The sequence below is a fragment of the Gasterosteus aculeatus genome, chromosome 5 (assembly GCF_964276395.1).
Source record: "Gasterosteus aculeatus chromosome 5, fGasAcu3.hap1.1, whole genome shotgun sequence".
NCBI classification, from domain to species: domain Eukaryota; kingdom Metazoa; phylum Chordata; class Actinopteri; order Perciformes; family Gasterosteidae; genus Gasterosteus; species Gasterosteus aculeatus.
The window spans coordinates 10442563-10712716 of NC_135692.1; the positions used below are offsets into that span (position 1 = coordinate 10442563).

Sequence of the window (270154 nt, forward strand, 5' to 3'; positions counted from 1 at the left end):
GCTGGCATTTGTTAGCTACCGGCCGTTAGCTAGCTGGCATTCATTAGCTAGCTTCTTACAGAAGATAGTTGTGTGCAGCTTTGTATTAATGAATACAGAGTAGAAAACTTATATAAGTTTGATTTTAGTTTACATAGTGTTTTCCAAACGTGGATCAATGCAGCATCACAGAGCTGCTGTTGAACATGTATGGAGCTCAATGGTTTTCACGGTAAGAGAATGCTTACTTTAAGTGGTCTTTTCATGGCAAAAACAATAGAAAATCCCCGATCATAGTTGATATATCTCACATTTGTTCTGAGAAGCATTGGTTTCCTGCTCAGTCTTGTGGGTTTCTTAAGTTCATACAGTCATCTCCACACAGGCGTCTCCGCACAAAAAAAAAAAGACATCCTCCCACTTGAACAACTGCCCATCTTCAGTTGATCATCTAACTTTAAGGAGGACACTGAAACAAACCCTACATATCTCTTGTATCTGCTCATGAGTATGTGTGTGGGTGGAGGCCTGCAGAGGGAAAACAGGATGAACAGTTGTTTGTTTAACTCGGCCTGATTGAGACGTTGCATTGAGGCTCCCGTCTACCCTTCCGTCTCAATCAAGTGAGTGAACAGGGAATGAAAATATACATATTCAGTAGAGAAAAGATTTATGACCTACGTTTGGTCGCGCCCAAGAGAGTTGAACCAGAAGATTGATTCCATAGCAGCTGGTTAGCTTAGCTTAGCATAAAGAGTGGTAACAAGGGGAAACGGCTATCACGGCTGTGTCTAAAAGTAACACATACACCCACATGTTGCTGTTTTTACTTTCAGTCTGTATTCTAAGCAAAGCTGGCTGTATTTAGCTTGTACTTAATGAACAGAAACACGAGGGATATCATCCCAAAATGACAGAAATATTACTTATTACGCTTCCAGGGGTAGTAATCACTCAAACATAAAATGTGAAGTAAAATGAAAAGTGCTCAAAAAATGAAAATCGGCTGGTCCATTAGCTCAATGTGCTGAAGAAGATCACGTGATACAACAAAGAGCTCTAGAAAAACACAGCTTAATGAACCTCAGCCTCAAAGAGTTGAACATTCATTAAAAAATGTCCCCTTGGGTTTCGGAATGCCGCTTCTTCACTTCACCCTCCAATCAGTGGTTAATGCACAAATACAAACAAACATTTTAATGGTGTTGCTTCTTCTCGTTCCACCCTGCTCTTCCTCCCACCTCTTTCCCGTCTCCAGGCCTGATGTTTTTTGGTTTCTCACGTCAGCAAACCTCAGCAGAGACACTTGCATCCAAGAACTTTGGGGTCGGAGGTGAAGCATAAATTAGAGCTCTGCTTTTCTATATTTCACTCTCTGACACACACACAAACACACTCCCCCCCCCCCTCTCTCTCTCCACACAAACATTCCCCATCTCTCTCTGTCTCTCTCTCTCTCTTGACACACTCATTTTCTCACACTTGCACGGTGCATGGGGATAAAGGCAGTAGTCCGGTCGCCTATGTCTTCTATATGTATCTCTGACCCACACATACACGTAAACACATGCACTACTTTAGATTACCAACAAACACACTGTGTGAAGAAAAAGCTTTTATACACTCATAAAACAACCGCAGACTTTTTTCTTTCCTCATTTGGAGGTTTAAAAAACAAACTTGTTAAAACACAAAGATGGACTCTTTGTTTGTGTCACCCAGCAGTTGGTTAATAAACACTAAACACTACATACAAAGTATGCAAAATAGTACACAAACACGCACTGAATTCTACGTCAGAACGCAAAGAAGCATGTTCCTCAGCGGTCCACGTATTCCCTTTGGGTGTCTTTGTGTTTCTCCATGTGACTCACGCGGTGCACCGTTCTGTCTTCGCCGTAGTGGCTCGTGAGAGTTGGTGGTTACAAAGGTTAAAGACTATGCGTTACTGCATTCTGTCTTTGTGAGAGGAGGCGAAGCCTTGACAATGAGGATCATTGTGAGCGAAGAAGAGGAGGCCTTTTTGCAGGTCTCCGAGGCCCTGTGAGTCAGTCAAAAACAATGCGAAAAAATAAAACACATGGCGGGCTGTTCCTGTACGCTGTTAAACATATGACACCTCCACATGGCTTCTTTGAGGCACTTTCTACAGTCGCTCTGATTTTTAATCGCTAACACAATGAAATCGCACACGAAGCAGAAGTATCGAAACTGATCGTCGGAGAGCAAAACCTGAGCTCAAACGTCCAAAAAGCAAAACACATTCACTGCTTTGCACCCAATCTGCAAGATAAACACCAAGTATTTTTTAGGACTTCGGGGATGTTCCTTTCAGTTTTTCTCACAGGACAAGTTGTGACGTAATATTGTTAATGCCGGCCTCAGCAGGTCTAATCATGAGTGAGCAGTGTCTCTAATCTATGATGACATCTCATATTATACGCTCACATGTTCTCTATTTAAAGTCAAAGTAACCACAGTTGTCATATTAAAAAGCTCCCCTCGTAGCACGCAGGCATCGCATGAACGCAGGCGTTCTCATGGGTGCGAGGTTTGGGCGAAGCAGATCGACATTCTTGTCATTTTATTCTGGAGAGGATCCAGCGTCTCCCACTCAGCACCAGGCTGTGAGGTATTCACACAACAAGGTGGACACAGCACCACCTGCCCGAAACTCCTGCCGTTCCAGAAAGAAAATATACATTTTATTTTATAGTTCGTAGACTGCAGCCCTTGACAACAATTAAACCTTAGATATTGTTTCTTGAGGCAGTTAAAATGTTTAATTGCAACTGTAAAGGTGAAGGAAATGCAGTTAATTTCACTTATTAAGTCAAACTTTTAGATGTCTTAAAGTCTACTTGGGTACTCTGACAAGTTGTGAGCAATTTGGAGTATGACCTCATAGTGCTACACCCCTTCCAGTACATTTCATCCCTGGATTCAATGCGCTTCCATCCAGTTTTGCGTACTTTACCCTCGCCTGATGTCTCCCCCAGAGGCCTCTCCACCCAAGCTCCAACGCTGCCACCAACAGCTGACTTCACCTGCTGCTGCTGCGTTTGACCACGAGAGCCCGGCGAGATCGGAGGGAGCTGAAGAACGCAACGACTTCAGAACTTCTTGTATTTTTATTCCCATACAGTACCTTCAATTCTGGACAGATTACATTCAAGAATATCAAAATGAAATGGCAAAAGACTGAATCCCTCCACAAACCCATTGGAGACAAAGAAATGCATTGGGACGTACAGTACGTAAACCTTGGTTAGAAATCTGTATGTGGTAGATATGCAAACGTTATAGTTTACAAAGTACAGCAGGGTAACAAATACTCTATAACATGTGCGGAACATAACATACAACCAAAGGGCCGAGCTATTTACACTTGATCCAAAAATGTAGTTCCTCTAATCCATTTAATCTCATCTTGTTTTATACATATTAACATGTACAGTATTGCTCTTTAGCTGGAAGAGTTGGAATTGTTTCACCAACATCTTTTAAGTCACACACACACACGTCACACTGGTTGTTTGAAAGCACTACACTCTACTTGAAAGCAGTACGCTATACTTCACCATAAATAAAACAATTACAAAAATATACCTCACTTCAAACAGAGCCATTGTGAAATGATATAAAGCAAACAGCACAACCTGGATGAATAAAATGGAGCAAAAGCTGGTGATGGTGATTGGAGAGTGTGTGTGGGAGGGGGGGGGGCTTGGGATTTGGTTTTGAGGGCAGTGTGTAAAAAATTTAAAGAGCAAGCTGGAATTTCAATGAAAGGCAGCCGTTTAATAGGAATGCTTGAGGTTGTGACCGGCCGTGGATGGCGTCAGGGTTTGGTGGGGACCGTAATGGTGACGCGGGTCGTCAGAGTGGAGGAGGTTGAGTTCCTGGCATGGGATCCCTTTCAAGATGAACTGCCGCCCCTCCCGCCCTCCGTGTGGAGGGCCAATGCAGGAAGATGTGCTGAGATTAGTGAATCAGTGATACGGAAATGCAGGGGAGTTAAAAACTCCAGGTCCATGTTGGATTAGTAGTGTGTTTACATTCACAGGTGTATTCCATCGTGCTAAGGCTCAGTAGGGTGCAACGTGTGTCAGTGTGTGTTGCTGATGCTGTTGTAGTTGTTGTTGTTCCTCCAGAGAAGCAGAAGACTGGAAGCGGAGCTATTTTTTCTTGGAGTTGACGCTCTTACAGACCCAATTCATGCCCTCCTGAAAGTGGTTTGAAGAGAGAGCCGCATGGTGAGAACAAGAAAACAACAGGCACCTCAAAAGATGAAAGCTAAAGACAATTCAAGCTCAACCCGGACGCTCACCTGAATCCCCTCACCAGTGAGGGCGGAGCAGGACTGGATCTGCCACATGCGATCCCGGATGGTGTGCAGATTGAGACCCTCTGCGATCTCAGAGGCGGGGGCGGCTGTAAGAAGGTCCTGCTTGTTTGCAAAGATCAACACAGGAACGCCACTCAACTTCTCTTCGTCCAACAACTCCGCCAGCTCCTGCGAATGTGCACACACACTTCTATCAATTATACATAATCACACACACAAATTCTGATATTTTTCAAATACAAGATATCAAGTGAAATCACTGGCTTTAACTTTTTTTGGTTTTCCTCAGTCTCTACTAATAAAGTGGATAGTTTTTACCTGACCCGTCTCCTCAAATCTCTTTCTGTCAGCACTGTCAATGACATAAATCTGAAACAGAATGGAGGTTTTCCCTGTTAGGATGTAGGTCCTCAGGTCCTCAGTGGGACAACAGGGGACTTCCCCCGAAGATAAACAGATCAAAACAGTGGTTTTGTTTGATGCGTCCAACTCCTCTCACCAGCACATCTGTGTTTTCAAAGTAGTTTCTCCAGTACGGCCTGATCTTCCGCTGGCCTCCAATGTCCCAAACATTCAGTTTGAAACCCTGAGACTGGACGCTCTTTATGTTGAATCCCTGCGTACAACACAAAACAAAAAGCAAAGGGTTGAACATTCCTGGTACAAGAAAGTGACACTGTCCTGTTATGTCCATTTTATCTCATAACAGCTGGTGGGGGTGCAGAACTGTCCTCTATACCTGTGTGGGGGTGATGTGGCTGATGTCCTCTGATGCCAGCTGTTTGAGCAAGGTGGTCTTCCCACCGTTGTCCAAACCCAGCAGCAGTATCCTAACCTCCTGGTCTGGTGTGCTCTTTAGCTTACGCAGGATGGACAGCAATCCCTGCAAAAAAAATAAAAGAATCAGTGATAAATGCGATGTTACTTTGCCAGAGAGGAGCGCAGTTGCAGCTAAACACCATTGCAGACACTCATCCCTTTCCATCCATCCCCTCGGATTCCGATCTCACAGGCCCGTGCAAGAGCACTCCTAGTCCCCACGGGGGCTCATGGAGACGTGCAAACACTCGGCTAACGGTACCAGTACGCGAACGCAGAAGCGGGTCCCGCGAGTAGTTTAGTCGTGTCAACCCCTTTGGTTTCACTGAGCGTCGAAGGCTTGTTCGGGCTAGTTAGTTGTCGGCACGCAAAAGGGAGCTAACGGTAGCTAACGTGCTAAGCTAATCTCCCCAGATAGCCGAGCGATGCAAACAAGGCAGCCGTTGCCGTTGAATGTTTTTCTCGGCGGGTTGCGAAAAACGACAGCGGTTGAATCCCAAATGCCTTCAAATGATCGTTTCCTAACGCGGAATATGTTCACATTTATCAAGGTGTTAGTAGCTAATTACTACGACAGAATTAAACTCACCATCTTGTTGCCTTCTCTCCTGGAGACGCCGCCGAGGGTTACTAAGGGCTGTGACGTCAGACGTACAGTTACGTAAAACACTCCGACAGCAGCCTACACATGGAGGAAGTTCCGCGAGCTTCCTGCTAACTGCTAACTGGCAAACACATGCAAGGCTGGGAGAAGCTACACCTGTTTCATGCATCCCCCCCCCCCTATTATAGTCAGTAAAACAGTAAAAACCGCCGGGGTTGGTGTCACGTGGGTAGCTGCCCCGGCCCGTGATTGGAGGACGGTGTTCCGCATGCACACGTCCTCGCTATTCCACAAGAGCACGTTCGATTCCCTGACAGCTCGCAGCGGGGGAAAGGGTCGAGTCTCACAAAGGTACGTAACGTACGTTAACGTGGTTCGGTGTAGACTAAAAGATGTCGAGCTCTCGAGTCGTGTTTTATTGGAGTTTATTGCCTCCTGCAGCAGTCAGCCGGTAACTCGAGGTGTGAGTTGCATCACACCAAAGCTCCTTCTGACACGTTTGGACTGTTTTTACAGCAGTGTGGTCGGTGGACGAACAACTCCGTGAACCCATTGAGTTCAAGTCTTTGAATATGTGTAATTTAGTACTTTTAGTAAATGTAGGTCATGGTATCCAAACGTTACTTCAATAACTTAACTATAGCAGACATTAAACCTTGTTTATGTCTTACCTGTCCCTCAAAATACACAAAAAACAATACTCTCATTGTCGATTTATCTCATTCATTCATAAAAACCCTAAAGCATTCAGTCCATTCATGAGGCCGCAGTTTACTAATCATTTGTATTGATTGATTGATTGTATTGATTGGCCGTCTACTTTGAGAACACGTTCAGTTTCTTTGAGCTCTACTCTGCACCATCAAATCGCTTCTTTTGTTAAACCAAACAATCCAAAACATCAAGCTATTAAGTTGAATTTTAAATGTGTTGAAGAAAAACAAATCCTCAAATTTGCGAAACTTCGCAGATGTGAGGAAGAGAAAATGTGACCTTTATGCTTGAAACACGACTTGAAATCAGTTTATTCATCATCAGCGTGCAGCTGCAGATTAATTCATCTTTCTTCTGGCAATACCTGCCGCTGAAGATATGGTTTGTTTATTTAGTTAATATTTTTGTAGGCATTTTCTACTGAAACAATTGATTGACAGGCAGAAAATGTGTAAATGTCAATATTTAGAACTGCTTAACAATATTATCAAGTTCCAGCTTTTCAAGTGGGGGGATCCACCCGCTTTTATCTGTTTATTTCGTTAATAAACGTTCAATAAACAAAATACATTTAATTTAAGAATGTTGGTTGGACAAAAACAAGGGACCTTGCAGCTGCAGTTTTAGGCTCTGGGGAATTGTCATGTGCATTTTTCAGTATTTGCAACCAATCACAAAAACAACTAGTTGTACATAGAATGTAAAATGAATTGTTGTAGCCCTAAATGATTCTTTACACTAAATAAATAATAATAAATAACTGCCAATGTGAGGATGAGGACGCACCGTGGGACGTTTGGGCGGTTTTAGTCAGCAGGTTCTGGTTCCAGGAACCAAGTACGCAGAACGCTGCGGCTGCAAAAAAACAAAAAACAAATAGCAACCAATGGAAACATTTACCAGGAGGTGGTCGATGATTTCTGCTCGAGGTTTGACCCATGGGATTTTTTGAGTTTGTGTTTGTCCAGGGTTGTGTTGGGTTTGTTTGCCAGCACGTTGGGAGGGAGAAACGGCTTCTAAACCAACATGAGTACTTCAGGCTGCTTCGACAATTTACATTGTTGTTGTTTAATCTAGCAATTTATAAAAAAGTAGAGCCCAAGGAAAGTGCTTCAAAATACTTGTTTTGACCAACTAACCCTCTAAAACCTAAATATATTTTTTGTCATGTAAGATGTAAACATTGAGCATTTTTGCTAAAAAATACTGGAAACAATTAATGAATTATCAAAAGTTGTCTTTGACTAATTGACTAATCGTTGCAGCTCTCCACATACACACAAAAGTAAAACAGTCTGACCCTCTCCGATTCAAACATTTGTTAATGTTAGAACAGATTAAACCAGGTCTGTCTAGTTTGACATCAAACATGGAACCTGGTTGTGGTAACAGAGATCCATAACATCTACTGATTAACTACCGATCCTGTGTTCATCCGCAGTCAGAGCCAAGCTCGTCTCTCGTGCTCCTTTGTTCATCAACGCACTTCTCGTCAATTGTATTCTTCTTCGTCTCCTTTTCTGCCGGTTTTGACCACAGCTGCTGACTGACCTCCTGCACAGTAAACGGAGGCGGCCGGTACACTTTCACTTTTATTTCTTAATGCATTAAGTCTGGTCTGATTTCAGCAACCACGATGGTTTCGAGGTCATTCGACATCGACGCGCCGCGATGGGATCAGTCGACGTTCATGGGCCGACTCAATCACTTCTTCAACGTCACGGACTGGCGGACGGTGGTCCTGCCTGACTCGCGCTTGGATGAGGCCAAAGCTTTAGTAGCGCAGTGCAGGTAAGGAGGCCGTGCAATAAATCCAACAGAGGCCCAGTTACAGCACTGAGGTGTATATTCCCTTTTTTTCTATTCGGCCCACACTCCTCTAACTGCCCCTCGCGCGTCTGTAGGGCGGGGTCCGTCCCCCCCGGCACCACAGAGGAGCAGCTCCACTACGCCAAGAAGCTGTACGACTCGGCCTTCCACCCGGACACCGGAGACCGCATGAACCTCATCGGCCGCATGTCCTTCCAGGTGCCCGGAGGCATGGCCATCACCGGCTTCATGCTGCAGTTCTACAGGTACCGGAGGGGCGAGCTGGAGGAGGCGCGTGGTACCACCCGCGCTGGTTTCACAGGGGGAAGCGTCTCATAACGCTCTGTATTTCTAGAACAGTTCCTGCTGTGGTGTTCTGGCAGTGGGTGAATCAGTCCTTCAACGCTCTGGTCAACTACACGAACCGCAACGCTGCGTCCCCCATCACTCCCAAGTAAGAACGTACGCCGAGCTTCCTGCCGTGTTCCTTCCGAGCGTGTTTCAGACCTCGTTAGTACGACCTGGCAGTGATTTTCCATCATCTAAACCAGCGGTTCCCAAAGTGTGGGCCTGGTACTGCAGGTGGGCAGCGAGAGGTCATTTACAATGAATAAATAAAATGTTTTTAATTTTCAATTTTGAAAAGTTTGAAATTAATATAAAAATATGTCAAATGCGGCGCCCTCTTGTAGTATTAAAGTAAATGGATGGATATATGAGCTCCGTAGAAAATGGTATACAAAACATACATTGTTGGTTAATACATTTTTAATCGGTTAAATTGTTAAGGTCATTTAATCATCCCTAGTTTATGTTTGGATCAGAGTTGTGATTAAAGGTTTGGGTGGGCCGCAAAAGATTTTCAGATTTCAAATTGGGCCGCGGCATTCTTGAGTTTGGGAACAGCTGATCTAAACTATTACCACCACGTTACCGCAAAGGCAGTGGCAGCTCACGGAGAGATGAGGCACACATTTTGTTTATTAAAAGCACTTGCACTCTTTCAGTCAAAGTAAATCAGTTTCATCACAAAACACAGCAATCAAGACAACGTTAAGTCTCTATATGAAAAATTCATACAACCACATAAACGATCTCTATATATGTCTTTATTTTCATTCCAGCCAATACCAGGAAAGTAATTACTAATTGCCAGGAAAATGCTTGACACAAACACGATTTGACTCAATGTTTTTTGATTTAACCTGTGGTGAAATTGGGAATTGTTCAAGACTTCAAAGCTCGATGGCTTTTATTTTCAAATCACTAGTGCAGCCTGAGAAAATAAAAACACAGTATTCCTCATTAATGTCGTCAAACTTTTTAACCCCGTCTGCATCAGACGCCGCGACCTTTACGTAACAGACACCAATGTGTTGTGTTCTGTGTGTGAAAAAGGCTTCTGTTGTCTCTCTCAGGCAGATTGGCGTAGCCTACGTCACAGCGACCAGCACCGCGCTGGCAACCGCAGTGGGACTCAACCTGTACACAAAGGTACGAACACACACACACAAACAATGCGTTTCAATGAGTTCTCCTACTGGCGTAATGTGTCATCAAACTCTTAACACAGGGGTGGGCAAACCTTTTGGCTCAGGGGCCACATTGACTTTTAAAATTTGACAGACAGACGGGCCGGCCGGTATCAGATGGATAGAGAGTGTTCATGTCAACCAATATAAATTATAAGTAAAAGCCAATAAGTCCCCCTTTTCTGCCAGTGCATGATAGTTTGGTGTCAGCTTTGTTCTGGCAATTCTCAGGACAGATCTGAGGTGTTCATCCGTTAACTGGGATCTGCGGCGTGATTTGTTGGTGTTCATCACGCTGAACGTCTGCTCAACCACCTAAGTAGAGCCAAACAACACCAGCATCATCTGTGTGAAAACTTGGCTTCGCTTAGTGAAGCATAGAATTCAGCCAGGTTAAGGTTGAACTTCTCCTTTTAAGATGGCGTCACATTGAAGATCAATGACTTCCAAGTCAACTTGGCTTTGAAGACTCTCACGCTCTCATTCGTGTACATTTTCATGCACAAACTGATCTTTCCCTTGTAGCTTCATGTTCAGCTCATTCATGTGTGTCCGTATGTCTGCAGCAAAGACAGCAGCAGCTGGTCTCGCAGAGGGCCAGGGCCGGCCCGCATGCCGTAGTTTGCCCACCCCTGCTCTGACCATAAACAAGTGTTTCCTGCATCATCGGACGAGCGCACCTTTCAAACTGGACGTTGTCTTTATCCAATTCATTGTGAATACTTTGATGTTTCCCTTGGAAATGCTGTAGTTTTTCTATAATGATATGCAAATATGTTTTACATGTTGTATTTATCCTGAGACATCCCTAATTGTGCAAAGTGACTGTCTGCACCCACCAGGCGACTCTCACCACGTGCATTCATTGTCCTTATTAACATTCTGGTGCGTCTGCATTTTCACCACTACCAGTCTGTGAGGACGTTGATTTCTGCAGACATGGCGTGTTTTAACATCTGCATCTGCACATACTTAGTCTCAGAAATGATCGTCATCAAGCATTCCTCTACAATGCTCCCCTCTTGCAGAGCGTCTAACGCCATCTCCTGGAAACTTCCAGCATGATGGAAAATGTAGAGCTCTGTTGGATGTAGGTCAGGTTGGGAGCAATTTCCGAAGTTATGATGAAGGTTACGTAACATTTTCACCTAGAAGTCCCTAAAAGTGGGACCAAATACCACAGGATTTAAATTTGGATGGAGATTTCTAAAACCTGCTCGGCTTTTATTTTCTTCATTCTGCAATTTCTCTCGTCCTTCTGGTTTTAGATGTTTCGGTTCGATCACGCGCGGTACAGTAAGGCTGACGATTGGAAAGTAAGAATCGTAGCACCTGATTTGTTTTCGTGTCTTTTCTCCTGCAGAAAGCTCCTCCTCTCGTGGCTCGCTGGGTCCCCTTTGCAGCCGTGGCGTCTGCAAACTGTGTTAACGTTCCCATGATGAGGCAACAGTAAGGCCGGCCGTGTTTGTCAGAAATGACCTTGAATTTAACAACGTGAAATAATATTTAAATTGTTGTGCAGCATTTCAGCATGGCGGCCGATCGTTACACTTCACCCCCCTTTCTGTATTTTCAGGGAAATTCTGAATGGTATTGCAGTCACGGACGAAAATGGCAACAAACTGGGCCACTCCACGGTCGCCACCCTTACTACATACTTCACTTGCATCGGTTCATTTAAAAATGAAAGCACAATGGTTTTCCTTCACGGTTCGTACAGCGTCTTCAAATCCTGTTCGTTGTGCCCCTGCAGAAAGCGGCGGTGAAAGGCATCACGCAGGTGGTCGTCTCTCGGATCACCATGGCTGCACCGGGAATGAGTACGCAGAGGAGCCTCGTGGTATGAACATTCCTGCAGTTGTCCTGTTCCCTTCTTAACCTTCATCTTCTCTTCTATCAGTCATCCTGCCCATCATCATGCAGAGGATGGAGAAATACAAGTTCATGCAGGTTAGTCCCTAATTGCTTTCATCAGCATCCTTCATCAAATGTGCTCCGTCATCAAACCCTTTCTGTCTTTTCACAGAGAATCACGTATCTCCACGGGCCGATTCAAGTGATGCTGGTGGGAGGGTTGTAAGTAGAGAGGCTAACGGCACGTTTTAATCAGCTCACGACTACTTTTCTTTTACTTTTTTTTCTTCTTTTTTTTAAAGTTTGGTCTTCATGGTGCCGGCTGCCTGCTCCCTGTTCCCTCAGAGATGGTATCAAACTCCTTTCTATACTTTCACCTGACTACATAATTATCGTGATCCACAGATCTTAGCATTGCATCCTAGTAGCGTTTCTGGGCTCAGGATGTTGACAGTTGACCGTTGAATTGAAGTTGATGCAACCGTACCTGAGACGTGGGTTTGTTGTCAATACAATGTTGCAAATACGATGTTGCAGTAACTTGTTTTTGTAATTAATAATAACAGTTTTCTTTCCTTCTCCTTTCTCTCTGCCCCGCCCCATCTTCATGAAATATCCCTCCGGCCGTCTTCGTCAGCTCGATGGCCGTGTCCAAGCTGGAGCCCGAGCTGAGGGACTCCATCGTGTCTCGCTATGGAGACGCTGTGCAACGTGTCTACTTCAACAAAGGCCTCTGAGAGCCGCCTCTCCGCTCGCAGCACTAGATGGAAAAAAAATGGTTGGTTGCGTAATAATTCTTCATTTTCTAATTATTCCGAGATCAGCCATGCCCCTTTTTTTTTTATCAGTTTTTTCGGTTTGAACTAGGTATGTTATCGAACATCAAACCGATACAAGTGGCGCTGTGTGCTCCTGTTGAGAAACCAAATGATCTCCTCTCAGAAACTGCACATTACTTTGTCTGATCAGAACCAGTTTGTCCTTCATGACTTTAGTCGTTTTCATCGCCTTTGTGTTTGTCTTTCTCCTCGCTGTTTACGATCTGTGCCTTTTGTGCGCCAGGAGCAACTACACTGCTGTATTTCTTCTCCTTTAAACCAGCTTTACTTTGAAACCAGAGGAATACGTCTATGCATAGTTCTGAACTCTGTGATGGTCATTCAGTGTGGTGTGGAAGTTTTGTGCGATTCAAAAGTGGAGGATACCGCCCTCTTCTGCAGGACTAGAGCTAGAAATACGACATGTTTGCATGATTCACCATTCGGTTCATGTTGCTGTGTGTAAACTCAGACTTGTGCCACAGTCATCAGTGGAAGATTGAATAAAACCACAAGTATTTGGAATGTTGACCATGTGCTTTTTATTTTTGACTAATCTGTCAAGATTATATGTGATAAAATATACTTTAAAAAAATGTAGGCAACATAAACGTCATATGCATGAAAGGCTGTTACATTTATGGATAGGTTTTTAACTAAACGAGAAAGCAGTTTCTTGTTCTTCTGGGTTTGCATCCTTATGGTTGAAATGCACTTATTGAAAGTCGCTTTGAATAAAAGCATTAGCTAAATGACATTCAATGTAAAAAAAATACATTTAAATTGAAATATTGGACAATTTGCTGTCAATAAGCCTTGAAATGTTGTCGAGTAGGAGTGCAAATTGGCATCATAAAAATACTAAAAAGTACTGCGACAGAGTGGCTTACTTGGTAGTGAGTAAAATAAATCCACTACAGCAGACAATTTATAAATTCAACATAACAGTGAAAGATTTATTTAATTAAAGATGTTATGTAAAACAACCAAATATGAATATACATGTATATTTAAATATATCTCTATGTGTATATATATGGCGGTGAGCGTAACCCCTTTGGTCAGCGCCCCCTCCCGGTCGGGTCGGTACCGCCGGGAGGAGGAGCTGCGACGGGCTGCTTTATAAAAGCGCCTCGATCCCAGAAATCAAAACACTCCCTGAAGACAGACAGCTGCGGTCTCCAGTGAAGAGCAGCCGAGCGCGCCGCCAAACATCCCCGTTACGCCGCAGCTGAGCGAGCAGAGCCGCCCGGTGCTGTTTTTGTTTTGTCGACCGGGTTTCTCTCGATTCAAAAAAGAAAAAAAAAAAAAGGCTACGCAGCTGGATCCAACACCCGCAAACGCACCCGCGCAGCGAAGAGGCCGAGCAAGGAAGCAAACGTCGCCATCGGTGTTTTTATTATTTTTTCTTTAACGATGCCGTTTTCCGTTAACGGCATCCTCTGCACGCTCGCGCTGCTGGTCCTGTGGCGCGCGGAGGAGCTCGCGGAGGCGTGCAGCTGCGCTCCGGTTCACCCGCAGCAGGCGTTCTGCAACGCCGACGTGGGTGAGTGACGTCACTGAACTGGACTGCTGCTGCTGCTGCTGCTGTTGTTGTTGTTTACCTGGCCCCTGTTGCGCAGACACCGAGGCCTGACGGCGCGCGTTGCATCCGGATCGACCACTACACGCGCACAGCACATATCGTTGTCATATTTTGTCATGCCGTGGTAACAGCAGTACATTTCTAAAATACCAAAGTAGCCAAAATGTGAAGCACAGGAATACAACAAAAAAGACACAAACGCGTGCTCGTTTTGAAGTAAACTCCCTCATAAAATGCATCTTAACATCCGTTAAGGGAGTTAAACGCGCACCTGTTAACGTGTTATTTATTATATGAGCTGGTCTATTCCCTCTTATTTAATTGTCATATTTCAGTGCTGCGCTCTCGACCCCTCAGGAAGATGGAATATCGTGTCTCATTAGTTGTGTGCGCTTCACCGTCACCGTGCGCGATGCCTCAAAGTCCGGAGGGGAAGAGCGAGTTCACCTCTCAGCTGCTCCGGAACCAGGCGGCGACAACGTGGCACAAGAGACTGAGACAAGGAGGGAAAGAGCAGGGAGGAGGACCCGGGATGGAGAATGTGAAGAGATCTCTTTTTTATTTTTAGGCGGGGGGGATGGGGGTCTAACCACACCGCAAGCTCTCCTCTTATTATCACTTTTTTTTAAATTTCCATTCCGGCCTCGTTTCTTCCTGTGAGGAGTGGTGCTGGGAGGAATTACAGGAATGCTGCTGGGGTTTTCCAAACTTTGCTTCGCGCGCGCACACACACACACACGCACGCACGCACGCACGCACGCATGCACGCACGCACGCACGCACGCACGCACGCACGCACACACAAGCTTCAGGTGACATCTGGCTGTCAGTTCAGGGTGAGTTTTAGGTCCAAAATATGAATTGCATCCTCGAGAATGAGAAACCCAACGACTTTTTCCTCTTTCCTCTCTCGACTCCTCATTCACGCACAACTGTGTGAGCTGCGACGACTCGGAGGTGGTGCGTCCGTGTATTTGTGTCCCGTGTGCTCATGTTGTCTTTTTAAAGGGTGGATGAGTCACTACAGCTTTGGTCTACTGGCCAAGGAAGTGCGCTAAAGGCACAATAGTCGATGTCGTTGTGCGTCAACGGTTTTGGGGTGGAGCTGATGAGTACAGCGGGTTTTGTGGTTAACCACAACGTGCACAAAGACAACAACGAGGGGACTTTGTCAACAGTTATGTGGTCTAAGGATTTTGGTATTTGTTTTGGTGAATACGGCATCGTCACACACCTACTACATTGTGTGTGTGTGTGTGTGTGTGTGTGTGTGTGTGTGTGTGTGTGTGTCATCTTCTGTTTTTCATGCTAATTGATGCTCTGGGTTAAGACCACAAGCCATTGAATCTCACACACACACACACGTGCAGAGACAAGCATCCTCTTTTCATATAAATCTGTTCTCACAAAGCAGAAGTCCCCCTTGAAATGTCTTTCAGAGTTGCAGCAATTGGACAACGTGTATCTGAAATAGTGCAGATCTTTGTGAACCAAAGCAAAATTTGTTTAGCGGTGAAGAGAAAGTTAAACCTAATTGTGCATTTTGAAGGGTAAACTTGCCTGAAAAAGTACGCTGCACTATAATGGACATTTCAGCTCATCGTTTAACTGCTCTAAATCAGCAGCGTTTGAAGGAGGAGGACTGCGGGTTCATGTTGGACTGCATTCATCAACCAAACGTGAGAATTTACTGCGACTATGCTACTACGGACAAACCACATTGGGAATGATTTGGTGGTCGAGTATTAAAAAAAGAGAAATGGATAGTCATGTGGTGGACTGAATGGGGAGGAGGGGGGGGGCACTTAGGATGTGGTGTGTGTTTCCAGCAGGGTTTTGCATGGAAAACATTGCGTAGTGTTGCTGATACGCACTTACATCTCTTTAAACGCTGTAGACTGAACAGGGGAGCGGTAAAATGATGGGTCAGCTGGTGGTTTATGGAGTGTGTGGTTAATCCAGTGCGGGGGGGTTGACTGCTGGGGATAAGATGACTTCAGGATCAATCTAAGGTGCAGCTCAGGCCGGTGGTCATGCTGTTTCAGCATCACGCTGTGTAGACTGCACAGGAGGATACGCTGTGTGTGTGTGTGAGGTGGGGGGGGGATTAGGGTACCGAGAAGTAAACATGTCTGCAACCCCAAGACTGGCAGATTATCTCCCATAACAGCAATCCATCGTGAACAACAGGGTACTTTTCCCCCTTCGGTGTCCCGCTGCTCATTCTTTGCTCATTAGTTTGCTGCTTCGAATGAGGTCGGGAAATGAGAACGGAAAAACTGAGAGGAATGCAGGAGAGAGTGCCAGCCAGGTACTGGTGTGTGTGTGTGTGTGTGTGTGTGTGTGTGTGTGTGTGTGTGTGTTTATGTGTGGACTCTGGCTGCTGCCGCATATTTGCATGAACATCCGGGTAGAAGCTTAAGAAGAAGTTTGCTTGTGAAGAGCGAGGAAAAGTAATCTGGCTCCATTGTGTTGGTGAATTGCAGAATCAAAGACGACCTGTTCTGTTTTTTTTTTTTTTTAGTAACGTCTAAATCCGACATCCACATCGTTCATAAGTTACTTACAGCCTTTGTTAGATAAACCTGGGTTAAGAGCTTTAAACACAACCTTGACTTCTTATCATCTCATAAGGCTGATGATACGAACAGCTGCCCTTTTGAAGGTAAAGGTGCCTCTGTCCACCACTTAAGCTCGACTGATAATAGTTTTCAAAAGGCGCAGTGGAGTCAGCGATACGCTCTTCGGATTTAATGGAAAATGTTCTGTAGTGGGGTTTTTTAGTGGAGCCAATCCTACTTCGCTTCCATGGAGACCACCTCCGCCCTCATTGTGCATTATTACACCCGCACGCCAGGGTGTGGATGGATTGTTGTTCTAATTCCTCGCTGGATGCTCCCACCCAACACAAATACCAAACGTTTGCCTCTTCTAGCTTCCCAGCTTCTCTTTGTTTCATGTCATTGTAGAAATAATGCTTCTCCGTTGTTTAGTGGACAAAAATAAACACCCCCTTTCCACTCCGGAAAGATATGATAGGTGTTTCCATCTTTGGATATTTTATATAACAAACTAATACGAGTTGTTGTCATAGTTACATGTGAAGAAAAGCATTGCACACAAGGAGCAGAAGAACCGAGAGACTTTGTTAAATCTCCATATTTGTGTGGGCTCCAAGTCATAAACTCGACCCAAGGGTGAAAGAGCAGCAAGAGTCAAATGTGTGTGTGTGTGTGTGTGTTTATCTATGTGTACTTGTCTTCTGTTCCTTTTTATTTTTGTCTCAATTGCTCATTTCTTTCACTCTGAATAAATGCCCTAAAGCGTGCAGCTTAATGTAGTCCGTTCGACCATTAAAACACACACATGGTGAGAAGCATGCTGCTCTCTCTCTCTCTCTCTCTCTCTCGCCCTCTCTGTCTCTGCATGTTGGCTTTTTAAGGTGTACTCCTATTTGTTCATTCTGCTCCTTGGCCAGTTTCCTGCCGCGGGCCACGTCAGTTTATGTGTCTGGCCCTCATGCAGTTTTGGACCTAATGGGAGCCCTAGTTTGGGTTTTGCAGTGAAATTTTTAAGGCAAATAGACTAAATGTCTCCTGAATTGTTCTCCAATTTGAAAATATGCTGCTTTTCTCTCTTTGACCATAGTGATTTTCTTTGTCGGTCGGTCCAAATAAGATTACATTTGAAGACGTTACTTTGAGACCTATTATCAATCTTTTATAGACCGAAAATAAACATATACTTGCGTCTCTTTTTGACCGTAATAAAGAGGAATCTGTTACTCCGCTAAATGTAATACAAAACAGTCCACAGGGTGTTTTTATTTTTCCCATGTTTCATTTTGATGTTTGACATTTGATAAACCTACACATAACAATGAGCTAATCTCATTGGGGCTCCAGCCATTTCACTCGAGCCGACCACAAGATAACAACACCTCGTTCACGGCAGCAGACCCTCTGCATCCTTTCACTGGATCGTCTTTCTTTTTTGATCATGCAACAAAGTGAAGTCTTACGCCACGTCCCGCTGTTTCCCCAACAGTGATTCGAGCGAAGGTGGTCGGAGAGCGAGAGGTGAATTCTGGGAATGATGTCTACGGGAACCCGATCAAGAGGATCCAGTACGAGATCAAACAGATCAAGGTAAGACCGCACCGATTGACTTGGAGGATCCGCCGGATGCCTTCTTGTATTTTGATGCTCAGACTGCGGCGACTTCTGACCTTTTTGACTCGCCCTCGCTGTGGTTTTCATCCAGATGTTCAAGGGGCCCACCCGGGACATCGAGGCGGTCTTCACCGCGCCCATGTCTGCCGTCTGTGGCGTCACCCTGGACGTTGACGGCAAGAAGGAGTACTTGATCTCAGGTGTGTGTGTGTGTGTGGTGCTTCTGAGCTTTTGCGTCTGCTTGGTAACGGGAGAGATTTCTTTAATACAGACGAAACAGAAATGTTAAAACGACATGTTGTGCAACTTTGTGTCTCAGTTGCAGAAAAGCAAACAGGAAACAGACACATAATCAGATATCAACCTCCAGGTGTAAACAGTCGGGCAGACAAACGTGAGATTGGATGAAGGCTAAACAGTCCATTTTGTGTGTAGGAGGAGTGACTGTTTATGTTATTATGGGTAATGACTTGGCGCTGACTAAACCCCGTGGAGACAGGGAGTCACCTTGTCTGCCGTGCTGCGGCTTAATCTCCTGCGAGCTGCAAGCAAGTACGTCATTCACATCTAGATGCTCAAGGTGATGACCGAAATGAAAATAAAATATTCCACTTTACAAGATAAAAAGCTAAAGAGAACTTCCTCTTGTTGGCTGGATGTGTTGTAACTTGGACATCGTGAGGCATTTTGCACCTGGAAAAAAAACAACATTTCCCCTTTAGGAGTTCATAGGTTGGTACATTTTAGACCTATATTTTGAAGCAAAATGTGTCAACTAAAGAGCTCTGAGCATGCTGGTACGTTCATTTTGTTTCACTTGGACCAAACCAGGCGAGAGGTCCTCCCCTGTCGTTCTGCTGAGCTAAGCTAACTTGCTGCTAGCTGTAGTTTTGGACTTAAAAAACAGATATCAGAGTGGTATCAACCCTCCAATCCCGCTCTCCACCAGAGCCCAAATCTTTAACTAGCTGGTATGGTGACTGAAAGCAGCACAATAGAGACACCTAATGATGTCATGCATGCTCTGGTTTCCCCATCGCAGACAGAGGTGCACCCGCAAACACGGCCCTTATTACAGAGCTGCTGCTGAGGCCAGCGTTTAAGCGCACTCTCAAGTGGGACTGTTAACTTTCTGCAGACCGGGGCTTCTTTTAAGAACCAATCTTCCCTCCTCCAGCGGGAAGAGTTGACAGCTGGAAGCGCTGCAGTGAAACGCGAGTCTCTCTCTCGTCCGCGAAGACGCGCTGTAATGACTCCGGCGTGTTGAGAGTCGCTCTGAGGACGAGATAACCTCCGCACATCTGCAAATCGGGTTGAAATATCTTCTTGTTTTGACCCGTGCCGGTCTGGCGTGAAACATCGGCACGTCACACAGAGCGCTCCGTGTCGATGGCTTGCAGACTCAATCCTGATATGCAACAGTTCATATCAGTTTTAGCTGTGAACATGTTGCCTGAGCCTCAGAGGTTTTGTCCTTGACTAATAAACTCTGTATTACAGGCAAGGCCGAGGCCGACGGGAGCATGCACGTGACCCTGTGTGATTACATCATGCTCTGGGACTCCTTGAGCAACACCCAGAAGAAGGGCCTGAGCCAGCGCTACGAGATGGGCTGCGAATGCAAGGTAAGATCCAAGGGATCACTCTCAGCAAGAGAGTGAGTACGCCTGTTTCTTAAAACGGGTTTATGAGACAAAGTTATCTTCTGACAAAATGGAAAAAGGGTGTTTTATAGGATAATTCCCACTGAAGCCCATTTTCTTAACTTACGATACTTAAGATTTCAGGCCTTTTTTGTCAGAAACACAACCGTACCTCTTGCTCCTCCCTCTTGTTTCAGTTCTCATTTGAATAAATGTAAACATGCCAAAGGGGCCCATTGTCTTATCCAGCATCAGTAACTCAAAGGGACTACTAGTCACCCGAAACACACAGCGGTTTAAGCTCACGGCGTGGAAATGTTGTCCCGCGTGTCTCTGCAGATTGTGCGCTGTCCCACTTTGCCCTGCGAGATCTCGGCTCCCGAGGAGTGCCTGTGGACGGACCTGATGATCGAGAAGCAGGTGCACGGGCGCCAAGCCAACCACTACGCCTGCGTCAAGCGGTCGGACGGCTCCTGCTCCTGGTACCGCGGAATCGCGTCGCCCAAGAAGGAGTTCCTGGACACCGACAACCCTTAGTCACGCGGCCGCCCTGCCTGCCCACTGCGCAGCCCGGCCCGGGGGAAACAAATGTAAACGATTCCATTGAAATTATAGATAGCAACATCGTGCAAAGTGCTTTTTTATTTTAAGAAAATAAAAGGTAATGTGAGTGAAGTTACCTGCCGGTCTGGAAACAACCTTCAGCCTCTCTTCGTATTAGTCCGTCAGCTTGCTCAGCTTTACTTGAAGGGGCTCGGAGGTTGTTCTCAGACGCGGCCTGCCTGTAGACACGGCATCATGAGACATAGACTGGTCGAGTGATGATGTCACTTCCTCCTGAGGCTGGCGTCAGGAGGAGATCAAATTCTCGGGGAGACGGAGCACTTCCTGCCCCGCGAAGCGCTTTAACCGCTCCGCTCTCCAACTCCACCAATCAATCCCCGATCGGCTGACGATCATTCGTTACCCATCGTGTTCCTACTTTTATTACCTCATTCTCCATTTTATTCCAAAGCCAAATTCCAAGTTGCCTTTTTTTCAAATGATTGTCTCGCTCTCTGAATATCAGTTTACCGGTCTGTCTTCTTCTCTGCTGGGAACTGTTTGGCCCAACACATAATAATTAACTGTTTTCTGTAAAAAACAACATGAGTCATCTCGCACGGCTTATCTCTTCTCTGGTTTCTTTGGATGAAAATCTTTTCTCGCTGTGATGTCTTTTTTTATTTTTTTTACTGAAGCCTGTGACGGTCACAGGCCCCACTGGACCAGTCTATGTGGCGTGAAGACGAGCGCTCTAAATTCAAACCTGCTCACGAGGTCAAAGGCGTCCTCGCCGACCCCGCAGTCCGATCAGAAATATCCCAAATCCAACCTTCCTCATCATTGTCATCCCCACTATGTAGCTGTACAGTACCCATGCATATACTTTTGTTGTTACTTGATGATTATCTTTTGCTGCATTAGAACTAGATTTGCACTTTTTGAGGATGAGTTCCAGTAAAGAAAGGAGCCTGAACACTCTGATGTGACAGTTGTAGTTCGCCGAGACCGACAGATTTAGCCTACTTTGTGCTTTTGGTGACTCATATTCTCAGACTTATTCTTGCTATCTTTGTCATAACAGATAGAATAGTACCTGCAATGGAAGAAAAACAAAATAAAGTGGCGTGTGAGAAGTTTAGATATAAGGAATCTTTTTACAGATGTTACGTGTGAAAGAGAAACAAAAAAGAGCTTTGTTGGATGTTATTTCAGTGTCTTTGTATTATCTGTTGATTGTAAATGCCAACAGCAGCTTCAGGATTGGCCAGTATATTCTCGCAGACGATTCATTTCATGAGTAACAAGGTCTTTTACATGCTTAATATTAGCTTTGACTGCTCCTTCAAGTTATTAATTAAAGCTTTATCGCCATCATAGAAAGTAAGCTAAAAAAACTTACCCAATCCAAGTTTACAGTGCTGTTTTATACACCTCAAGCTACATTTACAAAAAATATATATATGATGGAGTATTAGAGGCATAATTTAAAAGTAAACTTTTCATTTTCCATTTTATTTTATGCAGTGTTATCATTATACCTGTAATAATTGGTTTGTTTTTGCTGTCTCTGTCTACAATGTCTTTAGCTGTAGTGTCGAGCTGAGAAGGTCCTCTTGCGCTGGAGTAACGCGAGAGTGAGAGAGATTACACCTTTTTGGAAAGGTGTAGAGAAATGAGAAACGGTTACCTTGTGTGAATAGAAGACTGTGCATGTGTTTGATGCTTTGTGTAAGTCCGGGCGAAGGACAAAAATATTCAGTATTATCAAATAAAAACCACACGTTTTAAAAAGAACTGCCTGTGTGAGTCTTTATTGGGTGTTTGCTGATGTTGTCTTGGTCAAGTGATGCCGGATGGATTCCCAAAGCGTCAATGAAAAGAAAAGAAAAAAACGTAAGTCTTTAGCATCAGATAAGACTGATTGAATTATGAAATCAGTTACTTAGAAAAATGGTGTGGTGAACTCAACTGCTACCAGTTGAGCAACACCTGAACTGGAAATGTTGGTAAATTGTTGCTGTAACCTCTGGATTGCAGTTCCGCTTACCTAAGACCAAGACGAAAGACTGGGAGGGACAAAAAAATGATGTACCCATACCCATGTAAGATGTCAGGAAGGAAGGTGAAAATCACTAAAGTTCATCTTGAAATGTCTGAACCAAATTGTATTGCCTCCATCCGTAGAACCAGTGGATCACTTTCTAAAAGTCTACCCATGGAATTCTAAGATGAACCTCCAAAGATTTTAATGTTGGTATTTAAATTTATTTAAAGCAGTCAAACTTGGCCTTTATTTAATTTCCCAATGCGGTTTGTGAGAGACGTATTTTGGAGTGAAGAGCTTGTGCTTGGAAAAGGGCATTGAAATAGTCAAAAAGATGTGGTAATTGACTCCACAAGGAAAGTATTTGAGAAATGTGCAGTCAGAGCCCAGACCGGGCGTTTTTGTCATCTGTGTTCATTCTCTCCTCAAGAATGGCAAACAGGGTTTTAATAATCATCCAGTATTAGACGGATTTCACTTCTCCCCAAACGCAGATGTCCGTGTGCCAGAGGGAAGGCGTGAGTTGAAATATATGTATATTATAAAGTGGACTGGTGCGGGTTGTTTACATGACTGTCACTTCCCTTAAGTCGACACTGTACCTTCCCCTTATTGTTTGAAACACTGTTGAGTAACTCTGCAAAAATGCATATTGCTTTTTAATCATTGTTTTATCTGATGTATTGTGAGTATTATGCATCTTGGCCGTGGTGGCTTAAAGATACTTGTAGGCCACTTGAGATGTACATTTCCTGTTACCTATTTTACCACATTTAGGATAGGTGAGGGAGAATGATCATTTTTGGTATTCAGATATTAATTTAACTGATGAAATCAAATAATCTATGCATGAATTAGGTTTGCAAAAGCTGCAGTTACCTGATAAAAAACAATAATTTTACACAAACATTATTGCTTGCACTTGTGATGCCACCCGGTGGCCACCAGAGGACCCAACAGCCTCTTCATGCTCCACTAAGGAGCTCAACAAGTCAATGTTACTTCTACCACTGTGATTTATGTAGCTCTGTTTCAGAACACGGCCTTTCTTTTCATTGAAGCTCAAATACAGAAGAGTATAATGAATAAATAATTAAAAAAATTTAAATAAATACAAAAGTCTATAAATATTAGGTCTAAAAGTGTCATGAAAAAAGCTACTAGAAGGGCATAAATTAGAGCCAGCTGTTTTGTTTGTTCTTTTTTTCCACAGGAAATTAGCTTTGAGCTATCAAGAACAATAGCATCTATCGAATGGTAATGTTTATATATGAATCAAATGTATATACAACACATATCCAAGGAAACAGCAAACAAAAAACAGCCCCAGTGAGCCTTTGAGCAATGAGGTGAGTGGTACTCTGTTCTTCACATGGGCAGGAAAGATGGAGATTACACTACTTCTTCTCCTCTTACATGCTGGTCTTTTTCTTTGTGGTTGTCATGGCAACGCATTTAAGTAATGAGAGCTGTTCTGAGAGAGAAGATTGGGCATGGTGGTGCTACGTTTCGTTTTCTATTCCTCCATCAGTAGACTCCTCTCGTAAGCAAGCATGTTGAAGCGAGGAAGGTTTTGAATCCTGTGATGAGGTTTTGACATCCTGACAGACAGTAAGACGTAAGACACCACTTCTATTTTCTTCCCTTTCATTATGTAAATTGTATACACACTGACAAAATCAAAGTTGGTGTATGTTCGTAATGAATTCCAATAATAAATAAATAAAAAAGTCAAGAGTCTTGAATCTTGCAAAGTCACACCATGCTGTCAAAGTTGAACAGAGAAGAAATTCAGGATGAGTGTGAGGTCAACAGAAAGAGGTCAGCTCTACAGAGAAGGGGAGAGAAATTAGATAATCAAAGACTCAAATAGATTTAATGAGTGGCAGAAATAAATGTGATGCAGACAGATTGTGCAGCTATGGAGAAAATAGATGTGTTCTGCACGTCAAAAGTGAAGAATCAAACTTAAACAGCAGCCTTGAAGGTTGATGATATAACTCAAAACCAACTGATTCTAATGGCAAAAATGAATAACTAGAGCTGATATATATCACATATTAATATATAAAGGTGAATATAAAGGGGCAGTGTAAATGCTGGCTGGAAACCCTTTCATTCTGTATTTGTGTTTCTACTGCCAATACTGTTACCTAAATAATAAACGTAAGTATATGAATAATGCTGCTTTTTCTCACACCACAATGAAAGTAATCATTAGGTTGCGATGCGTAGACCTCGGTAGCACTTTTCTCTTATATACTGTTACTTCTGCCATACTTTATGCTACCACGTTCATTTGGCAGAAAAAGAGACATACAGATAAATAGATAGATGGTCGGTCATTTTATTGCAACTAATCTGTCCATAAAATAAAAGTTGTTGTAAATCCCACAACTTGCATTTCATAAAATAGACATAGAAATAAAAGAATGTATGCATCATACAAAAGTGAAAGTACCTTTTTGTATAAATAGGAAAGACGTATTTTCACACTATCATTCATTTAAATAAAAAGTAATATTACATCTTCCTTAGGTGAAATGCAAGATACGGCATGTGAATGCGTCTGAGTGTGTCTGCTCGCCTCTGACCAGTGTGTGAGTCAGGCTGTTTGACAGCGGGAAAGTGCACGGATGTACATTTGTCACCTCTCCCAAGAATACATTGACAACTGCGTGTTTGTGTGTGTGTGTGTGTGTGTGTGTGTCTCTATTTAAACACTGTGTACATGTGTCTTTTTCAATGAGGAGTGTCGGCGACATTATCACATGTGTTAGGGGGAGAGAGGTCAAGTGTGTGAACAAGAGGGACGAGGGAGGATGGAGCGAGAGGGAGGGAGAGAGAGAGGGAGAGAGAGAGGGAGAGAGAGAGAGAGAGAGAGAGAAGGGGGACACTGGGTTTTTTCTCAGAGTCTGTCAGGTTCCGGTGGCAGTCGGGTGGGAAAACGCTAAAAGACCGATTGAGGCCTGAGCCTTTCAGTCAAGTATGATGCCGACTTCGGGGGAGGGGAGGGGGGGTAAAGCCCGGAGATGCTGAGGAGATGCTGAGGAGATGCTGAGGAGATAGCGTGATCCCTCACACACGGTTTTTCGTCTCAAACTCCTGACTGCGCGCCGTGTTGTGATGGGGACCGTGAGCGAGCTGTGTGCCTCCAGTTTCCAGGCGTTTCTCTGTCCCACGGTGCGACCGGGAGCGCCTGCTCCAGCCACAGGTGAGTGTTTTCAACACGCCTTTTCTCTTGTCTGAGAAAAGTACAGAATGTGTTACCCGGTTGTCTCCGAGGGAATGAATATAAAAACCTTGAGATGCATTCTCTTATAAATTTCTTACATTCTCTGAGTTTGAAAGCACACGTCTTTGCTGGTGAGACGTTGTTCCTCTTGGACTCTTAAAGCTCGGAAAATAACAGACCAACATGCAGACTGAGTCGGGCACAAAGTGCTACGGCGTTCAGTTGCCGTGGTGATTTTCTGTTACGGGTTATCAAGAAACAGAGTGCTCTGTATGAGTGCTTAGATCTTGTGTTTCACTAAATATTTGTGTGCACCTACACACGAGTTGGACAAACCGTGTGTGTCAGTTTGTGATGGTGGGCTTGGTTTGAGAACATGACGCACAGCCGTCATCTCGTCCAGAATCCTTGTTCTCCAGTGGGTGCTGGAGTGACATAATCTCCATGGCTGCCCACGCCGCTCTCCCTCTGTGCAGGTGCTTTTCGTTCTGTATCAACGCGCTCGCTCAGAAGCAAACTGATGATCCTACGGGTTATTTCCACACGCTCACCAAAGCAGGTGAACTCTGCGTAGCTGGACTTCCCCTTCTATTCATTGTCATTTCCTGCTGCTGCTCCTCAAGGCCTCTGCAACGTGTGATGAGTTTACACGTAAACCCTGAAGCTGTGAAGTGGATCTACTGAACACAGTGTATAGCTTCCATTGAAAAATATTAAATATTATAAAAATATTATAATGACTGACATTTATTTTCTAAATGTTCTTTCTTTAATCTTTTCCATTTTTGCTGTAGTGACAGTCATTGAAACAGTGGTTGTACACAAGGACTTCGGAGTCAATTGTCGTCATTTGAACTACCAAAGCAAATCAATGTCTGTTGTATCTATTTGAGCCTTTAAAGTACTCGTTTGCTGCAGTTCTTCTTCCCTGACCGTGGTCAGCATATCCTGTTTTTGGTGGGGCCAAACACTGAATAAAGCACTGATTCAAGCTCACAGCTGCAATGCTTTCCTCTATCCTTCCCTACATCCTCTCTTCTCCCTTCCTCTTCCCCTTCTACACAAGGCACCGATCATCTGATATCAAATTTCGTCATTTAGTCTATAAGTCTGTTGTCTTCAGCCGGCGGGAGGATGCTCATGCGGACTTATTTTCTTTGTTACTTGTTGAATCATGTTTCTTCTTCCTGCTTTTAAATTAATTCCTTTCACTACTTTATACAGTAGAGGGTGGAGTGCTACAACTTGAATAATGTGGTGCATTTACACTCCTCAGGCAGAAAGACATTCAATCCACTGTTAGGATGACGCAGCCACACCCATATACACACACATACATAAACACACACACACATTTCAGCATGCAAACACGTTTTCATTCATCCATATCTATATACATAGGAAAAGGAAACCACTTCTATCACAGAATACAAATAGGTGAAATCTAAGGCACGACAAGCTCTGAAGCTCTAAAACACTTAATCAGAATAACAAGACAAGTTGTTACTCCACAATTATAAAATGATGGCTCTTAAATAATAAATGTTAACGGCAGCTTACTGAGTCAATGATGAGCTATTATCGGTTCAAACCATCATCATTACAAATGTAACAAATCAATACTATCTTTATTTGCCTCACACGTCCCATCTCTTCACTGTAATGAATATTTCATGAATTTGACTAATTCAATTACTTGCTGTTATAGTTTCGACCAATCACAATCGTGTTTACAGATAGATGAATGGATGGATGAATTGTTGGATAGATGGATAAATGGGTAGATGGAAGGATGAATAGATGGGTAGATGGATGGATGGATGGATGAAAAGATGGATAAATGAATATATGGATGGATGAATATACGAATAAATATATGGATGGATGGCTGGATGGGTCACGAGAAGTCGGTTTGTGCCTCTGCGCTCTCTGATTGGCTACTACCGTTGAAGCCCCGCCTACGTCACCCTGTCCCAACGCCGGCTGTCTCTCCACAGTTGTCATTAACTGCCAGTCTAACGGTATCTGAGTGACGACATACAGACTCATTTCGAGCCATAAAGCTGCTTTAAGGTGAAACGTTTGGCGCTGTTCTTTACACCAAGCGTTGACAAACATCCCAGATATGGTTTTGAAGTCGGAAGACGGAGTCGGTAAGTTTTCCTGACCTGCTTTCGTCAATGTTACGCTACTTAGCTAATCTACAAGCTAACCAGTTTAGCCAACTAACGTTAGCTAATTTAACGCTAACATGATCTAACGCGGTGTTGTTGAAGTGCGCGCGTAACGCCACGTATTGCCCAAATGCCTGCTAGTGTAACCCTAATATGTTTTAGCATTCCAGTTCCCCATCAACAGGTCGTCATCTGGCTGAGTCGTGAATGCTCTTTGACAGTCTTGATGAACTGGCACAAGGGATCCGTTATTAGTCCGGTTGAGGCCAGAGCTCATGGGGGGGACTTTATAGTTCATGTGTCTATAAATACAATCAATGCAGCCATTTATCGTTTGGAAACTAGTGGCTACAGGCACTTCTCTGCTCGTTTTGCTCAACTTGTTTTCCACAAACTGGCAGAGTAATGAGGGGCGACTGCAAAAAGAACATACCTAGGATTAGAAATCTGTTTCCTTGCAGCTGCTGTAGTGTTTGCTCGGGTAGTTTGAGCCACTCTAACAGGAGGTATTTTATGGTTTTTATGGTCTTATTCCATCATCTGGGGGAAACCTGTCCCAACAGATTACTAAATGGGATTTTAATCAAGAGGATTTATCTTTCAGGGAGGGGAAAGACAATCAAAATGAACTTCTTATTACATAAGTTGTTCCAGTGAGGAAGCTACTGTCTAAATATCAGCACTTCCACCGGGTACAGGAAGCTTTTCATAACGGGTTTCCACTTGACAGATCGCAAGGTACTTTGTGTTGAAGCATTATAACACTTGTAGTCCATCTTAGGTTTTGCTCACCTGACGTATACTTCACTTTAAAAGACAACAGGACCCTGCCAGAGCAGTTTAAGTTAACAGCATTTGCATCACTTCCTCTCACTGTCATTCATAACGTTGTTTGATTCCTTTTCTGTGTCAAGCCACAGTTTCTTCTCTGACGCTTGTATTTCGTTCCTTCCTCCTCCGGCAATGCAGTTGATCACCAGGGTTACCATGTGGTTACCATAACCACAGGATTATAGCGTGCTGAGTTGAGCTGGTTATCCTCGGGGCCAGGAAACATTGAGACGCACAATTACCGCTTTGTGAATGCTGATAATGGACATTTCTGTTTGTGTGAACTGAAGACGCTGAAGCACTCCCATCTCAAAACGGGTCGTTCTCTACACAAAACTGTTTAGCCTCGGGTCCCGGGTCAGCTCGGCGGCAGTCCTGTGGGTGAAACAATGAGACGAGCCAAATGAAGGGGCCGTTGTTGCGGTTGTGTGAGGTTTTCCACGAGCAACCACTTGTGATAAGCAAAAGATAATTCACTATTTGATTTCCACAGGAACACAGAACTCTTTTTAGTGCTTTAGCAACCATGAGATATGAGTCATGTCGATCTGTGGCTTCCTGCCCTCGGTCTCTCCTGGACACTAGTGTCCACGTGGGGGAGCCCGTTTTTGATACTGAGCTCACTGAGGGAGGAGTCGAGGTGGATAGAGGGAGGTTGGGGGGAGAGAGATGCGAGTTCAAGGGTTTCCCCCCCTCTCTCACACACACACACACACACACACACACACTTGTCCTCATCTTCATTTAGCTGCGGGCCAGCTCTCCTCCATTCCCCTCTGCTGGAATGAGGCCCTGAGGATTAAGGACCACCGGATTGGGATTGGAGCATTGGAAGGCTCAGGCAGGACAGGATTATTTTTGGAGATACAAGATTGGACTGGATGCTGCCTACAATGTGCCCAGGCTGTTTTGTGCTGGGACTAGGGACTCTGTTAAACCTGTAAGCTTTATAGAAACTGGAATCAAGAATCAAACCTTATTTTTAGCTGCACTGGGAGTACTGGGACCACTGGGACCAGAAATGTGGAGGTGTTTGGTGCGCCATCATAACTTCTCCACCAAAGCTATCGCGAAGAAACGTATTTGAGTAAGTTTGTTTACGCGTTTGTTGTTGTCACGGAAAAACCCAGACTGAGCACATGCGTGGGTTTTATTTTTGTTCACGTCATTGTGTCTTCAGAGGATGTAATGGGTTACGTAACTTTCAAACAATAGCTTATCCTGGACTTGTTGTCTGGCCATAACAGCTGGTCATCAGCAGCATTGCTACGGCAAGGTGTCCCATTACTTGCCAACACAAACGGATACCCGGCGACCTCCAAACTATGCAGAGCAGCTGGTTGAAGGCGCATGTTGTTATTTACGTTGGAATGTGTGTGTGTGTGTGTTTGCGAGAGAGGAGGACGAAAGCCATGGCGCTGTCTTTAAATTCAAAGCAATAGAGAGGAAGTGAGTGTAACTGTCAGTTTCACTGCCCCTCTGCTCACCATGCTGCGTCGTTCTCGTCCTCGGGTTAAAATAAGAGCCGTTCCGCTCCACTTGAAGTGGGCGACGAGCGAGTGCGTCACTGGCTGTGTGTTGTGTATGTAAATAATATTACTAACCAAGGCTGTGGCGCCTGTCACGCCAGCGCGGACTTCAGGACTACTTCATTTGCCTTGAGCACAGTGGCGTCTGTCTGCCTGACTGGAATTTGAAGGATTAGAAATGACCTATAAAATGATCATTTGTACTCTAACTGAAACCTGTGGTCATCTTTACTAGTTCGGATTGTTATTGTTATTTACACGCAACAATCTTATCAGTTAAAGCTTGAACAAAGTTTGGGATTTTCTTCTCTGGAAAATAAACATTTTCTTGTATTCTTTAGGCTAAATGATTGTTAGTTGATTAATAAGGAAATAGGCTGCGATAAGTATGTTGACCTAAGGTGACCTTGAGCGAGGATTATTTTTCAAGTGCCTAAATTATATAATGGGGTAATTCTGTGCCTCAAATGTCCATTTGGTTAAACAGACTTTTGTTGTTTATTGCACTTTATGGTTACAAATTGAAGGCCAATAAAACTATATTAATATATTATTTAAGAATTATTACTAAAATAATAAAAAAATGTTCTAGATATTGAATAAAGGGGGCTATTCCTCCTGAGTATCCTGCTCGTGTAGGCAAAGGCTGATGAACAGTGTACTTGAATCTCTCAGCGTGACTCGTGTAACGAAGCAGCACAGCGTCACACGTCCTGACCGGCTCATTGTTACTCTGCATAATTTGTACCTCTTGCTTTACCTTTTCTCACTAGTTGGAGCCCTTTAGAAAGTATAAGCAGGGGCCCAGTGGAGAGGAACAGTAGAGAGACGTGATGTGTGAAACCTACAGCCCAATAACTCACCTCGTTCTGACTGGAATGCAATGTTACTTTTTACTTTTTTTTTTTTTTTTTTTTTCAAGAAAAACCTTATCGTTAGTCTACAGATATCATGCTTGTCCGCGGGGACAGGAGCTTAAGCTCTATCAGAGGGGACACTTGTTTGTGTAGAGTTAAGGGTGTGTATTAACTATGAGGTGGCACAGACATTTGAATTTAACAGATAAAGATATCAAGCCTAATTTGACCATTTTCCATTGATGTTTCTTCTGTTTATAGTATGTTTGCTAAACAGTGTTTAAGTTGCACCCTGTGCTACGGACCTGTTTGGTACAGAAAATGTCCTGTTGTGTTAGTCCTTGGTTTCTAAGCTTTCTAACATCACTATCAGTTTAATTTCAGCTATATAGTATCTCAAAATGTTGCTTAAGAACTGAAAAGCTTTTGGATTTTTACCCAATTATTTATGTTTGGGCTTCACAATACAAAGCGGTCTGATAGGAGAAGACAGAGTGACAGTATCTTTGTTTAGATTATGATCATCTGTCTCTGTGTGCATCTGTATAAGATGAAGGGGCTTGATTTCATTCTCCACTGAAGAATCAGAGATTGTGTTGCCATAGTGACCCAGAGCAGTGGGACTCGTGTAGGTCCAGCCTGTTGTATTTGAGTGCTATATGTCTTTCTCTCCTCAGTGCCTGATGACCTCAGTCCAGAGGAGAGACACGAGCTGGAAAGCATCCGCCGCAGAAAACAAGAGCTGCTGCACGACATACAAGTAATAACAGACTCTCCGCTCCCTTACACCTTTAATTTATTTGTTCAGTTTGTTCAGCTCCGTGGCTGTGTTTCTGTTTTTCTGACCTCAGTTAGCGCTGCTTGGACAGAAAAGCCTTGAAAGGGAAGTTTGTTTTCATCCCTGCTGAGAAACCCTGCGGCTGTCCAAACCGTTGCGAAACGTTAACAATTATTTTTTTGTTCTTAAGAGCTCACAGATGCTACAATTGAAGTAATTTATCTGACGTTAATATGAGTCCGACAATTCAAATGGGCGTTGTCCGAAGTGACTGTGTCTCTGTTGAGCTGCAGTGGAGGCCAAAGAACAGGGAATCTCGTACCAAAACAATAACTCATTCTGGACGATATCCACTTGATTTGTCCAATTTCAACTTCAGTCAAAGGTTTTAATACATTTCGGCACAGAACGAGGACTGTGATCTATTGTTTTGAGGCAAACTTCAAAGTTTGAAAAATCCTAATTGTTTGTTGAGAAAATCACACAAAGCATTGTTTGCTTTGCAATTTCAACCTCTTTGTCTCAACATGTTCAGGTAGCCTATTCTTCTTTGTGTCCATGAGTAGGTTTGTACCTCCTTTGTGTGTGTGTGTGTGTGTGTGTGTGTGTGTGTGTGCTGGGGGGGTGTATACAGGGATATGAGCACTGGAGCGTTACTGTATGCGTTTAAGAGAGATGATCCTCTCTGTGTGGTGTGCATCTGTACGAGGGGGGTGCACCTTGTGTACACGTGTATCGATGTCCTCCAGGTCTCTCTCTGCCTTGAGGGACAGTTTGCCCACTCCGCCTCAGTTACTCTTTTAATAAATAAATTAGCGAGATGATCTGTGTCAGGTCTTTATCAGGACAAATATGTTTTGCTAGACTAGATTGAATAGTTGGGATTATCTTCTAGAACACAGATTAAGTCTAAAATCATTTCTAAAAGCTAAAACAAAGAGTCTATTAAAAGCTTTTACCCGTCGTATGTATGTTACTGATGAGTCTTTCTCAAGCTTGTCAATTGTTTTATGTATGTGGTGAAAGCCCTCCACCGTTTCAACACAAAAGAATGGTGTTTTAGTTTTGACACTGAGGGGAAACAAAGACGATAACTTATATATAAAATATATGCTTTTCTTCATTCCCTACAAAAAACCCAAAGTTTCAATAAAGGAAAATGTTATCAGACTCCATCCCAATTGTTCAGTGAGCAAATGGAGTGTGCAAAACATGCGCGCACACAAACACCGCCTCAGGGCCGCGACGCTGTGCCACTGGATAGATGGCGTTTATTATAGAGGTCGTCTCTCGTTTGGTGACCCATGAAACATTCCACTAATGGAGACCGAGGAGGATGTCTGTTTGATATGGGGGTGTTACCATAGAAACGCACATGTAGGGATCCGGTTAAGTTAAGTTATTTACTTTGTTCTCCTGGTTTTAACAAAGGTTCCATACTACACACGCAGAAACAGGGAGAGCTGCAGAGGGTTGTGGCTCTAATCCGAGGAACCGGCGTGTCTGCTTTTCTCATTTTCTATATTTATCTCAATTCATTACCTTCTGCTGGGCTCAGTGTTTCTCCATCTGTTGCTCACCGCTCCTTTTTTCTCTCCCATAACCTCTGAGCTTTGCAGCGCAACTCCTCTATGCCAGTCTGTCTTTGATCCGGCATATTCCCGTCTCCCCACCAGTGACACTCAAGTAGCCCGGGGAGGCCGTCGGGTGGGGGAGAGAGGGGGAGAAACCGTCTGATGAATCTGGGTCAGCACAGGGGAGAGGAGGAGCTGGGAGACGGAAACAGGGGAAGGGTGGTCGTCTCTGACCCCAGAACAGGTGCTACAGCTCCCAGAGAGGGTCTTCTGATGAGGACGGCTGTTCCACAAAACTCCTGCCGAGAGGAAGAATGAGTCTGTCTGTGAGCGAGTGAATCCTGTCTGGACCTTTGGCCTTTTTCTAGGTCATCGCTGCCCCTCTGGGTGTGTGGGTCAGTGAGATGTAGCTGCAACAGACAACCATGTGAAAAGCATTTCGTGCCGTGAGCCAAAGTACCTCCGGAAGGTTTATGTGAAGGGTCGAACGCCGCACACATATCGCATGTATGTATCATTGTTTTCAGATTATTCATTCATCCTTCTCTCTCCCTCTCTCTCTGTCTGCTGTCAGAGGCTGAAGGATGATATCGCAGAGGTGACCAATGAGATTGAAAGCCTGGGCCTGACTGAAGAGAGGTAAAGTGTCTCTCAACCAGTTTGTGTGTGGGCGGCTGTGGTGCACTCAGCCTTAGTTTTAAGTGCATCCGTGGGGAGGGACGGAAAAATACTCATAACAGAGTCCAGAATAATAAAATCCAATAGGAAAATCAGCCTGATAATCTTAACCTTATTTAGTCTCACCAACAGTTCAGAAGAAAAGATATTAAGTCATAAATATTCCCAACACAAGGTCCACTGACCTGGCTATTCTGGGAGCTCTCCACTGCATTCACATCGCGACGTTTTCAGCCGAAGAGGACTGAAGCTGAAACTAGCGAATGTCATTTTCTCTTGATTAATAACTTAAGTGGTCAGTCAGATACAAATTTGAGCCTATTTTGCAGAGCCGTTGATTAAGTTTGTGTTGGTTTTAGGAAAAGCATGCAGAGGAACAAACAGATGGCCATGGGCCGAAAGAAGTTTAACATGGACCCCAAGAAGGTGAGAACAAACGCAGCAGATGAGTGTGAGGATGCAACTAACTAATGCTTCCTTGTTGACGAATGCTGTGATTATTTCTCACTTACACTGATTTCCATTGTACTCCTTGAAAAAAAATTAATATTTGGTTTATTTGTCATTTTATTGAATGCTATTCAGATCGAGTTGTTCTGACTTTTCAGGGGATTCGCTTCCTGATCGACAGCTCGCTGCTGAAAAATACCAGCAACGACATCGGCCAGTTTCTCTACAAGGGGGAGGGGCTTAACAAAACCGCAATCGGCGACTACTTAGGAGAGCGGTAAGTGATACGAGTGACAGTCTCCCTTAATCGGCAGACTTTTTACATCTGTCAGAGCTGGAAAAGCACAGGTGTTCAGAATTATTCCTCCTGTAGCCCATGAAGAACATTGTTCATAGTGTACATTGGCTTTTTACTTGTGATTGTGTGCATGCTTAAAATAGAAATCCTGAAACTGCTGTTCATTTATGAAATGATCTTCCTGAACAAAACAATTTTTTGATACATTACTTTCTGCATCATCTTTTAGTTGAGGAATTGAGTATGATGCTGATTGTCCCTGCTGCACACGTTAAAGTGTCCCAGTAAAACATCACCTTGAACCTGAAGCAAGTTAGTGGAAATCAGCCATTGTTCATTATTCACACCCGTGCTTTTCCAGAGACATTTCTTCTGACGAATGACCTGTAATAATTCCCATATATATGTTCTGTGTCCAAAGGGTGGGCAGCTCTCATCTAAAATATGATCCTTTAATGTGTTTTCATGTCATTTGATACATCTCATCCAACTGCGTTCAGTTCTTGATCGTGTCGTCTTTTTGTTTACTCCACGTGTGTGTCCTTGTGTGGCATTGTGTGCGTGTTGTGCAGAGACGACTTCAACATCCAGGTTCTGCATGCCTTCCTGGAGTTGCACGAGTTCACAGACTTGAACCTGGTTCAGGCTCTCAGGCAGTTCCTGTGGAGCTTTCGGCTGCCCGGCGAGGCTCAGAAGATCGACCGCATGATGGAGGCGTTCGCCCGGCGATACTGTCGCTGTAACCCCGGCGTGTTTCAGAGCACAGGTACGCCTGATCACAAGAGGGAGGTTCACATAGTTTGCATTCTGACCACATACTTTATGAAATGTTCAGACTTAATCATAAAAACACATCAGACTCTCTCAATGCCGGTATGTCCAAAATGTTTATTTCGTAGTGGTCGCACATTTGTCTTTTGTTGCCTTCTTTCACGTAGTTTATCATATCAAAATTCCAAATGATGAAGTCTGACAATCATGCAGTTATTAAAAGCTGAGCCCTGAAGACGTGTACACGCTCATTGTCTCCTTTTACAGATACCTGCTATGTGTTGTCGTTCGCCGTGATCATGTTGAACACGTCCCTACACAACCCCAACGTGAAGGACAAACCCTCCGTTCAGAGGTTCACAGCAATGAACAGAGGCATCAACGACGGGGGAGACCTACCGGAGGAGCTGCTCCGAGTGGGTTTGTTTTACTAAAGCCTTTCTCCCTCCAAGCGTACTCGTCGTTGTGCAGACAAAAGCACTGTGCCACTATGTTTCCAGTGGATGTTCTGGTGAATAAAATGTCTAAATCAGGTTGAGTAGTGAAAGGAACAATTTAACATTTAACAGATAAAGGTCTGTATCTTTTATTTAGGAACTGTATTCAAATAGCAAAGTATTAATGAACTAAATGTGTGTAAGGTTGCATGAGGAAGTACTGTGACTGTGTACTGAAACACTTGAGCCATAAAAACACATCATTATTAACTGATTATATTTTGTATTAATAAAGCAGGGTGAAAAGGTTACATACCATTTAATATGATAAAACCACTCAAGGAAACACCTTTAAATGTTCTGTCGCTTTCCATTGGCGCTCATCGTCATCGTGTGTAGAACCTGTACGACAGCATCAAGAATGAACCCTTCAAGATCCCAGAGGATGATGGGAACGACCTCACACACACCTTCTTCAACCCCGACAGAGAAGGATGGCTACTGAAACTCGGTATGTGCATCCCTGTTGGGAGAGAAATGGCTACTGTGCCAAAATGACAATTCATCCACAGACGTGAGGTGGGTGCTCACTCACACCGCTTGAAGCAAATTGGATGCATAGAAAACGTCCAGGTTTGTTGTTAAAAATACAAAAAAAAAAAAGTTGTCCGAGCACCATTTTATCAAAGTGCTTCAGCTGGATCCTGATGTTGGTCCCTGAGAGCTGGACGGCCCTCTAGTGGCCTTCATGTGTAACGGCACCTACAACATGGGACCGTCCAGGACCAACCGTTGAGTTTTTGTTAAATACTTTCGTTGACATTGTTCTTGTTTGTTTTGTGTTTCATGGGTTTTGACTCCAGGAGGTACGTACCCAACCAACTCTGCAGCTTTAATGCACCGCTTTGCTTCTGAACTGCTCCCCCCTCCCTGCCTTTCTCCTCCCACTGGCTGTCCGCATTGCCCCCCCGGGTCACAATCTGATTTGGATTAAAGACTGATTACTTCTGCGCTGTATGCTGCTCAGACCTAATGTGGAAGGATTAATGTAGTTTTTCTAACTGCTGGCAACTGACCCCCGTTTGAACCTCAGCTTTCGTCGATGTGCTTCAGTGTCGCTGTTGTCGAATGACGTTTCCTGCTGCAGCTACTTCAATCACTAAAGTCGCAGCTCACCTCTCTCCTCAGGTGGACGAGTTAAGACTTGGAAAAGACGCTGGTTTATTCTCACAGATAACTGCCTCTACTACTTTGAGTACACGACTGTAAGTTATTAAAGCGCCGAGGTATTTGATGAAGTATGTTGCATCAAGTAAGTTCTTGGATTTATTCTCTATCCTGTTTTTAAGGACAAAGAACCCAGAGGAATTATTCCACTGGAAAATCTGAATATCAGAGAAGTTGATGACTCTAAGAAACCGGTAAACTCCTTTTCTTTCTACAATTTATGTCTTGTCATTTGATAGAGGGATGCAAATGGCAGATATAGATAAATATAATACTTTCATAAAACTGAAAAAATCCGTTTGGTCTTTAATATCACCCATCGATGTACTAAATAAATCTCATTACTTGTTTTACTCTTTAAAACATTCCCAGTGTTTAACTAAGCAGCCGTTCTCCCAAAAATGTTTTAATATATATAATTCCTGTCACTGGGAAATGTATTTTCTCTAAATGTGTGTTTTGCTGTTTCCTGTAAATCTCGCTGGCTCCCTCACAGAACTGCTTTGAGCTCTTCATCTCCGACCACAAGGATCAGGTGATCAAAGCCTGCAAGACGGAGGCGGACGGACGCGTCGTCGAGGGAAACCACACTTTTTACAGAATCTCTGCCCCGACCGCAGAGGAGAAGGATGAGTGGATGAACAGCATCAAGTGAGCCCCTCTTTTTACCCTCCCTGCCCCCCAACAGAGGAGCTGCATGAGGCCTCGTATCTAACCGTCCTCCATCCTCCGCCTGCAGGGCCGCCATCAGCAAAGACCCGTTCTACGAGATGCTGGCTACTCGGAAGAAGAAGGTCTCGTCTCTGAAGGGTCTGTAGAGCGGGCCGAGGACTGAACGGAAATGGACCTGATTCTGCTTTAGTGACATTTGGACCCGACGGGAGGATTCAGCGCTTAAAGAAGCTCTTCCTTTAGTCACGTTGTGTGCCGCCGCACCTCCAGTGCCGACGGCTTGGTCTCTTGCAGGTTTGCCGTCGTTTAAAGTTGAATTTCCGCCTCTAGAGAGGAAATAATTTGGTGGTAGACCTTTTCTCTTTACCCTCTTTTAGAATCTACTTTTGCAGCTTCAACGCTGATATCAGCTGGAAAACAAAATTCATCTCCTCTCCGGACCACTGGGCTTCATTGTTGTATTGTCCCAGTTAAAAAAATGCTCTTTTCTAAGCCTGTTTTCTTACTGCTGTTGGTCTTTTTGTCAAGCGTTGTTGATGCATAAATATTTAATTTATCAAGATTCTTCGTAATTTATTGTTTGAGTTTTGTCTCATTAAAAGTTTTTAAACCAACATTTAACATTTTCTTCATTGCTTTGTCAAACCAGCACTGCAAAATAATTTGATGCTTTGAAAATGAACCACTTTTGCGTTTTTTTTTTTTTTTCTTTGCTAAAGGATTTTAGGCGACGGATATTTAGAAGATAAAGCAAATTGATAAAGACTTCGGACATGAAAGTGCTCACCTAGTTTGACTCTGCAGCTACACCGCTCAATCACTCATAACCATCAGTGCTCCATCTAATCACTTCACTTTTATGTGACTGTTACATATTTGACTGAGGGGAAAAATTTGCGCCAAACAAAGAGGTTCACACATTAGAAGTTATTGTAAAAACTCACCACCTCCTCCTTTTAATATACAAAGATAACACACACTGTACAGGCCGGCTCTGATTACTGATTACTCTTACAAAACGTAGTAAGGCCTTAAGGGATCGTAATTCTTCACCAATCCAATCTCTACCTTCACATGCAATCGAATATTTGCAGCATCTACCTGGAGATGCACGTGCAGCAGTAGAAGTGTTTTTTTTAAATGTCTGTAGTTTTATAACGCTCGCTTGTAGCAAAAAAACTCAAGTGTAAAGACCGAAGATGTTGCGACTGAAACAGATGAGCGAAATTCAAAACAAACCATCCTCTCCGCTTGGTTGTGAGTCACTTCCTGGACCCACTGTTGAAGCAGAGGACGTTTCCCTTCTGCAGGAGGAAGATTGACCTTCAACCCCAAGAACACTGCAGACTCCCTCCTGTTCAAAAGCCACCATCAACTCGACCTTCAACCCCAAGAACACGTAAAATCCTTCTTCCTGTTGAAAACACAAACATAGAAACAATGCATTTTACTAACTTTTCAGGGACATTTGATGACATGCTATGACGTAGTACTCTGGATGACGTACTATACTATGACTTTTTTTATGACATACACTATTCTTTTAATAACGTGCTACTATAGCCATATTACACCGACCTTTTATCAGTCACAATCCTTACATGACTCCGCTGATCACGCGTTTATCGTTATGCTCGAGGCCGACCGGTTATCTAACAACACGTGCGCGCTCAGCTCGCAACAGGCAGCGGTGGTGAGTTCAGGGTACGCGACCCCAGTGGGAAACGGCAGCCCTGCCACTAGAGGGCGCCCAGCTCCATCGACGCAAGGCTTCAACGTGACGGGAGAAGACGAGACGCTGCGACGTGTTTGGTGAGACTCCAGCACAGGTTGTTACTTTTGACCGGGAATGCTAAAGTGGTTGTTGGGAGGGCGTTGTTTTGTTTTCTTCCTTAGTCGGGAACAAAAATTAAAGCGAGATAAGCAGTAAGCGCAGATGTCATACAGATATAAAACACGAGTAACTGGTCTGCTCTGCAAACCTAAAAGACTGCATTCAGGCAGTCATGCAGTAGTTTGTTTGTTTTCCTTAGAAGAGTCCTTTCAAGATATCAGATTTGATTTGATTTGAACAAACAAAGCATATACAATTTAAAAAAAAAAAAAGAAGTGTTTCAATTGTTATTCCCCTTCTATCAAACACAACAGTGTCTATATTATTCAGTTGTTTCAAAGGTTTCATTTGTTTTAATTGAACTGAAAAGCCTGACAAAGAACTAAATGCATCTTATCTATACATCACCGACTAAGAAGAATTAGACCTGATGTGTTTTTTCCACAACTGGTTTTGAAAAGATTAGAATCCATCCTGTGGATGTTAAAATGATACAGAATATTCAAGATTACATTACACTATAAACCACAAAAAAAGTATTTTGAATGAGTTTCCTCAAAGTTTATAAAAATGTATGTAAAGACCCCAAATCCCACTGCTTCCTCCTAAAAATCCTTAAATACAAGTCACAATAACAGGTTCTTATTTCATATACATATTTAACCAAAAATACAGAGCAGCAAAATACAGAACAGTGTTTTCAACCTCCCCGTCGCTGCATCATTTTTCTGTTCTGTCATCCAGAGGTTTGCAAGATGTTTATCGAGCAAATACAACCAGGACTTCTTGGTCGTCTCATCACGTTTACAACAAAGGGCCTGCGTGTCCTCGGAGGAGCTCTGAAAGGTGATCGGTTACGGACGTTCCTTTTTTCTTCTCCCCCTCTTGTCTCTATCCAGGTGAAGTTAAGACAACACCCATTTACCGTAAGAGTCGAGCATGTGATACTTCCTGTTCTCAGAAACAAAAAATACAACCACAGCAATCTTGGTCTGCACACGTTAAGACGTCTCCTTTTGTCCAGCCCATTAGTTTAAGGAATGAAAAACAACATATCTTGGTGTTTTTTTCCACCGTTTTACCGCCGTTTCAACAGTGTGTGTGTGTGTGTCAGGCGTGATGAAACCCCCTCTGATCCGTCCACAGCCAAGTCCTGACCGGACTCCCGGTAGCACGGACCACGTGGTCGCACCGTCACCGCGGCGACGACTCACACGGCGACGGGAGGAAGTCAGCAGATGTCAGCGCTCCACCTTTGGGTGATTCGGGCTGCTGGTAAAACGAGCACGCGACCGAGGACCACAATGACTGCAGGCATTTCTAAGAAGCCACAGCCGGTGTCCGTGTCTGTGTGTGCGTGTGTGTGTTTCTGTACAATATGTTCAGGGCTGTATTTTGTCCACTAAGCAAAAAAACAGCGAGACGACGCATGAACCTAAAACGTGCTTAAAAAGGAAAATTCCAGTCATATTCGTATTCTTTTGGCTCAACTTTAAAAAAAATTTTTTAAAGCAGCTATAATTGACGGATGAAGTTATTCATGTTTTTCTTTGAATTTGCAAACTTGTCAGCATAGAGAGGCCCGGGCAACCAGCAGCATGTATAGTCATGAGTGGAATTTTCTATTTATTAACTCTTCTTCTGGCTCGGTTTTGGTCTCCACCAGGATACGCTCGGCTTTTCAGCTGCGCTCCCTAACCGATGCTAATGGACTCCGTCAGCTTGGTGCCGAGCAGGTGGTTTTAGGCATTTTCCCATCGAAAACAGATGCGCCTGAAAACGAGGTTGATGTGAGCGGTCGGGCCAAATCAAAACATCAACGTTTTGGCCCAAAAAAAACACTCAGAGCCGGAAAAGCCCCCTCAAACTTTTCACTTTTGACTGCGAGGTCGGCTGATAATGCCATGTGAAGTGAGCGGATCATCACCTGGTTGCGTCCTTCAGAAGAAGTTCTTGATGAGCGGAGTGACCAGTTTCACCCACAGCTTGACGTGGCGGTCCGGCCGCTCGAACGTGGCGACGGACACCTCGCTGGACCGCTGGTACAAAGTCTGCTGCTCCTGAGAGGCACACAGTGCGACACGCAGGCGCGTCAGCGGCTGGCAGCAATACCCCCCCCACCCCCCCGCCATCGGTTCTGCCACCCAACTCACCTCCTGCAGCCGGCCCTGCAGCTCCTCGTTCCCCGTAACTATGGCGATCTGAGCCTCCAGGTCGCGGTGAACCGAGCGGTAACCGAAGTTCGGGGAGCCGATTAGAGTGAGGCAGGGCCGATCCTGCCCCTGGAGGTAATACCACAGACCTGCAGAGGGAGGGGGGGGGAGTGAGCCAGCGAGGAGGTAACTGCACAGAGAGAAGCCTCTTTTCCAGCGGGGATTACTGGAAGGCCCCCGACCACAACTAAAGCACGGGCAGAAATCCCCGCCGTCTATCCAAAACCTCAAGGGCGTGTGAGGGAGTGAGTGTTCATCCTCACCCCGGGGGCCAATCACAAAATGACTGTGCGAGCCGTCTCCTCTCACGCTAGATTCCCCTGTGACACACAGAGAGGAGCCGCCGAGCGGGGAGAGTCATGCGTTTTATTACTTTCACCGTGCAGAGCGGCTCGAGTCTGGAAGACGAGCTTAAGCCTCTTTCATATGCGGTCGGTAGATTTGACACAAACGTGCCGCGGCGGTGCGGGAATGGACGGGGAACGCAACAACTACGCACGCCAACTGTCATACTCATCAGCAGAAGAAGAAGACGAAGACATCTCTTATTAATCGAAGGGACATTGCGGGCGAGGAACATTTTTTTGTTGTCCAGAGCTTATGTTCTTATGTCCCACAGAAGCATCGACGTGAGAGGAATTAACAGTTTAACCCGCAAACATTTTCAGGGATGGGCTGCATCCACACTGACTGAAGCGATTAGTTCCATATGGTTGTAGTTACACGTGAACTAGACTGAGGATGCACCATTATGGATGGGAAATATTGGGAACTGTTTTCTTCACTCGACCTGTATTCTGTTGATCATTGATTAAAAAACGGTGTTAAATATACGACTGTTGTGTGTTAGGATCTGACTGACGCAACTTGAAGACGTCGCCGTGGCTTCTGCTGTTGCTTCGTCTCACCTTTGGCGTGGAAGGTCCACTGCGATCTGTGGTACTCGTGCAGGTGGACCCTCTCCTGCTGCCCCTGCCGGCACACCTGGCCGTAAAACTGCCTGGCGATGAGGGTGTAGGCGGCGGGGATGGCGCCGGCGACGCCCTTGGCCCCGAAGAAGCCGTTGACCTCGGGCGAGGCGGTGAGGATGCGGTAGATGGCGCCGGCCCCGAGCACCATTCGCATGTACGGCCGCGTCAGGTTGAAGTAACCCGACGTTAGAAACACGGACGAGTCCGGACCGGCGTCGGTCAGCAGGCGCTGGAGTTTAACGACAAAAGAGGTTTTATTTCCTGTAATTGGGGGAAAAAATAAAAAGTGGTTGGTAAATGATGTAAATGCTGGTTAGAAGTGTTTATCTATCAGGATGATTAGTCACATTTATGATGATAAAAGTTTTTTATAATTCACAATTCAAGTAAAAACAGGTTAAAGTTAATTCATCAGTGTTAGAATCCGACAGCAGGAATTAGATGTGTAATGCAACTACGCTGAATTATTCTACTAACCCATTGCATTAGCATTTCATTTTATTTTATTACTTGTGCACTGCTGTCCTGCTGTCTATTGTTATACTGTCTACTGTCACGCACCAACCGCTTCCTTGTCTGTCTGACATATTTTGGCAATAAATGTTTCCTGTATTTTTGCTGGTGCATAAACAGCAGCTCATTTTCCAATTACAGGACATTTTCTGCAGTTAATTAACCCTTGTTAGTTGTCTACTTCAGTCATCAGCTTGTTAGTCCAGAAGGAAACAACTTCGGGGAACACAGGGACACAACATCTAGCGGAAAACCTGCTCCACTTCTTTTTTTTGTTTTCTTTTTTTATGGAAAATGTCCAAAAAGCGCTTTTGTGAGAGTTTATTTCTAATACGTTTAGTATTAGAAATAAACTCCCACAAAAGCCTCTTCACCAGCTGTTGAACCAAATCAACCAGAGGTGAACAATGAATTGAATTAAGCAAACTTGTTGGGACAAAAGGTCCTACCTTCTTAACTTCTTAAATGTTTATTCTACTTTTTTACGGGACCACAGAATGAGCATTTGCTGTTAATCATATTATGATCACTCTGTGTTCATTCCCAGAACATCATTATGGAATTAGTCATCCATTATTGTAATTATTGCGTGAACAAAACATCCCATAATGAGAGTACGGAACCTCGATTGAACCGCAGTGAACAAAAGGTCAACTTGAAAGCTTTGAAGACGCATTTCCCAGACAATCACTTAACAGGCAGGATGGTGGCGCGAGCTGCAGAGCCTCACCTGCGTGACCTGCTCGTCGATCTGGATCCCCAGAGGCTTCATCTGGACCAGAGGGAACACCCAGGTGTCGTCCCCCTCCTCGCTCACCCCGTCGTCCTCAGAGTCCTGCGACCCGTTGAGCAGCTGCTGCCTCACGTGGGCGGTGTTCACCACCTCCATGATCCGCTTCCTCGCCGCCACGGAGAACGCCTGCCTGTTGCCTGGTCGCCGCGGAGATAAGAATCACCAGCGCGCACAAGTGGGAGGCGGGTCAAAGTGTCCTCGCTGACTGAATCAAACTTTATCTCATTGTTTATCGGCACCCATTAATGTTTTACAGTAGAATTGTGTATAGTTGTGTGTCAGTTCCCACTCCATGTCATCTCCCAGCAACACTGTGACATCATAACTCTATTCCTGGTGAGGTGCAGCCCTGCAGACATGATGTCATTCCTCCCGCAAGCCGACATCCTGGCAGTCTGCGCTCCTGTTACGGACACACAGCCGCAATGTGTGTGTGTGTGTGTGTGTGTGTGTGTGTGTGTGTGTGTGTGTGTGTGTGCGCGTGTATGTGCATGTGGAGAAAATCCTGACAATTACACATCCGCCTGCATGCCTAGCTATGCTTTCAAGCTCCATTAGTGAAATCCATCGGCTCCCACTGCAGAGAAACTGGGCCCCAGCAACTGTGACCGACCATGAAGTGTCAAACTGTCTCAAAACACGTTGGAGAGTAAACATGCGTCCGCGTACACACTTACACGAATGTACGCACACGCGCGCACACACACACACACACACACACACACACACACACACACACACACACACACACACACACACACACACACACACACACACACACACACACACACACACACACACACGGGTCTACCATTGTACGGGTGCACCATGCCGTCCAGCATGGTGACCGAGTCATCGGGCTGCAGCTGCAGGGAAACGTCTCCCACGGCGTCCACCAGGTCCGAGAAGAAGTCTGCGACCTCGCCGCAGTTCTCCAGCAGGACGTAGCGGTCCTGCCTGTTGGTGAAGTACGAGTCGCTCAGGTTGGCCCTGAACAACGGGAGAGAGAGACAGTTTTCATAAGGCCAGAGAGGACACAAAAGCAGAAAAACTGGATTTGTTTGGACAAAACATAAGAGGAAGGAGTCTAATATGTATTAAAAACGTCAGGTGTTATTTTAAAACAGTTCACCAGTGGCTCCTACAGAGGGGGGATTTCGCATTAATTGTAGTTTGTAGTAGTAATACATCAGACGAACAGTTCTTTTTGCCACTGAGTAACTTGTGCCCAAAGCTCCTCCCAATATCTTCTGTATCATCCCTCGAGTGGATGAGAATCTGACGCCGACCACGAATGAGCAACGAAAGACGAACTGAGAATCGACCTCAAGTTCTGCTTTAACGGGGAGGGAGGAGGGGGGGTATTTCTTATTTCTCAGAATATTTCTCTCGCACAAGAGAAAAGCGTCCTGCACGCGGACTCTCGGTCCCTCAAGCGAAAAACATTCCCCGCCGGGGGCAAACAAAACAAACGCACCCGCTGATGATGACGCTGTCGTCAAACAGGTAGACTTTGATGTGCTGGACGCCGATGGTCTCGTTGAAGCGCTGCGGCACCAGCAGGCGCAGCAGGCCCCTCAGGTCCGGGGTGTGGTACAGAGACACCCTCATCTGGGAGGCGAAGCGCCGCAGCAACGGCAGCAGCACGGTCCTGGAGTTGGTCTGTCCTGCGGGGGAAAAAAATAATGGATTCAAAACCAAAAGGGCGCATGACGAGGCATCGGGTGGGGTGACAACAAGTGAGACGTGAGAGAGGGAGACTTCGGGGGGAAACCTCGTGAGCCGCGAGTGTAGTCCAGCAGGATGGAGACCTTCAGGTCGGGGGCGTCGGCGTTCTCCCGCGAGCGCAGCAGAGCCTCCTCCATGCAGTCCACCTGGAGGAGGAACGAGGGACGGCGGTCAGTCGACGGCGGCTTAACGGGCCAACTTATTGTTTGTCGTGCAAAGACTAGTTTACTGCCTTCGGCTTCTGAAAGCAAAAGGGTTTTGAGATTTTTGGAGTGTTGGTTGGATGTCAATTGGTCAAAGAAAATGATTGATAGATTAATCGGTAATAACCGCGGGCAATTATTTGGTAATAACCGCGGGCAGTACGTGCAGCCATCCCATTTTATTTTCAATTGCTTTGCTCAGCTCTTTAACGGCAAAATACTTCTTCAAAAATAAACAAAAAATCAGTTTCCCGTTTGTCTGAAATCAGGTTTTCACTTCTCACTCGGAGTCCTTGTTCTGCAAACAGAGCTTTGCATCCCTTGTTTTCCCAGAATAAAGTGTTTGCGTCACTATTGCATTCAATCAAGCTGCAGCGTGATTATTCTACGCACTGACGGTCATGTTCTACTGCAGAGCGGAAGACATGCAGGTAGTAGAGGACGGTTAGAGGAAACGGGGACGTTTGATTAAGTAATGTTTAATGTGACTGTATCCGGTTTCACCTACAAAGGAAAAAGCTGATGTTCTCCGGGAATAGAATCTCAAGGAGCAGAGTGACCATATACAGTTATATGAATAAGTGTTTAAATAGTAATGGTTGGTTTATTACTGTTGGAGAAAAGAAAATGGTCAGCAGCTCCTCTGTAATTTGAGTTTAATGCCCCAGATTTAAACCATTAACCTCCCCTCCACATTCAGACGCGTCCTCGGTATGATTTATACATTTGCATGTTTGGTTTTTAATATATTTCTTTTCCAGCTCTCTACCAGAAACATGTGGGAACAAGTGACATCACATGAAGGAGCTCCTGCGGGAGCCACAAAGGCTTTATAACAACGTGCAAAAGCCGCACTCTCCACTTGGACTTGCATTAACGCGTGCGACTGTCAGCGTCGGACCAGGAGCTTGTGTGCCGTGCCCGGCATCTGGATCCTCGGGTATTGTCCAAAGACCACACTCACAGTTTGAGTCCTCATTCAGTTTAGGTCATTGTGTCCAATTACAATGAAACCTGAGCTTGACAAACGACATGGACTCCACGTTCCTTCAATCTGCGCTTCTGGTGATCCATCACTCTGAGGCTGCGGATGCTCGGCAGCGATCACACCTGATTCGAATGCTTTTAACTGTAATTTAACGTGTTCGACTCGTCCGGGCTTCGTTCCGTGATTCATCCGCTCTGCTGCTCGAAAACCAGTTGAAAAAAAACAACCAAATGAAAAACAGCTGAATGCGAGTCCAGACTGCGGTCTGTTCTGGGTTCATGTTGTTATGCTGGGCCTTCCGAGCATGAAAAACAGCAGGGTATCACGTGCCAACACTGGCCTCCTTATAGCCATAAACCCTCGGGTCTGGGGGTCATTCCTTGTAGCCGGCCTGGACTACATTTACATTCTCAGGCGAGCTGCGGTTCTCTTGGAAGGCAACTCTGACTCACAAATTCTGGCATGTCCAACCCCCGTTTTGGCGCACGTTTGTGTTTGGAGGCCGTTGTTCTCACCTGACCGAAAGCTAAAAAGGCACGAACAACTGCTCCAACAATGGATCCCTCTCACGCAGACACGCACACGCACACGCCACTGTTCTCACCAGCTCCTGCTCCAGCTGACCGGTTCCTAGATACAACGAGGCCATCACCACTCGCCTCCTCGCCGTCTTGATCCGCGCCTGAAGGGAAACAAACGTATCAGTGAGTGGGCGTCGGTTCATTTACTGTCAGTTTGCCCGAGGAAATCAGCAAATAACAAAAAAGACATTTTGTGTGGTGTTATCGGGTGCGGAGCTGGACTACGGCTTATTTCCAGTGGGGAGTGTTTTTTTCTTATTTGCTCTGGTTTCTCTGGGTTTTCTGCATCGGGTTTTTATTTAATGGAGGCTGAAGTTAAAGTCAGTCTGAGGTGATCAGAGGACAGAAGGCTGAGGTTTGAAACAAAACAAAACACAGAATAACACAATATTAAAAACTTCTTGGTTTCTCTGGATAATGGATAAAGACGTTTTCAATGGGACACTTCCTCCAATGGAAAGTAGTTCCGATCGCTGGAATGGATGTTTGAATTATGAATGAATTATCTAGAGAAACTAGGGCAGTGTTTGTGCCACAAGCGATTATTATAGTGATTGTTTTTTTTCTTGATTCATTGTGGAAAAGGACATATTTAAAAGCCCCCAAAACGTCTTCAGATTTCTGCAAAAGTGCAAAAAGAAAAAATGTAGCGGTCAAGAATACTGGAAAAACAAGAAAACAGCAGTTAATCCTCACAGTTGAAGACCTGGAAGTTGGTAATATTTTGTATTTTCATTTGAAATAGAAAGTTGGTTAATTTTTCAACTGAGCACCACAAACGAAATTCCATCCACCTCCTTTGTACCAAAGTAAAGGAAGAAATCTCAGCTTGATAACACAAACGGGTGAGTGAAAAGTTATAATCTTTTCCAATTTGAGCGATCCGGCCCTTTAAAAAAAAGGACGGAAAGGTCGTTTTAGTCCACTTGGAATTTTCCAATATGGAGGATTGTCATGTTTTCCAATGGAGCGCTTTCGTATCCGACGGCAACAAATTCAAAGAGCCAATAATCTTTTCACGTGGTTTTGTGTGCCGCTTCCTTTTCATTTCGCCCAGGGCACTACACAAGTTCCTCTCCGGTTCTGAAAACACGAGCGTGTCACGATGATTTGCAAAATCAGACAGAAGGAAATGTTTTGAAATGTGTGAGACGGAAAGTGATTTAGTGAGCAGTGACTTGTCGATGGTTCATTTTGCTTTTAGCAACACCAGCAGTAAGACATTTTTGAAAAGTGAAAGAAATAATTTGCTGTTCCTTCACAATCGTAGGTGTGTTTTGCCCCCTGAGCGATCTCACACTCTTGTTCTCTGGTATCTAGCGCATCGTTGCCGTTGAGCTAAGAGGACTTTTTAACTTTTAACTCCGCAAACTTGCCCTGTAACCCGATACGGGGAGCTGAGATGCGCCTTTGTGTGCTCCACTGGCCTTTTATTGGCCCTTTGTATCGTATTGTGGCTCCGGTTGTTTTCCCCTCCGGTTGCCGTGGTGTTCAGAGAATTAAGCGTTCTATTGTTTTGTTTTTTGAGAATCACACCTATGAACACATGACTCATGATGTTTGGAGAATTCTTTAAATGCAAAACGTTATCCTTGTACGGGGGAAGCTGCATCACAGGAACTTTCTTCCTGTTTCTTTGTCCTTGCAGCAGCCGAATAGGATAAAGTAAGAGGAAACATAAAAGAATTCCATCGCGGTGACACGCGGCAGGTGTGGGACCGCGTGAAGGAATGAAGATAACAATACAGTTTAGAACTGAAACGGTTTTCGTGCCAACTGTACATTTGCTTTTTCGATCCGATCGAACCCATTTTTAACTGGTTGGTCAAGTTTCCAGATTTGCAAGCCTAAATATACGAAGCCTGGCTTAAACAATTCATCCCTGGCTACTGCCGTGTGATTCCCCGCCGACTCATTATTCAGAGAACGCACATTCGTTCTGCGTGGGTGGAGAAACGCCTCCTGCAAGCCCTCGGGCGCTTTCTCAGCCCCGAATCTCACAAATGCATCAACGACAAGGAACAAATCTTCAAAGTCAATACCGGCTGCCTTTTCTCTTTGTTTTTTTTAGTTCTAATCAATTCCTCTGCGGCCGAGAGGAAATGTTTATCGGCGCAGCGACACCGACCTTCATGGTCTGGTAGAAGTGGTCGGGCGAGGTGAGCACGTGGATGCGGTTGCCCGGCACGCGGAAGGCCGGCACGTGTTCCGCCATCCATTGGAAGTGGCCGCAGAGGCCCCCGGAGCCCTGAGCGCCGGTCGACCCGGCGGGCCTGGGGACCCGGCGGGGGGGCGGGTCCGCCTCGGCCAGGAGGGGGGCCAGCAGCAGCACCGAGGACCTGGAGGGAGACGGCGGATTGTTTATCTGCGCTTTATGCTCCACAACAAGACGTTCAATTCGATTGTCATGATCACATCAGTACAAAACATTTTAATTAAAAACAAACATTTGTTTGCAACAGAATTCTTGATGACTAACTTTCTGACCCCCGCCACAAAAAAATAACCAGAACATAAACATAAAAAAGAAAATCAGCCCGGAGCTTCTTTCCAAAGCCACCTAGCGGAGTTAGAACAGCAAACGTATGAAAGAGATTTCTCCTTTGTTTGGTAATAAACGCCTATCATTCATAAACACACGTTCCACCCAAAGAGCCATAAAACAACTGCAGTGCGTCACAGAACGTCCTCGTGTCCAGGCGGCGGTAAAAGTTACAAACGTTATCGAAAAGATACGTTGAGCTCGCTCTGTATAATGCGGCGGATCGGCCAGCTGAACCCAAAACCTTTACGGTTTACTGCGAGCAGTAAAAGATAAGAAGGATGTGTCAGGAAATAAGAGCAGCTTTGCTTTTTTCTATTTCAGGGAAGAGCAGAACAATATAAAATGAACTGTTACCTCAGTGAAACTACAGAGAAATAAAAGTCTCCAGAGTCGAGGAAGATTTTTAAATCCTTAAAAACGGTTCGGGTTACAGATACATTATCAACATGGTGTCTGTGGATGCCCCCTAAATTGAGATGAGCTGCGCTTCCAAGAACAGCGCTGACGTGAAACTGAGATGAAGTTAACTCCTAACATTCAATGAGATTAGACGCTAAATAAATAACGGTCGTTACTGCGTGAACAGAGGAGCTGTTTACTTTACCATGTGACTGGAGCTCATGATTCGAACCACGTGACATGAAACAACGATGTCCTTCCGGCCTCCCCATAAGTCAAAAATCCACAATTATCTCTTTGCATCCTTAATACATTTAAACCCCCGTCTGTCTCAACGGATCTCTGTCTTTTTAAAATCTCTCTCTCTCTCTCTCTCTCTCTCTCTCTCTCTATATATATATATATATATATACACACACACACACACACACACACACACACACACACACACACACACACATATATATTTAGATATATTCTACATTGCAAAAAGTGAGTGGTGGTTTACATGATGGAGGGAATGATGCAGGATCACAGCATGAGATAAGAAGTCTATTGAAGACATTGTTCGAACCGGTTCCCCCGGTGACAGAGACACATACCAGGAAACGGATGGAGGAAATTTACCGCCGATTAACTAAAACAGTAACAAGGCGTCCCGCAAGAGACATTTAAATAGTTAACTGACGCCTGGACTCCATTGAACTGCTTCAGCTTCCTGGTGTTTTGACATGGTGGCACGCTGGGACACTCGAATGGAAGGACCACGTCGCCTGAGGCCTGAGCTGAGGAACTTCTATTCTCCTGGACAATCACGGGGGTCCTGAGGGGGGAACACCACTGCTCGGTAGGGAAACAAACAGAACCTGCCGAGGGCCGTTTGGACTACTGTACTTCTATTTAATTCTCAACATTATTTTAATATGTTCTGCTCTGCTATTGTATTGTGCCTTTGTAATCACTGTATCGCAGTATGCTACACTCAAATGTCCCCCTTGGGATTAATACTACATCCATCTAATTAGTATCATGATTTCCTCGTAGAGGGATTTATTGTCCTTCAATATGCCAAAGTACATTACTTTGAGATGGTCCATACTTTCACTTTTGTGAAACATAACTTGTATGTATCAAGCCTAACTTTAGCTATAGTTAAGATACCTGTAGTAGCAGTTTGTATGAACATAAAGCTTATATACTTTAATCTAACTAAACATTCAGTGACAGCACGCACGGACCTTTAACCTTCTGTGATGGAAACTCCTACTTTCCCTGAAGGTTGCCTTCTGCTGGGAAGCTTATCGGCCGGTGGAAATGAGCACAGTCTGAAGTTTCACCCTAAACGCACAGCGTGGGTCAGTAAGAGAGCGCACGTCAGGTAGTGAACTGACGCCATTAGCAGGGACAACGTTAGCAGAAGCATCTCGGTCTCTATCGTGATCGAAAGCGCCGCTTCGTGCCCCGCGCGCGCGATTCACGTCTCTTACCCTCCTCTCCGGTCCCGCGCGCGGAAAAGCCGGTCAGATATTCGTGTGAAAACCCCGGTGATGGCCGGCGAGTACACGGAGACCACCAGCCTCCTCCATGTCATGGGGGCCGCCATTGATGCCGCAGAGAGACTTTGAATAAACTTTATTGACACAGCAGCGCAGTTGACAGACACGCGGGGCTTTAATGGTAGAAACGCTGCATGCTGATAACTAGTTTGACTAGTATGACTTACGTCCAACAATAAATTAAGTAATTCCCAGAAATGGTTACGTGAAGGTTTAAATTCCTTCAAATGACGTCTAGTGGTCAACCTGTAAGCAACATCATTATTCTTATTATTTATATAATTCTTTTCTGTATTATTATGAATGTTGACATTATTATGGTTGTTTGATTTGTGTTATTTTATTTGAAGTTTGTCTTTCCTTGATCTTTTAATATAATTTTGTTTATATGGGAAATAAGTAATGGCGTTAATTTTTTTGTTTTTCTTTATACAATTATAACTTCCAATGGTTATTTCTGATAACACCCACTTTGGCATTCACATTGTTGTGTATATAAAACTACCCAACAGTAAAAGTAAAAACCATTTAATATAGCTCAACGTACCAGATATAAGAATAAAATGCTGCTTGCAAATTAATGTTACAATACAGTACACTGTAACACTGACAGACATTTCTGCATCATTAGTGTTTTTACATGTGATGCCTTCAAATTGTTTTTGATGGTACCTTTATACCTTTAACTTGGATGCAGACCTGTTTATTTGTGCCTGTAATAGAGGTTTTCGGGCAGCAGTGGAGCCAGTTGTTGCTCAAGAGCACTGACAGTAAGTCAGGTGCTTCCTGACACAACACACGTGCCTGAGGGACATCTTCAAACGTTACATGTTGCTCTGATGAATGTTAATCATCAATTATGGTGTCAACGGAAAACATGAAAGGATCGAAAGGTTGTGTATTTTACATTAGTGTTTTCATTTTATCTTACACACTTTTTACTGCATTATTACAAATCAAATGATCTCACAATGCTAAATATGAAGCATTGTCATAATATCACAGCAGTACAACAGCGTCTCGTTTCACTGCAGTTCACGTGGACTCATGATTTAAGTCTGAAACACTCATATATAATAATGAAACCAATTATTATCATTATTATTGTTTCCATTGTTATACGCGGAGTCTGGTAAATTGTTCACCTCGTGCAGGAGGGAACCCATCAGTACCAGGAAACAGCCCGGCGAGAAAAAAAAGGTCACGCTGATTATCCAACGGCACTCTGCCAAGAAACGGGCGCGGGCACGTCCATGTGTTCTCTGCGTGCGAGCGCGCGCGCGTGTGTGTGTGTGTGAGTGCGCGCGCGCGGGCGTGATTCCTGGAAGAGCATCCTCACGCGGGAGGCGGAGCCTTACGAACATCGGCTTTATTCCGAAACACCCTCCAGTAACCTTTACGCACACGGCTCTGCCTTCAGCGACGCCACATTCCTCCGCGCAGGAAAGGAACCGACACGCTTCTTGGATACTTTTTTTTTTTTTTTTAGGATTTTAATGCCTGTGTTAATATTTCATTTAGCACTACTCTCGGGTAGTTTGCGTATCTTTTTTTTTGGCGAAGAGCAGCTGCGGCGCGGGGCTGAACATATCCTCGAGGTAAGTTGAGTGTAGAAAGACGTCCAAGCGTTGTGCATCACCCGAGGGGGGACGGGGGTCCGTGCGGATTCTAAGCACGGCCGCATCGGGGCTCTTTGGTGCAGCGCAGCCGAGGAGGTTGGAGGTGTCATTTAGCGGGTATATTGCGAGTAGGACCACTTCCATACCAGCGCACCTCCGTACCGGTTCTGAACCGTTATGGCGCCTCGCGCGTCTCCTCCTCCTCCTCCGCCGCCGCCGCCGCGCACTGCCCGCTGTCGCCGTGTTCAACAGCAAACCGGACCAGACGGGACACCTTTTCTTTTTAGTCACACGGAAACCGGAGAACCGGGGCCTCTGTGGCGCGGCCTGAGCAGGGAACACGGCGTTATTCACTGAAAGGGGGAGATGATGAAAACAAAACAAACAAAAAGCGCGCCGGACTCATTCACGGTGACCCCGTTTCGGTGAAATCCCTCGTTGCGGTACGCGCGATCGAAGGCAATTGAAAGCAATCAGGATCCAGTTGCCGTCCGTCTGCACGTTGTGCAGCAGCAGCGAACGTTCATTTGCACTAAATATAACCCCGCTTTCCCAGTCTCGCCTCGTGCATTTGTCGGAATGGTCAGAACTGCATCTTTATGAGGCTGAACTCTGGCGTGGCACAGCGGAGCTTTATTCATATGAATGAACTTCCACAGCCTCTATAGATGCATCATCTGTGCTCCCTGTCTCCAGCTGTGTTTAGGTGCTCTCTCCCAGCCCCTCTCTGGATGCATCGGACTCCTCTGCCCCGGGGCCCTGGACCCGGTGTGTGACCCCCCCTCCCTCGCCCCATCCCCCCCCTCTCCCCACTCCCTCCGCACCGAGCTCCTTTCCACCTGTCCGCCTCGGCGCTCCTGTCCTGGGCCCCCTGCCTCTCGACCAGTGGGCAGAGGCGGGGGGCCATGGCGCCACGGTAGCCTCCAGCGGGCGCAACCCCGCCGCCATGAGCAGCGTGACCCCTCCGGAGGGCCGGGTTCAGGGGTCAAACCGCACCCTGCATCACTACAAGCCCTTCAGCTCGCACGAACACTACCAGCAGGTCAGTCTGAGACGAGAAAATGCCCCAAAGTGTAAAAAAGGGGCTCACGACTTCTAATAACTGTAGTTTCTTCTTTCCCCCGGCTCGTTGCAGGTGATGCGTGCGCTGCGTAAGCTGCAGGAGAGTGGGTTTTACTGGGGGGCCGTGGGGGGCCGGGAAGCCAGCGCCCGGCTGCGCTCCGAACCGCCCGGCACCTTTCTGATCCGCGACTCCTCGGACCACCACCACTTCTTCACCCTCTCCATCCAGACGTCTCGGGGACCCAAGAACCTGCGCATCCACAGCGAGGGAGGCGGCTTCTTCCTGCAGCCGGACCCCCAAAACACCCAGGAGCCCCGGCAGTTCGACTGCGTGCTGAAGCTTGTGGCGCACTACATGGGCAAAGGGCCGGACGGTGGACGGGGCAGAGAAGCGCCGTGTGGGGGTAATTCAAGAGAGGCGGAGAAGAGCGGCTGCAGCGCGTATCTCATTCACACCAGCGGGGAGAAGATCCCCTTGGAACTGCGGCGGCCCCTCTCGAGTTCCCTCTCCTCCCTGCAGCACATGTGCAGGAGGGCCCTGAACAACCAGGAGGGGTCGGGGGGAGCGGAGCAGCTGCCGCACAGGCTTAAAGACTTCCTGGAGGAGTACGACGCCACTATATGACCGACGGCAAGCGCGAGAAGTTCCACAAACCTCGACCAACCTCGGGCGCCGACGCGAGGTCTCGCGTTCTGTTGTCGCGTCAAGGCCAGAACCCCCTCCCATCGGGTAACCAATGATTACCTCGTCCGTCCTGACCACCACTGTGAGTGGCAAAACCGTGCCAGAAGGTCAAAGGTCAACGTTTCCCGTGACTGACTCAAGACGCAGAGCGGAGCCTCGTAGAAGATTAACCCGATTGGGTCGCTACTAGCGACGCCGTGATCAGAAACGTCTCCTCTCTCTCCGCCGGACATTCACGACAATCTGACAGGAAACAGGACAAAACAACGGGGAGGTGCAGACGGGGTCAATGGAGGAGGAGCTGACGGTGAAAAAGCAAAGTCCAAACACAGGGGTCGGGGCGGGAGGAGGAGAGGGGAGGGGGGGAGGCGAAGCAGAGAACATACAGTTTTATTTGTCTGCGTGAGTCTGTGTGTGTTGTGGTAGCGCACACATTTCCATTGCTGCTTCCCGCAAACGTTGCCTCACTGAGGGGCGGGGGCAGGGTGGGGGGGGGTTGTGCATGGCAACTCCACACACACACACACACGCACACACACACACACACACAATGCTACAGGCCAGCATGAAGGTTTTTCTTTTTTTTTTGAAAGCGTGGGAACAAGAGACGGCCCGGAAAAAAAACCCTGCGATGCCAAGCATGTTCTCCTGTTTGCTTCCTGGTTCTCCTCCGTCGCCCTGCGGCCCTTCGAGTCGGAAGCGTGTTGCTGAGACTAAAGCTTTGGCACGAAACCAAACAGCAGAATTTATTTTTATCCAGACTGGCGGGATAGAAAATGTCCCCGTTCAAGCGCCTCGGGGAGCGGTGATGATGATCCATAACATTTGAAGGAGAGGAGGAGGGAGGGGGGGGGGGGGGTTGAACGAAGGAGAAAGAAGAGCGGGAAATGGGATTAGGAAAGGGAAATTGAAGAGGAGGGAGAACTGGGGAAGGGGGAGGAGACATACTGGTACACGGCTAAACAGAAACAGTGATGTGATTGATGCCCCAGACTTGGAGGAAACGATGAAGCTGGACAGGACGCCGCTCCTTTAAAACGTAAAGCCACGTCTGCCAAGATGTGAAAAAGACGTTCTTGGCTGAGTCTTAATTCTCTCCTTCAGACCCTCTCAGAGCAATTCCTCCTCCAACATTATCATCTCCAACGTGTTTTTTTTTCTTCTTTCTTTTAAGTGCTCATGAAGGAGAAAATGTTTTCAATCCCAGTAACTTTAGAAAGGCTTCTCGTCCCCCGTCTCATCGTTGCCTCTGAAGCGGGAGTTGGTTTTCTGTGTCTGAGGGTCCGGGGGGGGGAACACAAAACCTCCTGAGAGTGGAAAAAGACGGCCTTTTGTAAAACAGAGACTCAGATTTGATCAGAATTGTTTCTGTCTGTGTTTGACCAGTGCTCATACTTACCTGTGATCCATATTGGAGTGGTAGCCTTTTCACATCATTAAACTTTGTGATCTCATGTGTTCACTCGAGACGAGAGTGCTGAAATAGTACCACAGTGATACTTTCCTTACTTCTTTTTGGAAATATTTTCTCCCGTCAACACCAAGTTTGTTTCTGTTTTTTTTTTACATGTGTTGCACCAGAGGACCACATGTGTATTTGAATCATTTCGTCTTTTATAAAGACTCTCTCGCTAAAGGCTGGCCACTGGTCTGGCAAAGATACAAGCTGTTATATCCGAAATGACAAAGCATTACATACAACGAGAAAAGTCAATGAAAAGGAAACGTTGCACATATTTATATTTCTAAAATATTTCAATAATTTATATTAAAGAGCACTATTTTTACAAAAGTCAATGTGTGTTACTTCCCTGTTTTTTTATTTTTATTACTGTGCCTCCTTCTTCTTTCTCTCTCTCTCTCTCTCTCTCTCTCTTACACCACTGAGACAATATTGACGTAATTTATCGTATTGCATTGTTGGGGCGAACTGTATTCCAGATTACTGCCCCACGAATCGGATTTCCCCGTGAAAAACAAAGCCGTGTTTATTCAGTCGGCAGGCTTTCAAAGGGCTACAGCGTCCCTGTACGAGCGCGCGCGCACACACACACACACACACATTTATTGTAGGGTTAAAATCTCTGCCATTATCCCTTTTTGTTTTTCTTTTCTGCTGAAGCATTGTGGGTAAATTCCTGAAGCATCAGGGAACGTATAGAACTTGGCGGTTAGGTCGGACGAGGTTCCCTGCAGATTAACACAACAGTAACAAAGGGATTCCCAGAAGCACACAGTTATGGTAACACACACACACACACACACACTTTGACACAGCAGTTACTGTGTCGAGAACCCACTTTGGGCTGGACTTTACTGGAAAGGAATGCAGCTGGGTTTTATACATCCTGCCTAAAGGCCTGTGATGATGGTGTCCTCTAGAAAGAGAGAGAGTGTGTATGTGTGTGTGTGTCTGTGTGTGTTTGAGGTCAAATGGGTGAAAGGCTCCACGTGGAAGAGATTTATGATGCTCCCTGGTTTTTAAGTGTGTAACCAAAGTGTGTTTGGGTGTGTAGATTGTTGTTAGTAAAACGAATGTAAGTTTCTTCACTCAAGTATCTTTCAAACACACACGCGCACATAAAAAACACCTCAATTGCTCTCACTCACTCGAACGTACACACACACACACACACACACAACCACCAGCAGCCGAGCCGTAAAAACTGCACTGAAGGTTCCCTGTTTTCCTGGAACCCGGCCTCACATAGAACACAAAGAATGCCGGGAATGGGAATTGTGTGTGTGTGTTTAAGGAATACTGAAGGGAAGAAACTCTGTGTGTGTGTGTGTGTGTGTGTGTGTGTGTGTGTGTGTGAGAGAGAGAGAGAGAGAGATGGGGATGGGGATGCCACCTGAGGATGCCGTCTAGCTCTTGAAATGTTACATTAAACTTAATTGAAATGTTTTATGTGCATTACATCATTCACCACACACACACACACACACACACACACACACACACACACACACCCGTCAGGCTTCTTTGGAAGTGAAAGAGAGGACTGTTTTCACGGCTTACCTCAGTGAAGGTAGTTGCAATAACTCAAGAGCCCAGTTTCACAGTCCCTTATTTTGCTATGACACACAGGAAAAAGTGTGTGTTGAAAGTTGAGTGTGTGTGTGTGTGTGTGTGTGTGCGCGCGTGTGTGTGTGTGTGTGTGTGTGTGGGGTTGACACTACAGGACTAAGAGAGCCTTTATAGACAACAAAGTTACGTCTTTCGAACAGCATCACAGAGCCTTCTTCCCAAAAATCCAACCGGAATGATCCAGTTTCGAACAGAAGCACGCGGGCTCATCGTGACTCACGTGTCCCCCCCGCGCGAATCTCTCACACTCATTGAAAGTCTTTCCACCTCGGATCAGTTGTTTTTCGGGTAATGACTCCATGTTTGTCATCGAACGGCCGAGTTCTTTCTGTGTTGTCATGTTTAACTATCAGAGTGTGGAGGACAGTGTGTCTTTCTGGGGTAAGACACATACTGCTGTATTACATGGGGGAGACGGTTGATTGGGGGGGGGGCACACATTTTCTCTCAAAGCTACCGATGACATTGTTGCGGTATTATTCTGAGCGCCTATTATTAAAAGCGTGTGTTTGGCTTCAATTGTTTTAAACTCACGCTAAACGTCAACTCTCGGAAGGTGGAAAGAACGTTAAATTGCGGCACGTGTCGTAAGGAGCGATGCACGGCGGGTTTCCAGGCAGCAGCTCCGGCCTGTTGGGTGTTTCTTCCAGGAAGGCGTTTTTTTTCTTCTTTTTTTGATTTCTTTCTTGGCCGATGCGCGCTTATAGGAAAGACGTACTTTTGGCCCGTCAGCTCGCGTGTTGTCACAGCCGCTTCTGATAAAGCAGCAGAAGCAGCTTCCAGGAAACCGGAGCGTTACCCTCAAACATTCCATCGTTCCCTTTTGCCATCAGGACGCGGGGAGAAGCGCGACGGGGACGCGCGTCAATAAAGACCGTATGAGAGGCGCGGTGCGCTCATGCAGACGCTGTGCATGAAGCCGTGCGTTATGCAGAAAGTTTCCGCACAACGTTGCTGCACCCGCACACCTGCACGCGCTCACACAAATGCAGCGTTTGAGAAAAGGCATCACAAGCGGAGATTACTGTCGCGTAAAACCTGGAGTACCTCTCGGCGTGGGTGTTCCCAAGCTGTTCCCGGCTGTCGAGAACAAACTGAAAAGCCCTGCGATGACCCCGAGAAGGCGGTGAGCATATTGGAGTGGTAGCCTTTTCACATCATTAAACTTTGTGATCTCATGTGTTCACTCGAGACGAGAGTGCTGAAATAGTACCACAGTGATACTTTCCTTACTTCTTTTTGGAAATATTTTCTCCCGTCAACACCAAGTTTGTTTCTGTTTTTTTTTTACATGTGTTGCACCAGAGGACCACATGTGTATTTGAATCATTTCGTCTTTTATAAAGACTCTCTCGCTAAAGGCTGGCCACTGGTCTGGCAAAGATACAAGCTGTTATATCCGAAATGACAAAGCATTACATACAACGAGAAAAGTCAATGAAAAGGAAACGTTGCACATATTTATATTTCTAAAATATTTCAATAATTTATATTAAAGAGCACTATTTTTACAAAAGTCAATGTGTGTTACTTCCCTGTTTTTTTATTTTTATTACTGTGCCTCCTTCTTCTTTCTCTCTCTCTCTCTCTCTCTCTCTCTTACTCCACTGAGACAATATTGACGTAACTTATCGTATTGCATTGTTGGGGCGAACTGTATTCCAGATTACTGCCCCACGAATCGGATTTCCCCGTGAAAAACAAAGCCGTGTTTATTCAGTCGGCAGGCTTTCAAAGGGCTACAGCGTCCCTGTACGAGCGCGCGCGCACACACACACACACACATTTATTGTAGGGTTAAAATCTCTGCCATTATCCCTTTTTGTTTTTCTTTTCTGCTGAAGCATTGTGGGTAAATTCCTGAAGCATCAGGGAACGTATAGAACTTGGCGGTTAGGTCGGACGAGGTTCCCTGCAGATTAACACAACAGTAACAAAGGGATTCCCAGAAGCACACAGTTATGGTAACACACACACACACACACACACACACACACTTTGACACAGCAGTTACTGTGTCGAGAACCCACTTTGGGCTGGACTTTACTGGAAAGGAATGCAGCTGGGTTTTATACATCCTGCCTAAAGGCCTGTGATGATGGTGTCCTCTAGAAAGAGAGAGAGTGTGTATGTGTGTGTGTGTCTGTGTGTGTTTGAGGTCAAATGGGTGAAAGGCTCCACGTGGAAGAGATTTATGATGCTCCCTGGTTTTTAAGTGTGTAACCAAAGTGTGTTTGGGTGTGTAGATTGTTGTTAGTAAAACGAATGTAAGTTTCTTCACTCAAGTATCTTTCAAACACACACGCGCACATAAAAAACACCTCAATTGCTCTCACTCACTCGAACGTACACACACACACACACACACACAACCACCAGCAGCCGAGCCGTAAAAACTGCACTGAAGGTTCCCTGTTTTCCTGGAACCCGGCCTCACATAGAACACAAAGAATGCCGGGAATGGGAATTGTGTGTGTGTGTTTAAGGAATACTGAAGGGAAGAAACTCTGTGTGTGTGTGTGTGTGTGTGTGTGTGTGTGTGTGTGTGTGTGTGTGTGTGTGAGAGAGAGAGAGAGATGGGGATGGGGATGCCACCTGAGGATGCCGTCTAGCTCTTGAAATGTTACATTAAACTTAATTGAAATGTTTTATGTGCATAACATCATTCACCACACACACACACACACACACACCCGTCAGGCTTCTTTGGAAGTGAAAGAGAGGACTGTTTTCACGGCTTACCTCAGTGAAGGTAGTTGCAATAACTCAAGAGCCCAGTTTCACAGTCCCTTATTTTGCTATGACACACAGGAAAAAGTGTGTGTTGAAAGTTGAGTGTGTGTGTGTGTGTGTGTGTGTGTGTGCGCGCGTGTGTGTGTGTGTGTGTGTGTGTGTGGGGTTGACACTACAGGACTAAGAGAGCCTTTATAGACAACAAAGTTACGTCTTTCGAACAGCATCACAGAGCCTTCTTCCCAAAAATCCAACCGGAATGATCCAGTTTCGAACAGAAGCACGCGGGCTCATCGTGACTCACGTGTCCCCCCCGCGCGAATCTCTCACACTCATTGAAAGTCTTTCCACCTCGGATCAGTTGTTTTTCGGGTAATGACTCCATGTTTGTCATCGAACGGCCGAGTTCTTTCTGTGTTGTCATGTTTAACTATCAGAGTGTGGAGGACAGTGTGTCTTTCTGGGGTAAGACACATACTGCTGTATTACATGGGGGAGACGGTTGATTGGGGGGGGGGCACACATTTTCTCTCAAAGCTACCGATGACATTGTTGCGGTATTATTCTGAGCGCCTATTATTAAAAGCGTGTGTTTGGCTTCAATTGTTTTAAACTCACGCTAAACGTCAACTCTCGGAAGGTGGAAAGAACGTTAAATTGCGGCACGTGTCGTAAGGAGCGATGCACGGCGGGTTTCCAGGCAGCAGCTCCGGCCTGTTGGGTGTTTCTTCCAGGAAGGCGTTTTTTTTCTTCTTTTTTTGATTTCTTTCTTGGCCGATGCGCGCTTATAGGAAAGACGTACTTTTGGCCCGTCAGCTCGCGTGTTGTCACAGCCGCTTCTGATAAAGCAGCAGAAGCAGCTTCCAGGAAACCGGAGCGTTACCCTCAAACATTCCATCGTTCCCTTTTGCCATCAGGACGCGGGGAGAAGCGCGACGGGGACGCGCGTCAATAAAGACCGTATGAGAGGCGCGGTGCGCTCATGCAGACGCTGTGCATGAAGCCGTGCGTTATGCAGAAAGTTTCCGCACAACGTTGCTGCACCCGCACACCTGCACGCGCTCACACAAATGCAGCGTTTGAGAAAAGGCATCACAAGCGGAGATTACTGTCGCGTAAAACCTGGAGTACCTCTCGGCGTGGGTGTTCCCAAGCTGTTCCCGGCTGTCGAGAACAAACTGAAAAGCCCTGCGATGACCCCGAGAAGGCGGTGTAGAAGGTGTAGGCGGTGTAGGCTGTGCCGGGCCTCAGACCAGAACCCTCCAACACCCTCGGGTGTCACTATGCAGACGAGGCTGCAGCAGATTTGAACTTGATCCCGCATGCGGACACGTGCACGTGCACAAGAACAGTCGCTTATGCACATACTTGTGCGGTGAATGCATGTTTTGTTTGGTCGTGAACCATGTGAACGCCCGTGATACAGTGGTTGGAAATGCTCAAAGGCAACTCAAAAGAAAATCCAATGAGGATGCTGCATTCACGATTTAACGTCATTCATTAACATGGAAATGTAGTGACACAAGTAAAAGTTTACTCATTGAGAAAGGAAGTTAAAATCCAGTGTCCGATTACACCACTTGCATCGTTTTGTGCAATTTTATTCTTCAGCTGATGGAAGGAAGGTGCAAAACAAAGGAGGTATGGAGGACAGATAACATACAGGAAGCAATGACGGAATCCGTCTATAAAAATGGAAGTATAGGACTAATAAAATAATACACAGTATTTACAGTATGTGGTAAATTACCTCCACAAAGAGGGTTATGTTTTCATTTAATGTCTGGATTACAGAAAAACGACTACACATTTTCATTAAACCGAAGGGTTTGGCATTGGTCAAAAACAACTCACGAAATGTTGCAGTGAATCTGCCTGAGTTCTACTGCAGATTCGAAAGACAATGTCCTGATTCCATCCCCCACAGCTCCACCAGCCGGCTGGACTCCCCAGGAACCTACGCCAGGATCCTGTTTGTGGACTTCAGCTCTGCCTTCAACACCATCATCCCGTCTCTGCTGCAGGACAAACTCTCCCAGCTGCACGTGCCCGACTCCACCTGCAAGTGGATCACAGACTTCCTGTCTGACAGGAAGCAGCACGGGAAGCTGGGGAAACATGTCTCAGGCTCTCGGACCATCATCCCCAACCAGCCCCCAAGGCTGCGTTCTTTCCCCTCTGCTCTTCTCCCTGTACACAAACAGCTGCACCTCCAGCCACCAGTCCGTCAAGCTCCTGAAGTTTGCGGATGACACCACCCTCATTGGACTAATCTCTGGTGGGGACGAGTCCGCCTACAGGTGGGACTCTGACCATCTGGTGTCGTGGTGCAGCCAGAACCACCTGGAGCTCAACGCTCTAAAGACAGTGCAGATGGTTGTGGATTTCCGGCGGAACAGAGCCCCACCCTCCCCCATCACCCTGCGTGACTCCCCCGTCAAGTGGGAGTTGAACATCAGCTCCATCACAAAGAAGGCTCAGCAGAGGTTGTTCTTCCTGAGGCAGCTGAAGAAATTCAACCTGCCAAAGACGATGATGGTCCACTTTTACACGGCCATCATGGAGTCCATCCTCTGCTCCTCCATCACCGTCTGGTACGCTGCAGCCACAGCCAAGGACAAGGGCAGGCTTCAGCGGGTCATCCGCTCTGCAGAGAGGGTGATCGGTTGCAATCTGCCGTCCCTGCAGGACTTGTTCGCTTCCAGGTCTCTGAAGCGAGCTAAAAAGATCGTAGCCGACCCCTCCCACCCCGGACAAAACCTGTTTGTGCCCCTTCCATCTGGCAGGAGGCTGAGGTCCATCAGGACTAAGACACACGCCACACGAACAGTTTCTTCCCGTCGGCAGTCGGGCTCATCAACAGAGCCGGTCCCCCACTGCCTGACTATAACACTCCACCGGTCACTCCCCTTCACACTGCACATGTCCCTTTAACTGTAATTTATCACTTTGTCGTCACTCGTCACTTTGTTACTTGTTCGCTAGTGCACTTTATGCTTAATATTTTTTTTAACTTTGTTAATATTTTACATGTTTAACTTTAACTTTATTCCCTTGTTTTATACTAACCCATAGCCTTATTCTACTAACCCATTGCATTAGCATTTCATTTTACTTTATTTCATTACTTGTGCACTGCTGTCTTGTTGTCTTTTGTCACACTGTCTACTGTCGCGCACCAACCGCCAAGACAAATTCCTTGTACGTTTGACATATTTTGGTAATAAATGTTTCCTGATTCCTGATTCCTGAATCGCATGCAGGCAGATACAAGCATTAGTCGAGGTCTTTGTGGCTGACATTTCTATTGAAGTTACACTCACTGTCTTTTTGGAGAGCTTTCAACCACATCTGCAGATGCTCCAGATGCTGTTCATTCACCAGGTCTCCAGTCTTTTTAATGGAGTTAAACCAACGAACAGAAACAGTAAGAAGCAATCGAAATCGCAGGAAAACCCCCCGATATCAAGTGGATAAACTGTCATTTAGTACATATGTTCATAAACAGACACCTCTGCATTAAACCAATCCTGAGTGGTGTAAAGACTCTGGGGAGCTCAGTGTCTCTTCCAAGGACACTTGTGGACAGTAGCATCAAAACGCCGACCTCGTGGTTATAGGGCCATCGCCGAGCTACGGCCTTAGCCTGAGGAATGGCGGAACAGCCCGTCTGTGTCTAAAGGGAGCGACACGTTGCATTTCTGTGAGGTTTTGAAGGCGCTGACGAGTGGATGGATGTCATACTCTGAATATGGATCAAACACAATGGTGGGTAGTAAATAAAGGCCACTATAAAGTGAATTACGAAGGATTTTTTATAACAGCGTTGATTACAGTTTTAGCTGCTAGTGGCTCAAGGTGAAATTAGGGCATCGCACAGTCTTTAGTATTCATTCATAAATATCTGAACAAAATGTTACAACGATTCATCCAATAGCTGCTAAAATATACTCAGCCTCATGATGGCGGTAGAGAGGGAATGAAGGGGACAATCGAAGCCTTGACTCATCCTCTGGGGACAGTGAATCTCTGTACATGATTCACTGAATAGTTGTTGGGATAATTTCAGTCTGAAACAAAGTGCTTTTAGCATGAAATACTGTAATCTAAGAAAAAAAGCTCCATTTGGGCTTTTTATACTTATTAATCGTCTGTTTGCCTACCTTTCAACACATACACACACACAAACTAAATCAACATTACAAATGTATGAATTGGCATTAGTAGTGTGGGAGGGTTTCCGTCTGTGGCAGCGAGTCAATTCTAAAACAGAGATTAACTATGAAGAGGCGGCGCCTGGTGTTTCTTTATCAATTCTTTTCCATTGTGGCTTCCACATTTGATGAAATCCTTTTCCCTCCCTGAAGCTACACGTGCAGCACCAAATGGAGGATCAGAATTGGATAAATCATTAAAAATAAAATCTCACAACATAAAACCTTCAAAACAGCTTCCTGGGCTTTGAACTGGCAGGCAGCTCTGTTCCTTCTCAACAAGCATCCGATTGGATTAAACCGGCCTCAATGCTGCTGAAGCCGCTTTCAGTCCTTTCAGCGATTGACCTGCCTCTGCACCAATCTCCCAGTATAAAACAAATGGCCCTTCATAGGCTCAGTGTGTGCATCCTTAAAGCAGCAGAGTATAACATTTGGGGGCATTCAGCAGGGAGGATGCAGTTTGAATGTCCCCTCTGGGCTACTGTACAAACATAGTATAGTAACCAGATCGTTGTGTTGCTGACCTTCGTTGAGAAGTGCACACAAACGTTTCCGTGAGGTATCATGCGCAGCTCTCCATCACATCATTCAAGTCATCACAGACTGAACATTGCTCTAATTAAACACTCCATTCTCTGCAACACGGGGCGTTCCGGCACATAAACACATTAAATCTAAGACCACATTTGTTCCCGAAAGAAGAAAACAGGGAGTCCACTGTGTGTGTGTGTGTGTGTGTGTGTGTGTGAATACAAGAGCCAATCAGAGAGCTGCAGAGACGCTGAGCCCCCCAAGTACTGCTGGTTTATAGGGCTCAGCTTCAGAGAAGTCACATGATTTCCCAGAGAGAACAAGAGAGAGGGAGAGGAGTGGGCAGTGTGGGAAAGGAGGACGAAGAGGAGGAGGAGGAGTGACAAAGGGTCAGCAGGGTGACAGGGTGGCTGCGAAGGAGTGAACTCAAGGTCGGGTAAACGAATGGAACAGGCGGGTGACGGTCTTTGATTACAGCTGAATGAACAGGGCGAGAAATGACTGGGTGAGAGAGGATGAATGGGGGACGGGATCAATGAGTGCACGCAGGCGATGGCGGTTGCAGTTGATTACTACAGCGGGTATTCGTGATGGTCTAGTAAACCCTGCCTCATACTGTCAAACCACATTGCTTAAAGGGACAGTCCGCCCCAATTACAAACGAAAATGTTTGATACAATATTAGATTATCTGAATGGCGGTGATTCAAATTAAGTTTGACCACTCAAAGCCTTTTAAAATGGCCATTTTGTGAATTCTATAATCCATCCGGGTTTTATTGGGACTATTCATTCGGAAGAAAGTGGTTCCAAGGAAAACTTTGAGTGATTTTTCAGATGTCGTCAATATCCACTAACAGAAGTCCATTTGCCTTCTCACGAATCGGGCTGGAGACGGAAGAATATCTTTGAGGACACAACCGAGACAAATGTAGGGGCCCCTGAGGGCCGGAGACTCAAAAACACTTAAGAGTGGCAGCAGGCAATGATACTCAACTTTAACTGCCCGGGTGACGGTGAAAGGAAAATTAAGGGGGAAATTTTGAGGGGAAATTATTTAGTTTTGGAACATTTCAACACAAATAGTTAAAACAACGCCGTGCTTTGACCCTGCCGTCCTGCTCCCATGGGAAAGAATCTTGTTGCGTTCATGTTTTCCAATGTTGTACTAATTTTAATCCAAACCATGAGGTTGTTGATGATCTCTAGCACTTTTTACTTTGTTTAGTTTGAAGCGGTTGACATCTGTGACCGTTCGGCCCGGAAGGACGTAGCCGAGAGGCGGTTTAGCTGCATGCAACCATCACTTGCAGTAAACAGGGTGGCGAGAGTGAGCAGTTTGCACAAAATGCGGTGAAAAGTTTTCCATATAGAGGCAAGCAGTTTGTGACAAAGTGTATGTGTCTATATGTGAATGAGTATGAGAGATACATGGATAGATAGAATTTTCCATGAAGTGCCAGAGGACAACCGCCATTCAGCTTTGCTTGCAGCGTAAAAAAAACTGCATGTGTGTGTGTCTGTGTGTGTGTGAGTGTGCAACTGTGTGTGTGTGTGTGTGTGTGTGTGTGTTTATTAAAGGCGGTTCACATGGTTCATGTCATTTGTAGGGGTGGATTGAAACGTGAAACAGACGTGAAACAGATGTTACTCTCGTTTCGCAGGACGTCATTTTGACACCTTTGCGACTGCATGGGGGATGTGTGTGTGTGTGTGTGTTTGTGTGTGCGTCTTGAGTGCGCGTACGAGAAACCTCATTTGACGGAAGGCTTCCCATAAACACCTGTTTTGTTCCGGTTAATAGTTTTCGTCATGGTGAAGAAATGATGGCCTCAGTGAAAGAGGAGAGAGAGAGGGGGGAGGGGGGGGGGGATCACCTCCATTGCCCTCCTTCTGTGAAAGAGAAGAGCTCGTGTGGGATGAACACATTCGTTTATTCATTCGGTCCGTCTATTTTGGGCCCAGCGGGTTTATGGTTATTGGAAAGGCGTTGCCGTCTCGCTCCTTCCCAGAAGGAGTCAATATTTCTCCCTCTCCTTTATTTCTCCCTCTCTGACTCTTTATTTTTTTTTCTCTAATTCAATATTTTCTCCAAAACACCACTCTCGCCTCCACACACAGAGAGGCGAGGAATGCTGGAAGACATCTGAGGGAAACAAAACACACACACACACACACACACACACACACACACACACACACACACACGGACACACACGGACAAAAGTGTGAGGTTACAGAAGCAACCTCGTAAAACCACGGCTCTGTTACCGACAATATGAACTGTAACTACAGTGTGCCGCGGCCCTGATGACACACACTGGGACTTTTAACTGGGAGTGATTAACGTCAGACCAGACGGCATGGGTCTGCACGGCAGTGGGAATTGTGTGGGAATGGGAGGGAGAATGTGAACGTAGGAAGAAAAAAAGCAAGGGTCAGAGGAAAGTGGGAGTTGTTGTTTAGCAAGCACCTCGCAGCCTAATCTCAGTCCCTCGGGGTACCGACCAAATGCTGGAGCGTCAATGCTGATAAAGTTGTGGGTATAATCAGTTCGGTTTGTGCCTGACCCTCATTTATTGTACATGTGCGTAGGGAGGCGCGAGCTTGGCGAACATTCTTCCCCCCTCTTTTCTCACACTCTCGCTCTACGATGAGCTAAAAGGAGGACGACCGGGAGCTCGGCGGAATCACCTTCGCAGCTCAGTGCGGTCATAAAGGTCAAGCCAAAAGTAGGTTTTGCGACCCCTGAAGAATCTGAAGGGTGTCCCAGTAATCTCAGAGCGTTCGTGTCCATAACAGAGCGTAAACACATCATGCACACCCGCAAATGGGGCGGACAGACACACACAGATGCACTGAGACACATTTACGCTCGTGCACGCCTCAGTGCTCCGGGGATTCATGTGGGACAGAGAGATCAATTAGAAACGACAGCCACATCAGCAGTAAACGCCAAATTTAACAGGGACACCAGTGCGGAGATCTCGTCAGTGGGCAACGCTGACATGCACGCTCGCGGGCTCAGACATTCACAAACAGGCATTAAAATCCAGGCCAGGCCGGCCTGGATATATCAACTAAGCAAGGAGAAGTTTGAATAATAATTCACACAGACGGTGAGGGACTTAATTCACTTCATGTTTGAGTAGCATAGTTTGCTAGTAGCCGGTCACACTGGCCCGTGGACCATGTTAATGCAAACATACATTTATCTCTACTTGTGAAATGCAACATGAATCTTGCAGTGTTCGAAGAATACCTGAAAAAAATGCCAATTTCTGCAGAGTTGGATCCAATTACAGCTTATAGGTTTCAGACGGAAGCTGATCTCATCGCAGGAGAGCCGAGTATTTATTCGTCTGAATCTACCCATATGAGGTCCAAGAGGTTGTTAAAGTGCACATATTTCATCACGCAGTTACCTTTTAGATGCATTCATTTATATGTGACTATGACATAAAGAATTAATATTAACATCTGTTATTTATTTGAGTTTTTAAGGAGGCCCATTTCAACAAAGGTGATAAACTGCACCCTCGGTTTAATATTTGACACTCATTTTCACTACTATTGTCCTGCTTTTTATTATCATTATATCATAATAGTCATATTAGGGGACAGACATAATGCTTGGTCCTATGGTATTGTCTGCTTGATCTGTTTTATGTCAGTAGGTGGTAGTATTGTATAGCTGTGGTAACACATAACGCATCAGTGTTTGACATGTAGACACAAACATCAAAATGAAAAAAAATCAAACAATGCAGATACATTCAAGTGTCCTCATAGATATATACACTGTAAAAAAGTATGTTGATTTTACGGTAATAAACTGTTAAATCGCAACGGTAAAAGACCGTTGATTAAAAATAGGTCATCTTCTGTTTCTATCACATTGAAATACTGTATATGTATATATCAGCGCAAACCGTAATTAATGCATCTATTTATTGTAAGAAATACATTTCCTCACCGTTAATTGTACTAAACAGTGTACTGATAACGGAAATACACCGTATTATGAAAAACACTCTGTACCGTGATTTTTACATTTATAACTTTAAAAAAATATAATCTGTCCCTGTTAAATGTACGGACTACTGTGCTGGCAACCGAAATATAACGCATTTTAAATGTAACAGCCAGCCCTGTTATTTTTGCATTTATTATTTGTAAAGGATACAGTTGGTCACTGTTAATTGCACTAAAAATTGTACTGATGACGGTAATCAACCGTAATATGAACACTCAATACCGTAGTTTTTGCATGTATTACTATTTAAAAATACATTTTGTTACTGTTAAATGTATGCACTATTTTGCTGCATATGGAAATATAATGTATTATGGCATTAACAGCAGGTCCAGTATATTTAATATTTGTACAAAATACAGTTTATAATTGTTAATTGCAATGAAGATTGTACTGATAATGGAAATACATCGTAAGTTTTTAGATGTATTACTCCTTAAAAAGAAATTGCGTTACTGTAAATTATACGGAATATTTAGTTGCGAATGGAAATATAACTTATTGTGAATTTAACAGCCAGTCCTATAGTCTTTGCATTTATTATTTGTGCAAAATACAGTTTATAACTGTTAATTGCACAGAAGAAAGTACTGAATATATGTAACAGGCAATACTGCGCTTTTTACAAAGATTATCTGTGAAAATACACATTTAGTCAAGGTTACATTTACCACTGTACTGATTACAGAAATACTTTAATATAAATACAACAGTCACCACTGTAAGTGTACTAACCATTGTGCTAATAACATAAATATACTGTGGGGAAGTTAACATGGGTAACATGGGTATATTAACCGTTCCGATTTTTATGGAAAGGCTGGGAAAGAGAGACAGAGAAAGGGAGACAAATTGAGACATATAGAGAGAGACAGAAAGAAAGAGAGAGACACGACAGGAGGGCAGAAGTGTGGCTGTGTTAAAAAAAACAATGTTCGAAGATTGAACTTTTTAACTCCACTTCAGAGCCATTTCTACGCACTCTGCATTGCTGGAACAACGGCCTGACTGACTCCGGGCTACATTTCTTCTTGAGGTAACTTGCCTACATAATCTGTGCTATATCTCTGCCATAATCTAGGCTATATTTTAATTTGATGCTTTGTTTTCTACAATTTTGCATTACTGTTGCAAAAACGTTATTCTGCACTGAACGTTAGCTAGCTAGCTAACATTAGTTTACCAAACGTTGGCTAAGGAAATGTTTCAACGCAATTACTGTGGCAGGTTGGTTAAAACACAGAGGGGTTATGTGCTTCGTTGCAAACTTCATAGAAATGAACCACGTTGTTTGTTTAAGTGCGTTGAAGCTGGTTGCAAAAAGACCTTTGTTCGATATGGAGCATTTAAGGCTCATTTCTACCGGACACATATCGTTAACTTATCAGCTTCTGTTAACGTTACTGTCGGGACAGCTCTCAAATGCGGTGTGGCGTTATGTGAACGTCAGTGTCGAAATACAAAACAGCTAATAGCTTATTTGAAGGAGCATCTCTTGGAAGGACGCGCTGTGAGTGGTCCAGTGAGTGGATGTAAAAACGTTTTCATGGTCAAATCCCCATTCACAAGTCACACAAAATGTATACAAAAATGTATAATTGATGGGATTAATTAGATGTGCCGTTATCCTGGTTGTTAAAAAATTAACCACATGAAACGTGAAGATAAGTCTTGATTGAGTCTTGAGAGTGAATGTCATGCTGTCAGTCCAGCAGCTCCCCCTGTGTTTGTTTGCTTTGCCTGTGTGTCCCCTGTCTCTGCAAGGAGCTGTGGTCTCCTCCTGTTCATCCCCAAAGGACGTGGCTGGAACAGCTGACGGCAATCAGCCATCAGGGGACTCTCCTACATCAACCCGGGTCTTCCTGCCATTCAGCGCCAGATCCTTCTGTCGTCAGAGAGGTAACTATGTATTCATGCCACCTGCTATGAGACGCTGTCTTTGTTCACCTTGTCCTGTTTTTTGCCACGTTGATGCCTTTGTGCTAAAATGAGTCCTTTTTTAACATTCAACCTGACTCTTATTAATTTTGATTAACTATAAAGTGGAATTATATTCAGAGTGTTGGTTTCTTCTAGGTCATTGAAGGTCAGTTAAACACAAGAAGGCAGTAAATGTGTCTCTGCTCAAGCAGTGCATTAATCTAACTTTGCCTTTGTTTCTGTTTTTGGGCTACAGAGAGGATCATCCCAATCCGCAGTGAAGACCTGAGGATACAAGTCCTCAAGTAGAAGGTCCCGAACTGCTCCGCTTCCTGGATGTTGATTTACCATCAGCTTTATTTAATATTTCCTGATGTTGACTGAAATATATGCCAACCTTTTGTAATACGTTATACCTTATTTTTTTGCAATGTATTTCTGGCAAATACAGTTTTTGGCAATTTGCTTTGAACTTTGTAATAAAATACCGTAACTCATACAGCTGTACTGTGTTTATCTCTGAGAAAGACCCTAATTAGGTTCAGAATAAATGCGTTTTTTAAAAAACATACCGTATTGTCTTATACAAAGAAAACGTTAATTTACCGTATATTTCACTAATTTCTTTTTACGGTGTATCTGTTTTTTCAATAGTGGTTTTCTTGAAACAAAACTGTTCTCAACTGGGAATTTTACGGGTGCAAAAAAACGTACCGTAATGTCTTATACAGCGTCACTTTATTTTTTTACAGTAAACCTCTGGCAACCACAGCTGCCAGTAATTTACCGTATATTTCACAGATTTTTTTTTTTGCAGTGTAAATAAACCCAAATAAGGTCTGAAACTACAAGCAGCCCCCAGGTTTGATGCAAGAGTATCTAGCTGTGACCCTCCCGTCGGTTCTTGTTTGTAGGTGCAGCTCATGATGCATATTTACAAACTTGTTTTCAGGACACCACACCTATGAATGCCATCTAACTCCATTCAGAGCCAGTTACTATGATCGGCTGCAGCAAAGGGAGAGGGAAGATCGAGGGAGTAGAGATCTCTTTGTTAAAGTTACTTTCATTAATAGGTCTTCACCATATTGTTTATTTGATTCATTCATTCGTTTTGAATTAACGAGCGTGTTGCATCATGACTTTGAAAATATTTTCCAGCAGAGTTTTCTTCGAATACTTGAAACGTGTACTTGTGCCCACGTACCAACCGCTCAGGCAGAGAAATGCATCAGTTTCCGTGGCAGGATGGCGCTCAGCACGGAGCTATCACAACATCGGGAGACCCAAGTACCGAGGGCCGGGCAGCGCAGCCACCATCCGGGTGGTGGACCTCCGCAGCGACGCGTTTTCCCGGCCCGGGCCGGCAATGAGGCGGGCCATGCTGAAGGCCATGTTTGACGAGGACCTGATGAGAGAAGAGGAGACAGTTGACGGTAAGAGCAAAAGCAACTAAAACATTTGGGAACTACAGAAAGTAATATTGTAATTTCCCCTGTAATTAGTTCCCTGGAATGTTCCCCAATCGTGTCTGGACAGGTTGAGCTTGCTCAACTGGTCAGATGCCGACCTTTTCAGTTCTGCTTTGTGTGTTATATGTCTAACTTTCCTAATGTGACCAGTTTTCATTCTCCATTAATCCACGCTTTAGAGTGTATATTTTACCATAGTTTTTCCTCATAAATTCAAAGTATACGTTGGTCGAACAGTCTGAAGTATCTAATTAACGTCTCGCTAATTCCTGTAGAGTTGCAGAAAATTACAGCTGATTTGTTTCAAATGGAAGCTGCACTGTTTGTTCCCTCGGGATCCATGGCTAATCTCATCGCAGGTGAGCTGTGCATTAATTGAGTCTAAAAAGCATTTTCACAACTTCAGAATAGTTATTCATGCACACCTTTTATCACACAGTGATGGTGCACTGCAGGGAGCGCGGTGACATGATGATTGTTGGCGATCAGTCCCATTTACACATCTTTGGGCAAGGGGGGAGCGCGCAGGTGAGAGTCCCGCGGCAGCAAACAGGCCCCCTGCGCCTCTTTGTCCACATCGCATTCATTGATTGTGTGTATGTGCGTTGACGCAGCTAGCAGGGGTCCACGCCACCACAGCCACAACTCTCCCCGACGGGTCGTTTGACTTGGATCAGCTGGACTCAAAGATCCGCCACGGTTACCCCGACCCACATTACCCCCGCACACGCCTCATATGCGTGGAAAACACACACAACATAAAGGGAGGACGTGTGCTGCCTCTGACCTTCCTGCAGGAGGTGTGTGTGTGTGCGTATGTTACACTTATCTTACTTACCTCACATAGAACCATCACAGACTTGTTTCCATCTCCAAGGTTCGTGCTTTGGCCGATAGATCTGGCCTGTCAGTTCACATGGACGGAGCCAGGGTTATGAACGCTGCTGTTGCCCAGAGGGTGCCTCCATCCACCATACTGCAGCACACACACACTGTCAGTGTGTGTCTCTCCAAGGTGGGACTGCAGGACACACAGAATGGATGATCAAAAGCAAAGAACAAATCTTCTCAAAGTCATATTCACGTTACGGCGTATAACAGGGTTTGGGGGCCCCTGTGGGGGCCGTGCTGGCTGGACCCAGAGACTTCATATCCCAGGCAGCGCGGTGCCGTAAAGCCCTGGGTGGGATGATATGGAAGACTAGTGTACTGGCAGCAGCTGGAAAGCTGGCTTTACTGGAGATGGTTGACAGACTGGAGGAAGATCACCGTAATGCAAAAACCTTTGCTCAAGGTGAGAAGCTCATGTTTCAGAAAGTAAAATAATGAACTGCCTGCTCAACTCCTCCTTCTCTTTTCTTCACCTCTCCAGCTCTGCTGGCCTGTGACCCTCCTCTATTCGCCGTCGACACGGTGGAAACAAACATCCTGCGTTTCCATCTAAAGGAGCCCAGCTTAAGCCCCGCTGAGTTCTGTGACCGCATGGGTCAGGTTTGGGAGGGAGAAGAGGCAGCGCTGGGACAGGGGATACGAGTGCTCATGTTCCCTTTTTTTGGAAATTCCGTAAGGGCTGTGTGGCATCTTGGGATTTCCCCTGAAGATACCCAGCTGGCCGTCCAGAAAATGAAATTTGTGGCTTCTCAGTTCTTGAATTAAAAAGTGAAAAACCTGACAAACAACGCAACAAAAACAGCAATACATTCCTTTATATTTTTTCATTTGTCATCCGGACGAATGCAAACGGCAGTGACTGTAAAGTTCATGTTTCAAATCCTAAAATCAGACACTGTTGCTTGTAAAGATTCAGCCTTCTAATTGTTCACCATACACACCCAACGCATGTTGTTTCATGAGTCTCGTCTGCACATGTACCAGCATTGTTATGTCAGTGTTCTATTACTTAACATTAATAGCTGCCTGATGAATGGCTTTTTAAATTCTTGCCAGAAGAGCTCCGGACCTTATTTCCTTTTTATCTTTTTCGTGTTTGCTCCCAAAGAGCAGCTTCATTTTACTTGGTTGATCTTCAGAGGACGGTCCTCTGTTTTTTTAAATACTTTTCTAAATTTGGTAAACTTCAGAGCCACCCTGTTTAATAAGCTAATTTCCATGTTTAGATTGTACATCACAATCAGCCAATATTTTCGATGTTCCAATTCCATATAAATGATCGTTTGTTTAGGGTTGTAAAAACTGTTTCAGGTATTTGAGTGGGACCAGAAAATCTGCTGTGACCTCCGTAGAATATTCATTTTCATTTTGTTTGATTATATTCCGTGTTATCAAAAGTCATTAGGGAAGTTGTTTAATTTTTCTTTACAAATTAACCTTATAACATCACAAGGGTTGAGAAGATTCAGTAATTTGGTGAGGTAGTTACAGGGTCTATCACGCACCAAATCATGTCATCTGCCAAGAGATTGTTTTAATGATTATGATGAAGAAACCTTGTATATCAGCTGATTGAAAAAAATCATGAAAAACTAGAGGAATGCGTCTGACATTACCTTGAGGCCAAAGCTAAATATTCAAAAGGAAAAAGTGCGAGACAATCTGAGTATGTGAAAATTAAAATCTTTGGTATATTGATGAAAAAGAACGTATATGGATTTTTTTTCCGAGTGTTTTCATAAAAGTTGTTTTCTGTGAAAGTACACCAATGTTTATATAAGTAAAGAAAAATAAATCTTCATCAATTAGGATCATCATTAAATCGTTAACAGTTTGTCTTTAAGTGTTATCATTACTCCAAACATTTGATGGTTTCATGTTCGTAAGTATTAGTTTATATTGATTATATTTCACATTCAACAAATTATCTTTGGTTTTTGGACCACTGGTCATGAAAAGACCTCACAGCGTCTTAAAGTCGATTGTGATGTACATTTTCTAATGGTCTTCTGATGTAATCTAGATTGATTGAGAAACTCTCTGAGGTTTAATCTTTTAATAATATAACCATTAGTTGCAGCCCTATACAGTGGAGACAAAAACATGATCACCAATCCTACATAATATGATCCAGTGCAATAACCTTTATATAATTATCATTTTTTCCAATATGCGTCAATTTTGTTATTATCTGAATCAAATTAATTACAATTAACTTCAGCATAACACCTCTACCAGAAACTGCAGACTCATAACTAAACAACTCTTCTTGAAAACATTATGACAAGCAGCACATTCATTTGGATCCAGATGTTGGGTCCATTGTCATGAATTGCGTTGGACGGAAGTCGCTCTGTTATTTTGTTCGCGATAACTAAGTGAAATAACTCTGAAGGGAATTTCAAAACAGGAAGAGAGATTTAACATTTTTCAGAGGTGGAATGCAGCGCGATCACCTTGGTTGGGATAACAGCGACACCTACCGGTCAGCGTTGGTCAGCGCAGGGCGATGGGCTGATAGGTCATCCATTAAGTTTCCTTGCAGTCAAATATTTTCGATTAAAAAGATCCAAAGTTCGATTCATAATATCGCGCGAGCATGTCTGTAAGTGGAGCATCGAGTTCTTTGAGAACATTTTCCAGCAGAGTTTGGGGTAAAGTTCCGTATCATGGTCTCGTCGCCTCGAGGAAACCGCTCAGTGCCGTGCGCGGCTACCGCGACACCGGGAAGCCCCGGTACCCGGGACCGGGCAAGCCCGCCCGCGGCCGGGTTGTGGACCTCCGCAGTGACACGGTGACCAAGCCCGGGCCGGCGATGAGGCGAGCCATGGCAGAGGCCGAGGTCGGAGATGACGTGATGGGGGAGGACCCGAGTGTTAACGGTTAGAGCCGAAGCGTTATTCTGTAATATAACAACATGTGGGACTGACTCCTGTAAGAGTTGACCAGTAATTACTGACTTAGTTTGAATGCAAAACTGGAAAGGAAATATGTAAATAGATCGATAATAATACAATGTTTTATTGATAAAGGCCTATACATACTAGCCACTCCATCTTTACCAAAATTACACAGTATTTAACTAATTTTTGCAGAGTTACAGCAAATTGCAGCAGATATGTTTCGGATGGAAGCTGCACTCTTCGTTCCGTCTGGAACCATGAGTAATCTCATTGCAGGTGACCTGTGCATTTATGTCTGATTCCACCCATGTGAGGTCAGAAAAGGCCATTGACGTGCACACGTTTCATCACACACACAGTGATGGTGCACTGCAGGGAGCGAGGCGACGAGATGATCGTGGGCGATCTGTCCCATTTACACATCTACGAGCAAGGGGGGAGCGCGCAGGTGAGAGTCCCGCGGCAGCAAACAGGCCCCCTGCGCCTCTTTGTCCACATCGCATTCATTCATTGTGTGTATGTGCGTTGACGCAGCTAGCAGGGGTCCACGCCACCACAGCCACAACTCTCCCCGACGGGTCGTTTGACTTGGATCAGCTGGACTCAAAGATCCGCCACGGTTACCCCGACCCACATTACCCCCGCACACGCCTCATATGCGTGGAAAACACACACAACATAAAGGGAGGACGTGTGCTGCCTCTGACCTTCCTGCAGGAGGTGTGTGTGTGTGCGTATGTTACACTTATCTTACTTACCTCACATAAAACCATCACAGACTTGTTTCCATCTCCAAGGTTTGTGCTTTGGCCGATCGATCTGGCCTGTCAGTTCACATGGACGGAGCCAGGGTTATGAACGCTGCTGTTGCCCAGAGGGTGCCTCCATCCACCATACTGCAGCACACACACACTGTCAGTGTGTGTCTCTCCAAGGTGGGACTGCAGGACACACAGAATGGATGATCAAAAGCAAAGAACAAATCTTCTCAAAGTCATATTCACGTTACGGCGTATAACAGGGTTTGGGGGCACCTGTGGGCACCATACTTGCTGGACCCAGAGACTTCATATCCCAGGCAGTGCGGTGCCGTAAAGCCCTGGGTGGGGGGATGCGACAGGCTGGTATACTGGCAGCAGCTGGAAAGCTGGCTTTACTGGAGATGGTTGACAGACTGGAGGAAGATCACCGTAATGCAAAAACCTTTGCTCAAGGTGAGAAGCTCATGTTTCAGAAAGTGAAATAATGAACTGCCTGCTCAACTCCTCCTTCTCTTTTCTTCACCTCTCCAGCTCTGCTGGACTGTGACCCTCCTCTATTCGCCGTCGACATGGCCGCGGTGGAAACAAACATCCTGCGTTTCCATCTAAAGGAGCCCAGCTTAAGCCCCGCTGAGTTCTGTGACCGCATGGGTCAGGTTTGGGAGGGAGAAGAGGCAGCGCTGGGACAGGGGATACGAGTGCTCATGTACCCTTATTTTGGAAATTCCGTAAGGGCTGTGTGGAATCTTGGGATTTCACCTGAAGATACCCAGCTGGCCGTCCAGAAAATGCAATTTGTGGCTTCTCAGTTCTTAAATGAAAAGGTCAAGGCCCAGTGAAACCTGGCACTTCCTAAGCTTTACTTCTATATTCAATTTAATCCGAACCATTTTTGAGGTTATTATTAAAAGTACAAACCACAGCCTTTTGTCCGAGTTGTTTTTCCTTTTGTGTGGTGTTTTTAATATATTTCTATGGAGAGTAGAAGGAAGCACAAATAACCCCTTGTCGATTCTGTTAAATTGAAAACATTTCTGAATTTAGCATTAAATCACCATTCTAACCCAATGTTTAAAATAATTCATGCATATATTTGCATGTTATATTTCGTTCGTGGTTGTTAGCTTTAATTGTCTGATGTTTGGTCAAGAAATTGTTTAGTGAGAGAGAAGGGCCTTTACACTGCAGTAAGCATACAAAGGAAAGATTATTGATTTGCAAATTTCCGTGGACGTCATATAGAAGAGGAAACAAAATTTAATTTTAAGGAAACAAAAATAGCTGGCAGCGGTGGGATTCGAACCCACGCCATCGAAATGACTGGAGCCTAAATCCAGCGCCTTAGACCACTCGGCCACGCTACCTTGTACGCTGTGCCTAACAATTTGTTATTGATATTCCTACAGCTTCATCGCTTTAGAAACTAAATGGCTGATATTGGCTGAAAACAGTCTTATTAGTCATCGTTTTACTCATCTAAGGAGTCCGACAGGGGTAACGTAAACGATATAATAATAAAGGATGCATGTTGATGACTTTGATTTATTAACGATTAGCGTTGCTATCTAACGTTAACTGTACTCATTATCGGGATGTAACGTTGGTACTTGGTCGTAACGGCTAATAACGACTGCACAGCTAGCTAGTGTTAGCCGTGTTGTTAGCTAACGTAATGCCGCAACATTGTTAATTCGCTTAGTGCTGCCTTCAATTGCTCTTCGGTAGTCGTCACTTCCGACGAGACAAGATGTTACTGTTTGCATGCTGCATGCGTAACATGCTGTTGTTATGTGTGTGTGTGTATTTCCACTTGATATTGCAGATACAATCAACGGACTCTTCTCCCATTCATATGGTATTTTCGGATATTCAATATGTTTACGATTATATTTCCGCTAGTCTTGAAAGCAACAGGGCGTATGGGCGGAGCTTAACCGAGACCATTTCTAAGTGCACGGCGCGCACGTCGTCGTGGAGGACGGTAATAAGAACCGCGACCCGCCAGGCTCGTCCCCGGACCGCCGGGATACGTTGGAGAACCGGGACCGACCCAGGCCGGTGTGGGGGGAGAGCTCAGCTGCCGCTGCGACCCCGATATCTGTCTTAACGTCTCACTGAGAGACGGAAGTGGACAGTCCCACGCGACATTGTGTCACGCAGCCTCCGTCAAGAGTGATTACACGCGGGTTTGTGCGCCCGGTTATAAGGTAGGCTTTGGTTAATACGTGCATTCAAATCGTAGACCAAAACAAACGTGAATACATTTGTAGAAATCCGTACTGCAGCATGCAAAATCCATGATGGCTGCTGCTTGATTTATAAGGCAAACCGCTGTCAAGTGAGACGGCTGGCATGACAGCTGTCTATGGGAGCACATTGTAAAGCAGCACCGCAGGTTATTTAGCCCGCTTGGGTTTGCATTCATCTCCCCGGAAATCTGCAAACCCAACTGTCCTCGAGCATGTTGGTGGTTACAGTTCCGTTGCAACATGGGAGCGTGCTTATGCATGCTAATGCATAAGTATGTGTTGTGTTTTTACGTTGTGTGCATATGATGGAGTGCAGATACTTATACGGTCACACGGAACTCTCCCCTGTGCAGCCATGAAACGAGGTTGTTATTGACACGTACTTACATGGCTTCCTGCCACAGATTAACTTCCCACTCTCTCTAGTGGCTCTACTCTCCACTCCCTCTCCACGGCCCTCTCTGTCCACTCACACCTCTCGCTCTCCTGTCTCGCCAACCCAACAGCGGCCATCATGGAGGACGAGCTGATGATGTTCAGCATGGAGGAGGTGGGAAGCGCCAAGAGACCCCCGGTGCAACGAAGTGGCTTCACCCATCGGGCCTCTTCCCTCAGTGAATCCAACGCCAGTGACGACGACTACGAGGACCACTTCATCTGCCCCATCCTGGACGACTCCGCCAAGGAGATCTCTCATTACCTGAAGAATGCGGTTAACGCCCGGCAGCTGTCAAACTCTCTTCCCAGGAGCCACTTCAAGTACAGGGTGAGCGGTCGCCTTGGCAACGTGATGCCATACGGATGGCAAAGTGAAAAATAGCAGAACATGTTGACGTGCAGGGAGGGAGGGAGGGGGGGGGGTTGTTTAGATCTGCTGAAATAGCCTTTCCTTATAAGGAGAGATGATGCGTCCATGCCTGAACCCATGTACCAGCGTGTGTGTATTTATTGAAGTGGAAAGCTCGCCAAACACCTCTCGCTAAAGAACAGGACGTTCCACAAAGTGTTCTGTTGCATGTAAGCACTTATTAAACATCAACGTCGGGCTTTCTCCTCGTGTGAGAATATACACAGGCTTGTTTCAGTCTCTTCAGGGCCGTTGTGCTTCAGCCAACTGCCTTAATGTGCAGTATTTTAATTCAACGCAAGAAGGTAATTTACGTTATTTATTTCGCTGTGCAAATGTCCGGTATTTTGTTCTTGTTCTTTGATAAAAGGGCGTCCGTTTTCTTTACCTTTCCGCATAGAACGAAACCGAAAAGGTGGCCGAACTTCACCCGTACACGGTTTTGTCTCAGAGCGCACGGGTACGTTACAGATCAGTTATGTTCCTCTTCTGTCCCTCTTCACCAGTGACCATCAGCGCCTCTCTTTTCCCAACTGCACCCTGTAATTTCCAAAAAAAAAAAGCTTTCCACCTTCTCTTATTTCCTCCTCCTTTCATGACCGATGTGTGTTCCAATCATCTCGCCACCATCTTTTTTTTTTAAACGTTATAGATGCTGGTGCTCTAATTATAAATTCTAAAACTCCAGAAAGAAATTGTAGCTGTATTTTAAGCACTGCTGTGAACTTCAGTATCACAGCAGGCCGCTGTATCTGACCCTAAATTCTTTTAACCGAGGTGTAATGTTCCTACCAGCATGGAGAAGACTCCACCAGGGGAACCAGGTTTGACATTGGACTTGTCGTCAGCTTCTTGCAACAAACCTGACGCTTTCACTTTAAAACAACTCCAACCCCTCATATTTCTCTTCATGTAACTCCCTCGCTCTAAATATAAACTTGTTTTGAGGCGCTGCTGTACAGTGAGCAGTGACATACGAGGGAGACGTGCTGCTGTGCAGCGCTGCATGATTCAAGGTTTGGGGTTACTGCAGCGGGTTTGGATTACCACTTTATGGGTCCAACCGAGAAAATAGTTTGTTCAAAATGCCACAACTGCAGATGGCCAGGAAACATCACATGGTTACCGCATTCTTATTGAGGGAGCCGTGAATTAATTCAGTTAATGTCCTGGATTAGGAGATCTTTGTTGACCCAATTGATTGCCCAAGTATTCTGAGGCCTGTCTCATATTTAAATGTCCTTTATGCATTCGTTTGGCTGAAGATATTTGTGTTTTTTTTTTCATAAGGGTCATCATTGGAGATTTTTTTTGTATTTTTGATGCATCTTTTCTCCTCTTCCAAACCTGCTTGGGTGACAGATTTATATTTTGTTGTTGCATAAAATCAAATCCAGTCCGCTCATAAAGTTGTCTCTGCTCATTGTGACAGGATCTTTGGAAACACGCGATCGAAAAGGCCAAAGCTATGCCCGACCCGTGGGCTCAGTTTCACATGGAGAAGATCCCGACTGAACCCTGCATGCGTTACAGGTACGAGTAACTGTGTGCTGCTTTCAATCGATATCTGCGGCTCTAGTGGGCGGAGCAACAAGCTGTGAACACAACAGCTGCTCGTCGTCACTTCACAAAGTTCATTTTGTGGCTCCTCGACTGCAAAATGTTCCCCAGCTTGGTCTGTCGGCTTCTTGGTGCTTCGTGAAAAAAAAACAGCTGTCAGCGTTCACCAAAAACAACAAAGGTGACGAGAGCGGTGACACACTTTGCAGGGCTTCTTCATATGTGGGTCAGTAGTGCTAAATTTGAACTGTTGACAAACACTGCTGCCCCCTCACTGGACACATCGAGGCCCTCCAGCCGGCCCAGTTCTTTATTTATAAATGTCATACTGCTGTTGGGGATACTCCGGTATTCACCCAGACATTACAGCCCACATATACAGCCTACATGGAGAAACGCACCTCTGGCAGAGCTGCTCCAAATCAAGGCGCAATTCAATTGGTGGCTGCAGAATAGCAAGTTTGTGTGTGTGTGTGTGTGTGTGTGTGTGTGTGTGTGTGTGTGTGTGTGTGTGTGTGTGTGTGTGTGTGTGTGTGTGTGTGTGTGTGTGTGTGTGTGTGTGTGTGTGTGTGTGTGTGTGTGTGTGTGTGTGTGTTGCATGTGACATAATAAACAGCACTATGGCTCGACTGGAGACAGAACGGATTTATACGAGCTGGGATTCGCCTCCATTTTCTCTTTTTCATGTGCTAATTTTACCCACGTGTAATTCCACTCCTCGTTCCCGGTCTAAAGCCCCACCCCTCTCCCACCCCCTCCCCCCCTGTAGTTTGAGCTGAATGGAATGAATGTCACTGTGGAGCGCTCTGTTCCTCAGGCTAAAAACGCCATGTGGGCAGAAAACAAAAACAAGAAGCGCTGTTCTTGTGGAGGAGGAGAGCTCAATACTGAGTTTGTACTCTGAAGACACTCCGCCGTGAAGACTTGCAGCTGCACATACAGTTCACGCAGTATTTATTAACTCCGGACACACTGACCCAGAAACGCTGTGTGTGTGTGGACACACATTCGTATTGCCAGTCGACTGCATGCGTTCCTCCCTTATTACATAAATGTAACCCTACATCGTAAAACAAATGGTTGCAGAGACAAAGGGGCCTCTCTGTGCGAAGTATCACAATCACACACACACAACTTCCCGGTTTCCTTCTTCTTTTTCTGCAGCGAGGAAGCCGGATACTTGGTGATAAGAATTCATGAGGAGCTGTTGACATTAGGTCTCTCTCACAGAGGGCAAAGACTAACTTGACTAACTTAATTGAGAGTTTTAGTAAGTTATGAAGGGACAAACAAGTTGTGCTCAGTGTTGTAGGCCGATATCCAGTGGGTGTGATTCGTAAGGTAACAAAAACATGCACAGTTTTATTATCTGTGGGTCATTACAGTCACATGACTCCACGCTGCTTGAAGGTGTTGTTTTACACAGCTGGAGTGACCTCAGTTGCAGAGACATTAACGGAAGTGCCACCTCTAAAATTTAAGAGGTGGCATTTAGGTATTAAACATTTTATTTGGATTAGTAGTTTATCTCCTTATTTATTGTCATCAATTAATCTTAACCCTATGAAAAAATCAATTCTAAATTGCTGTCACGGGTTTCCCAGAACCTGAATCTGACGGCTTCACACAAAGATCATAATGATCTTCAACATAGTCATTCATCAGAATCTCTTTTTTAAGTAGCTACAAATTAATTTAGTGTCTACAAGTCTTTTCAGAATAAAACCCATCAAATGTGAAACTGACTGAAATGCCATATGTTTTTGTGGGAATTTGGTTACAAGCAGACGTGGCCATAGAGCCGCACGCGAACCCTGTAAGCTGATTGAAGGAGAGCCATCATTTAAATTCACTTTTCCCTTTTCAGGTACAATGCCATCACCGGAGAATGGGCTCAAGACCAGATCCACCTCAAGATGGCTGAGCAGGTATTCCTGCTCTTCAGGAGCCCCCTCAAGGATTCTAATGCCACTAAAAACAAGTTTCTTATCTCTCCTCTTTATCATTCTACACAGCCGTTTGGGAAAGGGGCCATGAGGGAGTGCTTCAGGACGTAAGTTGAAATCTTTTCCTCATCCAGCAGTTGATGCCCTCGAGGCCTTCTTGGCCTCAGTGTAAAGATAACAGAGGTCTGTTTTATGAGTGGGGAGGGTCCACATTCCTCACGTTTGTTACTCGGGAGGATGGTTGCTGACAAACTCAGTCATTTCGGAGCCAAAGATGGTCACGGAAAATATTCCACTGAACCAGCTCAATACGGGTCCTCCGCGATGGCACGTGGGCGCGTTCATTGTTTCTGGGATGAAACGGAACTGAAGCGGGCGGCGTTTGTCACAGCTCCATTGTGTCCGTTGCTTCTGCATGACACTGCGGAAAGAAAGACCGGAGAGATAATGCACTAATTGTTTGTGTTTAATCCTCAGTTATGTGAACGAGGCCTCCATTAACTTCCCACTGGAACCTTTTTAGATGTTTTGCGGTCTCCCGCGCAAATATTCTCTCTGACAGAACCTGGCAAAGCATAATGTTCTCTGACACCTAAACAAGTTAGAACCAGAAACGTTCCACATCGTGAGGACTACGATGTTAAAATATCCCCAAATACTTACTAATGTAATATCTATATTTCTTTTCCCCCCAGGAAGAAGTTGTCAAATTTCTCACACAGCAGCAACTGGAAGTCGGCATCTAATTACGTGTCCAAGCGTTACATGGAGACGGTGGACAGGAACGTTTACTTTGAGGACGTCAGGCTGCAAATGGAGGCCAAACTGTGGGGAGAGGAGTACAACCGCCACCGACCGCCCAAACAGGTACAGACGCAGCGTTTACAATGAGCTGTATAACAAATACTGATACTGCAGCCGCTGTAGCCTAAAATGTGTTTGTTATTTGAACGATTACTCAACAAGGACTCGATTATCAGAGGAGAGCTGATTACATTTTAAACCAATAATAAATTAATTTACAGATCATTTAAATCATTAGATCTCATATTAAGGAATCATGGATGTATACATAGAAACGTCTCGAGAAATCCGAAAACATAACTCCTCTTTTGAATGTAATTATGTTTGGTTTTACGTTACACACACAAATATTTCTAGATTAGTTTCACCTCTCCTTTCTCTCATTGTGAATACTGAAGAATTTGTAGTTAGCAAAACTCATTTCAGCTCTAGAATTGCATCACAATAGAGTAAACAATAATACTGAATCAGTAAATGATGAATACACATTTTATATATGATTAAACGTTTTTTTCCCTTCGATTTGTCTTCTTTCATATCACATTTTCTTCGTTACAGTCTGGCTGGAATGTGAGTGTTTAACTCTCTTTGACCTTCAGGTGGACATCATGCAGATGTGTGTGATCGAGATGACAGACAGACCAGGTAAACCTCTCTTCCACCTGGAACATTACATCGAGGGCAAGTACATCAAATACAACTCCAACTCCGGCTTCGTGAGGGACGAAAACATCCGACTCACCCCGCAGGTTGCTGTTAACACGCGATTAGTTAATATCAAATCAATGTTTTTAAAATTAACTAAATAAATAGTTTTTGCATCCAACAGGCCTTTAGTCACTTCAGTTTTGAGCGATCGGCCCACCAGCTGATCGTGGTGGACATCCAAGGGGTCGGAGATCTCTACACGGACCCTCAGATCCACACGGAGCAGGGGACGGACTTCGGAGACGGAAATCTGGGTACACGCCCCCTTTGGCGTCCCCAAACCTGCTGCTGTGACGTTTGAAATCATGTAATTTGCTAATTATAAACCTGCCTGTGTTCCAGGTGTGCGAGGCATGGCGCTGTTCTTCCACTCCCACCTGTGTAACAAGATCTGCAAGAGCATGGGCCTGACGCCCTTTGACCTTTCCCCCGCAGAGAAGTCCCAGCTGAACTGCACCAACAAACTGCTTGTAACTTTAATTTCTATTATAATGAATAAAGTGGCAGCCAATCCGCAGTAGGTCAGGGTGAGAATAGTTGAGATGATAATAGGTTAAACTGTTATTTTTAGAAATCCAGTGGGTTGGTGCTTCATTGGGTTCTGCTCGTTCCGTTGCACGTTTCATGACGGACGATTTATCTCGTGTGTGTCAGAAGTCGGCCCAGACGGTGCTGCGGGGCTGCGAGGAGCCCTGCGGTTCCCCTCGCGTTCGGACCATGTCGGGAAGCCGGTCGCATCCGATGCTGTCCCGCCTGTCCGAGACGTCTTCTGTGGACGAGAGCCCGAGCGACCCGGACTCCGTGCCGTGCTCCCCTCTCACGATGGCCTGCTCCCCGCTGGCTGCACACGGGTTCATGGGGAGGTCGCCTCTCGGTAAGGGGCTCGTGAACGAGGGCGCGGCATGCGTGGCACGTGCACAGCGGCACATTTGCACGTAGTTGTAGTTCGCTGTGGAGCTTTTAAAATAGTTCGGCGTTATTTCTGCACTTCACAGGCTTTTCGTTTACGGGAATGGGCGAACACGAACGAGCGAATAATAACAACCACGGTGAATACAAGGTGAGCAGTAACTCATAACAAACCTCTAGGTGGCGCCGCATGCTGCGTATCATACCTTTTTTTAAATCACATGCTTGTAGGTCATATTGACCAGAGGATTGAAATGAATAAAAGAGTTCATTGATTTACTAATTACAACAAAACAGTTCTTATTAGATTAATGACAACATAGGCGTGAATAACGTGTTCCATTTCAGCCAATACGTTCAATTAAATGTTCCACACTGTTTCCACAAATGAAACGGATACTGTGTCTGGAAAAATGAGACACTTTAATAAAACACTGTATTTTCTCTCATTTGTGCTTTGAACCGGCGGCCTGGAGTCACTACGTTTGATTGATTTTAACAATGTATTCCTGTGCGCAGGAGTCTGATAGCGGCGGAGACAGCGGGTTCCCCAGCGAGAGGAGGAGCGAAGGAGACCCCAACGACCACGTAGACGGGGTGAATATTTACTTCAGACTTTGTTTGTTTTTAATATTGATCAGGATTTTTGGTCATTCATGGGACGTCAAACAGAGTCGGATAACCTGCTGAGAAATGTTTTTGTGTACGTATTTACCAAGTGGACATTTTGGATGTTGGCTGAATACTTTTGTTTGAATACTTCTAAATTAAAGGTATAATGATTAGATTAGTGCAGATACGTTACTGGTTGAGTTCATCATATTTTTAGACACATTTGTGAGCTTGGTTACGTATATTGTCTTAAACAAGCATCATTTTCTAAACTCTGACGTATCAGTCTTCTCTTGCTTACTCTTCCTTTGTCCTTCATTCCTCTCAGCTGGCCGATAGTCCGTTAATGTCTCCTCTTCTCCACATGGCGTCTAAATGTAGGTTTCATAAACGCTTGTTATATTGTCACTTAGGCTCATCATCGCTACCAAAGACATTGTTCGGAGTCGGATGAGGACAGTGTCAGACGGGTAAACAAACGTAGAGACCGTAGTGTGTAAATGTCCTAATCGTTGCCACCGTGATCCTGTCACGCTCCTCGGATCCTCGTCCTTGTTTTTTCTTCACTGTGTCTATTTCACCTCTTTAACTGGAATTTAGCAGCACAAGCTGTTCCTCACCTCCCCTCTGATTTATCTCCTTCTGCTCTCTTGTGTTTCCTCACCAGAGGAAGATGGTGGCTCCTTCAAGAGCCGCTGCAGAATTCAATTCTTATAATTCTGACAGCGAATGGGTGATTATTATTGTTATTACGAGGCTTGTGGCGCCGGGCTTTTCCCAGCTGACTAATAACGATGTATCAAGCATGGCTCTCTCTGATTTTCAGATATTGCCACTTTTACTGTCTTTTTGATTTCAGAGAGAATGAAAACGGTCTTGACAATCTAAAATAACTAAAAAAGGACATGGGATTGGGACTGAAACACCATCTACCTCTATTTCACCAACTGCACCACCTGCTGGTGCCTGGTGAATAACATTGTTTGTGTGTGTGTGTGTGTTCTCCTGTTTCGTTTTGTTTTTGCACGCGCTGAGGCTAACGTGGACGACGTTCTTGTTTCAATACACCTTCATCACACGGTTGGCTTTGCCTCACCCTTTCGCTCCCCTCCCCTCCATGTCCACCGTCTTTTCCTCCTCAGCTGACGGACGAGAAGTGGAGCTTCTACCATTCGTCCCGCGCTCACGTCCACCGGTCCTCCTCGGTGGCCACCGAGGTGGAGCGACTCAACGCTCTCGTGCAAAAGAAGATCGGCCAGTCGATCCTCGGGAAGGTAAAAGATCAGATTGGTCGGTTTGACGTGAAGAAAGAGGACGTGTGTGGCTGGATTGAAATGAACGTTGGCCAAAAATCAAGAATAAACCGTTGGACTGTAAACTCTGCAGAGAGCTCAGATCTTCATGTGATCCTTTTTTTTACTTTTGGTTAAATACACCCGTGTCGAGAATAACTTCCTCCTCCTGAACCAGGTGCACCTGGCGATGGTGCGGTACCACGAAGGGGGTCGCTTCTGCGAGAAGGACGAGCAGTGGGATCAGGAGTCGGCCATGTTGCACCTAGAGAGGGCCGCGCTGTGCGGAGAGCTGGAGGCCATCGTGGCCATGGGGCAGTGCTGTCTGCATCTGCCTCACCACATCCTGCCGGAAATGGAGCTGGAGGTGGGCCACAGCAGTTTATTTGGCCTTTTGGTTTGGTGCGGTGTGCACCTTTTTTTAACATTTGTTGCTGTCGTTGGCAGGATAACGCTGGAAACAAGATGAAAGGTTTTAAATATCTGCTGCTGGCTGCGGAGGCCGGCGACAGATCTTCTATGATCATAGTGGCCAGAGCCTTCGATACGGGGATCAATCTATCAGCTGACAGGTCAGTGTCAGAGTTTTAAACTCTGGACTTTCTCATGAATGAACTCATGGGCAAAGATAAAATATGATACCACTGCCCCCGCCTAGAAGGATTTCTAGGATTCCCTTTTAATTATGGCAAAGGAAGATGGTACTATATCTGATGCTGACGGGTTTGTGCGTTGTTGTTGTTTCTTTCCAGAAAGCAGGACTGGGGGGAAGCCATCCACTGGTATGAAAGTGTGTTGAACATGACGGACTACGACGAGGGAGGGGAGTTCGATGGGACGCAGGACGAGCCTCGCTACCTGCTGCTGGCCAGGGTGGCGGAGATGTACCAAGTGGGGGGCTACAACCTCACGGCAGACCCACAGAGAGCAGGTTGGACAATAGATGTGGCTTCTTGACGACATCACTGGGGGTTTTCCGTCTTTTCGCCCCAAAATCAACTAATATCAAAATAGTTTCCTTAACTGTATCTATTGACATTTCTTCGTTTAAAAAGCATTAATTGATGTATGTAATTGTCTCAATTGCCTCCATCCTAACGGCTCCTACCATCCTTCTCTGCAGGTGATCTGTTTACACAAGCAGCAGAAGCTGCCATGGAGGCCATGAAAGGTCGATTGGCTAACCAGTACTACGATAAGGCCGAAGAAGCCTGGGCGCTAATGGAGGAGTAAATTTGGTTCCACGGTTTTATTACATAGAGGCCAAGGGAGTTAATCTGAACATATACAACCTAAATGTATAGAGTTTACATATTTTTATTGTATTATATTGTGTGTGTGTTTTTAACCTTCTTGAATGGAGCTTAAAGTTTCTGGTTTCTGTTTTTTCCGTTTCGGTTTTATTTAATTCCCTGTCTCTGATGTGAAGTGAATGTGGTTGCATAAAAGAGAAGGTCTGAAAGATCAAAACAAAGTAAATAGGTTACTTACTCTGCTCTTTATTCATGTTGGAAGAATGCATGTTTAAAAATTGGGGTATAAAATAATTAAATAAAGTTTGCTTTTTGTGGGTAAACACATGTAACTACTCCCTGGTTTCTTTCTTTCGCCCATTAGACAAAATGTATGTTTCAAGTGAATTACTTAAAATCATAGTCCAAACCAAGATATTCCATATTACAGTTCTCAGAGGTGGGGTCAGAAGTCTCTGGACAACAAAAATAAAAGTTTAAAAGCATTTCTAACATAAACCTTTTTCGTGTTTCTTGTTAAAATATAAAAGCTGCTTCTATAAAAACACTTTATATAGACGTGAATAAAGAATAATGAATAAGACGTACACACGAGTATTTAACCTCCAGGTAGCGTGGCCGAGCGGTCTAAGGCGCTGGATTAAGGCTCCAGTCTCCTCGGAGGCGTGGGTTCGAATCCCACCGCTGCCATATACTTTTCGTGCGATCTCACCCAAAGCTCCTACTAGACTTTCACGCACGCGTAACTAGAGAGAGAAAACACAAATACCCCAAAAAGACAAAAGGTAACTTTACAGTCATCTCGCTGTGCATTGTGGGTATGGGCTCCTCCCCACGTGTCTCCGTGAAGCCGAGTCAACATGGTACCGACAGCTCTCAGATGCCCGGTTTAGACACTACTCCTGCTCATGTGCGCACTTCTCAGACACGGATGTGCTATTTGGAACCGTAGAGTGAAGTGTGCAGGTCAGCGCTGGATATATTGTTTGTGTCGTTTTAGGAAACTAAAACGTCCCTAAGTATATGTGTGTGTTATTTCGAACTGATATTAGCACGCCAAGCTAGCTAGCTTACTATCGGCTACCTGTGTGTTAGCTAGCTTGTTTAGTTGCGTGCTCGTTGGTGTAAAGTACCTTTACACGTTTTGTTATTGGTCTTTGTTCTGCCTTCTTTTGCACATGTATATGTGTAAACGTTGTGTCAGAATAAAACAAATCTGTGACAAGTGAACTGAATGGTTTGTTGCCAGCCTGCTAATCGAGCTACCCTCGCCAATGATGTAACTTGATTTTACGAATACTTAATTATCACGATTCGAGCCGTGTTTTACGTGATATACCGTTTGTTGCAGAGCGTTTGCACGATGAACAGTGGTTAATGTGGATTAGGTTACAGTGTCTTGCATCATGTAACATTTGTCTGTCAAAGCATCACCTGACAGACCGCATCATCTACTGCGGACTTACTTAACTTTTTTTTTTTAGTCAAACGATTCTTTGTCAGATCTCGGCTCAAGTAAAAAATATATTTTCCAAACGTCTTGTAAACTGAAAACAATGTAACAACACAGTAATGAATCCTGATGTGACGTGATTTTGCCGAATCACAATCCTACTGCACCAACTAGTCACCTGCCATCTGTTTTCTCTGTTTCTTTTGTTTTTTTATAACCAGTTTGGGTGTAACCACGTGCAGCAGTAATGTGTCAGCTTTAGAATGAACTCCTACACACTGTGTCTGTCTGTGTGTGTGTGTGTGTGTGTGTGTGTGTGTGTGTGTGTGTGTGTGTGTCCTTCTCTCCAGGTCGGGTCTCTGAGATCAGCTGATCCTGTTACTTCTCCTCTCAATCAATCAATATGGCCAGCGGGGACGACGACGACCCCATTATAGAGGAGGTATGTCTGCAGGCCAGTTTATGTAATATTTCACCCCGATTGTTGCTTGTGAAGTTTGATTAGCGTATTACTCAAAACATTTCAACAAACCCATTTCACTGGGTGTCATAGAGTTTCGTAATTATGCACATCGCTAACAACTTTTATTAATCCACAGCAAGAATAGGCCCCATCAAATGCACTATTTACTCCCATTGGAGTGAAGTTTATTTAAGTGTGTTTTTGGTCAATGAATGGTGTATTTCTGTGGTGATTTTAAGGTTTTACATGAATTAACTTTGAGTTGAATGCCAGACAGCAACACAAAAGGTCAAAGAAAGTTAATCAGCCTTATACATAGACACGCACACACACACAAAATTGCATGCATTGTTGAAACGGCTTGACTGATATCAGCTCCTCAAATATCTTTTGATCAGTGGTTTTCTTTCTTTTTAGATCGATGTGTATCTTGCCAAAAGCCTTTCCGATAAGCTTTATCTTTTCCAGGTAATACTTTACTTTATTGCACTTAATGCTGATGACTGTTCCTATAACTTATCTCAACTCATTTATTCTGCAGCATGATTGTTGTGTAATGACCACGGTGTCAAGAGTTACTCTCTAATTGCCTTTACTGATTTTCTTCCGAGGCAGTACCCTCTCCGACCATCCACTATGACGTACGACGATGTCAACCACTTATCGGCGAAGATCAAACCCAAGCAGCAACGGGTAAAAAGTGCTCTCTCATTCATTCTTTCAATCACACATCCGTGTAGAGCGTGTTCGTAATGTCTGTTTTTGCCCATTCAACAATACAGGTGGAGTTGGAGATGGCCATAGACGCGATGAGTCCAAACTACTGTCGCAGTAAAGGGGAGCAGATCGCTCTGAATGTGGACGGGACGGCCTACGACGAAACCAACACGTTTTCATCGTAAGTGTTGGGTTCTTATCACTGGTGCACTAAGAGGAGGCTGCTGATACCGATCTCATGTTTATATGTCAAGTGTGAAGCTGCAGCCAGGAGACGGTTAGCTTAGCTTAGCATAAACTATTTAAGCATTGACATACCCGTGCTATGACGCTGTTTAGTACGTTCCGATACATAGTGGTCCTCTGTACAGAGGATTCTTGAGCAAGAGGGCCGAAGTTCAAAGTGTAATTCTATGAAAAAAGTAGTATGTCCCCAATGAATCTACGAAAAGTCAAATGTATGACATTTGGAACGCTGCTTATTTCTCTGCAGACACTTTCCAAAGTCGCCAATGATTTTCAAAACCAAGGAGAGGTTGTTCGCCCAACCCTCCTGAAATGGGCAGTAGTTATCTTCATTTCCCGCAGGATAAACATGCTTCCTCTTTTCTCTCCAGGAAAATGATGGATAAACAGTCCTTCACCTCCATCCAGGCCACCACTAACACCTGCAGATATGCTGCTGCTGTGTTTCGTAAAGGTCGGATCCTCTGCTCCTCCTCAGCAACATGCTTGTCTTTGGTTTTTTTAAATGCTCATATGTTCACAGGCCGTAAGAAACGTTACCAATCTTCCTTTTCTCATCTTCGTCGAGTTATCTTTGTTTGCTAAGAAGATGTCCAACTTCTCACTATGAACCACAATTGAGTACCAAAGGTTGCATCTGCTTATCCCATTGTTTCATTATTTACGTCAACAGGCGAACTTCATATCACCCCTCTGACGGGAATCCTCCAGATGAGACCGAGCTTCTCTTACCTCGACAAGGCCGACACCAAAACCAGAGAGAGGGAAGCGGCCAATGAGGGTTTGTCATTTATTTCTATGTTACATAATTGGGAGCGATTGGAGTGGATGATTTTAAAATAATGGAGAACAAGTGGTACGTTTTAGTGCAAACTAGAAGTGCGATGACGACTGTTATGTGACCAGAGTCTTTCGTCTGCAGGTGGAGATTCCTCCCAGGATGAAGCGGAGGAGGATGTGAAGGCCATCACGGTGAACACACACACACACAAACATGATTACACTGAACCTAGCAGTTCTAAAATAATGAATGAATTCCCAATCTCTGCTCTCCAGGTGAGGTTTTCCCGCCCCGAGTCTGAGCAGGCGCGGCAAAGGCGGCTCCAGTCGTACGAGTTCCTCCAGAAGAAGCAAGCGGAGGAGCCGTGGGTTCACCTGCACTACCACGGGGTCAAGGTAGGCGAGGGCTCCTCGCCCGCCAGTTAGTTCTGGGTCGGTTGGTCCGATGTGAGCGAGCGTGTTCTTGTTTCGTCTTTGTGATGTCACTTGCATCTTAGGATGGGCGCTCGGAGCACGAACGGCAGTACCTGCTCTGCCAGTCGATGGACGCCGCCGAGAACTCCGAACTGGTCAAAACTCCCAAGTGAGTATTAACGAATGAAAGATTTGAATCTCATGACTTTTGAGATTTTGTTTTGATTCAGTCTGAGTCCGCGAAGTTTGATACCTAATTTCCAAATAACTGCACACTCAAAATAACGTGTCGATTGTGACTTTACTGCATCGCTTCCGGGTTTCCTTACCTCGTATAAAATCTAAATGTCTGTTCCGTCTCTAGACTGTTTTGGTTGCCTCACGCTGAGATCTTTGGCTTATATTTATTTTTTATATTTTATATCTTCCGGCGGGATTCCAGACTTCCTAACGTCCTCATATGGTTCCTGATGTGTTTTTGTCTTTTTCTTCCTCTGTGCAGGGAGTACCTCACCATGCTGATGCCGCCTCTTGCAGAGGAAAAACTGTAAGTGTTCCTCCCCCTACTAACCGGTGTGTAAACCGGACGCTTCGTTGACGTTCTCCCCCTCTTGTTTGTGCGTGTTAGTGTGAAACCAGTCGGCCCCAGCAACGTGCTCTCCATGGCTCAACTGCGCACTCTCCCACTGGGAGAGCAAGTGAAGACGCTGTTGAAGAACGGTGAGTCGAATTGTAAACCTCTATTTCTGCTACGGTTGTAAATGCAGTTCATGTACCTACTAGTGAGGTAGTAGGACTGCTGCTTTCATTACGTCCCGTGGAGTTTTTCTTTAATCCAGAGTGGCGGAAAAGCATTAGTATCAATGTTCGACATGTGAAATGTTACTTTCCAGTCAGGATTTTTGCTCTGTATATTTCTCACCGTCCAATTAAATCCTATTTACGCCACGTAATCCGCATTCGGTTTGACTCTCCTTCCTCCGGCGCTGCTATTTCATATGTTCTTCCCCGCGTCTCCTCTCGTCCCCAGTCAAGGTGATGCCGTTCGCTAACCTGATGGGCCTGCTCGCCTCCGGCACAGACTCCACCGCCGCGCTGCGCTGCATCCAGCAGGTGGCGCTGCTGGTTCAGGGCAACTGGGTGGTGAAGAGGTGAGGGGTGAAAATGTCCCTTCCTTTTGAGTTTGAGAGAACTCTGCCGACAGGGCGTCCGTTCTGAGGAGATTTACTATTTTCTCGCAAATAAACTTGCGGCGTCTCTGCGTCTTTTTTGTGTTTTTTTTTTCTGCAGTGATGTTCTGTATCCCAAAAACACCTGCAGCCCTCACAGCGGCGTCCCTGCCGAGGTGCTCTGTCGCGGCCGGGACTTTGTGGTGAGCTGACGCTGAACCAATACAAGGGGCCTTGCCACGAGAATGTGTTCTGAAGTCGTACTGACAGTTGTTTCCTTCGTAGATGTGGAGGTTCACCAGGGAGCGCTCTGTGATGAGGAAGGAGGTTACAGCCATCATCAAAGTAAGACCACGTTCCCGGATTTACTGATTGGTTCATGGCGGTTTGATCCTCTAAAAAGGATTAGTAAGTTAGTTTTCAGCCATTTTATCAAGTTGAATCGTTTTGTAAATATTATAAAAATTGATGGCCGTGAAAAACCTCTTGTTGTCTGAGGCACCAGCAACCAGAGGCAAAAGTTCAGGTGAACGGAACTAACGACGTCTTCCTTCTGTCTTCCGCCAGCTTCCTCCGGAGGATGTGAAGGAGTTCCTGGAGCACGTGGCCGTTCCTCGAGTGAACCGGGGCTGGGAGTTCCTGCTTCCTACGGATGCCGAGTTCATTAAGAAGCACCCGGACATCGGCCACAGGCAGCAGATGCTGTGGCTCGGCATCCAGAGCAAGTGGGTCGCACTCCGAAGCAGGATGAGGAATGTTTTTAGGCGTCGTCACTGACGCGTAATTAAACCCTTCGTCTTTCCTTTAAAGGTTGGAAAAGGTCTTCAACTTCTCCAAAGAAGACTTCGGGCCGAAGGATTCCCCGCAGCCCGGTGCGTACGGAGCTGGCCGCCGGCGCGCTGGGCGGGAAACCTCGGGGCCGGATTTGAGCTGATGTCAGCGTGTTGTTTTGCAGAGCCGGTCCACGTCAGCGGGGAGCAGCGCCTGAAGGCGGCTCACGAGCGCGCCGAAGGGAACAAGTCGTCCCTGCAGAGGCAGCTGGACGGCAGGCGGGCCGGAGGCGCCGTCGACGTGAAGCGGGAGCCCGTCAGCGACCGGGAGGACGAGCCCATGGACGCCTCGTCCTCCGTCCCCAACGGCTCGTCCAACGGTCACCCCGGGGCCGCCGCCGACCACGGCAACGGCGGGAGCGCGTCGTCGCAGGAGCTGCAGGACTTTGTGATGAAGACTTTCAGGAAGCACTTTGTACTGACGCTCAGCGAGTTCAAGAGGCTGCTGAGCCTCCACGTCGCCTCCATGCCGGTGGGACGCAGCGTCTTCCCCCCCATCTCGGACCACATGCTACAGGACGCCATACTGCTCTGCCACTGCAAACAGATAATGGTGCCTGTGAGTATTCAGGGCGGATTCCCTGCTGTCCAAATGGTTTGGGTGGTAAAAGGTCTTTGTCTCCGTCCTCTCTTCTGCTGTCCGTCGTAGTTTGCCAATTTTCTAATCTGATAGGAAGGGACAAAACAATTAACTTAAACATTGCAGCCCGAGTTCAAATGCTGCACGGTAAAAGTCTGCATGTTGGGCATTACGTGGAGAAAATCTATCATCTTTAGATTTGAATCGATTAGTTGATTAACAGAAACTGAATCTGCTGCTGTTTTAAATATTAATTAATCCTTTCAGTCACTTAAAAAAAGCAAAAGGGCCCAAAAGTTGCTGTTTGGAGCTTTGTTGCATTTAAAAAAATATATACAGATATATTATAGATCTGAAAAATGTGATGCTTCTTCTTTTTGAACTGTGACTTTTCAGACACGTCCCCGAACGTTTAGGACTCAAAGGATAATTCTCCCTAAAATCAGATCAGGGGCCCAAGAGCCGACGGCGCCCTGCTGGCGACGTTACTCCACCTTTTTGATCTTGAATTACGAGATGCGACTCCAGCTCAGACGGCCCGCAGCTGCTTTCTCTGCTCTTGAGTGCAGCTATCGGTTTTCCCCGGCACAGAATAACGGCATCAGCCGTCGCTTTGCTCGTCCCGCTCTTTGTTGCTTGCAAAGCGGGAGGAGCGCTGAAGCGACGCAAACCAGCCGCTCGGGTTCCGCTCCGCTTCCAGCCACCCGATATCTACCGCTGCACTCCGTCGGCTCGGTGGAGGTGTTTTCCACTGGATGTGTTGTTTGCTGGTAGGACGGGCTGCACTGCTTTGGGGTTTTACTCAACCAGTGCGCTTTACATTAGAGGACTTGAGCCGCCGTGGGAGACGGGTGGAGGGGGCAGGGCCAGACGCCATCTTTGTTGTGCAACAGATTACCGGCCTCAAAGCAAAGCTCATTACCGGGGGTGGAGGGGCCCTAAGCCGGTCTACACACAGGCGATTTGCTTTCTTCACTCCGTGAGCGCTCTTGGTTCGTCTGTCTGACGGGGCAGGGATCGGTTCTTTGCTGTCTGGTTGTTAATCCTCGCCGTCGGCCCTTCTGCTGCTCGGGCCTCGTATTGTTTTGGGCATTTCGTCAACACACCTAATTACCAGACTAATTTGTCTGAGAAAAAAGAAAAGCAGAGCCATCTTTATTTTAGTCAAATGGCCCTTTGTACTAGTGAATCAAGACTTGGATGATCAAGCTTTGATGAGTTATTTCGAAATGGAAAACACAGCGCTGAGAATCTTTATCTTCTTTAATCTAAAGCTCTTTTCTAACGTTTCTCTTTCCCTCCCGCTTTAGTTTCCTGCTCAGACCACAGCGGCACCCGATGAACAGAAGGTGTTTGCGTTGTGGGACACGGGAGCGGAGTTCGACAAGGTAAACCCCCCCCCCCGTTGACCGTTGACCGTTCACGACTGGCTCCTCCTCACTTCGCGCACACTATTGCAATTACGGTACAAGCCAGAGCCTGAGTACCAGCGTGTTGTAACGCCGGCAGCGATCGGCTCGTTTCTTTACCGCAAAGCGTCATAAGAGAGAGAAGTAGGACGAGCTCAGTTTGTCGCCCACAACCGCAAGTCGAAGAGGCAAAGCTGAACACCAAGTGTGTGTGTGTTTCCCCTCTTTGTCTTTCCTTCTTGTTTTCGTTCATGTGCATTAGAAGCCAATGACTAAAATGTTTCCCAATCGTGCAGAAATTACTGCAAACATCTTAAGAGTTTTCTTCAGTAAAATTTACGAGTTACAAAACTGCTGGTTTCCTCTTGGCAGGTTTCAAAGGTTTCCACAGAGCTGAGAGGAAGACATGGAAACACCTCCTGATGGTCCCCGGAACTTTAATAGTAATCTGCAGAGCAAACTGCATTTTCATAGTCCAGTCTAGCCTGAAATGAACTGAGTGTGCTCCTGTGTGTGCGTCCACGGATAATCTTGCATTCTGCTGCAGAATATTTTGAGTGGCTTGTTTTGGCTGAATGCTCAATGAGGCCTCGTGGTCGCGGTGACTTTTTATCGTTTGTTTGATGCGCCCGTTAAATGCCCGCTGTCTCTTCACTGCCAGTGGTGACAAAGGTTTACTTCCTCTTATGTTTGATGGTTGTATTTCTTATCTGTTGCGTTTTGTTTTTTTAAATGACATGATATGTCATTTAGGCGACTCTTTTATCCAAAGCCACTTACAATAATACGAACCCAGAAGAACAAGAAAGTTACTGGTGTGTCCTGGGATTTCCATCTCAAACAAAGAAACCAGATAGAACATGTTAATGACTCCGCTTTCCAGGGCAGATGTAGATGTGCAGATCGTCGCATCCAACTCGCGGCCCGGAACCCACTCGGCGTATTTCTCTAAATGCTTTTCAAACGAGTCGCGTGTGTTTCCTCCTGCAGCATCGCCGGGTGCTGTACGACATGTTCAACAAGAACTACCGCATCAGGAGGAACGCGTTGCAGGTCAAACTGTCTCAGGAGCTCGGAGACGTGCCGAAGACGGACGTCAACCGGCTGCTGCAGGTGAGCGCGGCGGCGGTGAGGGGTTGGGTGGGGGCGGGGGGGCGGCGTTAGCGTCAGCGCGGCCGTAACTTGCCGTCTGTTGTTCCAGGAGTGCTGCATCAGCCACGCCGGGATGTGGTACCTGAACGGAACGTTACAGTCCTGACACGGAGACCCCGCCCCTCTTCCTCCTTCTCCTCCACCTCTTCCTCGTCATCGGCAGCCAGTCGAGCCGCTCCCGGGTGTCTAGTGGGAGGACGTCCTGCGAGGGAGGCGGGCGGCGATTGGGGGACATAAGATGTCTGCGGCCGAAGCAGGTCGGACACTGACGCGACGGTGATGCGGCGCGGAGGATCGGAACCCCTCACGTCCTCCCACCAAGAGCCGACGCGCCTGAGGGTAGAATACGAATGTCCACAAATAGCAAGATATCTATACGGTTTATAAGTAGAGTTTGAGATTTCATTGGACCTTATGTTAGTTTTTCTTTATTATTATTATTAATGAAAAATCAGGATGACAGTCACTATTTAAAGCAGCGTGGCTCAAAGTCCTTTAATTTTTCTCCTGATTTCTAAATGTTGCCAGAGGAAGCGAGTGTTACTGTATCATCAACAGGTCCAACATGTTCACGCCTTGTGGGGAGAAAAGCCAGTTTTTTAGTATTAACTCCACCAAATGAAAGAGCTTTGAACGGGACCCGTTGCTTTAAAACCTCTCGAGGCACTTGAGGAAATATCTGCGAATTCACGCGTTGGCAAAAACTGAAACGAAAAGGGAGAAAAAATAGGCAAAAACAAGCAAAAAGTCCCTGATGTCGTCATTATTATTATTATTGGCCATCATAAATCTGTAAACATGGCGGAGTCGGATGTAAACCGTTATGAGGTGTGATTCTGGATGAATGCATAAAGTTTGAAATGGTTTTCCTTTGGAAGAGACTGATTTTGATTATAGCCAATAAAATTGCAATGTCAAATTCTTTGTCATTTGTTTGAACACAAATTTGTCTGGATTCAGTTAATTTGTACTTGACAAGGACGTGTAGACAGACCGCTGTGCTGCTTTATTAAGTACCTGACGATACAAACTCCCCCCTCACTCAAATAAACGGAACGATGAGGATTCCCCTTACGTTTGCTCGTCCTTAAAGTCATCGGTGAGATGTTTGGACAGGAGAAGCCGGATTACCGAGGTGATATTATTTTAGAGAACATATTGCTGAAGTATTCATGATTTTCGGTGAAAACTGTTATGATCATAAAGACGTCAAGTTGATTCCTCACAAAAAACTGCAAACGAAAATCAGATTTCGGTTTGTCACTATCGAACCGGCTTGATATTATTTTATAAGGGGAAACTTTTTTTAATGAATTCTGGTTGGATGATTATTTTCAAAGAGGTTTTACATAAATAACCTTTTTGTGGGAGATATTTAGAGATGTTAGTTTGCGCTGTAATGTTTTAATAAATTTGACAGTTGCAACAGAAGTCGAAAACAATTTACAGGAACTTAATTTACGTAAATCGCATGTCTGTATTTCTTGTTTCAATTTTGGAAGTGGTGCTTTTGGCTCCTAAAACATCTGTTTAGTTCATGTTTTATCTCACAAAGCTTCAGTATCATTAAAGATCACAACATTCTTTCATTTCTACTTTGCCATTCCAAATCACACGTCCTCATTTGATCGGTCAAAGATCCTTCGGTTTCTGCCAGACGTGTCAAGTGGGTTTGAAGTGCAGCACATCTGCTCCGTTATTTTATATTAAGCAACAGTTAAAGTGCATCCGTGATTCACCACGTCAGAGTCCAACCGCCTCAATTAACAACAACGAAAGACACAAACCGGCCTTCTCCACTTGCTTTATGTTTTATGGCTCAGACATAAACCACCAGGTCCGATAACGACGGCGGTTAAAACACAGACGTACGTACACACAGACGGTTATTCAGGACATTTACTACATTGATCACACGTGTCAAGTGTCAGAAGAGCATAATAATGTGCAATTCTCTAAAGTGCATAATAGGATTTTTACAGACATCTACAAACCGTTTTAATCTGAACAAGCACGAACGTCTTCTAATCAAACACTGTCTCATTATATTAATAGAAATATAATATACAATCAGGAGGCCGTTTACATTATCAGGTACATTTAGTTACGCTTCTGGTAAACCTCAGAACTTCCCTTTAATATCACACCACCGTACAATAATCAATTCCGGGAAATAAACTTTACGATTACAAAACAAATCCCTCTACAGTTCGATCACCAATAACAACAATAATATAAACTCCTTCACCAAAACAACTTGCATTGATCGCTCTTATAGGCGCAGGGAAAACGATCCCCAAGACAGGACTTCTTTTTTTTTTAAATAGCTTCAGAGAATAAAGTTCCCATTGGATCACTCTGCTGTTCTTTTAGGCTGCAGCTGATTGGTGTTGCTCTGAAAAATACAAAAACAGAACTAAAAGAGTGAACGTTGAATCAGAAAGACGCCTCCAATCATAATGTTGTTGTATTGCTGCCAGATTGCGTAAATTAATGAAAGAATGGCTGAAAAAAATTGTCAAATTTCACTGACTGAAATACTTTAGGTCAAACAAGAAGTTAAGAGATGAAAATGGTCCATTAGTTAACACGCTGGTCAAAATAATTTGCAACAATTTAGATATTTGCCATCAAATGTGGTTTTTGTTCCACATCAAAGACTAAATGATCTTTAATGAGCTATTTTAAATAATGGAACCACTAATGTACAAGATCAAAAGAGGACTTGAACGCCGTTTCCATTTTCTATATGATCAGCACCAAAGAACATCGTTTTCAGGAAGCCATCTACGAATTTACGTGAGGACCCAGTGGAATAAAACCGCCGCCGTCACGCGAGAGGACGTTTGTTGACAGGTTGTTGTTGTTGTTTTGTTGCACAAAGCGAGGTAGAGTGGCCGCGCGGTGGAGGCGCAGCGGGAGGAAGCTGCTGCTGCTCCAGTCTGTCCAACAACAGTCATTCTTGGAAGACCACGATTAACCTGGCAGCAGGTCTTTGTGGGGGAGGGAGGGAGGGAGAGGGCGGGAGGCGGGGGAGATGGTTAAGCTACTGATGCTTAACCAGCCCGTCCCCACCGGAGGCTCCCGCCCGGTTTCCAATCAGGTCCTCTTTGGTTTTCTGAATGCGGGAGAAGATCTCCCTGAAAAGTTCCTTGTACTCCGGCTGGTGAAAGTCCTCCTTGATCGTCTCAGCGGGACCAGACGCAGTCTGCACCGACTCGCCCCCATCATCCTCCTCCTGCTGCTCCTCCGCCTCCCGCTGCTGCTGCCCGAGGTGGCAGCGCCGCAGCAGCTCGTCGTACTTCACCTGCAGGGCGCTGTACTGGGCGTCCACCTCGTTGAGCAGCGAGATCCCGCGGTACTTCACCACCTCGGCGCGGCGCACGCAGGAGCACTCGTGGTCGTGGACCCCGTCGAGAGAATCGGGCGCCTCCGGAGGCCTCGTCGGCCGCTCGCCGTCCCAGCGCTCCAGGGCCCAGGGGACGCCGGGCGCCGCCGCGTCCCCGTCGCTCTCCTCGTCCGAGGGCAGGAACATGGCGTTGGGCAGCAGGCAGCGGACGGCGTCCGGCCTGGCGGACCTGGCGGAGGAGTCGGATTTCCAGAGCTGGCGGAGCTCCTCGGCCTCGCGCTCCAGCTCAGCCGCTCGGGCCTGAAAAAGGAGTTCACAGCTGAAGGAGCGTCCTCCTGCGGCCTCTCGTTTGACCTCATTTGAGAAGATGAAAACAAACAGCGTTGTCTATATGCGCGCTGTGTTGCGTGCGAACCCCCGCGGCGGGACCCCCCCGTACGTACCCGACAGCCCTCCAGCCCGGCCAGCTGCTGCTCCAGCGCCGCGTTGTCCCGCGCCAGCAGCTCGGCCTCTCGCTCCGACCGCTCCCTCTGAGCGCGCTCGGCGGCGAACTGCGTCTGGAGGCTGCGGAGGGATTGACGCAGAGACGCCTGCTCCTCCTCGTGCCACGACGCCGCGGGGGACCCGAGGCCGTCGGGGGGCTCGTCGCAGTCGTCCCTGCACGGAGACGCAGGCGGTTAGACGGACAGGCATTTTATGGGTGGTTGCCTTAACAATTGTTTATATGATGAAGGTTCTGATTTCAGGTTTTTTTCTCCAGCTTATTTTCCTGAATTTTGTCGAACGTTCACAGTAGTTTTGAAGTGGTTTCCACCCCCCGCTGACAAAAGACCATGAGATCCGGTCAGAATCCCCGCAGCAGGCCAGGGGCGGGACCTCGAGTGGTTATTGTGTTGTCAACTTCTTGTGTGGAACTTTCGTTGTCACCGTGCGGGCTGATCATTTACCTTCTCTTTCACAACTTCAGTTAGTGTGCAAAGCGAAAAGGTGACGGGATGTGCGTCGTGGAGACGGAGGCCTACGCCACGGGTCAAAGGTCGCGGGACAGGTTCAAAGTCACAACAGTGCAGAGGCACAATGGGACGTTTTGATTTTGTTCTGCAAAATGACAAACAGACTGTTTGGATTTTATTACAAGAAATTAAAATTGTAGTTTTATTTAAAAAATCTTGTACAATGGATTCATTTCAGCCCTATTTTGATTTGAATGTATATTTTTAGATGTATTATTTTGCTAGAATAAGCCATTAAATGAATTAATTCAAATCAGCAGAACCGAGTAATTACAAAATATGCGGCGGAATGAATCTCATCCTGAGACAGACGCCGCTGTGCAATCCAGCTCAGACTTTGACCTCCTTCCTTCCAACCTCATCCTGCACAGTTCAGACCCGCTTCACGCCGCTTCACGCCGCTTGATCAGCGAGACTCACATCCGTCAGATCGGCTTGTTTGTGAGACTCAACTTGAACGTGGGGGCCGGGGGGGAAGTGAAACGCTCAGAGCGGGATTAGCCGACGTGGGACAGACCAGGACTCAGTGGAGGATTTGCTGCTTCCCTTCAGGAAGCTTACAAAAGATCTTCTGGATCAGTGACAAGGCTCCTGTACCTGGTTAAGAAATACGTTCAAAACAAAGGTTCTTCGAATCCCCTTTTTAATCCTCAACGCATCAACAAGAGACTCCCGAGCTGAATAATTCCCTGCCATTTATTATTTCTGAGACTGTTAACTGCGTTTGTCAGTCCATCGATCAGCAGTTATTAGGCCGAGAGGGAAGAAAAAGTGGATTTCCTAAATAATATTCCTTTGATTTGCTCGTCTTCTCATACGACGACGCCAAAAGCCAAATATGTCCAATCACACTTGAACGAGCGGATGTCTTCAAGTAAACGATCAGAATTCTGTCCCCCAGGTGTTACACCGGGGAAGACGGGGCGACACGCGACGGGGGCCCCCGACCCCACCAAAACACGCCGCTCCAGCTCCCTCACCCGAGCGGGTTCTGCAGCTCCGTCAGGCAGGACACGCTGCGGGCGCTCCGAGGGGGCCACCTCCCTCTGCGCGGACGCCTCGGGGGCCGAGCCGGATTCAGCTTCAGCTCCTCCACCTGGTGCTGGTGCTCCTCCACCTGCGCCTGCAGCTGCTCCACCGTCTCCGTCAGCCTGCGCCGCAGAGAGCAAACGAACAAAAAAACAAAAAACAAAAAAAAGGTCGGCGTTACGCGACTGACACACCGGACAAAACGGTGCAGAGTCGTGTGCGTGGAAGTGCGGACGCACCCCTGGATCTTCTGCTGCGCCGCCCGGCTGTCCAGGACCAGCTTGAGGTTGCCGCGCTCCAGCTCCCGGGCCGACACGTCCAGCTGCTCGTAGACTTTGGCGTGCTGGTCGTTCACCTGCCGCAGGAGGTCCACCTGCTTCGTCAGGTACTGGGGAGGGGCGGGGGGGGGGGAGAGGGAGGGCGTGAGGGACAGTTTGTTGGGCATCGACATCCGCCAAGACGTTCGTTATTGAGGTTTTGATTGTTTGAGATGACATCTGATTTCACACTAAAAGTGAAATGCAGTAAAAATTTCAATTTCAAACAAATCAATAACAACTGGGTTTAACAGCAAAAACAATAGCGCTTCTTTTATCATCATCATCTATGGGCTCATGCTACGTTTCTTCATCTTATCAGCCAAGCAAAAGGGCCTAAAATAAATGCTAAGAGCTAAAAATGCCCAGTTACGCCTCAATGTCTCTAAATCTGTGGCTCCTTTAACAATTTCCCTAACACGTTATCTTATCAGCTGTTGAACTTGCTGATCTGCTTGCTGTTGATCAACAGACCAAACAGGAACTTCACAGTGACAACTGAACACCGGCGCACAGGAAATAAGTCAAAAGTCAATGAATAACAAGTAGGGTTAAATATGTAACGCCTTGTTTGTTTACCAGTTGCCTTTCGTAGCGGTTGAGAGTGACAGTAAAGCGGTTAATTCATCGCTACAAAGGTCGTGAGCGGGATCCAGAAAGGTGACGTCACAGGTATCCAGTAAAGGTCTTAAGAGATTAAACTCTGAGTGTCAGCGGGGAGAGAGATTTAGTGCCAGATGAACCTTACTCCACAAAATCAAGGAGGAACCGGTCCTGGAAGTCGGCCAAACCTGGACCCAAATGTTGTATTTCTATAACTTTGGTTTAAAATAAGATCTTGAGCTGATGATTGGTTTGGGGGCCTACAGGAAATCCAGCATGCACCTTTCTTTAATCTGTACAGAGAAGACACCCTTTTAAACTACTAATGCAGCTAGTTTCCTTCATGTATCTGCATTGATAGTATGCGGCAGATAATACATCAAGATGAGTTTGTTATGCTTTCGAAAATGTCATGATACAAAAAAATTGTCATGGTCTGAACCAATTATCACTGATAACTTCCGTTATAAAGACTTGATCCTTTTAAAAATGTGTTAAATACAATAAAGAGGAATGCTTTTTTTATTGCACTGCTCCATGCATCTTTTTAAGAAAGCTTCCCATAAACAGCCCAATATTATTTACGTTGCAGCTCAGCCAGGTAAACAGGACGTCCCCTTTACCTCGATCTCCTGCAGCTGCTCCTGGTTGGTGGAGTACATCTGCTGCAGCCCTTGCTCCAGCTCCCTGTTTCGCTCCAGGAGCGTCTTCCCGAGCTCGGCAGCCAGCTGCAGGTCTGCAGGAGAGACGGGGAACCGTGAGTGCTTTAAGCGCCCCTTGTCTCACTGAGGACTTTACAGTGCAAGTCCGGCAACCCATTTGTATCCACCTATATATGAAGTGAACATTCAAGTCATTTGGGAAGGACTGCTGGTTATTTCTCAGTGGGCCTATTTGCTTACCTGACTCAGACGATTACCCCAAACACATATTAGTTGTCTTTCTTTTGTATGCCATTAAAAAAAACTGTTAACTCAAGCAAAGATGAAACAATTTGGAGCAACGGCAGGAAATTGCAAACATAAACCAATACGTTTGAGTGCAAGAGCATGCAAAGGAAGTCAAAGCCACCTTTTCAATTTCCTCCCATCTGCCGCATATGTCCTGCTGACTGAGGCTTTTTCCAGCAGCCTATCAAGGTGCTTTATTTACGCTAAAACAAGGTGTCAGCCAAAACAATATCCTGAATTAATGTATTACACATTGTTATTGGTTAACATTTTTTTTTTTTTAAATCACATGGAAATTACAAATTTAACCTCCCCTTCACCTGAGGGTTAAACAGTGAGTTTGTAATGCAGCACATACGGTAATTAACCAACATTTAAATCCCATAATTGTTTGATTTGGCAGTTAATACTATAAAACTGAGTGATGTGATTCGATAGGGTTCGGAGACAAAGACTGAAAGGAAATTGTACCATGTTCAAGGTCCTGCTTGTCGTACCACGGTTCCTCCTCTTTGATCTCAAATTCTTGCTCCACAATCATGTCTGTCAACATCTTCGCGGTTAAAAACCAGTCAAACCGTTTGAGGATTAATCCGCTAATTAAACATATCAAATGGGGATTGCGGTAAACGGCGGTAAGCGGCTCATCCCGCGTCCTTCCTGCGGCTGAATGCACGCCTGCAACCGGCACCGGCGTGCGTTCATCTCCGTACAGACAGACGCACCGCTCCCTGTTCACTGTGCAGCACTGGGCTGCACGTGTTCCTGGTTTGGAATTTCAAAATAATGGCCGACAACGTTGCAGCCAGTTTATCGTTGGAGCCAAAATTTCACCCGCTGGTATAATGTATGAGTGTTATCATTGTAGATAAATACATTTTTTCCTGTAATTATGTTGGGAGAGACTTTATTTGCAGACCTATTTCCAGAGTAAAATAAATTAATAATAGTATAGTAAAAACTTTCAGTGTGACAGTGGTTCTGTTTTTAAACACGAGTTAACAGCCTATAACTATACACCGTTGTATTGAAATATAATAGGAATCAAACTACGGTAGTGTACCTCGACATTTCATCCAACAGTTTGTACAGTTCATACGTCACTGAAGGTCAGTGCTCTTTACTTCGATTGTGCTTTTATTTTGAAGATCAGACGGGGAGGTTTCCGGTTCAGACCCGTCCGTCTCTGTGAGTTTGATCGTTAGTTTCACACCTGCTCGTCCGCACGCGTCCCCTAGAAACCTGCGCGCGCGGAGTCGGAAGCACCACGCGGTGTCGCTGCAGCCCCTAAACGGTCTTTCATCAAAACACATGTGTACTTTAGACCAGAGACGCAACATTATTGTATTGTTAATGTCATTAAATGTCATTTACAGAAGAGGTGAGGGATCTTGTTATATAATTGTTTACCATATTTATTTAGTAAATTTCCCCTTTTTTTAGACTTAAATTTTGTCATACTATTTTGCATAGTGTTTTTAGTTATGCACTATTCGCATTTACACTTTATTATTTACACGTTATGTGACAGAAGGACACAATATAAATGTATTAGAAAGATATTTTACATAAAGTATTTGCAGGTTACCTTGGTTTTAAGTCTATTATTATGTAGATTAAAACATTTACATTTAAATACAATTCGACATCTGAAGCCTTCCGTAAAAAACTGAAGAGAGTTTTTTACTGGACCATTGTTCATTTCATAGGGAAATAGTGCACCTATTTTTCTTTATCTGATGCAACATTAAAAAGGTGACGGTTACTTTGGTTACCAATCCAGACTATGATTTCACACAGGGATTATGACATCATGAAGCTACAGTAATAGCAACTTAATCAGAAACAATTTCCTCCGGTCCAGCAAACTGAAAGAGAAAGTTCTTCCAGAAGTTTTTTTTAAATTTAGTGTAGTTCCCCGGACCCTTGTGGACAGGGAGGGAGGCTGGGCTACTTTTAGGAATTTTTCAGAACTAAGTGAACAGTTTGGTCCTTGGATTCAGTGGAGTCGAGGGATTTACCAAATGTTCTCATTTATGCAACATCCATTTCAGAAGGATCCAAGAATGAAGCGTGTGTAATCAAACAAAATGTGCACTTCCCTGTTCTTGTGTATTTTCTTTTGTCTCTGTTTGTATTACTGCATCTTGTTAATGGTTTAACGAACTAATCCACCACTAAAAGCCTTTTTCCTGAGATACATAGTCCCATTTATATTTTAACGCCCGTTCCATTTAAAAGCATTACTTCAATAAAAACAACTTTGGCATTATGATGATGTGCATTTTCATCAGCAGGTGGCAGCGTAGCCTCATCATTATTTTCTGAATTCAGCTCAACATTCCTAACATCAAGTTCCGCCTTTCATTCAAACAAAGAACACTGTGCTCTGCTGTTAACCCTTTGTTCCACATCAAAGGAAACACGACATGAAAATACTTTATGTTAACAGAAATGAATCTGATCCACAAGACGGATTCAGATGAATTATCAGACGCTGGAAGATGAATAGATTCTCTGTTGTCTGATGATGATGATGATGATGATGATTCCATCATTTTCTTTTCCCCCTAAATTCATCTCATGCTAAACCGACGTCTTCCAGTGACACGCTGCATGTTTGTGTGTTGAGGCGGCGTTTATTTGTAACTTTCTTTATCTCCAGAAAACCGAAGCAGAACCAGGGTTCTTTATTTAGTCATTTTCCATCGGTTGACATCTCTACCAGAGCTAGAGCTACCAGATGAAATGAGTCCTCCCCGCAACTGAGATCAGATGAAAATCGCTCTTTTTCTACTGGGAAGCTGCCAAAAGGCTTTGCTTATCCCTCTAAATTCTGACACGCGCTACTGTTTAATGTTCTTTATACAGACTTGATCTTCATCAACAAGAGTGACACACTGAATACTCTGCTGAAATGGGGCCAATTGTGTGTCGCTGACCCTGGAAGCTGAGGGCGGAACACCTCCACTCACCCGCTGACCCCCGGGGCCACATCGTTGGAGCCAGGTGGAGGATTAGCTCCCGTAACATGCAGCCAGTTTTTCCCTCTCAGGGCCTCTTAGCCGCGTCGGTTTCATCTCATACGTGTTCTCCACCCTCAGCGTGTCGCCCGTGTTTAGCGGCTGTCAGCGAGATGAGAGGACGGGCAGAGCGAGAAGCCGGAGCTCTCTGCGGGGCCTCGGCTTCGCTGAGTGATTTTTTCTTCTGCAGAATCAACGCTGTGTGTCTGAGTTTCCTCCCATTCTACACTTTAAACCCGCAGCCTCTTTGCTTTTTATTGATGCTGCATTGCCTTTTTTCGTTTTTTTTGGATTTAATGAAGTGTGAAATGCCAAATGCCATTTAGTTGTTTTTTTATCTCTAGAGGTGTGTTTCAGAGGCAAAACCAGGCAAACGCGTTTCATCTTCAGCTCGACAAAGTGTTTGCGAGTAAAATCATGTCAGACGAGCTAAGGGAGGAAATGGAAATATCACAGGAGGATTTCCCCTGTGTTCAGCAACCTATTCACACATCCCTCCTCTTCCTCCTCCCCATAGCGGTTTGGGTAACGTGGCAAGGGCGTCATCTGCCGCACTCGTGTGGAAACGCTGACATTAAGGGGCAGCAGAGACTGGTAATGATTCGTTAAAAGAGAGATTTGGGGCTTTGCTGATCCGTTTCCATACCAACTGCGTTAGCTGAGCTGTGTCCGGGTGTAATGGGATTTGCAGGAAGTGCTTCTGGGTAGAACTTCAACACACACACACACACACACACACTATACATATGACAAAAACCTCTGACTCTACGTGTGTGTGTGTGTGTGTGTGTGCTTGTTTTAAGTTAATCTTCAAAGCTCTTACATTCTGCAGACAGGGAGCGAGCCGGCAGCGATTTTTAACATGTTGTGATCGTTATATGACTGATTCCCGTCCTCTTCTTCAGTGAATTTTATCGCTTTATTTTATTATTTTCCCCATCCCCTTTTGTTCTGGACATGCACTCAGCCAACAGTCGAGGATTGGGGGAGGGGGGGGGGGGGGGGGGATTGTACTCTCGCTGAGGAGGAGCGTTACCATGACAACCAGACGTTTGCACGAAATCAGGGTGATGCCAACTCTCGTTTCAGCATCCCATGTGCACTTCTGGGGAGAATGAAGAGACAAAGGGCTCTGCAGAAGCAGACACACACATACACACGGCATTGCTCGCCCGGGTTGTTTACATACCGAGTGCAATGAAGAGAGACGCAGAGAGGACCGGAGAGGAAGATGGAGATAACAGAAATTGGATTTGGGTTAAAGATAACAAACAGTTATCAGAGGAACACTGACATCAAAGACATCCATGGCAACGGAAACTGTGAAACTTTTTTAAAGAAGAGTTTAATTTCCCAAGTAATCTCCCACCCTGGGGGCCCGTGGGTAAAACAAACCTCTGTGAAGTGGATGAGTTTAGCTAATCTCCCTCGCGCAGCTTCGGGGGATCACACAGGCACAGGGATAGAAAATTACACCGGGGCCCAGTTCGGTTCTTACACTTTATGAAACGGGGGCATCTCGCTCCTCGGATATATAACCATGGATGGTCGTTCGTCCCTGATCCCGAACACCAGGAGAAAAACATGCTGTTTTGTGAATGATGCATCAAAACACGGTGCTGACACAGCGGCACAGCAGGGATGATGTATGGTGGGTGAGACAAGATGTTTAACTCCATTTCCGTAAAAGCAATCCGGTTAAGAGGCGAAATGATTCATCGACTTTGCTTTAGACTCAGGTATGCGGATCAAATGATTAATACAGTGCAGCAGAGGCACCAGATACGCAATCGCTTCCATTTTTGTTCTCAGAGCATTTGATTTATCGTTTGCAGTTTAATGTAACGAGAACTTCAACAAGTACCAGCTTAATACCATTTTACGGGGATCCTGATTCCTGATTATTGGTGAACACAATTATATATGAGTATGTTATGTCTTTAGTACTTTCCAACTGAAATATGGGGATTATCTTGCTCTTACTTGTCTTATATGATACTAAACACGATTTCACACAATTGCTTCACATTTGATAAACTGCACGTTCAGTAAAATGAATCTCTGTGATCTTGCTTATCTCTGCACCTCGGTGGGATTGCATTTGTTGGCGGGTCTGTTTAACGATACACACACGCACACACACACACACACACACACACACACACACACGCGCGCACACACACTTACTGAAAAAGCAAAAAAGCTGAGCTGACCACTTCTCTGCAGCAGTGCAACTGCTGAGTGAAGACAAAACGTCCTGCCAGTCGGCTGTGCTTTTTTATCTGTGCTGATCTGAAATGCTTCTCCTCGGATTGGCTTCAAATACACCATTTCGAAGCAAAGCAGCAGCTATAATCAAAATGTGTGTGTTTTTTTTGGAAGAGCTTTTGTCCCCATCAGCCAGAATCTTTGCTGAGCTGATTTTATTTCACAGCCAGTTCCTGTTTTGGACATTTGGACTCGCAAAGCAGATTATGTTGAGCAGTTTGACAAACAGGAGCTGCAGCTACGGCAAGAAAAAGAGCATTCACATTCACATCAAGAGCACGGACAACTTTTCACCGATAAACAGCAGTTTGATTTTATTTGTGTCCCAACATATTTACAGATGGAAGGAATAAAGCAGCTTCAGTATCAGAGAATCTGACCACAGTGGCGAACATCATCCTTTCAGAAAAATTCTCCACTTGATATTTTGCTGATGATGGAAATACAAAATGTATTCACAAAATGTGTGCAGCAGTGTCAAAACGCTTTTGCAGTTCATTATCCCCAAGAGGGAAACATGTGAAAGGATGTGATCGTATTGTCATTGTCTTGTTTGACTGTGAGCAGGTGTCTTCATTCACATTTCTCAGCTGCAATATTGTCCTTAGAAAAAAAAAGTGATTAACCTGCAGCCGACAAAATCAAATCCATCAAAGATGAATCGAGCGGCTGACAGATGTGGAAAGAAACGTGTGTTTGACAGATATAGATATAGAGGAGGCAGGTTTTTTGCAAAGCTCAATAACCAGGATTGTACCCCCCCTCTCTCTCCCCCTCCCTCTCTCTCTCGCTCCGTTACAGTGCCGCACCCTGTCCTCTGTGCGTAAAACCTCCCACGTACACCATCATCATCACCACACCACGTTTGGTTCCTCCAGCAGCTGGCGGCTCCAGGTCGGGCACACACGGAGAGATGGGAGAGGAGAGGCGGCCGCTCTGCCTCTGACACGGACCCACCGGGCGGGAAGGATGGCTCTTACCAGCCGGGACATGTTGTGCTTGATCGGAACCGCCTGCCTCTGGCTGCCGTTATTGGCGGAGGTAAGTACTCCTCCTTTCCGGTGGTGCTTATGTTGTTGTTGTTGATGATGATGATGATGATTACGAAGCGGGGCTTGATTTTGCAGCACCTGATTTTTGCTTTTTTGTGACCCAAGTGACAGTCACGCTTGGATGACCTGAGCTGCGTTGGGCATATAACCTCATTTAGGTGGATAACTATAATATCAGTGTTTAAGAACAGACTCGCGCATGGCTCCGTGCTCCAGAATAAAAACACCGGGGGGGCTGATTTCGGGGTTTGCAACAAAGCAGGTGCCGGTCGGGGCGTTAAAAGAGCACCAAACACCTCGAATCTGCCTTTTGGCCAATTACTGGCGCATTCAAAGCGCATTGTACAATTAAGAGGGCTCACGCGCAGGCGCCCGCGCGCACACACGCACACACACACACGCCGTCATGCATGGTCTCAATCACAACCCCTCCACCCCCCACCCTCCTCCTTCTGCCCCTTCGGCGGGGTATCATGAGAGGAGCCCATCGGGGGGGACTGGGGCCCGCACGGGCCGATGAGACCTGTCACATGACATGTAGGAGGAGGAAACTGGTGGAGCAGGTGGTGTCAGGCGGACTCACAGCCTGTGTGTCCAAAATGTTTCATAAAGTTCTATAGCCTCAAAACCATAAATCAACGCTAAATCGACCGTTAATGATCACATTCATTCATTTCTTCATTTGCTTACTTTGTTCTAGTGTGCTGTGCCAATGTGCGGCATGTGAGCTGCATCAAAGTCATTAGTGGAGGATGTAATGAGACCCCCTCACACTGGAAGCAGCCGTGCATGCAGCACAAACAGCACACTGCAAGACGAGTCTCCGCTTTTTCATTTCAAGACAGATTATTGTTATCATGCAGGGAGAGGCTACATAACGTTGGGAGAAAACATGTTTACTAGGGAATAAAGGGATAGTGCGATGCAAACTCTGCTTTCTTCCCCTTCTACATAACTTCATAGATCAAAACGGTAATGTCTGTTGTCTAATCCACATGTGTTGCCCAAATCAGTAAAAGAGGAAAATCAACTGAGGATGAAAACAACCATTTTTTTTCATCATTTAGCACCAAAAGGTGAGACTATCATCATCAGTTCTCTATTCTGCAGAAAAGCATCTTCCCTCAGAGCCGAAATGGACTCTTGCTTCTTCTTTTATCCCGCCTACGTTCACAGTCCTCCAGTGTGTGTTTGTGTGTCGGGCCGAGCACTGGACGCAGCTGCGAGAGCGTCATAACCGATTACCGCTGTAATCGAGCCGTGTGATTGATATCAACGGAGATATCAGCCCCCATGTTCGCTACCACAGGTCACCCGTCCCTGCTGTAACATCATTAGGCCGAATGGAGGGTGTTGTGCTGAGGGGCATAACTAGCCCGACGTGTGAAGGTGCCCTCACACCGGATACACTGTGTGTGTGTGTGTGTGTGTGTCCTCTCCTGTTCTGCAATGTGACCCACCGCTGTGTAGTGGAGTGACCTGCTTTCTGAAAATGAAACCGACTCTCTTCTGTCGTCTGATACTGCCTAATGTGTGTGTGTGTGTGTGTGTGTGTGTACACTGTACGCTACGCCCACACATCCGGGTGGATTGTGCTTGTTGTGTGTTGACTGGTGCTCCCTGCTGTTAATGAATAAACTCATTCACACAGTGAAAAGTGCACACGTGCTGCTTTGGTTTTTCGGCCTCCGTCTTCTCTCGGTGCAGAATCCCGCCGCCGTAAAAAAGAGTCGATGACATTTTTTATTGTTCTCTTTGAGAATGAGAAGACTCGGCGGCTTCTGCCCCGGACTGAGGTGGAGGTACTGGAAGGAGGTTAATGAATGTCGGTGTACTAAGTGTCCGACCAGCGGTGGTTTCTGCTGATCTTTACCTTTTAGTGTCCTAAATCCAGACAACCCGTGATAGCAGCAGAGGACGGTCAGATGCGATATTTGGAGCCACACAACGAATTTGACAACCATTAACAGAAAACAGTGAAAACAGTACGGAAAATACAATAAATAAACGTTTTTTTTTAAAACAAATATTTGCATCGTGAGTTCTAAATTGCAATTCACAAATATTGAGGCACATTTCTCTTCATGAAAAAATGACTTCATGTCACGCCTTCTTTTTTTGTTAAATAACGGGCTGAATTGTGCAGCTGACCAGCTACCGTTTGTCTAACTTGCTGCTGTCTGTGTCTCGTCTGCAGGTGGTGGCCGAGGACAGCTACTTAAACGAGGTGCAGAACTCAGGTGAGTGGGAGGGGACACTCTCATCCTGTCTGTGCTCTTACGAATCAAGCGTCCCTCCATCCGGCCTCGCCTCCTACACCATCTCTCACCATCTGTGTGTGTGTTTTTTTTACTGCAGTTTAACCCACATTCTGACTCAGACCCTCGTTAAAACCCCCTCTGTTGTCTTTGTACCCGACCGCCTCAGCCTCACTCCCACACTAGCTGCTTCCTCTCCCCTTCCCCGCGGCAAAGAGATATCGGCGCTTTCACGGCCGTGCACACGTTGGGGGAAAGAATGACGTCTCACGCCTCAACTGTATCTGCCGAAGCTGCTAGTTAAAGAGTGAACCCCCTAAAGGGTCTGTTAAAAAAAAAAAAGGAAAAGCACCCGCTGGTACAAATATTTAGCAAATTTTGAAGAAGACGGCTCTCTGTTGAAACATTTGCCCCCAGCTCTCCTTTGTTGCACAACCTTGTGTAAAAAAATATATATATATATTTGCCCATATTTAATAAAATGTGTGTGTCTGGTGTCGAAAACGCAGTTTCCACACATCGCCCACCCCCCATACAGCAAGCCTCCGAGTGTGAACCATGTCTAATACTCATTGTGCCTGGGAAATGGATTACGGGGAGCAGGGAGACCGAGTGTTCCCATGGCGATGGGCAGAGCGCGGTTGTCGTGGCAATGAGGAGATTGGTGTGTGCTTCTGGAGGCCGCGGGTGTTGAGATGAATAAAAGAAACATGAATGAAGAAAACATGACGGGGGGGGAAGAAGTAGTTAAGAGTACGGGGACAATGTCAAAACAGAGACATTGTGAAGACGGACATGTGGCCTGGTCTGGTTGCATAATGCTTTCACTTTAATACAATTTGATCGAGCCGACTGAGTGTTATCGCCACTAGATGAAATTGTTTTAAAATGTTTTAACAACAGTGACAAGACGTATAAATTTAATGTTATCATAGAGATCGAATCAGCTTAAAAGCTGTTGAGTGGGACGAGCACAGAGGTTATTGTCCCAGTAAGTCATGGATTTGTCTTCAGAGACCTGAAACCGAAGCAGTCGAGTAGAATTTCCGCTGTCATTAATCTCAGTTTTAACATTTGTTTGTGCTTTGACGTGTCAAAATATCAATATACTGCTGTGCGCTATAAACAATGGACCTTTATAGACTTGTCGTGTGTTGTATTTACTAGTGGGAACATTGTTTGAATTTAGTTGCATGTTGGTGAATCTGTACAACTTACTTAAGGATCCACTGAATAAACTTAATAAATAAACTATAAAAGATCCTACCCTTAAATGAATCATTGATCATTATTGTTTGAGGGTAGATTTCTCTTTTATTTCTCCAACTTTTAGTTTCTGCCTTAAAAAACACCCGCACACCCCCTAAACAATCAAACACAAATAACTAAAAATAAAGTTATGCAATACTTTATTAGCAAAAAAGAGTTGTATTACCATTACAGAGCTTTAAGAATAGTTTGTAATTATTTTGACGTAAGAACCCGCATGAGTACTCACATTGGGAAGAAAAGGACCTTTAAGTAGCGTCTATATTGGATATCGAGTGTATTCAGCCTCACCACCCTGCGCCTTCAATTTAGCCTTTTCCCAGAATGAATAATTGGGTTTAAGTAGCACTCTGAAACTTAAAAATAAAGTTCAGCAATTATAGATATGTAAACCGATAAACAGATGTGATGCCACCAACACAAGTGGCTGAATGTTGGAGCCGAAAACACTTTGTGAAGGATTCAATAGTACTTCATGAAATTACAGACAGAAATATCAATGCTATTGATTGTTTTTCGCTTTTTAAGCAACCTGCAGGTGCTCACGTCTTATAATTATTTGCCTGTATGTTATTAAATGATTTTGGGCTGCTCATTAAACAAAACAGGTGTTTCAATCATCTATTAGGGGGTGAAAGAAATCAGAAGAGGGAACCTATTTCCCCATTAAGAGTAACGATGTGTGTGTTTCTCTATATAAAGTCTTCGCTGAGATCTCAGGCACACTGAAAGACAATAGAGACAGAAATTCCCATACTCAATGCTTGAGTACACAATATTAGAACATATTCAAAGCAACCGTACCATAAACCTTTTTTTGTAAATATACATAAACCAGTTTATAACAGTTGCATTTTTAGTAAATATCCCACAAGTTAGACCGTACGATCTACAGGAACGACCATCATCGGCCCAAAGTTTGGGCCGTATTCATCGTCACAAGGGTTAAAGTAGGGATGGAGTTCTCCGCTACAGACACACTCGGTAAACGAGTAAATGAGCGTTGCTGTCTGCACGTCGTAGAAGGAGATCCGCCCGGCGCAACAATCCACAAACACGCCGACCCGCTCCACTTTCCCGACGTGTACCGTCACATTTGGAGAATTGAAGGTTTCAAACTTATCATGGAGGAAGGAGATGGCCCAGAGTCCACAGCAAGGACCCGGGACGAGCGCTCTCCTCTGGACCGACGCCTCGGCCACGCCCACGCACCATTCGATCTTCCCACCCACAAAGACCTCGAAGTAAAACCTGGGGGACGAGAAGCCGCTCTTTCCCAGGACCGCCAGATGTTCCACAAACCTGCCGGGTTTGGGGTTTGGAGACGGAGCGGCGGTCTTCACGTACCTCACTTGTTTCCCGTCCCCGGATAAGATGAGCAGCGGGTGAGCGGTGTCGGGATCGAGCACGACGTCCACCTCGTACTGTTGCGCGTATCTCAGCTCGGCCGTGCACTCGGACGCGCTTTTTATTTCTGCGCTCATTTGAGCCAGCGCCGTTTGTAGTTGAGAGACCGATTGGCTAAAAGAACTTTGCACGCGGCGGATCTCCACCGGTCCAGTGAAAGTGATGGCGGACACGTCAATCGTGTGCGGTAGGGGGAATGGGTTCAGGGAGCTCTGGAGGAAAGAAAATGTGTCTTCGGTCTTTTTCAGGTCCCTCAGCTGCAACGTTGCGCTCTGCAGCTCGGTGATCTCCCTCTCCAAGCCGCTGATTAACCAAACGGCGCGTTCTTCCGCCGCTCTTTGCTCCTCCTCGATGACCTTCACAAACTGCGTCTGGGTCTTCTGGATGTCCGAGACCAGCGCCGTCAAGTCCCGCACGCTGCTCTCTATAGCGTCTTTGGTTTCCGTCTTGCCCTGTTCCACCGCCGCCTTTGCGTCTCCGACCTTCTGCAGCCTCTCCTGGATCATCTGCTGCACTTTGGCCTCCGTGTCCCCCAGCAGGGCCTTGACGCGTTGGTGCTCTTGCAGCGCCGGGACCACGTCGTGGTTCGCGTGGTGCAAAGCGGGGCAGACGTCGCAGAGCAAGGCCCCGTCGTTCCTACAGAACTGCGTCACGAGTCGGCCGTGGTCCTTGCAGATCTTGTCCTCCAGGCTCGCCAGGGGCTCGACCAGGGTGTGTCTCTTCAGGCCCGCGGCTCTGTGATGGGGCTCCAGGTGGACGTCGCAGTAGGAAGTCAGGCACTCCAGGCAGGACCGGACAGCGTACCCCTGGGCGTCCGTGCAGACATCGCACCGCACCGCTGCGCCGCAGCCGGCCTGCCGCCGGTCGGGGCGCCGGGCGAGAGCGCCCGCCACTTGGAGAGACATGAACTTCGACGCCAGCTCGGAGATGAAAGTGTTGACTTTGAGGTCCGGCCGGCTTTCAAAAGTTGCCTTGCAGACAGGACACTGGCCGACTGGTATGTCGTCCCAGTAGCGCGTGATGCAGGACATGCAGAAGTTGTGTCCGCACGGTGTGGAGACCGGGCGGGTCAACACGTCGAGGCAGATGGGACAGAGAAGCTGGTCCTCAGATAAAACGCTGGAGGCCATTTCTGAAACATAATAGAAAACTGTAACATTAAGTCGGGGAGTTTGACCAGTTGCGTTTTCCGTGTGAGGTTTACCTGATAAAAACGTTTCCACTCATTGTTTTTCTTTAATACATTTGACACAAAAGCAATAGTCAAAGTTCATCAATCGGCAAATGTTGTTATTATTCATAAATTGTTTGTAAAAAACGAGAAGTTGCTGGATGGACCTCGTGTCCGATCACACATTCTCTTATCGGGAGCGGCCTTTCCCAACAAAACGGCTCTCAAAACGGCTCTTGGGACGCAACCACCGCACGCAAATCATAGAGTCCTTTTCTCAAGAGTTCATAATACAAGTTTAGCCCACGAAGGGCTACTTACGTCCGCTGTGCTGGTCTGGAGAGGAGGAATAAGCACGACGCGGAACCGGGTCGCGTCCTCGTGCGCAACTTTGCTTTCAGTTTCTTCCCGAGTCGCGATTCTTAAAGAGACAGGACACATTTATTTGACTGTGACGTCAGCAGGCTTTTTCCAGGTTCGGATCCCAGTGAAGGCTGTTTTTGGCCTGAGTGTGTTCTGTATTGTTTATTGTTTGATGAGATATTTCTGCTTTACTTTGGTGCATTTCTACCTAATTGATTTCCTGTTCCTCTGGCTTCCTCCTTCTGCTCTCTTATCTTCCCGGTGTTTGTGTGTGTGTGTGTGTGTCTGACTGTAAAACAGTCTCCCTCTGCACCATGCAGCACGTCGGTTAGTGTGTATGTCTGTCGGGCACGAGGGTTGCACGGTGTAGATAAAGTTCCAGCCAAGCTGTGTGTCTGTGAGAGATAAGACTGCTTCTGGTTGCTGGAGCACCTCTGCCATTAATCACAGTTTAATGGCTGCTCGGCCTCAAACACCCGGAAAGCTTTAGTGTGTGCAGAGACGACTGAAATCCTTCAAAGAAGGTAGAGGTGATAAGTGGCCTTAAATAAATTCAACGTTTGGATAGAAAGTAAACAAGGAGAGCGGGATTAAAGAAAATACAGACACTAGTGACGAAAGGATTAAAGAATAGCTGGAAGGAAAGATGGAAGCAATGAGAGGAGAAAAAACTGATTCAACACAAAACATTTTCTGATCATGTCTTTAATCATCTTAAAAACTGTGGGCTGGATTCAGTGTCCCGAGAGGATGAATTACAATGAGTGGTGATTCATGTATTTTTCATCGACATGTCATTTTCTGCTTTTATTGAATTATACAGGATGAATCGCCATAAAATTGGTTTGGTTATTGGTATGATGCAATTATGTAAACAAATCCTGGTTCTATGAATCTCTACAACCTGATCTATATGTTGTGGCCGTAATTTTGCTTCACTTCCCGGTTTCGCTCTCTGTCCGTCTGAGCTTCACTCAAACACTCCATCTGAGGAAAGATTACTGGAAGTGTGTGATCACCTCCATGTTGGGCGAGGGGCTGGTTTAAGGTTACGGGAATTTCACCAGTTCAACGTGGATCAGCGGGGCTAAATGCATTAGGAGGGATCCCGCTGGGGCAGTGGAAGGCGTGAGGGAATCATCATGTAAGCCTTCATGCTCACATCAAATACAGACATGGGGATAATGTGGCTCGAATAAGAACCACTCCACTGCCCCTGCTCACTTTTCCCGCCTTTTATTCACACTGACCCAAATTCTCCTCCTTTCATCCCAAACATCTCATTCTCCCATCTTCACTCAATACCCCCCCCCACCCCCCCCCCTCCCTCTCTGCTGTGCAGTGCCTCTGTCGTGCTCCGAGGGATTCACAGAGCTGGGATACTATAACGGCACCGTGTCCCAGACGGACTCTGGCGCCCCCTGTCTGAAGTGGACCGAGTTCCCGGACTACGTTATGCAGTACCCGGGCCGAGGGCTGGGCGACCACAGCTACTGCAGGAACCCGGACCGGGAGTCCAACCCCTGGTGTTTCTTCAGGCAGAACTCTGGAGCCATCGGATGGGCCTACTGCGACTGCCACCAGGGTACGGCCACCGCTCACCTGGAATACACTTTACAATAGGGTAAACATAGACACAAAACAAGGGCTTAACGCACAGATTAACAACAAAAAATAAAATGCAGGGGATAAAAAAAATAAACCCCTACTCGTTGCACTTCCTGCTCTCCAGTTAAAGAGCCAGAGATTTCCTCCAGGAGTTAATCGAGATCCAAGCAAAGCTGAAGGAATCAGTGACACAAACACTGATGTTTCAGAAGAGTCATTACAGCTTGATGACATGAAGACACGTTGTCTTTACAGCTTCTGATGCAGAAAAATCTACTTATGAGGCTTTAAACAATTAATGGATCATGAAAGTGTGATGCTGCTGGTGAATATTTCATTGTACGCCGTTCGCTGTTCTTGTAAACCAATCTTCTCTCGTCCTGTTTTTTTCGGGGGGGTTCAGGTGCGGCGCGTCTGGTTGGCAGCTCGACCTCCGGCAGCGGGCGAGTCGAGGTCTACCTGAACGGCCAGTGGGGCGCGGTGTGTGACTCCCACTGGTCCGACAGAGACGCCAGCGTGATCTGCAGGCAGCTGGGCCTCGGGTAAGAGAAGACGAAAAAAAGAAGAAAAAAAAACACCTCATTCAGGACGGAAGTTCCGCCATCTTTGATGATTTTTGATTATTTTTTTTTACCAGGGACATTGGCGCGGCGTTGCGGCAGCCGCAGTTCGGCTCGGGCTCGGGCCTCTTCCACTACGAGCGCCTGGGTTGCCGCGGAGACGAGAACACTCTCAGTCGGTGCCAGAGCAGGACCTTCGTCACCGGTGACTGTAGCCATGGAAACGAGGCAGCAGTGGTGTGTGCTGCACCAGAAGGTCAGGGCGACTTCCTCACTGTCATGGCAACCGCACCTGAATGTTTTCCCCTTCAACACAGCCGAGAGACACAGAGAGACACATCTCGACCTTTCTTGAGGGATTAATTAAAAATATACTGTGTGGTGGTTTCTTGCTTTGCATTGCAGCAATGCTAACATAGGAGAATTTGACCCACACAGGTGTGTTTCTACATCCTCTCTCAGGCAGTGGTCCTCCGCTGCGATTGGTCGGCGGCGAGGAAGACTTTGAAGGTCGAGTGGAGGTGTTCCACGCAGGGAGGTGGGGCTCCGTCTGTGACGACCAGTGGGACGACAGAGACGCGGAGGTCGTCTGCAGACAGCTGGGTTTCGGGTACGTTCCTTTTCGCGAGCACATCAACAATATTTTCTGAATTCCTCACCACTTCTTTTGGTGCTTATTCTTAGTCCTGTTTCGATTGGCTCAAAATAAACTGCGAGTTTCATCGAGGTGAAGAAATATGTCATCCAGTGCGCTGTGGTGACTCACTCATGTGTTTATAAAGGATACTGGACAACAACAGAGCTCTGCGGCTCAGAGGAACAAGCTCCACAAAACACTAGAGTTGTGCTTCAGGGAGGGAACTTTTCTTCTCTTGTTTTTTATTTGCAAAGGCCCGAGAGCGAAGGCAGAATGTTTTGTGTAACGCAGAGTCATTTTGTATTGAAAGGTCCGACCACTGCAGCTGTTTCTTTGGTGTCTTATAATCCCATGAGGTTTGGCACAACAATAAGGAAAGATGGTTGCTTAGAGTGTCCTGCATTTGATGTAAGATAACATGATTTTTGTCAAATGTGTGTCAAGCACACGTTTTGGACTGACCAGCGATCAGTGACCTCTTGACCTGTTTGCTGTTCGCGATAGAAAAGAGAAAAAGCCCCACAGGAAATACAATGAAGTGATTTTCCTTTAATTGTGAGGAAAAGACGAAGAAAAGTCAACGGCACGCACGTCTGTTCAAGTTGATGCAGGTGTCTCCCTCCTAATGTAACATCCCAAACAACTTTGAGTGACAACAGATGATGCTGTTGTAGCTGTGAAGAGAATTAACTGCTTCCATGTGGACATGAGGTTGTATTTCCTCCGCTTTAACGCAGCGGGACTCTCGCCAGCTGTGTTCCTGCCTCCTGAATAATGGATGTTCTGATGCTCATGTACAGGTTCTCACGCAGCTGCACACACCCACTGATGTGTGTGTTAACACTCAAAGACTAAATGAAGCCATTTGTCCTCACCTGGATAGTTTTGTGTGTTATATTTGTGTGACGTTTGTCTACACACTTCACATTTTTACCAACTGACATCCTGGTCCTGTGATATTATTCTGTTTCTACACATCTAACGCGACTAACATCGTCATTTTAATACGTATATATTCCCCTGGGATAAAAAGATGATTAATTACATTTTTATTAATATTATTTAAAAGAAAATTAAAACTATTGGTTGATATTTTTCTTTCAACGACTGCGTTCAGTAACTAAAGATCCAGCTGCACACAGGAGCAGGAAGCATGGACACACACACACACACACACACACACACACACACACACACACACATCTACGTTTGATAGCATTTCAGCATCAATAATTAATCAGCACTTAAATATCCTATTCGGTAGCTTTTCATTATTTATTCGGATGATTTGATTTATTTTTGGATATTTCAAGATATTTTCTTCTTCTATTTTATAAGAACACTACAGCCAGATGCAACTGTAGAATCAATACGGGCCTGAGATGGTGTATTGTTTGTGGGCATGCTGATGTTGTGGCTTTATGGGTGACAATATAATTTTGGTTCAGACTGAAATAAGAATTTCTTTAAAAAAGACATTCACAGTCTCTAAACAGAACACTCGACTCCGGGGTTGAACTATTAGATGGATCACCATGAAATGTTCATGTTCCCCTCAAGCTGACGTGTAATACATTTAATTGAAATGTTTTAACACCTTCAACTGTCCATCTTATGCCGTCATCAGGTCCCATTTGGAAACAAAGATGAAACCGTGCATGTGTGTGTTTGTAGGGGTGTGGCGAAGGCCTGGTCGTGGGCTCACTTCGGTCAGGGTTCGGGCCCGATCCTCCTGGATGCCGTGAAGTGCACGGGGAACGAGCTCTTTCTGGAGCAGTGTTCCCACGGCGACTGGGAGCAGCACAACTGTGACCACATGGAGGATGCAGGGGTCTCCTGCAGCCCTTTTACAGGTACATGTGCAGCACACACACACTCGACGGTACACCCTGATGGGCTTCATGCTGCTATTTATAGCCGCTGGACATCAATAAATCATCACTGCATGAAGCAGCAACATCCTCTTAGTGACAAGAAGGATTTATGTGAACTGAGGAGTTACATATCTACAGGCCAATGATTTGCAGCTACTACTCTTCAAAGCAATACACCATTAACGATGCACATTAAAAGTTTACATTAGTAATATTAAGGACTTTGCATGAAGTAAAATATAAGGATGTAAATGGGGAATGACGGCAGATATAACGGCCACAATGTGAACCTGCTTCAGATGGGGTGGTGCGTCTGGTTGGAGGAGACAGTCCCTGGGAGGGTCGGGTGGAGGTCCTCCACAACGGCGACTGGGGGACGGTGTGCGACGACCGCTGGAGCCAGCAGCATGCAGAGGTGGTCTGCAGGCAGCTGGGCTACAGGTGTGGAAACACTTTGTGCAAATACTAATGAACATTCGTCCTGGACGTGTACCATTAGTTAAAGAAGAAAAGGTAACACGTTTTTAAAAGGGCAACAGTAATGGGGCTGGTTAAAGAACTTGTTTGAGTTTGTTCCTACTTTGTCATGGTTTCACTTGTTGTTTTCGCTTTGCGTAATTACGGGTAAAATGGGTATATTTACAGTGTGGGGAAATGTCAAGAAATGTCAAAGCATCTAAACTCCCAAAACAAGTATCAACCTGAAAAAGAGCATATGGTTCTATTACTCAATCTCATTGAGAGTTGTTATTATAATTAATTGTAATTCACATTGGCTGATTATTCATTTGAAGCCTGAAAAGAAATGTGAAATCAGGTCAATTATGATTATGATCATTAAATGATTAAAGCCTTAAATAAAACCTTTCATGTGTTATTTTGAGTATTCTGTTCTATTTTCTAACTTGGTATCCTCGGTTTTAACTCCTCTCCACCTCCAGGGGCCACGCTGAGGTCGTATCAGATGGGACCTTCGGCGAGGGCGTCGGTCTGATCCTGCTGGACGACGTCCACTGTGAGGGAACCGAGACCTCCCTCCTGGACTGTCCACACGGGATCTGGGGCCGCACCGACTGCTCCCACAGCGAGGACGTTGGTGTCCGCTGCAGGAGACGACCTAGCCAAGAAACCAACGAGGTGCCGGTCATCGCAGCCTCCACCGGTGAGAGTTCAGATCAAGTCCCGCGTGCAAAACTCATTGTGAAGAAAGGCTGCTTATTCACCTCTTCTGTAATGTGTTTTTTATAATGTTTGTCTTGTCTGTGCAAACTGCATCTATTGTTCGCTGTCTTCTTTTTCTTTTGTCAATTGTAAAGAAAAGCAATTGCGGTAATAAGAACCAAAGGAAGGATGTGAGAAACCAGCAAAAACATGAGATTCAGTGCACTGCACTGCAGATGTTTAGTGGCAATACATTTTGTATGGAAAGGGCAAGCTGTCCCTGTAGAGTTCTGGTCTCATGCCAGGCTGTGAGCTGTTTACTTTACTTTATTAAAGCCTCATACCTCGGCTTGGACAAATTTAGAACCGGCTGGACAATAAACATGCAAAATATGTTTCCATCTAATCTGTAAAAGAAAGAAACTAGTTATTTCTTCTTTAGCGTGGCCATATAATTTCCTCAATGGGAAAACATCACTGTTTTTCTCCCCCCCAAGAGAGTTTAAATGCCACATGTCGACAGCAGAGAGAATAAAGAGGTGTTTACTGGGTGTCCTGTAGACACACGGGTCCATTAGAATGAGAATAGAGGCGGAATAAAGAGGCACCGGGCTGCAGATGACATTTAACAGCGTCAGCGGACGCAGACGGGAGTGTGTCGGCGCCCCGGCATGAATACGAATGAGCTGCGTCTGTTTCTTGCCGGTCAGGTCCCCTGGTGCGACTCGTGGGAGGCAGCAGCAGGAAGGAGGGTCGGGTCGAGGTGTATCTCCACGGTGACTGGGGGAGTATCTGTGACTCGGGCTGGAATGACCTGAATGCTGCTGTGGTGTGCAGACAACTTGGACACGGGTTAATGTTTTATATGAATAAAATAGACAGATTTAAACACACTTTTAAATGTATCCAACACCAAAAAAACAACATTCCCCTCTCCTCAGTGGCGGAGCTGTAGCAGCCGGAGGGTTTGGTCAGGGCAAAGGGCCCATCCACCTGGACCAGGTGAGGTGCACGGGCAAGGAGGAGTTCCTGGGAGAGTGTCCGTCTCTGGGTCAGAGCGTCCGGGGCTGCCGGCGCAGGGTGGACGCCGGACTGAGGTGCGACGTCGCGGCGCGGCAACCGGCGGTACCCGCCGGGCATCAGGAGCCGAGCTGTGGGCTCAGGAAGCTGGTGGAGGAGGAGAGCAAGAGGAGGAGCCAAGGGGAGGAAAATATGCTCAGGTAGGACATGGAGCTAATTTGCGTTACATGTCTTTGGCTGAAACGATTGTTTCATGAATACTATATAATAGTTGATAACTGATTGGATAATCAATTAAATGTTGCACACTAAATGAATATATGTGGCTTTATGATGGAGATCTTGTCCTGTTCTCCGTCAGCACCACATGGCCATGGCAGGTTTCAGTGTGGCTCCAGTCGCAAGGAGAAGCTGGCGGTCCCGTCTGCAGCGGCACTCTGATCGGCCCCTGCTGGGCCCTGACGTCCGCTTACTGTGTCAGCAGGTAAATCTTCCTCTGGGCTCCAAGTCCGCTCCTATGCCCGAGGCTCCTCCGGTGGCACCACCCGACCCCTTTAAGTGTGAATCCAACTGAGGTTTCTCCTCGCCCCCTCCCCGTAGGTTCGGCAGCGACCCGTCCAAGTACGTGGTGCGTGTCGGGGCTCGAACCCTCATCCCGGAGAGGCTGGTGGTTCACAGGAAGTTCAAGGGTCAGAGTGGAGGTCACGATCTGGCCCTGTTGAAGCTACCAAGCACCAAGGGTCACTGTCTGACCTTTGACCCTGACACCAACGCAGCGTGCCTTCCTGCTGCGGACGCAGCATCGGCAGGGACTACTCCATCTTCTTGCGTTGTCGTGGTTACTGCTGGATGGACAGGACCAGGTATGTTCTCTTTAGACAGAAAGAAAATACCCATAAAAATCGTTTTATTGGTTCATGGTTAAAGACATCCCCTTCGGCCTTAGCTGTACTTTGTTTTTACTGCTGATTAACAAATTTTAGTTGTTAGCTAGCCTGCTAAAACACTAAGATGAGCGACATGGTACTCATTGTTCCTTAATAGTTTTGCCAGTGTACGCAGTATGCAATTTGTTCATTTTTGACGAGCGACCAGCTCCGCAAAAGAGTCCTGCAGTTAATTTGCAAATTGCAAAACCCAGTTATCTCAAGATCTGTCTACTCTTGCACCACGGACAGCTCCATGGATTAATCAATACACAGGCCATGACAGAAACGTCAAAAAACAGTCAGATAAAGTTTCAATGACTAAGGCAGTCTGCTCCTGCACTCCCTCGACTACTAGGGGATGGAGCGGCATTTAGATCATTTTGCTAACACGAGGGGTGGCATCCTCCCTCTAATCGCCTACTGAGCGCAAGCATGCTGACGTGAGCGTTTGGCTCAAAGCACCTCTTTGACTAAGTACTTCCTCTAGGAGCCGAAGGCTGAAGTCTTTGAGTCTCTTTGCTTGATAAAAACTAGGACAATCGATCAATAGTCAAATGCAACATGATCATTCAGTTGTCTTTCCTCGTCCCCTCCATCGTCTCCCGTAGACTCAGTCCTTGCATCTTGGGTCCCTCTGATGTCGTCATGGCAATGTAAGAAGCGCTACGGCGACAGCTTCTCCAGCCACGGCACCCTGTGCGCCGGCAGTCCTCCAGACACCAGCCTCCTCCGCGACGACCGTTGTGATGGCAACTCCGGAGGCGGGCTGGTGTGTCAGGGGGAGATGGGTCGATGGGTCCTCACCGGGGTCGTTGCCGGGGGTTACGGCTGCGCGGGGCCCTCGTCTCCCTCCCTCTACACCCGAGTCAGCCGCTTCAGGGGCTGGATCGAGGAGGTCATCAACACGCAGGCGCATCCAGAGGAACCAAGCGCACACACAAACGCACGCGAAGATCCAACACGTGTCGACGATGACCCAAGACACGCACGCGGGGAACACACACGCGGCGAGGGCAAGGGTGAAAACCCCCAGGCGCACGGCGAGCTCCAACACACACGCGATCAACAAGAAACAAATGAAATAATTGATCTTAAACAGAAACACAGCCATCACTCACACACCAACCAGCACGGTTACACACATACTCACCACTTAGGGGACACAGACGCACAAGTTATAGTCTGATTGAGGCCGTGCCATTGGCTTACCATCTGTACCAGGTGACACCCTGAGGAGGAGGAGGAAGAGGAGGAGGAGGAGGAGGAGGAGAAGGAGGAGGAGGAAAGAGAGTTTAACGGAAGACAAAAGTAAACTTTAAAAGAAAAGAAAGATGCTCCTAAGCCGAGCCGTCCCCGCTCATTTCAGATCTGAACTCAGTGTTGTGTTTGCTCATCGTCGGACGAGCGCGGCAGTGTGGGCAGACCTTCCCCCGAGCTGCCGGGGAGGCAGAGAGTGCGTGGGTGATTCGTGGCGCTTTACATGTGAGTTACAGCCTGTTGAGAAGAAGAGCCATAAGTGATGCGCCGAGCGCCGTTTAGGTGGAGCCCCGCATGCTGATCGAGGCCTTTCACTGACAAATCAGCATGGCGTGTCATTTAAGGACAATACTGTGTACAATACTGGGGATGTTTCTAAGATGTTCACACACAAGAATCTATGCTAATTTTCACCCATTCATGCGTGTCTCCTGTGTGTTTAATAACGTGTCTTGAAATAAAGGCTGGCTGTAAATCATCAGGATTCTTTAGATCAGGATTCATTTAGATTAACCCCAAACTCCTGCATCAGATGTTAAAATTCAGATGTTCCAGCAGGGCTCGTCTCTTCAGGCTGTTGTCTTATACGTTTTTTGGTGAAAGTGCTGTTTAGACCCACAATTAAGCTATTTTACTTTGGACCATATCGGTTGTTTATCCATGTTTTAGTCTCTCTATTCCTTCAATCAATGACTATTTCAATCAAAAAGTTGATTCAATTTGCCAAAGTGCAGAACCCACAACCCTTTTTTTCATTTTAACCTGTAACGGCCCACTTTTATAAAAAGTTAATATTAAACCTTTTATTAACCATTAACTTAACTAACCCTGAATAATGGTTACTTCCGTCAATATAAAATATAACCGAAACAAGAAAATATGGTTTCATCCGCAGTTTTCTCCAGTGAATATAATTAGTTTAAGGGCTAAAACACGCAGAAACACCGGTGTGGTCCTTCTCTCCTCAAAGCCATCGGAATCTGACTATCGGGTCTTTTTGTACCGATTCCAGCAGATGTTTGTAGATAGGTAGACGAATAGATGAGTAGATAGAAGCTGTTCCTGACGTTAGATAGTGAGTGTCACTGCGTTCATCCCTAGACCGACTTAGATATAGAAGTTAAATGTTGTCTGTTCTGTTGTGCTGAGCAGGTGCGCGATCCGCCCCAGAAGATGGCGACATTGTTCCGTTTCCACCGGGCCGTCCGATGGCTGGTTCTTTTTATACTGTTGCTATAAGTGTGCAGACTCAACTTGTGCTTTTTATTGTGCCGTGAACCACCGTGTCGTGAAGCATCCTGTGACCTGTTTCTCCAACGTGGACTCGATCCTTCCTTCCTTCCTGAGGGTTGATGTCTTCTCATGCAGATGCTGTGGGTTCATGTAAATACTGTCTGTTTGTGACCGGACGAATAGGGAGAGAAGTGTAAAGTGTTCAAACTAGTTCCTCCTGTGTAATGTGCTGAATCATGGTTGAGTATTAAAAGATATACCTGGTGAGAAGGAGCCCTCCGTGTTCTCTATCTTATTGAATAATAATAACCTTGAGTTAACTCTGTTGTTTGGCTTGATAGTGGTAAAAACAACCTTACATGGATGATCACGTAAAAGGCAAAGGGTTTAGCCGTTTTCCACGCTGAAAATACTCGGGTTGTATAACTAAAACGATTGCTTTGAAAAGATGTATGTAAATCTGCTGCTCTCACTCACTCATGACTCATGCTAATCTGTTCTTTTGTTTGGACTCTGAAAAAGAGGAATCAGAGAATACCCCTGCTGCAACGGATTGGCCCTTTTTTTCAACAGAAAGCCGAATAAGTGATTCGTAATGAGCAATAATTACTCTGCTTTTGGGAACTGGATAAATGTTTAGAAATCGGATACATGAAAACGTGTTGAAGAAGCTATTTAATCAATACAAAGGATTGTGAAGTGAACTTATTATCAATATGTAGAAAACACCGTTGTGGATTGCACATCATACTGACCATTAAAGAATAAAGCAATTTGGAAAGACAAAATGATTTAAGCTGTTCAATAGAAAAACTAATCATGTTTCATCATTTTTATGACAAATTGGAATATGACTTGTTAAATGTTTTTCTTTAAGATGGTTTTATAGCAAAACATTTTATACACACATATACTACACTAGATATCTTATATTAATACATATTTGCACACTATGTGATGGTGTCATTTTCTTGACTAATACAAATAAGCTTAAATGGCTTTGAAGATGAGGTCCTTCAATGGTTCATTTTATGGGATTGAACTATAAATACAGAGAGGGGGTCTATTTTTATCACTGAACAAAGATTAAATTACCTTATAGAATGAAAAGAATCCACTACAAAAATACGACTCTTTTCTGTCACTTTCACACAGCTCAGAGCTCCTTACGTTAGTGAAGCGCAACTATTTCACAGCATTTGCTGAACATTCATGAAACCAAAGATGGTCTCCATCAAGAGAGTACGTGGACAAAAGCCAGCGCATCACCGAATAGTTCCTTAGTCACTTTATGCAGATGTTTAAAAGCCAGCGATGGTACAATCGATCAATTGACTCTATTATAAATATGCTAAAGCCAGGAGACTGTTAGCTTAGCATAATGACTAGAGATGAAGGAAAGTGAGCCTGGTTCCAAAGGCAAAATAAAAAAACTGCAACACGTCCTTTACAATCAAAAGTAATTTACATTCAGGGGACTCCTCCCAGGGCTGCTTTTCTCTTCCGACTGTATGGACACACAGGATGGAGTCAGAGGTCAGAGGTCAGAGGTCAGAGACGCCTTGTCTCAGGAGTTTCTCCTCCTTTGTGTCTTTTAGAAAGATGTGCAGGTGTCTGTGTTAACCAACTGCTGAACTCTCCTCATTAATCACACGGAAAGCAGAGGAACCAGGGGGAGCTGTCCTACATCCCATCGACACACACACACACACCTTAAAATAACTGGGACCATCTTAAATAACACTATGTATGTGTGCATGTTAATGAACCCGGAGGATATGCAGCATTATTCAGGCTTAATCCGACTTTATGTGATGACAGCCACGTATGGAGGGCAAATATTACGCCAGCTGGTGTTCAGAGCGTCCTGCTGACCAGTCACATGATCCGGTCTAATGCGAGCTGATTTTACTCATATTTAAAACATTGAGACTGCATGAGCACATGTTCAGCACGACCAATCAGTGTTGCAGTGTTACATAATCAGAAACGTGTGTTGCATATCTCCATCAACTCCAAATTTGGTGATTTCAGGTGTAAGAATCTAAAATCCTGAAATCCAAGCTAAGCGGCAAATATGCAGAAGCCAAAAAAGGGCCGTTGTGTTGTAATTTTGGGGGTTTCTTCGTCATTAAAGGTATGTTGCACAAGGGGGAGGGAGAAAGCGAGGCGAGTTCCAGTAAGACACCAGAATGTAAAACAAAGAAACCAGTCGAGAGCGATGAACCAGTGCTGAAATAGTATTTTTATTAAATACTTTTAAGATCCAATTTTGAAGAATAACAAAGCTATGATGAAGACCAACTAACACTCAGACAAACACTTGATAGTCGTCAATTCATGGTTGTATTTCATTGTACATCATGATCATGCAAAAAAACTCCAGCATCCACGTGAAGGCCGGGGGAGAAAGCGCAGCCCAATAATATATCATTACAACGCAGGGAAAACGCTAACATCGAGGGCCTCATACCAAGCTACGGCTCCTGAATCCTTTTTTTAAAAATTTTGCGTTTTTTTTCTTCTAATATTTTTCATGTCACCTATTCAACATTCTGGATGGAGGATATTCTTATTTCAAAAGATGCAAATATCATATATTAACACTAGGCTCCATCCTTATTCAGGTAGGTACATGGTAGAAATGTGTAACTGAAACATGCATATAACTAGGTCTCCCGCTGTGGTTCAGTGGAGAAGAACCTGCACGCCCACAACCAACGTTTTCTCTGGCTTCCATCACTCCTCTCAACTGAGCAGGCACCATCCATAACCACCCTGGTTACGTCACATCGGTAAAGAATTTAGTCCGGATCAATGGATCAATCTGTAATTTGTGTTGTCTTTACCTCCTCCCTCTTCTTTTTTTTAATTTCTTTTTTTTCCCTGTTAAATGTGCACAAGGGGAGAGTGCAGAACTCCAGCTTGGCAGATCGGCTAAAGTTACCAAACGACAGGTGAACAAAGACGGCGACGACGGGGAGAAAAAAAAAAACCTCAAACCAGTAACACGGTCGAACAGAGAAACGACAGCGAGACGCACAAACAAACATCTCAAGAGCAGGGACAGGTTGGTACGCGCGGACGGGGGTATCAGAGTGAGGGCGAGAGAGAGAGATACGGCTGTTGCGAATGGATGGAGACAGTTAAGCAGCGCAGCAAGGGGAGGGGGGGGGCACCTCGGTCACACAGCAGTGGTGCGGATATGTCACAAAGCAGAAACACACCACCAGGCGTGTGTGTGTTGTGTGTGTGTGTGCATATGATATAAAGAGACGGCTCACAGCATTGAGGGAATCAGGAATTCAGAACACTACGATGAAGCTTTCCGTGTTTAAATCTTTTTAAGCGAAAGGGGCACAACTATTTCACTCCCGTTGTTTTTTTTGTTTTTTTAATCCCCGTCTCTTAAAAAAAAAAAACAGTCTTACGGCCACGGGAAGAAATGTAGTCGCCCACACGAGTGATTATCACGTTAGTCGGAAATGGTCGGAGGGCTACCAATATTTTAAGGAAGTACTTTAAGGAGTTGAATTAAAGTAAAACAAAAATTCCTAAACTAGATCTGGGTCGCAGAGGTCATGTGGTGGTTCCCAGATGCACAGGATGAGTGTCTCTTAGATACATGTACATATATTACACTTTTCTACATATATCTATACATACACTGTTTTCACACAGTGATCAGAAACAAACCAGGCCCTTGCGGAAAGCAGAGAAAAGGAGGGGGAGGGTTAAACGAGGGAATGGTTTAAGAGGGAGAAAAAAGGAGCGAGGGTGGGGAGGGTTGAATGAGGGCGAGGGGGCGGGATAACATGCAAAACGCAAACTCCTTTCCCGCCCCTCTCTCTCCCTCCACTGCATACAGACGACACAACGTGCTAACACGTTAGCTTTAAACTTGCACAATTAAATCCCTCTTTTTTTCACTTTTTTTTTTTCCAACTTAGCTGCTTTAAAAAAAACGAGAAGAAAAAAAAAAAGAGCCTTGACTACAGGATCAGTCCGACCGACAAAATTAAAAACTATAAAAGGCTCCGGTTGTTCACAGGAACGCAAAAGGAACAGGACGTTAAAACACAACAGAAACACGTAACCTCAAATAAAAACACTCCCCAACAACACGATTTTCCATTCGGTCGGAAAACAAGCACACAAACGAAAACACATAAAAAGCCTAAAGTTCTACACTTTGGTGCTTCATGTTTTTGATATCAAGTTTTTCTCGCCATCAAGTACTCTGACTGAGCGGACTCCATTATCGGGGGAATCTCCCGACATCTTTACGTCAGTGTCGGGCAACGAGCACAACACTTCCTACCCGGTAACCTAGAATTGCCAACGAATGTGTCCAAAATCTCAGCCGCTAACCTCACGCTCCCTTCTGTTCCTCCCTTATTAGATAGTAAATATAAATGCTTGGTTGGGTTTTGGTGGTTTCTGGTACATCTAGTCATAATTTACACAGCATATTCATAACTCATACTCATAAACTGTCACAAGTTCAACTGTAAATCCTCTCCTCACGCAGGACGTCTCATGTCGCGCGGGCAGATAAAAGGTGGCCGCCATGGGGAGGGATAGAGGGCAAAGACTCGCCCTCCAATCAGGCGCCAGATGCATGCATCATCCCATGGGGGCGGTGTCTTGTGTTCAGCCGGCCCCCAGCGGGTCAAAGGGGGGACAGGATTGGTTGGTATCGTGGAGAGGGATGCGATCTTGCCCGGCCGGGCTCCTGGCACAAGCCACTCCACGCAAAGGACGTGCCTCTTAAACACGCTCGCTGAAAAAAACTGCCCCCCAAAACACACACTCCAGTAGACTGGAGGCTCAGGACCACTGGGGTGGGGGGGGGGAGAAGGAGGGGGACATGAAAGTCAATTATGGGTACGGTAAGAAACAAGGAAATCTGAAAATATTTACCATAAATTGAATGATGAGGTACATTGTTACAGTGGAGCTTTAACACAAATGAGGAATATTTAAAGGGGAGGGGGGGCAAAGTGTTTCCCCCCATAGGGGCTTTATAGTGCGTGCGAGAGGCGTACCTGATCACTGTAGTGGTGCAGCGGGAGCTCCGGAGCAGTGGAAGTGGACGTTGAGCCACTTGCCGTCGCGGCGATGCCACACCCTGGTCTCCTCCGATTGGCTGGAGCGTGGGCGGCCCGTGGTGTCCACAAACTGCGTGAGGCGGATGTAGGCGATGCACGCGGCCTCCTCGCCGATCAGGTGCACGTGGGGGTTGAGCAGGGTGGTGTGCACCGGCTTGATGTTCTTGCTTAGCACTGGGTTAAATAAAGAGAGACGCCAGCTAAGTTATCGCTGCTTCTTCTCTTCCCGTTCACATGATAATCAAATTATTATAATGACACGTAATAGCCATTCAAACGCATCAACTGTCCTCAAAAAGTCAAATTAATTTCAGTTTACTATGTGATTATTATATTATTTCTTCCAGAAATATTACTAGTAACAGAATTTAAATCGTAAAGGTTTACTTTATGCCAAGAATAAATTAAGAATCTTGTTCTTCAGACAAAAACAAACAATCTTATCCCAAAGTCACATTGGCTTCAACGACCTACGAGCGACAGATGGAAGAATAAACGTGCTCGCCATTTACCCGCAAACAGATTACATCCTCCTGATCCTCTGAGCTCACATTGTGTGCGTGTGTGTGTGTGTGTGTGTGTGTGCGTGCACGCGAGGATACTCACAGTTTTCAAAGTAAAACTTGTGAAAGTCCATGCCCTCCACCAGGTTCCCAAGGGCCTCGGGTTCAAAAGAGGTGAGTCCGGGATCACAAATCCTCCTGAGACAGAAACGGGGAGGACGCAGGAGCGCGTGAGAAGACGTTTGAGACAAGAAAAAAACAACAAAAGGCGTCCCTGTCCTCCGCGGCGGTGCTCACGTGTAGGCGTCGAAGTCTCCGTTGTTGATGGCTTCGATCAGCTGCTCCGTTATCTTGATGATCTCCTGCTTACGAGCTGCGGAGAGAAGAAGAGCGAGAGACGCCGGTGGTGAGACGGCCGGGAGGCGGGACAACAATCAACTCCGTGGACGACATTTTCCACCCCCCCCATCCGTCGCCGCCGGGCTCGTGGCTTCCCGCTCCAGCTCCCCTTTGACCTCGTCACTCAGCCCCTGGCAGCTCACCGAAAGCGGCGGCGTGACCTCGGCGCCGTCTGCCGCTCCGCACCTTATGCGCGGCGCGGGAGGTTACTAAACGCTGCGCTCTGCCACCCGGGCAAAAGGCAGGTTTGCTCAGAGACGAGTCCAGAAAGAAGATGAGTAAACTTAAACTGATATTCCGTGTTTACTTTTTCAGTGAATAACGTTCACAGAATTCCTCTCTGAACAAAATGGTGGTCGGGCAAATCTTACTTGAATTTGATGCTGTAACTTTTCACAAACAATTTAAAACATCAATAGAACTATTGAGTCTACTGAAAATCTATTATTTTTCTCCTCGTCACCATATCGCACCGAAAAAAGACCACAGACAAAAATGAAGTGATCCTAGCGAGCATTTTTCCACAGAGCTCCCTCTTCAGTTTAACCTTTTTTACGAACGATGGCCCTGTAGATTATTTTTGACCCGATCCTAAATAAAACGTCCCGCTGCCTTAAGCACCAAATGTGTATCAATCCACGGCTAAAAATAGTCCACAACAAATCTGCTTTCCACTATGCTTTCTGGGGCCAGCTGCACATTGCTATTGAACAACACTAATTCTTAGTCGTTCGACCAAGTGATTGCCCTTATTTCTTTCATTTCCTTCTATCCCTGCAGTTTATATAAAACTAACTCTTTTAAGACCGGAACATGTATCAAAAGCCGCGGCTTTGATCCGATGCATGTGGAGTCTCCCGCCTCCCTTTTCAAGTCTTAAAACAGGAGAAAATGAACCAAAAACAAGATAAATCCTTTGGCACCCATAAACGACTTGTTCCCGTGGGTAAAATCTAAAGGCCTGCTGCTCCGACTTCCACTTGACAAACGCAAAAGACGAGGACAGGCGAGGACAGGGGACAGCTTCGGGGAGGTTGGTCAGCACCGTGTTCTTACTCTTAGTGTAGCCTATGGCCGCGGCGGCGTTGCTCCCTAGCGGAGCGGCGGGCGCGGAGCACTGCGAGAACTCGGAGTCGGGGCAGGAGCTGTTGCCCGTGGTGTTCCATGCCATGCGCTTTACGTCATGCGGTGGAACTGAAACACACAACGGATGGTAAACAAACACGGGACAAAATGGGGGGCCGATGACATGTCACATCATCCACACGCAGACAGACACACACACACACACACACACACATCGTGCAGTAGGAATGTGTGTCAGATGTGCACTAGAGACAAAGTGGACGTGGGTTAGTGTTGGTTCATGACAGACATGCAGCCGGGTAACGCGGGGACAGGATGGCAGCTGGCAGCGAGGTCAGCGCGGCTCGTGATTCATTCAACCGCCGGCTCGCGCTCTTCACGCCACGCTGACGAGGGCTGGGCGACGACGAGCAAGGCGGAGGGGAGGAATGACGGAGGAGAGGAGGAGAGAGCCGACGCCGTCCCTTTAGTGCAGGTGTGTCTGAGGAGTCGGGGGAGGAGAGAGGGGCGAGATAACGGCCGTGTGCCAGAGAGAGAGAGAGATGGAGGATGAACGAGAGGACGGAGCATCAGAGCGGGGAGAAGCATGGAGGCGGAGGAAGTGGAACTCGACGCCCCGCGGCGCGCCTGTTTAAAGTCAAGTCAGAGCGCCTGAAGGGGCCCGTCAAGGACACACAGCCGCGAGGTAAGCGAGGCCCCCTCCAGCTGGAGCTGTCACATTAGGAGGACGAGGGGATAGAATGCAGTGATCACCAAAAACACACACACACACACACTCACACACTCACACATTTCAGGGTTCCCACAGTGGCCCTGATGAAAGATTCAAGATGTTATTTTTATTCTTTTTGTGAGCATAATTAGGTCAAAGTTGCTCTCAGAGCAATAAACTTGTTCGAGCACAGTGGAGTTTAGTCCACCTATGAAATTAAAATAAAAAATTCACCTAAAAAGGTTTAAGGCTCATTTTACGGTTTGGTTTCCTTATTGGTAGATGGCCTCAAGTTCACGCTGTGAATTGGTCGCATGTAAAAAGGTAAATAAAGCTGTCGGATACAACGTCAGACGGGAATTCTGACGAGGAAATGTTTTCACCCGGCTTTTGAGTACTGGAAAAACCCAGACTTGAGACTGCCAAATCCTCACAAGGTGAAATCTCCCCGGATGAGTTATCGATGTGCAGAGAATGGAACCCTGAGCTTTGCAACTCGTGTTTCTTCAGACTGGTTTTCATTGCTCCTTCAGCTTGTTATTACCAATTGTAATGATGTGCAAACCCACAGAATTAAACCGGACCCACCTTATAAAAAAACGTCTAATATCTAATCAATATCCAATTCTGTGACGTGCTCCAAATTCCCCTCCTGAAGTGTGGGAGTCGTTGACCTTTAACAAACATAGAAATCAACGATACTCCACAAAATCCCAAACCAGTGGGAACCCTCAAAAAACAGCTTGGTGGATCAGCGTGAGGAGGCTCAAAGATGTGAGATTGGCACTGAGGGAGTGTGTGTGTGGGAGAGGATTGGGGGGTTTTGGGGGTGAGGGAGGGAGGGGGATTGGGGTGGGGGGGTTAGGTCTTTGCCAGTGGCAAACCGTAAAGCTTCTGGTTGCCATGGATAAACTTACTGGCAGGTGAGCTTTGAGGTGAGGGCAGAAGTGGGGGCATCTCCTCTGTGGCGCTGCTCATACTCAGCACCGAACTGTCCGCTAGAACACACACACACACACACACACACACACACACACACAAAACGCAGCCAGACGCACACAATAAAATACATTCATATACACAAACACACACCAGGCAGACAGTCAAGAGCGTATCAAGAGACTTGTTGTATCTCAGCACACCTGCCAGTCACTACACACACTACTGGATGGGAGAGAGAGAGAGAGAGAGAGAGGATAAGAACAGAAAAAGGGACTCAAACACTCGTTCCTACCTTTCATTTCCTCCTCGTCGTTGGTGGTGTTGCTCTCCGTTGATCCCTGTGGAGGCGAAAAAGAGAAGGAGACCGAAATTAAGAAAGAGTCGCCTCCGAGCTCCACCGCCCGCCCCCCACCCCCCCCTCCGAGACCGGAGCGGCTGGACGGAGACGCACGTCTCACCTTGACTCCGTCAGGAGGGTTGTGGACCACCGTGCTCTGGGATTCCTGCGGGGAGGGACGCGACAGTTAGTCCAGCGCGTCAGGACCCGGAACCAGTGCTTCTCAACTGGGTTCAGACTCTCATTCAGAGCACTTTGTTGGAGCTCAAAGAACACCGAAGCCTCGGCCCTGGACATGACTAACGCGACCATCGAGGGACCTTCATTATCAATTAATACACGTCATTATTCAGTCATTTTAACGTAGGCCGGTTTACAAGATGTCACAGAAAAAGGTTAAACACGCTCCTTGTAAAGGCCAAAGTTGGCATGTTTAAATTGATCTTTAGTCTGAATCCACAATATGTTGATGGATCAGTGCATCTTCACCTTCTCTTGATTTGAGCTTAATTGTAATAATACTATGTCTTACAGGCTTCTTAAGCTTTGTAAATTAGGTTATAAAAATCAAATGAAAAGCTTAGTTTCTGTTAATTTAGGGCTGCATCTAACCATTGATTTGTCCGCTAATATTAGTCATGATTTAAATGACCCCTTTGGTCAAAAAAATGTCCCACTCCCTCACATATCATGTCTATTTTATAAAAAGAGACCGGTATTAAAAAAACAGATCTTTGCATTGAACATCAACGATTAGTTTCTGCATACATTTGCACTTAAGATAAACGTCAACTCTGCAATAACCCAATTATTACGATATGGATTCCCATCATATAACCCGGGCCTACCGGTGGCCTACTTTGGGGTCCCACACCACCAGTTGAGAAGCACCACTGGAACACAACAGACTTGTGTATAATGTATCCAAACTGGTGATATGCAACGCATGCTGCTGAAGCGATGACAACATGCCGGTGCCGGATGAGAGCGTAATGAAAGTGTGGTTGTCAACGGGAGCGGTAACCGTGGCGAGGTAAACAGGTTGGAGTGAGAGACGGTGGGTGAACGTCCGGTGAGAGATGGCTGCGAGCCGCTGTTGACTTTGGTGGGAAAGTTCAGGGATAGCCGGTTAAGCGCGGGGATAAGCGAATACCACAGAGGCCATCTCAGGATAAGAATAGATTACACTCAGATGTCGGGACCGTCCTCCGTGCTGCCACTTGAGAGGCACATCGACATGTAAGGATCATGCTCCTCAGGAAGCTAAACGGGTGCACATGTGCAGCCCGAGATTCAAACGAGCCGCGTGCATTTTTAATCATTTGCAAAAAAGGTCCATATAGCTACAATTTAGGAACACATGTGCACCCTGGGGAGAGGGGTGGAGGGGGGGGGCAGAGGATGTCACGGTGCAACATCTCCTTTGTGGTACATGAGGGATGCCAAGCAGCTACTATGACGATGGAGGGTGAGGCACATGGGCTACTAAGCAACTACTGGTGGGGGTTAAGAGGCAGGAACCAACACTGCGGCGGCCTACTGTACCATCTGGGCGTTGTTCGCCATGTTGGTGTCTTTCAGGGCATTGATGGCGCTCACTATACTGTTCTTACTGTTGTTGGTGGAAGGCTGGGACGTGAACACACACACACACACACACACACACACACGTAGATGCATTAGGGTTGGACGCCTTTTGGTGAAGGGGGGTTAATGTTGGCCGAGGCTCCGAGGCTGGTGAGGGCGGAACGGGGTAAAAGAGGGTGAGTGCCACAGAATGGCCTCTAGATCATCCTTTTAACTGCCTCACTAACTCTCTATGCCTCCGCCACTTAACTGTACAGAGAGACCCCTGGGGCGCGGGGGGGCGGGGGGGAGTGGAAGAACAGGGAAGGGAGAGGCTTAATAGCAGCAGAGAATGACGGAAACTGCTCAGAACAGCAGAGTAGCAAACCTCGGATTTAGACGAAAGGTGAATGAAGTCAAACCAACGTTAACGGATTATTATACACAAGGTTGTGACGGAAATTGGAGAGAAAAACTGTTGGACAGAGTTTCTCAAACTTGGATGACAGGAATTCTGGGATACAACCAACAAGCAGAAAGGGTGAGAAACCCTGCGGTGTCCTCCAACCCGCTGGAGAAACACGAAAAAAATTAAAACACACACGTCTAATTAAAACGAAGGAAAAACTAATATGAAGTTAATATGAAAAATATATTTCTCAACATAATACAAGGAAGACAATGCATGATTAAGAAGGAAGAACACAAGGAGAAAAGGGCAGAGGGTGGGTGGTGGGGGGGTCAGGGGCCAACAGGACAACCTTACCTTTGCAGAATCAGACTTCTTGTTCAGCAAACTTTTGCATGCTGTGAATAAGAGAAGGAGAAAGGACAGAAAGGAAGGACAACGGGTACAAATTTTACTGATGTCAACAGCGTCCGTGCCGATTAGTTTGCCTCTCCAAGTCATGAGCAAAGACCCGGCGCTACGACGGGTCATATCGGTCATACCCATATAGTAGAGCTTTTAAGCCAGAGGAAGTCCACGTGTTCCCAAAGAATAACATGCATTTAATGGATTTCTTGCCCCCGATCCACCCCCCCTCTCCTCATGGCTGTACAAGCTGCTACACTCTGCAAAAGCCATTCTCATCATAATCCATTCATTGGCATCTAGGGAAAAAAAAAAAAGTAACCTGAGAGCAAAGTAAACTTCCTAAATCCATTTCCTGTCTGTCAGACCCCCGGTAGATCTAAAGAGAGAGTGATGGTCTGGCTCAAAGTGACTGACGGCGATGAGCCGGGTTAATGTAAATCATCGATTTCCTTTAAGGGCCACAGTCACGTCTCCTCTCGGTCTAAAGCGCCCAGCTGTCGGCTGCTTCCCTTTTCTCCTTTTGACACACACGCTAAACAAAAAAAAAAAAAAAAAAAAAAAGTCTTGTTGTTCTTACCTTCCAAAAAGAAATGGGGGGGGCGGAAAGATGGGGGAGAAGGGGGAGGGTTGAAAGAGAGGTCTTAGTATTTCAATACAAGAGAGGGGAGAACAGGGCCACAGCATGTGACAACTCGTGCTCTTTAATCTGGGCTGTTCGATACACAGTGTCTATCTTGGCCTGGTCATGCAGCATTCAAGGACAAATGAATACCATATATATATATATATATATTATAACAAAAATAAATATTTTCATTACTTTTCTAGGTAAAAGAGTCAATTGCTTGTTAATACGACTAAATCAGCCATCAAAGGAGCCGATCGTGACAGCGATGGAGCACCACGTTCACATGCTCTCCTAAATCCCCCCCATCGCTTTCTCCCCAAGAGAATCATCACCAATTTCACATGACATGACGGGTAAAGTCAAGATGACCCCGAGCGGCAGGAGTGCACCACTAAAGGGCACAGACCGGCTTGATGAGGACGGATTAGAGAGCATCTGAAGTTTGGTCTCCGGTTCTAACCACATTTTAACCGCTGACTAGAAACCTACGGAACTGTTGCACATTTCTGTCACATACATGCTGTGGAGTCACTACAAAAAGGGAACAAACTAGAAACAAGTAAAATACAATTTCACAGCATTGAGCGACATCAGAAGAATCAACAGCCCCCCTTCGTAAACACCACCGGGTTGGACGATTAAAAAAAAAAAAAGGAGAGCCGAGGAGTCCGATCAGGAACGATGACGTCACACACGAGATTCGCAAAGACTTACAGAACCGTCAACGTGGTCCGGTTCCTGTGAGGAGGCCCTGCAGGAGGGCTCTAGCCGAGAGAATCAAACCACCACAAACAGCCTGATCCTCAGCGCACCAGTCACACATCTCCCCTTTCGCCCTTTGACCTACACACAGATGCTAGTGACCTAAGGAGATATTTACGTACACTGTAGAGCAGACAAGATTTTCCCGTGTGAAAAGAAACACCCAGAATCCAGTCTGCTCCACACTGTCTGTTTCTAAAGTTCTCAATCCATGGAGCCACCATCGGAATCGCCGACCTTCACCGCCCGCGCCCACCCGGCAGATGGAGAGCCACGCCCTGACTTTAGCACCTTCAAAGACGGAAAACCCCTCCTTCCATTGGCAGAGAGGTCGCCAGGTGTTTGACAAGCGTTGGGGCCTTTGAAAGTACTAAAACAGTCCTCAGGGCGATGAGACGAGACTCGGGGTGCCTTTTACCTTTCTGTGGTCATCGGGAGGGCTGCACATCGGCGACGGGTTCAACAGTTGGCTCAGCACCCCCATCCTCCGCCTCAGTCTAAATCTCTCCCCCAGCTCCTCAACATCTGCCTCTCCCCTCCCCGCCCCACCCCACCAGACCCAGGTGCGACGATGGCAGCACGCCAACCCAGCTCTTGCCGGCCCCCTGCAGTGTCAGTTCCCTGCCCCAGAAATACATGCCCCTCCTCATCCCCTGCCCCAGTCGGCCCTGTGCTCGGCCGGGTGGGGGGGGAGCACAGGGGTGTATGGGATCAGCTGGAAGTCGGGATGAGCTCGCTGGAGGTGATAACTAATTTGTGAGATGAAATGGGGGTTACCAGGTCGATGCTTAGTGGTGCTGAGGTGTAAATGTAAAAAAAGGCACTTTGGAGTGCAGCTTGAACTCAATCGATTAGCATTAAGTGATGCTGATGTGCATGATTGTGACATCTTGGCACGACAGCAAAGACAATAGACTGACAATCTGCATGACCTTAAATGAACAGAAATGTGTGAGTTTGCGTCCATGTACGTGTTTGTGTGAGAATATCAACGAAGATGCTGGCAGAGGCTGCATGCAGGGGTTTATGGGTGATAATGGGGTCCCACCCCGTCCTATGAACCGGGGAAGTAAGCTGTGTGTGGAGAGGAAGTGGACGGGCGTGTCTCTGGGACGTACCTTCCTGAGCCAGTGAGGCCGTGGAGGAGGCGGCAGCAGCAGAGTTGGTATGCTGCCGGCCCACTATTGGACAGAAACGCTACAGTTGGGAGGGGCTGCACAGATTAGGTAGCTCTCGATCTCACGCTGTTCGAAACGTGGGCCTAGAAGGCCACAGGGTGTGCTGGCTGCAGCCCAGACACATCACAAGGTTTGATCGAACGGGGCTACGGCGAAGACGTGCACCCCCGTGGTCTCCTAGGCCCAGGGTTGAAATCATTAGCCATCGACTGGCCAATCGCTTAGAGGATGAGAACAAAGCTTTGGCGAAAAACACTGAATCGTAGCAGTCACCTTGCCCCCAACATAAAAATCTCTTAAAAGTCTAGGCTTCCCTCTCAAAACATTCAAAAGCTCCACAGGCAGCAGAGGGAGACACACACACACACACACACACACACACACACACACACAGGGAGAGATAGATTAGCATGAACATTACTGGCGCCCACACATAAGCGACACAATATCACATATTAAACTGTTGACAGATAAAGATGAAATGCACTCATTATAGTCTTCCGTTATTCTACCATAATCTCAAGGAACGTTCAAATCCTTAACGTTGAAAGAAAGAAAACTCCTGTGCACACACAGAAACATTATTATTTTGAGAATGAGTGGGCGAGTGTGTGTGTGTGTGTGTGTGAGAGGGTTAAAAGAGGTGCAGAGGACTCTATCCATTCTGCTTCCGCCTCTCGCGCTGCATGTGCTGCGTGGGAGGCTGAGGGCGAAGGGCACACCCACCTGAGAAGTTTCTGGACACCAGCATGGTGGTGAGAATGGCTCCCTGGAGGAGGAGGAGGAGAGAGAAGTGAGGGAGGCATAATGAGCGCAAGGAGTATTTTCCTTATTGAACGGGATTTCATTTCTTCACTGCTCTGTCTTCATCTCTCATGGAGCGGTAATGTTCTTATCTCTTCATCAGAGTGCGGTTCTTTGACAGCCACATCCAGTCAAACGGTATCCAATTATCGCAAAGCGCTTGACGTATTGTGTTATTGGTGAGATGCTTCGTTAACTCCAAGTGTTCACATCTCCAAGTCCCATTAAATATTCTTCCGTGCGAAGTAATTGAAAGTGATTTGATAAATCACTTTGCACGAATGCAACTGACAGAAAGTAGGGTCTGGTATTCTTTCAATGATGCTACAGATACATTAACACGTTGCTTCAGGCATCCTAAAGCAAGATTTTACATTCGGAAGTACAAATACATGTTCTACAAAAAAGCAAACAAGAACCTTCTGATTATATTTAACTTGAATTTGACTGAAATTGAGATCTAAAAAATAAAAAAAACTGATCCGACAAGCGTCACGCCGGATTTAAGCACTCAACAGGTTTTGTTACTTAACGCTAGGATATCAAAAAGCCCCATTAGTCGGGAGACACATTTTCAAAAAGGGAACGTTGAATAAAATAACGAGACATACAGGCGGAGCGGCAAACGCTTCGCGGCTTCTGGGAACAAAAAGGTGGCAGTACCTTGAGTTTTCGACGCGCGTTGAACTTGCGGAGACACTCGACAGTTTCCTGCCTGTGCATCATGGATGCCACTGTAGAACGGTGCTGCAGGAGGGGACACACACACACACACACACACACACAGTTAAACACATAAACGGTTTGTGTGGATGTGTTTGCACTGAACAATAGTCAATTCAAGGTGTCTTAGGTGTTTACTGGGAATACTTACGCAGACCCAAGGGTGCTTGAGGGCCTGTTCGGCAGTGATTCGCTTGGCCGGGTTAATGGTCAACATCTGGTTGATCAGGTTTTTTGCCTCTGGAGTCACCGTGTCCCACTCAGGTGACGGGAACTGGGGAGAAGGAAGAAAGTCCACGCGACGGTAAGAAACGGAGGAAGTGAAGAAGCGGGATTGGAAACAATGCACTTTTTCGGGACGCACTGGTTAGGAGGCTGCATACTTTTGGCTAATCACCACAACATCTGGGCATCACGTCTCAAGTTAAGCTGTCAAAATGAGGCAGATATGAAAAGAAAAGTGCTGTTTTCGGATCGACATAACTTCAAACCATGTTTTAAGTAAATTCCCTTCAAGTAGGATGTGTAAAACATCCCCAATCTCTCTGGAAACAGAAATGTGACTTTATTATTCAGAGACAGAAGTCTGTCTCTCCTTCTCCCTCCCTCCCTCCCTCAGACACACTCCTCTGCAATGCGTCAGGGAGGACCTGATAGGATCGATACCTCTGGACCAGCCCTCAATTGGACAATATTCTTCATTCAAAAACTGCTTAGCAAAACCCTGCACTGCATCCTTCACAATGCGCCCACACACACACACACACACACACACACACACACACTTACATCGTATGCCCCAGCTTTGATCTGCTGATAGAGTTTGTGTTGATCTTCATCCCAGAAGGGAGGATATCCAACTAACAAGATATAGAGAATAACACCTGACAGAACACAGTGAGAAAAGAGATTATGCTTCATGATACAGTTTGAACTTTTATTCCTTTAGCACATTTGATAGCAAAAAAACTCAATGTGCTTTATATTAAAATGCAAGCAGCAAGGAGTACCACTATACGAAAACAGTGAATGTATCAACAAATGCGTTTTTTCTCCACAAGAGGTTTCCAAAAGTTAACCTCCAGTTCACTTTGATCAACTACTGACATTTAATTCAGTTTTCCCAAAACTCACCGCACGCCCATATGTCCACCGGCTTGCCGTAGGGGTCCTTCCTCAGGACTTCGGGGGAGAGGTAGCCGGGGGTGCCCGCGAAGCCTGCCAGACAAACCGGAGCACACGATGAACTGAGGCCTTTTGCTGCTACGTCAACGGTTCCGATTGCAGAATCAGGTTATGACAGAGTAGAGTCCCAAACAAGTGCTCCTTAATCATTCTGGAGAGTCGGCCGAAACGCCGACAGTTTGCCAAGACACAACGGCCTGGACATCAACTGGACGGCGAGCCTCTCAAGTCATACTCACTGAGAATAGTCGCTGGCCTCCAAGTGGGCGTGTGGACGTTCGGCGGCACAGACCGACTCTATGAACCGCACGCTTACATTTGAAAACCATCGGGCGCTAAATAACGGATGAGCAAGTATTACGGCACATTTGATGCGCGTGTGTGTGTGTGTCACTGTTTATGTTGTCTTACCAAACCAAGCCTGCTGGTCTCCTTGCACTTCGATAGCGAGGCCAAAGTCTGCCAGCTTCACTGCAGCTCCCTTCATCTTACTGGCCAACAACAGGTTCTCAGGCTGAGAGAGACGGGCACACACACACACACACACACACACACACACACACACACACGGTGAAGCAGAATGTATGACAAGGGATCAAGACAGTGAGAGACGGGTAGTGAAGGGCCATCTCGAGCAAAGCTCTTAGAAATATGTGCATTTGATGTATTCGACACAGCTCGTGTGGGGGTGGGGGGGAAGGTGTTAGAAGGCGATGGAAAGACGGAGGATGCAGCGAGAGGACGAGTGGTTGTGAATCTCCACATCGCCTTATACGGGCATGTGTTCGTGGCCATGGAAACCACTCGGGGAGTCATTTAGGCAGTGCTGCAGACTGCATGCTAAATGGAAAGTGTACTTAGCCAGTGGCGGTGCGCGTGGCAGCGTTCTAAATGGCCGTTGTTTGGGCAGTGGGACATAAATGGCCACAGCAAAAATCCCACTCAGGATAAAAGGCCAACAAATCAGACGGGCGGCGCTCAGAGTAATCGTGTTATTCTCTGAAACGAAGCGAGCACACACACACACACGACCGAAACCCTCACGTGACACAGCCCTCCATTGAAGTAGTTTTTTTTCCTGTTTGTTTCCACCTTGCCTTGTCTCTGGTTGAAAAGATCCAATTAGAGACACAGGAGGCGTCCTTCCTACCGGGACTTTTTGCACCTCCTTAAAATGGGTAACGGAGGAAACTGGAGGTAGCAGCGATGCTCTCCTCCTCTACTCTTGGCATCTGAGCTCATCAGCAATTTGCGACGCGACAAGCCCCTCCCCCGCTGCTCCACGGGTGGGTGTGATGTCACGCGGGTTGCCCTGGCAACTCTCGAGGTTGGTCTATGCCTTCACCTGCTCTCACATCATACACCCCCATCGCAGCAGGACAAAGTGCGTATGTGCGCGTGCGTTCATCCGCCGTGGAGTCACTATCTTTTGAGAGACACTCGCCTCCACCTGACTTGTGTGCGCAACGCTAACACACGTGCACAAAGACAAACTGGTCACAGACAATCGGACAGATCTGAGAACAGCTTGAGGGTAAAATCGGTCGATGGCATAAAAGAGAGAAGCAGAAATGCAGAGAGATAAGAGATGCGGAGAGAGACGGAGCATCCGAGAGCCATCTGTGTGTTGCCATGGCCACGAGCAGAGGTGCGTGTGTGTGGTTGTCACGGCAACGGGCAGCCACTTACCTTGAGGTCTCTGTGCACAATATCATGCTGGTGGATATGATTGACACTCTCCAAGATCTGACTTATGCAGTGACTACGGAGAGAGGAAAAAGGGAACAAACAGAGGAAGATGAGTTAGTTGCTGGTTTTCATTACACAAAAAAGAAAATGAATAGGCCAACATGGTGTTTGATAAGTGATGCCTCCCATGAGTGGAAAATACTTTTTCACATATTGGATAAATAGCCCAAATCAGGAATTGTATATTTTTTTTAAAGAATTCTAGTCGAATTTGAAAAACTAGAATGATGAACAATACAAGTGTGGCCTAATCTTCATCTGCAACAAAGCAGAAACACACACTTTTGTCAGCTTCAGAAATAAAGCATCAAACTATTCGGTAGAAGAGTTGGTCATTAAAAAAAAGAGCTTTTTAAAGGAAGGCTGTAGAGTTAGAACAAGAACTAAATTGACAGAAAAGGAACCATTCTGATAATTAAATGAACATAATTAATTTTTTTAAATGGAGAAAAACACCAGTGTTCTTTGAGTGTGAGGTTTTGCGAACCTTTCTTGGTTTTCCATTAGTGGATAATGCATCCGTTTAAATGGTGAATATGACAAAGCAATAAAACAAATTTGTGGTTTAATAAATAATGAAAATACCTAACAGCATTACGCTGCCATTCAAATTTGGTAGAGGTTCATCTTAAGATAAAGTGGAAACAATTACCAAACAATCTCTATTACCGTTTCAAAGACTAGGCAGAGCAGTTCAGATAATCAATACTACATGACACGCTCAATGCACTTCTATCCCAGTAGCAATTTTAATAATGGGGGCATCAATTCAGCTGCTACTAATACCATCATTTCTAAATACTGGCTGGTGAGCGTTAGTGGGGCATCGGATCATAGTCACGGTTGGGATCGTATCACAAGTCAGGGTCACAGATCGATCAGCACAACAAAAATAGAACTACAAATAATAACTTGTTGAGATTCCCTGATTGTGTCATTTTTGCTGCCGATACTTTTCAACCACTCTGAAGTCTGTAAACCATGAGAAATCTAAATAGTATCCTTTCAATTTGTTTGAGTAATTTAGTCGTTTTTGATTTCGTAATGAAATAATGATTTTATTTTCATAGATTAAAACCACTCTTTGTCATTAACAGTTTAATGACGTATCACAAGCTGCTCAGTTAGTGTTAAACTATTTGCTGTGAAAACATCTCCTTCCAAAAGCTCAACGTTTTACTCAATTAGATTTTATCAATACCGATTTTCACTAAAGAGAACCGGAACTCATGTAACAGTTCACACAGATGTTGTTGTTAATGCCGTCCGATGCTCTGTGGCGTCGGGCCCCACGATGCCGCTATTTGAGACTCGTGTTCATCCCGGTTTTAGGGAAAAGTTAATGGGTCGAAAGGTCGGGCCCAGCTGTTGATGGCGTGTAGGTTGGCGCGTGGGAGCGCCTTTCCGATGCCCCCCCGTATGTGTGCATTGAAAGGACGAAGACCCTGATCCAATTGTACAAGAGATTTTGTAACTAACAGAACACACAGCTGCGGGGAAACAGGGAACTCTGGGAGGGAGGAAGTATCGAAGAAAAAGGGTCAAAATGTAAATAAAAATAGCGTAAAAAGATATTATTCCAGAAAAGTGAACGGAAAATGTCTTCAAATGGCTTGTTTTATCCAACCAACAGCCAAAGAATCCATAAAATAACAAATCACAAGGCAGCAAAATGTCTTATTTGATAAGCAAGGAAAAGCTTTTTTGGAAAACTGATGAATGTTGTGAAGAATGAATCAACTGTATATTGCTTCAATGTAGAGGCAGGAAGGAGAGCAACGCATGTGGCGAAAGGTAGACAAAGTTTATTTTTGCACTTGACAGGGAGGATGCATTCTTTCTGACAAGAATACAAGCAAACCAATTATGACATCATCACGAGGAACATTACGAAGCAGAGCGCATGTGTGCGTTCAGAGCAGCCACGTACAAGACGGCCCTTACCTGGCATCGGCCTCACTGTAGTACTCCCTGGCTACGATGTCTTCAAACAGCTCCCCTCCCGTCACCCTGGAAATGAGAGACGGAGGAGAGAGAAGAGACAGACACAGGCGGGGAGGCAAGAGAGACGTCTCTTAGCATTCATAAAGCAGCCTCTCGCATGGATGAAATGTCACTGTGTGTGTGTGTGTGTGTGTGTGTGTTCAGAATACACTCACAGGTCAAAGACGAGGTAATGAAAGCCTTCCTCTGAAATGCTGTCGTGGAGTCTGACTGCAAGAGAGAGGCCAGAGGTATGAAATCTGTAATGTCTCAACTGATAAACCATTCCCGAGAACTGGGTCTTAGACTCAAATGCAAACTATTTGGACAGAGGTAGACCAAAGGCAGAGCCGGAGAAAGGAATGTCAACTATGTGACGTAACCCCCCCCCCCCGTCCTCACCGCCGGGATGTGGCGGCACATCTGGCGAGTTAATCAACATAAATCCCTCACACCAGGATCATTGAAACAACCCTCCACAGTTTAAGACTCCCGACCAGTATTTAGTAAACAAATGACATAATACGTGTATAGTTGCTGGTTGCAGCATGGGGGGGGTGGGGGTGGGGGGGTCACTGTGCGTGGCTAAATTCAATAACGATGAGTTCGAGCTCAGCAGATTAGTGAAACAATCTTCTGTGATTTGTGATACAAGCATCACATTTGGTAGAAAGGCCTTTAAGACCTTTTTATTTTTTTAAAGTACACCTGGATTGTGATTGGCTGATGTAATTCTGATTATCTTGGTATCAACTTCTGGGTTTCCGAGTACGAGAAATACAAATCTGCACTGAGAAAGTCCAAATTGAGATATTGGCCAATTAATTACAAAAATGGTGTTGATTAACGCGCTCTGATCAATCCTCGACGGAGATGTAGTCAGTAATACATGCTGCAATGTAAATGTCACAAATTAAAACAAATATGACAAATGATGGCGTCCTCAACTGGATCAGAGTTTGACACGAGGATTGATCCGTACCAAAATCCAAATGAATCGAGTGTGCAAGTGGACGGCTCCGTGTCAGGATTATGAATCGTTCTCATCACAACAGCAAACACACAACTTTGTGCACTCGAGGCCAAAGCGATCTTCCACGAGCAGGTTTGTCCACACTACCCGCCAAATTCGACCTTCTTGGCGCCAGCCCCGGCTGGCGGGGCTCTCTGTATGCACTTGACACACAGTTGCATCTCCCCAGACAAAGGCAGCTTGGCGAGTAGCGCGCTACACGTGCTGCACAAAGGGGACGACCTTGTCGGTGGAATGACGTCATGGGACCTCTGCTTCCGAGCGAATGGGTCACGTCCTGCCTCGCCGACCCCCGTCAGCAGGGCCGTTGCACGTTGCTACGCCAAACTTCTGAATCACGCTGCGATCTGCAACATCTGTAACTCGTGTCTTCTGGAAGACATGAGACGCTACAGGGAACACTTCCCAGGTTTGCCTTGCAGTCTTTTTTTTTGCCGTCACCGCGACAGGCTGACACAAGATCACAGCCAAGGGGTGTAAGAAAAGGATGACACAGGGTTTTCCAGGAGCAATAAACTAATCAATCCACCATTCTTCTCAAAACACCGACTGAAACAAGCATGTTGGTTGCAGAAAGATTCTGCTGTCCACCTCTTCATGGTTTCAAAGGACTGAAACCCTCCAGACTCACGAAAAACATGTTCCCCTCTGGTCACAATGGCAACATCTTCTAAACACAATGTCACATTTTGGTGGGCCAGACACTCGGTGTGGTTGTAAGTATCTCGCAGAGAGCTTCTCCAATTCGGTGGTACTTTTTCCGGAGCCTCATTTTGACCTCGTTTCAGCCTCCTTACTGGAATTCCAGTAGTGGTCAAAGACAAACATGTCTGAATAAGCCCGTGTCTACGGAACACCGCAGACAGCATATTCAAATGTTTTTCATATCTTAGGGTACAATGAATAAACACAGCAGGGAAGAAGTCCAACAACCGGGAGTTGATGCTGTCACTTCACGCCTGTCCTCTGCTCTTCCACAGAACAAGTCACAGGGGACGGAAGGACGCGACCGGGAGGAATCTTTTGCGGTTTCTCCACCCGAGCCCCTTTCCCTACGCGTTTACTATTAAGAGGATCACTGTAGTTACCGGACTAACGTCTCTGTCTGCCTGATTTATCCTGAAATCTCGCCTCCACGTCCCCCGGTTTGCCACAGTACATCAATTGTCCTTTTATCTGCCACCGTGCTCGCCTCTTAAGCTTCCCCATAAACTGTGGCTTTGACAAAATGCTCAAATAAAAATGGAAGAGCGAAGTGGTGCCGAGGCCGAGCTGGACGAGCTGAAGTCAAGTGTGCGATGGAGAGGTAAATAAAAAGGTTCTATGGTTACTACTGAGAACTCAACAAAGCGCTTACTGCCGAGCATCTGTCACGTTGACATCATTTCATCCCAACAGTCGCTGAGGAGTCAGCGTCAGGTTGGTCAGTTTGATGAGAGAAACAGATTCACAGTTTTGACCTCACTTCACTCTGCCTACGTGGTGTTTTTTCAGGGCTCTGGAAAAGGATTAGCTGCCTATTTTTTTGTAATTTAAACTCTAATCTTCCCAACAGGCAAATAGCCACCAGAGAGACACAAAACATTTGGGAACTCCTGAAGAGGCGAGTAGGAAACGTCGTGGATGGATGAGAAAGAAAGAGGCGCTTGTTACCAGAAACGGTTCTTGCTTACTGATGGAGATAAGTGAGCGGCATTATAGTAGTACTAGTAGTATTATAAAAAGGTATTAGGCATTAAAGGCCGGGCGTGAGCTGCGTCGCGGGTTTAGTGACGGCGGGCCGCAGTAATCGTTACGTAAAATGAATAGCAGTTGTATAATAAGACGAAGGAGGACGGCCCCGCAGCAAGAAACAAGAGCGACCGCTCTTTCCTCCTCCTCCTCCTCCCCCTCCTCCTCCTCCCCCCATCTTCTCGCTCTCCCTCCATCTGTCTCCAACTCCTCCTGCTTTCGTCCCTCCATCTGTCTCTTTTTTTTGTGCCCTCTTTTCTACAAAGTTTGAACGCAGACAATGCCAGAATGTGTCAAATTGAGGAGAAAGGGCAGGAGAGAGAGAGAGAGAGAGAGGGGAGGGAGAGAGAGAGAGCAGGAAAAGTAGGCGAGGGGCGAATGGGGGCGCGGGGGTTGGCGCATAAAACTAGAACACGCAGAAGACAGAAATGAGAAAGGTGTCATTGATTTTATCACATCTCCCCTTTAACGCCCGTCTGCTTGAGGCGTCTCAATTAAAGCTGCACTAAGCTTTTATTTTTTGCCAAATTGCAGCTGCAGTAACAAATATAATTTCCACAATTTGCAGACCCCCGAACCGGGGGAGGTCAAGGAGGCGGAGACCAACAGCAGGATACCTGTGGTCAGCAAAGGGGCAAAGATCTACCGACCGATTTTAAGAAAGGCGGTTGCTCTTGTGTCCGTCGCCATGACAACGCCGCGACTGATTTGCACAAGACCCATAAAATGTCCACCACAGCCGTTAGCGTATCGATGCGGCGACGTCGGCTACCGCTTCTGCTGCTCGTTGACCGTCTCTGATCTTAACTGGACACCTTCCAGCACGCGTGTGCGTGACCACTGAGGCGTACGATTGCGCGGAAAAATGTGCCGCCTCCTGGCGAAGGTGATCAGTCTCTTCACCTGAACAAGCTCATAGGTAAAAGTCTATAATTTCTAAAAAAGATAAAAGATAAAAGTTTTTGAGCATTTCCCCCTTTTCATCCTCCATGTAGAACATAAATGAATCATGCAGCTTACGTCTTTTATGGTTCCAGCACTCTGTTCACTCAACTTATAAAAGCGGCCGCAAAGCTATTATGTACTAAGAGAATACCGGAAATCCATCAGTCCGCTTGCATGTGTGGGTTCGTCACTGCCAGGATAAAAGGTTCACAATAGGACGTCCAAGGTGTGAGAATTCCATTATATGATAATGAGATATTTAGAACAAATAGATATATATATATATATCAGAATATGTGAATGTTCACCTATTTCAACCGAAGTGATTCAAGATGATTTGATCGCAGATGAACTTTCACGCTGAACAAATTCATTTTCAGCCACAATATTTAAACAAACTCTCCGCCACAGACATCAATTACCAGCACAGCGCTACCCGAGAGCGTCACCAGTGCACGCGTCCAGCCGTGGGTCTGACACCGTGGGCGCGAGCAGCAGCACGACCAATCGCACTCACCGATGTTGGGGTGCTTCAGCAGGCGACAGATGCGAGCCTCCCTCTCCAGCTTCTGATGGTCTGAGGAGGAGAAAGCAGACGACGCGTTACATCACAGCGGCCAGAAGCGGCCCTTTAATGGTGAAGTTAGTTCAATTCATCGGCAATGGATAAAAACGCAGGAAAGGTGGGACGGGGGCCGCAACCCCCCCATCCCCACCCCCACGCATGGAAACAAGGACATTATGCATATTATACAGTGCAGGTCTTAACCACAGGGACACCTGATAACCCAAGATACCCAATTTAGAAAAGGTTATGCGGTAGTATTTGTCCCTTATCGGGGTCATCAGACACGTCCCTCTTCCCCAGCCATGTGGTCCAGGGCAGAAGGTCTACCAGGGACCCACTGTCCACTTCTACTTTGCAGTCTATGCGCCGTGTTGTCGGGTCCACGGTCCCCGCACAGCGAGACACAAACGTCTCATTCGGCGACTATCTGCTCTATGGCAATAAACTTAATTGTATTATTATTTACTGGACTGAATGATTCACAAGCCTAACAAAAAAAACGTCCTCCAGTAAAAGTAGAGATCGGCCAAACCGCCGTGTGCCGCGAACGCGACAGTCGCCGGGTGCTTTCAGGACAAGCGCCACTGACCACCGGTTTGACTCTAAAGGCTATTAAACCGTTCTCAAAAATTAACGAGGCTGTGTGAAGCAATCACAATGAGTGCTGAGTGCTGCGCGTGTGTGTGTGTGTGCGTGCGAGGGAGAAAAGGGGGTTAGTGTGAAGCCCGGTTACACAACACTCCAGTGTTGAAATGTTTGCATTTCTGCTACGAGAGGATGTGAGCAAGAACGCACACCTCCCGTCTAAACCAACATCCTTGTTTGAGGATTTTACTGAATCCCGCAGCATAGTGTGTGTGTGTGTGTGTGTGTGTGTGTGTCTCAGTGTCTAGATTCAGTAAAGTCTTTGGGAGCTGAGGTCAGAGGTGAATTGTGGAAAATGTAGTGACGATCCAGTATGACTCAGTGTGTGTGTGTGTGTGTGTGTGTGACCACTGCGGTGAGGCCGACTGAGCCCCACAGCTCCGTAGCGATTACACCGCACAGAGGGAGCCTCTCAAAGATTTGCATTCATTTCCTCCAGTGCAGCAACAGCCTGCGATAAGATTCACATGCTGCTGCCGAGCGATCACCCGTCGACGTGGCCGACTGTTCCTCCGCAACCGCAACAACCGGGTCCGCGTGCGCGACATGATAAGAGCAGGTTATACAATTTAAAAAGAAGCAGCATCACCTTCTGTGACCCGTCTGCGTCCCCCTGACTCCCCTCTAACCTGTTGGTGACCTGTGGCGACGCTAAAAGCTGCAGTTTATAGGCCTTCTGACACTCTCCACACATCCCGCTCCAGTGCAGGTGTAGATTTCATTCATCCGACAGAAAGCCAGCGAGTAAGGGAGGGACGCCAACCTCCACCTAATCACATCCGGTGACGCAGGACGGAGAAAGGGCCGAGAGAAGGCGGGAGGAGCACATGGACCGGCCATTTGCTCAAAGAGAGGGTGTGTGTGTGTGTGCAGCAGTCTACCTTGGTGCAGTGTCACTGCAGCACTCACTAATTCATTCAACCTCCTTATTTGTTGGTGTGTGTGTATGGTGGAAGACGACAGGAAAGAGCGCTGCAGGGTAATTACTGACACTTCCTGCTGCTCTCTAATTGGCCATCTGCTTTGCCACGGGGCGGGCCCACAGCCATCTTGCGTCGGCTGGAGGAGGATGGAGGAGGCCCGGCCTGACGCGCACGCACGCCTCTGTCTGTCACACTTGACCTTAATCTGAGGATCGAGCTCGGACTGATGTTGACCCGTTTACATCCAGACTGGGAAATACGGACAAAACCAAACAGCACTTAATTATGCCGTCCCTCAATGTTGACAGTGACAGTATTGTTTGTGACACATCTAATGAGGATACTCCCCATTTCCAGAAATGCATACAATATATAAACTGATGGGATAGTCCCGTTTTCCACTAAAATATCATTCATATGGAAGTCAACGTGTCGTTTGGCCAACGCGTGGTAGCGTAGCACTGTGTATTGTTACGTGTGACAATCTAGCTTCATCACAAATATAGGTGACTGGTTGACGTCTCCCACAGATAGATAATCGATCATATATTATCTATCTGCAATGCACAAGCAACTGCCATTGTGGTCACTACCATCCGATCAGTCTTTCTGATCAATGGCTTATCAGTTCGCCCTGTGCCTGATAATCACTGCTACACTTTTGTGCCGCCCCACTTTGTGTGGGTGTGAGCCACTTGCAGTCGGCCAAGAAGCAGAAGTAGCAATGAGCAGTTCATTTCACATTTCTTGTGAAAGAAATGTTGATTTAAAACAGTGGATCTACACCTTCAATGTCTCCCGAGGACACCAAAGGCACCGACCACCAGCCGACGCTGCAGCGACGCGGAGCCGGTAGTGAGAGAAGGAACCAAATACATTTGAACTCTCGCTAGAAATACCGTCTCGACCAGCTGCGATAGTAAAATGTCTCATACTTTTATCCATCGATATTAACCACCTAATACTCATGAAACATGACATTTGCTGTATTCTCATCCGGCGGGGGAGGGGGCGGTGTGAGACGGGCTAATGTCCCCGCCGTGTGCTGGACATCACCGTTAATCCGCCTAAACGTCTGGTTCCTCTCCCGCCGCGGTGCCGTTGCCCGCCTGCTTGCGGCTAACTGGAGCTACGGTGCGTTCACACGGGGCACACTGGAGTCCGGCCTACTCCGTGGGCAAGGCAGAAAAGACGTTCAATTGGAGAGAAATAACCGGATGACTCTCAAAAAAAGGTTTGCCATTAAGACTTTTGCTACACGGGAACCAAATCGAACTTGTTAACGTGGGATGATGAGCATTCAGTAATAGCAGCAAAGTAGCACAAATGAAAGCAGTTGGTCCGCGGACGATAATAATAAGCCCGACGACAGTAAAGAACATTGGGGGGGGAGGGGGGGGGATGTTTTGGGGAAGTGCATTAAAATGGATAGTCTGTTTCACTCTGGTAAACGGCGCTGCGGCAGACGATGCAGCAGTAAAATAAAGCATTCCTTCTGCACACTGAAACTTGCGTCAGGCGATTGCAACACGCTGCTCTGCTAATGTAAAGACAATATGATTCATGTCTAACTGCCCCCCCCCCCTCAGCCAATTTGTAGATTTAATATGTTATTTTGAGGGATTTGAACCACATATTATATATCTATTACTCTTCAGTCTCATTTTCTTGTTTGACTTAAATCTTTTGTGTTGGGGTTTTGGGCAATGACTTGCTCTTTGCCTCATTTGAATGAATTGCCACCGACGAGTTTTGCACTGAAGACCCTCGATTCTCTGGGTGGAGAATGAGGTTGTGTGTGCATGAGCGTTTTGTGCACCCTGCCACCCACTCGCATCCACCCCCAACTGCCTGTAGGCTCGACTGTCCCACAGCCAACAGCCTACATCCATCCCTGACATCCTTCCTTCCTCATTTCCTTCCCTTACACCCCCCCTCCACACTTCTCAGATTACTGCAGTGTTTACCAGAGCTTTGAGAGACTTACCCACCAGGCCACGCGTGAGGTCACACTCGCCCCATTGGGCTAAAAAAGAAACCCCACCCAAATCCTAGCAGGCAAGCTGCCCGCTCACGCACTGGCTGTGTGCGCGTGGACGTTGTGCTTTGTGTGGGTGCAAGTTGCCTCAGCCATGCGGCCTACCGCAGTTCTTTGTTTTCTCCTTCGTTAACCCAATCGTTCAGTCATCCCCCGGTGTGGAGTGTCGCAGATCTCCTTGTAGGACTGGTTTGAGAGAAAAAAAAAAAAAAAAAAACCTTTTCCTGGGCAGCATTCTTCTCTGGCAAACATCCACCCACGGGCCTACGCTGTACTGCCTCTGCGAAGAGCCAACAGTTTTCTGCTGAGCCTTTACTTTTCCTCGGTGGGACATTAAAACCAGTAGCTGCTGTGTGTGGACACCAGAAGGCGGGGAAAGAACAATAAAGGGCATTACATCACACTCGCAGATGCCTCACAATACAGACGTGCTCTATTGGGGTTACTTCCTGCTCTCTCCCTCGCACACACACACACAAATACCATCACAGACAACATCAGTGCTAACAGGGAGGCGCCTATGGAATCTGTGAGGTCTTAGTGGTTGATGAGATACATTTAGCATAAGTGGATTAGCCTTGATACAAACCAATCCCCCATTGCAAAGACAAGAGACAGGCAATGTGTGTGAGTGAGTAGGAAAGGAGAACAAAGGAAGCCCGGTGTGTGTGTGTGTTTGTGAATGTCAGGAAGGAGTGCAGGTCTAATTTGCCCGATGCACAAAAGGCGAAAGCAATTAAGTATCTCAGTCTGAAGCCAGGGGAGGTTCTGACACGCTGCCATGAGCTCACGTCATCATTACAACACGCTACGCCGCACCGGGCCTGTGCACGTGGGTGTGGATCTATTGCAGGCGCAGCAGCAAACGCAACAAATAAAAAAATTAATAAAAAAAAATCCAGGAGTTGACTGTGGAGCTAAGCGAACACACCAGTTATTAACAACATATCGGACGAGAAACATCCTTCATATCCTCTTATGGTTTCATTTCAGTTGCAGCATCCATGTGCCCTTTCCATGGAGAGCGTCTTGGAAATTTCGGATCAATTCATTGTACGGCAGTCGTCTAATGATACCACAGAGGAGCAATTGAGGGTTACTCAATACAGTGTTTGTAAAGAGGGTCATTAAACCATCAAAAGGTTGCAGATAAGAACTCCCCACAGACAATGACTGAATAAAAGCTTCCCTCTGCCATTGGAATGATGGGACTTATGGTTAATGTGCATACTTTTCCAATAAGGCCGGGCCACGTGACGACATAATAGACTGAAAAGAAAGGCTCAGGAGAGATTAGTTATCACTTCCATTTCTCTGGTAAGCCACGGCAGGCAAAGTTACATTTAATGGTCTGCATGATGCAATGCATCCAAAGGAGGACATTGTATGTGGGAGTGTTACAGTTCACATACATACATTTTTTTTAATAGTAATTTACTTTCATTTGTTATATTATCTACACTTTATAATCTAGCACGTGGGCAATTCACTTCCAGGTCTGCATTTACCTTGATATTTTCACCGTCATGTCTGATAATTGTTTGAGTGGGCAGCACTCTTGTGTCATGTGACATGGGTCATGACCTCTTGACGAGTTATTAAATCTGAACCCCTGATCTCATTAGACTTCACACGCAGATGAAAACTTGAGTCGATGCCTCAATTAATTCAGAGTGCCTTGGATATTTTGTAGACTGGTGGCAAGGACTTCCTTCAAACAGCCGTAGCATCGGTTTGTATTTTCAGCGAGCACAGTTTATTTATTTATTATTCCAACGTCAGTTTTGTGACCCAGGTCAGCCCCCCCGCACATCAATAGAATGAAAAGCTTTTCCAATTTAACTGCAGTAACCACAAAAAGACATTTAGGCTTGTGGTTTCATCTAGAAACTCGGTTTTATTTAACAGAGACTTTGCTGTATACCAGCGGCGGCAGCCATCACAGTATGAAAGACGGCATAAGCCATTCAGCCCGACTTTCCAGTATCCACAACAAATAAGCCAAACGTGCACATTGGGGAGTCGCTGCGAGGGCGCGTGGTGTTACTGTACCTCTCGCGGACAGCTTCTTAGTGTTGATGATTTTCGCGGCGTATTCCTGTCCTGATGACTTCTTTACACACCTACGCACCACGGAAAAAGCTCCCCTAGGAAGAAGGAACACAAAACAGCCAACAGTCAGTTCCATTTCACATGCCTCACACAACATGTGACATTTGTGCAGTAGTTGGGACTCACACACACACACACACACACATTACTATCGCAGCCTCAGTGTGTAGAGCATGAAAAGGTGAGCAACAGTCAAGTAAGCGGGAGTGTCGATATCAGATCAGGTTCTCGGGATTATGAGTGAATGGCAAAGTGCTTCTGCTAATCTTGGAGAGGCGCGGGACACAATATAACCTACAGCGCCGCAGGAAATTCAATTTGCAACGGCCAACACAACAGATGTGCGGCGCGCAGCAAACGGGTAATATTTAATACAAACACCAGGATACAACGCTCAGGCTATTAAGCGCAGCGCAGCACCGCAGCGGCAGCCTTCTCTTCAGGAGCCCCACGTTGACCTAGATGAACGCTCCACAGATTTTTCACCTGCAAGCTGCCGCGGCCATCGTTGAACTTTAAGCGTCAAAGAGCAAACCATGACGTCCGCTCTCCACAGCGTCGGCATCACAGCCTGTGCCACCCGCAGTGTGTGTGTGTGTGTGTGTGTGTGTGTGTGTGTGTGTGTGTGGCCCTACGCAGTTCTCTTGAGGGAAGCGATGCAGGCCTCCTTGCACACCTCTGGACGACGTGCCGCACTCTGCTCTCCGTTTTCAATTATTTACCAGTAAACGAGAGGTGGCGTGGAGGTACGTGACGTTAACAACCGACGACAAACTGCAGAAAGCCCCGAGCAGAGGAGAGCGGGCCGGTCCGCAGAAGAACCTGGCAGCGGTAGATCCACTCTGGAGGATGTGTGTGTGTGTGTCAGTCCAATCAGTGCCATCGATTAGTCAATTATTAGGCACAGAGTGGAAATGGCAGCGGGAAATTAAGGCTGGTGTGTCTTTATAGGGCCAGTGTCGCTGGTTTTGGGCACAATAGGGAGAATAGGGGAATGAAAAAGGCATCAAGAACAGATGCTGATGAAACAGACGAGGCAGTGGGCCGGTTTTCCTTTTTTTTTTTTTGCCGTCATCAAAATACCGAGAAAATACGTCACCCGCCTCTTACAAAGCAGACGTCAAATTGAAGGCATGACAGCGCGTGCGTCACGATCACCTCAGTTTTTAAAATGAGAAAAAAAGACCCCACGACGCCAATGCGCTTATCGATAACTCGACGATCGTTACTGTGCAAACGTAACGCAGCCTGCACCGAATAACTTCCCCTTTGCGGTGCGCAGCGTTGTTCAGCGCGGTTACAACGTTACAAACACAAAATTATCCGCAGCTGCCTAAACAACAAATTAAAAATAAAAGAATGAATACATAAATAAATAATAAAAATAGTGGTCGGCCTAGTTAGCAAGCGAGCACAGAGCCTCCCGCTCGTGCGAGCCGGCACGGAGCTGTCAAGACTCTCAGGGGCCGGTGAAATGTCACTGGGCGACGCGTCTCCGGCGTCTTCCCCTCCGCGGGTCCGCTCCTTCGACAGTCCGGGACAAACAACCGGCAACTAACACGGAAAGGAGGAGGAGCGGGGGTGTAATACTTTGGCCAGGGCGCCCGGCCTCTCGTGCGGTGTGTTCGAGACCGTTAAACGGCGACTAAAAAAGACGCAGCGCTAGCGGGGCTAACTGGGCTAGTTCATCGGCGTCAGCGTGGTAGCCGGTCGGCTAGTGCCGCGGGAGCGGCTAGCTTAGCCGAGAGCAACGGTTATTTAGCCCGTCTGCACCACGACAGCAGCGGGGCTCCGGTTGATACCCGCCGACCGACCACCCCAACCCTCACAACGGGACTTCAGCCATTTCGGCTGGCTGGCTATCACCGGCTAGCTGGTTAACCAGAAATAACGTGAGGCGAGGTTGCGGGGGTGGGCGACAAGAAGACAACACACACACACACGGAGACAGACTGACGGACGGACACACACACACACACACACGATGCACACTGTAACGCCGCTTACTTCCCGAGCTCCTCGTACAGCTGGTACTCGTCGGTGAACCGGGTGGAGGTTGCGGGGACTGCCATGGTTGAATCCGTGAGTGGTCGAGCCCGAGCCTTGGGGTACGACGGCGGCTGACTGGCTGGCTCTCGTACGCGGTCCGGGGAGGAGGGTAGCCTAGCCTCCAACACTGGAGTACCGATCTAACAGGCAGGCGAGGCTGAGGAGGATAGAGGCGAGCGGGGGGGACGGAAAGGGAGGGGCCGGGGAGAGGAGGAGGAGGAGTGATGAGAGTGTGTGCGTGTGTGCGCGTGTAGTCAAGGGAGGAATCCTCGCGAGATTAGACTCGTGCGGCATGAGACCGGGGCCTCTAGTGCGATGAAGTCACACGAATTGTCGAGACTGAACGTATTTACGGGGCAGCGTGTCGTCATTTTGGAGATACGCTGTCGATGAATATCGCAAATGCTGCCTGAGTGACTGGCAGAAATGAACTAACACCGTTGACGTCTGGTCCCCTGTTCCTTCCCATATCATCAAATAATTGCAGGCAGCGTTTTACCGCAACGGTTGGGATACACCCTACCCTGGGTCACACCTCACTGCAGCAGAGAGGCAAACTATGACACACACACACGCATTGCATAAGTGCGTGCACATGCACAGACAAACACTCTCTCTCCGGGGATCAATATTGATTAATTCTGGTCTTGTTCCGAACACACGGGGCCTTTCTGATCCACTGGTTTCGCCTATGCGTTCGTGCATGTGCATAAGAGAGCGGCGGGCTGCGGCAGGTTTCCACCAACGTGTGTGTGTGTGCGCCCAACGTTCTTTGCCCGGTGTGAAGGGCCGTCAGCTTGGCGGTGCTAAAAGATAGTGTCACACAGATCCAGAGTGGCTCACTAAATGTTTAATGTGGCATGAGTGGGAGGCCATCGGAGGACAGGCGGGTGGGGCTTGAGAGGCCCTGTGAGTGTGTGCGTAATTGTATGTGCGCTATATCCTGCTCTGCGCTCTGACGGCAACCACCACTTAGACACCGTCAGGGAGAAAAAAAAAAGAGAAACATTTGGGGATTTCACTCCAATATCTTTATGTGGGTGGGAACAGAAAAGCTATAAAAAAAAGTTCAAATACTGTGAGGCAATATGTGTACGCGATGAAGAGCAGGACGGTGTGTGTGTGTGGGTTTGTGTGTGTTATGTGGAAGACAGATGAGCACTGCAACATAGGCTACTGGCCCTCTCCTGCCCTCCTTTTCCTACTCGCTAACCCTGCCGCCTCTCCTCCTCGTCCTCCACCTCCACAGACGTTATATAATGGTGAACTCCTCAGCCTTTGTTATCTCACACCAACCACACACCATGCCTGGCCCGGCTGATGAGAGACACAGGAGCAGAGGAGGGAAGAGGAGTGAGAGCGCGGTAGGCCGAGAGAAGAGAAAGTAGGACGATTGCAGCAGAAACTGGCACTCGGCGAGGGAAAGAAAGTCAGTCTGTGAGCCGTTTTCCATATTGTAGTATCGTAGCAGGCAGACCTCTTGCCGTTCTCATCGCCAGCAGGCCCATTCTCCACTGTGCTCATCACGCGTGTGTTACTCCAGTACTCGCTCATGAGAGCTGGAGAACACCAGCTGACTCTGACTTTTCCCGGGACACGGGAAAGATGTCCTGCCCCCTTTATGTCAAACCTCCCACTTCATTTTGCTCTGGAAAAGGTCACGTGACGATGACAGCTAATGGCCAGCGGACATCACTTTGCGTTCTCATCCAAACGCTGCTCCAAAAAAGCAGACTCTGCACTTTTGAAATCGGCAGGAGGACGATGGCGCTCTCGCGCCGTGCCACGTGGATGCACACGGGGTCAGAGAAAAGGCGTCTCGGGGAGGCTGCAGAGTGACGTTTTCAGCAATATTTAGAAGCTCAGTAGTGCTTAAATGGAGACAACTTGCATTGTGCATGTTCTCCATCCACCTTCAACTCCCTTTTCTTTTTGCATGGGGCCATTTGAAGCCTTACACCCATTCAGGATTTCTGCTCACGTGTCGTGCTTTCTCGGATCACAGTCCCGTGGTATGATCCGCAGGGCTAAATCATCACATTTCTGTTCGTGGCAGACTCCCACGGCTAACCGAAGCTCTGCTTGAATCCAGAATAGACTAATTGTGCGATCAGAGCTCCAGTAGCTGTGATACATTTAGGCATGACTTTGCCTTTGTTGCCACTAATGAGGGTGAATATGCCATCTGTTACATCATCACAACTGAGAGAGTGGCCGGGGCCAGGAGCTGAGTCATGACACTCCTGTTCTGCACTGCTTTGGAGAGATAATCTGACTGGGAGGGCTGGGGAGGAGGGTTGTTTGAGTAGCGCTTCAATAGACGGCGTCGTGACGCCCCGGAGCACGAAGCTGCTGACCTCAAACAGGCTCAGTGGTCGACGGGCGTGTTGGAGAGCTCCTCGCCGTCAGTGTGCGTGGCTGTCCGGTTGAGAAGGACGGTGTTGCCGAGGAAACGCCAGAGTGCACAGTCAGCTCTGTCGGTATGAATAAATAACGGTACATCTCTGAGCATCACAGCAAAGATCAGAGGTCACATGTAGTCAGGTCCTGTTTCCGACTCAAGGGTTCAAGGGTTCAGGGATTCCAGGATTCAATGATTCAAGGGTAATTTATTGTCATAATGCAACATGAGAAGAATACAGTTGTGGCCCATTTGTAACACAGACATGACAAACAAAAAAAATAGTAGTAGTTAGAATGTAAATGTCTGATGATTACAGAATTTACATTTTGTATTTAGCTGACGCTTTTATCCACAGCAATTAAAGGTTACTTTCAACCATGAGGGTACAGAACCAGAACAACACGAAAGTACCATTTCTTTAGGACTACAAAGTGCTTTAAATAAGTGCCATCGTGAGTGCTAATAAAGTGCCACAGTACTTATTCAAAGGGTCTCCTTTTAAACCTTGTTACAAGTAAACCTTATTTCGCACTGTAATCACAGTAACTTCATCACAATGCTGCATATTAACATCAGAGAACTTAATGACATAGCAAGGCCTCTACCGCTGGTCAATAGCAAGCGAGACCAGAAAAAATGCAGCTATTTTCAGTCATTGTTTGTATAACACCTTCACAAGGCTGTAAAAAGAAAGGAGCAGCTTTTAATAGCTAAATATATGTGAAAATGTTGGATGTCGCCCAAAGAACAAAGGAGAGGCAAATGGAAAATACCAGCTCTTAATAGTTTGCTCTGCTGTCCTCGTTCGGTCAAACATGTATTCTACTATATAAATATGAGGATTTAGATAGTTAGACAAGTAAATTGAAGAAGCTAGTTTTTAGCAGTGAAGAGTTTCTTTGATAACAGGAGGTCAAGTTGAAACAAAAAAAAACATGACATTTTGACATTCTTGAAAACAGACTTGAAAAACTGAATTCATTCTTCAATTGTTGTATCCTTCAAACAGTTGCTGTATGAACTAATTCCCCGGAGGTAAGGTACATAGATACATCTATTTAATTATTTGGGAGGATTCACAAAACAGCTTCAGGCCAAACAACAAACAAATATTGACGCCACTATCGGGCTCATAAACTCGTAAGTCACAGCATGTTCTGTTTACGGAGAAAGTAAAACACGACAACTTGGACTTTGCTTCCACCATCTGTTCAACAGGCAAAGATGCAGCATGTAGAAACAGAAAAAAAAGCAGTTCTTCCTCAACATGCAACCAGAATTGCAGCACCAGAAGAGGAATCTTTGTATGATGCAGGAGATCAGCACGGACCCCTTCTCGCCCTCCGGCACTTCAAGAGATACAGTATGGAAGACTTGAGGGCTGAAGACTCACTCATACTGGTTATTAAAAGTAACGAATGGTCAAATTCATACATAGTTATCTGAAGGCTGCTAATGTGAGATTTCAGCCTCCTTTGTTATTAGATTTTATTTTTTGTCTTCCCGAAAAGATAAAACATCAACTGTTAAGTTTTCTAGTAAATGAAACTGTTGAACAGCTGCGGTTTAAGACACTTTACACATTCTGCAGACAGACACCCGTTTCCTGTTTTCACCCAGGCAGGAAGCAAGAAAAAAAAAAAAATACATTTGCAAGTACAAGACTCCGCTGGCAGTGTGTGAATCAGATGGCAGACAAGCAGGTAAGCATTTTATTCAGCTGAACATTGTCATTCTGCATCTGAAATAATGTTTTTTTTTACTGAATCTCATTTGATCCACTGGAAGTAAATCAAAGGAAACGTGCAGGAAAGTCTACCAAGACAAAGAGCATCGATGAACGATATCGACCGACAGAAATCCCAACGGCTACGAGGGGGAGATGAATAAAATGGAGCAAGAGAGTTTTGCTGATAAAACTGACAAAGTTCCTCTGAGTAAGGATGTGAAATTAATAATATGACTATGATTTTAAGCAAGTCATGAGAGTAAACGGGAGTAAAAGAGTTCAGTTACAAAACCATGAATTAAATATTTGTTGATAACTTAAAAAAATACAGCAGTAACTTCCTAAAATCTAGCTTTAATGAATACGTTTTCGCTGCGATGTATTTTCGTGACCAGCTACTGAATCTTTGTGTTTTCTCTTAGTTCCCTCCATCCAGGCCAAGGTTGATCATTTCCAACCCAGCTACACCGCTCAGAGTGGAGGAAACGTGGTCGCTCCCTCCTTCATCGGTTGCATCGTCGACCACATAACCATCGTCTCAAATAGCCAAGGTAGATTTACAACATGCGATGCTATCTGATCTCGGGGTTTTGGGCTCTGCTCATATTTTTACTTCCTCTGCAGGGTCAATTGTTTCATCCAAAGAAGCGTTGAACCGGAATATTGTCGACAGCTGTGAGTAATGACTCGTTTCATTTTTCTGATTCTTTAAAATAAAAAATAAAAAACCTTGGAATAACCTGTGAATGCATTTGCTCTTCCAGACGATGGGATTGCTCAATGTCAAGCAACACTAAAAGCCACTCTGAAGAGGAAGTTCAGCCACTTGTGCGAGGGGATGACAAAGGAAGCGAGCAAGATACTGCTCAATAAGATCTACACAGAGCTCTACATCACTGAGGGAGGAATTGGGGAGGTCAACAAGGAGCACGAGGTGAGACAGATCGAGAAGGCGTCCAGGATACCTGCGGCCCGCGAGAAATCCATCCACTGCAATCAGCTCTTCGATCCTCCACCTGGACGAGACTCCCCCATCAGAACTGTGGTCACAAGGGGAGTCGCTGGCATCGGAAAAACCGTGTCCATCAATAAATTCAGTCTGGACTGGGCCGAGGGGCGGGCAAACGCCAACCTGGCGTTTGTGTTTCCGCTCTCTTTCCGGGAGTTGAACATGATGAGGAACAACACCTACAGTCTGGTGGAGCTCCTCGGTCAACTTTTCCCCGAAACGAGAAACACGGGGATCTTCACGCATGGTGAAAACAAAATGCTCTTCATCCTGGACGGGCTGGACGAGAGCCGCCTGTCCTTGGACTTCCCCGGGAGTGAAATAGTGTCGGATGCGACGCAGACGACCACCATCGCGATGCTCATAATCAACCTCATCAGGGGAAGGTTGCTTCCGCTTGCTCTCGTTTGGATAACGTCTCGTCCGGTAGCTTCCAATCTGATCCCTCTAGATTTAGTTGATCTTGTGACAGAAGTGCGCGGATTCAACAACCTCCAGAAAGACGAGTACTTCAGGAGGAAAATCAGCGACCAGAGCTTAGCAAACAGGGTGATCGCGCATGTGAAATCCTACAGGAGCCTTCACATCATGTGCCACATACCGGTCTTCTGCCGCATGGCGGCGAGTGTCCTTGAGAGGAAGTTGTCCACGGCAGACAGCAAAGAGACACCAAAGACCCTCACTCAAATGTACATACACTTCTTATCCTTGTGCGAGAAGAACATGAAGGAGAAGCTCTCCGAGAGGAGAGAGTCCAACGCCGAGTGCATGAGAGAGAACCTCATCTCGCTGGGTAAACTGGCCTTCAGGGAGCTCGAGAAGGGCCACCCGATCTTCTACGAGAAAGACCTCATCCTCAACGGTATAAAGGTGGAGCAGGCGTCCATCTTCTCGGGAGTCTACACGCAGATCTTCAGCGAGGAGCTGACACTGTGTGAGGAGAAGATGTTCTGCTTCGTGCACCTGAGCGTCCAGGAGTTCTTTGCCGCGCTGTACGTGTACCTCACTTTCTACAACGAGAACGATAACATCTTGATCAAAAAGTCGTCTGCTTCCAGACTTTTCGCGTTCAGAAAGCCGTCAGAGGTCATCCTCTACAAAGAAGCGGTGGAAAAGGCTTTGCGGTGCGAAAATGGACATTTTGACATCTTCCTTCGCTTCCTCCTTGGCCTGTCCATGGAATCAAATCAGACTCTGTTGAAGCATCTGCTGACGGGCAGCAGAACACAACCAAGAACAAGAACGGAGGTCATTAAACACATAAAGGGGAAGATCCGGGAAAGCCCGTCCCCTGACCGATGCCTCAACCTCTTTCACTGCCTCAATGAGCTGAACGACCACTCGCTGGTGGAGGAGATCCAGCTCTACCTCCAACTGGACAGCCTCCACCAAACCAAGCTCACGGCTGCCCAGTGGGCCACCCTGGTCTTTGTACTACTGACATCAGAAGAGGAGCTGAGCGTGTTCAAACTGAGCAAGTACACGCGGTCAGAGGAAGGTCTCCTTAGGCTGCTGCCGGTCATTAAAACAGCCAGAGTGGCAAAGTGAGTGATTTCTAAAAACAGAACCTCTGAAGCTTTTTCCTTCTCTGCTAAAGATACTCCGCTTCAGTGCTGGGATTATTTTTGGCGTGAAGAATAAGTAATCAAAGAAAAGTTGTGGCGTTTGCGTATCTGAGACCGCTTGCAATGGGTTTAAATATTGTACATTGTACATACATTATGATGGGGAATGTTCTGTAGGTAACGAGGAACAAATCCATGGCAGTTGTCCAGACTGAGCTGAGATTTAGGAAATGTCTGTGAGCAGGTTTTGCTCATCGTGACAAATCCTCAGAAAAATGATCACCTGACTCCCCAGGTGCCTCTCAGCTTAAAGAGCAGCGTGCATGAAGTCATTGTTTTGGGTTTAGCTTTTACGTTTATGCACTCGCATCGCTTTCCCCGCACACCACCTGCCTGGCACTCAACAGCCGATAGATAAAACGGGGAACTTGCTGGTGAATGTGGAGCATTTAACAACCAAAGGAACACTTATTTTCCTTCGGGACTTGGTGGAGACCAAAACAGAGGTGAGGTGATTTCTGCCTCAAGTAGAAAATTGTTATTAATGTATAAGGGTTTTAGTGTTTTACTTTAAACATCAAGTACTTTGATAAAACATTAAATGAGCGGATATTAATGAACATTGGGACAGTTGAGATACTTCTCTGCTCATATGGCAAGTAAGCAGTCTTTAAGGTTTACGTTTCTCATACTTCCAGTCTGCAATCGTGCAATCTCACTGGGATCTGCTGTGAGAACCTGGCGAAGAGCATCAACCCGTCACAAGTCAGAGAGCTGGACCTGTCCAACAACAACCTGACCGATGCGGGAATAGCACTGCTCTCCAAGGAACTGAAGAACAGCAAAGTGGAGAAACTCAGGTCAAAACCCCGACAACCACCTTCCCAGTTTGAATAGAATTTGAAATCAAGCGTTTTTTAAAAATCGTTCTGTATTTTTTGTTCGTTCAGACTGAGGAGCTGCAACCTAACGCAGCACAGCTCCAAAGACCTGGCCGCCGTTATCAGCTCAGCCTCCTGCCAGCTGAGAGAATTGGACCTATCCGACAATGACTTCCAGGACGTAGGAGTCAAAAGGCTCTCTGGTGGGCTGGAGAGTCCTCACTGTAAACTGGAGATACTCTCGTGAGTTCCAGATGAATGAATAATGTATTAGTCTGTGCGGTTAGTATGTACGGTGATTAATAGAATGAAATGTCATGGTGTGTGTGGGGGTGTTTTTTTAAGTGTGTCCCTGTGCAGAGTGACAGAGGAAGGCTGCACTTTCCTGGCATCAGCTTTGAACTCGTCCCGTCTGAGGGAGCTGGACTTGAGCTACAACCACCCGGGAGCGTTGGGCGTGCAGCTTCTGTCTGCTCTGGAGGCCGACCCACAATGCAGCCTGCAGAAGCTCAGGTAGCGGCAGCACAGATCAATCGTTATCGACAAATGACAATAAAATATACTGTATCTATGATAGTCCGTCCATCTGAGTTGCACTGCAGACTGTATGTGGATTGCTTAATGCTAAATTTAGGAAATTCTAAATCTCAGATTACCTTTAATCTTTAAATTGTAACCACCTCAAAATTTAGTTCAAGCTATATTTTATAGAAATCTCCCAATGATGATGATCTACTCCACATCTTTCTCAGTATAAAAGGGGAACTTAACGGGAAGTCTGTCTCCAGTTCTCGGGGAGTACCACTGCATATCTGAAAAGAAGAGATAAAGAGCTCTTTATAGCTCCACAGCTCCCAGAAGTGTGATGAAGTCAGAGCTAAAGTAATGCAATAAAATATTCGTTATCTCTGCTGCTTTGACTTTGATCATTTAAAAAGAAACTCTCCACCACCAGTCTCTCAATGTTATTGGAGGGAAACGCTGAATTGGTGGATCATCGTTTTCACCCCATTAACAATACAAGTGTCAGAAAACGTGTCTTCCATCCTCTTCCAGCTTGGGGCAATGTGGTGAATCCAGGGTTCAGCCGGCTCCAAGGAAATGTGAGTAACTGCTGTAGTTTATCAAATAACTGAGTAAAATACTGACTGACATCCTGCATCTGCTCCTTCATCAGACATCACCAAACTCACCCTGGACCCGAACACGGCACACAGGGACCTCACCCTGTCCGAGGGAGACAGGAAAGCGAGGCGTTGGACCAAGCAGCCGTATCCTGATCACCCGGAAAGGTTTGAATATTGGACTCAGGTGCTGTGCAGGGAGGAGCTGACCGGCCGCTGCTACTGGGAGACGGAATGGAGCGGGAGAGCCGTCGCGGGAGTAGCCTACAAAAGGATGCGCAGGACGGGAGAGGGTCAGGACAGCTGGTTAGGAAAGAACGACTGCTCCTGGGGACTAAGCTGCACCAAGGACGCCTACAGGGCCTGGCACGACGACACGAGCACTGCTGTGACCGTCGCACCCAGCTCCAGCAAGGTGGGGGTCTATCTGGACTGGTCAGCGGGGACACTGTCCTTCTTCGCGGTGTCCTGTGGCGCACTGACGCCGCTCCACACCTTCCACGCGACCTTCACTGACCCCGTCTACCCGGCGTTTAGACTCGGCTGGGTGGACTCCACAGTGTACCTGTGCTAGAGGTTCCCTGCCGAGAACGTTATTTCTACGAAACCCCTGAAAATAATCTGAAACATCCACATTCCCATGAACATCCCAGAAGTCGCTTTGTACACAAATATCAAAAGAATGTAAACAATGCAGCTATATGTTTTGTATTAAAGACACAAGAACCACCAGAAAAAGGTTGAAAACGTGTGGAGTTTCACTTTAAACAATCATTTTTATTAGCAGTCCCAAGAGGCAATGAAAAAAAAACAAAAAAGGAAGAGAAACTGAGATTACATAAGAGACGTGGACCAATTAAAGTCAGTGAACGTAAAGACGGAACAGAGGGCTAAACACACACAAACCAGAAAAACAAAAGTCACATCGTTAGAAAAGAAAAATAAGGAAGGAAAAGTGATAAATGAAGAAGAGAGAATGGAATCTCCCGGGTAGTGTGTGAAGGTATGCGTGTGTTGGCTGATCCCTCTGTTCCTCAGCAGAAATTCACCAGGACCGACCCCCCATTCTCTCTCTCTCTCACACACACACACACACACACACACACACACACGTTCAGGCGGCTCTTTAAAATGGTTATTTTCTAATAATTCTGTACAGATTATATATTGTATTTATTCACACACTGAAGTCAGTGCCAAGACGACTCAAACCTTAACGGATGTCCATTAATCTGCCATCGTTCTGTGATCATTTCTGTCTGCTGGAATTTTCTGATTCATACAAATTCTGCGGCACTGCACATGATCAACAGGCAGAACCGTCCACAACGAGCCATGGAAGAAGTTGCCATCAAGTCGACACCTGTCCTTCATTTCTTTTTGTCTCAGGCCTCTTTCCTCCCGGCTGCATAGAACTAATGAAAGCTTCATGTCACGACAGAGCAACTTCATCTGCGACCACCTGAGCCAGATGTCCGCGTCCTTGACAGAAACTCAACCCGAAGCCGATTTGAATCAAATCTTGTTTTAACCGATTACTGTGATAACACAGCGGCCAGGTTGGTAGTTTTATTTTCGGTCCACTCGTGGACGCTGAAACCAGATTTCAATGATCATCAGACCTCAGTTTGAGCTGTCACATCTTGCCATAAATCAATGCTCGCATGTGGAGACACCAGAAAATGAGAATTGGTCAGTAGGCGACTAATCCTCTGACATCTGGAAACGCACACGCACGCACACAAACACACATCATGGATGATTGGAGCAGCATGGGGAGAGGGAGGAGTACTAAGGCCATAAATAAAGGGGAGAAGAGGCAGAACAACCAGCATATATTTAATTCCATTCATGCCTTACTAAGTCAATCTCCTTCACTCTAATGGGATTCAATCATATAAAAAACGTTTGCTATCTGAGGGTCATTCATGGACTCAAAACAGACTTTCAGTGCTTGTAATACAGACAGTCCACAGACTACGGTCAGCATCAGCCGCCTCTCACTCACAATCGCTCACTGCGGTATGTACATTACCCTTCCTCGCTCCTGCTGTACTGGAGCGGTAGATTTGAGGCAGAGTAAAGCTCTATTAACATCAGACTACCTGTCACTCACACTCACACACACACACACACACACACACGCAAGATCTGCCAGCTGGTTTATCAGACAGCTTTAGTTTATTAGGTAAAAAAGAAAAAAGATAAAGCGCTTTCTTTCACACGGAAGGGTGAACTGAGTGGGAGGAGGTCATACAGGTGAAGGTGGGCTCTGTAGGCCTAGCTGAGAAGCTGGCGGATCTCCTTGTGCATGTGACACAAGAAGTCCACGTATGACGCTCCCCCGCTGGCGCTCTTGTCCTCAACCAGGAAGTGCCTGAATATCAGCTCGGATTTGTCTTCCTGTTTCACCACCATCAGCTGCAAACAGTGGGGGAGACGAGTGTGAGAGCGAGCTGGCGCAGGGGGAGGCAATCCGACCTGATGTGTCCGTACAATCGTGTACGAACAATTCATTCCATCATTGATTAATCACTTATAATAACAAATAAAATAATGTTGCATCTCAAAAGTGATCTGTAGAAAGTCACATCAAGTATAAGAAAAATAATTCATAGAAACTCACATTCTATTGGTGGAGACGTGTTGCTTAGGGCAGCAAAGGGGACTTAAACACATCACACGGGGGATTATAGAAAGAGAAGCTTACCTTCATGTATCGTGATCTCTGCGCTCTGAACGACTCGATGATTTCTCGCAGTCTCTGAGAGAACGGGTTGTCCAGCACCGGCAGGCTTGTCTGAAACAGAAACGTCATGAGTTGTGTGTTTCCAATTCATCACATGATCTAACCTCATGTACCGCCGAGGTAATCGGGAAAACACATCGGAGAAAAGGCGAATGGCGACATCGGGGGCGGCGCTTCCTCTCACCAAGCTCGGGTCGATCTGGCTGAAGCTCGGCGTGCCGAAGATGTTGAGCAGCAGCTCCTGCTGAGCGCTGGCTCCCACCCACAGGAAGAGGTGGAGCCCCGTCTCCAGGATGTAAACCCCGCCTTTAGACAGCCTCTCCTCCGAGTCCCTCACCGCCACGGGCAGCGAGCCGCTCTCAATCTTGGTCTGAAAGTTACAACGTTACAGGAACCCTGAACAGAGACTTGAGGGAGCGAAGCGCAACGGCAGCGTCTTCTCCCGCCGCCCCCCCCCCCCCCCGGTAAATATAGAAACGTGACGCGTTAATTCGATCGCCTCTTTTTGCAAAGGGAGCCGCTTTCTTAGCTGACGACGCCGCGACGGTCAGCTCGACTGTGGAGTCAGAAGCAGGCAGAGTATGAAGTGCAGCAGCACGTGGCAACCTTTCTTACTAGAGAGCTAACTAGATTGCTCAGAAGAGCATCCTGTTCTTCATTAGATCCAGCCTCTTGATCTTCATCTCATAGTCCACATGTTAAGAGGAACAATTGTGTGAAATCATGATCAAAATTGGAGGCACAGCGTTGGCCAGAGCAAGCCCATATTCCTAAAAGAAAATTTCTATTTGTTTTGCTCACAATTAAACAGACGACACAGCTAAATATGAAGAAATATACGATTAGTAAAGTAATTTAAGGTCTGATAAACATTTTCAAATATTCAGTAGCCTCCGCGCTCTTCCAGACTTTGTTCTAATGTTCAAAAGAAAAAAGAAAAGAAGCCCTGTGATTAGTTCTTTGTTCTATTTGTTCTATGACAGCATAATTATGCAAACTTATTTTGATCTGGTCTGAATACTGTATTATGAACAACACACAGGTGATCATCATCCCGAGTAGGATGACAGAGAGCTGAAAGTCTTTTTTTCACATCTGAGGGTCTGTTGGATCAACACAGACATGGCTGCCCCGTTTGAATTGGGATTTGACACATTCTCTCGCCACTGGGAGTGTGTGTGTGTGTGTGTCAACACGTCGGGCTTTGTGTGGCCTCACCAGCGGCAGCAGGCGCGGGTAGAAGAACACGTGGCTCTCTGACACGTCCATGCAGCTGATCAGCTGCCTCAGGTAAGCCCGGTCGTCCAGCGAGGCGTCGGCCCCCGGCATCAGGACGTCACTCTTCAGCACGCAGTTCAAATACACCGGTAGCAGCTTCATGCACTCTGGGAGGATCAGCTGGAGAACACACACATAGGTACGGTTAAGGAGAACACCTGCTGGGTCCTTAGAAACGCGTGCAGAGGTGTTGATGTTATTTATAGGTGCCAAACGTGAGCCTGAATGTTGTATAACATCAATAAAACATATGACTATGAAGGATGTGGTGCCGGCTGGGTTCTCCTCACCTGACCGGCCGATGAGGGACTTGCACAGTTCTTCCGGTAGCAGGCTAGAATCTGAGCGCACTGGTTGACCAGAGTGTCCCTCACCGCCTTGGTGGGGCTGTTCAGGAGGCCTCGGAAAGCTGCGACACACACAAAAAAACAACAACATGGTATTACGCGCCGCATTACTCCGAGCTCGGGAAGTCTACCCGTCACAGCCTGCAGGGGAGTCATCAAGAACAGGTGCAGCTTTCTACTGGAGCCGCTGGGCTTCGCGTGAGGCTATTTTTAGAAGGCGTGACTCTTTTCGACCTCATACAGTCTTTTAAAGTACAATGCTGAATGTGTAACACGTCCGTAACGTAAGACCGAGGACAATCTTCTGCCGCGCGAGCCGGCCCTCACCGTATTTGGAGAAGAAGTTGATGATCGTGTCGGTCTCGCAATTGCGGTAGAGGTCGGCCAGCTGGGAGCAGCAGTTGACCGCCATGTTGTGCACGCGGAGGCGCCTCTGGCCGCTGCAGCTGGTGTACAGCACGGCGCACTGCGGGGCAAACAGACGGGACGCCACAGTTAGCGTTTGTAGCACCGCGAATCACGTGAACCACTGCTGTTTGGGAGAGCTAGAAGATGCGGCCTGGGTCGTGACCAATTTGGAAACTACAAATAAAATGCGTCTCCCCTCCTGAAAGAACACACAGACCTGCATGAGGGCCCCCGTCTCCTCGCTGAGCTTGTCGTCGTGTTTGAACTCGACGGTGACGGCCTTGTCGCAGTCCAAGCCCGCCAACTCCACGTCTGTGGTGTTACTCATGAAGAAGGAGCCATAGAAGTCCGTCGCCCGGATACCTGAGGGGGGGGGGGAAGAGGGCTCATGAAGCTATTCAGCGCTTATCTCCGGGCATTTTGAATGTTTTTCCTGTCTCACCTGTGCTGGTTCGCACCCTCATGACGGCATCAAAGCCTACGAGTTTCTGAACGTCCCGTCTGAGGTCGTTGAGGAACCGCTCCCTGTCCGACTGAGCCTGGGATTAAGACGTCACACACACACACACCATGTTATCCGATAGAGAACGACACAGCTGGTTTTTCAGCAGAGCAAATATGTAGAGAAATTTGCTAAAACTCAGGAGGGCCTAAAGAAAGAGTGACTCTCTCTCTCACCTGGAAGTAGGTGTATTTGTAGACGGACCCTCCGGTGGAGACTGGGACCACCCCTAACGTGGTGACGTCCACATACTGGTTGGGGAAGAGGAAGAGATCCACACAGCAGCCCTGTGCTACACACTCCTTAGCCAGGGTGTTGTAGAAAGCCACCTGGGGCTGAAACAGAGACTGAAGAGGACGCAGATTCAGTCGGCAGCTGATCTGAGATTTCTTTTCCCAAATAAACAAGAGGCTAAAAATGCCACAGAGATCTTGCTACACTGGTGTCTACCTTCTCCTTATCCGTCCCAATCAGCTTCTTGTCTTCCCGGTTCTTTAGTTTTCCAGGAGCCTCCGCGATGGGCAGAGAGGTGTGAAACACAAACAGCTTCCCTGAGCAGTCTGCGGCCTGAGGAAGTGGCACACAGCGACATGCAGATCACCAGGCTGCCCATTTCTTGTTTACCTCAGCTGAAGTAAACTTGTCACCTCAGGCGTCTTTACAACAAGAAATATCCCCTTTAAAGTCAAGTGTTTTACTGGGGAGGCAATTCATTCGGCCTCAAAGATACTTTGGTTAGTAACGCTGGATGTGACTTGAAATGAAACCTTGAGGGCCTCCAGTCCGGCCTGGATGACCGGTCCAAACACCGTCTCCGTCTCCCTGGTTTCTGCAAACATCTCTGGGATCTGATCCAGCAAACTGGAAAACACAAACGATGAGTCATTAAAACGGGTCATTTTTTTCTGGACTCGCACACTTGATGTATTTGTTTGTTTTTTTTGTCCTCTCACCTCTCGATAACTAGCCGGCTCTCGTTTACGTCGACCAGGAAGCCGTCGAGCAGAGGTACGAACATGTCGGACACATCGGACACCACCAGCATCTGGGGCTGGGCCAGGCTCGCCTTGACGTTATAGAAGTGCAAAACCTTGTTGTAGGTGACGAAGCCCACCCGCACCACGGAGTCCATCTCTGGGTTCTCCCTGTCAGCATGATAGTGGAAAGTAAAGTTGACATTTGTACTTCCATGTCAATTGCAAATGCTGTCCTCATTCATCATTGCTTTCAAGCTTTAATGAAACAAAAATCCATGTAAAACATTTGCATAGGATGAAATGGGAAGTTTTGCTTTTCCTGAAATGAAAAACAAATTGTTTAAAAACCTCACTTTTAAGAGGAAATGTTCCGACTTCCTTTCCCACTCAAGATTCTCTTAGCTTCTTCCCTTTCTAATCATTTAGTGCCTCTAGTGTTCTCCCTTTTCCATTACGGCCCGTGTGTGTGCGTGTGTGTGTGTGTGTACCTGGGCAGGTAGTCGAGGAGGCTCTTGAGTTCCTGGCAGACAATGTTGACCATGCCGCTCTTCACAGCATTGTAGGACACGTCGATGAGGAAGATGAAGGCTGGAGGCTGAGGAATCTTGTTGTTCTGTTAGAGACAAGTAGAGGCAAATACTGTGAATTCCATGACAATACCAAAGCTCTTAGAACAACAATAACCGTGGAGGATGAATCCACGAGTCCAGTGAGCACAAAGGGTGCGATTCCTTAAAAGAGGACTCACCTTACAGTAGTCGACAGTGGCCATGAACTCGTAGCTGCCCAGCGAGAGCTCGGGCCGGTCATAGCAGTCCACCCGCTTACCAGTGTGGTCCAGATGCTGGAAATAATGTGGAGGCACTAAGGAGAAGGAGCAGGAGCATCACAACTGGGAATTTGATAGTAAAAAACAAAAAACGCACACACACAAAAAAAAAATTGTTTTATAACACAAAGCAACTGGGAAACTCGTACCCTCTGTGACGCAGCTGCAAAAGCCACACTGGAAGCGGCGACCTCCCTCTATGAACTGCATGTATGGACACATGTAGGCCTTGCAGCGGTTGCAGCGGATCGGACCGCCCTCGCCGTGGTCCACCAGGTACGGAGGCGTCTGACCAGAGATGGGATGAAAGGGGTGAGTAGTCTCATTCCATAATCGGAATACCCGAGACTGATTCGATTCATATTTTAGCAACAAGGGAGACTTCATCTGCAAGCCTCACATGGAGCTGATGTGACGCAACGGGGTTTTTTTAAGCCAAAATGATGTAACGTAAACCTAGTCCAGATGGATATTGGTTGCACATGTGGCGAGTGCATGAAACAAGGTCATGCAGCCCCTCCCACATTTTTGTTTATCAGACAGATTATCCCACCCGACGTATCAGTCATCCTGTTTTAGTTACTACATACCAGGCGCTGCAGGGAAATTAATCTTTTTTTTTAAGAAAAAAATAATATATCATAAACAGTGAAACGGGGCTGCTTTCATTTCTTATTATATTTTCAATGCTAGGAGAAAATGTTTGCTTGCAAAATAATTAAAACATTCAATCAATTATCCAAACAGTTATTGAATCACTTAGGTGATGTACTATTGCAAATCTCTGCAAATCACAGCATCCACGGAGCAGGAGAGGGTGGGGCTTGAGGGTTTTGGGAGTGGGGGTAGGCCTAACCTCGTCTGGTGGCAGCGTGGCGAGGGGCTTGATGACGGCGGCCAGGGGCACCTGAGACTGCTTGGCCATGTCGGCCGTGCAAGGCATGTTGTAAGCGGTGCAGCGCACAAACCTGGGACTGGCATTCCCTAAAACACAGATTGTACATTAATACCCACATTCACTTGAAAAAAGTTGGGACAGATGTTTGTGCCAAGAAAAAAACAGATCTGCAAAAATTCACATTTGCAGGTTCCGAAGGTGCGTGCGAGGTGTGCTCACAGGAAGCAGGACATACCTTGGTCTTTGACCTGGAAGCTGGTGGTAACGAGCGGCGGCGCCTGACCTCGGACTCCTGTGCTGAATGGCTCGGTGCTCTTGGCCTTGTCATCCTCTATTACCTGGATCTAAAAGAGGAGGAAATCATTCGCACAGGTTCCCACCATAAATACAGACACGTCACAAGACATTGTCCCAAATTGTCAAAAAGAGGAACACTGAACAGACATGCAGGAGATCACTTTCACACGACCCCCAGCCGCTAATAATCTCACACTGAAAACCCATCAACATCTGAGGCCAAGAGGAAATCAGTCATCGTCATGACTACGGGGACGTTCTCCTTGGAAAAGGCAGGATTTATTTAGGCATGCCATTAATGCAAGGAATTGTGGGTAAGTCAAAACATCAGAAGCCAGCATGCAAGGCACAGGGAGGTTTAAGGCTACTCTAAGTCCCGATTAACCCCTGAACCAGTGAGACGGGTGTGTGCGGTAGCAGGAATGACCAACACGCGGTTATGATGCAGTGCATATGGCGACAGTTAACGGCCTTAAAAGGAGTCTTAAATAGTCTGAGAAAAGCAACAGTAGTTATACATGTTAAATAATCTGAATATCTAAGACAAACGTGCTTATCGATAGGAACATTTGGGATTAATTGCTTTCTTTCCAGCTCAGAAACGTTTGCCATTTCTACACTTTCCACCCGTTTCCAGTTTGTGTTTAAAGTTGCATTTAAATAACATACACATGAGCGGTATCCGCTATCTTTTCGTCTTATTCTCAATGTTTAACTACTTCTATTCCTTCTAACAAGTCAGTGTGTATTTCCATCCGGAGTGGGTATCATATTGGTGGATAGGACACTCGAAGACCGGCTAATTAACATAAACATGCAATACAAGTCTAACTTTGTATCTTCTCCACAGCCCGTGCGCTGGGACTACTACGGACTTGAGGGGGTGAGAAGGTGAAGCTGTGGGTTGGTGCAAGCGGGCGGAGCGGACAGGATAAAGCAGGAGGAAAAGGCAGACACACGGGAGACTTACTGGGCTGGGAATAGCGTCTGGGTCTATTCTATGTCTTGATTTCTGCACAGCCGGCATGTCAGACGCTTGCTTTACATTCAAAAGTTTGTCCAGCAAATTGTGCAAAACAGGACAAAATAAATCAATACAAAAGGAGTGAATAGATATAAATGAATAATTGTTAAAAGAGCGTGAGAAGAGAAACCTCGGCATGTCTTTGCCGAGTAGCAGGCAGCGTTGTTGTTATTCAGACAGAAACTGATCAGCAGATTGGATTATGGATTAGTAGATATTGACTAATATACTATTAGCCCGTTGGACACACACATGCTGAGCAGCTGTAAACGTAAAGACCCCAAGAGAAGGTTACAAGGTTCAAACACATGAGACGCGAGTTATTCACGCGTGGGTTATGTGCGGCCGACAAGGTATGACCGCTGCAGTCATTATTCATTTATAAAATCATTTGGGCATTCTCCAAAATCTATTTAACAATATGTATCGCTATATCCAGTTGTGAATGTGAGGCCCAGGACGGATTCACAACTTTTTTTTGTCTGAATATCAAGAATACAAGCCTTTAGATGTAATATGTATATAGACAATAGATATCCGAATCAATATGACAGCATTATGACAATAAATACAAAATAAAAGCCACAAAAAATTGCCCAAACCGCACGAGAGGATAGAAATTATGAGACATATGAATTCTCATCAGACTAGAGACTAAACGTAGATTATTAATTATTATAAAAAGAAACGGTGACGTCATATGATTCTTTCAAATATACTGAACGCTAAATGACAGAACCAGTTACCAAGACACAATAATGTGATCATTTGATAAGAAATCCAATTCAATGTCATCACCACTTATTGCCCAGCATGCTTACCAGTGACGTTACGTACAGAGATACATGTTTGTGGTCCTGCGTCTGCTTACCGGGCTGGGAATGGAATCCGGGTCCAGTCTCTTCTGCGCAGGGGGAGCCGGAGGCGGTGCTGGTGCAGGGGCCCCGTAGTTTTGTTGACCGGGATACGGGCCTGCGTAGCCAGGCTGGGGGCCTCTCACCTGCCCGAACGCACCTGAACCCAACAAGATAACGGCTTAGTGATGGAGGGAAACACGCACGTGTGTCTTCTTTCACTCCATGGCAGTGTGCTCACCATTCTGCTGAGGGGGGTATCCTCCCTGCATGCCAGACTGAGGGGGAGGCTGCTGCATGGGCCCGGGAGGCCCCGGCGGGCCCTGAGGCCCTGGCGGCAGGTGGTTGCTCTGGGCCATGGAAGTGGGAGGCATCTGAGCCCTTGGAGGAGGGGGACCCGAGTGGTAGGGGGATGGCTGGGACGCAGGGTGCTGCTGTTGGGGCGGCATGGGGCCTGGGTACGGCCCGGAAGGCATCGAGATCGGCTGAGGAGACGGAAAAGAGCCCGGCTGAGAGGCGGGAGGGGGTGCTTGAGGTGGGAAGGAGCCCTGGGCGGGGGGAGGCGGGCCGGAGACAAAAGACTGATGGCTGGCAGGTGGAGGTGCTGAGGAGAAGGGGGGCTGCTGGGCTGGCGCGAAGGACTGCTGTGGCTGGGACACCAGGGGAGCAGGAGCGTGGCCCGGCGTCGACGCAGGACCCGAGTAGGAGGAGGGAGGAAAGGTTGGCTGGGAGGAAGGGGGTGGCGCCGCGGGAGAGGAAAACTGCTGTTGGGAGGTAGGGGGGAGAGACGAGTTGAACGGCTGTTGAGAAGGAGCCGGCGGGCCTCTGTAGTATTGCTGAGGAGCTGCAGGGCCACTCGGGGGCGGCGGCTGGGTTGGGGCCGAGGACGCCGGCGGAGGGGCCTGGGTGTAAGCGTGTGGAGGCGCCCCTGAGTAGGCGGTGTTGACGGGAGGCTGGGAGCCGTGCGGCGGTGCTGAGGAGAGACCGTCAGACAGAGGGATTATCTTATTGTTGCGTCCACGTCGGTAAATCAAGTCAATAACGCACGGCTAAAATTAGAAATCATCCAAAATGTACCATATCCCGGCCCCGCAGGTGTTGGCGGTGCAGAGGTGATCTGCATCCCGGTCATCTGGTTAGTGACGTGCTGCATTGAGGGTTGGGGCCCGTAGTGCTGGGGATAGGAGGCTTGTGGCCCGGACAAGTTCACGGCTCCCTGCTGGTACGGCTGAGACGCAGCAGGCCTGGAAACACATTCGTACACATCAACGTGTGCATCTACATGCACTCAAGGACAGTGAGCCGATTGGATGTCATGTAAATGCTAAAAGCTGTTTTTTTTGTAAGCCAAGCCTGTTTTGCAAAGTATCTTCACGCGACCATCGTAGCGAGTGTTTTGTTTTGGATAAATAACTAAATCACATGGTGGTCTTCCTGGAGGAGCACCGAGTCCAGAGTTTTTACACAGTCTTGGATTGATTCTGATCAAATTCGATGAATTTGCAAAACCTGCAAAATCTGAGTAACCTGCTCCAAGCAAACCTCAAGTAGGAAATGAATTGTCTATGTTTGTACAAATAAGTAATTCTAGGCTTCATTAAATACTTTATAGAGTGTGTGCAATTTACTATAAAAACAATGTTTTCTACAATCAAAAGGTCTAAATATACTTTAGGGAATAACAATCAACCCCTAGTTACCTGGGCGGGGCCTGTGTCATAGGCGGGGGTCCATTCTGCATGTCCCCTTGACCGTGGCCATACTGATTGTATACTTGGGGTGCTGAGACCGGAGGGGCTCCGGAGGCAGGAGGACCCCGGACGGGACCTGAAAGGAAGGGACAGAACATCACACACATAGACGCAAAAACGGGAAATTTGGCACCGCTGACAACCGTCCTGAATTCATTCAACTTTCTAGTGCGATGAGATTAGCACGGCGAGCTAAGCGCGGCTACGGGCCAGCGCGGTGCCCAAATACATTTTTAGAACTCACTGATTACATTTCCAGGTTTTTTCCTCTCTGCTCTATCCTGAAACCAGGACGATTCTCTGATGAAGGCTGGAAATAAACACCGGGGGATAATTTTAGGATGCAAAACTTAGCAAAACAACTGTCAGCTGGGCTTAGTTTTTACTATTTTAAGACTCTAGTCATGAGAACCTGTCAGCCTAGGAGTTGGTGGATAAAAAAGGGAGGGGGACGGCATAATAAATCCTTTGACCTACCCTAATGGACACCGAAATATTAGAAATTGATAAAAATGCAATGTAAACAAATGAAAAAAAAATATGATAGGCAGATACTGAAATAGATACACGTGTGTGGTAATTACTAAGAACAACAGCTTGGCTTATAGTATTTACAGTCACAGGCATCGGGTGGACTCAAATGAGCTTCCTCTATTGTGTTTTATGGAAATGACACGGAAGGAGGAGCAATGCCCGCAAGTACAAAGGATTCAATGTCAGCAGAGAGCACGTGGAGGGTGAGATGAATGAGTTGGAAAGAGAGAGGAGGCAGTTACCTAGGTCGACAGGAGAGGAGAGGTCAGAGACTGGGCTGGCGGCCACAGCCTTAGAGGGAAAACTTGTGAAAGGAGAATAACCTGAAATACAAGAAGAGAGGGAAGGAGGGCAAATACAGTGAAGATGTAGGAAAATGCTTGAAGCAACAGGAAGAAGATTCTGACAGGGTGCACAGGCCGAGTGCTGCTCTGCCCCAGGTGTGACCAATCCCACAGGGTGAGAGACAGTAGGACACTCCAGGGTTGCGTCCCCGCGGCGGGAAAACTCACGTGGCGCCTCGCGCTTTCACCGTACGCAAACACACTCGGAAGCAGCGTCTTACCCTGCGGCGGAGCCCCGGGCTGGAAGGCCGAGGCGGGGCCATTGTAGGGGCCGTAGGGCGCGGCGTAGCCCCCGTCGAGGGGCGCGTAGCCGGGCTGGCCGTAGCCGGGCTGGGGCTGGCCGTACGGAGAGGGCATCGGAGAGTGCTGGTTTACATTCATCCTCAGATCATCCCTGAATCTGGAGGAAGTGAAGACACAAACATAAACAATAAAGAAATTCTAGTTTAGCCCGTTTCTAGGCTACAAAAATAGATTTCATCACTGCATCATTGTTGTCTGAATTTTAATGTGCTCATATCATTTCTGTTATGCTAAATAAATCAAAAGGCAGTCCCACAAAAACATGACCCCGGCCCGAAGAAACCGGGGGTGCTGTCCCATTGCACCGGAAACAACGAGCAGGAGGATCAATGCGAAACACTTTAAAGGTCCTTAAGTCCTCAAGTTCAAACAGTCACGAAAAAAGCTGCCTGGTTCCGTTAATATGTCCTGGTTCAGTGACAACACCCATCTTGGCTTTGATGTTTGACCCGGCCACACCTACGGTCTACGTTACCTTCTGACCATTCAGTTTACACACACAGGGCAAACAATGGGTCACATAGACTGCTTAGAAAGAAGAAATAAAACCAGTAACAGATGTTGGTATGATCAGCTGTGAGGGTGACAAGTGACTGTGTGCCACAATGTTTACAGGCCATGAGGACTGAGGAGAACCCAGAGGGGACCTCAATGGGGCAGTCGGGTGACTGGCTTTGATTATTTACCACTTTTATGACAGAGAGATGTGTATCTACACACACACGCACACACGTACGAGCAGGGACTTGAATTATTCAACGGTGTAGGTGGCACAACGAGAAACACAATCGCTGGAGCCGCACAGCTCTTTGGTGCGTGAGGCCTAGTGAGGGACCCACGTCTGCTCCCCTTAGCTGGGTTAAGGGAACCGGGTCAGCAATTTCAGTCAAAACAACTTTAAACAGCAACCCCGAACCCGGGAATGGGACATTTTATACCCGAGAATAACAACAGTGTGTCGGAGAAGTCAACGCCAGCCTCGTCGAGGTGAAGAATTAAGAGTTGCAATGTCGAGGCAAGCCGTGGAGCCTAGCGGCGTGCTAGCGAGACCAACCTCTGTGCCGCATTACAGATGGCTAGCTCGCTAGCTCAGCTTACGTTAAGATGTTACGAATACCACCCAAAAGACAGCGTTTGGTTATCGTGGTGTGGCTAAGAGTTGCGAGACGCAGAAGGACGACGCCAATCTTTTAATGTTTTATTTTAAAAAAAACTTCCCATGAGCGAGAGCTAAGTGAAGGTTGTATTGCTAACGTTAGCAACCAGACATCTTGAATCATGGTTGACAGCAGCAGTGGCTGAATCAGCTGTGACCAAATCGCCACAACCGGGGGGGGGGGGGGGGGGGGGCTTAGATAATGTTAGCACACTAGCTTAGCTAAGCTAGCAACCTACAGCTATTTCGCAGAGCGCCGCTAGCAGAGCGCTAGCCGTAGCTAGCGTTAGCCAACGTAGCAAAACACCCAAACTCTGCTTTCAAGCCGGGCGGCGATATCACACGTGAACTAGTTTCCAATCGAAACCCACCTCCGATGTCTTGTAAACGGCTATTCGCTGCTCGGGGCGAACTGTGATACCCGGTGGTCGACAAGCTGGAGCCGAGGTGTTTCTCACTAATCCCTCGTCGGTATCAGAAGCGGACATCCAGCGGAACTGCTGCAGCGCGGTGCCACGTCCACATCCGGGCCCCGCAGAGCGACTCCCCCCCTCCTCCACCCACTCACCTCCTCCACCGCGCCGAGAGCACCTCACCGGTTTGTGTGTGTGTGTGTGTGTGTGTGTGTGTGTGTGTGTGTGTGTGTGTGTGTGTGTGTGTGTGTGTGTGTGTGTGTGTGTGTGTGTGTGTGTGTGTGTGTGTGTGCTAGAAGGCTCAGGTAATCATGTTTAGAATAACAGTAATAACTAATACAACTAGCTTTTGTTTGAATTAATTGTGCAGCTGGTTTAATGTCACTGAAGGCAGGCAACTAAATTTACACATGCTGTTAAATTTTCCATGAAGCGAAGAGCCAATATCACTTTGGTGATCCTCTCAGTCATCATCATCATTTATTATAATGTGACAAGATCTAAATATGAGAAAGTATCTTATGGGCTCGGCTACCTTTTCGGACCCCAAACTCTCTCACTTTATGCAATCTGGTCCAATATATATATATATATATATATATATATATATATATATATATATATATATATATATATATATATATATATATATAAATTACGCATTTTGCCAGTCAGAGATGTTGAAGCTGATGAACAGCAGCATGACGGCTTGTTTTCCTGAACATTTGTACTTAACAGTTTCTTGACAGCTCCAAAATGAAATCTAAGTCAACTCCCTCTAGCGACCACTGTAATGACGATGAGTTCTGTTGACAGAAAACCATTCTTTCCGTTAAGGGTTGGGGTTCTGTGGGTAGATGAATACAGCAGTGGCTGCTCGCCGGGTCGGCTGAGCTGGGGGTCAAAAAGGGAGGGGCAGTTATGGCTATTCTGGGAGAGTATATCAGCAAGCATCCCGTCCTGAAGGGTGCTTGAGAGTGACATGGCAAGTGTTGAATGCTAGGGATAATGAACACACACACACACACACACACACACACACACACACACACACATACGCCTTTCCCCTCGCCCACCCCTCCATCACAGCATTCCACTGTAAGCAGATGAAAGCCAGCCCCGTCTCCCCCGTGGGTGGAGTGATGTGTCGTGGGTCACCGAGTGGAGCGGGGAGGCAAGAGCCTCACTCGCTCTCATTGATACTCACAGTGTGAGGAACACAAGAAGGGGAGAGCGACTCATACACAGTCAGTCACACACACACACACACACACACACACAGCGGGCTGTGAGCTGTGAGCGGGGATGGTAGCCGAGGAGATCGTGGTCTCCCTCTCGGGAGGTTCGCCGTGGGGCTTCAGACTGCAGGGTGGAGCGGAGCAACAAAAACCTCTACAGGTGGCCAAGGTAATGTGGAACCTATAAGTGTGTGTGTGTGCACACAGCATGTATCAGAAAGACTTACCGCCAAGGTGGTAACACGAGTAGACGGGTTTAATAGAGACAACAGCTGTTAATAGCGGTCTAAGCCTTTGATGTATTGTCTTGTAAGTTTGCTATGTTTGTAATTCTGGGGCTGATAGGTATTTCTGGTATTCACAAGGGTATAAATAGCAACTTAAAACTAGTACTTTTGTCAGTTTTTGTCCGTCTCAGTGTTTCATACACGGTAAAAGTCATCTCAGTTTACTTTGTCGAGCATTACTGAATTGGATGCGAATGAGTTAGATGGACAATGTCATATTAAACAGGCTTATAATTAAGGTATTAATCAGGAAGTCTCCTCGCATTAAGCTTCAAAGTATTGTTGCTCAAAATAACTGCTACTTTTCTACTGTTACTTTGGCTTCATCTTCGCTCTACCACAGGGCCCCCATCATATACCACATTTCACCCCATGCTCATTTGGACAGAGGGAATTGAAATCCCCCCCCTACAGTGATTGTGTGTTGTGGGTCAGAGAACAGTGGAACATGTTATAAAGGGTTAATCTTGACTGGGTTTCCATCAAGGCTTCATGATGGCACTCGTACAGAGACTAGTGGGTTAGTCTACAGTGCATACAATCTATATTATTACTTTTCTCTGGGTGGACAATGACACACACACACACACACACACATTACATCTCTGTGTATTGGCCGACCATAAATTCATTTTATATTTGTCATACATTTTTGACACAAATTTACTGGACATAAAAATAACAATTTAAAGCTCCTGGCTTATTCTCTTTTATTTCAGTTTGCTTTCTCCAAAAGCTTTTGGTGTCTCTGTTTATATTTGTTGACAGTCCGGAATGTTGCCTCTAATAAGAAAGTCTATTCTGGAGAGGAGGTATGTGAACTCACTCCCACCGACGTTCACCCTTAAACTGCAGAGGGAATCTGGCACCGAAGGCCTCTCTTCGTCCAGGGTTTTCGAGCTGATAATGTCACCTTCGATGAGAGTCTGATCATCGGGGGGCTTCCGAATGTTGCTGCATTTGTGCGACCGGTCGTTTGTGTGGTTGAGCATACCTCAGATAAGCCCGGTTGGGAACAGAGCACAAAGTAGGGGATCAGAATAGCTCATTTAAGAAGGGCCTGGAAGCCGAGCACGGAAAAAACACTCTGATACGCCTTCCTGTCTCATAAAGTTCTACCATTTTATTCCTCGCTTCATATTAGCGGCCAGTTTTTCTTCATCTGTCTAGGAACGTGGGGGAATTTCCTGCAAGGTTTTATTTTGGGTATGTGGGGGAGAAATGGTGAATGACAGCCATCCCTCCTGGTCCAGACAGGCGATGCAGCTGTTCAACCCCCCCCCCCCACCCTCCCCACCCTCCACCTCGTTCACAATGTTCCCACGTGCTACGTGTGTAAATGTGTGATGTGTACATGTGTCTGGATGGGACAGCTTGTCCTTGCACGTGTTGGTGTGGAAGCCACATCAAAAGATACGGATAAAGGCAAATACTTGAGACGCCAAGTAGGTGCGGGGACGCACTTCTCTCCCCTCGACATTTTAACAGTGATAAAGTTGAGATAGAGTTGAGGGCCTTATATTCTTCTTGTAGAGGAAACTGCAATCTGGCGGACCAGAATACTTGCTTTCCCATCCATCACCCAGCCCCCCCTCACCGACTTCCTGAAGGGTCCCATGACATCATCTCTTGGCGACCTCCAGGAACAGCTGCCCGACTTCACAAGTTATTCTGATACAGGGACAAAGATGGCCGAGGGACGGCTGTCGCTGAACTCTGGACATCAGAGGCTTTGGGCTGTTTCATATAAATAATGCTCTCGCCAACTAACGAACTATCAGACATTTGTAGGAAGCACACTGAAGTAACAATACGGCCACTGAGATGGTCTAAAGCCCCTGAAAGGTACATTTATTTTGTTACGTTTATTTTATTATCTATAAAATTTGTCCTGAGGGAAACTGCTGTGCAGCAGGTAAAATATTCTAAAAAGTGAGAAAATATTCATGCATTAATAAACATTAATAAACATTTATTCAATTTTCATGATTGCAAAATTTTTAGAAAAAAAGGTTATTTTATATGAAATAAAAGTTTAACACAAAAAAGTGTAACGATGCTTCTTTAGGACTGCAGGTTAATTGACAGTGGGCAGCCATCATGAGAAAACAACCCCACAACTTTCTTATCATGACGCACGATGATCTGGGATGACTGTGCTTCGGGGGTTGGAGTGGATCTCCCTTTAGCCACAAGGTCGGCGATTTGATCCCCAGCTCCTCCTTTCCAAGTGTCCACATGCCCTTAGGTGTTACTTCGAATCCCAAATTGCTCCACGCAATCCATTAAAGAAACTATTCAAACTTTGGCAGCATCTGGTTGTTTCATGCAGAAATATAAAAGTCAAAGTGAGTAGTTAAGAAGAAGGAAGGGCCTTTAAAGTCACTATGTCTAGATTTTTCTGTGACTCATTTGTGAATTATTTAAATGAGTTTAATTGTAAACTTTTGTTTGTCGGACAAACCAAAGTGAAACCGGCTCAGTTTTTGCTTTCAGACCACAAGTTCTCAATGTTGGGCTGGTGTTGGGGTTGAATACTACGACGGGTCAAGTTAGGAAAGCAGACAAAGCTGACTGTGCTTTTTCCTCAGCCACAAGCATGAGGTTAAGTCGCACGGTTACGAGATCCTTGTTCTTCTCAGGTTCGTCGACGCAGCAAAGCCTGCAGAGCTGGTCTGAAGGAGGACGATGAGCTCGTTGCCATTGGCAACCATATGTGTGCAGAGCTCAGCCATGCTCAGGCCATGAGCCTCATAGATATGGAGAGCCATACCCTCAACCTGAGGGTCAAAAGGTCAGAGCACGTACGGGCTTTCTTACATAAAACCCATTTCAAACCTGCACATTTTCACAACTCGTCCCCTTCATGTTCCCAGAGGACCTCCTGGATTCCACTCCTCATCCTACTCTGGTTCCCCCGCATCGCCCCGCTCTTCCGTGAGGACCCTGTCTCCCCCCGCGGCCCCCTTGCTCTCCCACCGCTCCTCCATCCTCTCCCCCACCGGGGTGCCCCGGGGCATCACATCCCCTCCGGACAGCGAGGCCTACTACGGCGAGACGGACAGTGATGCGGACACGCAGTCGCTCACGCACCGCCGGCAGCGCCGCACCCCTCCGCACGCGCGCTCACCGGCGCGCTATGACAAGCAAGAGGAGGAGGAGACCTCAGAGATGAGTGGGTAAGGGACATATACCTCCTGTACTCCATGCAGTCCGTCGTCTGCAGTGTTTAATCTTTGGGGTGCGCTGTCTTTCCTCTGAGGTATGAGAGCGCAACCGAGGGAGTTGTTTCCATGCAGGGCCAGTGGGAGGTTCCGTGTCTTCCAGGCGTCCCCCGCAGAGAACTCATCTACCAGCCCTTCCAGAACGAGTGGACAACTCCAGCACACACCCCACACACTCTGACCCCTCACACGCTCACGCCGACCCCCGATCAGGGGTTAGTGGAGGCGGAGGGAGAAGGGGACAGCGGCTTCCAGGAGGCTGGGGGCTGCGTCAGGCTCACCTGCCCACCGCTTGTGTCCCCCGAGCGGGCCAAGGAGGCTCTGCTTTCGGCATCGGGTAAACAACTGGTGCCCATGGTGGGACCCCAGCGGGGCCCGGTCAGCGACGAGCTCTCCAACACCTACGTGGACAAAGCACGGCAAGCTAGTGAGTGTGCATCCTCACGCGAAACGTGTACACATGAATCATCATGCAACACTAGAAAGATGACAATTTCTATGGAAAAAAATGGTCCATTAAAAAAAAAGATGTTCCCATTTAGAAAAAGGCACCATTCTGATAGAATAGAGGCTTCAATAATCTTGGTAAATATATTGCATTTCCATAGTAATTATGAAAATAAAACTCTAATACTGCAAACTTAGGCCACTGCCGTGATGTCCACCCACTAAATGCAATTTGGATCTTGCATGTGAGATGGTTCAAACTTTTTTAGTTTTAGGAAACACACTGTTGACATAAAACAGAAGCCATTGTGGTTGTTAATGCACCTCTGTCAGTCTTGCTTGCCTTTTAATATTAATACCAAAGATTTTCATCAGCTGTGCCCTCTTGAAGCTTACCAACAGCTAGATCACCATCTAGTGGTTGTTTCCCACAACTGGAGTATCCAGTTACATTTACAGGCTGGTGGTGATGGGGTGAGGTATACCAGATACCCGCAGAGGTATTCCACCTCCCCCCTCTCCTCCCCTCACCTCCCCTCTCCTCCCCCCTAACACAGCAGTCCATCTTTTCTGTCGGTATTCGGAGCATTTGCTTCACTGGCTGTATTTATGGGTGTTGAAGCCTCTGATCGACAGGCTGGACGTGAGTAGGACTCACAAGCCGCACAGCTGAAAATGTGGTGTGTTTAAATGAGTGTGTGTGTGTGTGTTTTCTGTCCACATGTGTGCACAGTAGACGATTAATTTACTTAACTAAAAACTGTGGCGACACAAATCTGGGTGAGATGATTACTGTAATAAGAAATAAGAGCAGAAACCCTCATTTTAAAGACAGTTCTGAGGCTCAATTAATCAAAGTCAATTAGGGGTACTTCAAAGAATCAGTTTTATATTGTCTGGCTAACCTCTCATGATGACCGGCGCTGATCAAAGTGAAGAGCAGTGACTTCTCTCTGATGTCATGCGAGCGGATGTTGTAGTCAGGATCGACCAGGAGACGGAATGACTTTAGGTCGGGCTTCACTGTAGAGCGAATGACGACTGAGGTGTTCAGGGACCTGCCCTTTCTCACGTTACACACACACACATTTGGACGCAGGAGGGCTAGCTCTGCTGCTTTATCGTTGTGTGTGTCTGTGTGCAGTGGTTGTTAGGGTTGAAGTGTCGACAGCACAGAGCAGCAAATCAGTGAACAGTTCTGACCGAGCTTCCCTCTATAAACTATGATCTGCTTTGTGGAATCACACACACACACACACACACACACACACACACACACTCCGGGGATGGGTCTTCCCGTCGTTGCGTCCCTCTGTCCCTGCGTATGTGACACAGATACTAGACAGGTGTTTGCTGGCCGTCACTCGGACAGGAATAGTGGGTTGACATCATGCGTTGGTTCGGGTTGCTGGCCACAGACAAAGGTCTTTACATGGGCCGCGCGTCCTGAGAGAAGAGCTGGGAGACAGAGGGTCAGCGGGGCCCGACCGGGAGCCGGAGCGGACTGTGATGGGGGGTGTGTGGGAGGGTCCGAGGGAGGGTTAAGGACACACACTGGCACTCACACTTGTGGGATGAGGGACCTCACATCTCCTTCAGGTAGGGACGTAGGTGGACACACAGTCCCACACACTGTGTACGCAGGTAAGGCACATTAAAACTCTTTTGTATTACAAGCATTCACTTAAGAAGTCATGCATATTGGTTTCATAGTTTTAATTTTGATTTATTTTTAGTAATAGGATTAACTTAATCTCTATTTTGTGTCAGAAGCTTAGTGTTAAAGTTTCATTCCTAAATTATTGTTTATCATTTTACTGGAATGGACCTGACTCTCGTTCCTTGTTTTGAGCCGTTTCTCTGCCTAATATCATTGTTCTCAATTCATGTATTTTTCTGCTGTTAAAAAAAAAACGATTAGAAAAAATTATATTGTTTAATGTTGTTCTAGGCTGTACATTGTCGTACTATAGTGCTCGCTGTTGGTACTGATATTATTATGCCACGAAATTGCAATAACCCGCCATCGGAATGGATGAAAATGAGCTCTTAAGGAAACTCACTAAATAAATAGAATTAAAAAAAACAACTCCTGCCCTCCTCTTGAGCGTTTGTCCACTAATTGTTTAAGACTAAACTAAGCAATTTGTTCCTTGAATTAAGGACACAATCTCGCTTTGTTTGTGTCAATTAGCAAATGCCAATACGCCAAACAAAGACATGTTAGCGTTTAGCTCCCTGCACCCCTATAATGAACAGATCCCACAGACCTTTTTATGTCTTTGCACAAATATCTAAACTTTTCAACTGATTGTGTATCTGTGTGTGTTTGTTATGCCCCTGTTAGCTTGACTGTATGAAAGTGATGCAGAATATGGAAGCTGCATCAGATAGTTATGTAGTGAGGATATTCATGCGAGGGGAGCCAAGATATTAAAAAAGACACAAATAGCCTTTCACACACGCACACACTTCATGCTTTTATACAGGACAGAGAGTCTGATCTGAACATCCCGTTGAGTGTGACTCAACTCCGGAGAGCAGCAGGAATTCTTTGTTATAAATCCACAACACACTCTCCTGTCTGTCACCGAACTCCTCACTGCAGCTCCTCTATGATTCACTGTATCAATCAGCCTCCGCCTGCAGTCACTGAGGGCCGTCGCGCTGTTGTTTCCGCTGTTTGTCGCCTGTGTCTGTGTAATGGTTGTATCAAAATATCCTATGCTCGGCTCTCTCCTTTGTTCATAGCGGTCTCTCTCTTTCCTCCTCCTGTCTTGCAGAGCTGCAGCGGGGGGAGAGCGTGGTGGAAAAACAGGTGAAAGAAGCTCGTACCAAATGCCGCTCTATTGCCTCTTTGCTGACTGATGCTCCCAATCCCAACTCCAAGGGGGTGCTTATGTTCAAGAAACGCCGGCAGAGGGCCAAGAAGTACACGCTGACCTGCTTTGGCAAGGCAGAGGGAGATAGAGGAGGGGAGACAGAAGGAGACACAGGAGGGGAGACGGAGGAGGAAGGAGGAGGCTCCGTCCTGAGTGGTTCAGAAGTCGATGAAGAGGGATTCTCAGCCTCGTTTGACCCCACGTGGGACACCGGTTATCTAGACCTGCTGGACAGGAAAAGCTCTGCCTGCCCATCAAGCACACCGGCGACGACTCCGACAACGCCAACAACCAATCACAGCGCAGGGCTGGACATCTCGAGCCATCAGACACCGGGACTGTGGACTTCTGTGAATCAGAGCCCAGGGTTGGAGGTCTCAGGGCTGGAGAGCTCAGCCAATCAGGGCCTAAGGCTGGAGAGCAGCATCAGGAAGCAGCCAACCGGTAGCCAGCCTGCACAGATGTCTCCGCCAGCCGTGGCTCTGACCAACGGGTCGCTGGCTGTCAGTCGGGCCAGTGTAGTTCTGAACCCGCCCTCTCAGATGCCCCCTCCAAGTCAACACGGGAAGCACCCTAATCCTGGTCCCATCCCATTCACAGACTCCGATCATCCCCTGAATCCAAATGTTCTGAACCGCACTGCACGTCCCTTCACTGCAGGGTCCTCCTCTCGTGCATCCGTAACCTCTGTGATGTTCCGACCTCCGCAACCCAAACCCACGGCCGTGACCACGCCGTCCAGACCAGTAGCGGCCGTCTCCATGGTGACTCTCCAACCTACTCTTCATCCATCAGGGGGAGATACAAGGAGAGCTGTGTCTAGCACCTCACTGTACATCCCTCCCAGAAACAACAGCAACATTCCCCCCTCCCTTTACTCTCCCCCTTCAGCTCTTTCTCCCCCCTCCTCTCTGTCTTCTGCACCTTTCTCCCAGCCCGCCACCAATCCATCCACTTTTTCCCCTCAGCCCGCACTGTATGCTTCCCCCTCCGTCCCGTTCTCTCCTGTTTCACCTCAAGGTACCTCTTTCTGTCCGTCTCCTGCTCAGGGCTTCTCCCCTTCATCTCCACAGGCATTTTCCTCTCCTCCTGCTCCTTATTTATCTCCCTCAACCTACTTTTCTGCCTCTCCCATCACCCCGCCACATCCCCCTAATCTGGCTCAGGTCTCCTTCCATGCCCACCCCACCCCTCCTCCGCCCACCCAGCCTTTTCCATCTCCATCAGTTCACACTTACAGCAACGTGACGGGCGACGTGACTCCTGGCCCACCCGCTGCCACAGCAACTGCACCGCCGCCCCAGGCTTCTCTGGCAACTCGGGAGGAGCGCATCTCGGTCCCCGCCGGACGCACCGGCATTCTGCACGATGCCCGTCGGCGTAGCGGCAAGAAGCCGATGTTCTGCTCAGTCCAGAACAAAGATGTTTCTCCGAACCCGGACCTGCTGTCGATGGTCCAGAACATGGACGTTCACTTTGGGAGTGGCCCCGGGGGCCTCCCAGGGACTCCGATTGTTGCAACTGGAGCTGCACCGAGTGGGGAGACCGGACACGAGTCAGGGCCGGAGGAGGACTGGCTGAGGCTGGGGGCGGAGGCCTGCAACTTCATGCAGGCCCAGCGGAAAACCAGGCCACCTCCTGTAGCTCCTAAACCTCAAACCCCTCAGGTGCCACAGATGGAAGGGAAGGGAGGCGAGCTGTTTGCCCGCCGGCAGAACAGGATGGATCGGTACACTGTGGAGCGGTCTCCCTCTGTTGCTGCGGTGCCTTACTCTCCTGCCCGGCCTAGAGAGTCATCACCCACGCCTTCTCTCCCTTCCACCTGGAAGTACTCATCCAGCATCCGTGCTCCTCCTCCCATCAGCTACAACCCCCTTCTCTCTCCTTCCTGCCCTCTGAAGGTCCAGAAGAAGCCCGTGGTGGCAAAGTCGGGGCCAGCTGGATCTAAAGGGCAGAAAAAGGGCCTGAAGTCTGTGGACATTATGAGCCACCAGCCCTACCAGCTCAATTCTTCTTTGTTCAGCTATGGGGGTGGCGTCCCTATGGACACCTCCACCTATCAGCAGCAGAAAGGAATGACAAGTGGTCCTCAGAAGACAACGAGAGTATATGAGGTGAAGCGCTTCTCCACACCCCCACCGACATCCACGGGGCCCGCGCTCAAAGTTATTGTCCCTCGATCAGCGACGACACTCGGTGAGCCGCTGCGGCGCTCCGACCTCCAATCTCCTCCACCTGCGGCAGGCCACGCCCCCCGCCAAGCCTATCATCCTCAACCGCAACACTTCCAACCTCAGTGGGCCACCTCCCCGCTGTCGCCCCCGCCCGCCCCAACCGCTCCACTCCCTCAGCTCCCCAACTTCTCCGCCACTCATGCTTCGATTCCGGTCCAGTCCCCGACTTTCTCCCACCTTCCGCCCTGCGACACGACGCCGGCCAGCAGGCAGTTCAAGAGTGCTCCGGATCTGAGTCCCTCTGGGCCGCCCAGCAGCAGTCTACCTAACCGGGTCCCCAGGCCCAGGTTCAGCACCTCCAACCTTGGTCTGCAGCCTTGTGTGTGGCGCCCTGGTTCCACCGCGCACTGATCCGACCCTGGTGTGGACATAATGAACCACGGCTCGGTCCATGTGTTTTTAGTGTAACGTTGTTATTCAGGGCTGCAGCTTTTTTTTTTTTTTTTTACCAGCCACGTTTTTTCACAAAATCTGTTTTAACCGACCACCCATGTAGCACATTTGATCACTTACATTTAATCTCTGACTGATTTATACAATGCATTTGGCTGTAGTTAGAGAAAACACCATGTTTTGCAAAGGAAATGTGTGGAATTCCCAAATATGTGGAACGAAATTGAAATCCACAGCAGATTGAAAGGACAGAAAGAGATGTTGGGGAAACTGAAATGAAGTTCTGTAGATATCATATGTAATGATTAAGAATTAAGTTCAAACTTAGAAAAAGAAGAAGGATGTGAAAAAACAAGACGGTGGTCGTGAATGAGAAAAAGATGAAGAGTAAAGCACGGATGAAGTGACAAAATAGAAACGTCTGATGAGAAAAAGGTGCAGATTTGACTCAAAACTTCACATTCTGTTGCATCCAGCAATATCTTATCAAGTTGATTTACTAACACATTTTAAGTAGCTGCTTTTACTGTAATTTCCTGTTATATTTATTCTACCTTTTTGTGTTTGATGATTGCATTTATTTCCGTTGCAGTGTGTGCTTTGGTTTCTGTAGTTTTTCACCGGTTGAAGAGCACAGCTGCCAGGATGAGGGGAAGCCTTTTGCCGTAGCTTTGATTTCTGATTTGTTGATATGAAACAAGAGATGTATAACATGTCTGTTTAGCTGTTTTCCACAGAGGCATGTGGCTGAATAAAAATAGACACGAGTCACCTCAGCTGTCACTTTGTTTCTCCCTGTGTCACATGCTCCCACGCCGCTCCAGTATTGCCTCCTCCCACATGTTTTTAACATGATCTCTCGTTCTAATTGCTCTCTCATATATTGAGTGTAGTTTAGGCTTCAAGAAAATGTCAACTTTCACCACATGGGGGCACTGTAGGATTTACCATCCAGACATGCTGGACCTCTGGTTTATGGTCTCCGCCTTTGATAAAAGATTTTACATAATAAGAATGTAAGGTAAAACAAAAAAAAATACCGTTTCGAGTTTTTAAAAAAGTATTTCATATGATTTTTTTCATAATCCCAACGAAAATGTTCGAGATCTGTTAACGGTTTACATATTGTATAATAAATAATCCACCTCAATAATATATAATAACAAAAGAAATATAACAATCTAACAATAACAAAAGAAATATATATATATATATATTTATATATGCATCCCGTCTCCAATACTATTTGCTGTTGAAAACGTCCTCGCAGGATTATTGGCCTCCATTTCAGAGCAGTTACATGACAGCCACCTGACGGCCTTAGAGCTGTGAAACCCAACCACAGCTATGGAGACGGATCTGACCTCTGACCCTCGGGTGGGTTCAGGTGACAGACAGGGCTAACTTTAACTGCTATCTTGAGTCCTGTTCAGCTAGCAGAAAATACACAAAACTCACATTCAGATTCATTTTTCTGCAAACTAGGTCACCGGGTTTACAAAATACATAAAAGAGGGAGCTGCACTTATAGTAATAACTAAAGTGGCTCATTTCAACTTTAGGCCAAATTTACCAAATTAGTTCCAGAATCCTCCCTCTCTCCCCCTCTCTGTTAATTCCTCTCTTAATCAATTGCACTCACGCGCCACACACACACACACACACACACACACACACACACACACACGCACACATCACACCATTTCCCCTATTTTCAGAGTTAATCTCCACCTATTTGGCCTGATGCTAAACTCTTAATTCTGATGGATTTTTTTATCGCGAGTGGAGTGGAAGCGTAACCTCGTACATTGCGTCTCCTCCCGCTGCTCTGCCAAAGAGGCTCTTTGCTCACAGTCTCACATCGCGTTTCTGGGTCAACAGAGTGGAGTGTTTGGGGTCAAGGGTCAGGGTTTGGAGACAGGTCAGAAAAATGGACACACAATGGTCGTTCTCACCCATGTGCATTGATTACTTTAAAAGGGTATAAAAGGAGTTTCTTGCTTTTTAATTTATCAATAACCTGTTTGGTTTAATGAAATATTACTAGATGGATATTTGCAAATGTTGCAAAATTTAAAAATGGTGTTGAATCAAAGAAGCAGGAGTCTGACGAGGAACTGTGACTGACACAACGATACAGCTGGAAGGCACAAACAAGGTGGGAAGTTGCGAACATTTGTTAGTTGTAGGAGGACGTATAAAGAGAGTTTGAGAGGGGAAAATACATCAACAAAAGCATAAATGCCCTCAGGCAGGTGCAACCGAGTGATGGGGGGGGAGACAGTTCTGCTGGAAAGATGCTTTCTGTTCTCACCTGTTGTTGGAAGAGGTGAAAACATTTTGGTGTTTACAGCCTGGAGGGATTTACTTATATCATCCTGCTGATTCTTCTCCATTCATCTGCATGTTTGCATGAGGATCAAATATGATAACGTCATTCATTTTTAAATACGCCATGTTGCACTTTTTTAGTAGTTTCTCATTAATCGTTGTTCACGTTTCCCCCCCACTTTCTTTCAAAGTCCAAATATTTGTTTTGCATCAGTTTCCTGATGAACTCCCGTTTAACACCACACCCACCACCCTCTTTACCCCCTACTCAATTCTACCCCCCCCTCCCCCTCACCCCAAAGCCAAGTCCGTAGCACCAGAGCAGCCCTGCTGATAGGGTTTCACTCACTCCAAGGCGAAGAGGAGAGCAAGCAGTACAATACAAGCTCTGGGACATAAACCTACCTGGAAATCTATATTTCTCTTCCTGTGAGCCGCGCCTTTTCTGGGACCTTCTGGGACCCGTGTCTTCCTGTGGATACCTGGTCTTAGGTAAGACATGTATGAGAGAAGTGATCATGTGTGACGGCATCAATAAAGAAGTCTCTCTCTCTCTCACGTGCCTTGAGTGTTTGTGGATTATCTTGCGCCGTTGGACACAGACTTGTCAAATATTTCAAGGAGACGGTTGCAGTTTAATTTAGGCCCTGTGGTGAGTGGATTCTGGCTGTTAGAGAAGCCCCCCCCCCCCCCCCCCCATCCGTAGCCTGTGCAGGCCTCTATAACTTAATGAATGAATGAATGAGGGAATCAAAAGCAGATTCTCAACCTCATTTGATATATTCAACCGTTTGTTTCACTAGGAGTCACAGAGCTCGCTTAACAAAGGCTTTGCATTGCACGTAGTTCAACAGATATATTGCCGATTTTACAATTTCATGAATTCATTAAAAGTCACTTAAAGTAAACGTGGATCATAAGAGCCAGCTGGTAAATGACTTCTCCGTTCTCGCTGTGGTAGGTGAGGAATGTGGCCCTCTGCAGTGGAGTTTTTAGTCGGCCAGTATGGATGTATGTGTGTATTTGGGAATGTGCTTGCCGATGCCCTTCCTCCCCAGCTGTCCTCTCGAGATTTATCAGGAGCTATAACAGGCTGGTCGCAGGGGGGACGGGAGCGCCTCGTCGCCCACAGAGGCGGTAACAGGACCCAGGCCCGCGGTGGAACATCGGCACAGCAGTTTGCCTCCATCTTGCCGTTTTCCCAGAACACCGCAAAAACACCTGTAACCTGCGGTTCTTTAATCCACCGCCACTGACTCCCATTAATCACAAGATAAAAAGCAATTTGAGTGCAAATCTGTGGTTTTGTGCGCTGGGGCACTCGTTTGTGCAGTCCCAGGCACTGCAGGGATATAGGAAAACATAAAAATAGCTTGCACAGGACTGAATCCCTGGCTAGGAAATGGGCTTCAATTACAGCGGATGAAAAGCAATTACATTAACTGTCTCCCTGTAGACGGGCCCTGCAGCTTTCTCCTTTGTACTGGGACTCACCTCAAGCCTTGCATAATTGCTTTGGACCTGTGCAATAGGCAGCAGCCCCATTTGAGCGCTTCGTCAAGAGAGACACGAGCTGCCAACGGGAATTAGTGTCCTTAAGGGCACGCGAGGGGGTTGTGGGGGGGGGCGGGGGGGGGGGCTATACGAGATGTTTAAAGTGTACTTAAGTTAATTAGGGAACCCAGCAAGGTTCCTGCTGGAGCTTGCTACAATTCTGGTGGTGATGTGCAACTCTTTCAGACAGACAAATATCTTTAAAATCCCTTTAGTTGTTTTCGTGAAATATTTATGGGAGAGTTTTGTTTGTATCACATTGCACTGCGGCTAATTTTGTCATGCTTTCTGCTGAGCTGCTGAGAGGCCGAATACATTCAAGGGTTTGGGGGAAACATTCTTAATGTTTGTTCAAGTCCATTTTACAGCTTGGGTTAGGGTTAGGATTGGGACTCATTATCGTGGTTAGATAAATGATGATTGGGAAACAATCCTGGTCATGAAAACAACAAAGACTGTCGTTTGGAGAACAGTCGGCAGTTTCCTGCATTAAAGGCCAATACTTCCAGATCCATCCATCCATCTCGGCCACAAACCCCACACTATGTTTGCAGTTTTGTCATTTTACCGATAACCCGCGTTGTTTTGGGGCACCTGCTGATTGTGTTAATATTCATTGGTGGAAAGTTCCACTTAAAGGGACCACGTTGAAAAGTCAGAACACGCCTCTTGTTCGAGTAATACCTTCAACACGGCGAGGTCTGATAGGTGCTAACAGCTATAGGTGCTAACATTTATAGGTGCTAACGGCGGCAATAGATATACAGAGTAACATTCATGTTGCTGAATCTTTTACCTCTCTTTTTGTTCTCCACCAATTCCACCCAAAGCACAACTTTTCTCACCACTTCGTTGCTAACTCGGTCTGACCGCCGATTGGTGATGAGCAGGTAGCAGTGAGCTTCAGCATTGTTGGCCGTAAAAACCCAAACCCTGTCCTGAAAGACTAAACCGCTTTGCAGAGCTGATGGAAAACTGCAGTTGGGGGGATAAATCTTTGTAGGCTTTTCAACTGAAAATAAATCAATTTTTTAAACTCACAGTTGCGATTTGACAAAAAGATCCTTCTCTCCAAATGGAGGTTTTGTAGTACCACACTTAATCCTTTGATGTGATATGTACAACAAATATACAGAAATAGGGAGCCTAAGACTTTTTGGAGTAGGTGTACTTTTTCCTTTGCTCTAAATCAACTAATTATTTTGGTAAAAACAAGTAAATGATAATTATTTTTGATTAAACAGTTGTAATTTCTCTTTTCAGTCCTGTAGTCATGCCTCTCCCCACTCCTGCCCCTTCTAACAAGAGGAAGAAGGCCATCAAGATCATCACCGACCTGTCCAGTGTCAGCCAGAATGGTAAACACACACACACACACACACACACACACACACACACACACACACACACACACACACACACACACACACACACACACACACACACACACACACACACACACACACACACACAGCATACCAAACACAAATTCAAACATGACATTTGAACATGAAACATCTTCCAGTTCCCCTTCACCCCTTGAAGACCTTCCTCTATCTCCCTTGTGATCTGATTATCGCGTCCAGTAAAGGTCGAATCCATTCGTAGGCGTCCGCTATCTGCACAGTCGCGTTGCACACGTGTCTAAATTGAGCTGCCTCGGTGAAAATCGTTGCATGCGGTCTTATGATACCACAATTAAATGCATGCACACGCGCACCCACAGACACATACACGCGCACTTCTTCCAAGCAGTAACAAAATATCTAACATGCAAGTGGCATCTCCTGGAGGGATGTGGGTCGTTATCAGACAGCAGAGCAGCCACAAATCTGTCACCATTGGAGGCAACAGGAGATACCAGCCGGTGATTCTGCTCCCGGCAGGTTGGTTTGAGGCGTCTAAAGTGGCAAATGCTTTAATATCGTCGTATCGGCCGGTTAAGTAAATACCGCTCATGAGTGAATGCGCAATAAGAATCAGATGAAAGATAACTCTCACATGTGGCTTGTGGCATGAGTACAATGTTGAATGTCACACATTTATGTTCTCGGAGGTAGACATTTGTTTCACCAGTGAACCAAAAAAAAAACCTGAATTAACAGACTGCCTCAGAAGATGTCGACACTTGTTCTCTGTCATTTACCGGCTGCACATATTACCAACCACCACACATTCTCTGACAAGCGTGCTGTCCTTTAATCTGTGTCCGTGCATCAGTTCGTGTCGCCCATTCAATAATCTGTTGATGTCTTCCCCCATTTCTGTCCTTGTGCTGTTTTTCACACCCCTCCCTCTGCCGTCACATCTGCAGCCACATCTGTGTCTTTCCACCAGTTGGTTCTCAGTCAGTCAGGAGCTTACCCTGCTTACCCCCCGCCCCCCCAGTTAATGCCCACTCATCTGTCCATCATCCCTGCCACTGACAGTTGTCCCGTGTGCTGTCAGTGTGTTCACTCCCTGCTTCTGTCAGTCTGTCCAATTTCCTCCCAGTCAGCAGCAGCCAGCTTCAGTTTCACATTCTTCCGAATTAACAATCTAATCAATATCCCCATGGGAGAGTTCGCTCTGCTCAGCAGCCTCAATTACTCTCTCTCTCTCTCTCACGCACAGACACGCACACACACGCACACACACACACACACACACTTGAACGAGTCTGATTTATGAGGTACTGCTAACAGCTCTCCCTACTTTATAGAAGTGTACGTGTGTGTGGTGGTTTATGGTTTGACTGCAGGTGTTATGAGTGATATCAGAGTGTATGTGGGGGATGAGGAGAGTGTTTTATTAGGAGCTCTGTGGAGCAGTAAAATCCATCACATCTCTCCATCACTGAAAGAGAAGAGGGGAGGGCGGGGGAGAGAGGGAGAGAGAGAGGGAGAGAGAGAGAGAGAGGGAGAGAGAGGGAGAGGTGTTATAAGGATTCCCTCCATAAACAGTCGTGACAATTCCCGGTGCCCTTTTCTTCCCCATTGCTTTGGCCTAGTAACCCCTACAACACACACACACACACACACACACACACACACACAACCACACACACACAACCACACACACACAACCCCCTAACCAGGTTTCATTTCGTAATTCATCTCAACAAGGACAGCATGGAAGCCGCAGGATATAAATTCCCCATCAGCTAATGTCTGATATATGGTGGAAGGTAAACCGGCCTTTTCATTTTCATAATGGGTTTAGCTGATAAGACAGAGCCCAGCTCAGAGAGTCTACCCGCTGCGAGGCTTTAACATCGAAGGAATGCTTGAATTATAGCCACGTTTCTTTCAGTTCATGCATTAATTGATGGGAATATATTTTAAGAATATTCTAATGTTACCAAATAACACATATTCATTAAAAGAATAGTTTGACATTTTAGAAAATATGAGACGACACGTTTTTCGGGGGGCTTCCACACTGTGAGCAATGGCAACAACCAATCACTTTGTCAGAAGTAGGCCAACGTGGAGAATCCATATTTCATGTTGTTCATTCCTCATGCGCCTGTGAAAGGCCTCAACTCTCAGAAGACCAAGCAAATATGAATATTCACGAAAATGTTGTTAAAGGCAATTTTAATAAAAAACTGTTTTTACAGGCAATCATATCAGACAAAAACCCTTCCCATGCGACGCAGGAACGCAAAGCATTTCAATAAAAACAATCAGATTAAAGCTTTCTGTGCAATTCACTTTACCAGATTTCATTTCTCTCAACATGGACCCTTTCAGTATAAACCCTTCCACATTCACTCCCTCCATTTCGTCCTTCCCCCTCTCCGTATTTAGATAACGAGTCAGACCCCGAAGCCTCTGAGCTTGACCTGGGCACCAAGATCAAGACTCCAAAGGACACCATGCTGGAGGAGCTCTCCCTGAACTCGAACAAGGGCTCCAAGATGTTCAAGAAGAGGCAGCAGAGGGTGGAGAAGTTCATCGTCACTAACGAGAACAAGGTAAGAGCGGGCGAGTGTGTGAGTTTTCTTCATATGAGTCTACTGATCAGACTTTTTCGTCCTTCATTTCTCCTCCAGCAGAACTTCCAGAACCTGCTCACGTGCCCTCCACCTGTTGCACCGAAGCCTGAGAAGGCAAAGGAAGAAGGTGGGGTCGCAGATTTTGACTTGCTCTGTGTTTAAAGTTGGCATTTCATCTCCTCGTGTCTCGTCTCAGTGGTGGATGTGACGATGGATGAGGAAGCGGAGAAGGAGAAGAGGAGGAAGGAGTATGCGGGCACCTACATATCGCCATGGGAACGGGCCATGAAGGGCAACGAGGAGCTGACAGCCACCCTGAAGGCCGCCATGCCGGGCCCCATCCAGCAGCACCAAGAACTGCCTCTGTACAAGAGCTTCAACAGGTCAGTAATTCGTATTAATCTAAATTTAAGGAGCGACAAAAATCAGCACTATTTCCCTTGTTAAGTTCCCTTTTTCTCCTCCTCTCTCCACGCAGGACGGCGCTGCCATTCGGCGGCGTCGAGAAGGTGCCCAGGGCGCTGACCTTCGAGCTCGAAGAGCTCCAGGTGGCCTCCGAGGATCCGGATGCGACGGCCGGCCCGCAGGCCGACATCCGCTCGCGCCCCTCGTTCAACCGCACGCCCATCGGATGGGTCTGCAGCGAAGACAACCCGAACATCCACATGGACCTGGACAACATCCCCTTCGACGGAGAGACCGACGACCTGTGAACACGCACACAATAAGACACCCTCGCAGGAGTGGAGACATGCAAGCATTGGGCAAAGTTCATCATTCAGACCACATGCACTGACGACATTAGCGCTGCTGAGGCTCCCAGGAACACATGAGGAAATTGAGCAAAACATAAATTTAAAACATGACTTGATGGAGATGGACAGCGTCCCTCGTCTCCTCGTGTGCTTTCTAGTCTTTTCATCCCCGATGTATCTGAATCTTGCTACGATTTTGGAAACTGCAAGCTATTGTGAGGCCTGTGTGAGTAGATGAGCAGTCTGCACTCTGAAGACAATGTATTTATTCAATAAAGTTCCTCTTTGCAGAATGTCTGTGTGCTTCTGTTAACACTGCATGTGCAAGCAATTTTTCTTTTTTACAAAAACGAAGCAAACAATTGACAAAATACATGCAAAATACATACAAGACTGAAGAAACTAGACTGACTGTGACACAAACTGACCACACAGTGGCACATATTTACATAATGCATCAGATTGTTTCTCAACACGAGGACAATAAGCAATGTGCAATGAAACAGTCTCCCTGGTCATCTAAGGGCAACACAGACACTGGAATATTTAAAGACTAGCTTAAAAACCTTTTTATTTAGGGAGGCGGTTTTTTTTTTTAAACTCTATTTCAAGTTTTTACTATGTTTTACCAGTTTTTCTTTTGTTTTAACTATGTTTTTATTCCTTCTGGCGTTAGGAATCAAATTCATTATTATTAGTAATAATGATAAAACATCCATATTTCCTGGGAATGTGGTGTTGTAAGGAGACGCCGGATTCGGAGGGATCCATTCGCAGGTTTTTATTAGAGCATCAGACAGGCAGAGTCAATGACAGCAGACAGGGCAACGTAGAGCAGACAGGATCGTAGTCAGCGGGCAGGCAGGGGTCGGGGCAGGCAGAGAGCAATCAGCAGTACGGTCCGGGGTCACTAAACAGGGATCAAGACTAGGAGAAAACGCTCAGAAATGACAGCCGGGGCAGAATCAAGACTTCGCAGTGAGTGTGTGGGTGTCAGTGGCTTTTGTGTGTGTGTCAATGAGGTGCAGGTGTGTGTGTCATCAGTGGTGTTGTGGAATCAGTCCCAGGTGTGAAGCATGATGGGAGATGGAGTTCGAAACCAGTTAGTACTCGGGAGAGGGGTCCCTCCGATGGCGAGAGGGAGGCGGTGCGGGAGCGTCCCTCGTAACAGGTGTGCACTTGCTACACGCACTTAGGGTTTAATTTTATTTTTTTTAAGTCAAACAATATGCTCTACCCAAAACCCTAAGACCCCCCCCGCCGGCCCCCTCCTCTGTTCTGTGGTGTGTTCAGGATGTGATTCTACAGATGTTCTGCACATCACTGACAGCAGGCATCATAAGGCGAGCCCCCCTCCCCCTACCCGCGAACAGCTCCAGAATGACGTCATCACCTCCCTCCTGCCTCCTTTCGCCTCGTGCCCAGAGGACGGCGGCATCGGGCTGAGCAAACCGACCGAGGACAATGATGAAATAAAAACGCTACGTCACACACTCCGGCAGGAGGAGAGCTGGAAGATGGGCACGGTATCGCGAGAGCGGCGCGCGCGACCGCAGCGGCGCTGGATGGCGCAGGTGGGGGCTGCTCGCGCCCACGGCTCGCCCTCTCTCTCACGTTAAAATCACACGGTAGGACACGCGAGCAGGACCGGCACCGACGGCACCCGAGGGTGAGTAACGAAACAAAAGGAAGAGGGGAAAAAAATCTGCACACTGCGCACCGCAAGAGAGGCTGGGAGGGGACGTGCACGTGACCGGGCAGAACACACCACTAGTAAGTGTTTGCGTGAGTGTGCGTGCGCGTGTACGGAGGGAGTCAGCATGTCAGCCAGATGTGATCCTCAACAGATGTGTCCTCGTGACAGTCATCCTTCTCCATCATCACCGTCTTGACTCTCTCATCAGCAGCCCAGCTGTGTTTCTTCGTGCCGGGTCAGTTGTATTATTTTATCAGCGGGACTTGGGGGTCGTTGCCCCCCCCCCCCCCCCCCCCTACGCAGCAGCAACACAGCGCCGTGTGGAGCAGCCTTTTACTGAGGCGGCGGATCCACGCTCCACTTCGGGGGGGTATCAGATCATCGCTACCTACAGTGGCCCCACCTTAGCGATGGTGACACTAGATTGGGCTACACCCCCCCCCCCCTCCCTCATCCTACCCCCACCCCCCCTCCATCATTAATCAGGAGCACAAACTTTTGTTTGGGCTACTTGTCTAACTTACTCTAACAATAACCACTTGTACTCTTTCTGGGACCCGACCCGTTGTTGTAACTTTTGGGGAAGTTTTGCTTTGCTTTTTAGTTCAGTGTTTAGTTTAGTGTGTGTGTGTGTGTATTTGTCCTCTGCCATTTTGAAGAAAAAAAACACGTCTCAGTGTGTCTGTGCTTTATTCAATAGTTCAATAGGACGTGTCCTTTAGATATGTTTCCATATTTGACGGGCTGTCTCTGTAGCTGTGGTACAGTGTCCCGGTCTCGCAGCCTTTTATACCGAGTCAATAGTGGGGAAGTCCTGGAAGGGAAGCTCACTTTATACCTTTCATCCACAAATGAGTTTGTCCTCCGTCCAACTGACCGCGCTGCCAGAAAAGCCTGGCTTCCCTCCGTCTCTCAGAGCGCTTTAACTTGTGTGTGTCTGTGTGTGTCTGTGGGGGGGGGGGGGTTCCACCGGCGTTATTGAAGTACCCACGGCGAGGGACAACAATCCTTCGAGCCGAGGGGGGAAAAGGACACAGGATTTAAAATCTCTTGGTTCTGTTTATACTTTAATGATCCTTTTTTTTTTTTTTTTAATCGGTTTGAATCCCTCACTGCGACAAAATAAATGTCTCTCGCTGATCGAGGGCCGCACTTTTAAAACACCAAACTTGTTCATTGAAACAAAAGGAGGTTTAGAAAGGAAGCGGCAGTCCTCGGGGTGAAAACAAGACAGAATAAGTTCTCGGTGCACGTGTGTTTGGACGGGACACGATCCAAACACAGCGACTCCATCCTTGTTGGGTGTGCTTGCAGGCGTCATTTGGGGGGGGGGGGGGGGGGGGGCGAAGAAGCGCAGGCTCATATGTCTCACTGACAGAGATGTCTTTCTCTCTCTTTCTGGCAGCAACTTGTCTCTGTCTTTCTCTCGTCTTTTATCTCCTTGTCTCCTTTTTCTTTCCTTACCTGTCGTTCCCTTGTTTACCCGCTTTTCTATTGTTTTCTACTTTTCTAAAATCTCTTATTTGCCTGTTTTCCTTTCTTTTCTTTTCCTCTCCTTTTCCGTATTCACTTGCTTTCTAATCTTCTCCTCGCCACTTTCTCCCTTCCTTTTCTTCTCCTCCTCTCCTTTGCCCTCCTCCTTTCCTCTCCTCTCCTTTCTGATTTGAACTGTGAAACCCCCACATGACTCCCAGCATGCATCATAAATAAGAACGGTTATGCAATAGGCTAAATATTAAGAAAATATTCACCCCTCTTCACAGTGCACTAATAGGATTGGGTGTGTATGTGTGCCACAGCGATAATGGGTTGCATCTAGGTTATGGCGTGCGTGCGTGGATGTGTGTGAGTGAGTGTCTTGTGCGTGTGATAAACGTGTGCGTTTCCACATGCATACTTTAATGTTACACGGTCTGAGTGGGAAAATGACCTTGACACTTGCAAAAAAAAAGCTGTCTTGCTAATGTAACACATTGAGCGACACGTGAGCCCACAGTATGTTCCCACACACACACACACACACACACACAGGGGGGGATGATGGACTCTGGGCCCCCCTATTGTCAACCAAGGCTATTTGAAGTTACACATAACCCAGTTAGGGAAACCACTCTGAGTGTGTGTGTGTGTGTGCGTGTGTGTGCGTGTGTGGTTTTTGGGGAAAGTAAAGAGGAAGAGATGAATGGAGGAAGAAGTGGATGAGAGAGTGAATGAGAAAGTGGGACATGGAGGTCAGCAGGAGGGGGTGAGGGACAGAGAGCAGGGATGGAGTGGACGGCAGAGAGGAAAGTGCCGCCGAAGGAGAAGGGAAGAGAGAGAGAGAGAGAGAGAGAGAGAGAGAGAGAGAGCACATGTTTGTGAAAGAAAACATCCAGACTGCTCTCTCCTACGGGGATGTATGAATACACTTCTTTGCCTTTTTAAAAAAATGTTCTCTGGTGAGAGGGAGACGATGTGAGGGACAGGCCATTGTCCTCTGGGACAGCATGAGCCCTTTGTTCAGGTTGCATGACACCAGCGTCGCCGTATTGTGAAACACCAGTTTCAGCTTTCAAAGTAAAACCACTCGTATGCAACAAGGTTTGAGGGGGTCGTAATTAGACACTGCTTTGTGTTTCTATCATCCTGACGTCTGGATGAATATTAGTATGAGTAAGCATATCACTTGTTGACGCGGAGGAGACGTTTCCTTTGGGCTTTTTGGATATCATTCATCACTCTACATTCTTGGATGAAAACCCAGCTGTTCCTGTACAAACCACAGTGAAATGACCTCACATTTACCGAGGAATTTCACCCAAAACACTCTTTCTTTGTTCTTTCCAAAGCACGGACAGATGGGGGGGGGGGGGGGGGGGTGGAAGATATTTAGAGGGAGGCCACAAAAGAGAGTTAACAGCATTAACAATAAGTCATGGAGAGAACGATAGAAGAAAGCTTGATCCTTGTGTCATATGACATGCCGCTCCTCATGAATGTTGATTTGATCAACAGGTCATCCAGTCACCCTTTAGTAGAAGTAATGACAGCTAAGTGGATCCATGCAAACATCTGTCTGTCCTCAATACTCCCAGCTGTGCCGTCGCTGGCTCCTATCAATCCGCCAGCAATCATGTGCTGTCACACTGAAACACACATGCACTTGACGTTTGAGTCGCCGTTGAACACAACCTTTGTTTGCTCCTGGTCATCGACAGGATATGAGGCGGTCAAAGCGTTGTTCATTCAGCATCTGCTCGTTCCTGCGATTTGTGGAATCAACATTATTGGAAGCAAAGCAAAGTCACACCTGTGTGACCAGACAGGAAAGAGACTAAAACATGTTGTCTGGTCTCTACCAAACACTGCTCAAGAAGGGGTAAATATCGCTTTTGGGCCGCTGGTGAATATCTACAGCAGCAGGCCGGTGTGAGGACTGGGTGGGGACAACGTGGAGGGTCGTCAACCTGAAGAGTCACTGAGTTTATCAGAATGAAGGAGCACCGCAGTGATTGTTTTTAGTAGCGTTTTGGTCAAGAATTGGGGCTGTATGGCACTAAAGGGATTCCACCCCTACCGGTTGTAAGAATGTAACGACGCCGTGGGGGCGGCTTCTGTTCGTAGTTTATCGACACTGAAGGTTGACGCTGGGTTAGAAAGCAAGAAATTTTTTTAGGGTTAAGAAAATGTCACTAAATGACATTGTTACTCGCTTGTTTGAGAGAAAGAAAAGTGGACAAAATAATGGAAACGCCATCCAATAAAATGCCTTCCAAAGCAGCAACATCTCAAAGTTCCACTTCAGAATCATCATATCTCGCTCTTATGAATCTGCCTCCATTCCAATGCAGAGTGCTATTGGAAAGTTCCTTCAAAGGTCATTTTTCAATGCTGTGTCACCCCAAACCGAATTCAATTCACGTTAATTGTATTAGGGTGGCGGCCGAAATCTTGGAAAGGGATTCTTAACACTTAAGCTAATTAAATGAACCTTTTCATTTGCCAAACCTTTTAAATCAAACCTAAACGTGGTCCTGATTAAACACCTGACCCTAAATCCACACGCTGACCCCACCGGAAGCCCCCCTGTTCAAATGTGCGCTCGTTAAGCGCCGCAGATGACGCTTCACTGACAACACACACGCACGCCCGTGTCTCGGTTAACCGCCACCTCTTCATCTCACATGGAGAGCGTCCTCCCTGCGTGGCCCCCGTCTCTGCTGCGACCGCAGGTCCGCGTTTCCGTATGCTCGCCCGCGCCGGGTCAGGGAGTGATTGACTCGTGCCTTGACTCACTTTGGCTTCCAGGAACTCTCCACCATCGATACACATCATCATCACTAGCCAGCCCCGTGTGTCTCAGTGTGCGTTTGTGTGTGTCTGTGTGTGCTTTCTCAACCAGTGCAGCACAGTGTGTCTCTCAATGAAATCACATGGTTCGGCTTTTCCCCCTGTGTGCCTGCTGCTTGGCCTATTTCCATGGTAACTAGCCGAAGATGTGGGGACAAACACATGCACACACACACACACACACACACACACACACACACACACACACACACACACACACAGGCCACATAAACAGTGCAGGGCTTGGCGGAGCAATCTTGGTTGTGTGTGGCTGTAGGGTGCAGTCAGAGATTGGACGTGTGATCACACACTCCGCACAGGCACAGCGGGGGACACACACCCGTGCGCGCGCAGACGGACACGTGTACACAAAACTGTATGCTGTGACAGAAGCTCAGGATGCTGTGCAAAAAAAGACCCTTTAGAAATCCTGTCTTAATTTACATTCATTTGTTAATGGTTGAAAGTATGTAATTTTAATTTCTGTATATTTCTGTGGAGACGGATAGTTAAATAGACGGATGGGTAAACGGATTTGTGAGAATGCGTTGTGCTGTAGGACTGTGTGACATTGCAATGTTGCATAATGATTTCCTTCCGTATTTGCTCTGATGCATTTCACTTGCCCTCCGTGTCACGACATCAACCCTCCCCCCCCACCCCCCCCCCGCTGCCTCTTTCCCGCCCCCCCTCATCGCCCCGCTACGCCACCCAAATCCCACGTGGCCATCTCCACAGCGACAGCCCACGCTGCTCACCTCAGCATCCCCGCGCCCTCTGGCCTCCAGCCAAGGGGGCGCTGTTTGGCGGCAACCAGGCGAGGAGGGAGCTTTGCCAAAAGTGGGGAAGCTATAGGGGAAATAGGAGGGGGGAGAGAGGGGGGGCACTGCGGATCTGTTATACTGCCCTGTGGTGTTATGCAACTTCATGTACACACACACACACACACACACATCCTTACTGTACGGTGAAAAACACGCACACGGTGCCTATTTCGCCCCCTCTGATCAACACATTTGGAAACTGTGGATAGCGATGCTGGAACCAGTATAAGCTGCAGATAATGTCCCTAAGAACCGATTACGAAATGACATAACAGGTTTCTCCAAGCAGTGTGTCATATCAGCGAGGCAGAGCTTCACTCTTCCATGTGGTGATTTTCATGACTCATGGTGCGTAAAATGTATAGCCACGAGGGGGCAGAAGAACATCGAATCACGCGGACAAACACATAGCCTCTTGATTAGCTTTAATTTAATTTGAATCATTTCATGGTTATGGTTTTGCAGTTATTTGCCAGGGAGCAACCTTTGTGTTTCTAAAGTGTTCTTTCTATATAATTGACAAATGTCAATTATCTGTTTTGGTCTCAACATACCTCTGAGAAACGTCTTTGTGTTTTCCATTAGCTGCTAAATGTTTTCAAGAGCTAGCTTGCCTTGTCCACCTGCTGAGGAGGTTTTATTAAGTGTGTTTATTCAACATGATGAGAACAATGTAACTAAACTGTAAGGACCATGTGCACTAAAACCTTTTTGGGCTTTGCTAGTTTAACAGTAAGCTAGCTAGCTAGCACTAATGTGACGAGATACGCTTTGCTGCAGAGGTTACGTTTTCGAACCAGCAGCGGGAGTCTAGACCCCAAAACAGTATTGATCTTTTCAGTTTTTGTGAGTTTTGCTGACAATGTCTACACTACTGATGGAATTTTCCACACACAGTAGTTTATATTATGCAGTATTAAAAAAAATCACTTTATGATTGTATGTTGCCAGCTGTTTTGTGGGAGAAGGACCAACAGGTTGCTCCTTGTGTCTTGCAGGTAAAGTGAACAAGGCATTGAAGGGCGACCCACAACATTTATCTGTCAGGATCTGACCGCTCGGACAAACTCTCATGTCCTCAAACACAAACTGCTAAATCCAAGGAGCTAAAAAAGAAGAAAAAGCCTGCCACCCGGCTCCAGAGGGTGGGAAGTATCTGAAGTGAAAACACGTCTGGAGAGAGGGAGGGTTGCATGGGTGCCAGATCCCCATCCGACACACAACGCATCTCCTCCACCACCTACAGCCGCGGCCTCCCTACTCTTCCTCCCTCTTCGTCCTCCCTCCTCTTTCTCCTCCTCCTCTGTTTTCCTCCTGTTCTCCCTCGTCCTCTCTCATGGGAGTGACATAGAGCCCTTGGCTTGGTCTGCTGCCCCTTCCCCCCCCCGCCTCGCCGTGGAAACGGGGGGGCCCAGGTAGTGATGTCGTGGAAGCGGAACTACTTTGCGTCGGGTGGCGGAGCAGTAGGCGGGGCGCAGGGGCTGGTGACCCCGAGAACCATGACCTCCATCGCACCGAGCAAAGGCCTAAGCAACGAGCCGGGACAGAACAGCTGCTTCCTCAACAGCGCTCTGCAGGTCAGTCGGACGAACACACACACCAGACACCAGTGAAACCAATCACACTGAAAACACAGCAAACACAAAATAAAATAATAAAAAGATGTAGAAGCCAATCCGTTTTTTATAGAAATGTAATATCACATTCGATCACACTTTAATCAAGGCCGAAGTGTGTTAAAAGGGGCACAACTTCTGATTATCTGATTTAAACTAAAAAAATTTTAACTGTAGTTTATGTTAAACATCCGGGAATGCAAGTTACACAAACAAATGCTGGCTTTTCCGGATGATTTCAGTTCTCTGCCAGAATTATTGAGCTTTACAGGCGCGGCAGTAACGTTCCCTGTGAAATGGCATTAATGACAGAAGCTGTGTCCTTGATACTCTTCCCACTTTCACACTAAGAAGATTTAAAAAGTTGTTACTTCATCTTCTCAATGTGGAATTTTTTCAGGCAGTAAATTGATATTTAAGCCTGTCAGGGATGAGATCATGGGCCACATTAACGGGTTGTTTGCGTGTGTGTCGGCCGGTTTTGGCAGCGCTGCCAGTCTGGCTTCAGCGTGGACATCCGGTCTGTGCGTGGAGATGCTTACGCTGCGCTGCTGCTGCATCTCCTCTCCCCCTCCCTCTCTACACACAAACACCTCTCTTCCCTCCTCCCGAGACCTCCAGCTGGCACAAACTCACCTTCTGTACACACACACACACACCAAAGTGTCTCTTGACTACCGGCTTGAAAGAAAGCGAGAGAGAGAGAGACAGCAGTAAGCTGGAGGGGGAGCGGGAGGGGGATGATGGGGCAGAAGCTTAGGGAGAGTTGAAGAGAGCACAGGGATAGACTAGAAGAAGGAAAGTTGCTGAAGGACGAGAAGAGAAGAAAGAGGAATTGAGGAGCATGCAGTGCGAAATAACAGAGAAGACTAAAGGGGATACTGTCGAGAGAAAGAGTGGAACTAAAGAGTCTGATAAGGTAGGGGGCAAAAGAGGGGGAAGAGACGGGTTTTGTGGTGAAAGGAGAAGAGGTGGATGAAAGGACTCCGTGAAGGACACAGGGTCTGTTACTGTGAGCGAACGCCTCAACAAAGCGGCTTCAATGGGGAGAGAAGTGGGCCATTTCAAGGACACGCACACGCAAGCACACACACGCTCACCCCCAAGGAGGGGAGAGGATGTTTAACAGGATACAGATGAGTGGGGATAAAATGGATGTTAAAGTGTTTGGATGCTCATTGCTGTTTCACTGTGTATTTCTGTGTTTGCGCGTGTGCGTGTGTGTGTGTGTGTGTGTGTGTGTGTTCACGTCACATGATCCTAATGGACTGAAGCGGGGAGTGCGTGGGTGAAGACCAAAGGGTCAAAGTTGAGTTTGGCAACGGACTCCAGTGGCAGTTCAGGCACAACTAGAAACGATTGGTGGTCCGCTTTTTAAATGACTTTCATTCCATTGGTTTGTAAAAAAAAAAAAGATTTAATGAAAAATTCACATTTTCCCAACAGTCCGAAAGCTAAACAATTTCAAAATGCCTCATTAATCATTTCAAAATTGCTCTGAATGAATGTCTCATTAATAGTTGGTGAAGTGAAATACTTTTTGTGGCCTCAATGCTCCCAAGGGCCCCTTGGGCAAGGCACTTAACCCCCCGCTGCTGCAGTGGAGCTGCTGGGGTGACGCCGCAGCAGCAGCAGCGAAAGCAGCGGTGGTTGTTTTGTGTGAAGCAAGTGTGAAGTTTAATGAGCGAGAAAAAAGGCGCTGTGAGGTAAAGTGTACGAACACGCTCAGCAACTTCTCTCAAACGCGGGGTAAGAATAAAATAGCTAAAGGAGGTGTAGGCTTCGATGAGGCACAAACACATGGGTTCACTAAACCAGCAGTGTGCGTGTGTGTGTGTGTGCGTGTGTGTGTGTGTTTGTCATAAACCAAAAATAGAAAATACGTAATCATTAAGAAGCATGGAAATCGGCATGAATTATTTTCCATTTTAACTCACATTTTGACATCCCAAAGGATTAACAAAATGTAAGTTTAACTGCCATATATATATTTTTTGTTTTATAATACAAATGTTGATCAAATAAAACTGGTTCTTGGTTGGACAAAGCTGCAATGTCTCGTTGTGAGGAAAACCATTGATAAACAAGTAAACTAAAGTAAAACAATTATTTTCCAAAGCAAAAGAGACTGTGATATACACTCATGATGATACGTGTAACTAACCAATAAGGCTTCACATAAAGTATCTAAAGTCACTAAAATGTTTTCCATGGTCCGGTTATGCAATAAAATGTCTTATCATCACAATCTTAACTTCTCATGTTTATATTCAGACACCGTATACAGATGCTCTGTTTGAGGTTAAAAGTATTTCTTCAAAGTGCTTTTTTCGCCTAAACTTTGCAACCCAAACCCTCCTTTTTCGTCAGCCTGCTTCATAAATTTAGCGCTTATTTAATCAGTTAAAAAAAAGCCGTCCCCTTGAGAATAATCCAGTCAGCTATTACGTTTATATCACAGTGTAATTAGAGAAACTATTGACTAATATAGAAACGTACTTTGCAGCAGCGGGGGTTGTGCTGCAGCTTGACAAATGCCCATAAAATACGGATTGACATTTTCCAACCAAATATGTGACTTAGTGCTTCTGCAGATGGTGTTCTGTTACAGAGACACTTATATCAGAGGATACAGGACCACGCGCAGCTGGGATTATTCCCTTTCCTGTTAGGCCTCCCAATCACCACTAGCAAGCAGCGCAGGATTTAGTGAGAATGTGATGAAGGGAACCTGCGCATTGTGTCTCTTCTCAACGGCTGACGTGTTTGGGAGCAGGTTCAAAGGTCGGTGTGACACGAGGATGAGGGGCAGGGATATTAACTCATTTCCTACTATGGCGAGCCAACATGTCTGCCGTGAAAACAACCCACGGGCTGACAAGATGACTCAGGTCAAAAGTGCAGCAAAATATGGAACCGGATTGTCGCCATGGCAGCGGGGTCATGTGATGCACAAAATGCACAGGGAAAGAAGGTAATGGGGGACTGGAACAGGGGCAGGAGGAGCAGGGCAGGAATCCTCCAACAAAGCCAGAGTCATGCATTCAGTGTGTCAGTATTGCGGTTTTGTGGTGCATTGATATGTTTTTGTAACAGTAGCTATTAAATAATAAATGGCAGTTTAATCAAGCTAAACAATACAGGGTTTATAAGTCATAACTAATTGATTTTTTAGGTGTAATAACTTAGATGTTAAAATACACGTTTATAAGGTTACGAGGTACAAAATCCATTTGTTAACAAAACTCTAATGGATGCATTTTGAAACCAATAAATGTAAAGAATGAAATTATCAGTTACTTTATTGAACAACACTGAGGCTACATGCTGTTTAAGCTTTACTATTTTAATATCCTAAAAACAGTTATACAACACACTCAATAATACTGTTATAATATATTTTAAAAGAACTTTAAAGTGAGACTCAATTAACAAATTCTGTGTCATTTAACACCTTTCACTGTGTTTTGTGTGGGAAAAGGTTATTTCCTTTAAACTCATCCAAGGAGTTTAAAGTTAGACCGCTTCATTTGGTGTTACACGTGGTTACCGTGGTAACAGCAATCAAGGTGCAGTATTACATTAAAACACTCGTCAACAAGCAGCTGATGAGGCTAATCTCTATTCCCTGTGCTCTCCCATCACTCTGTGTGTTTGTAAGTTCTACTATAGCCTCTTTTGTCTGAAACGCTTCTGCAGATAAAACCGAGAGAAGTTATCCGAGGGACCAGTTGTAGCTGAAATGACACAAATGGAAGAAGAACAGAGGAAGAGGGGGACGGATGTGTTTAAAAAAAAAACAGTGGGACAGGCAGATACAGATGGAGAGAGGCCGGCGGCCAGTAGTGTGCCCTCCTTGTGGCTGCTGCAGTGCTGTGCAGGGAGCCGATCCATCACGACCAAATAAACCACAGAGAAACAGAGAGGGGAGGAAAAAGGTAGAACGCGTACAGTAGCGTCAGCATCCAGTCTTTTCCTCCACCTATCGCTCTCTCCTTAACGCACACACACAGTGCAGACTTGTATTGCTATAGTTTTTGTGTGCACAACTGTGAGTGTGTGTGCGCTGCAGTCAAAGCCTGAGGGACAGTGTTGTGTCAATATTGCCTTTCAGGATGCTGAATGAGGTCTTTCCTCTGATTGTGCACAACAGAGACACATAGAGAGAGAGAGAGAGAGAGACAAGGGCATGAGGAGACCTGAAGCAGACCACTTCCCTACTTCCGACTACCTCCCGAGATGTGTTCTTCCTTGTTTCTTCTCTGCACTTAATTTATCACTTATGCAAATTAAATAGATCAAAAGCTTAAGTGAAAACATCACTTTAATGGTAACGTGTGACATCCGTCATCCAGATGAAGTAGTAGTGGCTCACAGACTGTCATTTAAACCGCGGCTAAAATAACTTTTCCTTTCAAATTTCATCACTCGCTCTGTCAGTGGCTATTCCTGACGCCGAGCACCCAGAAAGCATGTCCCGTCACTATGGCAACAGGCAGCCACGACCTGCCATGTCAATAACCTCAGCTCCGGCATAACTTAATATTTGACGGTTTCTTTAGCTATTTCAACGGTATTATAAAAAGACAGAAGTAAGCAGCAATCTTGTGGCCCCCTTGACCCTTATTTAAGGCATCCCACGGTGCTGCAACACCCATTTTAAGAGCCTGTGATCTAGATACAGATGTATTTTCTCATGCGTGAATGAGACTTTTTGATTCATTTGCCAGTGGGCTAAAAAAAGATACTAATAACTCAAGCAGGAGCTGAAAAAACAGCATCCTCCTGCGAAGCTATGAGGAAAGTTAGAATATTAACATTGAAGTAGAGCCGTGCCTTTCGTCTGTGAAAGACACAAGATGAAACCTCATTCCAAATGGTCCACTTGCTTTACGTCCTTTCCCTCTGTGTGTTATCCTGCCTGACAGGTCCTGTGGCATCTCGACATCTTTCGCAGAAGCTTTCGCCAGCTGACCACACACAAGTGCATGGAGGACTCGTGCATCTTCTGCGCTCTGAAGGTAAAACCGCTCTGCTGGCTTGTGCAAGTTGATGGCTGCTGGCTTGTGCAACAATGTGCTTGATACACATTGTTGTTTGAGATGTAAACCGGAGGTCAGGGCTGAAGAACTGAGGGGATGTATATTTGTGTGAGGTAGTACCCACATAAAGGACTTTGCATAAGTGTTTCCCCTCTCGGAGACTTTCTATATTATTCTGTGGTTTTACCTGATAGAGAGAGAGCTGACCTGACCAACACTGGAGATCCTCAGCTCATGTAACCAAACACTAAATTTAAAAAAGGAGACAAACAAAATGATGACCAACGGCATATAATGGTACCCGTCTGCATGATCTCTACATTTTTTTTTTACATTTTCACTCCCTCCTTTTGTTTTGTGCTTTTTTCATTATTTATTAACATCTGCTCTTCTCCTTTTCCCGTTTCGGGTCCTTCCGTCGTTGTTTCCTTCCTTTCCCCTTCTTTCCGCTCACCGTATTCTTTCTTTTCCTTTGACAAACAACTCTTCTCTTCTTCACAGGAAGTACTCTTTTTTCCTCATTCCTCATAACACTTTGAATGCAGAACTTCTACCCGTAACACCGTCGCGTTTCTCTGCAGTGTTGCTTCTCCATCGTCTTCCTCCATTGTTTAAAACACATCACGTACTTTGTACCGGACACGTTTCCCCAGTAAAGAGCTGCCTTACGATGCAGATTATAGATTTTATAACGTACATTCCGGCTGAATCGCTGTTGTGTTCCGGCGGCTGCTGATGGAAAGCAACCACACAGAAGATGAGCATCGTGAATCCCTCGTAATGAACCAGCCGCATGTGGCTCCGTTTCAGCCATTTGTTGCATCAATGATGACAAATATGTGTCTGAGTGAAGGGAAGTGTTGTGTGTAATGTGCTGCGGTGTAGTAGCAGTGTGTGTGTGCGTGTGTGGGTGTAGCAGCGTCAGTGTGTGTGTGTTCTACACGCTCTTCTGTCTCTAGCGCTTTTCTGTAATTAATTGGCTGACTGAAAGCGCTGAGCTAGCACAGCCCACGCTGGTATGCTACACACACACACACACGCACACACACACACACACCCCTAAGCGTGCACATAAATCTCACTTGAATGCTGCACATGTTCGGCTGCTGCACACGTGCGCCTTGAGGTGCACACAAATCTCTAGGATGCTCACCACACACACACACACACACACGCCCAGAGGTTTTGTGTGTGCGTCGGCCATGTTTGTGCAAATCAAAAGGTATGGTCCCCGTGTTCACACCGTCCTGTCGGTCTCCATTAAGCGCCCTGCCAGCGTCTCTCCGTCGTCAGGTCGTCCTCCCAGTCGGCTCCCAGATTAAAGCCTCTGGAGAACTCGGCGGGACAAGCACCAAAATGAACTTTAACGGCTCGTTGCGTTTTAAATAAAGAGATGAATGGAGATCACGGGCCGTTTTATTTCGGGGGTAAAGTGTGTGAATTTGGGTTTTATCTGCGGCAGATGAAGACGCCCCCCCTTTGTAGTAAACAGAAGTTCAGAGGCTGCCTGCGGATATCCCTCTCGAAATCACTGCAACACTTTATCTCTCTCAACAGCAGAGCAGGCACACACACACATGCACAGACGCAGATACCTGAACACACACACACACACACGCACACACACAAAAGAAAAAGGAAGAGAGGAGGAAGTGGGAGCGAAGAAAAGAGAAAGATGAATGAACGTGGGAGTTGGTGTAGATTGTTCTTGTCTTCACTCTTGGACCGGGGCATGCGCACACACTCACACATCCCTCCCTCCCTCCCTCACCCTCCCTTCCTCCCTCCCTCTGTAGGGTATATTCCCCCTCCATTCTCCTTGGCGCATTGCTGCAGTCAGCACAGCCACCATAACTTACACACACACACACACACACACACACACGCACAGACACACAAACCCGGGTTGCTTGTATGGTACCTTTTTCCTCTTCGCTCTTTCCCTTTCTCCCTCCCTCTCTCCCAGACACACACACACACACACACACACACACACACACACACACACACACACACACACACACACACACACACACACACACACATATATACACTCTCCCTGGCAGTACGACTGCATTACCTCACCCATTGCCAAGTCCTGGCTTGGACACACTCTCATTCTATTGTTTTATAACATTTCATTCCCATCAGATCACAGCTCTCTAAAATAATAACTAAAGACCTAAAGGGGGGAAATACAACCAGCTCCAGTTATTGAAGCTCAAACTGGGAGGAATTCTGTCTCGGCAGCCACGACAGCTTCCACCTCGTCTGAGTTCACCGTGGAGAAGTACATCGTCACGCTGGAGCGCCGGATGCCTGCTTTTCGTTTTGTCGGCCTCTTTAAGTCACAGGGAAGCCCAGATTTTGACGAATGTGAGCCATGAGGTTTTTAAAGACGTCCCGCTCACCAATAGGATATTACGAAAAGGACCGGGTGTCACTCCAACAACGCTCGCTGTGCTGCTGTCAGTCACCTGGACCTGCGTGAAGCGGCCCTGTCCTCTCCAGGCCGACTGATCCAATTCGTCACGGCTCTGCCCTGGAAACACAATTCGGTGGCCCAGCTTTCTCTCCGAGGCCCCTGCAGCCGTTTGACTCGCTCTTTCACTTTGCTGCTACAAAGCACAAAGTGCACCACAAACGCCTATCTATTATTGACGCGGCCTGATATTGAGGCCAGCTGCGTTGTCTGTGTCGGTCCGGTCGGGGGTTTGTTGTGCGGCACTTGTGGGTCCCGACGAGTCGACGACTGGCACCGCTGGTTGTGCTTTATGGGTCAGTTGAGCTGAGTACCAGGAGGGATGTGCTAAGAGGGATTTGCGTCAGTCTGAGAGAAGTAAATACACGTAGATCTCTATACACCAGTGGACACACTAACAATTCCTTTCAGGAAACGCATTTGTGGAACAGCGTTTGATTTTGTAAGGGAACTAAAGAATGAATATGCTTCTATATGTGTGTGTGTTTGTGTGTGGTTTCCGCAGAGTATCTTTGCTCAGTTCCAGTTCAGCAGTGAGCGCGTGCTGCCATCAGACGCACTGCGCAGCGCTCTGGCCAAGACTTTCCAAGACGAACAGCGCTTCCAGCTCGGTATCATGGACGACGCCGCTGAGTGCTTCGTGAGTCTGAAACAACACACGCGCACGCACACACACACACACACACACGCGCGCGCCCACGCACATGCGGGACAGGTGAGGGGTTGCCAAGGCTCTTCTGAGTGAGTGTCTTCAGGGGACACCGAGCTCTGCAGACTGCCAGGCGTATAATCTCCTATTGATGTTTGTCGGTTTATTCCACCGTCCTGTGGTGGGAGGCGTTCGCTGTTTCTTTGTCCTCCCATTGCTCCTCTGATGTGGCGGAGAACACAGGCGTTGTTCTTGACGACTAGGAACTTTTAAAAATCCATCCACCAGAAACCTCTCATTTTAATGCAACAGGTTCAATTCATTTATTTTGTACAGTCTGTACACATGCGACATCCTCCGTCCCGGAACCGTCACATCGGCACAAGAAAAACTCCCCAGATATGAAAAACCCTTCAATGGGGAAAAAGGGAAGAAACCTTAGGGAGAGCGTCGGAGGAGGGATCCCTCTCCCGGGATGGGCCACAAGGGACGTCACGTGTACAGAATGAACAAATGTAAAAGATGTACAATACATTCAATTCCTGAACAGTAATCATTCAAATACTGCCAGTAGTGAACTGTTAAAAGTTTCCATAGAAACCTTAAACCATACGTCTACAGTGACCTGTGCAATACGCTGACGTATCAAAGCACACTAACTAGTCCACGACTTAACTCCGTTGGTTGACTCCTACTCACTCTTGCTTAGATATTGGGATTTTCACTGCTTTGTAGACCAGACAATTAATCTAATTAATCAACCAAACAATCAGCTAATTAATTGCTTTGGTGTTTTGATTGAAGCCACAAGACTGACCGAGGTTTGATGCGTTTCGCTGCGAAAAGCATTTGATCGAGAAAATAAGGTGGAGGAGAAAATGGGTTCAGTGATCGTTTCCTCATGGTGCCTTCACTGACAAGAGGAATTAAAAGTTTGCTGCTTTGGATTTTTATTTGCTTTGAACAAAAGCATCTTTGGATTGTAAAAACAAAATGTAACAATTGAAGAATTCCTTTGTTTACACAGCAGAACATCTGTGTTTTTACTGATAGTAACTAATATGTGGACATTTCTCTCTGAAATGAGTTAGTTTTATCCAACACTGATGGTTGCATTTTTTGAATTGCGGATATCTCATTTTAGAATTATTATTCTTGTTTATAGAAGAGGAACATCTAGAAAATAAAAATCCATTAGTCACAATTCTATTATTGTATTATTTCTCTGCACTTCAGTTTGCTTTCTCTCTCCACTCTCTCTGCCTCTTGCTTCACACCTCAAAGACCCGTGTGTGTATGTGTGTGTATGTGTATGTGTGTCTTTGCGAAAGTGTGTGGGTGTGTTTGATTTGTGTGCACACGTCTGATCGATTGCTGGTAAATGTGTTCAGTCAGGGAATCCGTCTGCTTCTTATGAAACATAGATGCTGCTCCCGCGGCCAGATTAACAGGAGCGACCAACCAAACACACACACACACACACACACACACACTGTACATATGGATACAATACAAACAAGCACGTATGCCAACAAACCACATAACCTCCCACACACGCACACAGTAATTGATGTTGATTGTTTTTTCTGTGTGTCTCAGGAGAATCTCCTGATGCGTATCCACTTCCACATCAGCGCGGAGAGTAGAGAGGACATCTGCACCGCCAAGCACTGCATCCCACACCAGAAGTTTGCCATGACTCTGTTCGAACAGGTGCGACATTGTTTGGCCTCGCCTTCCCTTTAAAGAGCTGACAGATGGTTCGCTTTTGGGCCTTTAATTTAATAAATAATTTACTAAAGCTGAGGACGTATTTGCGTTTGCAGTGTGTGTGCAACAGCTGTGGCGCCACGTCGGACCCCCTGCCCTTCATTCAGATGGTTCATTACATCTCCACTACGTCCCTCTGGTAAGACCAGACACACACCCACACACATGGCCACACACACACACACACACACTGCAGTAAATGTGGCAGCAAGCTGAGGCTGGGTGGCAGTAAAGGAAGGTACACACGTGTTCTCCTTTCCTCTCACGGGTCCCTGCTGAACACTGAACTGTGAGCACACACACGTGCACACACGTGCACACACACGTTATGCACACACACTTACGTGCATGTTCACACATATGAAGGCGCAGGTGAGCCGGTGACTGATGTCTCTCCCGCGTTCATGTGATGTCAGCGCAGGTGAATCAACACAAAGGGGAAGCATCCTCCGAGCTGTTGCACAAAACTCCCACGCACTCCGAGTCAATGAAATGAGGGAGGGGAGGAGTGGGGGAGGGTAGAGAGGGGGGGGGGTGATTAATCAGCTGTTTGATTCAGTAGACCCACGGGGACCACATAAATCCATGAGTGGAACAGTGGGTCGGAAGAGGCGAACGAGAGAGGAAATAAGGGGACGTATCATTCCACGTGCCATTTGGAAATGGGACGCGGCAGAGGAGATGGACGGCTCATCGGAGGGGGGGGGCAAGGGAACAAACAAACACCCTGTGTGAAGAGGTAGTTGTGGGGCGCGGTGGTGCCAGCGCTCTGTGTTTGTGCCTGTTAGCACTGCCAAGCTATTTTTACCCTCAGTGGAGCCCGTTGTTTACAGCCGAGGTGGACAAACACGGCGAAAGCCGACGTGAGTAAGAGGGCGAGCGAAAAAAGACAGACAAAAATGTCTAGTGTCTAGCGTCTAAATGTGGGCGGACGGGTGTTTGAGTTGAGGTTGAGTTCACTTGAGGGTAATGGACGGGGTGAGAGGATGGGAGGAGAATCTTTATTCTTAGAGGAATACTTCCCCAGGCTTCATGGCACACATAATCCTGGTAGGTGCTACCAAGCTGCACACGGGCACAAGGATGATAATAATGTATATTTGGGTTTCTCCTTCAGCGGGCGATCACAGTTTAAAGGGATGAATGCAGCTCAGTGTGAAAGTTATTATGCGAGTTGTAGATGAACTATATGATAATGGTTCGGTAATGTTATGGCCCCCTGTAGGGAAATTAACTTTTAGTACGACCACTTTAGGAAGGTCAAAGATCATAATCCTTCACAAGGGATTCAGAATGAATCTCTCTCGCAGCCTTAATGACTGTTTACTCCACAATTATATTTTCTTCTCCTTATTATAGCAGATGGGAAAAACCCTTGGTACCTGACTGACTGAAGATGTGTGTGTGTGTGTTTTTATGTGTATGTGTGCCTGTGGTTTGCTGCCAAAATCAACAGAAGGAATTAAAAAATTGCCTGCAATTTCTTTTTTTTTTTGCCTACAGAACCACAAAGCACACTGAACACGCGTCACATTTGGGCCTCACAATAGACAAAAAAAAAGCTCCCCCTCCCGAGGAAGCATGCGCATTCTCTGCGTTCATTATTTCTGTTGTTGTGTGTGATCCAACGCTGCAGTAACCAGGCAGTGAGGATGCTGGAGTGCAGAGAGAAACCCACACCGGACATGTTCGGAGAACTGCTCCGCAACGCCAGCAACATGGGAGACCTGCGCAACTGCCCTGTGAGAGCACACACACACACACACACACACACATCAATGCACACACAGTAACCTCAGTAAGTTCATTCTGTTCCAAATAACAGTGTGAAAAGTAGAAAAGCAGAGGGGGGGGGGGGGGGGGGGGTAGATGGGTTTTGCAACGTAACCACTCTGTTAGTTTCATCACTTCTCGCTTGTTTTTCCACGTTACATAACCAGCGTGCATCATTTGCATTTTCATCCCATCCCATCTTCACTTTGTGAAACCGAAGGCATTTCATTACCCCTCCTCATGACCTCCTTTACAGTAAAAACTAATGATCAGCATTGTCTCGCAGTAGAAAGCAAGAGAACAATTTTGTTTCCCTGTCCTCAAATGCATTGCCCGCTGCATTGAAGAGCGATTACAGAGAGCGAGCGATGTTGTGTACGGTGCCTTTGTCCTGCAGGTTTGTGTGTCTTGCTGCCACACGGGAGAACGCTGCCGCTGCCGAGTCGATCCGGCTTGGCCCGTCTCTCTCTGTGTGCCCCAAGTGCCCCCACATAGAGCCTCCTCGGCTGCCCCTCGCTTCACACAGCACCATCGCCACAGCCTCCGTCGCCTATACACACACGCACACCGTCAGCTTATCGTCGGCCCCGGCGGAGGCGTTGTTGCGCGCGCCGTCCGGTGGGACTCCTGTTTATCTTCCACCACTCCGGCGCTGATCTTTTGTTAGCAACGCGCCGGGCTTTGCTCAAACAAAAGTGATGCTCTCTGGACGGGAGCGAGGCTGCTGCAGGACACCGTAGAGGCCAGATTGAAGCCAGGAGCGGATGTTTGCTTTGTGCTGAAGCCTCAATAGAAAAACCTTTTGGCTCAAATTAATTGAATATAGAGAAAGTTTTAAATTCAAACATGAAAAAAGGCCATGAATCCTCTCATTTCGATCATTATCATCAAGTAATTTAGGGTTATGCAGAACTGCATCATGTTTCATTTACCTAACCTTTCTTATTCCAACTAAATTTGTAATAGTAATTGTGTTGGATCGCTGGCTTGTTTCCAGCCTGACTCACTAACTGCTTGTTTCTTCACCAATGAGACTCTGCCGTCGCCATGTTGGCATCATCCCAGGCGTTGTGTTGTGAATATGTAGATCTATGATACTTTTAATTTTCACCAATCCCACATCCTTAGCTGCCATTCCACTGCTAAAAGTGGTGGCCGAAGCAAAGATTAAATCTTTAAAACAAAGATTTTATCTTTCTTTCGCCGCAGTATTGAGTCTTAAGAGGAAGCACAAGAGTTTCTCCCCAAAGTTGTTTAATTTTGTTCCCCAAGAATGCCTCAATCAGCATTCTGCGAACAGTGTCCTTTGACCAGCAGCACTATTATATAACTCCCCCTCTCCTAGAAAGGGCTGCATGGCCACAGCAGGAAAACAAGAAGACATCCGTGCACACGGCTTTCAGAGATGAGACTTCCCCCGATCAACGTGGCATCGTGGAGCACAGCGAACACGCTTGTGCGTTCTTCTGGATGATGTCGCGAGGTGCCACAGTGAGCCAAGCGGGTCCGTGTGTCCCGTCCACGTGTGTCCCACGCTAAACACGCGTGTTCCCGGCCGCTGCTGCCCGGCTGGCGTTTTGTGTCCCCACCTGAGAATTCAAAAGCAGACCCTGGCAAAATACCACCCTGCCGTCTCTGGTGCCAGCGCGAGGGAGAGCGCTCTGTGTGTGTGTGTGTGTTTGTGTTGTTTGGCAAAGGGTCCGCTTGCCGGGGTGTTCTCGGGCTGTTTCCGAGCCCGCTCTGCCAGCGCTGCGTGCACGGCGTGTGCATGTGTGTTCTCTGCGGTGGGTCATGACTCAAAGGAAGGATTCGGAACAGGCGCTTCTAAACTCAACAGAAGGCTCGAGAGACAAATAGAACCCAGCACAGCACTTCTTCCTCTGTCGAACCCCCTCGTCCCCCATCATCTCTCTCTCTCGCCGGCCTTTTATCTCCTTCTCCTGCCGTGCAGTTTATCCCTGCGTGTTCGTCCGTCACCGCCAAATAAAGGGACGGTGTTAGCGATGGTGGCGTGGGATGATCACACTCTCTCCCGTTCCTTTTTCTCCTCCTCCCTCCTCTCCCCCTCCCGCCCCCCCAGAGTAACTGTGGGGAGGTGTTGCGCATCCGCCGGGTGCTGATGAACTCGCCGGAGATCGTGTCCATCGGGCTGGTGTGGGACTCGGACCACTCCGACCTGGCGGAGGACGTCATACACAGCCTGGGGACCTGCCTGCGTCTGGGAGATGTAAGGGGATCACACACAACACACACACACACACACACACACACACACACACACACATACACATTCCGACACTTCCAGATTGAAATGCTTCAACGCATAGATGGATTGCCATTAAATGTGTTATATAAAATAATGTTTCAAGAGGATGGATCCCAGTGGTGAGCCTGTGACTTTTAGTTCGGCATCATCACGTAAAATAAAAAACAGTTCATGACAGAATACGTGCAAAACTCTCCTAGAGTTAAACCTGTGACCTCTACTCATGTGACCCCTCGTCCTGGGTAACAGAAAGTCACACGTGTAAAGTGTGCACGCTCAAATACACACATGACAACAGATTAGGGACACAAAACGTGCACGCTGTACAGTCCGCTAAACAACCAACCTCCTTCCGGCTCACTGTGAAAAACAAGAAATGACACACACACACACACACACACACACACACACACACACACACACACACACACACACACACGACCACCTGGCCTCCGTTGCTGTCGTGTAGCTGCCGGGCCTCAGGCGTGTGCGCCCCCTCACACCCCGGCGTCACCACCGAGCAATGTTGATGCATTTATATGCTACTGTAACATCTCCCGATATCTATGAATAATGGATAGAAGGGATTATGCGTTACCGTGAGTCAAGTTATCTTCTGTCTGTGCCTGCTGCCGTTTCCCCTCCTTTACATCCTGCTCTCGGGAGATGATGCTGGTTGTCAGATACGAACTGGAGGCACAATCCATCGCATTCTTTTGTTTAGTCGTTGGAATCAGACAAAATGAATCCATCTGCCTCGTGTATCCCTCCTCCTCTGCCACGGCTTTCCCCGTCTCTCTTTGTCTGTCCTCTGCATCTGCTTTCTCTACTGTTTGCTTCCCCGTTACTCTTTTATGTTGATTTCTCTGCATGGATTGGGTCCTTTTTAGCGCTGACAGACGCAATTGATCGATGACATCATGGCATTTATTATTATATGCTGGAAACCAGCTGAATATCTTTTTTGAATATCTGGTCATCAACTTGGGTGGAAGTAAATTAGAGTTGCAGATCTCTGCCAGGTGTGTCTGCAAAGACCACGGCTGGAATGTCAATTGAATAATGTGTTTCTCACGCAACAGATTCACTCTTCATTTAATCCGGCTGTCTGTGCAGCGGAGCTGGAGTTCGCGAGCATTACCCCCGTTAGCCGTTAGCTCTGTCAGACAAACACGCTGTAGGACGCCAGCTGCTCACAATTAAAAATGCAGGCTTGTTTGTAATTAGTGACCAACGATATTATCCTAAAATCAATTAAAAAACAAACAATGATGCGATTTATCAAATTCATCTGAATTAATATATTGTGCATTTCGGCCCTTTGTTTGGCAAAAGAATCCCACTCAAAATACGTGTGTAGGAATCAATATATCATATTGAAAAATCAAGGTTTATGTAAATACAGGTACTTTGTGACACCTAGTACAAACCGAAGCAGTTGTTACTCACTATGAGGAATGTGCAGTCAGCTGCCGATAACAATAAGGTGAAATAGTGGTATGTTCTTCAAAAAGTGCGAGTCAGTGCAACCGAGAGGTCCTTGGGGAAAACTACAGCAGAGCGGGATTACCGTGGACAGCCGTTACGTTCTTAAACCAACAGCCCCAGTACCTCATCTGTGTAACGGGGGCAAATATCTGCTGTGTTATCTGTGCATCACATCTGCATCGCTGCACAGTATGTGAAGGATCACTGCATGCAGCACACCGTATAGGTGAATTTAGGTGTATTAACATTAACTCCCCCGTATCTCTATCTCCCTCCCCTCCCTGCCTCTCTTCCCTGCATCCCTCCTCCCCCCCCCCCTCTCTCCCTCTCTCTCCCCCTGTAGTTGTTCTACCGCGTGACAGAGGAGAGGGCTCGCCAGGCGGAGCTCTACTTGGTGGGCATGGTGTGCTACTACGGCAAGCACTACTCCACCTTCTTCTTCCAGACCAAGATACGCAAGTGGATGTACTTCGACGACGCCCACGTCAAAGAGGTGAGACGCGGTTGTGGGAGTCTGCATGCCGCGAGGCTGTGCTGTGCAGTGCTGTGCGGCGTCCGCTGCACCTCCACTTGTGCCTGCGGGAGCAGCAGTCGCAGGAACTACGCCGTGCGTGAGTTGCTGACGGTTTAATCCCCGTCGTCGATTGATCGTAGCGCGGGTTTTTGCCGCTGCAGCCGGTCTCATGATTCAAACGCGAGGGTATCCCGCCCGTACGGCAGGGGGAAAAGGATGCACAATCCGCTGTGACTGACCAGAGGGGGAGAGGGGTGTGTTTGTCTCAAAAGTGTGTCCTTGACACATTTCACACTATCGGACATATACGGTATTATTGAGCTGATATCAATAAGGACACACAGCAGCACAATGCGTGTTTGACCTTCTAGTTTCAGTGGGATATTTTATATCTTAACATGGATAGATGAGTTTCTCTTTGTGTGTGTGTGTGTGTGTGTGTGTGTGTGGGACGTGTGCTGTCATATTTAAATTCACCAGAGTCTTCATGTGTGTGCGTTGCCCTGCTTGCACCCCCAGATCGGGCCCAAGTGGAAGGACGTGGTGTCCCGCTGTATCAAAGGCCACTATCAGCCCCTGCTGCTGCTCTACGCTGACCCCCGTGGGACGCCGGTGATACTGCAGGAGAGCCCCAACCCCTGTACCAGCTCCAACCCACAACTGGAGCTCCAGCACGCCAGCAGCAAGGCCGGTTACGACAGCGAAGACTCTGGTACGCCAAAGATGGCACACTCTGCCACAAATCAGATTATTCGGTGTTTATCATCGAGGGGGGAGGGGGGCAAGCGAGATTTCAGCTTTAAAGCTCTGACCTTCAACCCTGTAATCCGACTTCTGCCTTCAGCACATTGCAGCGGCTGAACATGTTTTCCTGCCTTTTTTAACTGTACGCATACGGGGATGCCGGATTAACAGGAAGATCATCCCCCTTTTCTCTCCTTCCCTCTCAGGCCGGGAGCCGTCCATATCCAGCGATACCCGCACCGACTCGTCGACGGAGAGCTCGGGTCACCGAGCCTCCCGCAGCCGATCCCTGCATCAGTCGACGGGCAGCCACCTCTCCAGCGAGTCCCAGACCACCGTGGTCTGCAACCACGACATCGTCGCGCCGCCGCACGGGGCTGACGCTGGAGGTAATTCTACATCCGAGTCCGGGGACAAAGCCAGCGCTCACAGAAGAACAGCTTCGACTACTTTGAAGTACACAAGTGACTGCAGTGTTTTTCCGAGAAAGTACTCGACTGCGGAATTTGTCCCAGGAATAAGTGAGAGCAAACAGTGGTAATGAAGTGAGTTGTTTGTGCTTCATCCCTGCAGACTCTTTAGGTTATCCGCCTCGTGGCTGGTTATTCTTATGTTTACTTGCACTGCTGCCTACATAATTGGCCCCTGTGGTATAAATAAAAGTGTTATTGGGTTTACGTTTTTTTTTCCGTCTTTCTCTCTCCAACATTCAGAGTCAGCAGTGGAGGGTCCTCCCCGCCCTCCCTCTCCTCCTCTGCAGGAGTACAAGGAGACGGCCGTCTTCCTCCTCTCCTCCCGCCGGCCACTCACCTCCTCCTCCTCCTCCTCTCGCCCCCTGTCCTCCTCGTCTTCGTCAGGGGTTGGGGGCTGTGAGGGCGGGGCCGGGGGGCCTCAGTGGGAGGATGAAAGCACCAGCAGTGAGAGCAAGTCCAGGTACTGGCCACCAGGACACGCATCAACTTTAGGCTCCCTGCCTCGGAATCCCCATTCAGTCCCATTCATCGTGTGAAGTTGCATTTCATGTTATTTTTATGATGTCATTTTGTGACTATTTGCCTGTGCTAAGATCCCTGCACCCTGCGGATGACAAGTGCTAAGTGCTCTACCTTAAGCAACAGATGTAAGAGTCCTGCACTGTTAAATGGGGTTGTGTAACATCGTCCTCCCTGGCTTCGTAGTTCCTCTGGAGGTCGCTACAGGCCAACCTGGAGGCCCAGAAGAGAGGCCCTGAACATCGACAGCATCTTCACCCAACCGAGAGGCTCCTCTCTGGGCTACAACACCCTGCCTGCTCCCTCCCTCCCTCCGGGGACCCAGGAAACCGTTGCCTCGGCGGGACCCGCTCCGCCTTCAGAGCCAGGGCTGCAGGAGGTGGAAGCGAGGGAGGCTGGGGAGTTGGAGGCGGGGTTTGGGCCGGTCGGACAGCCCAGGTCTCTGGGCAGCGGGCGGACAATGGGTCCCCCTGCCCCTCCACCTCTGAGAGGGGTGGAGCACCAGCCACGTCTGATTCAGAGGATGGAAAGTGGCTACGAGAGCAGTGAGCGGAACAGCAGCAGCCCCGACCGGTAGGAGACTCACAAATAACCATTACTGTCCCTTCCTTTCCGTCTCCGTCCTTCATTGTCTTTCCCTCCCAGGGTTTCTCTGTCATATTGAATTTCACTTCGCCAGCTTGAAATAGAAATGTGAAAATGAATAACAACAAAATGTCCAACAGTCCACAACAACAAATCAATTGATCGACCAATTTGTCAAGAGACATATGATCTGCACTCTCAACATTTCTTCCTCTTTTGTCTCTTTTTCTTTGCTCTCATTGTTTGGTTTCTTTCCCTCCCCAGGGAGGTGGGCCAACAGAAACGGGTGCTGATGTCAGGACCTTCATGGCGCTCGGTGCCCAAGTCAAAGAGCAGCGGTGCCATCCTGCAGGAGCTGCCCTCACCCAGCTGGGGCGGCGGCTCCAACACCGCCACCGGTGTGTGGCGGCCGCACGATGTATCCCGCATCTCCGCCGCGGCTCGGATTCGACCCGGGTTGATCGTTTCCATCTTCGTTTTTTGTGTTTGCTCAGGCGGACCAGGGCGCAGTGAGCTGGACGAGCTGCAGGAGGAGGTGGCGAGGAGAGCCCGCCAGCAAGAGCAGCAGAAGCGGAGGGAGGCAGAGCGGGAGGCTGCCATGGGATTCAACCCCAAACCCAGCAAATACATGGACCTGGACCAGCTCCAACACCAGGGTATGCTGACGAAAAGAGGGTTGGAGGGAGAGACCGAAAGAGACAAGTGGGAGGGAGAGAGGTGGAAGGAGAAAGGAGACGTGGGAGGTTAGAAGTTAATTAAGGAGAGGGAAAAAAATAGTATATATATATATATATATATATATATATATATATATATACTATATATATATGTGTATGTTTCCCGGTGCAGCTTTAAGGTGACATTATCACCTGTTTAGTGTAGTTTAGCAGTCACAGTGACTTATACTTTCTGTGTGACCTCCTCTACGTCCTCGGTCCCATCTGTTCGTCTGCCTCTCCATCTGTCTCCCTCCGTCGGAATGTTTTATCGGTTCCGTTTGTGCTGTTTATATTTAAATATTTTGTGTGTCATCCGTGAGTGTTTTATGTCAGAATAAGTGTGTGTGTGTGTGTGTGTGTTTGACAGCAAAGTTCAGAAAGCAAATCCCAGTCGGATCAGGTTTTAGCAACACGACTCCTGTAGAACGTTTGCTGACCAACAATGGGAGTAGGAAGCTACTGTTGGGAGTCGATCTTTAAGGAGTTCACAACGTGCCTCAGTTTCTCAGTTCTTCATGTTCTTCATGTGTGTGTCTGTGTATCTTCACGTGTTACAGAGCTGTAGATGTGAGACTACGTGTCAAAGTAAATTTACTAAAAATATTTAGTGCAGTGTCTTCCGTTGCTCTGGAGGAGCTTCTGATATAATTAATCAATGTTCATCGTGTTCATCTCGCTGCTGGTTTACGTTACATGAAACATTAATATTAATATACCAGCAATGGAGCGATGCATGATGGGAAGTGTAGGCTTGCTGTTTGAGTTTGGCTCATACTAGGTAGTTGCATTTCATTTCTACTTCAGCCCCGCTATCGGTTCTGTTGGGGCCCTAATCTGGTCTAGACCGAAGTACCTCAACAGCTTTGGTTGGATTGCTCGGATATTTTGTACAGGCAGATTTGTGGATTGTGGTTGAAATCCTCCCTGACTTTTCCTGCAATGCCTCAACAATATAATTTGCCCAAACTAATGAGCTTCCCGACAACCTCAGCTCATGATTACCATGTGCTAACGTGCCAAAAGGCTAAACTAAAAGGCCGAACATATACCTGGTAAATCTTTTCAGCACGCTGACATTAGCATTTAGCTCAAAGAGCAGCTGTGCCTGAGTACAGATAGTCACAGAGACGCCAGCATGGTTGTAGACTCTTAGTCCTGTTTAATCGGTCTCTGGCAAGTCCTGCCACTTTGTGGATTTGCACTACTAAATACACAACCAGGACTTGAGGCTTGAGTCCTGTGAGGCATCTTATTTCAGACTAAAAGGGAAAACATTATGATACACATTTAGACACTTTAAACATCTATATCTTGCAATTTGCAGATTGGTGGCATGACTGTGACTCACTCTGAGACACTTGAAAAAAACGCTGTGGTGACGTCCACATTCCCCTATGTGTGTTTTCACACATTATATTTCTTTGTGCCTGAGTTGATATTTTTTATAAATGCTCGTATGTGAGAGAGCCTTGTCTGAACTGCAGGTGTGCAGGTTTTCCCCTTCCAGCTCAGCACTTACTAAATTTATATCAGGGATTATCGTGTTGTGTCCTGTCCGTCCTACTGCGTGTGCTTCAGTGTGTTCAGCCTCATGTACCTGACACACACACACACACACACACACACACACACACACACACACACACTCCTGTGAGCACACTCAACCTTGATGAAGTGAAAGGACGACTCGCAAGCGAACAGATGGCGTCGCTATCAGTGCGGTTGCGTAACTGAATTTGGTTTCCCACATCCGTATCGATGGTCTAAACCCGGACTCCAAACAATCTGCCTCGGGGTTTTAGAGGATGTTACAGCCAACGACAACAACAGTGCTGCCGTCAACCTTCCTTCATCCCGTCTCTATCAAACCAGGGTCTGTAAACTCAAGGCAGGAGGGATGATGGCTGCTCTTTTATTGTCCTCCTCTGCATCGTTTTTTTTTTTTTCACACCAAACTAACACCATTGAAAAGGTTACGCACCATGTGAAGCTTTGTACTTCTCCGTCTGGTGTCTGTGGCTTCATGAACGTAGGCTTTACTCCTCATTCGTCTGATCTTGACTTTTTGACTTATCAGTGTTGACAGATTGAAGTGTTTACCACAGAGCTGCAGAGTGGGAAGAGCCGCTAGGATTGGGAATCATTCCCATCCCGGGAAGTTGGAGTCTATCTTTAACGAAGCAATATTATGGATCCGAAGAAGTTCCCCAACTGTCAGATAACATTGGCACAGCGTTAAATAAATAAAATCAATCCTCCCACTCTGCAACTTCAAACATATGGAGCCAAGTCCAGGTCAAAAGTAGACCTGGATGAAAAAAGAAACTTTATTCAACCCCAAAATACTTTTGGTCCACTTATTTTTATTTTGAATACATTGTTGTGTTTTTCAACGCTCACGACCAAAAGTTGAACTTTCAGGTTCACGTTTGTCTTTTCAAATGATCAAAACTTTTCGACCTGGATTTGGCTCCATACAAACATGTGTAAATTACACACCCATTGACTTACAGTAGAGGAGCGTAAGCATGCCGGCCCCCTCATAACATAACCACTCCTTCTGCCCTGCTTCTACCGTCTCTCCTCTTGTCTCCTCCATCCTTATCCTTTGTCTCCGTCTCCCTCTGGTACTCTCGTTGGGGTTTTCCCTCCTCTTGCGTCCCCCCTCGCTCTCTCCTCCTCTCTGCCGCTCTGTCCTTATATCTTCCTGTCTTTTTTCTCTTTTTTCTCTCCCACTCTGTGGTTAACATCCTCAGCTGTGCTCAGACCCCTGCATGAGGCTAACGCTCATAGCGGATTGGTTGTAGCCGCGTGCATGAGGAGCACTGGGGGCCCAATCAAACGCAGGCAGGAACAGGAAACGGAACGGGAGACAGGAAGCACCCGCCCACAGGGGCCTCGCAGGTACCACCACTGTCCCAACCCCCCTTTGTGTGTCCGCAGCGGTGCCTGTCTCAAAACCTCCTCAGACCCCCCCTGCCTCCTCCCTCCCTCACTGGGTGTGTGTCCTCGGCTCGAGAGCTGTCCTTAAACCCGGGACCCCCCTGTGTGTGTGTGTGTGTGTGTCCTCTGGGTACTGGCTGTCTAAAAAAAAAAAAAAAACACCTCAACACCCTCATGTTTGTGTCTTCAGCTCATGGCTGCCCGGAAGCGCTGCACAACCCCCCCCGTTGTGTGTTTGCGCCTCAGTCACAGTGTGTGTGTGTGTGTGTGTGTGTGTGTGTGTGTGTGTGTGTGTGTGTGCGCTTTCTCAAAAAACACATTTGACTGTGTACAGCAACTTCTTTTGCCCTCCGTGTTTGTGTGTATGTTGCAGTGCGGTAAAAAAACAAAAAAGGCCGGCTTCGCTCGGCTTTGTGTAGCCGTCGAGGACGAGGAGAGAGGAAGCGAGGAAGCGGGGATGCTCTCTGCTTTGCTGCTTCGCGACGCTGCCGAGGCTTCCCTCTGCTTTTTGTTTCTTTTGCCCTTTGCCGCTGTGTCTGTGTGTGACGGAAGGTCGGTCGGCCTCCTCGCGTGTCCCTCGCGTGGGAAAGAGAGCTTTACTAGTTTTTCATGATGAGGTTCGCATTTAATTTTTAAAGAGAGAGGCAGCTTATCCACTGATATTGTAGAATAAATAACATGTCATATAGTTAAATAATAATAGAGTTATTGAGCCCCAGCGTCCCATGGATTTAATTATAATTTATCTATAATATTATGCTTTGGACTGTTGGTCAGACAAAACAAGCAATTTGAGCTCGTCCTGTTGAGTTAATGTCGTGTTTCATTAGAACTCATATTAAACTGCAGCAAAAAATTTGTAAGAAAAATCGATTGATTGTAAATCCACCAGCAGGAGGGTGGGCAGAGGGAGGAGATAAAGCCCGGCGCTGGGCTTCTTTTATTACCTTCCTCCTCTCCTCTATTGATCAACACAAGCTCCAGATTTATAGCTTGCTGTTGCAAAGCCTGCTGGGTAATTACTGAGGCTGGAAAGAGACGAGAGAGTTGAGTGTGGGGGGGATGGGGGCTCACGCACACACAGACAGGTTAGTGCACAACCTCTTTTAAAAAAAACAGACACACACATTTACACACTTGTGCTCTTGTCACATACGCACACAAACACGCATTAGTTTACTCTACACACACACACACACACACACACACACACACACCGATAGAGTACAGAATCACTGCAGAGAGGAAACCACTAATGTTCAACATAGATCATGTCCTCCACATATCAACGCATGTAAATCAATAACCTAACATAGTGGCCCGCCGAGACCGAATTACTGCAGACTGTCGAGGCCACATTCATTTTCAGCGTTGATCTACTGGATCAGCACAGCAGCGCGCAGATTGCTGTCTGGTAACGACATTCAATTCTTCGGAGCCTTCGGGTGTGCTGGAGGGTTCGGCCTGACGGTCACCGGAGCCGGAGAGCGTGTGCCTTGCTCATGGACAGCATGGCTTTGAGGCCGCTGTGTGTTTCTGCTGTGTGAAAGTGAGCTTGTATGTGTCTGTTTTCTGCTTGTTTATCCTGCTGTGCTGTGGTGACCTTCCCGCTATGCAGTAACTCACCTTACGTCAGAGCAGCTCTGTTTTTTTTATTTGGGTGGGGGGGTCCGTGCTGCTGGCTCACTGACACCCTCCTTCTCTCGTATCCTCCAGTGAACAGCCTGGCCCGGTCCAAGTACTGCTGACGCCCAATCAGGAGGAGGAAGAGGACCAGGCGACGGCCAATCAGGACGCTGCTCTGGGCCCGGACCCGCCCCCTCCACCTTATCGACCTGCTCCCCCTCGACTCCCGCTCACCCTCAGCATCCCTCACCCTTGCGCCCCTTCCGGCCAAGGGGAGGAGGAAGAGGGTGGGCCCGTGGGGAGGAGGGGGGAGCAAGGCCAGGGCGGCAGTGAGGGGACGGGGGTGAGGCTGTGCGAGTTGCTGCAGGCAGGGGGGGTGAGGGTCAGACCCCTGGGGAAGCACTTAGCCATCTCTCTGCCCTCGCTTCCTCTGCGTCTCTGGGACACACACACCACACACAGCGCGCACTCCGCACACCTTCAACCCACGCGCACACACCCTCCCCCTCCGCCCTCTCCTCCTCCCCCCTCCTCCCCGCTGCAAGCCTCTGGGCAGAGGAAACCTCTCACGCCTCTCTGGCAGCCGCCCCAGGCCCATTCCACCGGCAGCGACGCTCCGCACTGGCCGAGGCACCAGGCCGCCGGCGACAGCGGCGCGCGTCATTGGTCCTCCTGGAGTTTGGACCGCCCCGACGCCGTGGTGACGCCGTACGACACGCCCCCGGACCGATGTGTCCCCATCAGGCCGCAGACTTCCGGTCAGCGCCGCAGCCGCGGTTGCCAGTCCTCTCCGGGGCACTGCAGCTCCCAGCATGCCCCGGGGCGAGAGGGCGATCCCTGCTGTGACTGCGAAGAGGCCGAGCTGTCCGAGCTTGACTCCCTTTACCAGTCCAGTCTGCTGGCTGGAAAGACAGGTACACACGCACGCACACACACACACACACACACACAGGAGCTACCACAGTACAATTTGTGAAATTTATTACAGCGACACATTTACATTACAATTTAATTTTAATATTCAGCAGATCTGAAACAATTAGTATATTAATTATTTAATTTGTCAATTGTCAGAACATTGAATTTTGATTATCTATTCATTAATTAAACCAATTTATCAGACATTGTTGATAGGGAATGTGTCACTGTTAAAACAACAGTTCAAAGTTTGATTCCTATGGACAAAGCTATTCTGAAATGGAAACAAAAATCAGGTTTAGAATTTAAAACAAATAAAACCCTTTGTCCCAGTTCTACTCTACATGCGCTGTGCAGGTTTGGAGTGTGTTCGTAATGAAAAGGAGAGAGTTCTACAAATGAAAATGGATGAGCCACAAAAAAAAAAAAACCTCCTTTTAAAATATGTTATTTAAATAGGCATTAAAGCTTGGGGCCAAAATATAGATTTTTAAGGGGAATTGGTAGTATTTTATGGTCTCATTACCTGATATTCAGTATAAAATAATAATAATGTTGTATATGTAATATACAAACTGCAAAAGACAGTAAACTAAAAACATTGTAAAGTAGAGATAATTTATATTTTCTGCACACAATTTGTAGCACAAGTGGGTTTATGCAGGTTGTTGCTGCTGATTCTGGGAAATTTCAATATTCTTTTTCTTGTAAAACACAAAGGCCTTTTGGTGTGCTCACATGTTACTTTATGAAATCTCAGAACTATATATTAACATGTTTCCAAATCGTAATTACGCTAAAATATTAACACATTTATCTGGAGACTTTTTAATTTGCTGAGACGGTGCCACCATAAAATAAACCCTCCTCGGTTTTATGAGTTTATTCGATAAGCGGCTGCAACAGAAGTCTTGTTGAATAAATAAATAATCATAATCATTCACCTCTGATATGTAAGGTTTTATATGAACGTGTTAGAGACCATCCTTGAATGTTTGGGTTTTGACCTCCTTGTGTGTGTGTGTGTGTGTGTGTGTGTGTGTGTGTGTTTTCAGGCTGCAGCCCATCAGAGAGGCTCATATCGAGGAGGGTGGTGGGCCAGATTCGCTCCAGGACCCCCAACGCAGACATGGAAAGGAGTGTGTACGGGGCGGACTGCACCCCCACCTACCTCAACAAGGTAAGAAGGCAGGTCTCTTCAACCAGAGCCCCCACCCAACAGGTCATCTGTTGTCTCCGTCCCTCCCAACGGCTGACACAGACTTTTTCTCGCTCCTCAGCCTCCGATCGTGCGGGATCCGCGCTGCGGGGGGGAGCCTGACGACGCGGGAAACCCGAGGCGGATCGGACGCAGTCTGAGTGGCACGGCGGTGACCTCGCGCCGCAGCCGCCTGACTGCGACGCGTAGCTTCGTGAGTGTGACTCCCTGAGCTCTGCCGCCCCCCCGTGGTCGGGCCCTAGAACTGCACCTGCATGGAAGCGGCACTCCACGCGCGCCCCTTCTGTCCCCGCCGCGTGTCTCGTTTGTCCCTTTTCTTTGTTCTGCTTTCCGAATTCCAATCCGTCCTCGTCTCTCTGCTTCTCCTCGTTCTCTTTCTCTCTCAAAAGGTGAAGCAGGCAGACGTCAGTGCCTCTCCTTGCTTACTTCCTCTCTTCTGAGTCCCTGTTGCCATTGCACCACTGTCATCTCCTCCATCCTCCTCATCACCAACACCTTCTCATCACCACCTCCCTCCACCGCTTCACAGGTAAACACTGCGCTGGGCACGTGTGACGTACTGACATTTCTAGAGAGGGTTAGAATAGCGAAAGGAAAAATATTTTCTTGGCATGTTATTATTTCATTAGTGAATATTTTTATTTCTGTAAAACTGACACAGAAGTTACCCTTCTTCAGAAACAACGCATGTTTTCCGTTGTTTTACTCGAATGCTGCATTCAAAAACTGCAGACCTGTCTGTTTTGTTTGAGTCAATTCAGATCTCTTTTTAGATCTCTTTTATACTACGAGGCATCTGGCGTCTTTCCACAGCTTCAGTGTGCAAATATCACTATGCGCATCTGAAATATTTTTTCTGGATGTTGTTTTTGTTTCCTCCTGATTTGAACATTAGCAATGTTATAAGTAATTCCATTATTTTGCCTTGACAACAGATGGGAACAGCTGGCTTTAGGCCTAACGCTGGTCTAAAGACAAAAGTCTTGCTACATCAATGAATAGGTCAGTTCTCTATGGTGCTTCACTTTGTTGAGGAAACACTCAACGGAAAACAGATATGTAAGCTGCCTGAGGCCCCTACATAATAAAAAAAAACAGGAAACAGAAGTGTTACAGAAACAAGCAAGTAGACACAGACTCATTCAACCTGTCGAAATTATTTTCAGTGGCTTCTTTGCTTTCGCTCTACGCATGAAAACGTTCCCTCTTGCTTCCAGACACAATTGATAAGATTGATTCTATTTCATCCAGCACAAAATAACAGTTTCACTACAAACCTACATTTTTTAATTGTTTGAATTTAATTGAACAAATCACCCAAGTACAAAACATCCCTCTTTAAATAAAATGCATGTCACTTATAATATCTGCAAGATATTCCCCCAAAATAGTAGAATATTTTTAGAACAGTTTTAGTTTTTTATGTGATTTTTCTATGTCGTACAGTATCATATTTTGTGATCCAGCCTCGGAAGAGATGTTTTCAGATTAAGGTTGAATTTAAGCCAAATTACAAAGTTTGCATAGACAGATCAGAGGAAATGTCCAGAAAATGTCATGAATCCAACAGTACAGCAGCACCTGTAGAAAAGCTGGTTGCGCAATTTCTGTATTGGTCAGATGAAGGGTTCACATTGTTGATATTGTTTATTGTAGTGAACTTGTGCGATCAAAATGCTGTTGTCCCCCCCGTCTTGTCTCAGGAGCTGCCGGGCGGCGCGGGGAGTTTCTGGCTGTGTCTGACGGGCGTCAAGCTGTCCTCCGACCAGTGTCCCCCTCTGCTCCACTGACGTCTCCTCCTGGACGGGCCTCGCCTTCGCGGGACCCGGTATCGGCTGGGGAGGTTCCGAGCTCGTCCCCTGTCCCGCCCCCTCCTCCCTGCGAAACAACACGCACACGCAAAACAACACGCACGCACACATGCGCCCGAGGCGGAGCCTCCCTCGGCGCCCGCAGCCCCCCGCTTGGCCTCTCCCTTTGCCTCCCTCCCTCTTTGACCCACTACTCTGTCTATGCAGTCACTCTGACCCCCCCCTCCCAACTACAGCCTCAACCTTTCCCCCTCACTTCCCGGGACTGTTGTTTCTTGTCCCCCCCCCCCTCAAGCCTGCTGGGTGTTCAGAGGTTTTCCCATAAACGTGGCGTCGTCGGCTTGGTCACCGGACTTGTCCTCCGTCCCTCGTGACCCTCAGCTCCTACCAAGCAGCCACGCCTCTTCCTCTTTCTTCATGGGCGTCTCCCGTTGGACGCACACGGAGCAGGACGCCGTCTGTTTCGGATGGACGGGCGTATGTTTCTTTTTTGTTTTTGGGGTTGTTGTTATTTTTAGTTTCTTCTTCCTGTGTACGCGCACAGTAGACCCGCCCACCCAACACCGAACTCACTACTAACTAAAAGTCATGTACAGAAACACTCATGTATGAAACCTGTATGTTAATTATTAAGACCTTATGGAATGTTGATAATGATAATTAACAAATATTGATAAACTTAAATATCTGCGTTTCAAATAGGAGTGGAGTGCACTTCACAAGTGTCTAGCTGGAGTCCCCAGCCCCCCCCCAAGACCCCCCCGTCCGCAAACCGCTCGCCGACCTAATGACAGCTCTCCCGTTTCTACCGGGAGAATAAACAGAAAAGCGCTTCATTTCTTTCCTCGTCCCTCTCTCTCTCTCTCTCTCTCTCTCTCTCTCTCTCTCTCTCTCTCTCTCTCTCTCTCGCGCTGTTGTTTATTCGCGCTTTCCTTCTTCCAAAAATGAAACGGTAGCATCAGAAATAGGGCAACAAGGGAGGAAAAAGTCATAATAGAATGAGGGCACGTAGGTTTTGAAATCCTTCTCTTGGGCTTTATGAATGAATGAAAGAAAGGACTCAAGTGCGCTTTACAAGGTTACTCAGCAGAAGTGCACTTTCCGAAGGCTATTTGACCGAGAAGCAGCTGGAGAGAAGTCGATGCCGTTTGTTTTACTTAAAGGCCTCAGGTGAACTTCAGTGGCACTTATCTGTTCACATTATTTTTACCTTCCACTGAAACTGGTTTTGAGACCTCATGTGAATAGAAAATGCACATGTTCAGCCTGAGACGGTGACATGTCTAATATGAATATGCTTTATATGATATATATGTATTAGAGGTATATTTTCAGCCAGTGAGCTATCAGAGATGTCAACCATTCCTCAGTTGTATGAACAGTTATTAAACATGTATCAAGTTATAATTCACATTCTAACATGTGTAGAGTAAATTTATTATATACTTTATTCTATTAAATATCATATAAAATAACAGTCCAAAAACCGGCCAATGTAAAGTTCCTCAAGAATTGTACTGATGTTGATTGATCGATGTAACTAAACCAAAGGTTGGCACTTAACTCAGAGAGCGTATTTAACATTGCTGTTTGTTTTCTTCTTTAATTAAGGTTTAAAATGGGTTGCTGTTGTAGTTTTTGTTTGTTTGTTTGTTTGTTTGTTTGTTTTGGGGGTTCCGGATGTGGGAGAATGTAGCCAATTGTAGCGCATGAGTCCGCTATGCAAATCAACCTTCCCTCACGATCCTGTATCAGAGACAGTCAGGAGGCAGACACACACCTCCCCCCCCCGCCCCCCTCACCCACACATCCCCCCCCCCCCCCGCCCACGGGCGCTCTCATGGACTCTGGCACGCTGAGGTGGAGGAGATCTCATGTTTAATGCTGCTGGTGAACTTTGTCGTTCTGCATTTATTTACTATGTTTCGACTGACGGAGTGCAAAAAAGGAGAGCAACAAGTAGGGAGGGAGCAAGAAAAAAAAAAGGGAGAAAGAGAGCGAATGAATGTTAAACTACTGGATGAAAGTGTGTGTTTGCGAGTGATGCGGTGGCCAGTGGGGAAGAGAGGTGTGGTGGTAAGTGGTAACACTGCATGTGGCTGTGTGAAGACTGTGTGTGTCAGTTCTGGGGGGGTGTTGCTCCGGGAAAGAGGGAACCTGTATTTTTGCAATAAAGTTATTACCGACGCACTCCCACAGGGGGCGTAACCACCGTACTCCGTCTGTGTCGTCATTTGTTTGTAGGAGGATCAGGAGTAAAGATAATTACCAATTGTTGATCCCCCTTTTTTATTTGGCCGTTTATTATACTAATATTTTTTCCAATTATCAGAATTAAAATGATTACAAAGTTAGCCATGGATGTACACGAAACTCCCTTTTCGGTATTAAGTAGTGAATAAAACGTAGAAAGGTTAAGATTCCCGGGCCTGCAGCTGAAGCGTCTTAGTTCTATGATGTGAAGTGGATGTACGGACGTTGTGACACTTGGTGATTTCCGTTGGTAAGTGTAAGTCACATAGAATACAAAAAAAGGTTTATTGTCCATCTGCTCCTATTTGAGTGAATTATGACACCAACAAGGAGTCATATTATTATTTTGAACGTCATTCATGAGCCAACTTCCTTCTAATTTGGGGTCATTTGAAAGGAAAAGGCTAATTTATCCTCACATTAATAACACACAGTGTGAGTGCAGCTGGGACAATATTAGGACAGTCTGATGGAGGATTTTGAAATTAAAGTCCTTCAAAATTCTGAGCCAGATTCTCCTTTTTCAAATCCGATTTAAAATAAAATACGTGCTCTGCGCAATGACTGTGTTTTTAAATATATATTGCGCAGTCAATGTGTTGTCATGTTGGTCGGTCTGCAGTCGGTGCTTCTACCACTAGATGTAGGCAGCGACACACTGGCCTCCCACATGATCACAAATTCACTCATTCACAGAAGCATCGACACACTGTGACACCCACCTGGCTGCGGTGCAGGCAGAGTACACTTAAGGGTTCCTTCATGTCTGTGTGTGTTTCTCCTGCTATTTTGTACAGATCCAGTGACGGGAATTCAGAGGTATTGGATGCTGTTGCTAAAGTACAGTCGCTTTAATTGGTTTTCTCCCCTCGCTTCTTCGAGAGCTGCAATGTGTGAAGACTAACGTACTTTTCACGAGCAAAGAAGGTGTTTGCAGTAGAATTCTAATTTGTGACCATTGGCTTCATTTGAAGGCGGCTAACATTAAAGAAACCTGTGACAAAGGTCGTGTGGGAGTACCTGGAAGAAGGTAGAAATTTATCAAGTAATGCAAATCGCGGTTTTTCTTTGTTACTGCATGTTAATAGTGAAGAAAGGTCTTGATGTATGAACAATACAAGTGTGGACAAGGAGACGTTTAGATTAGTCAGGAATTAACTCTTCAAAGAGGTGAGTATAGAAAATTTCAGGCATCCTGAAAAGGTCAGCCTTCATGCAGCGTAAAAACACAGTGAAAGTGTGAAAGACAAAAAACAACCCAGAGCAAACAGCTATTGTAGCGACTTGTCAATCACAAGGTAGCCACGCCCCTTAGGCCCATACACTGATTTTTATTCTACTGCAAATAGGACCATCAATGAACATTTGGCTCTACATAATGTTTACCAAGGTAGTTTATCAAGATAGAAAGTTACTTTTCTCCTAATCTCCTACAGTCAGCATTTTTATTTGTAAGGAGAAAAGTCGCCCCCCCCTTAATTTAAACCAATTATGTTTAAGCAGCATTGGCTTTACTTTTCGGACCCGGATGTTTCCACCCGCTCCTGTATCTGTACAGCTATGACAGGTTAAAGGATCAACAATGCTGCCACCCACCTTATAGTTGTACATTTATTTCACACCAACCTTTCGCCAGAACAACGTTTTTATAGTATAAAAAATGGCTAAGGCTAAAAATAAATGAGAAAATGGGGAAGCATAAAGCATATGTTCCTGGAGTGTTATGTTTCCCTCCTAGAATGAAACATTAAGAGACTTCCAATGTTTTCATTTTTCCTTAGGTCAAATGTTCAACGTTTGTTTCCGGGTAGAAAACTTGTATTCTTCTGCTGTTGTACTCTTAAAACCCAACTAATCAATTTTGCCTGCAAGACAGTTTAGTTGGCTTTAGACGTTGATTTCCACAGTGATTGAATGGATTTTTGCCATTTAAACTGCTTGTGACACGTCCCACTCTCTTTGTTCTGTTGTAATTTGCAACTGTGAAGATATTACCAGACTGTTACAATGACAACCCTGGGGACCCAAAGCAGCAAATCTAAAATACTATATCATTTAACCTCCTGAGCTTTGTGAGAAAAGTACAGATGGCAATATGAAAAGTGTTTAATCTGAACCAGTGGTTCTCAATGATGCACCCTCTTTGAAAAAAGTATCCCTCATTTTGGAAAAGGGAAGAAACGCTGTTCATTAAACTTACATATTCTCTCTTTTTATTGAACTTATCACATAATTATTTTGGGAATGAGAATGAGAATTAAGAAACATTGTTAAAAACACTCCCATCCAACCAGTAGTTTACCAAAGGTTTCATTTTAGGGAATTATAATCTGCAGGTGTCCCGTTTTTTAGGCTTTTCTTGAAACAGGTTGGGTCAACACAGGTAATGCAGAAGGAATACAGACAGTAAAGTAAAATAAAAATAATTACAAAGACGACTCTCTTATAGAAAACAAGAATGTCCCTCGGGCGGCCGGGAGGAAAAACAAACCCCTGAAACAAAATTGCTTTGAAAAATCCCTTCTTGACTGAGGGATAAACTGACCAAATTGTTTTCAGAAAATGGATGAAGCCACGTAATGTAGAAGGAAATCCAACTGAAAGTCTCTGAATTTGTCTCAATCCACATGACTCTCAGCTTTCCTCTGTACACCGGCATGAGCGTTAGCAGAATGACACGTTGACCGGATTATTGCACCAAAGAAGAATTGGCGGGAGGAGTTGCACATAATTCATCATAACTGTCTGAACCCAAATGTTATGGTCATCCGTCCAATTAGCCAAAATGTCAACCTGCTGCTGGATGAGCAGCTCACTTAACTAACATCCGAGGCCGAGGGCCCAAGCTGCTAGTATGACTATTGTCAGAATTGGTTTTGCCATATCACATAAAGCCGAAAGTTCCCGCAGACAAATTAAGTTCAAAATGTCGTGCTGAAGAAAACACGTGCAGATGATGATGGTGTCCCTCACGCGCCTTATTTTTAGACCAATGAAATCCGACTCGGACACATTTGGGAGGATGTCGCAGAGTGGATTCCACATCATATCATCATCTATCCAGATTATGATCCATCCGTCCTCCACATCGTCTCTCCCTCCACTATTCTCTCCTTCCGCTGCGGTCGGCGGTGTGGTGGCAGACACGAGCTCATGTGGGAGAATCGCTGTGGGCTAAAAATACTGCAGCGCAGGAGGAAGGGAGATGAGGCGGAGAAGACAACTGAAATAGACATTTCTGGGGTTATTTTTACCCCATTGGTCCCTCTGCTGTATCCCACCGTGACCCTGTTTCATATTCTTCTGTTTCGGTCTGTGTGTTCTTGGCATATCTTGTTCTTCTGTGCACGCCTCGGGGTCATCAAGTGAAAGCTGGCATGTCCCCCCCCTCATTAACAGACACACGGGGGGCCACATCCCGACTGCCGCTGCACAAGTTCAGCTTTGTGGGGACAAATCACTGCAGAGTTTGGAGCTCCGGCATGAATAAACCCCCGAGAGACGGACATCACCGTTACCGCGGCAACCAGGAGTTTATGCAGCAGACTGGGTCATTCATTCCCCTCCACCATCCATCAGCTCTCTAATCGATTCATTCACACAGTCACTTATTAGTGCAATTTGTTTTTTTACTGTGTTCTTGTGGGGTTTCTTCTCCCTCGCGCATTGATGTTTTCGGGGGACTTGTGAGGACACTGCAGAAGAACAGAAGTCATTGTACACTGTGATGGAATCCACTACAATAGTCCTGAAATATAAACACCTCAATTTAGCATTCATAGGCAGTACATTAGAATTTACTTTATCCATAGAATAAGAACAAATTGTTGCCACACAGCTGCTAACAACTTGCTCCCTTACAGATTCTGTTCCACCGGGGAAGGAATGAACCTGAAGAGGAAAACCTGGTGGTTATTATCTGTTTTTTTGCAGATAATTGCATTTTCAATTGTTTTTCTGGTCACTCGGCGGGAATGTATTCTCTGGAAAGCTGCACAAAGACCTGACAATATGTTTTTCTTTTGAATAAAACCCAGAACTGCTTTTGGAGGTATGTGTATGACTTTTTTTTCTCTCCTACGAAGTATTGTTTGCCCTTGAGAACCCCCCCTCTCCTAATAAAAAAAAGCATAAGTATTGAATAAAACACAGAACTGCCTTTGCAGGTATGTGAATGACATTTCCTTCAGCAGTCCATCTGTGAAAGAAAAAAAACCCACCTGAGTAATGGCTGGGAGAAATGCAAATTATTATTATTTTTTATCGTAATCACTGATTCCCATTTCAGGACTCTGCAGCACAGCAACACGGTCCTCTGTGTGTGTGCGTGTGTGTGTGTGTGTGTGTGTGTGTGTGTGTGAGGGAGACAGTGTGTGAACATTAACCTTTAATTCATCTCAGTAATGCACTCTCTCTGCATAATGGACCCCCTTCCGTTTCTCCTCTTTGTTGACCTTATTTTCACTGCGCCTCTTTGGTCACCGTTTCTCTTATTCGCCCTGACGTTCCCCTGCATTTGTAATCCTCCCCCCCTGTGTGCACGTTTCTCTTCCCTTTCAGTCATACATACTACATCCCTCCAGATTGGGAGGCTTAACTGTTCCCCGTCGCTCATGTAGCTCATGTAGCGGCTTCCAAACAATCAATTGAAACATCCACCCAAAGGATGTGCGGTGCGAAGCGATTCGCCATTTTGTAGCTGGGTGCCAACAGGTAATCAGAAGCACGCGGTGAAGGCTGTAGAGAGAGATTGTCTGGATGGTGAGGAATGAAGAAAGAAAAGAAAAAGGTGTGATGTCCTTCTATCTTTTGCAAATACGCACCAAGACAAAGACACTTAGTTTAGTCTCATCGAGGTCAGACATGCTGTAGTAGTGAATTCAATTTGTCTCGTCTGGAGTTTGTTGAATTCAAATGTGTGCCGCAGATGTGCAGGAAGCAATCAGTTATTCTAAGATGCATCTTATGAATAGGAAATGGGATCTACAGCAGTGCAGCAATCTCCTGATGGGGTTACCACAAAAAAAAAAAAAAAAACATCAGCCCCTAAATGTAGAACCTCTCTCTACTCTACTCGCATAAAAGCGATCAGATAAGATTAAAAAGATTATAATGGCACAGAGGGTGAAGAGATTTAATTCAGCTCGCCTGGACACGGCCAGGTCAGAATGAACAAACTGCCATTTGGACTCTTTCTCTGCGTGTATGAGCACGTGATAAAAAGAAGAGGTGGGGCGAGAATGCACGAGGTGGAGAAAGACACTAATCGTCGGGTTTATGAAGAGCAGACGGGGGAACGAGAGGATGAAAATGAAAACGTCGCAGTAAGAAGTGACTTTAAGTAACTTAAAGCAAAAAATGATGTCAGATGGTGCGCAGATTTAGGCAAAAGAGGCTGCGTGAATGACCCCTGAAGTGAGGCGTTTTGGGGAAAGGCCACACGGCTGTGGCATTGTGGGTAGAAAGTACGATGGCGGAGCAGCATCATAACACAGGACATTTTATTAGGATTTTGCCACCAGCTGATATTTTTAGTAAAGCAAAGGAGGGAAGTCTTGTTTCAGAGCCACAAATGGCTCAACGGCATCCGATTTGCTTTTCATCGAGCGACATGGACCCACTGTTGCTGTAGAGGGATGCGGGGTGGACACACTTAAGGATTATTGTTTTCCCAGCTTCCGCAAACCGATGAGCTAGATATTTCCCTCAGGCACCATGGAGACCAAATACAGAGCTGAAGTGAACATTGAACTTCCATTCACCACGTGGATACAGGCATGACTCCAAATGCATGGTGATTTTACTCTGTATCCGTGTAAATAAGCAACTATTTGCTCAGTATGAACTGAAAAGTTGATCTGTCAGCGTCGTGCTCACAGCTGGTTTTTGCAACTGATCTTAAACAAACACACTTGCAGGGCGTCTCTATGAATGTTGCCAAGGAGAAAGGAAACTTCAGCCAATCCTAATTTTCAGAACAGCTTTGGGAAAGTGGAACAGCTTCTCCCAGATGGCTCTCAGAAAAGGGGTGAAGTCTGGCTTTCATTCACACGTGAGGGTGAGAAGGTGAGGAGAGAGCAGAGGAAACCATCATCAGTCTATTATCATATTGGGTGAATTATGCTGTACGACACTACTTGGTGTTGAAGATGGGAGTAGCGTTGGTTTCCACGATGCCTCAGCAGACTGAACAAAGTTTCAATTTGCCTCCGTTGTTTAAAGTCCTCGCGCCTCTTATTTAATTTCCTCTTTTTTTGCAGGTTTTTTGTATAGGTGTTTTCTGCGTGGGCCTAGGAAACAGAGGAGGGATGCTTTAATGAGGTAAAGGCATTCCCCACAGTGAGTGGGATTAAGCAGATGTTGCTGCCCGTTATCTTACACATCCCTGCTGCTGTGTGTGTGTGTTTTATATCCATTTGTCTCACTCAGATGTCGAGGTTTTGCCTCTAGATCAGCGTTTGTTGTGATATAACAGAGATGCTGTCTTGCCATTTGCTTGGTAATCTCTGGCCCTTCATAAATCCTTGCAGGGTCTTGCCAACGAGCTCGGGGGTTCTCAGCAGGATTTGAGAACACATTTCCAACTCTGATGCTCCTCCACTTATTTCTGCTGTCTTAAACCGTTCTGTCACTTTCATTTCGTTCTCGTTACCCAACTCCCTCTTTCCTCATCCTAATCGGTTCATCTTGTTATGTAATGATTCTTAAAAGTAGACTATAGTTAACGTGGATAATGCACCATGGACCCCTCATAGAATCTGGTGTGAGTTTCTCACAGTCCAAATCCCACATTTGGTTGAATTTTTCTGTTTGTGGTAATGTGGGTTCATTAGTTTGTCGCATGGAAAAACATTCAATTCAATCTCATATCTGGAATTTAAAGTTTATGAAAATACATCTACTGGCTGGGAGTTGTCAAATACGCAGTCTTAAGATCTGTTGCTTGTACACGTTGGTGCAAATCATTTGGTAACCATGGTAACAGGCATTAGAGTCATCCTTGTGCGTGCAGGTTTTTCAGTCAGAGAGGTGTTTGTTGTTTGCCTGCTTTAAATTTAGTGGGTTGGATAAACATCTTACACCTTATTAGCTCTGGATTAATTGTTTACTACAGTAATTTGTGTTTTCTTCAATTGTATTTTCTATTGTGTCTTATGCAAGGGGGTTCTCGACAGAATTAAGACACCGATTGATTTCATGCATGAAGAAAGTGTGAAGGTTTCAACAAACAGCGATGCTGCAGGTCTAAACAGCTCTAAACATTCACTGCTGCTCGTGGTCATGCCACAGTCATGTTGGTTCAAAGTATTTTCTTGTTTAGCCCTGAAAACCATCCAGCTTTTTCTATCATGACTTCTAAAGTACAAAACATTCCTTCTTTCATATTTTTCAGTTAATTAATTTCAATTTTCACCTTCAAGGCTTCAAGGTTTTCCCAGCAGTGTATTCTGCTCACGTCCGCGTACTTGATGGAGTTCAGCAATCGATTCTTCCAGTCGTAGATTTAATCTAATTCCTTTATGCAATCATGCTGTCAGCATTCACACATATTTTCTTCTTCATATTTTCCAAAACATTTTCCAATTAGGTTTGATATGAACTCAGCAGGTGGGCCGCCAGAAAAAGCGATAATTCTACGATAAGTCTGTCAGTCTGTTGCATCCTAGAAACTTTGACAAACCCCTCTGGTCCAGCTGTTAAACTGGTTGTTCTGGAGAGATTCCAGGTCCCAGAGCAGCTTACCAGTCCCAGCTTCTACCGACAGCCGCTGCCAACTCTCTTACATAATCAAATACACACACAGATGGTGGTTACTTTCTTATGAGCGGACACAGTTTGCCTCTTTTAGTTTAGAGGGCCATATTTTAATGTATATGTCAATAAACCATCTTTAATCCTTGATACTTGAACATTCAATGGACTCAATAGTTTTGAGGGGATGACTACGTTTTTTAAAAGCCGTAAGCGGAAACACAGACAGCTTGTCGACATGACCAGTAAGGCCCTTGTAATACCATTTCAATAGTTCTAATAATTAGTTATGTTAATCCAGGCTTTCTTTGCACATTAGCAAACCACAGTCGCTCTCTGATATTTCTCTCTAATGCTGTGAATGAGAAAATCACTCTGCTGCACACAGCTATCGGCGTTGATGTAGGAAAATGCAACAGTTTATGTAATCAGGAGGTATTTGAATTGAATTTGAAAATGTTTTATCCTAAAATATGAATTAAATATTATTGTTCTTATTATCATATAAGTTACAAAGTCTACACAAAACACTTGTTCCTCTGGTGTGACACTGGTAATGTTGGAAATCTATGGAATTGCCTTTAATGTTTATTCTTCGGACAGCGGTTCATTGTAAAACAGGAACAATCCGGTGCAGCTGATTAGGTATTACTTCAAAATGGGTCCTAATGTGGTAGAAATCCTATTGGCCTCATCGGCACATTGAAAGCGGTTTTGTTGCCCTGTTTAAAAGAAGCTTAAAGGTTCAAAGCTCAGAGGATATGTATTTACATTGTTCCCCCTCTGTAACTATGAGTTATTATGTTTGCAATTAGTTAGTTTTAGTTTTTCATTCAGAGTCTCACTGAAAGAATTGGAAATTTGGGAGTTTTGCCCTTCGCCGCCGCCTCGTCACGTATTTTTTAGTTTCCTTCCTTCTTGTGTCCCTGGTTCAGCTTCACTTCCTGCCCTGTCTTGTCCCCCCCCCACCCTGTGATTGTCTGCCGTGTCCCTGATTGTTTCCACTTGTGTCCAATCACCAAGCACCTTCCCATTCTACTTAAGCCCTGTGTGTCTTTTATCCCTGGTCGAGTCAATGAATGTTGTTACGGTGAATGTGGTTTGGCGCCTGTCCTGATCCCGGGTTTGACCCAAGGCATTTTGCAAAATCAAGTATTTTTGTGCCCGACATCCGTGACTTGCAATGTGACAATAACGAGAGCGAAGACCCGACCCGAACTCCTTACCAGAGAAGAACTTTGCTGGAGAAACTACAACAGCTGGACCCAGATCAGCCTCACCTCACGATCAGACAACAGACCGGATACATATAATATATATATATTCATATTATATATGTACTGCATTTTTTAAATTAGACCCTTATTAGTACTTATATTAAACTGTTGGAATAAATATCTAATGCGTGTTTGATACGTTTTTTGCATTGAATCATACTGGGATGTTTACTGAAACTGATTGGCCGGCCCTACCGACAAAAACAATCCACCAGCTGCCACTGTTTCTGACTAAACACTAAGGCCAAGGGCACTTCAACATGTCACGGCAAAAATACTTTAGAAATGAGTGATTGCTGAATTCTGTTTAGCTCCTTCATTTTCTGGGTTCCGTCAAACTGTTGTCTTTTACCGGGACACTTGAACTTATGCTACTTATGTGAACATGCTAAACTAACGTGGTGCACATAATAACAATGATATCATATAGACAGCAGCTTGGTAGCGTTGTCATGATAATTCATAACCTCTTCTCAATAAGCTACACAGTAAGATGTCCCACACCCAGAGGGATTTACTAAATGTCACTTGTAGGCAACTTGTCTGAACGTAACCAAATCACATAAGACATTTGCAACACCGTTGACTGCAGTTAGTGTGTGTTGGTTCTGAGGTTCAAATTCAAACTATCCCACAGTTGTCTCCATCTCACGGCTCCATGACCCCTCATGTGGTTAAAAAATAGCACTCTGTCCTCTTCCATGGAAAACCTTGTTGCTCAAGGGAGCGATTTAGAAGCTCCTTTAGAGAACAGGGAGAAAGGACTCCATTCATTTTCACTTTGTGGAAATCTAGGAAAATCATATGAGTCAAGCCTTGGACCTGCCTGGAGCTAGTGCAAGGATGTGTTAGTCAGGAAGTACAGTTGGACACACAAAAGGGAGCGCCTGGCCTGCTGTTAAAAGATACTGAAAGCTTCTCCCCCTCAGAGGCACATATCCAGCCTCGAAACCGCCGCTCCAACAAGTCTAGAAGCTGAACAATGCTGGAAAAAACTGTTTTTTTCGCTGTGCACCTGCACAAGAACACGCCACGGCTAATACATTGAGGGGGAGACGCGTCTGTAGGATATTAGAAATAAACCGACGACCCGGTTCATAAAATGAATAAAATGCATATAGTGTACACTAGAATACAGCCATGATTCTGGAACTGTCTAATCAATAAAGTAATGACAATATTGTAAAACCACTGTAATTCTGCAACTGTAATAGAATAATACCAATGTACAGTTATGATTGTATTTAATGTAATGTAATCAACTGGAATGCATGCATGTAATACTTGCACATCAACTGATATTGACTAAGGGTCATTCGAAATCCGAGTTACATTGAACTCACCAGAAGACCACTCCCAGAGGTGTGGACACTAACCTTCACACCTTTAAGCATTGTTATAAATACCTGTAGGAACCATTGTTCTGGAGTTCAGGACTGACCTGGGGCCTGTTGGTTGCTGAGACCAGCGGCTCCTCAGCTGAGATGTTCTTTTTACCACAACAACATCTCTTTTATTAAATACATCTGATTTTAACCTTTTGATCTGCGATGCCCTCTGTCCGTCCGACGTTTCTTCATTTTTGAACACTGCACGTCGTACGTGGAGCTGCGGTGCTGGAGGGTAACATCTACGGCGCTATGAATAAAGGCGTACGCATGGCCTGCCACAGTCTTTAATGTGTTATGTGTGCATTTTAACAACCCAGTCTCACAGCAAAACGTGTAATAGCTACGTTGTGGAACGTGGTATTCTCACGTTTTATTCCCAAAATCGTGACGATTTTAATGTTTACATGTGGTTCTCTCATATGTTTATGTAAGATTTACTTAGTTTTTTCCTCTGAATGTTTCTTAATACTCACGTGGTAGACATGAGTAAACTACAAAGAGAAATTAGCCTGACATAACCCACCCTGACCAGGAGTAAGACAGGGAGGTAGAGGGGGGGCGGGGGGGTCGTGCCACACAGAGTCGTATTGTTTCGTCCTTTGTCTTGGTTGCTTTGTTTGTATGTAACTGTTATGTAAGCTCAGACCAAGATTGTGCTCGGCCATATTAAGAGGATCACAATCTGCCGTGGGACCGGTCATTTTGTGGGTCTTTGAGCTCCCAGAGGGCCGCGCTGCTTGCAGATACACGGACACGCTTTACACACGGTGTTCAGTGAGAATGGAAGAATTCTAGTGTTAAATGATTCGACATGGTGCCACCCTAAACTTGTGTGCGTGTGTGTTTTGTGGAAGTGTAACTGTCCAAAGTAAATGAAGTGCTATGAAGGAGGCAAATATGAAGAGCGCATTTGACCCTGAATGCACAGGCGTCCAGCCTGGAGAAGGCGACACGCTTTCCAATATCCAATCGCATCTTTGTAAAAGACAAAAAAACGTATGTAGGCTGTATGAAGCATTAGCAAAATGTTATAGTTGACTATGGAGTCGGGTGTTATACAAGCGGTGAGTTGGGTTACAGGGGGCACGGGTTAGTGTGCAAAACCTAAAAGAAAGCCCAAAGGCAAGCAGAGGTATGCAGCAGGGACAACAAAAGGAGGCTTGGTAAACAACATGATAAAAGCGAGGCATCACAAGACCTTGCTCTTCCCTCGAGAATGAACAAAAACTGGGACCGTCACACTCGAATCCTTCAACATCTCGTTTTTCACCGTCCACAGGGCACAGCACACTCGGCTAAATGTCATCTTGTGCAGAGGGTAGAGGATTGCTTAATTGTTCACCCATGAGCAGTTAGAATCACAAGCAGGCATGCTCAACCGTTCTCCTGTCTCCTGTGTCTCTCTGGAGCAGCTCAGCCCTCCAGTTGTACTTTCCCCAGAGATCATGAGACGTCGTCCTGTGTAGTGACGTCTGTCCTGTGACACCACCGGACAGTCATTTGCATGATGCTGTTTTGGACAATGGACCTTGTCGTGCAATCACTGAACAGACTGTCAGGCTTTGGTAACTGCTCGTGGACCCCCCCCCCCCCCCCCCCCCCCCCCCTGTGGTTATCAAACCTCATCAGACAGAAGTGATCCATGCTGAGCAGGTCTTGGATGCCGTAGTCTCAGACGGATGGAATACGTTGTCTTTCTTTTTTTAAGAGGTTTTTTGAGGACATACAACAATAAAAGAAAGTAATAATAAAAGCACTATGCAGATGTTTGTAGGTAAAAGATGAAATAATTTGAAAGGATGGATGTAAAAACCATAAAAGCGAGGATCAAAGTCCATAAAATAAAAGGCAGCAGAAAAAAATGGAGGCAAAGAGTTCCTGCCGTTTCAACCTTCTTCAGAGGAATCCATGAGGGAAAATGACAAACCCGGAGAACATAGAGGAGAGAACAGGGAAGGAGGAGGAGTTTGATGAAGAGCTTCTGGTTGGTTTGAAACCTTCATCCCACCTGTATTGATCACTTCACCTGATGTTTTGCATTATGCTATTCGGAAGGGCAATTATTTCAACTGTCACCCAACTGGGGAGGACGGGGAGGGAAAGTAACAGAGAGTTCCCTGAATCCTTTAATCACGTGAATCCTTTAATCATGAAATAAGACCTTGTCAGAAGTGGGATAGACTGAAGATGAAAAAGAAAAGGAATTTTCCCTGAAGTTGTCATCTATCCTTTTGGTACATCCCTCCGTTTTCTGTCTGCATTCTTACTCCTTCACTTTATCATTCTTTCCTTTTTGTAGGATTAAAACATTAAGTGAAAATCTGCAAATCAACCCCGAATAACAGATTCCTTTTTAATCCTATACCTCCGTCTCAGCATTCAGCGACCTCGTTCTTTCCTCACGGATGCACTTAAAATCCAAAGCCCGTCTTTGCCCTCAGTACAGTTCCTTGAGTCATGTCGCTGCAGTAAATACAGATAGTTTCTGTTTTCAGGTAACTGCAGAAGACGTGAATAATACAGCAGGCTGTACCTCAAAGTGTTGTTCTCTTGTTGTTCTCTGCTGCACAAGAAGACAACATTGCACTATGAATTGAAGCCGGGGATTATTTTGTGTGATAAACATTTTGATTGCATGAATTAGAATAACGCTTGATCTTAGTTGTGTGTGGAGAGAGCACATAAAACCAAATACAAAGGCAGCATGAGAGGGGAAACTGCTCCACTGATTCCTTGAAATTAACCAAACAAACAAAGAAAAGAAAAAGTCCAGTTGTATCTGTGCACACATGCCACACTGAAAGGATCCCCGGAGCAGAGATTGGACGAGAGACAGAGAGCACTTCTTTCCCAGCCCTCCACCGCTGCTGTTCTCCCAGTACCACGCAAGTGAGAGAGCGGGGTGGCGATGATGACTGGCCTCTTGGACTCCTAGACCACCTCAGATAGGCTGCAGCCCCCCCCCCCCCCCCCCCCCCCCCTACCCTCCCTCCCACTGGTCCACTTCTAACACACACAGTCACTTTTCATCAACCAGCCTGTCCGGTAATGGATTCCGGGCTCCTGTTTGGACCAGTGGTGCCCACATCGGACCCGACCGGCGGGGCACCCTGGAACATCAGCTCCATCAGTCCGCTCCGGCTCATGGAAATGTCTCCTGTCTCAACAGATGTGAGTAACTCCATTTGTGTTGTTCATTTTCTGGTTTTGTTTTGGTCTGCTTGGTGAGAGCGCCTGTGCCGCGGCGACGCGTAACGGCAAAAAACATCCGAAGTCCACGTGAATTGAAACTTGCCACATCTGGCACAACAGGCAGAACTTGTCAGGTGTGCGTTATTTTCGCTTGTTTCCTTTGAGCAATACCCTATGCGGTAGGTGTGGGTGAGCTTGATGTTGAATAAAGGAATCACACGCGCTCCATTCGTTCACCACCGGAACTGGATGCGAGCGGGCGTAATGAGCGCAACACCCGCCATCTCTGGGGTTTCCACGGCTTGTAAAACATGGTATTTATATGTTTCATCTATGTGGTGAAAGTGCACATCGTATATTTTGTACCAACGTCTCAAATGAGATTCTTGCGTTAAGAATTGTTAAGAGACCAGAGACCTTATCTCGTTTCAGAATTCCTGTATATTCCAAAAGGTGCAATAATCTCACACCTATCCTAATCCTAATTTACAGCAGGATGCAGCACCAAGACGTCTAACTGGGTTGGATGCTGTTTGGGATTGTTGGTCATTCACAATATTGCTTAATCTAAAGCTTTGTAGCCGTGACATCAGTGACCCCCCCCCCACACTCACCTGCAGCCTCATTTACTCATTTTTACACTCGGAAGGATTTGTGCGTGAGAATAGGATTAGTTTACGCATCCAACTTCAGAGAATTCCTTCATACAGATGTGTAAACCAACAGGGTGATTTATCCACCTCTGTACTGTAGCCACGTGCAACACATAGAGCATGAAAAGAGAATACTGGTGGTGTTTGTCTAGGAAAGGACTGTGTTGTATAGTCTCTGTGATCCATCCGGGATCTGTTAAGCACTTGATTAGATAGTTAGCTGGTAAACGCAGACAACCACTCACCCGATTGACGACTTGCTCGACAACGTGCAGCAAATGATCAGTTAAGGTCTTTGCATTGTCACGTTCACACATGCAGTGTAAACCATGACAATATGCATCCATTGACACGGCAAATATGTAATGATGTTTCACATACGTCGCATATAAAGTCAATCAAATGTAAAGCCTCAAGCACATGTACACCTCTACGTCTCTAAGGAGACTTCCGTGCCGCTCACCTCGCCTCTGCTTCCCGTGTAATCTGCTTTAATCTGGCGCTGCGCCACAGGAGGGGAAATGAGAGAAAGCAAGGGGAAAGGAAATGGGTGATTTAGGAAAGAAAGGGAGTGAAGGAGGGAGGTGACAGGGGTCATGAATCAGAGGCTTTGGCGGAGATGAGAAAGACGTCCAGCAAGGAAAGTGCACGGGTGTGAAAAGAATGAAGCAGGTCGTCAGGGGAGGCTTTACAGGTGATCCACATCATCACGTCAGATGTAAGACGTAAAACGGGATCTAAGTGTGTTTAAATCACTCACACGCACACATCACGTCTCCATACATCTCTAAGGAGCACAGCCCCTCAACCTTTTTCCTCATTTGCTTACATGGTCACCATCACTTTCCACATAATCAAATGTCCTCCTTTCTAGTGGCAGGAGCTTGACTCTGCAGAAAAGCAGCTCTGCTGAAACAGATGTTATACAAGCATGCGCTCTCACACGTGTGTGTGTGCCAGGATTCATCACAGGAGATGTGTGTGCTCGCAAAGGAACAAAGGAAGATTCGGCTTAGTGGGAGTCGTCCTGTCGAGTGTGTGTATGTGTGTGTTTGCAAATCTGCTCAAAATAAACAGACAATGAGACAAAAGTGGTAACGCATCTTATTCCATCCAATCCAATCATATATATATTCAATACAAATAAATGTTCCGTCAATTAAACCACAAATACTTAACATGAGAAAAAGAGAAATCATTTTCGCAACTTTTTTGTGAAACGCCGCATGAAGCCGAACGTGAACCGGTTCCTCCCTGTGCTCGTTTTCAAGGGTTCCTTCATCTTTCCAACGGTGGACGTTCCAGATCACGCTCACTACGCCATCGGTGTTGTCATCCTGGTCGTGGGCATCACAGGCATGCTGGGAAACTTCCTAGTTATATATGCGTTCTGCAGGTACCCCTTTTCTGTGCTGTGGTGGACACATATTTCTGTGAATTGAGCTTATCAACAGTATCAATAACAAATGTTGCGCGTGTGTTTGTTCGTCCATGCAGGAGCCGGGGCTTGCGGACGCCGTCAAACATTTTCATCATCAACCTTGCAGTCACAGACTTCCTCATGTGTCTCACTCAAGCACCTGTCTTCTTCATCAACAGCATGCACAAGCGATGGATCTTTGGAAAGAAAGGTAACGCACGCTTAACAACTTTAAGTTAAATATGCTTTTACATTTGTATCTAAAAAGCGGTGCATATGAAAGCAACCTAAGCACAGTCTGGACTGTTAGCTGCATGCACACACACACACACATACATATGAGCATATATCATTGACAATTATGGACACACACTCAAAATTTCACATGGACTTGTATTAGTGCCTCAACCTTTAATTAAATGACTTTTCTGCACACACTAACCTGACATCATATATCCCACTTTTGTGCCGCATCCAGTACCCAAATCCCATCGACCACAAAGAGAAAGCAAGAATACGTTTTGGTAGTGTGTTTTTTTTGCCTTTGGAGAAGCGGGTGTACCATAGTGTGCAGAAAACGAAAATACGGAGAAAAGATACGGAGGTGGAAAAAGAAGCTACGCACTGCACTGATCAAACACTCGTGCTGTGTTTTCCTTCAGGAGTTGTCCTGGCCTTAATGAAGACATTGCATCTGTGTTAGATCTGCAGCTCAACCCTCAAAGGAGGCTACTGCAAAGGTTACCTTTCGCTCAATTAGAAGAGACAAACACGCAGTGTAGATAAAAAGACAATGTCAGGGATTAAATGAGGTAAAGTAAAGGCCAAATGTTTGATGCCTTTGTCTGTTTTTATCCACCAGTTCGACAAACACTACCTCCACAATCGCTGGATCAAATGTCTTTACAAGACATGGATTTTTCATAAAGTTCTCTAATGAATTTGAATAATCTCTATTAGTTTAACCAAGGGACTCATTAATTGGCGCACAAGTTGGCACATACATAGTAAAAAGAAAAATCAACCATGAATCAAAGATAAATGGAAAACCATATGTCTAAATGTTTTTTTTTTCATGTATTACATGTATTGTGGAATGGTAAAACCATCCCATAGCTCCATTCACACTATGTACAAATGTATTTGTCTCCTGGCATTTAATTCACATTTTTAATGATTTATTCCATAGTTTTCTTTGTACGTTGTACATATCAATAAACTAAATAATACACAAAGAAATAATGTACGAAATAACGAAATAAATAACGAAATGTATATGATGCGAATGCTCAACTGAAACTAAGTGATCAAGTGAAAATGGTGGATGGAAATGAAATAATAAATTAGGGCTTTATTAAAAACATTGCAGGGGCTTTTTAAGCAACTCTTTTAATTTCTGAGATGTATTCTGGTTTTTCTGACGTGAAACCAGTGCAGTGGACTTTGCTCTTTGACACAACGCCTCAGGGCTTTATAGTAATATTGCAATATTGTTCCTCTCTGGAGAACATCCGCTGTTCCTTTGCAGTCAGTATTGAATGCGTTAGCCTGAGTAACTTGACAAAGGCTGACAAACACACACGGTCAGGACCACGGCCGGACAGGCGCTGTCATTTGAAACTGCCCGAGTGGTATTTGCTTGAGTTTCCTCACACTGTCACGGTGTGGTTTTATTTCCTGTCTTATTTTGTTGTTTTCTGCTTCTTGTCTCCCTACTTCACTTCCTGCCTTGTCCTGTCATCCCCTGTGATTGTCTGATTGTTTCCACCTGTGTCCAATCACCTGCACCTCCCTAGTGTATTTAAGCTGTGTGTGTCTCCTGTCACTTGTCGCGTCATTGTCAATCGTCCTGGATGTTCGTTAGTTCCTGCCTGCCGGTTTTCCCCTGGTTCCTGTGTGTTTTTGCCCGTTGGCCTTTTCCTTTTGCCTTCTGGACGATTAAGGTCTTTGTTTAAGAAGTCTGCGCTTGAGTCCTGCCTTCCTCCACCCATCCCTGACACACACAGGCGACGCACTTCAGATTTATTCTTGTGCTTTGATGTGATAACTTGACAATGTATGATTTGTGACGGGTGGTTAATTGCACATGCAGGTCCCGAAGGGACAGCCACTCAGAGTCGTGAGTGTATTTGTTCAGTGCGTCTCTCTGCATGCACATGCCTTGCTTCTAATGCTATCGGCTTAAATGAATAATGAAGCATTTTTGCAGGTGTTTCATATCATTACATCGTTGATGCAAAATAACACAAGAATACAAAATAAAACTCACGGCGGTGAGATGGACAAAACAGCCTGAAAATGAACCATACCTTTTCAAAAAAACTGTCCATAAAACAGATTACTGCACGTTTTGAAAGACTAGCGGTCTCTGTATTTCCAGCTGTTGGTGAAGAAATTGTTGGTACTTTCCTCACCACCTCTTTCTCTTCCCCTCCTCCAGGATGTGAGCTGTACGCCTTCTGCGGAGCGCTGTTCGGTATCTGCAGTATGATGACACTGATGGTTATTGCGGTGGACCGCTACGTGGTGATCACCAGGCCTCTGGCCTCCCTTGGGTTGATGTCTCGCAGGAAAGCCCTGGGAATCCTGGCGGCTGCCTGGGTCTACTCCGCAGGGTGGAGCCTTCCTCCGTTCTTCGGCTGGAGTGAGTTCAACGGAACACAGAGACCTGAATGCTCAGACATTCCTATTGTTGATCCTGTGAGGAATTTAGTTTTCTAAGCTCAGTACTTCTCTCTTGCTGTTTCTACTTCAGTGTCTAAAGTCTCTGCTGAAAGGGGAAAAACTCAGTAATCCAAGTACATTTAATATAAAATCCGTTTAGAGGGCATTGCCTCATGCTTACCTGTAGCTGAGATTACGACGGCATGCACAACATGTGTGCATATAGAAGAAGCCTCTGGTGTGAATATCAAACACAATGAGCGTTAGTGTCCAACATGCTGGGGCTTCCTCTGATGGATTATGCACGTGGGACTCTCAGGTCTTACAGTCTTATATTACAGCATGACCTTGACAGATGGAGTTACATATAAGAGAACAATGGAATAATAGTCGGCCTGACGGTCCAACCATTTTTTGGGGGGGTTTGACAGACAACCTCTGGATACATTGCTGGAACATTTGGTAGAGACATTTGTGGTCCCCAAAGGAGATGTATCCTATTGACTTCCCTTAGCTAGAGTACACATATATATATATATATATATATATATATATATATATATATATATATATATATATATATATTTTTTCTTCCTCTTTTAGACACAGCGTGCTGTATTGTTCGGTTTCCAGTCTTCATGGTTGTAGTTTCATATTCAACATACAGGAGTGTGAGAGTTAGATATAGATCATTTCTTCTAAAGCCCCATTCACACTGGAATAATATAAAATCATTTTTTTAAATGACTGAGATTGTCTTCTGTGTTTGGCCGTATGTGGAAGGTGTGGATTTGACAAACATTACAGACAACAGCTAAAAACAGCAATTGTCTGACTGAAACGCGGGTTTGTGTGTCCCCTCCCTCAGGCGCTTATGTCCCGGAGGGTCTGATGACCTCTTGCTCCTGGGACTACATGACGTTCACCCCGTCCGTCCGCTCCTACACCATGCTGCTCTTCACCTTTGTCTTCTTCATCCCCCTCTTCATCATCATCTTCAGCTACTGCTGCATCTTCAGAGCCATCCGACAGACAACGCGGTTGGTACATGCGCGCGCACACACACACACACACACACACACACACACTGCGTTCACTCTATTGACATGATGAAGACATGGGTGTTGATACTGGTGTTTTGTTGATTAACTATGTGTTGTGGTTTTTTCATGCTGTTTGTGCGTCTGACATATTGTTTGTGTACACCTAAGCTCAATACACATTTAAGTCAATTTACTTTTCAAAGTAAGCTTTTTTGAAAAACAAGGTACAGGGATTTTGATGTAGAATTACAATCGAGCTTAGAAATGGAAAAAATAAATAAAAAAAGGTTTGATAACGACGATGTCGAGTGTGTCTGTGTTGACAGAGCAATAACAAAGATTAACTGCCAGGGAAAAAGAGACTCGGCAAAGAGATTCCATAAGATGAAGACTGAATGGAAGATGGCCAAGATTGCCCTCATCGTCATCCTGCTATTTGTCATCTCCTGGGCCCCTTACTCCTGTGCGGCCCTCACGGCATTCGCTGGGTAGGTGCATGCGTGTGAGTGTAGGTGTGTTTGCGTTGTCAATGGCCGCTGACGATAGACATTTTTTAGTGTCAAATAATCTTGATAGAAACTGAAAAGCTACGATGCTCCATGTTTCTCAATAATGAAGCAGCACAGTTCCGGCTTTAATATGTTATTATTGATGCAGCACTGAGTTAAAGCTGCTGTAATGCATCATGTTATGAATTTATCAAAGGACAATAGGAAAACTATTGGACGATGTGAAGGGGAGTTTCATCATGAGTTTCATTGGCCAACCCAACCCAACTTTACTGACTTGTTTCACTTTTAGCACTCAGACAGTGACAGTGACTCTGCTGTGTTCCCTGAAAATGTCTCGTTCCCTTCTCTCGTTTGCCAACACGTGTCTCTCAGGTATGCCGATTTGTTGACTCCCTACATGAACTCTGTTCCTGCCGTGATTGCCAAAGCGTCGGCGATCCACAACCCCATCATATACGCCATAACACATCCCAAATACAGGCAGGTAGCTCCAGCGTTGAGCTTCATTAACAGCAGCTAGAATTCTTTGATCAAATAGTCTCATCAGCACCAACGACTGGAAAAAAAAAGAAAAAAAGATGGATGTAGTCACCACAACTTCCGCTGTTCACTGTAATATAATACAACCTGCTAATTTAATGTATATTTCCATCCCTCAGGTCAGCCCTGGGCAGGTATATCCCCTACCTCGGGGTACTGTTGTGCGTTACGGGCAGAGGCCGTTTCAGCAGCAGCAGTTTCCTGTCAACGCGCCGATCAACCCTCACCAGCCAATCAGAAAGCAAAAGCAAGCCCCGCACCTCGTCCCTGTCTGAGAGCGAATCAGTGAGTGTGCCTTGTATCCAATGCGGTATGTCTACGCCTTACACTTCAAATGGTTATTATTACCCGTTGCTGATTTTGGGTGCGCTTGATTTTGTCTCGCCGTCGCCTCGAAGGCCCACTTCTCGGACACAGAGGAGGAATGCTCCTCCCGGACGCCTGCCGGGCGCCAGTTGTCCGGTGATGTTAAGCAGATACGCCACTGCAGCCAGAGGACGACGGTGAGGAGCGACAACGCGGCGGAGTTGGGGAGAACCGCCCCCCACGACCCCACTGACCCGGCCCCACGTGCCCTCTCACAGATCACAGTGAGTACTGGGGGCCATTTAATGGCCACCAGTATGTATTCCTCCGGAGATTCAAGCAATCTGAGTTACATCCATTTATATCTTTTATTTCTTTGTGTCAGATCGTAGTCATCAGACTGAGGAAGGAGGGAAATTTGCGTCTCACTGAAACTCTCCTCACTTTAGTCACACAATGTTTTTTGATTGGTGGTATTGGCTCTATTTCTTTATCACGTCAAGAAGGATCTCATTCCGATCATCGTGGATTTGAGAAGTGTTTACAGGTTTGGTATTCAGAGCCAGCTGTTTCTGAGCACTTGTGTCTGTCTTTAAAAGGTGTTTCATTCCCCTCTGACATCCATATTTACTTGCCCAACTTTACAGCAGATATGAAACAAATGTGCAGCCCCCCTGGTAAAAAAAGAAAGACTTTGCTCTCCGCGGCTCATTTGCCAAGCGATCAAGTCTCACTTTCATCAGCTGAGAGGCGGCAGGTCTTTCAAGCGTCCCTCGCAATCACCGGCTCATTGACCAGTTTCACTTGAACAATCACTTTGTCTTTAATATGGAGCCTGGTTGTACCAATATACCAACGTTTCAGCAATGAAGTATGTCGTGGACAGCCGTTCGCTAAAATCAATGAATCAAAGTAATGTGCGTCATTGTTAAGGCTTTGGAAGAATGTAAAAACAGGCTTGGAATGTGATTGATTGCTTTGTGTTGAGCGATGGTAAAAACTATTCACATCTGCAGCACTTTGGGCATCAAGCTGTCAGGCCGATGGACACAGGTCAGAGGTCACTCTATGTGGGGCATCCGATATATGGAGCGTTTCCGTCTTTCCATAATCATCTTAGTTCGCAGAGAAATCACAAGCCGCATGCGGACACACATGGACATGCTGCCACGCAGGACTCCATTACAGAGGGTCTAAAAACTAATCCAATAATCTGGGAGTTTCAGGCTTAATCCACAGCTTGCATCACGCCGCCGCGTGTTTCAATGCGCTACTTGTTGCAAGCAAAGACGGCCTCAATCTGCAGAGGACATACACTTTTCCTTTTGTCTATAATCACTGCTTACCTACAAAGTATAACCTATACATATTTATTTTCAAGGGTACTACTTAAGTACTTTTAATATCTTAAACTGTTTGACTTAATTGATTAGTTTGTGAAATGATACCAAAACTCCATCTTCAGAGTTGAGAGGATGGATTTCACAATATGTCAGGCTATTTCTTTAAGATTTTATTTATTTGTGTATAACACCGTGGTTTTAAAGAGGACGTCGTTGGTGCCCCCATTTTCAGTGCTGATGCTTAAATAAAGTTGCTATTTGCAGATGGGATTCTGTGTATGTCACAAGATAGACACACAAACGGAAACAACCTAACGCACTTTTAAAGAGAGCTCTTCTTTTATGGAGAGTCCTCGATCGGGAGTCCCTCTATCTTTAGTAAGAATGTGGCTTAGGGGCTCAAATAGTACAGTAGATCTGTTGATCCAACACTAAATGGCTGTGTCTATGTGCGTAATGTTCAGACTGTGAAAGAACCTGAAGACATCTCCATGTCGGACATCAGCCTGAAGCCAACCGGTCATCTTCCTGCTACTGTAAGAGTCCAGCCATCATTAACCTCTTGCTCTCTGCCAAAGATGCGGCATCTGTTGTTTGTGTCAAGAAAATTATCCAATTCCTCTAAAAAAAATTTAATGGGTAATAATTTAGCATAACAACTATTCTCTGCTAAATATTGTCTTCAAATTCCTTCAAACCTCGACCTTTTCTGTCCAGAGATTTAGTTATTTGTGTTTTTAATTTAAATCCCACAATGCACATTGCTTTGACATTGTGTGCGCGTTATCTTTCCTGCTGAGAGTCGGATGCCATTCTCGTATTTGTAGGCCGAAGCCAGCAGCCACATGGCTCAGTTTGGTAGACGTCTGTGAACTCGAGGGCGCCGCTGCGAAGCCATTCGTCAATCCCGACCAATCAATGCATCTGACCTGCTGTCACGGTCTTAATCTGGCAGAGGAGGATCGTTGTACTGCTCCAAATCAGTGCGACAGTTGATAAAACTCATTTATTTTCCCTCAACACACCCGTCCCATTGTAATTTTCCTTCCCACAGGCCGCCAGCCGCCTACTCGCATTAGACATGTGGAGTCACGAGTCATAATAACATCAACAAACGTCCCTCTCTTCCCCCCGCAGCTGGACAGCGGGATGGACGAGTCTCTCCTGAGGACTAGGTGTAAGACAACGGAATCTGTCATTGTGACATCCATGTCCAGCCCGTCGGTACTGCAGAGCCCCTGCGGTTTCCCCGGTAACCAAGGGGACCGTTAACACGGAGAGGCCGCAGACCGAAGCACTAAACAGGTGGACAAACGTACAATAACCGTGGTGCGATTGTGCGTGTGTGTGTTTCAATATTTCCTTCCATGGGGATTTGTATGTGCAAGCATGTTGTTTTGCTTGTTATGGTAACTTAATTATTGTTTGCATACAGAGTGTGAGCATGTGAGCGTGAATCCCAAGTAAGCGGAAGTACGTGTGTTGGTATTTGCACATATACTGTTTTTCACATATCACGGGGGTTGGAGATGGTTCATCTCGGGGCCGGAGGCAAAAAAGCCTTAAAAACACAAACTGAAAAGTTTATTCTCTGGGTTTGGGTAATGAATACATAAAAAAATAAATCATTTTTAGTTCAGATTCTTGTCATATCTTGTCATATTTTAGTAAAATAAATCGAAATGTGTGTTTTTTTTATTGTGTTTAGATACAAGGTTGAAGTCCTTTATTCTCCAGTTCATACATTTTTGTTGTATTGCGTTTTTGTAATATTACATCACCATCCGCCTATTCTGCAAAAGAGCCACACTTGAGTTTATCAGCCATTATACATTTTTGTTAATACATATGGTCAATATTCAAAATATATATTTCTGTCTGAAATTATTTCTAACTGAACCAATTTTTAAAAGCCAAACTTATTTTTATTGTTTACCTTTTTTTATTGAGATGTAACCCAAAACTGATTTTTAAAGACCCTTGGAACCACCTGCCCTACCAAACCTACTGAGAATCAACGCCCTGCTGTGCAACTAAATGCTTGTTTAGGCCACTTTAAACGTGTTGTTTTGGTTTACACATTTATCAACACAAATTGTTCTCAGGTGCAGGTGGAGAAAGTACATGAACTTCATTGGGAAGCTTATGTTGTCCCGTTTATTCTTAATGTCTATGTAGGATGTTTGCTAACACGTGCTTTTGAAATGTATGCAGATTTTACATCACATGAAAATATATTTTCTGTGTAGTTTTGTATTTATTATTCAGGAATTATTTCAGATTAAAAGTTGTTTAGGGAGGTGCAAAAAAAAAAAAATCCCAAATGCAGAGCTGCAGAGTGCTCGGTAAAGTAAACCGCAGCATCGAATGTAAATTCAAATGAACCCGTGGGAAACACTGCTGATGCTATAACGTCTGCTCCTTCAGGCTTTCCTTGTAGTTCTAGTTGTCCAAAAAAAAGACACTTGCACACATTCAGCGAACATTCTACGAAACACCAGCGATGTTTTAAAATCCTTTTGATTTCCCAAGCTCTTTTTCCACTTGTGTATATTAGTTTCCTCAGACATTTTTAGGATTTCTTTAAAATGATCAACAATCAACTTAAAGTCTTAAAATCTTAGTTAACACGGCAACAACGGTTAAAACCCCCACATTGTCTTGCAGCACCCATCAATGGTTGCATCTGAAATTGCATCCTGTGCACCATAAATTCAATATTTGATGTATATTCAACCTACCTATCGATTGAGAAGTTTCAACCTCATGTGACCAATGTCTGAACTACTGTAAAAAATATATATACTCTGAGCAGAAGTAAAATCTGATTGAAATTGTAAAGATTTGTTCCGCAGGTCAATGTCTTTTTTTATGCCGAGGTGGTGTTCAGTGTCCAGAAATAGTATGCAATCCATGAACTATTGGTTCTATACTAAAGGTTCATAATAAAATCATACGTACACGTTAAGCGTGCAAGAAGCTAGTATGGAATTTTGGACGTGACCGCGTTTTATTAAAAAATAAATAATCCATCATTTACTTTATTCTTTAAGTGATGGACCAGCTGATTTTGTTTTATCTGCAAAGAATGTCTTGTCTTGTTATTTATTTTTCTAAATAAAACTGTAAAATTCTGCCCTACTGGCGGCCGTGTCTCCATGTCTTGAACTAGCCGTCCATTTACGTGGACGGGATGCGATGAATGATGGTTTCCATATTTGAATAATCTGCCATTGTTTCATGCACTATTTGCTTATGCATTGCAGTGTTCCCCCTCTCTCCTAAAGAGACCTTCAGAATCTCTGCGAAGAAAGAAGACACATCATTTTGTTCTGCTCACACATCCACATCCACCCATTAAAGTGAAGCACCGTAATCATTCAGGCGGCAGCTCCCAATTCCATCCATCAGTACGGACTAACCGATACATTTTTGTAAATCATTTGGTCCTTTCCTTAAATGGAAGATATCCATGCTGCACAGCAGATATTAGCTGGAACATTTAGGTGTGAGATAACGGTGGAATCATTGTAGGTCCAACATGGGAGATGGACGGTTATCCTGCATGCTGTTTGTCCTGAATAGTCCCTGCAGAATACTGGCGCCCTGCGGCGGAGAGAGGTGCACAGTTTGCGTGAGAAAAAGGGGTATTTTGGATTAAATGTCTTTTTACAATCTGAAAGAAGACATTTTATGGCAAAAAACATTTTTACTTGTAGCTTCTCCCCTTAAAAGAAACCTTAGTACTGATCCAGCATAAAAAGTGCCCCTTAAATGTCTGTTTCATTATTATTGTTACGGCCTTTTGGAAACAGCCGTGACAGGAAAGCACTGACTCAGCTGGGTGAAAGAGGTGAAAGAATAACAGAACCACAACTAAAAGTGGTTTTGTACCAAACATTTATTTATCGGGTTCCAGAAAAACAAAAACAAGGACATCAGGGTCTCGAAGGCCAAAACAATAAACAGATCTCCCCCACTGACCAGATAATAAAGAGTTGAGCTTACCTACCGGAAATAAACAGAAACAATAGTGACCTCCCTACAAAACAGGAAAAACAAGGATATTAAAAAAAAAAAAAAGATGAGAACCCCTACAAACTTCCTCAATGTGTCTCACACCTGCCTGAGGACACAGAAGACAGTCGGGCCTTGTGAGCGGCCGGGAGGACGAGGCGATTTACTGATCGCCTGACGCGTTGCTCATCAGAGGCCTGAAACACTCCTCACAGAAAGCTGTGCTTCAAGATGCATGTCTCCTCTGTAAAAATACTCGGCCTCTCTTTAATATGTTTGTAGTCAAATAATAATGTTGCTTGAAAATTGTTTGTGGTTTATTCTTTCATAATTATAATCATAAAGAAACAGGAAGTGTGCAGCGCAACGACTTTGTTTATCAGGGTTTTACTTATTCTGTGTATTGTGTTTGGATTTGGTCGCCCCCCCTATTCGCTACTCCGTGCTGTCAAATGTCCCCATCACATAGTCACACCTGAGGCCCCGAGGACAAGCTGTCCTCACACACACACACACATTCACTCACTCACAGACACACATACAACACAACACATTAATCTACACAGATTACTTATAAACCCGGTCGGCTA

General features: G+C 46.2%; 21 protein-coding genes, 1 long non-coding RNA gene and 2 other non-coding genes across 66 annotated transcripts; 16 read left to right on the top strand and 8 right to left on the bottom strand.

The window, feature by feature from the left end:
* Positions 1-3095: 3095 nt before the first annotated feature.
* arl3b (ADP ribosylation factor like GTPase 3b) lies at positions 3096-5990 on the bottom strand. Its single transcript, XM_040177029.2, has 6 exons — positions 5736-5990; positions 5067-5210; positions 4827-4943; positions 4646-4696; positions 4310-4495; positions 3096-4205 (listed from the first exon to the last, which is right to left on the bottom strand). Exons 1-6 carry the CDS (start codon positions 5736-5738, stop codon positions 4158-4160), a joined length of 549 nt encoding a protein of 182 aa, XP_040032963.1. The 5' UTR covers positions 5739-5990; the 3' UTR covers positions 3096-4157.
* On the top strand, positions 5810-13005 carry sfxn2 (sideroflexin 2). The gene is made up of 12 exons (XM_040177027.2): positions 5810-6101; positions 8093-8255; positions 8369-8539; positions 8629-8727; positions 9692-9767; positions 11169-11254; positions 11382-11442; positions 11559-11625; positions 11706-11755; positions 11832-11881; positions 11962-12009; positions 12297-13005. The coding sequence occupies exons 2-12, from the start codon at positions 8101-8103 to the stop codon at positions 12394-12396; spliced, it is 963 nt and encodes a 320-aa protein (XP_040032961.2). The 5' UTR covers positions 5810-6101; positions 8093-8100; the 3' UTR covers positions 12397-13005.
* A 154-nt stretch (positions 13006-13159) lies between these two features.
* timp2a (TIMP metallopeptidase inhibitor 2a) lies at positions 13160-22214 on the top strand. Its single transcript, XM_040177028.2, has 5 exons — positions 13160-14023; positions 18110-18210; positions 18326-18434; positions 19735-19859; positions 20217-22214. The coding sequence occupies exons 1-5, from the start codon at positions 13894-13896 to the stop codon at positions 20412-20414; spliced, it is 663 nt and encodes a 220-aa protein (XP_040032962.1). The 5' UTR covers positions 13160-13893; the 3' UTR covers positions 20415-22214.
* A 3282-nt stretch (positions 22215-25496) lies between these two features.
* On the top strand, positions 25497-38592 carry LOC120819530 (cytohesin-1). Of its 5 annotated transcripts, none has more exons than XM_040177020.2 (12): positions 25497-25681; positions 31771-31853; positions 34020-34084; positions 34483-34549; positions 34732-34850; positions 35444-35637; positions 35910-36058; positions 36479-36590; positions 37268-37344; positions 37429-37500; positions 37803-37957; positions 38046-38592. In XM_040177020.2, the coding sequence occupies exons 1-12, from the start codon at positions 25594-25596 to the stop codon at positions 38122-38124; spliced, it is 1260 nt and encodes a 419-aa protein (XP_040032954.1). In that variant the 5' UTR covers positions 25497-25593; the 3' UTR covers positions 38125-38592. The 5 variants fall into 5 exon arrangements, with proteins under 5 accessions (XP_040032954.1, XP_040032957.1, XP_077959457.1 ...); XM_040177023.2 differs by lacking the exon at positions 25497-25681 and adding an exon at positions 27633-27855; XM_078103329.1 differs by lacking the exon at positions 25497-25681 and adding an exon at positions 29330-29794.
* A 313-nt stretch (positions 38593-38905) lies between these two features.
* On the bottom strand, positions 38906-52464 carry pgs1 (phosphatidylglycerophosphate synthase 1). Of its 4 annotated transcripts, none has more exons than XR_013467749.1 (12): positions 52234-52389; positions 49931-50141; positions 47826-47903; positions 46077-46176; positions 45780-45969; positions 45114-45292; positions 44240-44439; positions 42934-43225; positions 41966-42114; positions 41740-41872; positions 39557-39869; positions 38906-39392 (listed from the first exon to the last, which is right to left on the bottom strand). XR_013467749.1 is itself a non-coding variant. In XM_078103327.1 (12 exons), exons 3-11 carry the CDS (start codon positions 50015-50017, stop codon positions 41753-41755), a joined length of 1395 nt encoding a protein of 464 aa, XP_077959453.1. In that variant the 5' UTR covers positions 50018-50141; positions 51985-52084; positions 52234-52392; the 3' UTR covers positions 38906-39392; positions 41740-41752. The 4 variants fall into 4 exon arrangements, 3 of the variants coding, with proteins under 3 accessions (XP_077959453.1, XP_040032951.2, XP_077959452.1); XM_078103327.1 differs by lacking the exon at positions 39557-39869 and adding an exon at positions 51985-52084 and having other exon boundaries at positions 52234-52392; XM_040177017.2 differs by lacking the exon at positions 39557-39869 and having other exon boundaries at positions 52234-52464.
* A 1235-nt stretch (positions 52465-53699) lies between these two features.
* On the top strand, positions 53700-57465 carry socs3b (suppressor of cytokine signaling 3b). Its single transcript, XM_040177030.2, has 3 exons — positions 53700-53900; positions 54618-54963; positions 55057-57465. The coding sequence occupies exons 2-3, from the start codon at positions 54868-54870 to the stop codon at positions 55606-55608; spliced, it is 648 nt and encodes a 215-aa protein (XP_040032964.2). The 5' UTR covers positions 53700-53900; positions 54618-54867; the 3' UTR covers positions 55609-57465.
* A 4271-nt stretch (positions 57466-61736) lies between these two features.
* LOC144408008 (uncharacterized) lies at positions 61737-64737 on the top strand. Its single transcript, XM_078103332.1, has 2 exons — positions 61737-61957; positions 63420-64737. The coding sequence occupies exons 1-2, from the start codon at positions 61876-61878 to the stop codon at positions 64424-64426; spliced, it is 1089 nt and encodes a 362-aa protein (XP_077959458.1). The 5' UTR covers positions 61737-61875; the 3' UTR covers positions 64427-64737.
* An 8181-nt stretch (positions 64738-72918) lies between these two features.
* Positions 72919-77181, bottom strand: LOC120819537 (uncharacterized). Its single transcript, XR_005712280.2, has 3 exons — positions 77042-77181; positions 74506-74688; positions 72919-73603 (listed from the first exon to the last, which is right to left on the bottom strand). It is a non-coding gene; the product is annotated as an uncharacterized LOC120819537 (long non-coding RNA).
* LOC120819529 (uncharacterized) lies at positions 73183-76383 on the top strand. Its single transcript, XM_040177019.2, has 7 exons — positions 73183-73631; positions 73943-74026; positions 74107-74195; positions 74282-74467; positions 74545-74682; positions 74769-74961; positions 75040-76383. The coding sequence occupies exons 1-7, from the start codon at positions 73334-73336 to the stop codon at positions 75321-75323; spliced, it is 1272 nt and encodes a 423-aa protein (XP_040032953.2). The 5' UTR covers positions 73183-73333; the 3' UTR covers positions 75324-76383.
* LOC120819528 (uncharacterized) lies at positions 77047-79144 on the top strand. Its single transcript, XM_040177018.2, has 7 exons — positions 77047-77440; positions 77654-77737; positions 77821-77909; positions 77996-78181; positions 78259-78396; positions 78483-78675; positions 78754-79144. Exons 1-7 carry the CDS (start codon positions 77158-77160, stop codon positions 79059-79061), a joined length of 1281 nt encoding a protein of 426 aa, XP_040032952.2. The 5' UTR covers positions 77047-77157; the 3' UTR covers positions 79062-79144.
* A 360-nt stretch (positions 79145-79504) lies between these two features.
* trnal-uag (transfer RNA leucine (anticodon UAG)) lies at positions 79505-79586 on the bottom strand. Its single transcript has one exon. It is a non-coding gene; the product is annotated as a tRNA-Leu (tRNA).
* On the top strand, positions 79579-90729 carry eef2k (eukaryotic elongation factor 2 kinase). 10 transcript variants are annotated; one of them, XM_078103318.1, is made up of 21 exons: positions 79582-79716; positions 80122-80429; positions 80978-81237; positions 81719-81778; positions 82751-82851; positions 84746-84806; positions 84894-84931; positions 85520-85691; positions 86228-86377; positions 86458-86590; positions 86679-86806; positions 86991-87210; positions 87332-87396; positions 87765-87842; positions 88271-88327; positions 88525-88590; positions 89000-89131; positions 89328-89516; positions 89597-89721; positions 89902-90080; positions 90273-90729. In XM_078103318.1, exons 3-21 carry the CDS (start codon positions 80986-80988, stop codon positions 90380-90382), a joined length of 2316 nt encoding a protein of 771 aa, XP_077959444.1. In that variant the 5' UTR covers positions 79582-79716; positions 80122-80429; positions 80978-80985; the 3' UTR covers positions 90383-90729. The 10 variants fall into 10 exon arrangements, with proteins under 10 accessions (XP_077959449.1, XP_077959444.1, XP_077959451.1 ...); XM_078103320.1 differs by lacking the exon at positions 81719-81778 and having other exon boundaries at positions 79677-79716; XM_078103317.1 differs by having other exon boundaries at positions 79685-80429.
* Positions 90730-91010: 281 nt separating this feature from the next.
* On the top strand, positions 91011-91092 carry trnal-aag (transfer RNA leucine (anticodon AAG)). Its single transcript has one exon. It is a non-coding gene; the product is annotated as a tRNA-Leu (tRNA).
* Positions 91093-91137: 45 nt separating this feature from the next.
* polr3e (polymerase (RNA) III (DNA directed) polypeptide E) lies at positions 91138-100534 on the top strand. Its single transcript, XM_040177014.2, has 21 exons — positions 91138-91368; positions 92206-92297; positions 92736-92786; positions 92934-93011; positions 93101-93216; positions 93653-93735; positions 93955-94062; positions 94204-94253; positions 94338-94457; positions 94559-94644; positions 94978-95022; positions 95104-95195; positions 95506-95626; positions 95766-95847; positions 95930-95989; positions 96212-96369; positions 96455-96516; positions 96600-97033; positions 98365-98442; positions 99454-99576; positions 99665-100534. Exons 2-21 carry the CDS (start codon positions 92259-92261, stop codon positions 99719-99721), a joined length of 2043 nt encoding a protein of 680 aa, XP_040032948.2. The 5' UTR covers positions 91138-91368; positions 92206-92258; the 3' UTR covers positions 99722-100534.
* Positions 100535-101410: 876 nt separating this feature from the next.
* Positions 101411-107669, bottom strand: LOC120819536 (cerebellar degeneration-related protein 2-like). Its single transcript, XM_078103351.1, has 6 exons — positions 107348-107669; positions 106550-106662; positions 105246-105394; positions 104958-105128; positions 103408-103621; positions 101411-103264 (listed from the first exon to the last, which is right to left on the bottom strand). Exons 1-6 carry the CDS (start codon positions 107427-107429, stop codon positions 102662-102664), a joined length of 1332 nt encoding a protein of 443 aa, XP_077959477.1. The 5' UTR covers positions 107430-107669; the 3' UTR covers positions 101411-102661.
* A 5187-nt stretch (positions 107670-112856) lies between these two features.
* On the top strand, positions 112857-130754 carry LOC120819785 (neurotrypsin). Its single transcript, XM_040177485.2, has 14 exons — positions 112857-113208; positions 115417-115459; positions 121030-121272; positions 121699-121837; positions 121933-122111; positions 122318-122465; positions 124167-124345; positions 124666-124807; positions 125308-125528; positions 126238-126379; positions 126469-126747; positions 126909-127031; positions 127148-127410; positions 128085-130754. The coding sequence occupies exons 1-14, from the start codon at positions 113137-113139 to the stop codon at positions 128660-128662; spliced, it is 2751 nt and encodes a 916-aa protein (XP_040033419.2). The 5' UTR covers positions 112857-113136; the 3' UTR covers positions 128663-130754.
* Positions 116870-119974, bottom strand: LOC120819525 (E3 ubiquitin-protein ligase TRIM39). The gene is made up of 2 exons (XM_040177016.2): positions 119646-119974; positions 116870-119285 (listed from the first exon to the last, which is right to left on the bottom strand). Exon 2 carries the CDS (start codon positions 119281-119283, stop codon positions 117622-117624), a length of 1662 nt encoding a protein of 553 aa, XP_040032950.2. The 5' UTR covers positions 119284-119285; positions 119646-119974; the 3' UTR covers positions 116870-117621.
* A 1439-nt stretch (positions 130755-132193) lies between the features above and the next one.
* On the bottom strand, positions 132194-163285 carry LOC120819535 (calcium/calmodulin-dependent protein kinase type II subunit gamma). Of its 15 annotated transcripts, XM_040177032.2 has the most exons (23): positions 162454-163285; positions 160387-160481; positions 154678-154737; positions 150628-150682; positions 150413-150478; positions 148409-148481; positions 147131-147233; positions 146669-146752; positions 146324-146418; positions 145686-145808; positions 145475-145558; positions 144734-144776; positions 143948-144010; positions 141389-141429; positions 140602-140685; positions 139178-139222; positions 139012-139057; positions 138695-138775; positions 137036-137173; positions 135878-135953; positions 135684-135778; positions 135015-135251; positions 132194-134805 (listed from the first exon to the last, which is right to left on the bottom strand). In XM_040177032.2, exons 1-22 carry the CDS (start codon positions 162516-162518, stop codon positions 135019-135021), a joined length of 1848 nt encoding a protein of 615 aa, XP_040032966.2. In that variant the 5' UTR covers positions 162519-163285; the 3' UTR covers positions 132194-134805; positions 135015-135018. The 15 variants fall into 15 exon arrangements, with proteins under 15 accessions (XP_040032966.2, XP_077959463.1, XP_077959465.1 ...); XM_078103337.1 differs by lacking the exon at positions 143948-144010; XM_078103339.1 differs by lacking the exon at positions 140602-140685.
* Positions 163286-166140: 2855 nt separating this feature from the next.
* LOC120819521 (NACHT, LRR and PYD domains-containing protein 3) lies at positions 166141-171945 on the top strand. 3 transcript variants are annotated; one of them, XM_078103336.1, is made up of 11 exons: positions 166141-166262; positions 166520-166602; positions 166688-166836; positions 167051-167179; positions 167253-167303; positions 167393-169181; positions 169901-170062; positions 170153-170326; positions 170429-170596; positions 171140-171186; positions 171261-171945. In XM_078103336.1, exons 3-11 carry the CDS (start codon positions 166782-166784, stop codon positions 171779-171781), a joined length of 3096 nt encoding a protein of 1031 aa, XP_077959462.1. In that variant the 5' UTR covers positions 166141-166262; positions 166520-166602; positions 166688-166781; the 3' UTR covers positions 171782-171945. The 3 variants fall into 3 exon arrangements, with proteins under 3 accessions (XP_077959462.1, XP_040032941.2, XP_040032940.2); XM_040177006.2 differs by having other exon boundaries at positions 166189-166310; XM_040177007.2 differs by having other exon boundaries at positions 166166-166602; positions 170444-170596.
* Positions 171946-171963: 18 nt separating this feature from the next.
* On the bottom strand, positions 171964-186721 carry sec24c (SEC24 homolog C, COPII coat complex component). Of its 4 annotated transcripts, XM_040177001.2 has the most exons (25): positions 185830-186721; positions 184221-184399; positions 183898-183978; positions 183071-183197; positions 182448-182614; positions 181612-182343; positions 181388-181530; positions 180463-180531; positions 179431-179539; positions 179154-179281; positions 178447-178585; positions 178217-178332; positions 177957-178081; positions 177445-177636; positions 177259-177352; positions 176942-177058; positions 176668-176838; positions 176432-176528; positions 176207-176352; positions 175909-176047; positions 175525-175643; positions 175175-175354; positions 174141-174326; positions 173918-174007; positions 171964-173628 (listed from the first exon to the last, which is right to left on the bottom strand). In XM_040177001.2, the coding sequence occupies exons 2-25, from the start codon at positions 184378-184380 to the stop codon at positions 173488-173490; spliced, it is 3768 nt and encodes a 1255-aa protein (XP_040032935.2). In that variant the 5' UTR covers positions 184381-184399; positions 185830-186721; the 3' UTR covers positions 171964-173487. The 4 variants fall into 4 exon arrangements, with proteins under 4 accessions (XP_040032935.2, XP_040032936.2, XP_040032937.2 ...); XM_040177002.2 differs by lacking the exon at positions 180463-180531; XM_040177003.2 differs by lacking the exon at positions 183898-183978 and having other exon boundaries at positions 185830-186049.
* Positions 186722-186835: 114 nt separating this feature from the next.
* Positions 186836-197347, top strand: LOC120819610 (synaptopodin 2-like protein). 2 transcript variants are annotated; one of them, XM_040177178.2, is made up of 5 exons: positions 186836-187278; positions 190039-190190; positions 190273-190575; positions 190659-191047; positions 193851-197347. In XM_040177178.2, the coding sequence occupies exons 1-5, from the start codon at positions 187177-187179 to the stop codon at positions 196532-196534; spliced, it is 3630 nt and encodes a 1209-aa protein (XP_040033112.2). In that variant the 5' UTR covers positions 186836-187176; the 3' UTR covers positions 196535-197347. The 2 variants fall into 2 exon arrangements, with proteins under 2 accessions (XP_040033112.2, XP_040033113.2); XM_040177179.2 differs by lacking the exons at positions 186836-187278; positions 190039-190190; positions 190273-190575; positions 190659-191047 and adding an exon at positions 192149-192711.
* Positions 197348-199188: 1841 nt separating this feature from the next.
* myoz1b (myozenin 1b) lies at positions 199189-205488 on the top strand. Of its 2 annotated transcripts, none has more exons than XM_040176633.2 (6): positions 199189-199399; positions 201725-201819; positions 204253-204419; positions 204501-204567; positions 204637-204823; positions 204919-205488. In XM_040176633.2, the coding sequence occupies exons 2-6, from the start codon at positions 201735-201737 to the stop codon at positions 205151-205153; spliced, it is 741 nt and encodes a 246-aa protein (XP_040032567.1). In that variant the 5' UTR covers positions 199189-199399; positions 201725-201734; the 3' UTR covers positions 205154-205488. The 2 variants fall into 2 exon arrangements, with proteins under 2 accessions (XP_040032567.1, XP_040032566.1); XM_040176632.2 differs by having other exon boundaries at positions 199190-199399; positions 204498-204567.
* Positions 205489-206723: 1235 nt separating this feature from the next.
* usp54b (ubiquitin specific peptidase 54b) lies at positions 206724-243417 on the top strand. 5 transcript variants are annotated; one of them, XR_005712248.2, is made up of 21 exons: positions 206724-206968; positions 213043-213621; positions 218589-218681; positions 221690-221824; positions 223433-223546; positions 223660-223742; positions 225240-225345; positions 227457-227603; positions 229474-229623; positions 230164-230356; positions 230595-230777; positions 231102-231321; positions 231567-231953; positions 232230-232363; positions 232460-232621; positions 235441-235588; positions 237344-238167; positions 239227-239351; positions 239452-239583; positions 239780-239919; positions 241094-243417. XR_005712248.2 is itself a non-coding variant. In XM_040176626.2 (20 exons), the coding sequence occupies exons 2-20, from the start codon at positions 213466-213468 to the stop codon at positions 241178-241180; spliced, it is 3579 nt and encodes a 1192-aa protein (XP_040032560.2). In that variant the 5' UTR covers positions 206724-206968; positions 213043-213465; the 3' UTR covers positions 241181-243417. The 5 variants fall into 5 exon arrangements, 4 of the variants coding, with proteins under 4 accessions (XP_040032560.2, XP_040032561.2, XP_040032564.2 ...); XM_040176626.2 differs by lacking the exon at positions 239780-239919; XM_040176627.2 differs by lacking the exon at positions 239780-239919 and having other exon boundaries at positions 206726-206864.
* A 13425-nt stretch (positions 243418-256842) lies between these two features.
* Positions 256843-268688, top strand: opn4b (opsin 4b). Of its 2 annotated transcripts, XM_040175963.2 has the most exons (11): positions 256843-257045; positions 258991-259115; positions 259217-259350; positions 261580-261783; positions 262672-262843; positions 263173-263334; positions 263731-263838; positions 264018-264183; positions 264297-264488; positions 266012-266083; positions 266685-268688. In XM_040175963.2, exons 1-11 carry the CDS (start codon positions 256923-256925, stop codon positions 266817-266819), a joined length of 1593 nt encoding a protein of 530 aa, XP_040031897.2. In that variant the 5' UTR covers positions 256843-256922; the 3' UTR covers positions 266820-268688. The 2 variants fall into 2 exon arrangements, with proteins under 2 accessions (XP_040031897.2, XP_040031898.2); XM_040175964.2 differs by lacking the exon at positions 266012-266083.
* The last annotated feature ends 1466 nt before the right edge of the window (positions 268689-270154 follow it).

Excerpts from the sequence above, each read along its gene's own strand:
- socs3b (XM_040177030.2), top strand. The coding sequence starts at position 54,868 with ATGAGCAGCGTGACCCCTCCGGAGGGCCGGGTTCAGGGGTCAAACCGC. Across the intron at positions 54,964-55,056 it reads CGCACGAACACTACCAGCAG|GTGATGCGTGCGCTGCGTAA; the intron begins GTCAGTCTGAGA and ends GGCTCGTTGCAG.
- LOC120819521 (XM_078103336.1), top strand. The coding sequence starts at position 166,782 with ATGAATAAAATGGAGCAAGAGAGTTTTGCTGATAAAACTGACAAAGTT. Across the intron at positions 170,063-170,152 it reads AGCAAAGTGGAGAAACTCAG|ACTGAGGAGCTGCAACCTAA; the intron begins GTCAAAACCCCG and ends TTGTTCGTTCAG. Across the intron at positions 171,187-171,260 it reads TCAGCCGGCTCCAAGGAAAT|ACATCACCAAACTCACCCTG; the intron begins GTGAGTAACTGC and ends CTCCTTCATCAG.
- arl3b (XM_040177029.2), bottom strand. Across the intron at positions 4,944-5,066 it reads GCCACATCACCCCCACACAG|GGATTCAACATAAAGAGCGT; the intron begins GTATAGAGGACA and ends TGTTGTACGCAG. Across the intron at positions 4,496-4,645 it reads GATTTGAGGAGACGGGTCAG|GAGCTGGCGGAGTTGTTGGA; the intron begins GTAAAAACTATC and ends GCACATTCGCAG.
- polr3e (XM_040177014.2), top strand. The coding sequence starts at position 92,259 with ATGGCCAGCGGGGACGACGACGACCCCATTATAGAGGAG. Across the intron at positions 95,023-95,103 it reads CCTCTTGCAGAGGAAAAACT|TGTGAAACCAGTCGGCCCCA; the intron begins GTAAGTGTTCCT and ends TGTGCGTGTTAG. Across the intron at positions 98,443-99,453 it reads CGGGAGCGGAGTTCGACAAG|CATCGCCGGGTGCTGTACGA; the intron begins GTAAACCCCCCC and ends TTCCTCCTGCAG.
- eef2k (XM_078103318.1), top strand. The coding sequence starts at position 80,986 with ATGGAGGACGAGCTGATGATGTTCAGCATGGAGGAGGTGGGAAGCGCC. Across the intron at positions 81,238-81,718 it reads GGAGCCACTTCAAGTACAGG|AACGAAACCGAAAAGGTGGC; the intron begins GTGAGCGGTCGC and ends CTTTCCGCATAG. Across the intron at positions 86,591-86,678 it reads CTTCGGAGACGGAAATCTGG|GTGTGCGAGGCATGGCGCTG; the intron begins GTACACGCCCCC and ends CCTGTGTTCCAG.
- LOC120819528 (XM_040177018.2), top strand. The coding sequence starts at position 77,158 with ATGTCTGTAAGTGGAGCATCGAGTTCTTTGAGAACATTTTCCAGCAGA. Across the intron at positions 77,738-77,820 it reads CATGAGTAATCTCATTGCAG|TGATGGTGCACTGCAGGGAG; the intron begins GTGACCTGTGCA and ends TCACACACACAG. Across the intron at positions 78,182-78,258 it reads CTCTGACCTTCCTGCAGGAG|GTTTGTGCTTTGGCCGATCG; the intron begins GTGTGTGTGTGT and ends TCCATCTCCAAG.
- LOC120819610 (XM_040177178.2), top strand. The coding sequence starts at position 187,177 with ATGGTAGCCGAGGAGATCGTGGTCTCCCTCTCGGGAGGTTCGCCGTGG. Across the intron at positions 187,279-190,038 it reads AACCTCTACAGGTGGCCAAG|GTTCGTCGACGCAGCAAAGC; the intron begins GTAATGTGGAAC and ends TGTTCTTCTCAG. Across the intron at positions 191,048-193,850 it reads GGACAAAGCACGGCAAGCTA|AGCTGCAGCGGGGGGAGAGC; the intron begins GTGAGTGTGCAT and ends CCTGTCTTGCAG.
- LOC120819530 (XM_040177020.2), top strand. The coding sequence starts at position 25,594 with ATGGGGACCGTGAGCGAGCTGTGTGCCTCCAGTTTCCAGGCGTTTCTC. Across the intron at positions 31,854-34,019 it reads AGCTGCTGCACGACATACAA|AGGCTGAAGGATGATATCGC; the intron begins GTAATAACAGAC and ends GTCTGCTGTCAG. Across the intron at positions 34,550-34,731 it reads TTAACATGGACCCCAAGAAG|GGGATTCGCTTCCTGATCGA; the intron begins GTGAGAACAAAC and ends CTGACTTTTCAG.
- pgs1 (XM_040177017.2), bottom strand. The coding sequence starts at position 52,349 with ATGGCGGCCCCCATGACATGGAGGAGGCTGGTGGTCTCCGTGTACTCG. Across the intron at positions 50,142-52,233 it reads GCGCGGGACCGGAGAGGAGG|GTCCTCGGTGCTGCTGCTGG; the intron begins GTAAGAGACGTG and ends GTCTCCCTCCAG. Across the intron at positions 42,115-42,933 it reads GTGGACCTTCCACGCCAAAG|GTCTGTGGTATTACCTCCAG; the intron begins GTGAGACGAAGC and ends CTCCCTCTGCAG.
- sfxn2 (XM_040177027.2), top strand. The coding sequence starts at position 8,101 with ATGGTTTCGAGGTCATTCGACATCGACGCGCCGCGATGGGATCAGTCG. Across the intron at positions 8,728-9,691 it reads GCGTCCCCCATCACTCCCAA|GCAGATTGGCGTAGCCTACG; the intron begins GTAAGAACGTAC and ends TGTCTCTCTCAG. Across the intron at positions 11,882-11,961 it reads GTGATGCTGGTGGGAGGGTT|TTTGGTCTTCATGGTGCCGG; the intron begins GTAAGTAGAGAG and ends TTTTTTTTAAAG.
- myoz1b (XM_040176632.2), top strand. The coding sequence starts at position 201,735 with ATGCCTCTCCCCACTCCTGCCCCTTCTAACAAGAGGAAGAAGGCCATC. Across the intron at positions 204,568-204,636 it reads TGAGAAGGCAAAGGAAGAAG|TGGTGGATGTGACGATGGAT; the intron begins GTGGGGTCGCAG and ends GTCTCGTCTCAG. Across the intron at positions 204,824-204,918 it reads CTGTACAAGAGCTTCAACAG|GACGGCGCTGCCATTCGGCG; the intron begins GTCAGTAATTCG and ends CTCTCCACGCAG.
- timp2a (XM_040177028.2), top strand. The coding sequence starts at position 13,894 with ATGCCGTTTTCCGTTAACGGCATCCTCTGCACGCTCGCGCTGCTGGTC. Across the intron at positions 14,024-18,109 it reads GTTCTGCAACGCCGACGTGG|TGATTCGAGCGAAGGTGGTC; the intron begins GTGAGTGACGTC and ends TTTCCCCAACAG. Across the intron at positions 18,435-19,734 it reads GAAGGAGTACTTGATCTCAG|GCAAGGCCGAGGCCGACGGG; the intron begins GTGTGTGTGTGT and ends TCTGTATTACAG.
- LOC120819535 (XM_040177032.2), bottom strand. The coding sequence starts at position 162,518 with ATGGCAGTCCCCGCAACCTCCACCCGGTTCACCGACGAGTACCAGCTG. Across the intron at positions 140,686-141,388 it reads AGAAGTCTGATTCTGCAAAG|CCTTCCACCAACAACAGTAA; the intron begins GTAAGGTTGTCC and ends TTCACGTCCCAG. Across the intron at positions 138,776-139,011 it reads CGACGAGGAGGAAATGAAAG|CGGACAGTTCGGTGCTGAGT; the intron begins GTAGGAACGAGT and ends TGTGTGTTCTAG.
- LOC120819536 (XM_078103351.1), bottom strand. The coding sequence starts at position 107,429 with ATGTTGACAGACATGATTGTGGAGCAAGAATTTGAGATCAAAGAGGAG. Across the intron at positions 105,129-105,245 it reads GCGCAGCAGAAGATCCAGGG|GCTGACGGAGACGGTGGAGC; the intron begins GTGCGTCCGCAC and ends TCTGCGGCGCAG. Across the intron at positions 103,265-103,407 it reads CCGGGCTGGAGGGCTGTCGG|GCCCGAGCGGCTGAGCTGGA; the intron begins GTACGTACGGGG and ends CTCCTTTTTCAG.
- LOC144408008 (XM_078103332.1), top strand. The coding sequence starts at position 61,876 with ATGTTTGTCATCGAACGGCCGAGTTCTTTCTGTGTTGTCATGTTTAAC. Across the intron at positions 61,958-63,419 it reads GGACAGTGTGTCTTTCTGGG|CTCCACCAGCCGGCTGGACT; the intron begins GTAAGACACATA and ends CATCCCCCACAG.
- LOC120819525 (XM_040177016.2), bottom strand. The coding sequence starts at position 119,283 with ATGGCCTCCAGCGTTTTATCTGAGGACCAGCTTCTCTGTCCCATCTGC.
- LOC120819529 (XM_040177019.2), top strand. The coding sequence starts at position 73,334 with ATGACTTTGAAAATATTTTCCAGCAGAGTTTTCTTCGAATACTTGAAA. Across the intron at positions 74,027-74,106 it reads CATGGCTAATCTCATCGCAG|TGATGGTGCACTGCAGGGAG; the intron begins GTGAGCTGTGCA and ends TTTATCACACAG. Across the intron at positions 74,962-75,039 it reads TGCAAAAACCTTTGCTCAAG|CTCTGCTGGCCTGTGACCCT; the intron begins GTGAGAAGCTCA and ends TCACCTCTCCAG.
- opn4b (XM_040175963.2), top strand. The coding sequence starts at position 256,923 with ATGGATTCCGGGCTCCTGTTTGGACCAGTGGTGCCCACATCGGACCCG. Across the intron at positions 264,184-264,296 it reads CCCTGTCTGAGAGCGAATCA|GCCCACTTCTCGGACACAGA; the intron begins GTGAGTGTGCCT and ends GTCGCCTCGAAG. Across the intron at positions 266,084-266,684 it reads CCGGTCATCTTCCTGCTACT|CTGGACAGCGGGATGGACGA; the intron begins GTAAGAGTCCAG and ends TTCCCCCCGCAG.
- LOC120819785 (XM_040177485.2), top strand. The coding sequence starts at position 113,137 with ATGGCTCTTACCAGCCGGGACATGTTGTGCTTGATCGGAACCGCCTGC. Across the intron at positions 121,273-121,698 it reads CTACTGCGACTGCCACCAGG|GTGCGGCGCGTCTGGTTGGC; the intron begins GTACGGCCACCG and ends GGGGGGGTTCAG. Across the intron at positions 122,466-124,166 it reads TGCAGACAGCTGGGTTTCGG|GGGTGTGGCGAAGGCCTGGT; the intron begins GTACGTTCCTTT and ends GTGTGTTTGTAG.
- usp54b (XM_040176626.2), top strand. The coding sequence starts at position 213,466 with ATGTCGTGGAAGCGGAACTACTTTGCGTCGGGTGGCGGAGCAGTAGGC. Across the intron at positions 225,346-227,456 it reads GAGACCTGCGCAACTGCCCT|AGTAACTGTGGGGAGGTGTT; the intron begins GTGAGAGCACAC and ends CCGCCCCCCCAG. Across the intron at positions 238,168-239,226 it reads TCTGCTGGCTGGAAAGACAG|GCTGCAGCCCATCAGAGAGG; the intron begins GTACACACGCAC and ends GTGTGTTTTCAG.
- sec24c (XM_040177001.2), bottom strand. The coding sequence starts at position 184,380 with ATGAATGTAAACCAGCACTCTCCGATGCCCTCTCCGTACGGCCAGCCC. Across the intron at positions 183,198-183,897 it reads CTCCTCTCCTGTCGACCTAG|GTCCCGTCCGGGGTCCTCCT; the intron begins GTAACTGCCTCC and ends CCTTCCTTTCAG. Across the intron at positions 176,048-176,206 it reads AGACGGGGGCCCTCATGCAG|TGCGCCGTGCTGTACACCAG; the intron begins GTCTGTGTGTTC and ends TTTGCCCCGCAG.